This window comes from Papio anubis, chromosome 7, assembly GCF_008728515.1.
Source record: "Papio anubis isolate 15944 chromosome 7, Panubis1.0, whole genome shotgun sequence".
Lineage (NCBI taxonomy): Eukaryota > Metazoa > Chordata > Mammalia > Primates > Cercopithecidae > Papio > Papio anubis.
In genome coordinates, this window is record NC_044982.1 from 72,202,188 (window position 1) to 72,490,545 (window position 288,358).

The window sequence follows — 288,358 nt, forward strand, 5'->3', positions numbered from 1 at the left end:
TCTCTTTGAAGGTGTATTTTTCTTTCCTTTTGTAAATGCCTCTTTCTCTGAGTATTTTGACACCAGTTGTGCCTTGCCTGAATCATGATGAGGTACAAAGTCTCAAAAGATGTTCTATCTGGTCCACTTTGTTATTAGGGTAAGATCAGAAAAAATTTGAAATACTTTGAGAGTATAAATACTCATGAGAAGTATAAGTACTTTTAGAGTATAAATACTTGAGCATTACCCATGAGAAGTGGTGAAGATGGTATAGTGAGTTCCCATATACCTTTAGTTTAAGATAGCATCTTAACCCTAGCACATTAGCAAACCAGGAAATTGACATTGGTATTAACTAAAGTACAGATTTTATTCAGATTTCACCAGTTTTGATAGGCACTTTTTTTTAAAATTTGAGACTAAGTCTTGCTCTGTCGCCCAGGCTAGAGTGTGGTGGTGTGTTCTTGGCTCACTGCAACCTCTGCCTCCTGGGTTCAAGTGATTCTCCTGCCTCAGCCTCTTGAGTAGCTGGGACTACAGGTGCATGCCACCATGCCCGGCTAATTTGTGTGTGCGTGTGTGTGTGTGTGTGTTTTAAATAGAGATGGGGGTTTCACCATGTTGGCCAGGCTGGTCTTGAACTCCTGACCTCAGGTGATCCACCTGCCTCATCCTCCTAAGTGCTGGGATTACAGACATTAGTCACCACACTTGGCCTATATGCACTTTTTTGTGTGTGTATGTGTGTGTGCATAGCTCTCTGAAATTTTATCACATGTGTAGATTTATGTAAACACAGCCACATCCAGGATGCAGACAATTCCATCACCCAAAGAAATTCTGTGTTGTTACCATGTTATAGTTACACTTTCTCCCTAACCTGACCTGTGACAACTATCGGTCTGTTCTTCATCACTATAATTTTGTCATTTCAAGAATATTATATAAATGGTCCATAGAGTATGTAAACATTTAAGATGAACTTTTTTCACTTAGCATAATGCACTTGAGGTCCACCCAAGTCGTATGTATCAGTATGCTTCTTTCTGTTGCTGAGTAATATTCTATTGTATAATGTACTGCGGTGTATTTCACCATTCACTTGAAGGATGTTTGGGTTCTTTCCAGTTTTTGGCTATTACAAATAAAGGTGCCATGAACATTTATAGTTTCTTAGTGTGCATGTAAGTTTTATTTTTCTAGGTTTCTGGGTGACCATCTTATGTTATAAATTGTGTTTGCAGTTGTATTTATAACACAGCTGGTGTTAAGTTGTGCTTCTTGGATTATCTTGTGTGCGTGAGAAAAGAACAGAGGTAAATTAGTATGTAAGTGATGCATTTAGACCAAGCAAAGTCATATGCTATCATGACATTTGATGCTAATGGTGATTTGACAGTACTTCAAATAGAATCGATTGGTAAGAGAATTGAGCCATCAAAAAACATGTGGTAGTATAAATCTGCCAAACTCAAAAACATTTGTGTGGAAACGTCAATTCCGTAGTTATGTTGTGAAGAGAAGAGTGATTTTGTTCCAGCAGAAAAACATCATCTACCTCATTATATTAAAACAATTGTTCATTTGGATTTTTATTGGTTTTATAGTTTTCTTTTTATTTCATTTATAAATTTGTTTTAATTTTATGACTGTGGACTGGCACATAATCAGTTTAACTACTCAATAAAACCACTATAATATATGTGATTTAATAATGGTTGTGGTATTGAATAAAGGCAAGGTACAAAACAAATACGCTATATTAAAAAAGCTGTAAAGGTGGGAATTTATGTCATGTTTTATGTTTGTACATATTAATATAGTTGGCATTTTGGATCAAACAGAGGTAAAAATAAAGGTGCTTAAACAAATAGAGAAGGTCTACTTCTCTTATAAAATTCTGAGCTGGTACGTGGTCTAGTAGTCTGGGTCATCTAGATACCCAAGTTCCTTCTAGCTTGTTGCTCTACCTTCTCCTGGATCAGTGCTTCTCAAATTTTAGTGTGAATATGAATTATTTGGACATCTTATTTAAATGCAGAGTTTGGCATCAGTAGGTGTAGGTTGAGGCCTGAGAGCCCTCATTTCCACAAAGACCCAGCTCCTGCTCCTTCTGCTGGTTCACAGGCCACATTTTCAATAGTAAGGTCCCAAGTACTGCCTTCATTCACATGGTTGAAGCAGTTTCATCTCCACTTCACTGGATTTCCAGCTATGGGAAGGGATCCAGAGGAAGTCGAGGACTGGAAGCGTCTTAATGAGAACATGACCAGAAGTTGTTTGTATTCTCTTCACTTCTCACTGCCAAAACGTGTCATCTGACTGTACCCAGTTGCAAGGGAGGCTGCAAAATGTAAGCTCTAGGTAAAACTTGAGGAATTCTATTAATGAAAAGGAAGGTAGGGAGAATTAATACTAAGGAAATGTTAGCGGTCTCTGCCACAATATTTCATGAGAATTTAAGCCAACACAGGGTTTGTGAGCATTTTTTCCTTTTGAAGAGGTGCATACATTACTTAAGTTTGAGAAACACTAATCTGAAGTATAGTGTGAAGTTCCATTTCAAGAGTTAACAAGATTAAGCATAGCTTGTCCTTAGTGAATCCATAGTGCTTCCTTTTCTGAAATTGGGTGTAGAGTACTGGTTCAGAAGGTGATCTCTGGCGGGGCACAATGGCTCATACCTGTAATCCCAGCACTTTGGGAGGCAAAGGTAGGAGAATCGCTTGAACCCAGGAGGTCAAGGTTGCAGTGAGCCCTGATTGTGCCAGTGCACTCCAGCCTGGACAACAGAGTGAGACCTTGTCCCAAAAATGTTTAAAAAAAAAGGAAAAAGAAAACAGAAAGTGGGCTGGGTGCAATGGCTCATGCCTGTAATCCTAGAACTTTGGGAGGCTGAGTTGGGTGGATTACCTGAGGTCAGGTGTTCCAGACCAGCCTGGCCAAAATGGTGACACCTGTTTCTACTAAAAATACAAAAAAATTAGCTGGGCATGGTGGCATGCACCTGTAATCCCAGCTACTCAGGAGGCTGAGGCATGAGAATCGCTTGAACCCTGGGCAGCTGAGGTTGCTGTGAGCCGAGATCATGCCACTGCACTCCAGCCTGGGCAACAGAGCGAGACTCCATCTCAGGAAAAAAAAAAAAAAAGTGATCTCTGCAGTCAGAAAAGTCTCAGGTCCACCACTGAGAATGAGAGTAATGCCAGCCTTATGTTGTGGGGATGAAATGAGATGACATATGTAAAGCACTTTGTGTAGTGCATACACCTGTAGTAGCAATCATACAAGATTTTTCATAATCTCTGCTTTGCCTGACTTTTCAATATAATCTCTTACTATGAGCATACCTTTTATGTCAACTCTTGAATGATTCATTTTTACCTGAGCAAACACATTCTCACATCCCTATGTCTTTGCATACGGTATTCGCTTTGTCCTTTGCCATCAGTTATTTGCACCCTAATTAGGGCTGGTTGGCAGAGCAGTATTTCATGGCATAGAGTGTACCCCTCAGCACAGGCAGAAGTTTTGCAAATTTGAGGTTTCTATGGAGAGCCCTCAAGAGACAATGGATGGATAAACACAAATGGTAACTGTGTTGGAACCTCTCAGCCTTCTGTTTTGCTGATGGGGGCCACACTGAATAAGGCCCACATAGCTATAATGAGTTTTGCTGTATAGAGATTCTAGGACAAACCTAGAAGCTAAGTGGCCTGGATTCTATTTGAAGATGTTATTGACTCCTTGGGAAGCCTTAAGATACTCAATTTAATTAACTCCCTTGCAGAATACTGTTTATTTCTTTAAGTTGGAATATGTAACAGGCTAAAGCTTTCCTTTCTTTGAGAATATCCTACAGTTTCCTACAAATAATCAAAACTGAGTGCATGTGTGTGTGTGAAAATAAATATAAAATTCCGTTTTCTTTTTTTGGTTTATCTTCCCAGTTGGAATAAAATTCTCAACACATTTTTTTCCTGGATGCACTCATAGTTCAAGTGATGTTCCTATAGGAAAAAAAACAAATCCATAACAAAAATTACCCATAAGATTTAATAAACCCACTGTATTTTTCTGTTCTTTTTCAATTCTATTTTCCGTGTCTTTTCATCCTCTTCATAGCAGGAGCTCATCATTACTTTTCTTTTTTTTTTTGTAATATTATTGCTGTTTTGTTTATTTTTTTCTGTCTAATTGCCTCATTGATTCAGTTACCTAATAAACTTAATCGCTGAATTAAAAATGATTACATGAATGAAAATGTAATCTCCTACAAATCCTCTACTTCTTTGCACAAGGTTTAACTTTTAGAAAAATAAGTACTTTTGGCTGGGCGAGGTGGTTCACGCCTGTAATCCCAGCACTTTGGGAGGCCGGGGTGGGTGAATCACTTGAGGTCAGGAGTTCGAGACCACCTGGCCAACATGATGAAATCCCATCTCTACTAAAAAAAAAATACAAAAATTAGCCAGTTGTGGTGGCATGTGCCTGTAGTCCCAGCTACTTGGGAGGCTGAGGCAGGAGAATCCCTTGAGCCCTGGAGGCAAGGTTGCAGTGACCTGAGATTGTGCCACTGCACTCCAGCCTGGGTGACAGAGTGAGACTCCATCTTAAAAAAAAAAAAAAAAAAAAAAAAAAAAAGGAAAAGAAAAATAGGTACTTTTGACCCTTTCTATTCCATGCCTTTCTTAAGATATGTGCTGGGCTTAAGATATGTGATGTTCTTAAGATATAACCTGGGCTCCATGAGCCAAGTGACAGTAGTCAGCCTGTATCTGAAAGGGACTTAATCCCTGGCATCTTTTTCTTGTTCAAGTTCAGTACCTGTGTTTTTTTTTTTTTTTTTTTTTGAGACGGAGTCGCGCTCTGTCGCCCAGATGATTGGAGTGCAGTGGCTGGATCTCAGCTGCGTCTCCCAGGTTTATGCCATTCTCCTGCCTCCGCCTCCTGAGTAGCTGGGACTACAGGTGCCCGCCACCTCGCCTGGCTAGTTTTTTTTTTTTTGTATTTTTTAGTAGAGACGGGGTTTCACTGTGTTAGCCAGGATGGTCTCGATCTCCTGACCTTGTGATCCGCCCGTCTCGGCCTCCCAAAGTGCTGGGATTACAGGCGTGAGCCACCGCGCCCGTCTAGTACCTGTGTTCTTTCCCAAGAATGCAGGCTTCCCTATTTGGATTAATCTGTGTCAATGCCAACAGCTTTGTGATGGCAAAGGAGATACAGGTGTGAACAGGGAAGTTTTACTATGCTTTTAATTCAGTCAGTTGATCAATATTTATTTAGCACTGTAACATATCAAGAGTATAACCTCTGGTCCCTAGGAGCTTCTGACTTAAGGTGGACAAAAATGATGGCAAGACAAAAAATAATGTTGAAGCAGAGCTGCTTCCCAGTCCTTGTTCCAGCACTGTTCGTCTCTTGGTGTTCCAGGATTTCCACACTTCCTTTTTGGCATCTTTCAGCAGAGCTGTACATTGCAGCATGGGTTGTCTGGTTGTGGTAAGTCCCTGGGATGTGGTGTTAGAAGTATCTCTCTGGTCTTCCCCGTGGTGAGTGATAAGAAAGGGAGTTGAGGGCCAGGCGCAGTGGCCCATGACTGTAATCCCAGTACTCTCCGAGGCAGGTGGATCACTTGAGGCCAGGAGTTTGAGACCAGCCTGGCCAACATGGCAAAATCCCATCTCTACTAAAAATACGAAAATTAGCCAGGCATGGTGGCATGTTGCCTGCAGTCCCAATTCCAGCTACTCGGGAGACTGAGGCAGGAGAATCCCTTGAACCTGGGAGGTGGAGTTTGCAGTGAGCCGGGATTGTGCCACTGCACTCCAGCCTGGGTGACAGAGCAAGACTCTGTCTCAGGAAAAAAAAAAAAAAAAAAAAAAAGAAAAGAAAAAGAACGGGAGTTGAAAATTCCTTGTGTATCCTCTCTGGAGGTAGAGAAAAGCACATCGGTTTTGGAATCAGGCCTGACTCTGTTGTGTAACCTAAGGGTAAGATTTTGGCCTCTCTGAAATCTCAGTTTCTCATCTGTAAAATGGGGATAATAATAACAGCCTCATAAGGCAGATGTGATGATTAAGTGAAAAAATGAATGTAAAATGCTTAGAGCAGTGCCTGGCATGAAGTAGGTGCTTACTTTGCTCTTTGTCCTCCCAAGCCTCCAGTGGAAACTTGTGCTTTCGAAACAGTGCCACATTCTCTCTGGAAAAAAAGCTATGTTATTTGTTAAGCTGCTCCAATGGCTCAGTCAATGGACTAAGAGTTATAGTCCCCAGAGTCAATCGACCTATTGTTATTAAATTGCCTTGGCCCTGCTAGTTTTGGGAGTTGTCATTTTGCACTCTTACAGATTTACAGTTTTCTTCCAACCCTTCTCTTGCAAATGTTGTTACTCGTTCAGGGCACTAGATGGCGCCATTTTACTAGGTATCGATAACTTTCACAAACGGACCCCTCTGTCCTGCATTTTTTAAAAAAGAAGAAAAAGAATTTGTATCGCATGCATCAGTGTAGCCATATATTCCAGAACATCAAAGAAATACGTTTACATTGGTGTTTCTTTCATTTATAATAGGGAGAGTGTGAGGCTGAGAAATCATCCAGAGGTGCACACGATTTAGTTCCATGGTTTAGTAGAGCAAGAAAACTATGGAGTAGACTCACAGGGAAGCCACAAATTTAATTGAAACTGGAAAATGAAGTGAATGAGGTAAGGTCAAATAAAAGTGGATTACTTGGTGTTTAAAGAATGGATAAGGTAGGCTGGGCACGGTAGCTCATGCCTGTAATCCCAGCACTTTGGGAGGCCGAGGCGGGCGGATCACCTGAAGTCAGGAGTTCGAGACCAGCCTAGCCAACATGGTGAAACCCTGTATCTACTAAAAATACAAAGATTAGCCGGGCGTGGGGGCACGGGCCTGTAGTCCCAGCTACTCGGGAGGCTGAGACAGGACAATCGCTTGAGCCCGAGAGGCGGAGGTTGCGGTGAACCGAGATTACACTACTGCACTCCAGCCTGGGAGACAGAAGGAGATTCCGTCTCAGAAAAAAAAAAAAAAAAAAAAAAAAAAAGGATAGCTAATGCCATGGTAAGCTCTAACAATGGAAGGGTTTCTAGGGAAGATAAGCTACTATTAATCTCCACTACAAGGAAGAATAGAACAAGAAGAAATGGACTTACATGACTACACGAGAGGCGTAAGTTAGCTACAAGGAAGAATTTCTGGAGCCAAGGCAGTGTGATATCACAACCAGGAAAATTATAAAAGTTTTTTTTAATTAATATTAAAAACAAAGTAGACAAGAACTTAGCATGTACAGGTTGGTTTATTTGCCATTCTACTAGAAGATGGAGGAAGGCTCTCTCCTTTATTATGATGCTTATTTGAAGCCTGGCACGACACAGTATAGGACAGTAGTCTTGTGTCCCAGTGGTGCAGGCTGGGACTCGATATGAGCTAACAGGATTAGCAGTGTTTTGAAAAGTATCGCATTATTGTGTGTCCGTATATCGGTATTATATTAGAGATCTATAGGAGTTGCTGGCATTTTTTTTCTTGGTTTCTAAAATACTTATGTAAGGGTTGAGCTAGAGGGAGGAAAACAATCACTGGTGAGGAGAAAATCAAAGATCTCTTCATTGGCACTGTTTTTTGAACCTCTGTCTTGTTACTTATTATATGATCCCTCAGACTGTGGTTTGGTTTTGTTTATTGGCTATTCCTTATTGATACCTGTAATATCTTGTAGATGAATATGGAGATTACATATTTGTGATTATACACCAAGTCCACAAGGGGGCGCCAAACTCGACCTTCTCCCCAGAGTCACCTAACAGTTCATGTGGTGTCTATCCTGGTCAGTCTCCTTTCTTCCTCTCCTGTCCCATGGTACCATCAGTCCTCCTCCTGAGGTCCCATGTTCATCCGGGGAGAATGCTTCATGTATGCCTTTTCAGGTTCTTCAGATCCTCATAGCTAATAATAAGACAATAAAACTTTCCATTGCTCACAGTGACTGCCCCTCACTGCTTAACTTAGCTGCACTATTCTAACAATACTATATCTTTCCAGGCCGGGCCTCAAGTGGCTCATGCCTGTAATCCCAGAACTTTCGGAGGCTGAAGTGAAAGGATCCCTTAAGGCCAGGAGTTCAAGACCAGCCTGGGCAGCATAGCAAAAACTCATCTCTACAGAAAATAAAAAAATTAGCCAGGCACACTGGCATGTGCCTGTAATCCCAGCTACTTGGGAGGCTAAGGCTGAGGCAGGAGAATCGCTTGAGTCCAGAAGTTCAAGGCTGCAGTGAGCTGTGATTACACCACTGCACTCCAGCCTGGGTCACAGATCGAGACCCCATCTCTTAAAAAGAAACAACTATATATTTTCTAAGGTCATCTACCAGGAAGGGGTGAGGTGAAGAAATAAAGATATTGGTGATGGAGGATTGGGATGAGGTGGAGAAAATTTAGTCCAGCCAGATTTTTCCCTTGCTGATTATAAATGCACTGCATGTTAATTGTAGAAAATTTGGAAAAAGATATAGAATAGGGCAAAAAGCAAAATTATTTGTAATTCTACCACTTATAGATAACTACAGTTAGTATTTTAAAATATTTTCTTCTATATAGCTATAGAAATTTGGAGAAACTGAGGCAACTGTTTGTAGAGAGCTGATCTGAAAGGTTATCCAGGGGCTAAAAGAGCAAGCATGATCTGTGGATCAGTGGGCAGAGAAAATCTGTTCTCAGAGAGAAAAGTCAGGCAGGGGTTTAGAAAGAAAAAGAAATGAAGGTCTCTTGATCTCAGAGAGCAATAGAAAAAGCAAGAGTGGCTTTCTGGATATGTATAACTATTATGTATAAATTAAAAAAAGAATGACTTCCTGGGTCTCCTGTGCTTTTCCTTTTCCCAGTTCCTAGGATTAGGACTTTTGAGCCACGACAGTACCTGTCTTAGGTCCTGTGCGTAGTTTCTCAGTAGCCTTTCAATAGCTCAAACAAGTAGGTTTTCTTTTCTTGAAATCAAGGACCTCTGACTGGAATAGCCACATGAAGTAATAGGAGCTTAATCATTACTGCTATTGACAACCTTATGGAAAGTGCCTTTTTCATTCCACCACTCACTGGAAAGCACAATACTGATGCTCTGCCCAGGGCCTTTTTGTACTATTCCCTTTAACCAGATTCAATGTGCTTTCACTTCCAACAGCCCATACCTATAACCCTTCTTTTTGTTTTTGAGGTCTGTCCACCTACTGGAACCCACCTTACATGCATGCATAAAGGGCACCTGCCTAGAAATTTGTGCCCCACTGGTGGGACCACTAACCAATGACTGGTTATGGGAACATGAAGCCCTAGCCCCCTTTCCCTGGGCTGGAACAACTCTGAAGCCTGACTTACTTCCAGAGTTCTGCAGGATCATGCTGAAGCTACCAGCTGTGGACTTTGAGACTGAACTGGCAGTAGGCAGTGTCTAAGGTGGTCCCCAATGATCCCCGCCTCCTTATATTCATACTCTTGTGTAATTCCCTCTCCTTGAGTGTGGGATAGACAGGGTGACTTGCTTTTGACCACTAGTGTGTGGCAAAGGTGTGGGGATGCCACTTCCATGATTAGATTACAAAGATTGTGATTTCTGTCTTGTGAACAGACTCTTTCTTTCTCAGGTTGTACGCTTTGGTGAGGCAAGCTTTCTGGCAGGGAACTGAGGGGAGCCTCTGGCCAACAGTCAGCAAGGAACCAAGACTCTCAGTCCAACAAGCCGTATGCAACTAAATGCCGATCACAATCATTGAGTGAGTGTAGAAGTAGATCCTTCCCAGGTTGGGCTCTTAAATGAGCCTGGATCAACACCTTGATTACAACCTTGCGACAGGCCATGAAGCAGAGGACTCAGTTAAGTTGTGCCTGGGTTCCTGACACACAGAAACTGAGATAATGAAGGTGTATTGGTTTTAGATGCCAAGTCTTGGGGCAATTTGTTAATATAGGTTAATACAGTACCTTGCTTGGTTTCCTCCCATTACCTGTCTTGTTTCCCCCATTCTCTTACCAGTTTTTCCTGAGGTCCCTTTCTTAACAAAGCACTTGCATGGAAACTTCCCTAAGATAACTGATTGAAGGCAACAGATTCTAAGGATGGGGTTCTAAAGTAGGATAACTTATCAGCCAGCTGGCAACAGGACTATCACTGCAGTAAGTGGAGTGTTGTAGGCATATAGTGGCCTTGCAAATGCTAAGACTTTTATCTGTGATGAATTGGGATGGGGATATAGGTAGAAGGGATGTTCAAAGACAGTTGAATTAATTGGTTGATTTGGGGTGCTTACTGCTGTACTGAAGAGAGAAAATAACAAGCTCATTTCCAAAATAGAGCATGGTGTGGAATTCTGAAGACCTTTAATTCAGCAGCCAGAAGGCAGAACATGCTTAAGATAAGGCTTAGGATCTGAGTATAAGTGTAGCAGAACTTCAGAGAAGACTGAATTAACAGGTTTTTGCAAGTCAATGTCGTGATAGGGAAGGTCTAATACCCTCAGACTTGGAATGGAGACAGTTGGGTGCACTAGAGGACACTGGCCCCAGAGTCCCCCTGTGCTCTTGAGCCTATGGAAATGGACCATTTCCTTTTGCTAGAGGATAATAGCACTTATCCCTTGTCTGAAGACTGTGTAGAGGCTGTAATGAAGCAGATGCTTTATGTGCTGTCCTCCTGATCTACTCTCATCTCCCTTCCTGGCCATTAGACTAATAATTTGGATCAAATATTATCATGTCACAACTCAGGAAGTGCTGGTCCTGCTTAGGGAGAAAGGAGCTGAACTGTAGGAGCTGGCTAATGTAAAGAGGCATATTAGCCTGGGAATGGCTCTTGAGAGTGGTGGGCTGCTAGTGTAGACTATTGTATGGAGTTAGATGAGGAGAGAGATTATTAATATGAATATATTATTCTGTGATTTAGGATTTAATGTTCTGGCAAGGGCTCCTGGAGACAGTCTCAACTATGCTGCTAAATGGCTCCTGGAACATTGAAAAAATCATGGCCCACATTAAAGGAGAAAGAACTGCCTTGGCATATTGTCAAGCAAGGAGTCAGAAGTCCCACAGTTGATTACCGTGTCAGTTATCAACATATTGTTTCTCAGCTCCAAATCCCCCCCTCCAATTTTTCTTTTCTGCTCTGTGATTTTGGTGCTAGACTATATAATTATTTTTCCTTTGCCATCTGGTGCAATATTAGGATTTATTGATAGAGGGTACTGGAGGGATACTGCAAAGTATCAGGAAGGAGGCATGTCTCTTCCTGGTTTTGGTGTGATTTTTTTTCTTTTTCCTCTGATGGTGTGGCTGCTAATAGTGGGCGGAGGCCCATTGACTCTCATTCCCCTGCAAGCTTCTGTAGCACTCCAGCAGGCTGCTTCCCGTGGACCTCTAGTCCACCAGAACCTCAGCAAACTGCACTGCTAAGGATAGGAGGGTGCCTGCAAGGTTCTCTACCAGAGGCCAATTTATCGTGATGTCATTAGGAATAAAAAGGATATGGGCATTCCACTGGAATATTGCTTCATATATCTGGCAAGGAAAATACCCCAACAACCCAGACCCCCTGAAACCAAATTTAAGATCTGGTGGCCAAATACTTGACTTGAATCACCGCAATGGAGAGTTATGGCTATTCACCCATTTCCCAGACCTAAGCCAGCTCAAAGACTGAGAATCCCTTGCTTGAAGGGTAGCTTGTTCCCTTGAGAAGAACCTTGCAATGTTGCCACAAGTTTATATTATATATTCCCCCAAGCCTTCCTCAATGGGACCTGTGGCCATTTACTAGTCACTGTGCACTGAAGAAAAGGCAATACCTAAACTTTTAAGGTATTACTAGACACTGGCTCTGAATTGATGTTAATTCCAGAGGAAGCAAAATGCTACTGTGGTGTAGCAGTCAAAGTGGGGGCTTATTGTGGTCAAGTGATAAATGGAAACTTTAATTAATTCCAACTCACAGTGGCCCAGTTGATCCATGAACCCTTCCTGTGGTTATTTTCCCACTTCCTGAATGCCATATTGGAATAAACACACTTGTTACTGTCAGAATCCCCATCTGGCTCTGTGACTAAGTAGGAGCTTTTGGAACTTCCCTTCCCTATAAATATAGTAAACCAGAAGGAATATTGTATCTATTTTAAATTATATATGTTATTGCCTCCCTTAAAGAATTGAAAGAGGCAGGGTTTGTGATACCTATCACATTAACAGGTTTTTGCAAGTCAATGTCGTGATAGGGAAGGTCTAATACCCTCAGACTTGGAATGGGGACAGTTGGGTGCACTAGAGGACACTGGCCTCAGAGTCCCCCTGTGCTCTTGAGCCTGTGGAAATGGACCATTTCCTTTTGCTAGAGGATAATAGCACTTATCCCTGTCTGAAGACTGTGTAGAGGCTGTAACTGAAGCAGATGCTTTATGTGCTGTCCTCCTGATCTACTCTCATCTCCCTTCCTGGCCATTAGACTAATAATTTGGATCAAATATTATCATGTCACAACTCAGGAAGTGCTGGTCCTGCTTAGGGAGAAAGGAGTTGAACTGTAGGAATTGGCTAATGTAAACAGGGATATTAGCCTGGGAATGAACTCATCAGTTTTGCTCACGCAGAATTTGGATGGATCTTGGAGAATGACTGAGAATATTATAATCTTAATCAGATTGTGACTTTGTAGCTTCTCTCTCAGATACAGAATTTTTACTGAAATAAATCAGTAAAGCCCCCTGGTACTTGGTATGTAGCTATCAACCTAGCTAATATTTTCTCTCCATACCAGTTTGGAAGAACCTCCAGAAGCAGTTTGCTTTTACCTGGAAGGGCCAAGAGTACACCTTCACTTTTCTAGGCCCCTGACTGATAGCCAAACTGTTTTCCACAGTCCAGGAATGCAGGTGTATCTTGGGCTTGGACAACTTTTCTCTTTACATGAACTTGATGACCAGGTGTACTCACCAATACCTTCCCACTGGTGTTAAGAGGAGACATATGCACACACTTATAGGAGTGGGCAAAAAGTGTCAGTATCTTTTTATTGTACCTTCCTGCTCACTAGAGAACATCCACTGCAGAAGAGTCGTGGTCAACCAGGTTGTCAGGACTCGTCCAGTAGATGTCAGCTAGCCTTTGTCCTTGGTCACCCAGTGTTTCCCGGGGGCCTATCAATGGATAGCCATGGTGGCAGAGATAGAGGTTATCTTTGTGTTGAGTTCTCTTTCACCAAGGCTGATCTAGTGACTGCCACTGCTGACTATTTGAGCTGCTGGCAGCAGAGATTGAGTCTGAGCCTTCAGTATGATAAACACATTGAGGAGACCAAGCCGACTTGGTCACAAGTTGATTGTGTCAGATCCCTTTTGCGCTTAGAAAGGGCAACAATTCTTCTTAACTGGAATGAATCAAAATGTATTCTAGGTATGGATTTGCCCTTCCTGCCTTCAGTTCCTCAGCCAGTACCATTATCCAAGGGTTCACAGAGTGTCTTTGTTTTTGTTTTTGTTTTTCGAGACAGGATCTTGCTCTGTCACTCAGGCTGGAGTTCGGTGGTGCGATCATGGCTCACTGCAACCTCTAACTGCTGGGGTCAAGTGATCTTCCCATCTCAGCTTCCCGAGTAGCCAGGACCATAGGCATGTGCCCCTACTCCCAGTTAATTTTTTTTTTTTTTTTTGAGATGGAGTTTCGCTCGTGTTGCCCAGGCTGGGGTTCAGTGGCACAATCTTGGCTCACTGGAACCTCTGCCTCCCAGGTTCAAGCTATTCTCCTGCCTCAGCCTCCCAAGAAGCTGGGATTACAGGTGCCTGCCATCACACCCAGCTATTTATTTATTGATTTATTTTTGTATTTTTAGTAGAGATGGGGTTTCACCATTTTTGGCCAGCTGGTCAAACTCCTGACCTCAGGTGATCCGCCTACCTTGGCATCCCAAAGTGTTGGAATTACTGGCGTGAGCCACTGCGCCCGCCCCCAGATAATTTTTAAGATAAGTTTTTTGTAGAGATGGGACATCACCAGGTTTCTCAGGCTGGTCCCGAACTCCCTAGCACAAGCAATCCACCTGCCTTGGCCTCCCAGAGTGCTGGGATTACAGGCATGAGCCACTGCACCTGGCCAGAGTGTCTGATTTACTAACATGGGATCCAACATATAACACAGACAAATGTATGACCACATGTTAGAGAGAAATGACAATTGGACATATGATCGTGAAGTCACTGATCTTACTGGGTATTGCGTAGTATGCTAGTTGGCTGAACAACCTTGGAATAGCTTTTGGAAGGTATAGTCAAAGTGTCACCTTGAAGATGATAATCTGCAAGATTGGAACACTGTCCTTTAAGGCGTAGTATTTCTTTTGAGTCAATGGCCATTATGTGGTTTTGTGTAGAATGAGTCTGGGTTCCAAGAGGTGGAGGAAGGGGTGGAAGAAGCTCACCATCAATCCCAGTGACCTACGTGGGAAATTTGTGCTTCTTGTCCTTCAGTGTTACGTCCTAGCGTTCTAGAGTTCTGCTTTCCAGAGGGGAATACATCAGGATTCTCAGAATCCTACTAAACCTAAAACTCTACCTTGTCATTTTATGCCTCTCATGACATGAGATCAGGCTTAGAAAGGAGTTATCCTGGCAGGAGTAACTGGCCTTGATCATGGGGGGGTGGGAGTGCTTTCCCACAATGGGGATAGGAAATAGTATGTTTAGAAGGAGATCCACTGGGATCTCTTGATGCTGTCATGTGACAAAGGAATTATAGCTGCTGTAGCCTGCCAAGGGCATGGTAACCAGGAGTTCAGGACCCCTCAGAGTTGGAGATCTAGGTCACTCACCAGGCAAGCAACCTAGACCAGCAGTTGTGTTAGCCAAAGGGAGTTCCTGATACATGTCAGGAACCACAGCAACAGTGAGAACTGTGGCTTTTTTGTGTGTATGTGTGGCAGGATCTTGCCCTGTGACCCAGGCTGGAGTGCGGTGGTGTGATTATAGCTCACTGTAGCCTCGACCTCCCAGGCTCAAGCCATCCTCCTGCCTCAGCCTCTCAAGTAGGTGGGACTACAGGCATGTACCACCATGCCCAGCTAATTAAAAAAATTTTTTTTGTAGAAATAGAGTCTCCCTATGTTGCTAATGCTGGTCTCAAACTCCTGGCATCAAGCAGTCCTGCCTTGGTGTCTCAAAGTGCTGGGATTACAGGCATGAACCAGTGCACCTGGCCTATAGCTTGTCTTACTAACTTCCTTTTGTAAAAAGGATCATACTAATAAGATCAAACTTAATCATAAGAATAATCATAATTTATAGAGTTTATATATTCTCGGCACTGTTTTAGTACTTCACATTTGTAAACTCAATTCTCACACAACCCTATGAAGTCATTAGTATTATTATGATAACTTTATAGATGAAGAAATGGAGACCTAAGCTGAAGTAACTAAGGGATCAAAAGTTCAGAGGAGGATATGGATGATAGGATAACGTTTGAATTGGCTTTTGATCCTTTGCTTTAAGGTGGGAAGGATGAATAGCAGATTCAGTTGATGCATAGAGGGGAGGTATTCCAGGTGGAGGACGTGGAATAAACAGATGCACACGAGGACCAAATAGAGATGCAGACTTGGTGAGTGACAGCTACACGAGTTTGCCAGAGAACAGGACTGATGATAGCAAGAAATGGGAGATAAATTTTAAACAGTATATTTGGGCTGGGCATGGTGGCTCATGCCTGTAATCCCAGCACTTTGGGAGGCCAAGGTGGGCGGATCACTTGAGGTTAGGAGTTTGAGACCAGCGTGGCCAACATAGTGAAACCCCATCTTTACTAAAAAATACAAAAATTAGCCAGACATGGTGTTGCGTGGTTGTAATCCCAGTTACGCAGGAGGCTAAGGCACGAGAATTTCTTGAACCTGGGAGGTAGAGGTTGCAGTGAGCTGAGATCATGCTACGGCACTCCAGCCTGGGCTACAAAGTGAGACTCTGTCTCAAAAATAAATAAATAAATAAATAAATAAATAAATAAATAAAATAAAGTGTATCTAGGCCATGCTAGGTAGAGTTCTGAAGGCAAGTTAAAAACTTTGAATTGTATTTTTGTCAATAATGGGGAATGATTAAAGAGTTTTAAGGGCAGATGTGGCATGATCAAAGGAGCTCTCTAGAAGAGTAGTTTCTAGACGTTGGATGGTAAGTAGATGCCAGTTTGGCTGCCTAAAATCTGTGTGGGGATGTTTGAATAACACAGATTCCCGTGATGAGCTCGGGGATTCACCAGACATACATCTCTACCGATTGTCTTTTCTCTTTTTCCTTGTCCCTGATGGTCAGGTTTCTTTTCCACTTTAAATGGAGACCCCCTTTCTTGCTTCCTCATATTTATTTGTGACAACAGTTAATTGTGACTTCTGGTTCGTGTATCTGTTATGTCTGAGGTTACTCAACTCAGTTCTCTAATGTTTGGCGACTTCTAAGTTTTTCCATTTTGGAGGCCTTGCTAATAAGACTCATGAAGAATTCACCCTTCTCTTTGGAGTCCCTAAATGAATTAAATCCTTTGGGTAATTTTTTTTTTTTTGAGACTAGGCCTGGCTCTGTCACCCAGGCTGGACTGCAGCAGGACCATCATAGCTCACTGCAGCCTCAACTTCCCAGGCTCAAGCAATCCTCCTGCCTCAGCCTCCTGAGTAGATGGGACCACAGGCATTTCCCACCAGACCCAGCTAATTTTAAAGTTTCTTGTAGAGACAGGGTTTCTCCATGTTGCCTATGCTGGTCGTCAACTCCTGGGCTCAAGCAATCTGCCTGCCCACCTTGGCCCTCAAAAGTGCGGGGATTACAGGCGTGAGCCATTGTGCTCAGCCTCTTATGATAATGTTTAAGAGACAATTTTCCTATTTTTCTTTTGTCTTCACTTTTCCAAGCTAAATAGCATCTGTCCTTTTAATTGTTCCAATTGGGTCATGGTGTCAGACCTTCAATATTGTGTCAGGTTCTAGTAAACCTGTGATCTTCTTAGATGCTGGCACCCAGGATGGCATACAGTGCACTAGATATGATTATGATCCACATAAACTAAAGTGGGACCATTACCCCCAGCACCACCCGCCACTGGACACTAGATCTCAGCTCAGCATCAGTAAGAGCTCAGTGGCCCCAGCACTCTGCTGTTCCTTGTAAAGCTTTTGGCCACTAAAGCCTCTAAGCCTTTTCTGTTCTTGCTCCTCGTCATACCTCTTTCATCAATTGCACATGTGGTTGATTCCTAGAGAGTTATTGAGGAACTGGACTCATGACTTTAGCTCATTGATGATCCCATCCAGCTTTCTTGTGATGGGTAATTTAGTGTAATTTTGGCACAGTGGTGATTCCATCCGTTTTTCTTGTTCTTTTCTTTTTTTAAATGACATAAACCAGTATTTGCTTTTATTTCTAGGTCTTATGTTCTAGGTTTGGTTATGGCCCTTTATTTTTTCCATAAAACTAAAAATTAAGCTTCTTTGTATGTTTTACCATCAGTCACAAAGAATAAGAACTTTTTTTTTTTTTTTGAGACAGAGTTTCACTCTTGTTGCCCAGACTGGAGTGCAATGGTGCCATCTTGGCTCATTGCAATCTCCGCCTCCCGGATTCAAGTAATTCTCCTGCCTCAGCCTCCCGAGTAGCTGGGATTACAGGCATGTGCCACCACGCCCGGATAATTTTGTATTTTTAGTAGACATGGGATTTCTCCACGTTGAGGCTGGTCTTGAACTCCTGACCTTGGTTGATCCACCCGCCCTGGCCTCCCAAAGTGTTGGGATTACAGGCGTGAGCCACCGTGCCCAGCCAGAATAAGAACTTTCGAAACAGACTTTTGTTTTGTCCTTTAACTGGTGCATAAGGTGGCTGATTTTTTTAGATGAGTGAACATGGAAAAGAAAATTGATACCTAGGAGATAGATAACATGTGATATATATTTTTTAATAATTCAGGTATAATTCATATATCATAAAATCTCTACATTTTAAAGTATATAGTTCAGTGGTACTGTTTCCTCCATTGTTTCTTCTACCTCTGAGAGATCATAATGTCAGCTTTTTAGAATACTAAGTTGTGAAAGCATCACCACTATCTAATTCCAGAACATTTTCATTACTGCCAAAGAAACTCCACACCAGCTAACACAGCTAATAGCCACTCCTCATTTCCTACCCCGCCAGCTCCATTTAGACTCTGTCTTCCTGCTATTCTCTATGTGTGGACACTTGAGCCTTCCATTTTGGGAGCTGAATGGCACATTTTTTTCCCATTACATCATAAACTGTAGAGGGGAGAATCTTGCATTTACAGAGTTCTGATATCCCATTTATTAAATTATGCTGGATTCTTAGGAAGCAGTGAACCCATTTGCAATAGCAAGGGGGTTTTGTCACCATCATCTCCTCCATCTGGGCTTCAGTTTCTTCAATATTCATATTATTCTTTCCAGCCAAATGCCTATTTTCTTTAAAGAAAAGAAAGAAGCAAAATAAAAGTTGACCAGCCTGGGCAATGTGGTGAAACCCAGTCTCAAGAACAACAACGACAACAACAACAGCAACAGCAACAACAACAGTTAGCTGGGTGTGGTGACGCATGCCTGTAGTCCCAGCTACTCAGGAGGCTGAGGTGGGAGGATCACTTGAGCCCAGGAGGCGGAGCTTGCAGTGAGCCAAGATTGCATCACTGCACTCCCCAACCTGGGTGACAGAGCAAGACTCTGTCTCAGAAAAAAAACAAAAAACCAAAACAACAAAAATCCAAAAAAATCAAAATAGAAGCTGAGCAGTCCTGCTTTCTCTATGATCTGTTAACAGCGTGCCATAATCTTTACTCAAGGGACTTCTATCTTTCTTGTCCTTGCTCCAGACAAAGTCACAGAAACCTTTTTATTTCTGCTCGCTGTCCTAGCAGCACTTGCGCATTTTGGGTGTTGGCCTTCCTGACAGTTTCCATAGGTTTGGACCCACGTCTGCATTTCCTCTTGGCTGTGGACCTCCATCTGCGGTAAGTCCGTCTTTTCCAGCCCTGAGCTTGCTAAGGTACTTTTGGTGTAGCTGCATCAGTCCTTGCTCTCCATTCTTCTTTCTAGGAACAGTTTCCAGTAATTAGTTCAGAATTTTCTTTCTGAAAGCCCTACCCTCTCTGCATAATCTTTCCTTACAGAACTCCAGATCGAGTCCCCAGAGGTATGCTCTTTTCCTGCCACCGCAGGACAGGAAACTGTCAGTTTTCCCTATGCCAATGGTCATTGTTCCAAAATGACAGAGTCTCTTTGTTCCCCAAGGTTCTTGTCACTTTATCTTCACCAAACAATTCTTCCGTGTTGGTCTAGAAAAGTAGTTTCCTCCATTATTTCCTCTACCTCTGAGAGATCATATTGTCAGGCTGAATTTGTCAGATGCACTTTCACAAATGCAAAAGGACATTGCCTTGGTAAGACCTTTGTAGTATGTGATTACGTGTTCTTTTATAAACATTCATGAAGTATACCCTGTAGAAATCCACCTGAGAGTAGGGATGAAAGAAAAAGAGGAAAGTTGTATCCAGAGTTGACAAAAAACAGGGCCACAGAGGCACATACCTGGTTTCTCTAGAAAATGATGGTCATTTTAATCACCGCTTTTTGGGAGTAGTGAGGGAATTTACTTACTTTCCCATGCAGATGGATGATTAAGTTAGAATTCTGGCTCTGCCCTAACTGTATGACTTTAGACAAATTAATTATCCTCTCTAATCTTTGTTTTCCTAATTTAAAAATTATATTTTGCAATCCAGGAGCATAGAGTTGAGTTGCCCTGAATATACACTTCCAGGTTTCCTCATTTGTAAAATAAGAATAAGAATACCCAGTTTAAAGAATTTGTGGTAGATTAAAAATGGCTGCAGAGTTTTTGACACTCCTCTCATTGACAGGTAAAATCTATGTCTCTGCTCCTTCAATCTGTTCACTATAATTGTTTGACTAATAGAACATGGTAGAAGTGACAATGTGCCAGTTTCTGAGCCCAGGCCATAAAAGACTGGTAGTTTTTACTTCTTTTTTCTTGGAAAGCTTTCTCTGGGGTCTTGAGCCAACACATAAGAAGTCCACATACCCAGAGATTGCCATGTTGGAGTCTTAGTATGCAGTAGTCCCAGTTAAGCCCAGCCTTCCAGGCCGTCCCCACAAAGGTGACAGACATGCCAGTGAAGCCATCTTGGACTCTCCGACCAGCCCTTTTGTGAGCTGATTACCAGCAAGGGGACTCACTGATTGCATTTGATGCCTTGTAGATCGAAGGAACTGCCCAACCAAGTCTTGATCAAATTCCTGACCCACAGAATCACAAGACATGATATAGGTTGTTTTAAGCTGTAAATTAAGCAGCAGTAGATAACTGGAACAGAATTTGGTACCTGGGAGTGGGGTGCTAATAAAACCCTAACACACGTGACATTGGCTTTAGGGCTGGGCAGTTGGCAGAAGCTGGAAGTCCTTGAGGAGCCAGTTAGTAAAAGCTGGAAGGCCCCTGAAAAGACTGCTGGTGGAACATGGAAGGACATGGAGAAAACTGGATTTGGAGGTGGGAAAAAACATGATCCTTGTGGAGGAAAATTTGACAACATTGTTATTTGTAATAATGTGGAAAATAGAAAATAAACCTAGCAAAATGGTGGATTTGGGCAGAAAGATTTCCTGGCAGAAGGTTGAAGATGCCAACTGATTCCTTTGAGCCACTTATGATAAGCTATGGATAGAGAGAGATAAACTTAAAAAAAAAAAGAAAATTTCTAGTTTTCAAATAATTTTTAAATGAAATATAAAGGAGTTAGGCCTTAATGGATTTGAAATTAAAAGTGATTCCATACCATCAGCCCCAAATCCCATCTAAAATGTATTTTAACCTACAGTAAATATGATAATGGAGGGTCTAAATGCTGAAATTCAGAGGAGCTAGATTGAACACGAAATATGATGTTTTATATGCTGCTAATCCCCTTCAGGGAACGTTAGGGTAAGCCAGGGCAGGAAGAGAAGTAGGGAAAATTGGAAAGGTAAAGGAAAAGAATACTTAGCTGCATCACTCAGTCAGAAAACTGTAAGAAAATGTGTGTCGAACTTTCCCTATCATTGGAAAGAAAAATAAATAATGAAAACTGACAATAAAGACACGAAGGGCTAATTTTCAATTTCAATTTGTCTTTTTGAATGATGCCTCTTTGGAATTTTATGAAGGGTAAATGATATTTGAAATTAAATCTTTTAAATGAGTTATCTTTTGGGTAGTTATTTTGCACACCTTTAAAATGCATTTTACTTATTTGTGGTGGGTGGAGTAGAAAGATGAATTCTGGAGAAGTTGAGAGGAAAATAATTTCAGGAGGTAATGGATGAACTTGGTCTGGAAGATTAATCAGGGCAGTTGTAAGAGAGTGCCAAATGCATAACCAGAGTAGAACTAAATATCTGATTGTAATTAAAACTTTAGGTTTCTAATGGCTGCATGAAAGGTATTTTAATAAACGTGAAATGCACTTTCTAAATGGCACGCTAACTTTTAATGACTTGGGTGTTTTGTTTGATTAGTAACCTGGACTGTTAAATTAAAGCCAACTGCAAGTGCATGATAAAATATTGATGGTTTCAGGCAAATGAATTGGGGGAGTTATGCTTGACAGATTTTTTGTATCATTAAGGATTTTAACTGGTGGAAAATATATATTGCTGGTGCTTAAAGATAGTTAAAGAGGATCTTCCTGTTTATATGACCTCGTTTCAATTTTACAGTAATAATAAGGGAGAAATCTGAATTATTCACAGATGATTGGTCAAGAGAGGTCACTTAATTAAAAAAGTGTTATTTTAATTACACCTGTTTCACATTCCTGGAATAGGAAATTAAATATTTTGCAGCATTTGATTATTTCTGTTTCACAGAATACCTGGACTTTTGCTGATTCTTGTGAAGACCTTACATTGTCATGTGCGAGGCTTTTACTGCTTGTTAGTAGGGAGTTTTGCTTTAAGAATCAGAATTTAAGAAATAGTTTTTTTATAGTCAGTTTTAGAACTAATGCAAGAAGAAAAAACATATAATTTTATGGGCATATGTACACGTGCATGTGTAATATATATAATATTGTATGTGAAATGGAATTTCTAGAAGGAAATAAGAGGCATGGTTACTTCCAGGGAGCAAAGCTGTGGAGTCACAACAAAGGGAAGTTTTATTTCTTTGTTTTTGTGAAATGAAAATATGTTTTGCAGTGAGAATGTCTTAGTTTTATGAAAAAGTTTCCCTTTGAAACCCAAATTTATCTTTTAACAACTTAACTGTTCCTTTTCATGTGTCTCTCCCCATAACAGAACATTTTCTCAATTTTGCCAGATGATATGGTTATTTTTAAGGAGGTTTTATCACTGCATCCTTCCTTCCTTCTGTCCTTACAACCATTCATTGATCCTCAAATATTTAGCATTTCTTGTCTCTTAATGCTTTTTATAGCCTAAAAAAAGTAACTTTTGGACAAAGAGAACTGAGCAGTGTTTTAAAGGTAGTGCTCTCTCTGTTAAGATTTTAACTGTGGGAAGGAAAGGAAAAACGTAAAACTTTGAGAAAATGAAGGAACTTAGGGAGGGATGATAGGACAGGAGCTTAGAGTGGCCTAGCATTGTGTGCTTAGATATTCCCTCACATAGAAGGAAAACACTAGCGCCTTCTCAATTAGTGAGAGACTTGCAAAGTGCTCGAGAGACACCCTGAGTAGTGACGGAACAGCCTCTTCATAAAGGAAGACTCCAGCCCCTTCCCATGGTGATGACTTTTGGGTACTTTAGGAACATAGGAGGTTGGACATTGAAAAGACACAGGGAAATTCTTGGACAGTATTTGGCACAAGTGTGCACGTGTGCACACACCCACACCCACGCACACACACACCCACACCCACACCCTCCTGTCCTATTGCCTGCTCCTCAAATGATTGACCCTCAAGGGGATAAAGGATATAAAATTAATTCAAACTTTGCCGCTTACTTGTTGTATTGCTCCGAGCTAGTTTCTATACCTTTCTGGGCTTCTTGACTATGAAATGAAAACATTTATTCATGTCAGAGTTGTTCAGATTAATAAACTTATCCTCAACTACTATATTAAAGTTCAGTAAAAAATTTTTTGGACTTCTAAGGAATTCTAGTTGATTAGATTTATCTTTGAGATAACCAATGTTTATATTAATAAGTAGTAGTAGTAGGCTGGGTATTGTGGCTCTCACCTGTAACCCCAGTTGCTTTGGGAGGTCATAGTGGGAGGTGTGAGGATTGCTTAGGGACAGGAGTTTGAGACCAGCCTGGGCAACACAGCAAGCCCTCTGCTCTACAAAAAAATTAAAAAATATCTGGGCATGGAGGCATGCATCTGTAGTCCTAGCTACTGAGGCGAGAGGATTATTTGAGCTCAGAATTTGAGGTTACAGTGAGCCATGATCGCACTACTGCACTCCAGCCTGGGTGATAGCATGAGAACCTATCTCTAAAAAAAAATAGTAGTAACAATAACAGCTACAATTTATTAACTATTCCTTGTGCTAAGTGCAGTTCAGTGCACTGTCTAATTTCTTCTGCAACCCTATGGAGTAGGATAACCGTTACAGATGAAGAAAATGAGGCTCAGAGAAGTTAAGTAACCTGTTAGTAAATGACAGATCCAGAGATTAGAACTCACAGCATTAAGTAGCATATAATTTGGCTGCTATAACAGAAACCCAAATTAAATAGCTTACACAAAATAGACCATTATTACTTTCCCATGAGGGGCTGTGGCTGAGAAGGTGAGAGTCTCAGACTTTCTAGTTGTTGTTCTGCCATCCTCAATGTGCAGCTTTCATTTTATTCAAGATAGCTGTTCCAGCAGTTAGCATCCCACTAACATTTTAACAGCAAGGAGGAAAAAGAGGCAAATGCAAGGCAATCTCCTTTCCTTTTAGGGCATGGACCCTGAAATTCTCCACGTCACTTCTGCTTTCACTTTTGGTCAAAGCTAGGTCATATGACAAACTACCTGGGAGCGAATCTGGGGAAGGTAGTCATTTTCTGGATAGCCACATGTTCCACTAATTTTTGCTTTTTTTTTCCTAAGGAAGAAGGGGAGAGTGGATATTGGAAGAGTAGCAATATCTTCCTCACCTATCTTTTAAGACTGCCGAATTTAGGCTCTTAACCATTAGGATGTAAGTGAGCTTCACTTTGTCAAAGATGTCAACATTAGGGAAAACTTTCTAACAAACAGAGCTGTCTAACCCCACAAAGAGGAGTGAGCTGTATGCACTGCAGGTTATCCAAACAGATGCTAGTTGGCAAACACTGCTGTACACTGCATGAGTGTTCTGAACATGTCTGCTGTGTATCAGATAAGTGTTAGACAATCTTGTGTTTCTTCCAGTTCAGAAATTCTGTAGTTCGATTCAAATTGCTTAGTGGCCATACCGTGCATATTGGCCCCACAAACATGTGTTTGTATAAAACCATGAACAAATTCGTGGACTCTACTATGCAGAATGTTATCTATAGATTTAGATCTATATTTGAGCTTTAATTTTAAAGTTCTATGTCAGGCGGGGCGCGGTGGCTGACACCTGTAATCCCAGCACTTTGGGAGGCTGTGGCAGGTGGATCACTGTCCCGTCCAGCAGGATCGTCAATGTAGGCCCTAGAAGAGGGAGTGGGAATTCGGGGGGACAAGAGACACGAGAAATGGAGACAAGACAATATCCTGATCAAGTTTCGTTTATTGGTGGCAGTGTAATGCCTTATATAGACCGGCAGGGGCGGAGGTTGGGCCAGGGCGATGATGGTGGCCCTGTGGTGGGCGTGGTCAGGTACATTTTGGTTTCTTTGGTCGGACGTCATGTTGCGCCTGCGCCCTAAGTTGATCATTTTCCCGGGCGCGGGAAAATGGGTGATGAAGAACCCGGAAGAGCGCCATTTTGTACTGGCGTATGAGATATCAGTACAGGGAAGAAGGTAAATCTAGGGAGGAGGTATAGAGTGGAAGCGTATAGAGCTCAGGCGTCAGTCGTCAGTTATAATCGCTATGGCCGGGCCACGCAGCTCCGGACAGATCACCTGAGGTCAGGAGTTTGGGACCAGCCTGGCCAACATGGCGAAACCCCGTCTCTACTAAAAATACAAAAATTAGCTGGGTGTGGTGGCATGTACCTGTAATCCCAGCTACTCGGGAGGCTGAAGCAGGAGAATCGCTTGAACCTGGGATTGGGGGGCGTGGAGGTTGCAGTGAGCCGAGAGCTTGCCACTTCCCTCCAGCCTGGGTGACAGAGCAAGACTCCGTCTCAAAAAAATAGAAAAAGTTATATATCACATACATACCGAACTTAGTATCTCTTTACCTCTTTTTTTTTTTTTTTTTTTTTTCTAAGATGGAGTTTCGCTCTTTTGCCCAGGCTGGAGTGAACTGGTGCGATCTCCACTCACTGCAACCTCGGCCCCCACCTCGGCTCCCTCCCGGGTTCAAGCGAGTCTCCTGTCTCAGCCTGAGTAGCCGGGATTACAGGCGCCCACCACCATGCCCGGCTAATTTTTGTATTTTTAGTAGACATGGGGTTTCGCCAAGTTGGCCAGGCTGGTCTCGAACTCCTGACCTCAGGTGATCCACCTGCCTTGGCCTCCCAAAGTGCTGGGATTACAGGCGTGAGCCACTGAGCCCAGCCGGCCTCTTTTACCTCTTGTATTAGTCCATTCTCCAATTGCTATAAAGGAATACCTGAGACTGGGTAATTTATAAAGAAAAGAGGCTTTTATAAAGAAAAGAAGCTTAATTGGCTCATGGTTCTGCAATCCGTACAGGAAGCATAGCAGCTTCTGCCTCTGGGGAGGCCTCAGGAAACTTCCAATTATGGCGGGAGACAAAGGAGGAACAGGCGTCTTACATAGCAGGGGCAGGAACAAGAGAGAGATGGGGCAGGTGCTACACACTTTTAAATGACCAGATCTCACAAGAACTCACTCACTATCACAAGATTGGCACCAAGGGGGTGATGCTAAAACCATTCACGAAGGATCCATCCCCATGATCCAGTCACCTCCCACCAGACCCACCTCCAACATTGAGGATTGCAACTGAATGTGAGATTTGGGCAGGGACACAGATCCAAACCATATCATGTCTTCATATACCATATTATTCCCCATTTCTAAGTGTGCTACACTTTTCTAAGCTTCCCACAAGAAATTTCTCCCTATCATCTCTACCAACTCAACTGTTACCAACATTGGATAGATTTTACCCCTTCAATAGGCTCTTCGATTTTTTCATCCCTTCTCCCATTCCTTCCGCCATCCCTGTAGGTCATTCTCTCTTCTTCCTCTTGTGTCTAGACTGCCACACTAGCCTCCACAACCAGCCTCTGGGTTGTGTCCCCTTCTACGGAGTCTTCACCCCACAGACGTGCTGGTTCATGTTCCGTGGCTTCCAGTGCACTCCCATCTGCCTCCTCTTGCCTCCAACTTTCATAGGCTCCTTGCCCTGACTCTAGTCCAGGCCCTGCCTACCTACACTCCACCTGATCCCGATCCTACCAACCTATTCCCCTTTTCTGCACAAACATGCTGATTCCTTGTTTAGTCTTTCTTCACTTCTCTCTCTTGCTCTCCTCTGCCCTTCCCTTCTTTTTTCCTTTCTTTGTTTTACCAACAAATAGTTTCAGAGTGCCTAGCCAGTGCTAGTCTCTGGAGATACTGGTAAGCTGAGACAGTTCCTGCCCTCGTGGAGCTTATGAACTGGGTTACAATTGCCTGTGTCTGTTACGTTTGTTTATGCCTCTGAGTCTTGTCTCAGTCTGTTTCATGTGCCTGAAAGCTCTCTTTTCTTTCCTCTATCCAGCTAAACTGTGTGCCAAACTCTAAGGCCTAACTCAAGTCTTACTTCTTCAGGCACATCTCCAGTTGCTTCCGTGTCCTTCTGTTTATGAATGCCTTCAGTGGTCAGTCACTGCAGACTTATTATTATTATTTTTTTTTTAGGTAGGGTCTCACTTTGTCACTCAGGCTGGAGTGCAGTGGCACTATCTCAGCTCACTGCAATCTCCACCTCCCAGGTTCAAGCCATCTTCCTGCCTCAGCCCCCCAGGTAGCTGGGACTACAGGTGCATGCCATGAAGCCCAGCTAATTTTTGTATTTTTAGTAGAGATAGCGTTTCGCCATGTTGGCCAGCCTGGTCTCAAACTCCTGACCTGAAGTGATTCACCTGGCTTGACCTCCCAAAGTGCTAAGATTACAGGTGTGAGCCACTGTGCCCGGCCTACTGCAGAATTGTTCTTTTTCTTGGTGAGCTAATGGCGTGAGACTCTTGAGAGCGGGAAAAATATGCCTTATCTATCTATCTATCTATATGTAGATAGTCATATATAGCCACATATAGACCCCTGTTTCTTTCTGTGTGTCTAACAACCTTGACATCCCAGATCTTTCAGAATTCTCTGATTTGTAAAAGTGGAGTTATTTTTATTCAGGCTCTTCACCTTTTCTGACGTGTATTCCATTCAGAGCCAAGTGTAATCTTTGTGTGTTCTCATACCACAAATAGCTCTTTCAACATTCACTAAAGGTATCTGTAGCACTTAGTGCCATTTTCCATGTGGTAACAACATTCTGATGACTTCATGGCCATTGCTGTGTGCCCTGAAGTGAGGAGAGAATGACACAGGAGGGAGAATTGAGATGGTTAACTGCTTGACCTTTGGAGTAAGACAGACCTGGGACCAAATTCCTGCTCAGCTAGCCCCAATCATACTAGCTCTGTGATCGCTTAATCACTGTAACCAGCTCTGTGATCTTGCTGAAATCACACCAAGTAGTTACGTGATCTTAATCACACTAACTATAACAGCTATGTGTATTTAATCACACTAGCTCTGTGGTCTTGCTCAATCACGTTGACTAGGTGTATGATCTTGAGCAAATTTCTTAACCTCTGAATCTCAGTTTTCTCACCTATAAAATGGGAATGAAGTTGCTGTAATCATGGCTAAGTGAGATAACATAGAGGCAATAATTATTATAGTACCTGGCATATGGCAAATTGAAAAAAAATAATTATAACATTGTGATTTTAGAATAGCTAACTAGGGGCTGGGTGCGATGGCTCACGCCTGCAATCCCAGCACCCTGGGAGGCCAAGGTGGGCAGATCACTTGAGGCCAGGAGTACGAGACCAGCCTGGCCAACATGGCAAAACCCCATCTGTACTAAAAATACAAAAAGCAGCTGGGCATGGTGGCGGGTGCCTGTAATCTCAGCTACTTGGGAGGCTGAGACAGGAGAATTGCTTGAACCCGGGAGGTGGCGGTTGCAGTGAGCCGAGATTGTGCCACTGCACTACAGCCTGTGTGACACAGTGAGACTCTGTCTAAAAAAAAAAAAAAAAGGAATAGCTAACGAGGCCAACTAGGCTCACTTACCAAGTGACTGTCTCCCAAACACTGGTGTTATGGTGTTCAACATTCACATTTGAGTCTCGGCAAAAGACAAATTTTATAGGTCATGGGTCTTTGGGACCACTGTGAATGCTAAATCCATGAATATCAGAAGTTTGGTAAGCTCTGTGGTCCCTCAGCTTCTGTCACAGTGTTGGGTCTTTAGAGAGGCTCAGCATATGATTTATTGATTCATGATGGGGGATAATTAGGTAGGAAGAGTTCGAGTAGACAGACATAGTAGTTAGAAAGACAGACTGTTCAGGGCCCTTATAGCCACCTGCATCCAAATCCAACTTTATTCTGGGTTGGAGCACAACTTGATCCTCTCTGTGAGAACGCAGCACATGGCCTTCTCTAAAGATTTTATGAATGGGAGTGAGAAATGGAGGAGAGCCAAAGATAGCAGCTGGGCTATTCTCTTGGACCATGCAACATAAAAAATCTTTTATGGAATAGGTTCTACGTTTGTCTGGCACAGTGCAGGAAGGGTAAATGTTCTCTAGCGGCGTTCTCCACCCCCTCCCCCATGCCAGCTCTCCTTTGTGATCCCTGGGAGAGGGTGCTTCTCCAAGCACAAGCCCAGGAGTAAATGGTGCAGGCAGAGAAAAAGAATCCTCCCCTGCGCCGCAAGCCCCTCTGGAGGCTGCTGGCCCAGACAGGGCAGAACACAAGGCAGTTGCACAGAGAATAAAGGTGTGTGTGTGTATGTGGCTCAGGGATCTGAACAAAGCTCCAGTGGTGACAAGCATCACAGGAAACCAGACTGAGAGCTAGTCACCGGCCTACAGTGTACGCCAAAGTGTAGCAAATCTGTGGCAGAATATGTGTGATTGCATGGAAGCAAAGCTCAGATGATCCAGTTAAGTAGTCATCCATGGGAAGGCCGGGTAAGAGCAGCATGAACTGTGGACCACTGGAGTTCTGCGGGTCAGAAACAGAAAGGCAACATCAGGAATTAGGGAAGCTGCCCTGCTATGAGGCCAGGTGGTTTTGAAAAATTTTTTAAAAATAGAGACAGGGTCTCACTGTGTTGCCCAAGCTAGTTTTGAACTCCTGGGCTGAAGCAATCCTCCTGTCTCGGCCTCGCAAAAGTGCTGGGATTATAAGCGTGAGCCACTGCACCCAGCCTAAATTAAAACAAAAACAAAAACAAAAACTAAATTCACTAGCAGAGTCGGAGGAATTGGTTCTGATATTTTTTGGTTGGGAGGAACCCCCACCCCCTCACCGCTCACCAAATACCTTGAGAACCAATTTGTGTTATGAAGCCCAAATGGTTCATTTCCAGATTCCTTACTAATGTAACCCTGTGTAACCCTATACCCTTTTCCTGACCCTCAGTCACTTTTCTTCCTGGCTGAGGGCTGATCTATCACCTTTGGAAGAGCACACAGGCAAAGGAGGAACAGCAGAGAGGGCTGGGGCTGGGGCTGGGATGGATGGTACACCCACCATCTCAGGGTGACTGGTGGCTGTGTGGGTGTGGGGTGTGCTCTGAGCCTCGCCTGCATGCCACTTTTTCATGGCATTGCCATCTATGCCTTTGAAGCGGAAAAGAAATCCCACTTTCCTTTGAGGCCCCTTTTGTAATATGGCTTTCCTCTGGCTGGTTGGATTAGTTAAAATTTCATCAGCTTCCCTTAAAAGAATTTCATATCTTGAAAAGTGAGGATATCTCTTGAAGATGTTTGCCACCTTCAAGAAATAAAGAAAAGAATCTGATGTGCTCTTATTCTAGAAACTTAGTACTTCTTGTAAGCTTAAACCAGTCAGATGGTGTGCTTCAGAACTATATAGACACATTTGCGGTTGTTCAGTGGTTATATAAAAAAAATGAGATTCCCACTTCCTTCTCCACCATTCCAATGTTCTGTATTCTTTGGGATGCGAGAGTGGGCAGGTTTACAGACCCTGGCAAAAAACACACACATTCTGAAAACCAACTCAAAATAATAGCAGCCAGCATGAGATGATGAGACCAAAGCAGTAGGGGGCAGTGTGACACAATTGAACAGAAGTTGCTAGTCTAATAAAACATCAGAAACAAGGCTCTTTGAGACAACAAAGGCAAAAATTGTGCTAAGAGCTGTAAATCTTGCATGCTAAATTCTGGTGCAAGAGACAGTCGTGGTTGTATCATAATTAAACATGCTACTAAAACATAAATTTCTTACTGATAACTTCCTCTTAGTGGCCTCATTTCCCAAGGAGTGAAACAGAGCTGGTCACCCATTAGCATTAATTGGAAAGATTTCTGGTGTCTTCAGCACAGATTTGCCTTTTGTGTACTGGAAACAACAAAGGAAAAATAAATCACCATTGTCATAGCCATCAGTGTTCCCTAATCATCTTTATGAATATGAGGCTGTGTTAGTGCTGAAGGACGGGGTTTGTTGGTTGACTCCAGCATCCTCCAACCTTGGAAGGCAGCGGGTGGAGAAGAAGGACCATTTATAGGTACTGTATTGGTTTCTTTGGGCTGCTGTAATAACGTACCACAAACTGAGAGGCCTTAAACCATAGAAATTTATTCTCTCACTTTAGCAAGCCTGTAATCCCAGCACTTTGGGAGGCCGAGACGGGCGGATCACGAGGTCAGGAGATCGAGACCATCCTGGCTAACACAGTGAAACCCCGTCTCTACTAAAAATACAAAAACTTAGCCGGGCGAGGTGGCGGGCGCCTGTAGTCCCAGCTACTCGGGAGGCTGAGGCAGGAGAATGGCGTAAACCCGGGAGGCGGAGCTTGCAGTGAGCTGAGATCCGGCCACTGCACTCCAGCCTGGGTGACAGAGCGAGACTCCGTCTCAAAAAAAAAAAAAAAAAGAAGGCTAGAAGTCCAGAATCAAGGTGCTGGTAGGGATGTGCCTCCAAGTCCTGTGGGGGTGATACTTGGTTGCCTCTTCTTGGCTCCTGGTGGTGGCCGTAGATCCTTGGTGTTCCTTGGCTTGTGACAGCATAACTCTAATCTCTTCCTCTGTCTTCACGTGGTGTCGTCACTGTGTCTCTGTCTTTACATGGCTGTCATCTTATGAGGACATCAGCTGTATTGGATTAGGGGCCCACCCTAATCCAGTATGACCTCATCTTAACTAATTATGTTTATAAGGATCCCATTTCCAAATAATGTCACTGATATGGTTTGGGTCTGTGTCCCTACCCAAATCTCACCTTGTAACTCCCATAATTCCCATGTGTTGTGGGAGGGACCCAGTGGGAGATGATTGGATCATGGGGGCAGGTCTTCCCCATGTTGTTCTCATGATAGTAAGTCTCATGAGATCTGATGGTTATTATGAGAGGGAGTTTTTGTGCACAAGCTCTCTTCTCTTGTCTGCCGCCATATGATTTGTGCCTTTCACCTTCCACCATGATTGTGAGGTCTCTCCAGTCACATGAAACTGTAAGTCCAATAAACCTCTTGCTTTTGTAAATTTCCCAGTTTCAGATATGTCTTTATCAGCAGCGTGAAAATAGACTAATATAGTCACCTTGCGAGGTACTGGGGATTAGTCTTTTTTTTTTTTTTTTTTTTTTTTGAGACAGAATCTTGTTCTGTTGCCCAGGCTGGAGTGCAGTGGCATGATCGCGACTCACTGCAACCTCTGCTTCCTGGGTTCAAGTGATTCTCCTGCCTCAGCCTCCCAAGTAGTTGAGATTACAGGCAGCTACCACCATAGCCGGCTAATTTTTGAATTTTTAGTAGAGATGGAGTTTTACCCTGTTGGTCAGACTAGTCTTGAACTCCTGACCTCAAGTGATCCACCTACCTAGGCCTTCCAAAATGCTGAAATTATGGGTGTGAGCCACCACACCGGGCCAAGGCTTTTGATACATCTTTTTTTTGGAGGGATATAATTTATCCCCACAGGTCATAGATATTTTTGAGTTGTTTGGATTCTGCCACCTGATCTGACCTGTTACCATATCATGGCATCTCTCAAACAGGGCCAGTCAGTTCCGGCTGCCTACCAGCCTACTACATCGTCCTATAGACTATTTGCTAAACAGTTACCTGAGTAATCCTTTTAAAATGCAAATTGATCAATATAAGCTCCTGCTCAAAACCCTCCAATGACTTCCTATCCCTCTCAGAATCCCCAGGCTTAAGTGATTTGGCCCCTGGTATTTCTCTGATTTTTTTTTTTTGGAGACAGGGTCTCACTTTGTCACCCAGGCGGGAGTGCAGTGGCATGAACATGGCTCGCTTCACTACAGCTTCCACCTCCCAGGCTCAAGTGATCCTCCCACCTCAGTCACATACGTAGTTGGGACTATGGGGATGCACCACCATGCGTGGCTACTTTTTGTATTTTTTGTAGAGATGGGGTTTTGTCATGCTGCCCAGGCTGGTTTCAAACTCCTGAGTTTAAGCAATCTGCCTGCCTCAGCCTCCCAAAGTGCTAGGATTACAGGCATGAGCCACTGCTCCTGGCCTCTTTCACCTCTTTTAACGTCCCTTTCTCCAGCACTTTACTTCATGTACTTCCCCTTTGACGTGACAGGCTCATTTCACCTGGGCCTTTGTCCTGCTGTTCCTTTTGTCCAGAATGCTCTTCCCAGAAACATGCATGGCTGCCTCCCTCATTTCCTTAAGGGCAATGCTTGTATATCACCATATTAAAAACAACCCACTCTCTTTTCCTTGCCTTTTTTCTCTTCACTTATGCCTGTGTGAGAGTTAATCATATATCTGTTTGTTTATTGCCTGTTTCCTCACTATAGTATAATCTCTATTAGGAGTGAAACTTTGTTTTGTCCACTGCTATATCCTCAGTGTCTAGAACAGAGCCTGGCACACAGTGGGTACCCAATAATTGTCTATTGAATGAGTGAATGAATATATCTCATTTAAACCTCAACCTATTTCTCAAGCTATGTCACATAGCAAAAGACTGATCAGCTACTTGAAGGAAAAGCCAGAAATCAAACCCAGGTTGGCCTGACTCTCTCCAAGATGCAAGAATATCAAATATTTTGCTTATTGTTGTTGTAAAAATGATAATAACTACCACTGATCAGCTGTTTACTTTGTGCAAGGTTGTATCCTAAGCCTTTTGCATGTGTTACTTTTTTGTACTCAGGATACCTCTCTCAGGTAGTGTTTATTTTCCTCATTTTATACATGAGGAAATTGCCACTAAGGAAGTTTGAATACTTTTCCAAATTCACACATCAAGTGGAGAAAAAGAATTCACATCCAGTCAGGCTGGTTTCATAATGTTACTGGCGGCAAGTCTGGGCAGGCTCCACAGTCCTTGATCCTTGTCTTCTTGGGAGAAAGAATTCAGCCAAGAGACAGAGTAGATTTAAGGCAGAAAGGAGAGTTTATTGAAGCAAAGAAAAGTACACTCAGAAGGAACCAAGTAGGCAACTCAAAAGATTAAGTGCCTTGCTTGATCGTTGGTTCAGGGCTCTGTAGATTTACTATTTTCTGTTTTTTTTTCCCCCTAGTCTCTTCCTTTCATCTCTCCCTCTGGGCAGGCTGTTGGCTAATCAATGCCTACACAGTGTTTTGCCATAATTTGGGGTGGGGCCACATATGAGTTTGGTGGCTGAAGTTATGCACATGCTCTCTTAGGGCAATTTTGCCTTACAGGTCTAGTGTTCCTGGAGGAAGGTCATATCCAGGTCAGACTCTGCCACTTTGCCCCTTTCTGTGCATGCCTGCACATGTCCCCAGAGGAAAGTCACACTCTACTATTTGAAGTTCTTATCAGGATGTTCTTGCCCATAAGCTCGAGATGTCTCCTGTTAGGAAATTTCCCTCTCCCTGTTGCCAGCTGCCTGACAATTGCCTGACAGTCACCTGACATTCTTTGGGGCCCTATCCTGCTCTGCTCATATCTGCCTATCTACCTACTCTAACATTAAATGTCTCATATCCCCATACTGACACTAGCTATGTCTGTCTGCCTGTCTATCATTTATAAATTTATCCTGCCATTATTGAGCTCCTATCCCATACAGAGGACAATTTCAGGTGGATAGGTTTTCAGAGAGTGATTCTTTTTATAGGGAGAGGTTAACATGTATTGATGACATACATCTCGATTTTGGTGGTGGTCACTCAATTCTATACATTTGTCAAAGCTCGTCATCCCGCCCACCTAAAAAGGGTGAATTTTACTATATATAAATAATATTTTAATAAGCCTAACTTTAAAAAAAAAAATTAATTGTGACCTCCTCTCCCCTAATTAAATGATGTTTACAAAAATTTTAATGCTTATGTAGAAAGGTAAATGAGTCAGGATAAAAAATACTATACTTAAACGAATAAAAATATTAATGATCATTGCCTCCTGGAGATGGGATCATGAATGGTTATTTTTATCTCTCTCATGAACACATCATACTTTCATGAAAAAGAAAATTAAATATTTTTACAAGAAATATTTATAAAAATTAAAAATCCAGTATCTTTTAAGGTTGTGATAATATACAGAAAAAAACTAGAGAGAAGAATATTAAAATAGGCTGGGTGCGGTGGCTCACACCTGTAATCCCAGCACTTCGGGAGGTCGAGGTGGGCAAATTGCTTAAGCTCAGGAGTTCAAGACCAGCCTGGCCAACACAGTGAAACCCTGTCTCTACTAAAAATACAGAAAATTAGCCGGGTGTGGTGGTGGGCGCCTGTAATACCAGCTACTCAGGAGGCTGAGGCAGGAGACTCACTTGAACCTGGGAGGCAGAGGCTGCAGTGAGTGGAGATTGTGCCACTGCACTCCAGCCTGGGTGACAGTGCAAGACTCTGTACCCAAAAAAAAAAAAAAAAAAAAAAAAAAAAAATTTAAATGGCAACAATAATATTAACTTTGGGTATTATTTTTTCTTGTTTATGCTTTTCCGCTTTTGAAAATGTAAAGTAAAAAGATTAAAAAATATTTCTATATGAAGCTTTTACTACATTTATAACCATTAAAAAACCATAAAAATTTGAGGTGACTTTACATACTTAATATGTAAAAAATTACTTTAAGTCTAGCCAATCCTGTTGAAATACAAGAGACATATGATTGTGAGACGAGAGAGAGAGAGAGATGGCAGATCTGGATGTTGCAGGCAGAGGCATTGGGTGGCAACGTGTTATTTTGCTGATTTGGTGGAGCATCCTGGATTGTCATTCCTATCCAGAGCAGTCACTTGCTTTCTGTGCCCTGTCAGTTATCAGAGAGGAGGTAGGTAAGCCCACCACAAAGGCTGCTACTGGGTTTTATCTGAATTCTATCTTACACCATGGCATGGCCATGATACTGTGTGTTGGCAGTTTTTTCTGTTCTGCAAAGCAAGAAGCAGCAAGTCATGGGGACTGACTAAGACCATGCAATTCAGACATGGTAGGATGGGACTTTCTTACCCTTTTTCTTTTCTTTCCTGTCCCACTTCCTCTTCTTTAGGTAGGGACACGGTCTCTGGCAAGACACAGAAAGGGAAAATACAGAGATATTGGATAGTAATGTTGTGACAAAGTTTCAAGCTGTGAGTTGAGGAAGATTCCACTTCCCACTCCTGCTAGAAGTACCCAGTTCTCTTAGTCATGAGAGACCTCTCTCCACAGGATCCCTCAATCCAAGAGGCCCTTCACTGCAAACAAAAGCAGTTCTTGGAAAAGACTCCTGATATGGCTTACTTAAGTCACCAATCTAGTTCTTCATGTTTGTTCCACATGAAAATATATAAAAGTATCCTGAGAGGACCCACAGACCCTCTGAAGGAAGCAGACTGCTCCTACAGGACCCAGGAGACACCACAAATACCGTGCTGGTATCCATGGCTGAGAGACCCATAGATGGTTCACATCACAGGACTCTGTGCAGACAACCCCCAGTACCAGCTTGGAGCTGGGTAGACTTATTGGGTGGCTAGACCCAGAAAAGAGACAATAATCACTGCAGTTCGGCTCACAGGGAGCCACATCCATAGTAAAAGGGGGAGAGTACTACATCAAGGGAACAATGTTTGGGACAAAAGAATCTGAACAATAGCCTTCAGCCCTAGACCTTCCCTCTGACAGAGCCTACCCAAATGAGAAGGAACCACAAAACCAACTCTGGTAATATGACAAAATAAGGCTCTTTAACACCACCAAAAAATCACACTAGTTCATCAGCAATGGATCCAAACCAATAAATCCCTGATTTACCTGAAAAAGAATTCAGGAGGTTAGTTATTAAGCTAATCAGGGAAGCACCAGAGAAAGGTGAAGCCCAATGCAAGGAAATAAAAAAGAAAGAACACAAGAAGCGAAGGAAGAAATATTCAAGGAAATAAACAGCATAAAGAAAAAATAATAAAAAATTCAGGAAACATTGGACACACTTATAGAAATGCAAAATGCTCTGGAAAGTCTCAGAAATAGAATTGAATGAGTAGAAGAAAGAAATTCAGAGCTTGAAGACAAGGTCTTTGAATTAATCGAATCCAGCAAAGACAAACAAAAGAATAAGAAAATATGAACAAAGCCTCCAAGAAGTCTGGGATTATGTGAAATCACCAGACCTAAGAATAATCAGGGTTCCTGAGGAAGAAGAGAAATCTAAAAGTTTGGAAAACATATATGGGGGAATAATTGAGGAAGACATCCCCAGCCTTGCTAGAGACCCAGACCTCCAAATACCAGAAGCACAAAGAACACATGGGAAATTCATTGCAAAAAGATAATCACCTGGGCACATTGTCATCGGGTTATCTAAAATTAAGACGAAGGAAAGAATTTTAAGACCTGTGAGACAGAAGCACTCGGTAACCTGTAAAAAAATAAAACAACAACAATAACAGCAAAAAACCGTATCGGATTAACAGCAGATTTCTCAGTAGTAACCCTACAAACTAGAAGGGATTGGGGCCCTATCTTCAGCCTCCTCAAACAAAACAATTATCAGCTAAGAACTTTGTATCCAGTGAAACTAAGCATCATATATGAAGGAAAGATACAGTCTTTTTCAAACAAATGCTGAGAAAATTTGCCACTACCAAGTCACCACTTCAAGAACTGCTAAAAGGAGCTCTAAATCTTGAAACAAATCCTGGAAACACATCGAAACAGAACCTCTTTAAAGCATAAATCACACAAGACCTATAAAACAAAAATACAAGTTAAAAAGCAAAAACAAAAAACCCAAGGTACACAGGCAACAAATAGCATGATGAATGCAAGGGAACCTCACATCTCAATACTAACATTGAACGTAAATGGCCTAAATGCTCCACTTAAAAGATACAGAACTGCAGAATGGATAAGAACTCCCCAACCATTGGCTGCCTTCAGGAGACTCATATAACACATAAGGACTCACATAAACTTAAAGGGGTAGAAAAAGGAAAAATTATGCAAATGAACACCTAAAGTGAGAGGAGTAGCTTTTTTTTTTTTTTTTTAGACAAAATTTTGCTCTTGTTACCCAGGCTGGAGTGCAATGGTACAATCTTGGCTCACTGCAACCTCCGCCTCCCAGGTTCAAGTGTTTCTCCTGCCTCAGCCTCCCGAGTAGCTGGGATTACAGGCGCCCACCACTATGGCTGGCTAATTTTTTGTATTTTTAGTTGAGATTGGGTTTCACCATATTGGCCAGGCTGGTCTTGAACTCCTGATCTCACTCAGGTGATCCACTTGCCTTCGCCTCCCAAAGTGCTGGGATTACAGGCATAAGCCACTGTGCCTAGCCAGGGATAGCTATTCTTATATCAGACCAAACAAACTTTAAAGCAATAGCAGTTCAAAGAGACAAAGAGGGACACTATATAATGGTAAAAGGCCTTGTCCAACAGGAAAATATCACAATCATAAACATATATGCACCAACACTGGAGCTCCCAAATTTATAAAACAATTACTAGTTGACCTAAGAAATGAGATAGACAGCAATACAATAATAGTGGGGGACTTCAATACTCCACTGACAGCACTAGACAGGTCATCAAGACAGAAAGTCAACAAAGGAACGGTGAATTTAAACTATACCTTCGAACAAATGGACTTAACAGATATATACAGAACATTTCATCCAGCAACCACAGAACACACATTCTATTCTATAGTGCATGAAACTTTCTCCAAGATAGACCATATATGATAGGCCATAAAACAAGCCTCAATAAATATAAGAAAATTGAATTTATATCAAGCACTCTCTCCGACCACAGTGGAATAAAACTGGAAATCAACTCCAAAAAGAACCTTCAAAACCATGCAAATAAAAGGAAAATTAAATGGAAATTAAATGGAAAACTTGGAAAAACATGGAAACTAAATAACCTGCTCCTGAATGAGCAATGGGGCAAAAATGAAATCAAGATGGAAACTAAAAATTCTTCAAACTGAGCGACAATAATGACACAACCTATCAAAACCTCTGGGATACAGCAAAGGGAGTGCTAAGAGGAAAGTTCATAGCCTTAAATGCCTACATAAAAAACACTGAAAGAGCACAAACTGACATTCTAAGGTAACACCTCAAGGAACTAGAGAAACAAGAACAAACCAAACCCAAACCCAGCAGAGGAAGGGGAATAACCAAGATCAGAGCAGAACTAAATGGAATTGAAACAAAAAAATACAAAAGATAAATGAAACAAAAAGCTGGTTCTTTGAAAAGGTAAATAAAATTGATAGACCATTAGCAAGGTTAACTAATAAATTAACTAATAAAAGAAGAGAGAAAATCCAAATAGCCTCATTAAGAAATGAAACATGAGATATTACAATTGACACCACTGAAAGACAAAAGATCATTCAAGGCAACTATGAACACCTTTATGCACATAAACTAGAAAACCTAGAAGAGATGGTTACACTCCTGGAAGAATACAACCCTCTTAGCTTAAATCAGGAAGAATTAAATATCCTGAACAAACCAATAACAAGCAGCAAGATTAAAATGGTAATTTAAAAATTGCCAACAAAAAATGTCCAGGACCAGATGGATTCACAGCAGAATTCTACCAGACATTCAAAGAAGAATTGGTATCAATCCTTTTGACACTATTCCACAGACACAGAAAGAGGAAACACTCCCTAATTCATTCTATGAGGCCAGCATCACCCTAATACCAAAACCAGGAAAGGACATATCCAAAAAAGAAAACTGCAGACTGATATCCTTGATGAATGTAGATGCTAAAATCCTTAACGAAATACTAGCTAACTGAATCCAATAACATTTCAAAAAGATAATCCAACATGATCAAGTGAGTTTCATACCAGGGATGCAGGGATGGTTTAACATATGCAAATCAATAAATGTGACACACCACATAAACAGAATTAAAATCATATGATCATCTTAATAGATGCAGAAAAAGCACTGGACAAAATTCAGCATGGCTTTATGATTAAAACTCTCAGCAAAATTGGCATACAAGGGACATACCTCAATGTAGTAAAAGCCATCTATGACAAACCCACAGCCAACATAATACTGAATGGGAAAAAGTTGAAAGCATTCCCTCTGAGAACTGGAAAAAGTCAAAGCTGCCCATTCTCACCACTCTTCTTCAACATAGTACTGGAAGTTCTAGCCAGAGCAATCAGACAAGAGAAAGAAATGAAGGGCATCCAAATTGGTAAAGAGAAAGTCAAACTGTCACTGTTTGTTGACGATGTGATCGTTTACCTTGAAAACCCTAAAGAGTCCTCCAGAAAGCTCCTATAACTGATAAAATAATTCAGCAAAGTTTCCAGTTACAAGATTAATGTACATAAATCAGTAGCTCTTCTAAAGATGAACAGCAACCAAGCAGAGAATCAAATCAAGAACTCAACCCCTTTTACAACAACTGCCAAAAATAAAATAATAAAATAAAATAAAATACTTAGGGATATACCTAACCAAGGAGGTGAAATACTTCTACAAGGAAAACTACAAAACACTGCTGAAAGAAATCATAGAAGACACAAACAAATGGAAACACATCCTATGCTCACGGATGGATAGAATCAATATTGTGAAAATGACCATACTGCCAAAAACAATCTGCAAATTCAACACAATCCCCATCAAACTACCACGATCATTCTTCACAGAATTAGAAAAAACAATTCTAAAATTCATATGGAACCAAAAAAGACCCTGCGTAGCCAAAGCAAGACATAAAGAATATATGCATCACACTACCTGATTTCAAACTATACTATAAGGCCATAGTCAACCAAAACAGCATGATACCGGTATAAAAATAGGCACATAGACCAATGGAACAGAATAGAGAACCCAGAAATAAACCTAAATACAGCCAACTGATCTTCGACAAAGCAAACAAAAACATAAAGTAGGGAAAGGATACCCTTTTCAACAAATGGTGCTGGGATAATTGGCTAGCCACATGTAGAAGAGTGAAACTGGATCCTCATCTCTCATCTTACACAAAAATCAACTCAAGATGGATTAAAGACTTAAATCTAAGACCTGAAACTGTACAAATTTCTAGAAGATAACATTGAAAAAACCCTTCCAGATATTGGTTTAGGCAAGGATTTCGTGACCAAGAACCAAAAAGCAAATGCAATAAAAACAAAGATAAATAGTTGGGACTTAATTAAACTAAAGAACTTTTGCATGGCAAAAGGAACAGTCAGCAGAGTAAACAGACAACCCACAGAGTGGGAGAAAATCTTCACAATCGCTACATCTGACAAAGGACTAATATCCAGAATCTGCAAAGAAGTCAAACAAATCAGTAAGGAAAAACCAAACACTCCCATCAAAAAGTAGGCTAAGAACATGAATAGAAAATTCTCAAAAGAAAATATACAAATGGCCAACAAACATATGAAAAAATACTGAACATCATTAATGATCAGGGAAATGCAAATCAAAACCACAATGTGATACAACCTGACTCCTGCAAGAATGGCCATAATCAAAAAATAAAAAAAAAGTAGATGTTGGCATGGATGTGGTGAACAGGGAACACTTCTACACTGCTGGTAGGAATGTAAACTAGTACAACCACTAGGGAAAACAGTGTGGAGTTTCCTTAAAGAACTAAAAGTAGAACTACCATTTGATCCAATAATCCCACTCCTGGATATCTATCCAGAAGAAAATAAGTCATTATATGAAAAAGATACTTGCACATGCGTGTTTACGGCAGCACAATTTGCAATTGCAAAATTGTGGAACGAACCCAAATGCCCATCAATCAATGAATGGATAAAGAAACCGGTATATTTATACAATGGAATACTAGTTGGCCATAAAAAGGAATGAATTAATGGCATTTGCAGTGACCTGGATAAGATTGGAGACTATTATTCTAAGGGAAGTAACTCAAGAATGGAAAACCAAACATCGTGTGTTCTCATTGATATGTAAGAGCTAAGCTATGAGGACGCAAAGGCATAAGAATGACACAATGGACTCTGGGGATTTTGGGGGAAGTGTGGGAGTGGGGTGAGAGACAAAAGACTACAAATAGGGTGTGGTGTATACTGCTTGGGTGATGGGTTCACCAAAATATCACAAATCACCACTGAAGAACTTACTCATGTAACCAGATATCACCTGTATCCCAATAACTTCTGGAAAAAAAGATATATAAAAGAATATTTGTTATTGAGACACTGCTGTGTGGGTGTGCTTTCTTCTTTCTCCCTGCAGACTTTAGTGAACAACAGAGTCTTACAATTTTGAGTCTGTGGTCTTTATTTACACAATACGGTGTTTTCCAAACTGTGGTATGTGTACCACTGGGATGATTTCCGGCGGTACATGAATGAAAATTTTAAATTTTAATAGTTACGTATTTGTTTTAGTAATCATTAGAAAAATATAACCACAGGGGCCCGGTGCAGTGGCTCCTGCCTATAATCCTAGCACTTTGGGAGGCTGAGGCAGGTGGATCACTTGAGTCCAGGAGTTTGAGACCATCCTGAATAACATGGTGATACCCTGTCTCTACAAAAAAATACAAGAGTTAGCCGGGCATGGTGGCACATACCTGTAGTTCCATCTACTTGGGGGGCTGAGGTGGGAGGATCGCTTTTGTTAGAAAGATTTGATAACTTCTGTTGTAAAATTTATGTCTAAGATTTGGTAGGGGGCTCACAGCTTAGGGTCAGGGTTTCCAGCTACTTCTGGTAAAGGAGGTTAAACCATAGTTTCTGTGACAGAATTATTCTGTTAAGTATTTTTATTCTGGGTGTGCATAACTTTAAAAAATGCAACTTTTCAGTAATATGTCATTAAATAAATTAAAAACGGCTTCAAATTTAGGTATTATTTGATGATTAACTTTAAACATGTGTATTCTAATACAAATCTGATACTCAATTTAATTAAGCAAATGTTTCATACAACTCTTACTACTATTAATAGTGCCACTATTTTTACAACGCTTTAAAATTATTTTGCATTAATAAAATGAACATTGGCAGAAAACTCTATCATATTAGGCATTAACTCTAGCCAACTCAACTTACTTGGAAAACTGAGTTATCAAATTTTAATTTATTTTTCAATTATTATTAATATTCAGATTGGTTTGCATTTATGACCAAACTGTATGGCTTGAAAGGGATCCAGTAAAGAAGGCCCCAGAAGTAAATTCATTCAATAATATGTATTTAGCATTGACGATGTGTGTGGTGGAAAGGTACCATGCACGGCTGAGCTAGGACTTGTTGGTTTCTAATTCCAGTTTGGCAACTTGCTTAGTCTTTGCCTTAAGTTTTCTTATCTGAAAAATTCAATAAATATATGTATAATTCTGTGCTAGGCATTCTGTAAAACCCCAAAATGCTTTCAAAGAAGTTACAGTGTAGAAGGAGAAATGGGTAAATACACAATTATCTACAAGATGAGGCAGCTCATGGCTATTGCCTTATGGACCAACTCAAGGAAAGCGGTTGTTAAGGGCAGGGGTGTAGGGGGTGAGGGGGATAGTGAGTCAGTGAGCTGGGTTCACACCTTAGCTCTGACACTTGCCAGCAGTGAAACCTGTGTAAGTTGTATAACAACCTCACAGACCCTCAGTTTTCTTTTTTCTTTTTTTTTTTTTAAGACAGAGTCTTGCTCTGTTACCCAGGCTGAAGTGCAGTGGTGTGATCTTGGGTCACCACAAACTCCGCCTCCTGGGTTCAAGAGATTCTCCTGCCTCAGCCTCCTGAGTAGCTGGGACTACAGGCACATGCCACCATGCCAGTTTTATTAGTAGAGAGAGGGTTTTGCCATGTTGGTCAGGCTGGTCTCAAACTCCTGACCTTGTCATCTGCCTGCCTTGGCCTCCCGAAGTGCTGGGATTACAGGCGTGAGCCACTGCGTCCAGCCTGACCCTCAGTTTTCTAATCTGTAGGTTGGGAACTCATAGGTTGGCTGTGAGGAGTAAATGAGGTAATATATTTATATGTAAACTGAGCACAGTGGTGGGCTCCTAGTATGTGTGCAATAAATGTTAGCTATTATTATTATTAGCATTTCTCTCATCTGGGACAATTATGGTGAAACTAAAATTTAAACTGTGTTTTGAAAGATGGGGTAAATATATATATATATATATATTTTGAGACGGAGTCTCACTCTGTCGTACAGGCTAGAGTACAGTGGTGCCGTCTCGGCTCACTGCAATCTCCGCCTCCTGGGTTCAAGCAATTCTCCTGCCTCAGCCTCCTGAGTAGCTGGGATTACAGGTGAACACCACCACACTCAGCTAATTTTTGTATTTTTGGTAGAGACAGGGTTTCGCCATATTGACCAGGTTGGTCTCGAACTCCCAACTTCAAGTGATCTGCCCGCCTCGGCCTCCCAAAGTGCTGGGATTACAGGCGTGAGCCACTGTGGCTGGCCTAAATATTTTAAAAAATTAAAAATAATTTAAAAAGTAATATAAGTAATATATATTCATTACAGACAAATAAGGTTAAAAAAAGAGAAAGCCAAATAAGAAAAAATAAACACACGTAACTCTAGCAGATGGGTGGGACTTTGGTAGGCAGAGAGAGTGAGGGAGCCTTTTAGGCAATGGACCAGGATGGGGAGGTGGAAAAGTGGTGCTCACTCTGATGGGCAGAAGCAGAGGGTCTTTCTGGGGAGTGGTTAGAGATAAAGTTGGGTCAAATGATAGAGGGCCTGAATGCTGGCCTTTATCCAGCATTCAGGAGCCCCTGGCAATGTTTAGGCAAGAGTGACTACGTGAAAGAAATATTTTAGGGAGAGCAAATGCTTTTAAAGGATAGTCTTGTCTACAAAGACAACCCCTCTACAATACAAATTGGGCCTACACTACAGAAAGTTCCATTTGCTTATACCACCTTTCTCCCTTTAATTATTAAGACCTCAAAAGATACAAGCTGTGTTAGTCAGGGTTCTCTAGCGAGAAAAACCAATGGCATATCTATATCTAGATATATAAACATATGAGAGGGGATTTATTAGGGGAGTTGGCTCTCAGTCTTGATTATGGAGACTGAAAAATCCCACCACAGGCTGTCTACAAGCTGGAGAACCAGGGAAGCTGGTAGCGTGGCTTAGATCAAGTTGAAGGCTCTGCAACCGGGGAAGCCAATGGTGTAACCTTCAGTCCTAGGCCAAATGCCTGAGAAATTGGGGAGCTGCTGGTGCAAGTCTCGGAGTCCAAGTTCAAAGGCTATAGAGCCTGGAGTTCTGATGTGCAAGAACTTAAGAAGGGTGTCCCAGCTCCAGAAGAGAGAGAGTGAATTTGCCTTTTCTGTGCCATTTTGTTCTATCTGGGCTCTTGGGAGACTGGATGGTACCTGCCCACATTGGGTGAGGGCAGATCTTCATTAGTCCACTGATTCAGATGACAGTCTGGTTTGGAAACACTCTTTAATAAATTGAAGAAATAATGCTTTAACAGCTATGTGGATATCCCTTAATCCTGTCAAGTTGGCACCTAAAATTAACCATGGCACAACCTAATCTTGCAAATGCAGTGATTCTAATTTCCTATGTGCCTGGATGAATTTTCTTGAGGCCTGATTGTGGGCATAACTTTGCTTGGCCATAGGCTTGATGCATCTCCATAGAGATAGGTAGGACACTTTGTATGAAACCAAGGGAGTATGCATAATCCTAACCCTCCCTAAAGAACAATCTCTGTTTTCCTGTAAGAAGATATTTGAATTAATCAGAATTCCTTTTGTGGAATGCACAGTTTGCTTGTTTGGGATAAATATGCTGATAAGACATTTGGGATAAGAACAAGGGGCCCTGTGTTTTCATTTTGTCCTGGACCTCACACATTATGAAGCAAGTCCTGGGGATGCTTTTTCCTTACCTGATTTAAGACTTCTTCCCAAAGTCCTCAGCTTTACTGTTGGGTTGATGTCACCTCAGGCCAATTAACAATGTAAATAACCAATCCCATCAAGGGGAAACCCCACCCTTACCTACCGGGCAAGGCTGGATCTTATGGTACCAACAAAGGAATCTTACAAAAATTTGATATTAGACATATCCCCAAATCTCAGAACCCAAATCTGAATATTTTAAGAGTTCAAGAAGTCCTAGAGTCCATTTTGACCTAGGATCATTCTGTTACAATGCTATTTGTGTCCGTTTTTACTAACTTATCTTCAAGGTTAGAAGCACACCCAAGTGAGGGGTATTGGTCTGTTCTCACACTGCTATAAAGAACTGCCCGAGACTGGGTAATTTATGAAGGAAAAAGGTTTGACTCATAGTTCAGCCTGACTGGAGAGGACTCAGGAAACTTACAATCATGGTGGAAGGGAAAGCAAATGCATCCTTCTTCACATGGTGGCAGCAAGAAGTGCTGAGCAAAGGGGGAAAAACCCCTTGTAAAACCATCAGATCTCGTGAGAATGCATTGACTATCATGAGAACAGTATGAGGGCAACTGCCCCCATGATTAAATTACCTCCCACCCAGACCCTCCCATGACATGTGGGGATTATGGGAACTACAATTCAAGATGAGATTTGGGTGGGGACATAGCCAGACCATATCATGAGGGAAATATAGAAGTACTTGCTTATACAATCAGCCTTCCCACCATATCTGAGTCCACAGATTCAACCAACTGCAGATAGAAAATATTTGGAAAAAAATCCAAGAAAACAACAGTACAACAATAAAAATAAGACAAATAAAAGTCAGTATAACATCAACTTATATAGCATTTACATTGTAATAGGCATAATAAGTAATCTACAGATGATTTAAAGTATACAGGAGGATGTGCATAGGTTATGTTCAAATATGACACTACTTTACGGAAGGAACTCGAACATCTGCAGATTTTGGTATCCAAGGTAGGTCGTGGAACCAATCCTCCATGGATTCCAAGGGACTGTATACTAGAGTGATTCAGCATTTCTATTCGTTTAAATCCTAACTAGAGTAGTGCTGGGAGATACTTTACAGTTCTTCTAAGCCCAGTGGTTTTTAAGCTGAGCCCAGTTGTGTCCTAAAAATTCCATGGGGAGTATGTGAGGGGGCACTGCAGAGGACCAGCTGGAGGCTGTTGAGCTTGGGGGTTGGGGTCTCCCACCCTGACTTTCAAGAGAGTTGTGCTGACTTTTTCCCCTTTACATTTTGTACTCACACAAGGGTTCTGCTAAAAAGAAATATTGAAAACTACTGATCTGGTTCATCTCCTTCTACTACCATTTGATAAAAACTACTGAATCTTAGAGAGATTTAGTGGGTTGCCCTCAGGTAACCCAGATTATTAAATGGCAGAGCTAGACCTCAAATTTGACTTCTTGGCTTTCAGTGATATTTTGGTGTTTTTTAATTATAGTTGTGTCCAGACTGGTTAAATAATTTCGCAAGCATAGTGTTAGAAAAGGCAAAGGAACAGGTTTGCTTGGCTTATATTTCCAGAGGAAAACTTGAATTCATTCTCAGAAATGCCACCTCAAACTTCATCTGAATATCTCACAGATCCATACTGTTGGTTGCAGAGGACTGGGTGAGAGAGAGTGGAAGGTGCAAACTAATGGACCATCATTGCTAGAAAAACAAGTGTGTGTTCCTGAGTAGCCAGCCACAGAAGAAGAAATGTAAGTACCTAATACATTTATGAAAGTGTTCAACTTCATTGGTAGTCAAAGACATGTAAATAATAACAATCTATTGGATGATATGCTGATGATAGATATTAAAACATGAGGGTAGTTGACTAGGAGAGACTAAAACATACTCTTGGTGGGACTGTAAATTGATGCCACATTTTTGGAGGGTATCTTGGAATATGTTTCTAGATTTTAAATAGATCTATCCTTTGATCTAGCAGTCTAGGAATTTGTACTACAGCAAAACTCAAAAACAGCACAAATTTATTTGCACAAAGATATTCACTGAAATTGTAATAGTTTGGGACAGTGAGGGCAGAGGCCTCCTTTCTCCTGACTACGTGCTTCCATGTGGAGGGAACTCCACCAAGCTAACATTCCTGGCCTTTTACCCCATCCTCTCACGTTTAGTTCCCTTATCCCTCTCCCTTTGGTTGGATCCACCTGCCTTCAGAGGTAGTGGTTTCATTTGCTCTTGTTTGTAGGGTGAGCTCTGCCCTTGTGGTGAAGCCCGCAGTTTTGGAGTCTAAGTTAAATTGTGGTGGTGGTGGGCATCTTCTTAGCAATCTCATTTGGCTTTCACACCTAAACTATATTCTCCCAAATCACCTTAACCAGTAATGAAAGTGATACTTAATTTTTATGTGTCTGAATACCATGTCTTAATCTTTCAGATTGTTCTGAAATCCAGTAGGAAATGGAGGGTATTATTGATGACCCCTTCAAATTCAGTAATAGAGGACTTTTTTATTTTTTTATTTTTTATTTTAAAGATGAAATTTCGTTCTTGTTGCCCAGGCTGGAGTGCAATGGCACAATCTCGGCTCACCACAACCTCTGCCTCCTGGGTTCAAGTGATTCTCCTGCTTCAGTCTCCTGAGTAGCTGGGATTACAGGCATGCACCACTATGCCTGGCTAATTTTGTATTTTTAGTAGAGATGGGGGTTTCTCCATGTTGGTCAGGCTGGTCTCGAACTCCCAACCTCAAGTGATCTGCCTGCCTCAGCCTCCCAAAGTGTTGGGATTACAGGTGTGAGCCACCACGCCTGGCCAGAAAAATTCTAAATAACTGTAATGTCGATTAAATAAATTGTAGTATATCCATTCACTAGCTTCATGCTGCCATTACAAAAAATGAGGTAAACTTATATAAAGACATAGAAAAATGTCCACAATATAATGCCAACGATGGGGGTGGTGGGAAGGAAACCTTTGTAAGAGTTTACATAGCAAGAGCTCATGTCTGTTTTAAAAAGTTTGTATATGCCCTAGTACAATGTTTTGGAATATGCACACAGATCTGTTAACAGTGGTTATTTAGATGGACTGGTGTGATAGGAAACATTTTTTTCTGTAAACCATTCTGTTTTGCTAGATTTTTTTCTTACTATGAGCAAGAGCTACATTTGTAAAAATAATCAATTTATTTTTTTTAAAAGAAAAACTCATAATTGTTCTGTTACTGGTAAGGAGAGATAATCCAGTTATCAGACATTGCACTTAATTCAACAATTTTTCCTTCTCTGGCTAGATCAGTGAGGTCCTTGGAGGTGATCAATATTCATGGCCCCTAGGCTAGAAAATGATACTTGGCCATATTTACGCTGGGTATTATTTTTGAATTGGTATATAATCTCTTAGTTTAATTCACTGAATTCACAGGAGCCTTTTCTGGCTTTTTTGGTTTTTTTTTTGACATGGAGTTCTGCTCTTGTTGCCTAAGCTGGAGTGCAATGGGTTGATCTCAACTCTCAGCAATCTCTGCTTCTGGGGTTCAACTGATTCTCCTGCCTCAGCCTCCCAATTAGCTGAGATTAAAGGCATGCACCACCACACCCCGCTAATTTTGTATTTTCAGTAGAGACAGGGTTTCTCCATGTTGGTCAGGCTGGTCTCGAACTCACCACCTCAGGTGTTCTACCCTCCTCAGCCTCCCAAAGTGCTGGGATTACAGGTATGAGCCACCATGCCTGGTGGTCTTTTTTTTTTTTTTTTTTTTAAATAGATCATTGCTTCTGATAGTAAAAGCAATCTATGCTGTATTAGTTTGTTTTCACATTGCTATAAATATACTACCTGCGACTGGGTAATTTTAAAGAAAGAGGTTTCATTGACTCACAGTTCCACATGGCGGGGGAGGCCTCAGGAAACTTATAATCATGGTGGAAGGGGAAAGGGAAGCAAGCACCCTCTTCACAAGGCAGCAGGAGAGAGGAGCTTCCAAATACTTATAAAACCATCAGACCTTGTGGGAACTCACTATCACGAGTACAGCATGGGGGAAACCACCCCCATGATCCAATCACCTCCCTCCCTCCATGCATGGGGATTACAGGTCTCTCCCTCAACACGTGGGGATTACAATTCGAGATGAGATTTGGGTGGGGACACACAGCCAAACCATATCATATGCTGACTGTATACAATTTGAAAAATATATAAAAGTTCAAAAATGGGTAGGTAAATACCTTACAATCTCATCTAGGGGAATATATATAATATATAATCTACAATATGTAATATATTATATGATATATATTACATAACATATAATATATAATATATTATATCATATATAATATATATGATATAATATGTTATATAATTACATAATATAATTCTATATTATGTAATATATAATATAATATATACTGTATAAAATATAGTATATAATATATAATAAAACATATATAATATAGATAAAATATATAATATATATAATATATATAAAATATATAATTATATATAATATATAACTATATATTCTCTAGATTATCTAGAGAAATATATAATATATAAAATATATTTCTCTAGATTATATGTATACACACACACACACATACACACACACATTTCTCTAGAAGGGTTAGGGTTAGTACAGAGAGGCATTTCAGTTAGAATGCCTTTCCCTACAATATGGAAGTAAGTGTTTCCTGGGTTGATCAGGGTGATAGGCTGACATCTCTGTGACTCATTAGGGGTTTTTATGTTAGTTTCAAGATGACTGCCACAGTTCCAAGCTTTGGGTCTGTATTAGTTGAGTCTTAAACAGGAAGCAAGGGAACAGGTAGAAAAGGGACTTTTAAAAAATGTGCTTTTTAGGGAGTGGGAGGCAGGAGAGGAAAACTTCGCAAAATACTGAGAGCTTTACAAATACTTATACCCTGTGATTTAGTTAGTTCTACTGCTGGGAATCCTTCCAAGGGAGGCTTTCTCCTATGTCTCCTTGGCCAGAACTGGGTCTCATGCCCATTCTTGGACTAATCATTGCCACAATTTACATCTGAGATTGGGCCATTGCCACCTAAACAAATTATTGAAAAGATAAGAAGGTAAGTTATTAAAAGAGCAGTCCCTCCTTTTGTATTGGAAACAATCTTTCACCTAAAATATTTGAGCTTAAGTTGTTTTGCATTTTAGGTAATTTTCTTTGGGGAGATTCACACAAGTAGAATCATTAGATCAAAGGGTATAAATATTTTTATGGTACTTCATACTTATTACTGACAGGAATTTTAATATTTTTATTTTTACTGCATTGTAAATTTACATTTGAAACAAGACACAGCAAGATAATAGATTGCTCCCACAAACCAAACAAAAAGCAAACACCACTAAAAGGTCCCAAACCTGGATAGTCTCAAGGTTTTCTTTCAGTAATTACTGAATAAACTGAAATTGAACAAAATCGCAATTGCACTTTCTGCCACTGAGGACAAACTTTGAGGTGAACATCATCTCCCATTAAGGAATATGGAGGTGACTGACGGGGTTGAGCTATCTCCCAGTTTTTCTTCTCATTCTATGTCCTTTAGATTGTTTTATTGTTGGCCATTTCCATATGAATGTAGAAGCTATGGAAGGTAAAATGAAATTCAGTTAATTATTCTTTTGGTCATTGATTAAGCAGAAGATTGAAAGTGTAAGAAGGTAAAATTTAGTATAAAGGAGGAATTTTTAAATATCTCCGTTTTCATCTTTCCACTGCCAAATCATCTGTCTCAGATCATCTGTCTCAGATGATCCGGTCAACTGCAATCAGATTTTCCCTCCCATAAAAGCTTTAGTCACACTGGATTCTTTTAGGAGACAGACAGCAATATGGTTAAAGACCTAGGGGAGGCCGGGCGCGGTGGCTCACGCCTGTAATTCCAGCACTCTGGGAGGTCGAGGTGGGCGGATCACGAGGTCAGGAGACCCATACCATTCTGAGTAACACGGCGAAACCCCGTCTCTCCTCAAAATAAAAATAAAAATAAATTAGCCGGGCACAATGGCGGGCGCCTGTAGTCCCAGCCACTGGGGAGGCTGAGGCAGGAGAATGGCGTGAACCCGAAGGCGGCGCCTGCAGTGAGCCGAGATCGCGCCACTGCACTCCAGCCTGGGCGACAGAGCGAGACTCGTCTCAAAAACAAACAAACAAACAACAACAACAAAAAGACCTAGGAGAACTATTTTGAATGTTAGATAAAATTCAGATTCTAAAGAAAAGTAGAAGGATTTGTTGGCATGACTCTCAAATGGATTAAGGCTTTGCAAGTGGGTGTGCTAATTAAGTCCACTTCATTCTTTTATTTGTTCCTTTTCTTACCTACCTTGAAAAATTACAGCATCAATAGCACTTTAACAAAGACCTCTTCCTCATGGAATTGACAGGACCCATTGATGAATTTGAAGTTTCACCCCCTCGAGAATTAGTTGAGATTTCTCTCACATATTTTTCAAGTTTTATCTTAATCTTATATAAAAGATAATCTTTAGAAATTCTTTCCTTAGTAGACTGGCCTGTTTTCCCATTAAATACACTTGCTAATAAGCCTGCGGATTTTTCAACACAATGCCTGCAGCAACATCCATGATAAATCCGTTTCTGGCCTCGGCTTTCTGTAACCTTCTCCATCCCTCACAATGACACACACTTTCTCTCATTCATCTTTTATTACAATTCAATATTGTGCTTGAATATCATTAGCTTGGATGCAACATTCTCCCCCTCCCCTTTTTTTCTTTAAAGGACAAACTACCGTTGTTGTGCACATTTCATCTGAAAATTGACTTTGGTGTTATAGGTTCTAATATATTTACACAACAGGTACAGAAAGGTATTGGAAAAGAGAAGAATTTTTTTAACATCGTAAACCTCTAGCAAAAATATGTGTGTAATAGAATCTGGTACTGTGGTATTACACACATTACAACTGTCACTGTGACTTAAAGCCTTAGTTTAGCTGAAAGAAAATCTATAACCCCAGAAATGCAACAACGTCTGAGTCACAGTTCAGGGTAATAAATGTTTTTCAGAGAATACTGTAATCCATATTTCCAAAGCTGATGCAACAAAGGAATTTCTACTAGAAATCTTTCAATTTCATGGGTGGAGGCTCCAATGCAGAAACAAACAGAGAAAGAGAAAAAAACTGTTTAGAAAAAAATGATACACTTGAGTGACATGATAAACTGCCCGGATGTTCAGAAACCTTAGCGAGCTGGCCAGGGAATTCGGTTGCAGTGTACTCTCCTCCGATAAAAGGCAAGAGAGGGCAAACTTGTAGCTAACTTTATTTGAATAACTTTAAGGATGGATTTATTTTTATTTTTTATTTATTTTTTATTTTCTAAGGCATGTTCCCTTGAGGAGAGAGTTGTTTTATGACTGGAACAAGAAACTGGGAAGAGGAATCCCAGACTTGGATCCTGGAGGGCTTTCCTCAGCTGGGGAAATGAGGGCACATCAAGGCCTTACTCTTTGATTGCCTCTGTATTGGCCTGGGCAAGGATTGCTGGTCTGAGGAACATTCTCAAGTGCCTGCAGCTGCCAGTTGTGTTCTCCTGGCTTAGTTGTGGGTGGGCGCAGGTAGAGAGGACTAGGAGAGCAGATGTGATGGCAAACAGCGGGTCTGATGGGAACACTGAAAAGATGGCTGGTTTCATTTGGCAGGCCTTGTTCTCATGCTTGTTTCTGACTGACTAGAACGGTCATTTTTGAAATGAGAGCAGGAACTAGAATACTTTTTAGACCATCTGAGGGAGCACGGGTAGGGTCTCTATCTGCTCGAATTTTGGAATTTGCTGTCACAAAACAGGCCTGGCACTTTGCCACTTCTGTGTCGTGCTATTACCTTCCTTTCTACGTCTGTTAAACTCCTACTCATTCCTCAAGACTCATTCAAATGTCCCTGTAGAAACTCTTTTCTCTCATCACCAAAAGAAGTTTATTTGTATTCCTTTTTATTCCTTTTATATCATTATGACATTCTAAAGTTAGTTGCTCACATGGCAGCAGATTGATTTTCTGAAGATCAATTCCCCAAAGCCATTTAGCCAAATTAAATTCACCAAAAGTTGATTGAGGAAACTGATATGCCTAAAACAATTTTTTTTTAACACATCTGTGATTTATTCATCATACATTTCTTGAAGGCAGAAACCTTGTCTTATTCATGCTTAGTGCTCCTTCACAACTTATAGCATGTTGCTTGGGGTGTTGAAGGGGTTAGTGGATACTTATTGCTTATTGAATTTAATTGAATATAATTATAATCAAGATGAAATAGCTTCATATTATTTTTTCTTCCATTTATATTGACTTTTGCTATCTTGGTAATAAGGTGCAGACCACACCTAGCTGGAGTATATAGATCTTGAGAAGTTTTTCTGCCAAGTCTGTCTTGCAGACATAGACTTTGCAGAGATTTGTGTGAGAAATTCAGCCTTTTTTTTGATTTAGAACTTCTTGGCTCCTCAATAGCTTGTGTTATGTTTGCTTTACTATCACTTCTTAAAAAAATTCAACTTTGCCTACACTTATTTTTCTGTCCCTTTCATTTAGTCTCATTGTTGCTTTGCTGCAAAGTTGATTTGTCACCATTGATTATTACTGTAGACTGAATAGTTGTGTCTCCCCAAAATTTATATGTTGAAACCTAATCCCCAGTGTGATAGTATTTGTTGGTGGGAACTTTGGATGGTGATTAGGTTGTGAGAATGGAGCCTTCATGAATGGGATTAGTGCTCTTATAAAAGATCCCAGAAGAGCTCCCTTGGCCTTTCTGCCACTGAGGATACAAGAAGGTGGCTCTCTCCAAACCAGGAGCAGTGCCCTCACCAGACACTGGATTTGTGTTAGTGCCTTGATTTTGAACTTCCCATCCCTCAGAATTCTGAGAAATAAATTTCTGTTGTTTATAAGCCTCCCAGTCTATGGTATTCTGTTATAGCAGTCTGAATGGACTAAGACAGAAATTGATACCAAGAAATTGGGTGCTGTGGTAATAAATTCCTAAAAACATGGAAGTAATTTTGAAACTGGATGATGGGTAGGCGCTGGAAGAGTTTTGAAGTGCATGCAAGAAATAGGGATGTGAAGAGTGATTCTGGTGAGGGCTCAGAAAGAAATGAGGAGAACTGGAGAGAAAGCCTCAAACTTAGAGAATACCTAAGTAATGACAAACAGAATGTTGATAGGAATTTGGACAGTAAAGGCCATTCTGATGAGGTCTCAGATGGAAATGAAGAACATATTACTAGAAATGGGAGGAGAGATGATCCTTATTATAAAGTGGCAAAGAGCTTGGCAGAATTGTGTTCATGTTCTAGTGTTTTGTGTAAGGTAAAATTTGTAAGCAATGAAATTGGATATTTGGCTGAGGAAATCTCTAAGCAAGGCATTGAAGAAGCAGACTGGTTCCTCTTGACATCTTAATTTTTTTTTTTTTTTTTCCTGAGACAAGGTCTCTCTACAATGCCCAGGCTGGAGTGCAGTGGCTAGTCAAAGGCATGTTCATAGCATACTATAGCCTTGATCTCCTGGGCTCAAGCAATTCTCCCATCTTGCCTTCCCAAATAGATGGGATTGCAAACATGCACCACTACGCCTGGCTGACTTCTTACAGTAAAATGTGAGAAGAGAGAAATGACTTTAAAGATGGAATTAAGCAAAAAGAAACTAGAACTTAAGATTTGGAGAATTCTCATCCTATTCATATGGAAAGAATGCAGACCTATTTGGGAGAGAACACTAATGGTGTGGACAAATGACCTTTTGGTAAGGAGATTAGTTGGCCATCTCAACAAAAGCCAGGAGCTATTGTTCAAGACAATGGAAGAGTGACCTTGAAAAGATCATCAGGGTTGCCACTCCTGTCACAGGCCTAGAGTACAAAAGCTTGGGAAGCAGAGTGGTTTCAAAGGGAGAGGCCACCTCTCTGGTTCGGGAGTACCCTGGGCTAGGGTACTCCTATGAAATGCCTCTTGGAAAGGGTCCCCTCAGAGAGCTGGGGCACAGACCATGCCAAGCAGAGGCATGCAGGCATGGCTGCCACCACCTAGACTTCAAAGGACAAGACCAGCTGGGACTACCATGGGCCCAAAACCCCAGCCTGGGAGTGCTGCTATGGGGGCCTTTCTGCTAAGCCATGAGGGTGACATTGTCACCTCCATGAGCCTGAAAGGCAGAACATTGAGCTAAGGAGGATTATTGTTGAGCCTTAAGGTTTAATGTTGTTTGCCTGTTTAAGTTTTGGACTTAATTGGGATCTGTCATCCCTTTCTTTCCTATTTCTCCTTCTTGGAATGGAAATGTCTATCTCATGCCTATCTCCTGATTGTATTTTGGAAGCATATAACTTGTTTGTTTTCACAGGTTCACAACTAGAGGGAAATTTTGCCTCAGGATACATTGTATCATGAGTCTCATCCGTATCTGATTTAGTTGACTTTGAACTTTAGAGTTGATGCTGGAATAGGGAAAGACTTTTGGGGCTTTGAGATGGAATGAAAATATTTTACATGTGAGAAGGACATGAATTTTGGGGAGCCAGGGGTGGAATGCTATAAGCTGAATGTTATGTTGCCCCCTCGAATTCATATGTTGAAACCTAAACCCCAGTGTGACAATATTTGGAGGTGGGGCCTTTGAGAGATGATTAGGTAGGGTCAGCCAGACCTATGATCCAACTCTGGTGCCACCATTTACTAGCTGTGTGCCCTTGGGCAAGTTACTCAACCTCTCTGAATCTCATTTTCCTCATTTGTAAAATGGGAATCATAAAAGTCACACATGTGCACACACACACGACAGACACACATATCACTCAATTTAATTGTAGATATATTGAAACACCACACAGATATTGGAACTGGGAGGCAAGCAGATATAAAGTGTGAAAAACTGGATTTTCTGTGTGGTATAAACCCGTGTCCACATTGCTGAAAATCTGAGTGTCTTAGCAGCCCTCATTCTATCTCCAACCCTTGTCTGGCCCTCACTCCATTTCAGACCCTCATAATACCAAGGCTGAGGATTTTGGAAAATTTTGTTCCACATGTTTTCCTGTTATTCTGGCTTTTGGGGTTTATGTGAATCAGCCGCTTAACTGTGTGTGGAGGAGCAGACACTTCTGATCAGGGTATGGAGAACCTTGGTGAAGAAGCAAAGACAAGTACATTATCTAACAGGCGTAATGCAAACACTGCTCTCTGGGTGCTGGGGTTGCTCCTGTGAGCTGGGAATTGTTCTAAGGAAGGCAGGAGAAACACAGCTCTAGTCAAATACCCCTGAGCCACCTGGCTACCCTGGAGTCACTTTCCTAGTACCCCTGGCCACATTATACCTCCAGGAAAAGTTTTATTGCTTCTCTCACTTCTCAAGCATCCCCATGGTCTTTCTTATTGGTTAAGAGTTAAACAAAGATGATTTTATTTCTTCCATTGGCTTAATGGTTTGCTTTTCCAGCCTCTCAAAGGCTATTATTTTTTGGGCCAGTGTTGCCTAGAAAGGCTCTTGTGGTGAGCTCTGAGTTCCTATAGAAAGATGGATGGGCGAGAAGAAAACAGTCTAATCTGGAATGTATTCCTTGGCTGTTGTGCTTAAGTTGTTGTGGCTGCTGCTTGTCAAAATTGAGCTTGCTCCCTTCGCTCCCATCTGCTGAAGCTAAGCAACAGGGAAAATACAGGAGTCAGAGCCAAGCACCTTCTTGCTGGTGCCCGTGAGGTTTTCTTCACATAAATCGAATGACTAATTCTATCATTGTGGAGTATTTCCTCTTCATTTCCAGCTAGGGAGGAAGCTCTAAGCCCCCTCCACATTCCCAGGACTTCTGTGTTGTGGTAGCCCAGAGGTAAGGTGGTGACCCTATAGTGGGCATGTGCTGTTTTATCTGCCTAGACTTTTTTCTTTCTCCTGGGAATATACTCCCGCTTCTAATTTCTAGGGGTATGGTTGGTTTTTGTTACACTGAGACAATTGTGAGGACAAATGAATAATTATGTTGATTTCAATGAGAAATTGAATTTTTGACGTTAAAAAGGGAGGTAAAGATATACATTCTAATATATTAAAATAAAAAGCCTGGCCAGGCGCAATGGCTTACGCCTGTAATCCCAGCACTTTGGGAGGCTGAGGCAGGCGGATCACCTGAGGTCAGGAGTTCGAGACCAGCCTCAACATGGAGAAACCCCGTCTCTACCAAAAATACAAAATTAGCCGGGCGTGGTGGAGCATGCCTGTAATCCCACCTACTTGGGAGGCTGAGGCAGGAAAATTGCTTGAACCTGGGAGGCGGAGGTTGCAGTGAGCCGACATCACGCCATTGCACTCCAGCCTGGGCAACGAGAGTGAAACTCCATCTCAAAAAAAAAAATAAATAAAAAATAAAAAAGCCCATGGTCTTTAATTTGAATTGGAAGTATCAGTAGGAATGCACAATGGGTTTTATATATATGTTTGCATTTGCCAGTTCTATCCATGGAAAAGACATGAAAACAATGACCAACCAAGTAATGGCATTGACCATCTCTACAGCACGTACTGTTGTCTCTAAATACCGTTTCCCACTAAAGGAACTGGAGGGTTTCTTGGAGAAATGGCGGATTCCAGGTCTGAGGCAGGAAATATACAGGATGAATCTGGAACATCTTGTCATATTAAGCATGAAGGACATTATAAAAAATTGTTAGGGACATGTCAAAAGAACTCATGAACTACCTTAAAGAGGTTCCACCTGGCCAATGATGGGACAAATTGAGCATCAAAAAGGATAGTAATTACAATGGATTTAAATATAAAAAGTATCTTTAAATCCATGAGCATGAATACTACTTGAAGAAAATCCCTATATAGTCATCTTTAAAGAATGCTCTGGAACAAATTCATTATTCGAAATCAGGCAAATAAAGAGAAAGAACCAAACACTTATGCAACAATTCCCTTATGAGCTGTCCCTTCAGGGGAAGTTTCTCTTTATACAGTTATTGCTGCCATACATGAATAAAGAATAATAAAATTGGAATATTACCTTTTGCAGCCTCTAATGGATTAATGAATTTTGGTAATGATCATAACTGGCTGCTAATATTACAAAAAGAGAGCCAACCAAATATATCACCACCTACAAAGTGTTCTTGATTAAAAAAAATTAAATGTGAATCTGATCAAGCCTAGATCTAGCTGCCAACTCACAGGGAATACAGGGGAAAAAGGAACATGTTAAACGATACCATGGGAATACAATCAGCAAAATCCAGACTGTGAGAAACACTATGGGGCAAGCTGGTTTCTTCCACAAACACATCACAAGGCATAACAGATGAAGGGGAATTTATAAACTAAAAGCGACTTGAATGACCCTTACTAGGATCTTCGTTCAAACACACCTAAAAATTTTTATGAGACAGTTGGAGAAGGTCAAACATTGACTGGATATTAGATGATATGAAGGAATTACTGTTAATTTTTTAGGTGTGATAACAATGTTATAGTTGTTTAAAAAAAGAATTTTTTAAAATTTACGGATTAAAAGATACAGTGTCAAAGATTTGCTTCAAAATAATTACAGGGAAGTAGTTAGAATAAAACAAGATTCACCATGAGCCCATAATTGTGGAAGCAGGATGATAGATGCTTGGGGTTAATTATACCACCCTTTCAATTTCTGAATATATGTTTGAAATTTTCTATAATAAGTAGGAAAAAACCTTACATTTGCTGAGCTCCTTTTATAGGCTGTACTGTGTTGTAAACACTTCTAACTTTAATCCTCTGAAGGGGTCCAGAATATGTCATTGTGGCATAAGGCTTATTTTGAGTTGAAGTTATTTGAGAATCAACAGATACAGGAAGAGACTTTCTTTGCACTCCTCCTATATACCTGAAAAAGCAGAGCCTTCCAAAAGAATTCAACTGTTATGAATTCCCCCCTCTGCTTGTAAAAAAAAAAAGTGGTGTGTTTGTGGAAGTAACTGTTCTTTGAATTCTTGCAAATTCATCCAAGCTGGAGTGCAGTGGCGTGATCATGGCTCACTGCAGCCTTGACTTCCCTGAGCTCAAGTGATCCTCCTACCTCAACCTCCCAAGTGGCTGAGACTACAGGTATATGCCACCATGCCGGGCATTCATTCATTCATTCATTCATTCAGTGGAGTTGGGGTCTCACTATGTTGCGCAGACTGGTCTTCAACTCCTGGGCTCAAGCAATCCTCCCACCTCAGCCTCCCAAAGTGCTAGAATTACAGGTGTGAACCACCGTGTCCAGCCTGAATTCCCTTTGAAGGGAGGTTTCCTGTAGTAGGAGGAAAAAATGCCTCCTGTCACTGGAGATGAAAAGTCAGTGCTGGGATGAGAAATTGCATAAACAGACTTTACTAAAATGAACCTTACCTTCTATTAGTTTCCCCCGTGTATTTCTCAGTCATTTCCCATCATTTATTGTCCCTTAAAATCTTAACTAACTCCTCTTTCTTTGTTACAGGGCATATAAGCCCCAAGCTTTAATCACTTCTTTGAGTCACAATTTTCTGTGACTCGAAGAATCTGCCATTTCCCAAATACTATGCAAATAAAAATTTGTATTTTTCTTTAGCTATTTTATCTTTTGTTAGTTTAATTCACAGGCTCCCAAACACTAAATCTAAGAGCCCAATCTATGACCCTACAGGAAAAATAAATGCACGGATCTCACACTCGTCTCATGCTATAGTTTCTTGCCAGTACCTTCTACTGACTCAACTCAACCAGAAGCCAAAGGGCAAGGGTACTCATGGATGGAAGCTATATAAATCAGCCTCCTCTGGCACAGGTCAAGGTGGTGAAGGATGGAGAATGGACTTGGAAGGGCTAATGAAGAATAGTCAGCACAACCAGATTTTAGTGAGCTGTGAAATGCCTGTCACATTCACTAACTTTCCCAAGGTTCCAAAGCTAGGAAGTGGGGATCTGGCATTGGATCCTGGCACCTTGCTCCAGAATCATTGTTTGGTATACTATGTTATGCTACCTCTCTGTGAGTCCTAGGTTTTCCTTGGACTATTGAAAGCAAAACTTGCTTACTTTTCTGCTAGACTTCAATGGGATAAGATGTGAACCTGAAATTGGTGGGGGTACCAGATGGAGACAGAGGCCAATGTGAGGTCAAAAACATGCATGTTGTTTTTATGGTGTGGTCACAGGAGCCAATAATTATGCTTGCATGGGATTTTACCACTTTTAACTCTAACTGGAAGGAAATATTTGCTCCTTCTTAGAATTCCTGGTGGCCAGCTACAGCTCATTCCTGGAGGTAAATTTGGGGGTTTTGACCCTATTCTGCCCATGTGGATTAAAAAGTGGGAGTCAGATTCTCTGCACCAAGACCATCCCTCTTGACTTGTTTTCCCTACCTGTACCTGAATATCTCAAAAATTAAGTATTATATAGATACTTAATTTCTTCTTATAATTGAGAATGTCTTTGTTAAACAGTTTAAGATTTATTCATATTTTTAGCCTAGAAAAAAGCTGCATAGGTAGGGTGCAAGATTATTCTAAACCTTCTTAGCAGATAAATGTCAAATTAAGAAAGTGAATTTAATTGCGTTGTCTAACTTCTAGATAAGTTTGTTCCCCAGTCTGGATGACGATTATTTTTGCACTAGAGGTCACCAAGGGCCTCCTAAGCATTTTCAGTTCTACTACTTTTGTCCAAAACTTTTATCCCTAGGGAGAGGCTACCTTCTTCACATTTCAAAGGAGCTAAGAAACCCTACAGGAACCAAAGACTATGGGGAGGAGGCTGACTGAATCTGTAGGTTGGTCTGGAGAATTGTTCCCATCATTTTAGAAAGCATGCTTTTCTGCAAACTTTCTGATTCAAAACCTGCCACTGAGGCTCCCTTGTGAGCTGTGTATGACACCACCATTGTGTCCACATGACCAGCCTAGCCGTGGCTGGGTGACCCTTTGGCCTGTGAGTCTGTGCTCACTTGTTTTTGTGCTTACTTGTGATCCCTGTGCCTGTGTTTCATGTCACATGACTCTGTGCCCTGCTTCCCTGGATACCTGTGTAGCCTGGGTCCACAGCCCTATAGCCATGGTTCCAGTCCAGTGCCTTCTACCCTGTCCTGACCTATCCCAGCTGTCTCTAGGCCTAGGCCTGGCTTCACTGAATTTTAGGGGTTGCATGCCCCTCTCTTCTTCCACCATCGGCCTTAGCTGGCCCTCAGGACTTCCCTTTACCTGGGATAGGTTGGCACCTGCCACTCTAAAAGGACCACCCTGCTGAGGCAGAATAAACCGGATCCTGTCACAGAAAAACCTCAAACTGCCATGTCCATGTACTGTGGACTTCAGTGGCCTCCAGGGAATGGTTATCAGCTCTACAGTCTACTTCCATGGCGTTTATGTTGGCCGGAGAGGCCTCTTCTATGTTAAACCAAAAAGAGAATGCAAATTGCTGGTATCTTTAAAAATAATTGTGGAGTGAGAAGGAGTAAAATTTTTAGAAGGCTTTTATGCAAGCTGTAAAAATCTGAATGAACATCTTTCAAGTGAGTCTTGGAATAATGAGAAGTGAAAAATTGGAGACTTTCCTTTGGATCCCACAATAGACTATGCGAAGGTCTGAAATAGATGTCTCTTGCCCCTTTAGTTCTCCCCTCACCTGAAATAGATACAAAGAAAAAAAATTATCTTCAATTTTGGTTCTAATGAATAACATAACATATTGGAGCCTTCAATTTTGGATGTGGTAAACAAACTAGAGCTAGGATTAAAGTCCAAGTTTCCTATAGTCTATGTCCAATAATACTCACTTCAATGAAAAAGTAATTTATAGAAAATCCTATATTCAAGGTGATAACAAATAATTCAGATAAAAAAATGAAAGTTCATCATGATAGATTCTATAAAGGCATTTGATACAAATCAATAGTTATTTTTGATAACATCTAAGAGGGTAGATGAGATTTTCTTTTTCTTTTCTTTTTCTTTTCTTTCAGACAGAGTTTTGCACTGTCACCCAGGCTGGGTTGCAGTGGCACGATCTCGGCTCACTATAGCCTGGAACTCTTGTGCTCAAGCAATTGTCCTGCTTCAGACTCCCCAGTAGCTGGGACCACAGGTGCAGGCCACCAGGCCTAGCTAACTTTTAAATTTTTTTGTAGAGATGAGGTCTCACTATGTTGTGCAGGCTGATCTCAAACTCCTGGGCTTAAGTGACCCTCACCTTGGTTTCCCAAAGTGCTGAGATTACAGGCATGAGTCACTACATCGACCAGCTAAAATCATTCTTAATGCAAAATACTAAAGGCATTCTCATTAAAGTCAGAAATAAGGTAGGGATGTGTACTGTCATTATTATTTAACTTTCTATGTTCTAACCAATGCATTAAGACAAGGAAAAGACATAGGAGGCATAGTTATTAAAAAGAGAAAATAGAAAATTCTTATTTTTTGCAGATAGCATACTGGTCTATTCCAAAAACCCAAGAGTCATTAGTCTTAACATTTGAATCAAACTTTGGGTGAAGATCCCCCCTGGTTTTACCAGGTGACCAAAACAGATACATAGCAAATATAAAAAGACTGCAATGAATAGTAATAGCTAACATTTATTAATGTTTATTATGTTTTTATATACTGATTGCAGTGCACCGAGTCATTTAGTTCTTGCAACAACCCTACAAGGAAAGTGACATTGTTACCTTCATTTTATACATGAGAAAATAAAGGCCAGAAGTTGGGTATTCCGTACTAGGTTACATGGCTGATCAAAGGCAGAATCAAGATATAAGTCCACAAGTCTGGTTACAGAGCCCTCTCTAAGTCACTATATATTATATTCACTCTGCTATGAAAGATGTACCTTGCTGTACTAGCTATCCCATGTTTGGCTTAATATTTTCAATGACAAAACCACACCTATAGGTCTTCTACATGGTGGCTACAATATGCATTCATTTTCTCTTGGTCAGTGGTTGGGAGTTTTTGCATTTATATGTTGCCTTGTGAAATACAGCACATCAAACCAGACATTTTGGAAGAGGAAATGGAGGCACAGAGTATTTAATTAAACTTGCTTAGAGTCATACACTCATAATGAGGCAAAGCCAAGGTCTGCCTCTTTTGTCTCTCTAATATAATAATTGACATTGATATATTGGTTTACAACTTAAGAAGACAGCTAAATACATTATTTCATTTGATAACCTCAAGAATTGTGGGAAGGTAAATTAGTAGAGGTATAAATCCCCCATTGCTCAATTGAGGAAACTAAGACCCAGAGAGGTTATGTAATTAACTCAAGATGATACACATTACATGTGTGTAGCAAGACATAAACATGGTCTTGAATGTTGCATTTTTCATGGTCCCAGTTGGTTCTTGTGTTCAAAGGTGCCCTAGAAATGTGCTTAGATGTGGAGAGGACTGAGGTACCACATTTGGTTCCAGATGTGAGTGAACCAGACTGGAGTTTCCATGGTATCTGATCTGTAGGCGTTCCTTTGGCTCCTAGAAAACCCCAGGCTCTGATAATAAGACCTAGACATGGTCAAAGTCTTAATAGGTGCTTTATTGACCTGGGACTTTTAATTCTGGTGTGGCTGAACTGGGGGATGCTTTGCTAGGGATGACAAGTGCCAAAGAAGTTATGGCAGAGTGTATCTTCCAGGGATGATCCCAGTAGTGTCTCCCATTCCACATGCTGTTCTGCAATGTGACTTTGCTACTCACCTATCAAAAGATGCAGATGATTTCTCCACTCCCTTGAATATGGACAAAGCTGTTTCTGCTTTGACCAGTAGAACATGGCAAAAGTGATGCTGTCTGATTTCTCAGCATAACCCTTAACGGGCCTAGCAGCTTTTACTTCCTGCCTCTTGGAAGCCAGACACCATGGAATAAGAGCATCTACCCTGAGACCATAATGCTGTGAGAACCCTTAACCATGCAGAGAGCTGCTGGAAGTTGAGATACCATGTGGGAGAAAGGGATGCTGAGGAATGCTGAGGAGTCAGACATATGAGTGGAGAAGCCATCCTGGATGCAGATCCTCCAACCCCAGCTGCCCCAGCTGACTCCAAGTGTGGTAGAGATGAACTGCCCCAGGCAACACCTTTTTGAATTTCTGATTTTTAAACTATGAGCAAAAGAAGAAGATTGCTTAAACCCACTAACTTTTGGGGGTGTTTTGTTATGCAGCCAGAGATAACTGAAGCAGAAGTAATATTAGGCTATTCCTAATAGGACACACTGAGCAGTCAACAGCAACAGGCACATACCTCTGCCTCCTGTGTGCATGAAGTTTCTTTTGATTTAGCATAATGAACAAAAACATGAGTAACCATTAGTCATTAACAGTCATTTTTAGCTCACAGGTGCTTAAGTCTTTAAGGGTGGTCTGTTTCACAATTAGGAAAAGATAAAAGCCAGCAACCTTATTTATACATATCTGAGCTAAAATCTAGGGAATTTGTTTTTAGCAAGAGGAACATAGTAATATTTGTTTAGCTTTTTGCAGTTTCCAGAGTGCTCTTTCATGTCTATCTTCTCTTTAGAGCTTTCCAATGAGTCTAAGAGAGATGGAAGAGGTGGTGCTTTTATTTTAATTTCTTTTTCATAAGGAAATAGAGACTCATAAGGTGATATGTTTTGTCTAGAACCATGTGGATAGAATTGGAGGTGAGGTTGGAATCCAGATGTCTTGACACAGTCTGTTTCCACTCCAGCAGCCAACCAACCTGTGAGTTGGGCAAGACAGGGAATGGATTGTGGGGGAGTTGTGCCTGTAGTTGATATTTTAACCACTACGGTGGGTGTACATTCAATGAAATTCGCTTGTTTCCAAGACAACAGGATTCAAATGAAAACCTCAGTAGCTCAGGAGGAGGCAGATTCACTGTCATTTCTATCCTTTTGAAGAGCTGCACATTTTGATGGGCAAAGTGCCAGAAATAATTAAATCAAATAGCTCCACAGAGCTCTGATGGAGCAAGAAAGCAGAAGAAAAGAAACATATTTGTATGTATATGAATGTGGGTGGTATTTCTGCTGTGAGTCTTTCAATAGAAATCATGACAATCCAGGAAAATCCAGGGATCAACACTTTATAGAAAAGAACAACAATCTGGAGAGAAAAAAAAGGGAGTACCTTGAAGTGCAGAGATGGGAGGTGAGGGGAGGAAAAGGAGGAAGAGGTGGGCAAGGGGGAGAAGCAGTCCCGGCCCTTCCATCCATTCCCTAATCTCCAGTGGGAGGAGCAGTGGATGAAGCCATCAGATTTTTAAATGGCATTTCCTACATTGAGTCACGTGGCTTGGAGTATTCTGTTTGTTTCTATTTGCTTTTCTTGTGATGCACCCACTGTTTGTCTAATATTCAATTTCTGCTGTGGAGATCAAGAGATTTTGAGTGGAGCAGAGAGAGAATACATTTTTCTGTACTGGCCACTTGCCAGATTTTGTTACAATTTGTTGTTGACTTATTATGGGATGGAAAGTTGTTCTCTCAGATATGTGAGGAGGAGGCTTTTTTGATTTCTTCCATTCTGCTCTTCATTCAACATTTACTGAGTGATTATTCCATAGAAGACCCTTCCCTAAGAATTGAGGGTTCAGAAATGAGTAGGATACATGGTTTAATGGGTCATATTTAATGTGCCTACTTGCCTGGTCTTTATAACTAAGTAATGAAAATACTATAACCCTGTTGTGAGTCACAGAGGGATTGTCCACTCTATGGCTCTTTTGCCACCTTCAGTTATTCATGTAGTCAACAAATAATTTCACTTCCTACTAGGAACCAGGCATTTTGGTAGGTGTTGGTGTTTCAAAAAGTAAACAAAAGCAACATGCAGAACACAGCATTAGTATTCAGAATATGTGAGGAACTCTACAAATCAATAAGGAAAGAGTAAGCCCACAAATGGGTAAATGATATAAATATGGGCTTCACAGAAGAGGAAAACATAAAAGGCTAAATAACACTTGACAACTAAGCTAGCGAGGAAATGCAAATTAAGATACTACTAATTTTTTACCTGTTAGTGTGGCAAAAATGGAAAGTTTATTAATATCGAGTGTTGTTGAGTTGTAGGGAAACAGGCTACTCTTCTGTGCTTCTGGTGGAAAGGGTAAAATGATCCCTGATTTTGGGGGCGGGTGCAATTTGATATTGCTTCTTAAAATGGAGAATGTCCATATCCTATGATCTAGCATTCCCCCGTTAGGCATCTGCTCTAGAGAAACTGGCACATAGGCACTGGAGAATGCAAAGAAATTGGTTGTTGGTGTCGAGAACAATTGCAAAAAGTGTAAATCTTATCAGGGAGTAGATAGGTAGGAAGTGGTATATTTAGATGGTGAAATATTGCACAGAAGTTCGCAGGAAAAAAATTAGAGCTATCCGTACTCACACAGATTGATCTAAGAATACATTGTAAAATAAAAAGGGCAAGTTGTAGAGTTATATGTACTCTATGACCATTTATGTGAAAAAGAAACCACAAAAAAATCAATACTGTATCTATTCTATGGCACAGGAAAACAGCCTGGGAAAGATACAGGTCAGATTATAATAGTGATTATCTCTTAGTATTTGGTGAGAAAAAGACTGAAGAGCTCCAAGGTGGAACTTCATCTATCTCTATAATATTATGTATTTTAGGCAAATAGGTCATGTATAATTTATTTCTTAAGAATTAACTAGAGGGAAACAGTGGACAGTAGGCTACGATCCCTATTTTTGAGGAATTTATTGACTAATGATGGCCTTATATATAGGCAAAGCTGGGATTGGAACTCAGGTTTCCAATTATGTAGTGCAACGATTTGTCTCTTAGATGTACAATAAATGGAACCATCTGTGAGGAATCTACTGTCTGACTTACTTTCTGCAAAGTGATAGCTTTGTCAGTTGGCATAAAGGTTAAGGCATTTTACTTCTTTCTTAGGGGGTGGGATACATGGAATTTGCACTAAAACTTTTTTTATTAAAATATGAATAGATGCCAAGGATATTTATAATTTTTTTTTTTGGAGACGGAGTCTTGCTCTGTCGCCCAGGCTGGAGTGCAGTGGCCGGATCTCAGCTCACTGCAAGCTCCGCCTCCCGGGTTTACGCCATTCTCCTGCCTCAGCCTCCCGAGTAGCTGGGACTACAGGCGCCCGCCACCTCGCCCGGCTAGTTTTTTGTATTTTTTAGTAGAGACGGGGTTTCACTGTGTTAGCCAAGATGGTCTCGATCTCCTGACCTCGTGATCCGCCCGTCTCGGCCTCAGTGTAAGGCATACAGAATAACAATACATGGACACACTCATGAACTCACCACCCAGTTGAAGGAATAGAAGCCTGCTGAATTTTCAAAGAGATACTGGTAAGAATATTTGGACTGTCCCATCAGAGGTGAGATGAAACCTGAAGGGCTTTGTGGTATTCTTTCCTAGTCTACATTAGCATCATTTCCACAATTCCCCAGCAGCCAAATAAATTAAACAAATGGCCCTATCTGGAAAATTGAAATCGTCTCCTCTTTGTGTGCTAAATGGCTGAGCAGTGATTTATCTGAGCTGCTCCTAGAGGGTTGGAAGCCACATAAAGGTCTCAGAGTTGTGGCCAGAGGTAAATAGAGTGTCTGAGTGTATTTAGCAAACAATAATGCAAACCACAGAAAATATATAGCATGGAGGAGGCAAACTGTGCATTTGCTGTCTGGGAAGTAATTGAACATTTATAGTTTGGGAATAGCTAGTTCAGAGCTGGAGGAAAGGAGATCCTTATTTCAGTCAATGGAAGAATCAGTGTTGTTTTGGAACTCAGTGGGGAATTAAAAGGAATTTACCCATTTAAGTAGCTCATTTTTGAGGTTCCCTAAGTCTTTATATGAGAAGGGATTTAAGTAGAAACTAGGTAAGACTGTAACTAAAATGCAGAAAGACATAGAGATAGAGTTTGAAATAGGGAGGAGAGGGGAGGGAAGGAAGAAAGGGATACAGGCAAGGGGAGAGGAGGGAAAGACAGACAAAGACAGAGGGAAGTTTATTGCCACAGCCTTATCTTCCATGTTTTTTTATTTTTTAAAATTTTTTTGAGATAGAGTCTTGCCCTGTCACCTAGGCTGGAGTGCAGGGGCGCAGTCCTAGCTCACTGCAACCTTAAACTCGTAGCTTCAAGTGGTCCTCCCTCCTTGACCTCCAAAAGCACTGGGACTACAGGCGTGAGCTGCCGTGCCTGGCTCATGCCTGTAATCCATGCTGTTCTAAGGCACTGGGGACCACAGACTTTTACCCACCTGAAATCTAAGGCTTTCATAGTGTGAAAGCCTCACAATAACATGGTGCCTTTACCGATTGGCAAATATTTATTCTACATGAAGGGTAGAAAATTGCTACCCTTCAGTGTAAGAAACCAGAACTAAAAAGAGATGCCTGATGAGTGCCCAGAAGCTCTGGGCCACCATCTCCTTCCCAAAGTCCCACTTTCCTCTTTGCAGACAAAGCTGGGAGACCTTAGCTCCTTCCCTCACCACAGCCTGTAGGGTTGCCAGATAGAGCACAGGATATAATATTTGGGACATACTTATACTAAAACATCATTTGTTGTTTATCTGAAATTTGAATTTAACTGGTTGCTTTTCTATTTTCTAAATCTGGCAACTCCGTGTTTTTGAAATGTGCTGTCTTAGTTCCTCCCCCAGTTTCTTTTCTATTTCTGATCAAGTCAAAAATTTCTGCATCCGCATAAGACCCCTGACTGCTGCAGCAGAACATGTGTGCGCTGATGGTTTTCCTTCCTGGTGACCCATAGTCTAATTCTAAGGAGGAAAGTAACATATGTCTCCATTTTTCATCTACTTCAAGGCTTCCCTTTCTCCTTATGTTTGAAGGCTATCCCACCATTTCAGAGTTTCTGTTGCCTACTAGCCAAGAAAGTGTTTCCCTTCAGTGTCTTCATGCAGCGGAGAGATTGGAATACCTGTGTGGATCTCATTTTGCAAGAATATTTAGGAATGAGAAATAATTAGAATCTTATCTCTAAGCCCTGCAGTGTCGGGATGGGCATGGCAGGAAGAATCTGTTTTCAGAAAGAACATAATCTTACTCATAGCTTATCCCAAACACACCTGCAGTTCAGAAGAAGGGCAGTGCATTTGTTTTATTTTTTACTCTTCCCATTGGACTGTTTTCTCATCCAATCATAGTTAGTCTAGAGTAAAGCTGGAAAGTCCCATCCACTTTGTTTGCCCTCCTTGTAATTGTAGCCAGGGAGACCTGTTATCTTTCTTGCCCTGGGAAGGCAATAGAGGATCATCACTTCACCCAGAGACGAGGATCTAAGCCAGAGGTTGGCAAACTCAGCCTGTGGAAACTCCCTCTCACTGCTTGTTTTTGTATAGCTCGTGACTGAAGAATGGGCTTAACATCTTAAAATGGTTTAAAAAATCAAAAGAAGAAAAGTAAGTGGCATGTGAAAATTACACAAAACTCAAATTTGTGTCCATAGTTTGACTGGACCACAGCCACACTCATTCTTTTACATGTTGTCTATGGCTACTTTTGTATCGTAGCACGGTTGAATATTTGCAACAGAGGCCATGTAGCCCACAAAGCCTAAAATATTTACTCTCTGGCCCTTTTCATTAAAAGTTTTCTGACTCCTGATTTAAGCAATAAACTTCTCTTGCTAATAGCGGCTGCCCCTCTGAGAATATAACTTGCAAGTGTATCTACTCTCTAGGTTACAAGACCCCTTCCCACAGGAATGAATCATTTAGAATCTTTTTGGTTGCCAGGGACAGAAAACCCAACTCAAACTGCTGCAGGGGTAGAAAGATGTGATCATCTTTCCTCATCCATCATAAGGGACATAGCCAACACTCTGATAACAAAAGACAGTTAGCAAGAAAGAAGCATTACAAGTTTATTTAATCAAAGTTTTGTGTGTCTCAGGACCCTTCAGAAATGAAGACCCAAATACCTAGGGAACACTGTTATGCTTAGGTTACATTTATGCTTAGGTTTGATGAAGAATGGATAGCCATGTAGAAATGTGATTGGACAAAAGGGTATGATCTAATGGTAATAGACTAAGGGGAAATCCAGCAAGGCCTGTCTGCTCAGATTCTTTTGACCTCTCTGTGTAGCATTCTTCCCCTCCTACCACGTATGGGGCAGGACCTCTCTGGAATGAGAGTCTTCAAGGGAGAAGGGAGGAAGGAGAGAGCCACTTTTCTAGGTTTTATGACTTACTTTGGGGAAGAGGAATTCTAGTTTCTATGACCTGCCTTGGGGAAGAGAAATTCTAGTTCTGTGATTTGCTTTCAGGGGAGAAAGAGGGGGTGGCAGATAGGAGGACATGAAAAGATCAGAAAGACCTTGCTTCTGAGGTGCTTCCAGTCTTCTTCAGTTCAAAGTACAGTTATGTGCCACATAATGATGTTTTGCTCAGTGACAGACCACAATCTTATGGTCCCATAAGATTACACTGTTCTGAAAAATTTGGTTTCTATCTTTAGGTACACAAATACCTACCATTGTGTTATTGTTGTCTGCCGTATTCAGTACAGTAACATGCTGTATGGGTTTATAGCCTAGGAACAATAGGCTACGCCATACAGCCTAGGTGTGTAGTCGATTATACCATCTAGGTTAGTGTAAGTACACTCTATGATGTTTGCACAACAATGAAATTGCCTAGTGACACATTTCTCAGAATGTATTCTTGTAGTTAAGTGACAAGTAATTGTATATATAACAACACTTTCCATTTTAACTAGTTTTTTTTTTTGAGACGGAGTCTCACTCCCTCTCCCAGGTTAGAGTGCAGTAGTGCCATCTCAGCTCACTGTAACCTCTGCCTCCCAAATTCAAGCAATTCTCCTGCCTCAGCCTCCAGAGTAGCTGGGATTACAGGTGCGCATCATCATGCCGGCTAATTTTTGTATTTTTAGTAGAGACGGGGTTTCACCATTTTGGCCAGGCTGGTCTCGAACTCATGACCTCAGCTGATCTGCCTGCCTCAGCCTCCCAAAGTGCTGGGATGACAGGCATGAGCTACTGTTCCTGGGCCATTTTAACTATTTTTAAGTGTACAGTTCAGTGGCGTTAATTACATTCAAAGTGTTGTGAAACCATCACCATTGTCTATTTCACTTAGAATGATGTTTTTAAGGTTCATCCAAGTTGTAGTATGTATGAGAACTTTATTCCTTTTTAAAGGAATTTAATTTAAAGGAAGTGTTATTTCACCTTAAAAGGGTGAAATGGTTAATTTTATTTATCCATTTATCTTTTGATGGACCAGCTAATTGTCTTTTAAGGAAATGAAGAAACAAGCAAAGGCTGGGCACAGTGGCTCAAGCCTGTAATCCCAGCACTTTGGGAGGCTGAGTCAGGAGGATCACTTGAGGCTGGGAGTTCGAGACCAGCCTGGGCAACAGGCTGTAGAGACCTTGTCTCTACGAAAATAAAAAAAAGTAGCCACGCATGGTGGCATGTGTCTGTAGTACTAGTTTGTAGTAGTCCTACCTACTCAGAAGGCTGAGGTGGAGGTTGCTTGGGAGTTCAAGGATGCAGGAAAATAAGGAAAAATGCTCCTATACTCACCCATATATGTATCAGTTATGGAATGTTTCATTTGTTTATGCAGAACTGAATTTCAATCTGGTATTGTTTCCTTTCATTTTGGAGAATGTTTAATATTTCTTTTTTTTTCTTTGAGACAGAGTCTTGCTCTGTTGCCCAGGCTGGAGTGCAGTGGCGCAATCTCGGCTAACTGCAAGCTCCGCCTCCCAGGTTCATGCTGTTCTGCCTCAGCCTCCTGAGTAGCTGGGACTACAGGCACCTGCCACCATACCCAGCTAATTTTTTGTGTTATTATTATTATTATTATTTTTAGTGGAGACGGGATTTCATCTTGTTAGCCAGGGTGGTCTCGATCTCCCGACCTTGTGATCCGCCCGCCTCGGCCTCCCAAAGTGCTGGGATTACAGGTGGGAGCCACCGCGCCCAGCCAAGAATGTTTAATATTTCTAAATGCAGCTCAAGTATGCTGGGTCCCAATTCTCTAAAATCTGAAAATGTCTTGATTTTTTTCCTTCATTTTGGAAGAATATTTTGTTGGATATGGAATTCTAGGTTTATGGTTTTTCTCTGAGTGCTTTATAAAGATGTCAACCCCTTGTCTTCTGGCTTGCATTCTTTCTGATGATAAATTAATTATAATCTTTATTGTTGTTCTCTTGTATGTAATGCATCTTTTTTCTTCTGGCTGCTTTAAGAGTTTTCTCTTTCTCTTTGGCTTTTGTAGGTGGCTAAGTTTTGAAAGTGTAGTTTCATTGTGCTTATGGGGTTTGTAGAGTCTATTGGATCTATGGTTTGATGTATTTTTAATTTTATTTTTTGAGATAGTCTCACTCTGTTGCCCAGGCTGGAGTACAGTGGTATGATCTCAGCTCACTGCAACCTCTGCCTCCCGGGTTAAAGCAATTCTCCTGCCTCAACTTCCCGAGTAGCTGGGACTACAGGCGCATGCCACCGCACCTGGCTAATTTTTGTATTTTTGGTAGAGACAGGGCTTTGCCATGTTGGCGAGGCTGGTCTCGAACTCTTGGCCTCAACTGATCTGCCTGCCTTGGCCTCCCAAAGTGTTGAGATTACAGGTGTGAGCCATCATGCCTGGCGTGCTAGATTTTTAAAACCAAATTTGAAAATTTTATGTCATTATATTTTAAATATGTCATGTCATTATATTATTCATATATGTATTATTATATTACCCCATTCTCCTTCCTTTCTGTGATTCCAATAACAAGTATGTTAAACTCCTTGACATTGTTGCATGGGTTGTTGAGGCTCTGTTTATTATTTTCAGTCTTTTTTCTTTCTGTGCTTCAATTTCTAGTTTCTGTTGCCCTGCCTTAAAGTTCATTGATTCATTCTTCCACAGTGACCTAATATGCTGAAAAGCCCATCTAGTGATTTTTTTATTTCAAATACTGTACTTTGTAATTCTAGGATTTCCAGTGTTTTATTCAATGGTTTCTATTTATCTGTTGAGATAATCCAGTGGCTCACTTGTCCTGTCCATCTTTACCTTTAAATACTTCAACATAATTACAGTAGCTGTTTTAAAAGCCCTTGTTGGCTAACTTCAGCATTTGTGCTATCCCTAGGTCTATTTATATTATCCCCACCCCTACCCCATGCACTTATGGTCAGGGCGTGTCTATGATACAGCTGCCTTTCCTAGACTGGAAACAGAGCACAAATTAACTACTGTGGGATTCCCAAACTTTCAGTTAGATTCCGTCATTTTCCCAATTCCCTCTGATGCTTATGTCTAACTTTCTAACTTCCCTTTCTCCCTTTCTAAACTTCTTTTCTTATCTTTTTAAAACTTTTATTTTTTTTAGAGGCAGAGTCTTGCTTTGCTGCCCAGGCTGGAGTGCAGTGGCATGATCATAGCTCACTGTAACCGCAAACTCTTGGGTTCAATGCCTCAGCCTCCCAAAGGCTAGGACTAAAGGCATGTGCCACCACATCTGGCCAAGTTTTAAGAGTTTAAATAGAGACAGGGTCTCACTATGTTGCCCAGCTTTTCTCAAACTCCTGAGACCTCAAGTGATCCTCCTGTCTTGACCTCTCAAAGAGCCACTGTGCCCAGCCTCTTTCCTTGTCTTAACTCGAAGAGTGTTTTTTAAATTCTGGAACAAGGGGCTGGTGCAAAAGGTAGAAAACCTTGCTTGACCCAGCCAGAATCCGTTGACTTACAATCATTGTCAGTCTTTTACCTGGATCAAGGTTTTTTGAACTTAGAAGCTGAGAATTTAGCATCCTGCCAACCACTCAACCTGCCAACTACTGCCACCCTCAATTCCTCATTCCTCCTGGGAATATCAGTCAATTCAAACAAATTTGAAGTGTGAGGTAGGAGGGGCAAGATGGGGAATGATGAAGAGAAGAAAGAAACAGGTGGTCAATGCTTTCGGTGGTTACTTTGCCACACATTTTTACTCCCAGTGAGTTTATTATCGTGTTACCAGAGTTTTGCCAATGGTGGCAACGTGGCTTCCTTCTCCTATAAATGACACATTCAATGTGTGGTACTGGCTGCAGACTTCTGGGAAAGCACAGCTATAGTTTAGCTAATAATTTTTAAATGTTGATTTTCATTTCAAAGACAATCTAAAGCATTAATATAAGCTGATTTTAGATCCTCTGGCAATTGCCTTTTAACTGAGAACTGCAAGTTTATGTTGCATGTTCATCTGCCTGGGTAACAGGAGATTCCTTAAAGTCACAGAGTCAATGTGAATACAGTTCTTAGTTTGAAACTTGTGGTACTCAGGGATCTGTGAATGTACTCTTAGAGGACAATGATAATTTTTTTTTCTTTAAAAGGAACCTTATATTACATGAGTTTGAGAAACTCAAACAATTTGTACTTCGTATTTTAAAATAAGATGGGGTTGTCAAACTGTGTAGCTCATAGACCAAATTGGGCCTGTGGCCTGCTTTTATAGTGTCCTGCCAGCTAAGAATAATTTATACATTTTAAAAAGGTTTAAAAACATGAAGAAGAAGAAGATTTGACAGATTTAATGTAGCCCACAAAGTATAAAATATTTGCTATCTGGCTGTTTGCAGAAAAGTTTGTTGAGTTTCATAATAAAGGCTGAAGGAGTAGGGATGCTTCTGTCACAGAGGAACTGTAACTCAAATGATTACTTCTGCCTTTTCTTGGGTTCAAAGGATGTGTGGTGGGTATCATAGCCTGTTTTTATTTAATTTAAAAAAAATTTTTTTAAAGAGACATTATCTTGCTCTGTTGCCCAGGCTGGAGAGCAGTGGCATGATCATAGCTCACTGTGGCTTCAAACTCCTGGGCTCAGGAGATCCTCCTGCCTCAGCCTCTAGAGTAGCTAGGACTACAGGTGTGCAACAACAAAACTGGGTATTTTATTTTTGTAGAGATGGGGTCTTGCTATGTTGTCTAGGCTGATCTTGAACTCCTGGGCTCAAGCCATCCTTCCACCTTGGCCTTCTAAAGTGCTGGGGTTATAGACGTGAGCCACTGTGCCTAGCCCATGCCTGTTTTTGTGCTTGTACACTGCTGTAGAGAGTGACTGTTTGTATGTGTGGTGGTATACTGCCTTTCTCTGTTAAAATGGGCATGGCAGCATGGACCTACCTATGTGGGGCAGATGCATCTGAAGTCCCAATGTAAGTTCTTGAGAGAGGAGCACCTCTCCAGCTGAGAAAGGCTGGCCAGAGCAGAGCCACCTCATGTAGAGGCAGAGGGCTGAACCCAACACGGCCATCTCAAGGTGGGGCTCTACTTTATTTTTATTGCTATGTATCCACTTGTGAGGACTTGTGCTAGTGAGAAAACAGGATGAGAATATCATTTTCCTGCTGGGTGATTCTTCGAGTCTTCTCCCAGGCCTTTGGGACACCCGTGTGGGAGGGCGGTGTGCTTTATGTTAGGTGCTGGTTGTGAGCAATGCCATTCATTATCTTTGTGGCTTTCAGACTGTCTGTCAGCCTTCTTATGGCAATAAATAACTCACTGTGGATCTCTAGAGATCGAAAGTCTTCTCTTTTTGTGTAATGGCTTGGTGAAAAGGGGCTGAAAGATAGCTCTCTTCCAGGATTCCTTTATCATCCTACTGTTCCATATTTAAGTGCTATTATCTGGAAGTCATTCTTCTCAGCAATAATTTGAAAGAAAGTTGCTTACAAAAGCATCAAGCAGAGGGGACAATATGGATGGAATCAAAATGGGAGAGAGATTGAATTTTAGGTTAAATCCCTAGTCTGTCCCTTGAAACTAAGGCATATAGATGAGAATACAAACAGAAAACAGTGGGTAAACATGCTGGAATGTACAGTGGGCAATGGATATTGAAGGATGATCTCACCATGCATGCTAAACAGGTATTTTTATGAGTTTAAATTTAATCAGCATCTGGAAATTAACAAGGCTAGAAAGAAGGGCAATGTGTTTTTAAGTGATGGCGATGGATAGGTACTATTTGGAGCATATAGATGAATGAAGATTTAATTTGTAATGCATAATGAACCAGGTGCCTATAAAATAATTTGTTTCTTAAGTTGCTATCGCAGAACAAAACAATAGGACCATCCAAGGTCAGGTGATTACTGTTATTACTGTTTTTCTTTGGTTAAGTGTTAAAATCAGTGGTGTAGATGGATATTGATTTATATTGCTCAAGATGGATTATGTGATTTTTTTTCATTGTCATACCTTCTATTTCTTTTTTAAGGATGGGACATAAAATAATTTTTTTGGTATCACATCTTTTGTAAATATACCTTAAGTATACAAATATGCACATGCTGGATCAGAGTAGGCTCTTGGAAGAATGGGAAAAGGACTTCTGTGTCCTCTATTTTGGTGCCTTTTATTATTTAGAGCATTTGGTTTCTTTGGTGATCTTTTTGGAGGAGGGCCTGAGAAATGGACTTTAGCTAGAGTTCAATTTGAAAAAGGATACAATTCCTCATCTCCTTTGGTCACAAACCATACGAATCTCATTAAAGCATACTTTGAGCTGGCCCCTTGGATCCTAAATGGTGCTGAATTTGGGTCGAAGTCAGGGTGGTGTGGCAGAACCACGTGAGTTTGGGTTAAAGTCAGAGCTAGTTCCACTAGGGAGTTTGTTCTGAGGAAGTTAGCCCTTGTGGTTGAGCACAGCATGTGTGTAATGCACTGAGTATGTAGGTCTTCTCCTCATGGACTGAAGGAAGTGACAGGGCAGACTCAATCAGGAGTTAGGTAGCTCAGGAGTTATATGGGGCATCCATGTCTACAGTGGCTCATGGGGAAGAGCATGCACATTTGTGGCACAGGTCTATGGCGTAGAATCCACTTCTAGCATCAATCTTGCAACCAACTGCCTTTCTCCCTCTCCATTTAACATGGTATACTCTGAGCTGGGGAAGAGTCATCTTGGCCAGAAGTAGAGACCAGGGCTGTAATGTCTTTACTTACATTGGGAATGAATTTGTGTTTCTGTTTTATCATTTTCTTTTTCTTATTTATTCTCAAGGAAGTGCATTTCAGTGTGTATGTCTCGGAGCATGTAGGCAGGCTGTATGAAACTCAATAACTCATATAGGTCTCTAGGATTGTGGAAGAGTGCGTGGAAGGTGATCTAGGGCAGCCATTTCCAAACCTGGCTCTGCAAATAGGCTCCTCTGGGGAGCTTGGAAAAATTCAGATTCCATGCCCCATTTCTGGAAATTCTGATTTAGTCATTTTGAGGACCTAGGAATAGATGTTTCATGAAAAGCAGCCCAGTGGGTTCTGAGGGGTGGCTGGGTTGGGGAAACCTCTGAGCCAGTACAGCTCCAGCCTGTAGGTGGGCCTACCCTTAAATCTTCCTAGTATATGGAGGCCATAAATGCCAGATGATGCCTAAAATCCTGAGTTTTGACATTAGAACCACTTTGCCATCTTTGGGATTTCATGGTCTCTTTTTGGCCTTTTAAAAGCACGAACTCTAGCCTCTTTCTGCTTCTCACACTAGGAACCCTCCACCTGACCCAGGGGTTGGGGGTATCAGTCACTGTGGTTCCCACACTCTGGGACCAGGTTCTGTAACATGCAATTTACTTAAGAGGGAGGGTGAGTAACCCAGACCAGGCCAGGGGTTACACCGCAAGACCTTGTGTGGTTTCCTGCACCAGGCTCTGACATGCCTCAGGGAATCTAGGCGGCTTTCCTGCCAGCCTGAGGTGCTGAGGTCAGTATGATCAAGAATCCATTCTGGAAAAGGAGAAGGCAGGAAGATGACTGGAAAATGTTTTTTTTTTTTGAAAATGTTGTTTTAAAATGAGTTGGACCCCCACAGAACTCTAGAGGAAAAATACCATTTAGTAATTTTGTTTTTGCCATTGTTTCTAAAACTTCATGGTGATGAATTAAGGGCTAGTTTCTAAAGTGGGGATGCTTTTTACTTTTGGGTATTTTGAAATGGGGTCTCTGGAGTACCGAGGCACACAGAAGGAAAGTTGGGGAGGAGATGTTAGCTGCCACTTGGGGAGCACCTGGAATAGGGCCTGGGAGATTTACGTGGTGTTCGTGTGTGGTTAAAGCGTGGTAGGGAAGCAGTCCAACTCTTCATTGACAACACTTTGTTTTGAGATAAATTTAAACTAGGCGGTAAAGAGAGTTTCATTTCTATACAAGTGCCTTTTATGAACAATAGTTTCCATCCATTTAATAATGACCTTGGCGCTTTCATAAGAAAAGCACATTTCTCAGTCTGTCCCTGGCTTTGCTGAGGAGCGGTCACACTTCCTGTCCCTTTAATCGCTTCTCCCATCTGGGAAGCACCGGGCTCTCCGGAAGACACCTGTTTTCTTGCCGGTTGTTTTCAAAGTTTGGGTCTCTGCTGGTCCTGAATAGTTGTGAGTGGGGAGAAGGGGCACTGAGGGCCAGGCCTGTCTGTCCTGAGGGACAGAAATCCTGACATGCCTAGGAAAGACCCCCACCTCTTCAGTGCTGACCATGAATTCCCAAGGGAAGCTGGGTATTGTTTCTATACTTTTTTCTTAGTACAAGTGTCAAGTGACTTGAGTTCATTTTGTGAAACAGGAATTCATGGAGAATTTAAAAAAAGAAGATTTTGAAGAAGAATTAAAATTGGAATTAGAAGAAAAAGAAACAAAGTTAGAAGAGGAAAGTAAATCTTACTTAGTTTAGAAAAATCCTGTGTGTCATCAGCAGACTAGTACTGTATTTTAGATTATCCTGGTTGTACCCTGAGTAGGTTCAGTGGTATCTGGTAAAGAGAATGAACCTTAAATGAGTAAGGAAGGGAATGGCCATGCTTTAGATAAAGGGATCCCATGCTTGTGGGATCTGAGGCCTGGACATGATAAAGGCTGAGGTGAAGGCTGGAGGTAGGGTGGCTTCAGGTTAACTTTTGGCCTTTTCCCAGTGCTTGTGTTATAGTTCAGCAGAGGTTACTGATGAAATGGCCTCAGATAACCTTCAGCAAGGGGTTCCTGGCTGCATCAGTCTTTCCTGGCAGCAAGATTCACTTCCCAGCACTGGCAATTCCCATCTGAATAACTACCCACAAGAGTCTCAGTGGCCTGCACCTCCCAATCCTCTACAAAGGGAGGCTGGTGTGGGACAACAGTGTGCCCCACACACCCAGGATTCATGTAGGCATGGGCACTGCAGAAATCCTGATGGTGCAGGTCTGGGAGGGCAGCAGACAGATGGTGCAGGAAATACTGAGACAATGTCAAACCCAGCCTGTACCCGCTAGTAGCATACTGTTCGTGTAAGAATTGACCAAAAAAAAAAAAAAAAAAAAAAGTCCATAAAAAAGAATTGAGAATCTTTATTCAAGTAAGTTAAAAGCAATATTCTCTTAAACAATAACAACAGGATCCAGTAGTGATAAAAGTGTCATGGGCAACCAATAAGCTAAAATATCCTAAAAAGGAGAGCTTAAAATTCAAAGCCAGGTAATATAATAATAATTATAATACCAATCATGAGCGGGCTGCAACATAATAAAATACTATGATGCTATTTTTTTCCACAACTCAAAGGCCATTAAAAAGTTGATCTCATTTGTTGGAACATTTGTGAGAGACAAGCATGATTATCCTCGTGTTATGGGCAAGGAAATGGAGGCTCAGAAGGACTGAGCGTTTGTTCCTAGCGTATTTGCTGCAGAACAGGACTCAGTGCTCAAACTTCAGGATGATTCCTTAATGTGTTACAGGAGTCCAGGAGTTCACCAGCTTCCTCCACTGTGGCTTTACTCTGTATTGATCTCCAGTGTATCTTAAAACTCTTTCTGAGGATAAATATATCATATAAACTATGTCATCAAGCTAGCATGGTTGGGGGGATATATAATTTTTGGAGGGTTATAAAACTATTGTTGATATGATTCCATTTTTATAAAAACCAAATATATACATGAAAAATGATATCTACTAATTTGTTAACTGGTTGTTTCTGATATGTATAGTCATGGGTTATTGTTACATTTTTAAATTCCCTTTAAATTATAGAAATGAGTATGCATTGTTTTTTGTATTAAATAAAATAAACTCCTAAATAGTAAAACAAAGGAAAAGGTTCTGAGATTTTGAAAAACTTTCTGATTTATCTTTAGTGAATTAAGCCTGTTTTATTTTCATGAAATAAAACATTTGGCTATTCAGTGTTAGAAAATTCAATTTGCATATCAGTTTATATTTTATAATTTCTGTGTATGTTATACATACTATTTTGTAACTTACAATTTCTTTAATCGGTTCCCTACTGTTGAACAGCTATATTTTCTAACTTACTGTTATTACAGGCCACTTAGAATAAAAACAAATGGCTAAAATTAAAAGTACACACCCTCTTCCCATTCTGGAATATCGGCAAAAATTGCTTCTAGATTTTATTTCTAACCAAGTTATTTTTTTGACCAGATTGTTATGTCAACCAAGGAAAAGACAGAAACGCACATATGTTAAGTACTTACAGCCATCTTTATAAGCCAACAAATCTTCATAACATTTCTTGTTTTTGTATCTTAGTAAATTTTAAAATGAGAAATGAATTCAAATTCCAGTAGGAGAGCAATCTCTTTTATATGGATATTCTTACTTCCTATAGGGATGATCAAACACAACAGTAGATGATTTTACAGAATCTTTAAATGGAATAGATGAAGAAACTTTCTTTTTTTTGGAGGGTGGGGAGGAGATTATCTGTTCTTCACCTGCCTGGTGAAGAGCTGGTCGTTCCTGGAAAGAGCTGTTCTGTTTCTTGTTGAGTGCTTCTGTAGAGCAACAGAACAGTTTCATTCTCATCAGGAAGATTCTGAGAACCAAGTGTCAAAGAATAATTAAGTTTTCTATTCAGCAAATATTTACTTTATTTTTGGTACTAGGGATCAAAGATGAATCAATCCAAAGATGTCTCCTTTGTGGCGTCTTATAGAAATCCTCCAGGTTCCCACAGGACATTTTTAGTCCTCTATACAGCATTTACGACATGATTTCACAATTATTTGTTCATAGGTTGGTCCCATGCAGTAGGTGGTGAGCTTCCCCAAGGAAAGCCCTAAAAAGTGCTTAATGTTTATTTAATAAATGAATGAATGAATGAATGAGCTGGCACATGAAAAGTGATTAACACTCTGTCATACAAAAAATGGAGAGAAAGGAAAGGAAAAGGCCAGAGTAAATAGTTTATGGAGATGAAACGATGGCTCTGGGACCTGATGCTTGTCACGTCTGCCCCATGTTCAGTTTTGGTCACCATGGACTGAAGATCCCTGCTGAATTTCATTCCTGCAGAGGGGTAGCTGTGGAGCCATTTTAAAAGAGGGATTTCCTGAAAAGTTGAAAATATAATTAGTAAACATTTGAGAAAGCTTGGTTGGCGTCAGGCAAGCTGCTGGGTTTCTATTTTCTCACATAGTAGGATGGAAGCCATCATCATTCCCGTTTCTCCAAGACTTGACCTGTTTTTCAGAAGACAAACTGGCTTTTTTTTGTTTGTTTGTTTGCATCACAAAACAAAAGCAAAAATTATTTAAGGAACCAAATTAACCATTTATATGAAAGACTCTGGTCTCAGTGTTGGCAATCACTTTTTTTTTTTTTTTTTGAGACAGAGTCTCACTGTTGCCCAGGTTGGAGTACAGTGGCATGATCTTGGCTCACTGCAACATCCAGCTCCCCGGTTCAAGTGATTCTCCTGCCTCAGCTTCCTGAGTAGCTGGGATTATAGGCACACACCAGCACGCCCAGCTAATTTTTGTAATTTTAGTAGAGATGGGGTTTTGCTGTGTTGGCCAGGCTGGTCTTGAACTCCTAGCTTCAAGTGATCCATCCTCCTCAGCCTCCCAAAGTGCTGGGATTACAGGCATGAGCCACCAGGCCTGGCCAGCAATTATCCTTTAATATGTGTCCTCCCTTTCTTCCAGGTTTTTGTTTTAGCACAGAGATGCCCACAGTAAAGCTATGGTGGGCTGCTGGTTCCATTAGTCCTGGACCATTAGTTCTGTCTAATGGATATTAGTGAAAGTGGTGAGTGCAGCTTACAGGAGATGTCCTTAAAGGGACTCTTTAAGTGTGTGCTTTTGTTCTTCCTTTTCTTCTTCCTGTTGATAGGAGTATAGATGTGATAACTTAACTCCAGCAGCCATTGTGGGCCATGAAGTAAATTTGGGAATGGAAGCCGCTTGCAGGGAAACAGTAAGATAGGAGAACCCTGGGTCCCTGAGAGTGTGGCACTCCATTTCAGCTCTGGACTAACCAATCTCTATACTTTTTTGAAAGTGAAAGAGAAATAAACTAATTTGTTTAAATTATGCTTGTTTTAGATTATTCCGTTACAGCAGAACACAATTCTACCTAATACAGCAACTGTGAGTTGAGGGGAATATTTTGGTGATTTCCTTCAAATAGGCAGACCACAGGTCTGTCTTTGAGAAGGGTGCCTAGACTTTGCATGTGTATACCCTGAACCCAACACTTCTCCTGGGAGCTTGACTTACAGCGTAGTGTCAACTGGAAGCCTGAGCTCCAACTAGACATGTGTGACTCAGATTATGGTGAGGTCTCTAGTCAGGGAGAAACATAGCGTAGCAGAGAGAGCATGGGCTTGAGGTCAGAAAGAGTTGGGTTAAAACCCTGCAACTGCCAACAGTTTGTGTAATTTGAACTTTGGTTTCTGTGGTTGTGAGGATTAATCAGATATCAGATACTGAGAATATATCAGTAACTGATGCACAATAGGCGTCAGTTACTGAAGATATAGCTATTATTATTAAAATATATTAGGTATTAATAGGGCCTTATGTATATATGTAGCAAGGCTCATAAAAGTCTTGCTTTTGTGATTAATAGCAAGTCATTTATTAATGCTATCTAAATGAATCCACATAGATAGAAATCTAGGCGCTAAAAACAAAACCTCCTGGTATAAAAACTTCTTTCAACATACAAGATATTTTTGCTCAACAGTAACTGTAAAGTGATGGCTTCTCTCTTTTATAAGCAACCCAAAATAAATATCTATCATTGAATGAGACTTTAGATGACTATATTGGGGCAGGATTCTTAATCGCAGAAAACAGAATTATGAAGGCTAATTTTAGCAGAAAGGAATTTGTCATGGGGTTTTAGTAGCTTCTGGAAATTCCAGGGAGACCAGAGAAGCAAGGTTGGATGGTATCCAGCCAGGAGCAATGCAGCTCAAAGAGGCTCCAACCATATCAGGTAATGGGGCTTCCAGAAACCCGACTAGAGCCTCTGCTCATCCCTTGGCACCTATGAGCTGAGAACTGGGGACATGAATCTCAGCCGCAGCTACTGCAGAAGAACAGAGCCTTAGCAGCCACACTGACCTGTCTGCCTTGTGTCACCATCCCCCACATGGCTCATTTAGGTCCTTAAAGTCTTATGTGATGCTTGGTAGAATTTAGGTCATTTGAAGCACACAGGGGAAAGTAAAATGTAGCTTTGAAGATTTCCAGACTATAGGACAAGCGAGGTCTTAGCTTGGGTTCCCCCAGAATGCAGAGCCTGAGATAAGGGTTTGAATGTGGATAGTTTATTTGGGGAAGTCATCCCAGGGAATAGGAACTGGGCTTTAGGAAGAACTTTAGGCCAGAGATGATGGCATTACTGTAGTTTAAATTTGACAAGTTTAAGTTTTCCTACCATCAATGGCAATAAAACCTCAAGAACTATATACAGTTTTGTATGGAAATGAATTCAACTGAGTTGTGAGGATTAACTGTAAAAACCAGACCTGCCGCATGTTGGAGATGGGGAGAGCAGTTAGGGGGCTATTGTAATAGTCGTACAAGAGAATATAGAACCTGAGATAGAACAGGGACCGTGAGAAGCAAAAGAATGAGACACACAGGATCTAACTGAAGAACCTTAGTGATGAACTGCATCTGGAGGATGAGGAGGATAGTTTGAGATAGTACCGCGTGTCTGGCCTTAGTGCTTGGGAGATTGGCAGTGTCTTCCACTGAGGTCAGGAATACTGGAGAAGGGAGAGATATGGGATAAAAATGGGAAGGGTGATGAGTTCATTTTGCATATACTGGGCTAGGGGGGCCTGTGTACAGTAGATCATCAGGAATGTGGGTCTGGAGTCAGGAGAGGGGGCACAGCTGGAGATATAGATTTAAGAATCTTAAGCATTTAGGAGGAGGATGAAGGAAAAGGAACTGGCAAAGTACACTGAGAATCTCACTACCCGCCCCCGTTCTTGCTAGATCAGACCAGTTTGTCATTTGCAAGTTCCTTGCAAGAGGTCTTAGGCATACAACCTGCTGCTCCTCCTCCTGGGTGCTGGCATTGCCAATTCCAACTCCCTTGAGGTTCTGCCTCTCAGAGGGATGTGGTGTCTGCAGCTCTTTCTAATTCCTCTAGGTCCCTGAAGACAAGCAACCAGGCCCTCTTATTTACTGTTGGTTTATTTTTGAAATAAATTTTACTTCTAGTCACTACTGCCTGATATAATGGGAATAATAAAACTAACAAACCCTATAAGATTTAGAGAATCTTGAAAAATTTATATAGTTTTGATTCCCACTCTGTTCCTGACTGCTTTGCTGAGATAGTAACTAGAATTTGCCTTGAATCCCTGCTTTCATTCCCGAGGTGGACAGTATTAATCCTCTCTCTTCTTCTGAGTCCCTCTTCTCAGGGGAAGGACAGGACTCTATAATGACCCACTTTCTGGTATACATCTATGGATACAATTTAGACAAAAAGATATGTGTCTCTTATTCCTATATGGGTAATTTGTAGGCTCAAGAACCTCCAAACCCAGTTCCATACACATTCTCTTGGCTTCTGGTCTGAGTAGGAACAGGACTGACTCTGAATGGTGTCACCAAAGCCGTAGATCAAGGGGGTGTCAAGACAGAGTTAGTTGTCAACTGCTGTACGGAGGCTGATTAAGGTGAGGACAGAGAAGAGGCTGTTAAAATTGGCAGCCATATAGTGACTGGTAATCCCTGAGGAAGTGGCTTCAGAAGAGTGATGGAATTTGATATGCTCATCCAGCTTACATTTAGGCAGGTTAATACCTTCAAGAAAATTGAAACCATTGATAAATTATCTGTGCCCAAGATCCTGTTGACAATGAACCTCTAAGTCAGAAAATATCTCATTTTCTGTGGACAATACAAGCATCATGTGTATGTGTGTATGTTGTGTGGGTAAGGATAAGGACGGATCCAAATTGAATCACCATTCTGTAATGTAATCACAAGAAACAAAAAGGGAATCCTCGGGAACTCAGGAAGTATTTAGATACTGTCTGAAGCAGAAAAATGTGTGTGTTGAAATGGTAATACTGCTTCTGCTGGAATATCTGGAACAAAGTGCTTTTCTTCCTCAGACAGGTAGCTGTTGTATGTGATGAAGCCTCTCTTTACCATCATAACTTTAACTTTGAAAGGATATAACTACTGTGCAAGTTGTCTGCTGAAGCAATCACAATATATACCAATTTCACTGAAAATCCACTTCTAAATCTCTTCTGACATGTGGCCATTGGTGTTTTATGTGCCTCACTGGATAAACATTGCATGCTTTTAATTAATTATTTATTTATAGCTTTTTATTATAGATTCAGGGGGTACATGTGCAGATTTGTTACATGAGTATATTGTGTAATGGTGGAGTTTGGGCTTCTAGGGAACCCATCATCCAAATAGTGAACATAGTACCCAGGAGGTGGTTTTTCAACTTTTCCCCCTTCTCCTTTCCTCCCTTCTTTTGGAGTCACTTGTGTCTATTGTTTCCATCTGTTACAGTGTTTAGCTCTCACTTTTTTCTGCTTCTGTATTATTTCATTTAGGATAATGACCTCTAGCTGCATCCATGTTGCTGCAAAGGACATGATTTTGTACCTTTTTAATGGCTGTGTAGTATTCCATGGTGCCTATGTACTACATTTTCTTTATCCAGTCCACCATGGATGGACAATTAGGTTGATTCCATGACTTTGCTATTGTGAATAGTGCTGCAATAAACATATGAGTCATGCTTTTTTTTTTTTAAGAAAAATTATGATTTGTTCAAATCTTATTTAAATGTTCAACAGAAAAAACTGGAATCCTGTTTAATAAATAGTTTAAAAGCAATGGAAATTTACTGGGCTAATTCATGAGAAATTTCAAGCAATTCGATGTAGAATAATCTTAACATCAAAGGCAAGAAGATATAGTGGGAGGTGGGGAGAACCTGAATTAGAGAGACAGACAACCTTCGTTTTCAGGGGCACCACTCCCTGGTACACATCATATTGTGTGTCTGCTCTTGTGTCTCTGAAAGCTCTGTTTCTTTCTTTCTGTAGATGGTTTTCTCTTCATTATTCGAAGTGAAATCTTTCTAAACATGGATCTTTCTAAACTTCCTTCCTTTCTGCCTGCTGTCCTCCATTTAGGCTCTTTCCTGTAGAAAAATAAGATGCCAAGAGGAAGTAAACAGGTAGAACTGGAGGCTTAGAAGAAGGCCCAACAAAACCTGAAGGAGCTAGACATGGGCCTTAAGGAGAAGTCAGAGGAGGAAATATTTAAGGTAAAGAGAGAAGCCTCAGGAGGCATTTATTACTTTCTTTCCATCAGTTGTAAACAACTATTCGTGGGATTTCACAACGCTCTGAAGTCCTAACCCTCAGAGCAAGCTGAGCACGATAGAAGAGGCCAGTATGTATGGGTCTGAGTATTTGACACCTCAAATATAAGCTCATAAATAGTCCACAAAAGAAAAACTTATAAGATGAAAAATGGACCTTTTCCATAGAAGAGGCTTCTTCTTTTTTCCTTGCTTGTGTCACTCCTTTCTTCCCTACCCTCTCCACCTGTTTTTTTTGTAACCAGGTTTTTATTGCACACACTAGATACCAGGCCCTATCCTAGGTACTGAGAGTGTAAAGATGGTTGTGTTTGAGGCCCGCAGCTACCCCACAGTATGATGGTACCAGCACAGAGATAAGTACACATTGCTGTAGCCACTCAGGTCATCTAGTTCAGAACTAAATTGGTGCCAGGCAAGACTTGAGGTGAGATCTGAGTTGTGAGTAGTTGCAAGGAAGGAGGAAGAAGTGCATGAGGGGAATAAGGGATGAGAAGGAGGCTGGGAAGGTTCCTAAGTTCTTGGCTTGCTCATCTGGGTAGGTGGTAGATATAATAGAAGAAATAGTTTTAGGAAAAAAGATGATTAATTTGGTATTAGGTATATTGCGTTTAAGGTATAGTAAGACATTTTAGTGGCTGTAAAGTTGGCTATTGTACATTCTAGTCTGAAGCACAGGGGGATGTTTGGTCTAAATGTATGTCTCTGGATATATATTATCATACTTATTAATTATGATGGAATAATAATATACTGATATGGCAGAATAAACCTCTCTGTCCTCTTTACCCTCTTTGTCCCTTCTCACCTTCACCCCAGATGCAGAGAATCTTATAGTATGAACAAACATCAAACTATTCTGAGAGAGGCAGTCATTATTAGCTAGAGATAGGTTTGTGGGACCTGCTTCTATGGAGGGTGCTAGAAACGTACCTACCAAGGGGAGAGCCAGCAACAGTCCATGCCACATAGGGTGATGCTGGCAGGGTGGAGCTGGGACCCTGACAGAGGACAGAGGTGTAGAAAGGAAAGAAAACGTGAGACTCAGCAAAGAAGAACATCGTATGATCCCACCCAAGGCAGACTGTGTCTGGACTAGAAGGGAAGATGAGGAAGAAAGAGTGGCTATGCACCATCTTCTAGTCTCAGTGATCTCCTAGTACTGAGGTTGTATTATTTCTGGTAATGAGCTATACATTTTTAGCTTTCCAGATGTTCTAGAGCTCATTGCAAGATAATAATAATAGGTAACGCTTACTGGGCTAATTATTAGTGCATTTCCAAGCATTATGCTGATTGTTTACATGCATCATCACAATTGATCCTCACAATAACCTTCTGACATAGGTATTATCACTCCCATTTACAGATGAGGAAGCTGAGACTTAAGAGGGTAAAAGAGTAAAAACAGCTAGTGAGTGATGCAACAAGGAATTCAAACTCAGCCTCCACATCTTTAACCACTGCACTCTGCTGAAGTTCGCAGGATAAAGGTGGGCTGTGGTGGCTCAGGGAGCCTGCAGAGGGAACAGAGCAGAAGTGTGAAGAAGGGGTTAAGAAACAATGGCCTTCAAAAGGTGAGTGGGAAAAGAAGAGCCCCCAGAGGAGACGGAGAAGGAAAAGAAAAGTCAGAAAGGATAGGTGTCATGGGAGCCAAGGAAATGAGGTTTTGCCAGGAAGGGAATACTTGGCAGCCAATACTGCAGAAAGGTCAAGTAGGATGAGCACAGAAACCTGCCCATGGAACGTGGCAGAATGTTAGCCATTGGCCTTGGCAGTCAGCCAAAGCCAGATTGGGGCTGGTGAAGGAGAGAATTGGAAGGGAGCAGGTGGAAGCACAAAGAGCTGATGACGCCATATGAAAGTTTGGCTCTGAAGGGGAGGAAGGAATGGGGCTGGAGGAGAATGTCAAGTCAAGAGTCCTTATCGCCTTAGTATGAAGAGGCTTATGATTGTTTACATGCCGCTTGAGTAAAGGAGAGATTGATGGCACAGGATAGAAAGAGGGTGATTGTTGGAGGGACAGAGAGAGAGACAGAGATAGAGACAGAGAGAGAGAGAGAGAAAAAAAAAAGAGAGAGACAGACAGATAGACAGAGAAGCTTCAGAGCCCAGGAGAAACAGCTGTGGCTAAAGACAGAGCCTTCCGTTGCTGAGACAGACAGAGGCAGGTAAGGTTGCAGAGGGCCCAACAGGAATGTGAGGCTTCATGCCTGGTGCTCTGTAAAGAAGGAGGCAAAGCCATCTGCTGAGAGCGAGGGTGAAGGAGGTGGGATTGGGGTAGGTTGAGGACAAAGTGAAAGTTTGCTGGCTAAGGTTGAAGGTTATGGATTTTAGTAGCAGCTCAAGTGTGGGACTCCTCCTATCATTAGACACTTAGTCCAAATTTTTACTATCACAAACAGAACAGAAAAGGAATGATTAGCTAAAAATGAACCTGAATTTTTAAAGTTAAACAAAATTGTAATGATTCTCCAGAAGAGACCCAGGGAGGGCAGCTTCAGAGTTAGTAATATTTGAAGAAAAATATCGGTAACTTGTGTCAATATTTTTCAATCAAATTTTTACATCAACTACATTCTTTCATTTTGACAAATTTACTTTTGGCCAAATTGCTTTCTACCTAATTAACCTTTGATTAAGTCACTTGCAGTTGGATTTTATAGGACAGATGCAAAGTTTGGACAAATAAATAAGAGAGCTTATTGGCCAATCATATATATCTTCCTCAAATTTCATCTTTCAAGCCACAGCACTTACTTTTTGGTGTGAGGTAGAAGTATTTTGACAGTTGAAAAAAATGAAAACTTTAGGTAACTGTTTAGGCAGCTATTCTTATTTAGAATCAGAAGTTCCAGTTTACCCATCCAGATAGCTCAGAGACACTAGCATCACAAAATTGTGGATTGTTCAGTGGGTCTGATTTCTAGAAATTTCCCAGAGCTGCCAAACTCAGTGTGAGAAATACCATTGTAAGTAAATTATCTATATTCTAAAATTTAAACAGCAGATAATTCCACCAGCAAATTAAAAGAGATCAAAACATAATCACAAATGATACTAAAATATCTAATTTTAGTAAACTTTAGGGACTTCTAAAACAGCGATTTTTTTTTTTTTGAGTCTCCCTCTGTCGCCCAGGCTGGAGTACAGGGCACAGTCTCGACTCATTGCAACCTCCTCCTCCTGGGTTCAAGCAATTCTCCTGCCCAGCCTCCCAAGTAGCTGGGATTACAGGTGCCTGTCACCACGCCCAGCTAATTTTTGTATTTTTAGTAGAGATGGGGTTTCACCATGTTGGCCAGGCTGGTCGTGAACTCCTGACCTCAAGTGATCCAATCGCCTTGGCCTCCCAAAGTGCTGGGATTACAGGTGTGAGCCACTGTGCCCGGCCAATAGCAATTGTTTAAATGATTTTTTTTTTTTTTTGAAATTCAGTTCATAATAATGGTGGCTAAGTTAGTGGAGTAACAAGCATATGAAATTTTCTGCTTCCTGGAATTTGTTATATATGCCCAATTCGCTTATACTTTATTTCTTTTCACACCCCGTACCCTGCCCCAAACTGGCAGAAAAATCATAAGAAACAGAAATCAAATACAAGTACATAACCCATGTATCCATGGGCAAGACTTAAGTCCCTAGTTCATAGTGCTTCCTAGGATGATGATAAAGTCCACGTAAAGTGTGATAGAGGCATCTCAGGCAGTAGCCCACCAAGGAGGAAGCAGTAGCTCTTGCTACCAGCATCCACTCTATTTTAGACTGAGGGCCCCTCTTCTGAGTCATCCAGTCTTTGATTTTGACTAAGTCTAAACAATTTTAAAAAATCATCCTTTGCCTGTCTTCTGTCTCTTATCCAGCTACTTGAGTTATCAGTTAATCTAGTTTTCTCTAAATCAGAGTCATCTGCCCTTTGCTGGAGGGATCCAGACATCACTTTTGTTTACCTACTCGCAATGTTGCATATACATGAAAGACTTCAGCAGAATTACTCAAATATGCCACACACAGGGGTAGGTTTAGTGGGAGGCAAGGGTGGGAACAAAGGGACTCTAGAAGGATGGGGGCCCATGGAGGCTTGTAGGAGCCCAGGCAAGGCTCGTTCTCTGTTCTTTCCACATCCTCTGGAGTCTTTCTGCTTCACACATTTGTATCCTTCAAAGAGCCTTCTTTGGCACTTAAAATGGAAGCAGGATGTGCACTTTCCACCACTACTTAAGATTTGTTTAAAGGTTTTATTTTGGAAATTTCCTCTCCGTGTCTCTATATTATTTTATTTAAAGAATCTGTTCTAAACATTTAGAGAGTTTTATTTTTAAATCAAAGAATGTGTGGCAATCATAGCCTTTGTGCTCATATTTAATATCAGCGGGGTTCAAATAAATTTCTTTAACAGCAGTTTTTATTTAAACTTATTACTCCGACCTGATTATCTTCTGCTTTGCATCTTGGCGATTTCTGCTTTAAGTCCTATCTAGAAACCACTATTCGAAGGCAATACTTTTCTTTATAAATTTTCCACAATGTTTCGTTTATCATAGTTTGTTGCCATAAACATCCCTGCCCTGGCCCTAATATTTGCTATTCTTTGAGCATCTGGGCCAGCAAAGTAGCAATTGTGTTGTTAATAAGAGTGACGTGAGATTGAATGTAGTGGACACCATGGGCCTCAGGGCTTTTTAGTGATGATGCTAACTATTCCTTAGCAAGTGGGACCCAGCTCAACATTGTGCATCGTGACTGCAAGGAAGCATTTGAATTATGTTTCCCCTGGGCAAGGGTGAAAAGTCAGAGTGAGATTGATATTGGATTTTCTACCTATATTTTTTTCCCCATTGAGTGTGAATCAGCCATCAATCTCAAGTGAGGATTTTTCTTATAAAAAAGTTCTGCAAGGCAATTCCATCACTTGGGGTCTTCAAAGTAGTCCCTTTCTCATTACCAAATAAATTATTTGACAAATATTATAGGAAAAATGCAGCATTCAACAACTACCCCAAAATATTGCATGGCATGAGTTAAACTAGCTGTTGAGATAGAGACAAACAGCATAAGGTTCTTGTCCACAAGGAGCTAACTGTTTTTTGGAGAAGGCAAATATGTTTTAAGTGTTGTAGTCGTATTAACTCTGCTGAGGGTTCCCTACAGTCTTCACAATGGTGGTGATATTTTAGTAGGTTAGGGATGAGAGCGTGACTAGGAGTTTGGTGAGCAATAGGAAAAATTATGTTTGAATCTTGGTAAGATCTGTTCATTCAATAATAAGAAGCCTTGTAATATTCCAGGTTAATTACTTAAGATGCCTAAAATGGATAGAGCCAGATTGCAGGGTATATAGACACTTATTAGGTTATCTTGCCTAATATAACCTAATATAATCTATAATGCATCCCCATTCTCTGGTTACTGATCTCCTTTCTGCAACCACATGGGCCACATGGCAGCCATATTTTGCACAGAACCCTGGAACTCTGGATGCTGTTGACTGGACCAGAGCTGGCTGTGATCAAGCTCAGGTCAAGAGACTTTTCCCTGCCTCTGGCCATGTAGATTGGTTTATGAGTAAATAACTGACCCAAGCTCCCCAGTCAGAGTCCCACCCAGATAATTAGGTCTGGGGAAGGGAGAGAAAGAGTGTGAGTCAGAGCAAGTGAGAGATGCACTATAGATAAAAATGGACTTAAAGGGGATCACGGATGGAAGCTGTAAGCTTCCATGAGAAATCGCAGAAAAGAATCTTTGTGACCTTGGATCAGACAAAGATTTCTTTGATTGGACACAACATGTAGGAAACATAAGAGAAAAAATGGATAAATTTGGACTTCACAAAAATTAAAAGCTGCTTTTTGAAATGTACTGTTAAGAAAATAAAAACGACAAGCCACAGTCTGGGAGAAGATTTTTGCAAAACACATTTTTATTTTTTTTTTTATCTTTTATTTGTTTTTTTTTGAGATGGAGTCTCTCTCTGTTGCCCAGGCTGGAGTGCAGTGGCACAATCTCGGCTCACTGCAACCCCTGCCTCCCAGGTTCAAGCAATTCCCCTGCCTCAGCCTCCCGAGTAGTAGCTGGGATTACAGGCACTCACCACCACGTCCAGCTAATTTTTGTATCTTTAGTAGAGATGGGGTTTCACCATGTTGGTTAAGCTGGCCTAGATCTCCTGACCTCGTGATCCACCCGCCTCAGCCTCCCAAAGTGCTGGGATTACAGGTTGTGAGCCACCACGCCTGGACTGCGCAACACATATTTGATAAGTGACTTATATCTAGAACATGTGAACACTCTTACAACTCAAGAAGAAAACAAAGAACCCTCCAAAAACTGACCGAAGAATTAAACTCCTTACCAAACAAGATATATGGATGGCAAAGAAACACATGAGAAGATTCTAAACATTATTTATTAAGACAATACAAATTAAAACCACAATGAGATACCACTAGAATGCCCATTAGAATGACTAAAATGAAAAAGACTGACCATACCACCTGTTGGAGAGGGTGTGAAGCAGTGTATTTACTAATGAAACACAAAATGGTACAGCCACTTTGGAAAACAAAGCCACTTTGAGTTTCTTATACAGTTAAACACACACTTAAAATGTGACCCAGCAATCCCATGTCTAAGTATTTACCTAAGAGAAATGAAAACATAAACGTATGTCCACACAAAGACCTGTACCTGAATGCTCAGAGCAGCTTAATTCACAATAGCCGCAAACTGGAAACAATCCAAATGTCCATCAACAATGGATAAACCAATTGTGGTGTATTTACACAATGTAACATTACTGAGCAACACAAAGGAACTAACCACCAGTACTCATAACAGGAACATGGATATATCTCTAAAACATTATGTCAATTAAGAAAAGTCATACTATATGCTGTTATGATTTTATTTATATGAAATTCTAGAAAAGTCAAACTGATACCAATGGAAAACAGATTCCAGAGATGAAAGTTGGGGAAAGAGATTAACTGATAAGAGCACAAAGGATTTTTGGGATGATAGAAATCTTTTAATTGTGGTGGTGGTTGCATGACTGTGTACATTGGCCAAATACACTTGACAAAGAGTCCATTTTACTGTATATAAATGCCATTCCATTAAAACTGACCAAAAAATGAGTGTGTAGGGGAGCCAGGAGCCTCAGAACATAAACCCTGGGGGCTGGTAGGGCTCTGTCTTCTGCCATACGAATAATAAAGTAGAAAAGTCTGGCCTGCAAAGAGTAGAAGATGAAGTGGATGTGCAGAAAAAGCCAAAGCAGAATGTGGAGAGAGATTTCCAAAGCTATTGGAATCGTTGGTTCCGGCACATACCTGGGGTCCAGCTGTATTCCTGCCCTGAGTTCCATGAGTCCCTTATAATAGAGTCTCCCTTGTTGGCCTAAGCTGTCTCAGTGGATTTCTGTCACTTGAAATCAAAGGAGTTCCAATTAATAAGGAAATGAGCACCTCTGCAGAGCGTGTCCCATGGGTGTAGTCTTCAGCAGCAGAGAATTTCTTGGTACTTTCCACGAGGAACATGTGCTCTGGAAGCTATTCTTGTTTGGAATTCCTGAGAACAGTAGAAAGGACATTGTGTTGGGGTTTGGACCCTGAATTCTAGGCCTGTCTCCATGACACATGAGCTATATGCAGTCTCGGGCAAGTGTCCTTGTCTCACTGGACTTCCACGTTCTCATATGTAAAAGGGAGAATGAAGCTAGATACATGGCTTGTGAACTTTTCATCCAAATTAGATAAATAACCTAATATATAAAACAGGTCCAAGCGGAGCTGCTCTGGCTGATGTGGAGAGAGGCCTCAGCCTCCCTACCTGGAGGTCAGGAGTGCAGCAGAAAGAGTTGATACGAATGGTTTGTTGTGTTTGAAGATTAAAGAGTGAGAAGCCATCTGCATTGGTTGGAATATAAATACAGAGACTAAGAATGTAAGCATACCTTTAAGATGATGGCAGAGGAAGGCTGACCTAAAAATAAATGTTTGGAACTGAAGTATAAGCTGGAGGACTGAGCGTACCCAGAGCAAATCCATCTGTTATCCTCGTCCTAGAGCTCCGTGTCTTTTCTGCATAGCACTTAGTGTTCAACTCCTAATAGAGGCATTAGCTCCATGAAGGCAGAAACCAGATCTGTCTGGTTGACCAAGTCTTTCATGCTTTCAAATTTGCCCAGTTCACCCCAAAGTTCATGAGAGCATCATGTCATCGACAGTTCACTTAAGGAGCCAGGACTCTTGTACCTATAGGAAGCCCCTTCCTCTTAGGAGCACCAAACAGTTGCTGTCAACTTCTCCTCCTCTTCCCACTGGTCGTCGGTCTAAGATATGGGATGAGGAGGGAGAAACAACCATGCTGTCTAGAGAGCCATCAGGGGTTTTCTATTTTAACTAATTAATTAATTACCATGGTCTGTCCCTTACCAGCTTCATGTGAAAATGGAGCTTCTGGGTGGATTGAAAAATCTATGAAAACCCAGCTGTGGCAGAGATGGCTCACTGTCCACTAAAAGTTTGCGCTTTTCCTTCCGTGATGTGCCTGTGAAGCAGCTGCCCAGTCAAGGACTACATTCCCCAGGACCTCTTGCTTCTCCGTGTGATTCTGTAACAGATCCTTACAAATGAAACGTGAGCAAGGCGATGTGTGTCACCTACAGATCGGATTTGTCATTTGCCCTCAGATCGTTTTCCTTGCCCATCACCTGCTCTGCTCATTCTGTAGGGAATCTGTCCCTGCCAACCACAGTTTTCCAGGCTTCCTTCCCAGCTTTAGCTAGGTTTGGCCAGTGGGCGGGCTGGTTGGAGATGGGAGGAAGGGAGGAAGGGAGAAGCTAGGATATTTTAGCTTTGATCTCTTTGCTTTTGGGGACATCTTTGTGGTCTCAGCTCGTAAGTAACAGCCCCTTCTTTCATGGTCTCAGTTGCCCAGCAGCCGTCTCTGGTTCAAAGGAGTAAGTGATGAGTGAGTTATGAGTGGAAGCAGCTTCCTGCTGAATCTCTGGATTGCTTTACCTCCTCTATTTGGCTTTTTGGTTCTTGCTATTGTCCATATCAAATTGCCCCATTGGATTATGTGGCTGGGCTTTGTTTTCCTGACAAGACCCTGACCAATGTATAGGCCAAGGTGGTAAAGAAACGGATGTGCTCCCTCTGGTCTCCCGTCCTGTCTCCTGGCTGGGGCCGTAGGTGTGATAGAACACAACAGAAGGAGGCAAAGGGCCACCAGCAGGCTAGAAACACCACCGACATCAAACTATTATATGAATAAAAAATAAAATTCTGTGTTGCTAAGCCACTGAAATGTTGTGGTTTATTTACTATAGCAGCTAGCCTTATCCTAATGTAGTAACCAAAATGGGAATGGGGACCTCAGGTGCCTTTCCGCTTGGCCTCCTGCCTGTGCCCTCACATGGCCTCTAGGACACTCGCTCTGCAAGAATTTAAAATTAGAGTGAGTAGTATCTATGGTCCCTTCCAAGCCCTATGAATCTGGGACTATGTTCACTTTAAGAGGGTCCTGAATAAGTTGGTAAGTTGAGAAATTATAAAAATAGGGATGACTAAATTAAAATATTCTTAATTTCAAAGCTATTTGACTTCTGAAATCATTAATTCATTCACTTATTACCTAACATCAATTTTTTGAAGCGTTTATACCTTTGCTACACATTGAGTTACCAGTAACAGATTTTAGTGAGGCAGGTTCAGGAAAGGGCTGGACAGTAATTGGGCTATGGGTGAGAGAGAATTCAAATAAAAAATGTAAATAGAAATCACAGACCTTCCAGGTATTGACCCTCTGGAGCTTTTGACGCTACCTTGGTCAAGTTGATTGTTCCGGGCTTAGTGGAGTACAAGGAATCCTGATAGTTTTCTAGGTAGGGTTTTATGTAGTTTATTGCAGCCATCATCATGTAGTAGTTTCAGCTTTTGGTTGGAGGTCAGGAGATTCCACTGTGCCATTATTTTTTTGTGTGTGGGTAAGAAAATGTGGCTGGTGTGATGGACACATGTAACTGTATTTTTCTTCTGGACTGTTTTTGGCCTGTTGATGGAAACAGGTTGTTACCAATCCAGCACTGGAGACAGGCTCATCCAGGACCTGATTCAGAAGGCTTTCCTAGTGACCTGTATGCTGGGGCACAAATGTGGTCTGGGCCATTTATTGCCCTGGGTCAGCCACTGGTGCCTGGACAGGATGGTAGTGCATTGGAGGGGATGTCACATCAGGCAGGGCCTAGAGAAGGGTCTGGGGTAATGTCCAGATGTGGAAGAGGGCAGCTGTCATATGTGCTGGAAGCCTGTGAATGGCTCTCTGGAGCTCATGATGGGGAATGTGGGCCTCATGGTGCCTTTAATGGGAAAAGCCGTCAAATGTCAATTCTCCAAAAACTTCAGGGCTGAATTGTTCTTGATAAGTTATTCATTCTGGATAGCTAAGGGTTTATCTTTTAAGCCCTCAAACATGTTATTTAACCACACAGAGAGGGAGTTTTTCTAAAATGTTTGACTGCCCACAGCCCTTCCCTTCTTGGCTCCAACTTTACAGCCCTGAAAGGGCTCCAGAGAGTACACAAAAATCCAGTAGACGAGATTGTTCCTAAGGCTCAAATATTCTACATTCCTATGATTATGATCTGAAAATAGAAATATCTCTAGAAGGGTAACACTTTAAGCACTTATCAGTTATTTACATTATGAAAACACAGAGGGAAAAGAGAGGGGTTCTTTTCTAGGACCCTCTTGGTGAAGTCTTGGAGCAGAGACTTAGAGTCCGTGAGGATAAAAAGGAGTGACAAAATCACTCCTGGCACTGCAAGACTTAGCATGTTTCCTTTACCCTTTCCTTGTCAGTGAAATCCATTGGCCGTGCTGCACCCTTCTTATCTCTGCTTGGGAAACCACCTCTCCTTTTTTTTTTTTTTTTTTAATGCTTTTATTTACTTTTTTATTGCTTTTATTTACGGACATATTCCACACAATTTACCAGTTTATATGTTTCAATAGCTTTTAGTATATTTACAGAGCTGAGCAACCATCACTACAGTCAATTTTAGAATCTTTGTACTACCCCCCAAAGTAATCCTGATCCCCTTAGCTGTCACCCCCAAATCCTGCCATCCCCCTCCCTGCCATAGGCAAACACTAATCTACTTTCTGTCTCAATAGATCTGTCTATTCTGGACATTTCAAAAAAAAGAAAAAGGGATCATACAATATGTGATCCTTTGTGTGTGGCTTCTTTCACGTAGCATAATGTTGTCATGTTTCATCCTGTTACATCTGTGTATTCATGTATTCATTCCTTTTTATTGCCAAATAACATACCACTGTATGGATATACCACATGTTATTTCCATTCATCAATTGATTGTTTCAGTTTGGGTTGTTTCAATTTTTTGGTTATTGTGAATAATGTTGCTATAAATATCCATGTATAAATTTTCCTGTAGACATGTGTTTTCACTTCTGTTGGGTATATAGCTAGTAGTGTAATTGCTGCATAATAGAGACTGCTAAACTCTGTCCAGGGCTACTTGTGAAGTTCTATGGGTTGGAGATACTTCTTCATGCTGCAATACTCCTTATTTCCACTTTACTCTTGGAAACTTGGATTAAAAATATGTGTGTATATGCACTGATTTTTATTGATGAACTTTTTGTTCTACTCTATCGGTGTTCACATGTTTGTTATTGCCTTTGTTGGTCAAAGTCCATCCTGTTTTTGTATGTCATTACCAAGCAGTCTTCCTTCTTCCTTACTTCCATTTTGTTTACTGCAGACACATTTCTCTCTTTGGGACTACGGTTTGTTTTTATGTTATGAGTTATAGAAATAACAAGAGGGTGTCTCAAAAAAAAAAAAAAAAAAAAAGAAATAACAAGAGGGAAAACCCAGTTCCTATTATACTACAGACTGGGGGCTGGAAGTGAGGTTAGCAAGGGGTGGGGGAGGCATGTGGGAAGGCGTCCAATTCCTGGCATGTAGAAGACGCCGCAGGGCTTGGTGCTATAAGTCCTGTGTGCCCTGGGCCACTCTCCAGGCCTACGCCCAGTGCTGCCTGGGTCTCAGTGCTGTACGTGCTGCCCGGCACTTGCATGAAACACCTGCACACAACAGTTGCCAAGGGCCAAAGAGCTGTTTGAGACGCCATATCCTGTTGGGCATTGTTTCAAATGAAATCAATGACTCTTCCCTGCATTAAAAGAATGTTTTTCAGGAATGAAAAAGAAAGAGAGAAGGAGACCAACAAGGAGCCTTGCTTTAGAGAAGGAACCCATGTGCAGCCACCACCCTGCCCAGCAGCGTGTGCCCCGTGCAGCCAGGCCCTCCCTGCTGCCTGCTTCCTCCTGTGGGTTGGGGGACAGCAGTGAGATCCCCAGTAGAAGGCCAGGAGGAATCTGGGCAGCTGCATGCTTCTTGAGCATCTTCTCCCTCCTTGCTCCTGTGTCAATTTTTCCTTCTTTTCTTTATTCACTCAACAAACACTTGTTGAGTGCCATTATGTGCCCAGCACTGTGCTAGGCACTGGGACACAGACATGTTCTCTGCCCTCATGAAATGTATAGCCCTCTATCCCCTCTTCCTTTCCTGCCTCCTTTTCTACCTTGCTCTCCATTTATTTGTTCCTCCTTTTCTCCTTATACTTTTTTATTTTAATGTGTTAGAGTCACATGTTTTTTTTTTTTTGAAAGATGTTTCCATGTCAGTGTTTCATTTTCTAGACTTACACAGAGAGAACTTAGAGTTGGGAGGCTTTGCCATGGCCTATGGGCCCACTGCATGTTCCCAGTGGCCTCAGCTCTTCCTTGGAGAGGATAAGGCAAGACCTCAAGTCTATATCAAGAAATGTGGGAGCCATGCATTCTCCACATCTGTGCTCTTGCTACTGGCTGCAAGGAAATTGGTGCTGCTCAGAGAAGTGGACAAGCTCCAGGGAGGGATGAAGAGTGTGTGTGTGTGTGTGTGTGTGTGTGTGTGTGTGTGTAGGGGGTATTTGAGGGAGATGGCATAGAGAAACACTGATTAGAGATGTTACAAGTCCCCCAAACTCAGTTGGGACACTTGACTCACCCCTGGATACAGCCCAAAAGTTTGCTTTGGAAGTGCTTCCTGACTGGCTTGGAACACTTGTTCTTAACTCCATTAGGATGCCATGGGTCTTAAGATCTTTTCTATATTGGAATGTTTGGGGCGATTAGACTTAAGTCCAAGGCCCTGCCTCTACCCAAATGATCCGAGCACGGGTTCTCTTCATAGTCAGGTGTGAACAGTAGGCTTTGCCTCTGCTTGAGTCATCGCTTTTCCTTGCAGAGAAGGCACAGCTGCATTCCTGCCTTCTCTGAGATCCTGCCTGCTGGATGGCCAAGGGCCCTGGGCCAGAGTGAAGAGGGGAATTTAAAGTAGTGCACTTCGAACTATTGATAATGAAGTACTTATGTATTTTGTTTTGTTTTTATTTCCAATCATTTGTGGACTGATAATCTTTTAAATAAAAAAAAATTAAAAAAATTTTAAATTGACAAATAATAATTGTACATATTCATAGCAGTACATAGTGATGCTCCAATATTATAAAGTATAGTGATCAGATCAGAGTAATCAGCACATCCATCATCCCAAACATTTGTCATTTCTTTGTGTTGGGAATATTCAACATCCTTCTTCTAGCCGCTTAAAACTATATGATATATTATTGTTAACTACAGTCATCCTATGGTGGTATAGAACACTAGAACTCATTCCTCCTATCTAGCTGTAATTTTGTGTCCTTTAACAAATCTCTTCCTATCCCTCCTTTCCCCCTATCCTTTCCAGCTTCTTGTATCCTCTGTGCTGCTTTTTACTTTTACCAACTTATTATTATTATTTTTTAGTTTCCACATATGAGTGAGAACGTGGTGTTTAACTTTCTGTCCCTGGCTTATTTCACTTAACACAATGTCCTCCAGTTTCATCCATGTTGCTGCAAATGACTTGATTTCATTCTTTTTTATGGCTGAATAGTACTCATTTTCTTTATCCACTCATCTGTTGTTGGATGCCTGGGTTGATTCTGTATCTTGGCTATTGTGAACAGTGCTGCAATAAACGTGGGGGTGCAGGTGTTTCTTCAATATAATTATATCTTTTCCTTTGGATAAATACATAAAATACAACAAAAATAAAATACTAGAAAAATGAAAAGGAAAACGGCATTCAAAACACAAGCTCTAATTTTTTATCGTTAGATTTGATAAATATTAAATTGCTCTGAAAAATTGTCATAGTAGTTCCCAATACTGTTTCTGTGCTTTTCTTGTTGCTAACCAGTGATGGATTGTGGGTAGACAGCAGTCTGTGGACTGGTCTCCACCGCCTTCCCGTGTCCGCACCCCTGCCCCACGGGGGTAGCCATCTCCTGCCTGGCTGGAGGGTAGGAACATTGGTGGGCTGAGGGCAGGCTGTGGAGATTCTTCCCCATGGTGTGGGGTAGGGAGCAGAAAGCCCCACCTGAGTCTGATGTGTGTTCTAAGATTTAGCGTTTCTTAGATACCAGTTTCGGTACTGAGGAGCCCAATCTTCTCAAGTTGGTTTTGGGTACAGGACTCGTCACCCACAGAAAAGCCACGGTCGTAGACATAGGAATGGCAGAAGCCAGGGCAGTTTCAGCAGGCCAAGTTCACGGACCCTCACTTAGGGCCCTCCTGTTAAGGTGGCTCAGCTTCCAGCTTTCTCAGGCTCTTGGCGTAAATCATCAAGACAGAGATTCTGTGGGTTCAGTGAGGAAAAAGGTTCACCTCAGTTCAATGAGCGGCGGGCTGAGAGATGGCGTCTCAAAGAGAAAGGAGTTAATGGCGGCCTGGGACCCAGGGCAGATCTGGGTGCAAGCTGCTGCCTGTGGAAAGTTGGAAACAATGTGCCAGTTCTCAAGCAGGAGAAAGGTTTTAATCATTCAATTGCAGGGAGAAATTCCTGGCTCTGCCCTGTGCAATCAGCTCATCCCCCTGGGTCTCTAAGTGTGCTGAAATGTTGCTTCCTTGCTCCTGGTGTAACTACTCACTTAGCAAGCAGGAGTCTCCGTGGAAGGCGCTGACCTGTGATTTATGTGCCATAAAAGGGCCGGGATGTTTGATGCCTGTACTTATCTGCCTGAGAAGAAACATTAAATGAGAGCTAATGGACCCTAGGCTCCTAATGTGGCTGCCGCTTTCCGAATGCGCGCGCACAGGCGCTCCATTTCAATCTGGCTCCCTGGCCGGGCCAAGCTGATTATTCACCCTGCATATCTCAGCGAAGCTCAAACACTGCCACAATCACAAGAAGCAGAAAGGAAAGGCCCACCAGCCACTGTTTTCCTCTTCTCAAACTGTCACCACGGAAGGTCTCTTGCCATGAAGGTGTTTAAAACCTCCAAAGTTAGAAACACAATGTGAAGCAAAAATCCAAGCTGATGACACCATTTCAAATGATGGTTTAACAATCCATACTTCCAGATGGAAGCTCCAGATAGGAGGCCTCCTTGACTTTATACTGAGCAGTTTCTTAAAAAGGCAGAGTCCACTTTAATCCAGAGTGACTGTATTTTGCTTTAACTGGTCAGCTGGTGGAGTGGGCCCTGGATTGGGTAGCTCTGGGTCTCTACCAGAAGCAGACTGTAGGTGGCACTGCAACGCAACTTTAGTGCACAGCGGCGCGTGCTAGCGTGCAGAAAACCGGGGGAGATTTAGTGCTCGGAGAAATTAAGCCCTTTAAGGAAAGGAGCACAAAAATCACCACTTAGAGGTTGCTGTAGAAGCTTTGGGGCCACTGACCATCCTCTCCAGGGACCGAATGGCTAAATGGCAAGGATGATGTGGTAGGGAATGTGTACCTGGTGATGGTTTGCAAAATCTTGACGTAAGAATCACCACTGTTTCATGTATGTAGGAGATAAGAAGGCAGGGGAAAGAATGAAAAGCCTGAGAAAACACAACAAGGGTGAGAGAGAAATGGATTTTTAAATGACTATGATTATTGTTTTATTTTGAAGAAGAGTTTGAAGTACATGAATTTCCTCTGCATGTATACTCCCGCCTGACCATTGAATTAGGGTTGGTATAGTTAATAGTTATAATAGAGAATCATGGTAAGTAACTGATTAAAGGTAGTTTATTCATGAGTGACAAGATGAATCAAGAAAGAAAAATTAAGGGAAGCGTCATGAAATGTCTTTTCTCATGGGCCACATGCTCTAACATTTGGGCTAATTCTAGGCTTATGCTATAAGAAATAACTTCATCTGCAGTTTTTGTGGACTTAGTTCAGATGTGGATGCTTTTGGAGATGAATGTAAGGTCCTCATCTGAACCTCATTTTCCCATTTGCAAGGATTCGTTCCGTCTATTTCTGTTTCTAATGGTTTTCAAAGTGTGATTCCAGGAACAGTGGCATTGGTATCACCTGGGAACTTGTTAGAAATGCAAATTTGTGAGCCCCACTCCAGACCTTCTAAATCAGAAGCTGAGGATGGGGTGTAGCAATCTGTTTGAGCCAGTCCTCCAGGTATTTCGGATGCATGCTGAAGTTTGCACACACCTGCTCTAAGGAGTCCCTCAGATAGGTATATGGGGGAAAAGTGAGAACAGATAGATTACTCAGGAAACATTGAACCTTACAATGTTTATTAATAGCTGAGTGATATATGCTGGGGTTACAATGAAGAAAACGTGGTTCTCCTCTCAAGCTGTTTATAATTTAGTAGGAAAACAGGCATACTTACAATGTTAAATGGAATAACTACTCTTTGAAAATAGTAATTCTGCCTAGAAAGGGGGGAGGAGAAAGGCTTATAGGGTGATGGGGAACATTTGAGCAGAGTCTTGAAGGATGAGAAGACTTAATGAGGCAGAGAAGGGCTTGTAGCTTTTATTATTTATTTTTACTTATTTTTTGAGATCAAGGCTCACTCTGTTGCCCAGGCTGGAGTGCAGTGGCATGATCAGGGCTCACTGCAACCTCAACCTCCTAGGCTCAGGTGATCCTCCCACCTTAGCTTTCTGAGTAGCTAGGACTACAGGCCTGTGCCACCATGCCCAGCTAATTTTTGTATTTTTTTTTGTGGAGACAGGGTTTCAGCATGTTGCCCAGGCTTGTCTTGAACTCATGGGTTCAAGTGATCTGCCCGCCTCGGCCTCCCAAAGTGTTAAGATTACAGGTGTGAGACACCATGCCAGGCCTGCTTATAGCTTTTAAATGTTGTTGAATATTGCCAGAGAGTTTTGTCCACCTCAAACCATCAAGGAACCAAGCATATTGAGAAAGACTGAGTTTTCTTTCCCCTACATTTGGTTAAAGACACGGGCTTTGCGAATCATTTATTGAAAGGGAAAATCTGGCTAGCCTTGGACTTTTGCTCAGCGCCAGTAGTCAATGAAGTAATGTCTAAAATTTCTGAGGAAAAGAGTGAGTCAAAAATATTATATCCAGCCAAGGAGTTGGTCAAATGTAAAGATAACAGGTAAACATTCTCGTGCATTGACCCAAGAATTACAGGGTGTACAAACACTTCTTGGAAAAGAAGTTACTCAGTGACAAGATGAAGCCATACAAGAGGTAAATCAAAATAAAGGACTCAGGAATGAAACAGTCACAGTGAAAGACTGGTAGTGGGCATTTAATTCATGTAAGTGTAAGAACTACGTCTAAACAAAAGTAGAAATGAATGGTAACAGAATGGAGAATGAATGTTATAATCCTTATCAGGGAACATGGGTGGAAGTGTAAGAGTACTAATTTCCTCATCTTTCTTAGCAGAAAGTGTTTTTGTTTTTTGAATGACTGGCCGCTTTATATTTTTAAAACATATATATTTTTCTTACCTTAGAAGGCTCTTTTAAGAAATAATACCATTACTGGCAAAGAAATGTTTATTTGAAGTTTATTCTCCTTCACTTTCTTCAGTTTCTTTATCCCTTGTTAAGTAAAACAAAGTTTTCTAACTTTCCAAAAATTAAAGCTAGCTAATATAGAATAATCTCATTTTAATTAGCTTATTTCTTTTCCTCCCTGCCTTTGATCTGTCCATCTTTCTATCCATCCTTGGCTAATCTCTTACTCTCATGGTTTTAACTATTATCTCTTTGATCATGATGTTCAAATATTTATTTATTTATTTATTTATGAGATGGAGTCTCACTCTGTCACTCAGGCTGGAGTGCAATGGCACAATAATAGCTCACTGCAGCCGCAAACTCCTGGGCTCAAGTGATCCTCCTGCCTTAGCCTCCTGAGCTGTTGGGATTACAGGCTCACACCATCACACCCAGCTAGTTTATTTTTATTTTTGTAGCGGTGGGCTCTCCCTATGTTGTCCAGGCTTGTCTCAAACTCCTGGCCTCAAGTGATCCTCCCACCCCAGCCTCCTGAGTTGTTGGGATGGCAGGTGTGAACCATTACAGCTGGCCCAAGTATTTATCTCTGATGATTCTTCTGAGTTGCAGAATTATATATCCAATAGCCCACTGGATGGACAGCTCCACTTGGATGTCCAGTGGACACTTCAACATGTTCAGAAGAAGACTCATTTTCTTCAGCTTCCAAATCCAGATTTGCTGCTCCTCTTATATTTTCTTTCATGGTTCATGATATTACTATCAACTTGGTCATCCAAGCCAGAAACTTGGAATCATCCTAGATTCCTTATCTCTTTATCCTTCTCATCCAATCTATCATTAACACCACATCCAAGCCAGAAACTTGGAATCACTCTTGATTTCTCATCTCTCTTTCAAGCTTCCCATCCAACCGGTCAACATCACTTCCTAAATATTTACTTTTCCCTCTTGTCTTTATCCTAGCTATCCTTGATCTAGGACAGAGCCTCACCAGGGTCTTTGATAATAGCTTCTAACTGGTCTCTAGGCCTTCTTGGCTTTTCTTTGTATTCACTTCCATTGTTTATATTCCTGCCAGAATGATCTTTCTAAAATGCAAGTTTATCTTGTTATTCCCCAGCTAACATCCTTCAAAGGTTCCCTATTTCCCGAAGGATAAATTGTAGGCTACTTAAATACACCATCTTCTGTCTCTGTACTAATAGGCAATAGGCACTATTTTTATCCTGACATGCTGAGATGTGGACAGCTGCTGGTTCTTCTGTTTATAATTGTTTTGTGTCTGTTATGGCCTGGATGACACTTGCTTATTTGTTGAAACACAGCTCAAGGGTCACTTCAGGAAGTTTTCCCAGACCTTGGACTAAGGTTTTCTCCTCTGTCCTCTGTAGCACCTTTCACATATCTCAGTTGTGGCACTGAGCATTTAAGAACCGTGTATGTGCTGGTCTCTCCTACTGTCATTGCAAGTTCCTCCGTGTTAAGGTGTGTGTGTGTGTGTGTGTGTGTGTGTGTTCGTTCACAATGCCTACTGTACAGCATGGCACATAGTAGGTTTACAAAGACTACTGAAGTGAACTAAGCAATCCTGGCATATCTTTCTATCAATGCCAGATGTACTCCCTCTCTCCCTTGGGCACAATTGGATAAACACCAAATTCGATAGTGCTCCATTTTTCTGAACTCTGGGCAGACCGCCTTCCTTCTGTAGACACATTCTTTCTTCAGATATGTTAATACTATTGATTAAGTCACAGCTTTCTTTTAGAGCAATCACATTCCAGTCATGTCTCTGTAGGCTGCATCCTAGACTCCTTAATTAGATTTCTTCATTCCTTCATTCATTAGTTCATTTATTCTATTCATGGATGACTGTATGTTTAAAAGGCATCTACTAGGTTTTTAGTAAAACAGCCCCCTTTGTATTGATGGCCCTCACTGTGGGGCACAAAGTGTGAGCCCAGTGGATGCTTCAGTGGGTGGGATGTGTGCATAAGGTAGGCGCCAATAGCAGGGGAGGGCTGGAGTCCTGACTGCTAAGTCCAGCCTCAGGCAAATTCCTCAGATTCTTGAGAACGGTCTAGCACAGAGGTTCATATCTCTAGTTTTGGAGGGAGGCAGGCTTATTTTTGAATTTTCAAGTTAACAGCTGAGTGGACAGTTTCCTTACTTGTGAACGTCTTCATCTGTTAAATGAGGTTAAGAGCAGGACTAACATAGGATTGTTTTGAGAATTAAAAAAAGACAAAAAAAGTGCAAGGCAGATGACAAGCATGTGACAAATGGTAGTCAACCTTATCAACCTCATCATCATCATTTAACAACAATGAATGCTCTTAGTCTGGTCTTAACCTGACTATTGGTTGGTTCTTCCTCAAATTGGGATGTGATTTAGTCAGCAGTGATAGGAGCCTGAGAAAGACCTCGTGGACATCCCGGGCACCAGTTGCCTTTTCTGCTTCTGTTAGGAAATGCATTGAGTTTTTAGGGACTCTGTTTATACAGAGATTATTTAGCATTTTTATTCTCTGAAGCTGCTGGCATAGCTTCAGCCTGTAATTCTAAAGAGAAGGTGTTTAGCTGTGCCTTTCTTTGTTTGTCGGGAACATTTCTGTAGATAAGCACCCTGCACAGTAAATAAAGTGCATTGTTATTACATTGCCTAGCAATTTACCTGTAACAGACGGCTGTGCCTGCTATAATGACATGATAGCTAATCCATAGCCCTGCATGATTTTATCTTCTTCGGAAGGAGGCTGGCAAGTTTAAAGGGGACACCCTCAAAGATCAGCCAGGGGAAACCACTTCTGGTTTCTGTGAGTTTTTTTGCATAGAGTACACCAAAAGTCTGGTGCCCAGATTTTGAAAGAGTGCTTAATTTTAGGATCAATTACCTTAAGCTTCCCATAAGTAGGTTCTACCTAAAGCTTCTGTGGAAAAGCAGTTTGATTTAATTAAGGAAGTGTCTCAGTCCTTGAGTCTGTGCTTAATACAGAGGTTAATTTTTTTTTCTTACTGCATTAGAAGTTTTGGATATGCAAATAGCCTGTCATCCAACTTGCCTTAAAAGTAAATAACAGTTGCCTTTGGCAGTGGACAAATAACACTGATTTTGTTTATTTAGCTTCCTGTATGCATTTTGATAAAGCCCTCAAAAAGACGTTATTATGTCCAAAGGCAAGAGCTATTTTATAACACTATAATATTAGTGTGACACAATTTACCAAATACCAAAACAATGTAGCGTCACCATAATTTTCAATATAAACAATAGAACTGGACTTTCAATTGTACCTTGTTTCCTGGGGTTTGCTGTTGTTTGTTTTTCTGACTAAACTAATCTGGAAGGAATGGGTTGGATTTGGACTTCTCAGAGGCTATGTCCCCTTCTGGAAAGGGTACAGACTTGGAGTTTAACCCAGGTTGCACTCTTGGCTTCAGTCATTAACAGCCCTATGATCTTGGACAAGTCATCTACTTTTTTGCAGTCTTTTTGTTGCTGTTGTCACAAAGCTTGTTGAAGATATTGAGCATTTTTTAGGAATTACTTCTCTAAGATCTCATAGCTTAGAGAATATCTTTCATAGCTTAAATATTTCTGGCAGTGTTAGTTATAAGGAACAAGAATGGTTTCAGGCTGGGCACAATGGCTCACACCTGCAATCTCAGCACTTTGGGAGGCCAAGGTGGGTGGTTTGCTTTAGGTCAGGAGTTCGAGACCAGCCTGGCCAATGTGGTGAAACCCCATCTCTACTGAAAATATAGAAATTAGCCAGGTGTGGTGGCACACGGCTGTAGTTCCAGCTACTGAGGAGGCTGAGGCACGAGAATCGCTGGTATCCAGGAGGCAGAGGTTGCAATGAGCCTGGATCACACCATTATACTCCAGCCTGGGGGACAAAGTGAGACTCTGTTTAAAAAAAAAAAGTCACAAATCTGGGAAATTTCTCATGTTGGTACCAATTGCTTTTCCTCATTAATTCCTCCCTGACCTTCCTCCTATGAAAAAAAAAATGTGCCTCCTCACATTTCAGGAGTTTAGGTAGGAGTTAGGTAGGGTGATTGCTTGCTGGTAGACTATTATATCTCTCTAATCTGTCTATTTCTCTCCATCTCCAGCACTACCAACAGCTAACATTTATTGAAGGCTTACAGAGGGCTGAGTGCCCCACAGGCATGATCTCATTTAATCCCCACCAAAACCATTATTATTGCCATTTTACAGGTGGGGAATTTGAGGCTTAAAGGGGTGAAGCAAATTATCCAAGGTCACAGAGCTAATTAGTATTAGACTCCTGGTCCGATATCTCACCAAGACTCAGGTGGAGGACTGGCAAGAGAACTAATAACTGTCTTCCCAGCTCCTTCCTTCTTTCGTGTCAACCTGTTCTCCACATGAAAACAAAGTGAGCTTTTGAAAGAGAAAACTCAGCACTCCCGTGCATCATCCTCCCCCTCCACATGTTAATAATCTCCATGATCTGCCTTCTGTCCCTTTCATCGCATCTCACACTGCCCTCCTCTTGCTCTCTGCTCTGCCTTTGTGGCTGCCTTTCAGTTCCTGTTATATGCTTCTCTCCTGTCCTCAGAGTCTTTGTATATGTGGTTCCTTTTGTCTGGAACATTCCCCCTCCTCTTGTTGCTTGTGGTCCCAATCACATTGGCTCATCCATTCTCCTTCAACCTTCTCCTGTGAACAAAGTGCATTTCACTCCTACTACCGATGTAGGATGCTGCCTGCTGGTGGGCCATTTATGTCACTCTGGCCTCTACTCGTTCTTCAGCTCGAAGATGCATTCATTTCTGACTTCAGATTAAGCTGGGTTCCCTTGTGCAGTGCTCTCTTAGCCACTGGTGCATTTTCTTAGGCATTTATTAGGATGCATAGTTAGAAAAATTTTATCCATATAATTATTTGATTAATATCCATCTATTCTACCCCTGACTGGAAGTTTTATGAGGATAAGGATTGTGTCCACTTTAGCTCATTTTGTATCCTCAGGGTCTAACATAACACTTGGCACACGGTATTGTTCTTTACTAGGTTGGATGAAAGCTGAGCTTTACAAACTGGGAAGGCTAGGGATCAATCCTGAGGTTTCTTAGCATTCTCTGTTCCTGGAGGAGTAAGCAGCATGTAACTGTGTGCCCTCCGGCCTGTGTGCGCATGTCTGCATATGTGTGTGTGTGTGGCAATGTACATGCATGCACACACACACATACCTTCCCTCTCTCCATTACAGGCAGCTGAACCAGGAAGGTGAAGAATATTTTTCATGGCGTTATTTTTATGATAATCTATTTCAATGGTTAATTTGGTTTAGGACACTGATTTATCACCAGTTTATAGATCTCTCTCTCTCTCTCTTTTTATTGTCCTATTTGAATTATAAGGATGGCATGTGTGAAATGGAACTTCTTGGCCTATTGTTCTGCTTCTCACGCAACCAGTGTAGTTCAGACAATAAAAAGATCTATAAAATTAATATATACACAGAATGAGAGAGGAAAGAGAGGGACAGAGACAGAGAAAATGGGTAATGCTTTGGAATTGGATGCCACATTTATCTCTCTCTGGTGAAGTTCAGAATTAAAATTTACATGTGGAGGAGGCATAAATGAGGTATGAAGGTGTTGTTCTCTCATGTGGAAAGAAGCCTCTGTTACAAGAAAACATATTTTTCTCTCGCTTTTAGCAATTTTAAGGACTTACAATTGCTGGTCTAACTTTAGAAATATGTGCTCCAAAGGTATGACTTTAATGAAATGAAATACCAGGCCACTTAGATTACGTATTACCTAGTCGGCCAGATATGTCCTAATTACATCACCGACAGGCATCTGCAATGGATATCTGCTTGTGAATTTTTCTCTAGCACCTGGTGCACACCCGGTGCATAGTAGGTGTTCAATAAAAGTGTAACTGAACGAGCGCCAAGAAGGCATGGCTGGTGTGTTGGTCTCCTGAAGTACAATCTGAACCTCACTGAGCCTTTACTGGGGGAAAGGAGTGGGCCCCTTTCCCCTCATGCTTTCTGGAGGCTATGCCACAAGATGTGCTTTTTGGGCAAACTCTTCCTTTTTTTGTCTCTTGGTTTTCTTCTTGGTTTTGTTACTCTGCCCACAGTAGCTGTTGACAGGTTTTTTTTTTTCAAAAAGTGAGGGGGGTGATTCTAGTGGAGTGCTTGATCCTGATAAAGTGCCTTCTGAGTGGAAAACAAACAACAGCCTTCCTACCTTCTGAAGAGGTGTTTTGAATGACCAGGTGGCAGCTCCCACATGTGATTTCACGTGAGGTTCTTGGATTGACTATTTATTGCTATGCTTGAAATGATGGTTATTATTGTTACAAATATTATTATGCTGAGGAAGCCAGCTTACAAGCACAGGCAGCTGCATTGTTTACAAACATAATTAATGAGGTGATTTTTAATATCAACAGCTCAGCACCAGCCTTCCTAAAGACTGTTTATGGCCTGGGCCACAGAGCCATTTGTAGCTTCTACAGCATGTCTATGGCGGGGTTGCCTCTAAGACTCATTTCCTTTGGCTGGGACCTGGTTTATTTTATGAATGACAAAAATAAACCCCTACTTGTTGCTGACAAGGAATGGTTTATGTCTGACAAGCCCAGGTCTACCAAAAGATAAACACAGGAATACTTTTCTAAGAAGTGAACGTGTATTTCTTCACAGCTAGCTTCTGTATTTATACAGAAGTCATCTAACTGAGGTGGTTGTCCTGGGGGATTGGAAAGGAATGGCACATTCTCTTTCTAAACATGGTAATGTTTTGTGTGATATAATGCTCTGTCAACGTTGGTAATATATCAGTATTCGAAAAAAATGGCTTATCCTTCAACTAGTCTTTTGTTACCTGTGGCCTTACAATTGAGGCCTGTTACATGACCTTAGACTTTTATTCCATTTAGTTATATTTCAGTGAGGGATTTGAACAAAACATTTTCTCTCCTCTAAATTTGGCCTGGCACAGCATTTTGAAATGGACTCTAAGACAAGCCACTCTTTCTTGATAAGTAATAGGTTGAATGCATCCTTTGCCTTTATTTTTTCCCTTGCTTCCCTGATGTTGAATTTTGGGGTTCTGATAGTGATTGGTAGCTGGTGTATCCCAAGTTAAAGAGATAAGACTATTCCTGCGAGATGCCCACACTTGAGCACCTTCCCAACCAAACAGATGAAAGACTCTTCCACCTGTGTAATAAAACGGGAACTAATCACCTTTCTAGGCTCCACTATATTCAACAGCAAGAACATAAGTGCCAGTCCGATTCCTGGCTTGTTTCTTACATTTCAGAGGTTAGACAGTTTAATTGTTTACTTAGACTTCTTGTCTTTTCTCCTATACACTGCAAAGGAATTATTGTTCTTCTATTCCCTTGTAACAGTGGAATTGCCTGGTTATGCCTGTTCAGTGAAAGGCAGTAAGTTAGAGAGAGATAAAAAGATTAAAATAATAAAAGCGACCCAGGATAATGAAAATCTGCCATCTTGCTTTTCTTGTAATTCCCAGGCAAATGCCTCTGAAACATAGTTTTATGATCTTGACTCCAAGTATCCTTGTTTATTACTTTAATCCATTGCTGGCATCTCTGGAGTGAGTGATGAGAAGTTAGCGAATGCCCCAGGTTTCACAACTTTAAGTGTGAAGTAAGTAAGAGTGTTCATTTAATACAGCTCCACATTTACCCAGCATCTGGGATATGTACCCGCCCCCCTCAGGGAGCTTACTCTTTCTCAGAGGAGATAGAAACAAATGATTATAATCTGTCTCTGTAAGTGCACTAATATTCTTCTAAAGAGAGTTGTTTGTTTGATCTGCTTGGCTGCTGGGATTTTCATTCTCCTGATTGTACTAATGAATAGTAAAGAGAAATGGAAGGTGCCAGAGGGAACTAAATTGATTTATGTAAGAAAGGACATGAATCTACCAGCAAGACAGAAAATAATATATCTAGAAGGTATGAGAAGGGACCAAGAGAAGGGGGGTGCTGAAGTTGAAAGAAATAATCAGAGGTAGAGTTTGGGGGACCAACTGCTATGATGACTACGACTTTTGGGGACAGAGAGACCCAATGAGAATTTTTATTTATTTAAAAAAATTGAGATATAGCTTATATAAAATGCACAAATGTTAAGTGTACTGCTCAATGCATTTTTACATATGAATACACTTGGGTAACTACTACCCACATCAAGATATAGAACACTTCAGTCTCCCCAGAGGGCTCCCTTACACCCTTGTCAGTAGCTCAAGAGAGATCATTATTCTGATTCTAGTCCCATAGAGTAGTTTTGTGAGTTTTTAAACCTTACATATGTGGAATCATATAGTATTTATTGTTTGTTTCTTATTTCTTTCCCTTGGCTCTGCCTATGAGATTTATATGTGGTTTTGTATGTATCAGTAATCTATTTTTTATTCTTGTGTGGTATTCCATTGAATAAATATACCATAATCAACTTCCCCATTTATCCATGGGCAAATTAATGAATATGCTCATTGTCTATGTTAATGGACATTTGGGTTGTTTCCAATTTGGGAGCTATTTTGGGCAATGCTGCTGTGAATATTGTTGTGTGTGTCGTTTCTGTTTGGTAGACACTTAAGAGTGTAATGCTGGGTCACAGGCTATATGTGTATATTTAACTTTTGTTGATACTGTAACATATAATAGTTTTCCAAAGTGGTTGTACCAATTGGCATCCTCTGCAGTAGTGTAAAGTGCTCTAGTCGCTCCATATCTTTGGTAAACCTTAATGAGGAATTTCAGAAAGTCTTTCTGGGTGTCATGTAGTATCTTTTGCCCCTTTGTTGCCCTTTATGAGGCTTCAGCAAAGCCCCTGCATTTGGAGCCAGATGGGCATTGGATTCCTCGCATTTCCTGTCAAAAGCAGCAAGCCCAGGTTCCCCTGGGTTTGAATCCTGGCTTTTCCATTTTCTAAGTGTATGTTCTTAGGCAAATTAGTTTTTGCTTATTTTATTTTATTTTTTGCCTTTTGAAACTTTTATTCTTCATCTCCACAATGAGAATCAATCATAAAACTATTATGCAGGGTTTTAATGAGGATTGGATGACAGAGTGTACATAAAGCCCTTTGCACAGGGCCTGGCATATAAAGAACTCAAAAAAATTAGCTTTTTAAAAAAACAAACAGAAAAACAAAAACAAACAAACAAACCTATTAACTGAAGTGAGAAAATTCCAAACTCTAAGCACCGGAGGGTAAAGTTGGGAGACCTAGGGCATCTCTCCACATCCATCTGGAGACTCTTCTTTCACAGCTGTCCCTTAAAAGCTTAGACTTTGATTCGAAGAGGCAATCGTTCCCTAACACCATAAGTCTGTACCCCTTTTCTGCATCCTAGTAGGTAATTGTGACTTTTCAGATATAGCTTTTTTTTTTTTTTTTTTTGAGACAGAGTTTTGTTCTTGTTGCCCAGGCTGGAGTGCAATGGTGTGATCTTGGCTCACTGCAACCTCTGCCTCCTGGGTTCAAGCAATTCTCCTGCCTCAGCCTCCCGAGTAGGTGGGATTACAGTTGTGCACCACCATGCCTGGCTAATTTTGTATTTTTAGTAGAGACAGGATTTCCACCATGTTGGCCAGGCTGGTCTTGAACTCCCGACCTCAGGGAATCTGTCTGCCTCAGCCTCCCAAAGTGCTGGGATTACAGGTGTGAGCCCCTGAACCCGGCCCAGACATAGCATATTTAAGCTTAGCTTTTATGAAGGCATAGGTGAACTAAAGTCATCCTTTTCTGACATCATCAACCACCATCACTGAGTAATTTTTTACAATACTTAGAATTTCCTCTCAAAGGAGATTGGTAACACTCAAAGTAAGAGAAGATTGAAGAAAAACTTTAAGAAGAAAAAAGGAAAAAATAAAAAGAAAGCCTATTTAATTTTATGGTTGATGCAACTTGTTACATGTGTGTCCTGCCAGAATAAATCGGATCATATGATTTTCAAATTGCCGGGTCTATTGTTTCAGAAATAGAGGATGTAAATAATTTCAGTGCAATCTCCTGGATCTGGACCTCTCTCATCCAGAACTGTTATCAGCATTAGCATAATTTATGGTGCTATCTAATAATGAAATCACTGAACACTGATTGTACAGCTTCTTAAAGCTGTAATTATTGCTCATTAGGAATGGATTTCATATTGTTTGCTCCTGGCACATAACAAGTTATTGAAAGGAAAAAGTTATCAGTAGAAGTGAGAAACCAGGGAAGGCACTTGTTTTTTGTTCCTGAATGTTATCTCTGGTGAATCTGTCTGAGATTTTGTCTTTCGTTATAATGGAGAACAACTGGCCACATCATTAATTATCATATTTCTTTTTTAAGGAAAATTTTAGCTTCACGTCAGATGCCTTTTTCAGTCTATGAGGTAGTAAGTGCTCTGTAAATGTTTGTTGACTGAATAAGTGTGAAGGGAAAGCAATGAATGAAGACAAAAGCCACAATTTTGGCAAGTTACACTCTGAGCAATGTCTAGCTCATACCAAACATTAACCTATCTTCCTTTCTTCCTTCTTTCCTGCCTGCCTGCCTCCCTGCCTGCCTTTCTGTCTTTATTTCTCTCTTTCTCTTTCTCTCTTTCTTTCTTTCTGAGACAAGGTCTCACTCTGTCACCCAGGCTGGAGTGCAGTGGCGCAATCTCGCTTCACTGCAACCTCCACCTCCTGGGCTCAAGCGATTCTCCTGCCTCAGCCTCCTGAGTAGCTGGGACCACAGATGCTCAACCCCCGACTTGGCTAAGTTTTGTATTTTTTTTTTTTTGTAGAGACAGGGTTTCACCATCTTGGCCAGGCTGGTCTTGAACTCCTGAGCTCAAAGTGATCCACCTGCCTCAGCCTCCCAAAGTGCTGGGATTACAGGTGTGAGCCACCACACCTGGCCCTCCAAGAGGTTAGAGTTGGCAGGTTTTAGGGGCTTGAATCTGAAAAAAAAGTCTTAACTCATTTATCTCAGAACATCTTAAAGTGCATTTTCCAAAATTACAGAGCAATACTTGCTTTTTCACTGTAGAAGATAAAAACAATACATGTATAGACTGAGTAAAATATGGGAGCCCCTTTCAGGTACTCTGGTTGATCCTCTTCCTGAGGTAATGGCTATCTTAGTACAGTATATGTATCCTTTAAGCCCTGGTGTTTCTGGAAATAATGAGAATTCATTGTCCGGGATAACGCAGGAAAAAAAAAAAGTCTACTTTTGTTGGCTAACAGTCATTTCCGGATGGACTATGGGATTGGGGAAAGCTTGGTTTTAAATCTGATTATAGAAGTTTAAATAGTGATTTCTATGGGATACAATAGTTGGGGAGAATTATACATTTCAGCATGGGTAGGAGGAGTAACCATTATACGGTTTGCAAAACAGGGGCCACTGTCAATGTTTATGATTCTAGGAATGGGGAAGGGGGCTTATCACAAAAGACTTAAGTTCATTGTGAACAGTGCCTTTAGCTTGTGATGGCATCAACCCCAATGGAAGGCAGCTTGGCTTTGAGACTGGCACAATGTATTTGGCTTTTATAGGTTGAATGTGACTTCTATGTTTGTCAATTAACCCAGCCTGGTGATTTATCCAGGGCTAGACCAGATTTTGTATCCTGGTATTTTCCTACATAGTTCTAGTTTCCTTGGGTCTTTTGGCGTGGAACCTGAAGGGGCTGAAGAAACCACGTGAGTATTTCTTTAATAGATTCTTTTCCTTACTTGTTGATAAGTGCTCACTTTTCCTTAAATATCCTCTTATCTAGGGCCTTCTAGTCCCTGAGAGTACAGGGAAAATGTCAGATATGCGGAAATAAAGAAAATCTTATTCTTTTACTGGAATTTTTCAAACTTTAGTAAGACTGTAGAAATGTTTAAATTGCCTTCCAATTTCTGAAAGAAATTGGTTTCCTTTAACGCTTAACGAGATAAACTGCAATTCGATTCAAGCCATTTTTCTGCCTCTCCTTGTTGACAATCTGAGCTCCATTTTTTTTGGTTTCCTCTTGCTTTCTGATTGACTTCAAGATTGCATCTAATCTTTTTATTCTATCTTGCACGAATGCAGCCTGCAATGTGTTGTGACAAGGAGCCAGACCTCCTATTAGCATATATTTATACCTTGCCGCACGCAAAGTGGTGCTTGGGGATTATTAAACCAGGCTGGAGCTCTGAAGGGATATAAATGGCATCAATTCGCCCCCTCCCCACAAAAGAACCCTCCATCTCAACTGTCTATCCACGTGGAGATCTAATTGTTTGAGGAAAGGGACAAATGTGGGGAGCTGAAAGAACAGTTGTGGATGAAGTTACTGTGACGGAGGAACGATCAGATAATTGCAGGCATGGGAGATGCAAGTGATGCTTGTTGTCCTCGAAGGACCTGGAGACTCCTTGGAGGAATTTTAAGGTCACTCTGTGAATCAGTAGAGAATAGGATCAAGTTAATCTGCTGATGAAGTACTGGCATGTGGATAGTTCTGGACAGACATCTGGGAATGAAGAGCTAGGTGAGAGGTGTTTATGATTTGTGGGATTCAGAATATGAATTCACAGTCCTAGATATCAGGAGATGAAGACGGGGACTAGGATTCCAAAACAGGGTCCGTTCTGAGATGACTTGAGAAGAGGAGACAGGCAACATCGCTTCAGGTTCTAGTTGTTTTTCCAATCAATAGAAATCAACAGAGCAAAGCCTGAACAACGTTGTAACACATACCTGTGTATTCTTTGGTGTTCCAGTTTCTTTCAGTGGGACTCTTGGGCCTCCCAGCTCCCAGGGTTTATGAATCACTAACCTCTATCGCCTATCAAAACTGGTGATCATCTGATATTAGTCATTCACACATGGGTTTGACCTAATTTCCACTCATGCTAACCATTCCACAGCACTTCTATTTTAAGCGTGTTTTCTCTAATTGCAGAAAGACTGGCTTTGTCTCCACTGAAAGAAATTTCCAGCATTAGTAAAAAGCAAAAGAGACAATTTGGGGGAAGGGAAGTCTTTTTAGTGATTTGTATGCTAGGGAATTGGTCCAGAAGAGAAAGTACTTTTTCCTCTTTTGACTCTAGTCGGTCTTGTACCCCTAGGATGATGAGTCCCAGTGACTTTCTTGGGAATTGCTGAGTTTTGAGAAATTTTTCATTATGACATAATATCTCACATCCTGGAATATATCTGCCTTTTCCAACTGTCTGTGAGCACTCGCAGGGTGGGGATGGAGGCTCATTCATCTGTGTTTTTCCATTGATCGTCGGTGTTCAATATACAGTTTTTTTTTTTTTTTGAGACGGAGTCTCGCTCTGCCGCCCAGGCTGGAGTGCAGTGGCCGGATCTCAGCTCACTGCAAGCTCCGCCTCCCGGGTTCACGCCATTCTCCGGCCTTAGCCTCCCGAGTAGCTGGGACTACAGGCGCTGCCACCTCGCCCGGCTATTTTTTGTATTTCTTAGTAGAGACGGGGTTTCACCGGGTTAGCCAGGATGGTCTCGATCTCCTGACCTCGTGATCCGCCCATCTCGGCCTCCCAAAGTGCTGGGATTACAGGCTTGAGCCACCGCGCCCGGCCCAATATACAGTTTTTGAACTACACGGCACAGGCAACACACGTGTCACAATTCTATACCATTACCTGTTTCAGCCTTTGTGGTAGGAAGTCAGACCCAGGATGCCGTTTGGGTTGTGTGTGGGGAGTATATTGGGGTGGGCTTCACTTCACTTTGTCTTTCTATTTCTCCAGGTACTAGGAGTGGTGAGCTGACCCTCTCTAAGGTCTTCTCTAAGGGCCCAGGACAGCTGTCCCCAGCCCGTGCCCGCTTTTCACTAGGCAGACTCCACTGCCATCTGTCTTTCTCTGCCCATGCTGTACTTGCCCCTTATTTGGAGCTTTCCTTTCCACTCTGTGGTAAGATTAAAGACCAGCTTAGGCAGAGGGAATAGTCAGAGAAGAGCAAAGAAACTCCTTTAGGCTTGACCTAATTAGGTCTGAGTCACTTAAGGGAAACCACAGAGTGTTCAGAAATTATCACTTTGCTTTCCTTTGTATACACCTCCCTTGGGGATCCCACAGACTGCAAGGTGTCTGGGCTCAAGTTGGATTTAGGAAAATGCAACACTTGATTTGACTATGGAAAATGCATATTTCCAGGCAGGAGAGGAAAGATTAGGTAGGTAACTAGACAGGCTAGAGTTCTTTTGCTTATAACTGTGTTTTGTGGAAATTACAAACTTGAAATGTGTGTGAGGACTAAGCAACAACAAATTTTACAGTCACATTCAAACATTAAACTCCTTAGACATTTGGGAAGTGGTGTGGGGACTGGTCAGAAGCTACTGAGAAGACACTTAGATTCTTGTTCAGCGGAGGGATATAGATATTGGTAAGTGTTAGACACTGTTAGGAAAAATGAGCATATTATAAGTATAGGTTAATGAGTTGGGGCAACCACCACAACTATAACTATAGAATTATGACATTTAAATCAGCAGAATAAAATGTAGACTATTTAAAGAAAACCAAGAAAGAGAAAAGAAATAAATAAAAGGAAAACATGGCAAATAGCACTAAATAAGATAGCAAAATGTCAAAGTAACAGTAATTATAGTAGATACAAGTGAGTTAATGTGAACAACCAAAAGACAGAAAGATTTTGTAGATCCATGATCTGGATAGATGTTATTTATAAGAATCATAAATTTTAAATATAAAAGGATATAGACTGATTGAAAATAAAGGAATGGAAAAAAAATATACCAGTCATGTCTGAAGCAAAGAAATAATAGGTAGCACTTAATATCAGAGCAGATAGAACTTAAGGTGAAAAACCTAATAAGGGACAAGAAACATTACATGCTGAAGATATGACACCATCATGAACATATATGCTGCTAACAGTAAGATCTCAAAATATCAAAAGCAACAACTAACTTAAGAGAAAAAAATAGATAAATCAATACTTATGGTTGGAATAAAAACAAACCTTTTTGGAAAATGAAAAAGCAAATATATCTAAAAAGAGATTGAACAAATACATAAAATATATGATTTTCAGGCCTGTGTAGGCATAAATAAAGTTTAATTCAAAGGCTCAGCTTCATTTAGACTATGTTCTTTGAATATGATGTGATAAAACTAGAAATTAATGTCAAAAATGAAAGCTAACTAAAAGTAATGTGGTTTTATGTATAAAGATGAATTCAAAAAATGTGTTTTCAGTATGAAGCCTGTATCACTTCGTATGTCTTTTCGTCCAGTGTCTGGCGAATTCATTTTCTGGTGTAGCTGGTAGGAGGCTCTGTAATGAACCAAAGAATACCAACTGAACATAAAGAAATCCTCTCTCCTATTTAGACCTAAATTCTATAGTTTGTGGAAAAAATTTGGAAAGTATGACAAAATAGAGAATACAAGGCAGCTCCCTGACTGAAGGTGATTTCTCTGAACTTTGGCACAATGATTGGGAATATAGAGCTACTGGAGCCGCATCCTTCCCTGGGAGTCTGATCTTCAGAGCAGACTTATGAGTGCCATGATGTTCACGACAGACACTATGGAGAACGTCGAGGTGTCAAGAGGAAGAGAATAGTTCATAGGTTTATGCGGCACATTCTAAAGCGCCTTTAAGAGAACCCAGGAAAAAGGGCAGGGCTAGAATTACAGGTATTTTGCTTTGCAGAGTATCATTGATGTCGTCTATGTTTGCCTCTGGTCTGGTGTGGCCAGGGTAAGTGTGAGTTACTTATTGATTTAAAACCTTTTTACCTGGGAAATGAGGGGTAATTACAGTTGTTGGCTTAATAGATATAGTGGTCTGGATTTCCTGGGAAGCCAACTCAGAGATGGAGATGAGCATGTAGGAGGCTTATTAGTGAGTGCCCTTGGGGTCAACATTTGTAGAAGGGAAGGGAAGGGAAGGAAGAGACGTAAGCAGGATTGGTCAGAGGCAGAGGCTGGGCTGTGAAGAAGCCTCTGCAGAGCGGACACATTATGGAAAGTTTTGAAGTTGGGGTAACCCTTTAGAGTTGTCTTGAGTTAGGGTGGGAAAACCGGGGCTTTATACCCCACTACTACCACTATTACTAGTCATTAAATGGGCTCTGTGCCAGCAAGGGTGCATTGGCTTGAATGAGGTGACTCTTTTCAGCCAAGGCAATCCAAACAGGGATAATAAGCAGTAGTAAACCCTTCATTCCTGAAGGAGGACATGGATGATATATCACAGTGTCTGTCATCATAGTAGTATAATTTGATATAAATTTTCCTCCAAACTAATTTTTGCATTTTAAAAAGTGAAGGGTTGGAAGAAAGTGCTAGGCTCAGTAGGCAGTTGACGGCAAAATCCTTCCCAGCCTAGCACTTGCTGTTGCTATGGGCCCGCTTTGAGAAAAATGGCTCTATGAACATGAATGGAAAGAACTATGCTTTATAAAGCTATAGCACAGGGAGTTCTAACAGTTTTTCCAAGGACCATCTTGTCTGAATAGGACACTAGGAGTGGGAGTATCCTTCCTAGTTTTTTTTCCATGTGTAAAGGAAAAGCATGAAGTAAACCATAAATGTTTCAGGTACCACATGTTTCTTTGTTAAATCCTACATATTTGTTTTGAAAAGAATTTAAGAATCTTAATGAACACCCTTGAACTTGTTTTTTACCTGAGGCTAGTCAGGGGTAATTCATAGGTGAGAAGAGATAGCTTGTGGCTCTCTAAAGGGCTGATGGCGAATTCTACTTCTTACACCTTCTCCCTACCTCCTCCTTTCATCTTAAACAGGAGAACTGCAGGGCAGGGAGGGAAGAGGGGAGGCCACATGTGATACTGACAGAGATGTTGGCAGGAGGAGGATGGCATGGTAGGGGACTCTTCACAGATCTTCCGAGTGGCTGGTGGAAGCTGTCTACGTCTTTGATCCTTCTTGGGCCGCCTTCTTGGTGGAACTTTTATCTACTTCTTGTGTGTAGCTAAGATGTGTAGAGCTAAAATGGACAGACCCCAGCAGTTAGAGCTGCCTCCCAGTGTGGGCAGAGCATCTCCTCAGAGAGCAGGGACTAAGCACGGCGGTGCTGGCATCAAAATCCGACTGTCAAGATTCAAAGACCAGCTTCATTTCCTGCTGGTCATGTGGTTTTGGACAAGGGATTTAATGTTTCTGAGTCTTAGTTTTCTTGTCTATAAAATGGGGTTGATATATTACCTCATAGATCTGTTGTTGAGAATGGAATGAATTAACCCTGTAAAATTGCTTAGAACATAATAAGTACTTGATAAATACCAGCTATTATTGGGACTGTGGGGCCATGTTCCCCGTCCCTTGGGTTTCCTACCTTGGCAGATAACTTTAATATCACACACCAAGCTCCTCTACACCGAAATCTCCCACTCAGGATAGAGGATCATAATTTTTGTAGCCAGTATTTTCTCTATCCATCATCTAAGCAAGTGTACAGAGATGCCATGTATTCTTATTTCCTGCATACTGTGTTTATATTCTAACACACATAATTTCCCATTTAATAATCTTCATACATAATTACCTGTCCTCATAAAGACTATTTCTACTCCCGAACTACAGATGGAGCCATTCCAAAGCCTTATAGATAGAAAGGTGGGATCCTTTGTCAAGCATAGATTTTTTTCCCAAATCTCTCCCTGTCTCATCTTATTATCTTAGAAGATAAATTTTTAGTTTAAACAAGAGACAGGGAGTAGAGGCAGGTGCATACCAAATTTTAAATTCTATACTAAATTTTGCCCTCCAACATTTTTTATAGTCCCTTATGCCATTTTTTCCTCTCCTGGTCTCTCTCCTGGTCCTTCTTATTCTCCTTCAAGGGGAAAGAGCCAAGATGGAGGGCAGCCTGGGAGACTAAAGAACAGGATCCATTTTCATAGACTTAGAAGTAGAATAGAACGAAAGACTAGAACAAACACAGAGCCACAGATTTTGACTTCCTTTGCCTGGAAGCATTAAAACTGAGGAAATGTACAAAAATATAATTTTGTACTTGTGCTATCAGTTGTTTATATTATTTAGAGATATCATTTATTTAATTAGCCTATAGATTTTTTTCACTGCAAAATATAAATGTTTTGTGCCAAGCACCATCTTAAGCACTTGGGGATATTGCTGTGAGTGAACAAAAATAGAAGCTCAAGAAGAGTCAAAGCTCTTATGAAGTTTATATTCTAGTGAGAGGAGACAATAAGTAGATAAACAAATACATATTATGTTGGTTGATGATAAGAAGGAAAAATAACCCAGGGTGAGATAAATAGATAAGAAAAATGAAATAAATCGGAAAAAGAAGGAAAACATAAAGCTGGGCGAGAAGACAGAAAAGGACAGTTGGAAGGGGGTATGTGCTGTTTTGGGTGGGGTGTTCTGGGCAGGCCGCTCTTAAAGGGTTTTACTTGACCTGGGACCTTAACACAAAAAAATGTTTTTCTTGTCATTGTCACCAGATGAGATTTGATGTAAAATACCTGGAATTTCCTTGAGAACAGGATTTTCCCGCATGTATACCTTGATCACATCCATAGCAAAGTTGTTACATTCAGTGTGGCATTCTATGTTGATGACTGTTACAACATTAGAAACTTTCTCTTTTCTATATTTCACTCATTTGTTTCTTCATTCATTCATTCATATATTCATTTCTATATTTCATTCTTTGTCTCATCTTGTGAAAGGGTAAAGTGTAGGAACTGGGATCAAAACGGACTCATTATTCTGCATGTTTTTAAGTCTGAGGGTGGAGATTTTGTGTTTGAAGCTTTTGCATTTGTTTGAAAAATCCATGTCTTTATTTCTTTATCTTTATTTCATTATCTTTTCTTTTCTTTATCTTTTTAAAATGATAAGATTGAAAAGTGCAGAAGAGTTCTGAGCCAATTTGGTGGCATTGGCAATAGTAGTTCCAGTGACTTTTGTGGATTTTCTTGTTTTATCTTTGTGTTCCAGGGTGTTCCGTAGATCTGGGGTTTGACTCATCCTTCAGACTTACTTCCCTCTGGTGGCCACTTTAACACCTGAAAATCCCCATGCCTTTCCATCAAAGTCTCTGTAAGGGAGACACAGGACCTGCTGAGTTGTATTTTTATGATGAATTTTCTTTGTATTATATGTTTATACTCGTTAAGCCTTGAATCCTTACTATGTCGTTCTCCAACATCCTAAACACATGCAACTTAAGGCTGCATAATTTTTTCTGCTGTGATAATCATACATCAATGACAGAAGGAACGCAATCATTTGGGAATGGATGGGCCTTTTAGACTTGTAGTCCAGACTTCAGTTTTATCTCTGGAGCAGGCAACATGCCCAGTTTATGCTGTACTTTGTTTCTAGGTTTTGTTACCTTGGCTAATGTATTTCCAGTGGGTGAAATAACTTGTGCTCTACCTTCTTGCATAGAATATTTGTTCTGGGGCTAGAGAACAGGGAGAACATGCTTTATTTTTCTCTGCCTCCTCTGACCTTAGCTCCAAGCTCCCACAACTTCCAGGGAAGCCTTGCAAACCAATTTCACTTCTAAACATGTATTGAGAGCCGAATCTCTGCTAGGTTTATAGTGGGAGAAGGGGGAGATTAGCATTGATAGCTGTGGAATGCGGAGATGTGAAGAGAAAAAATGTGGCAGGAGCAGGAAAGAAGGCAAGGGACAGTGAAGCAGCAGAAAAGATGGTGAAATCAGTTTCTGTTATATTCCCCATATATATTTGAGGAAGATGATTCTTGAAGAGAATAAATACCTGTGGTGACGGAGGCTGTGGTGGAAGGGGTGGTGAGTGTGAAGATGCAGGGGGAGGAGATGGTGCTGGGTAGAGATGGAGGTGGAGGTGGAGGTGGAGGTAAAGGATGTAGTGGGGGGATGGAGGAAGTAGCATAGGAGGTTATGGAGGTGGGACAAGTGATAGAGGTGGAGCTAGGGATGGTGGAGGGGGTGGAAAAGATGGTAGTAGGAGTGGTGGAGGTGGAAGTAGTAGAGCTGGTGGTGGAGGTTATGGTTGGGGTGGAGGTGTTGGAGATGGTGAAGAAGGTGATGAAGGTGGTGAAGGTGGTGGACGAATTGGTGGTGAAGCCAAGGTGGAGGTAGAAGTGTTGGTCGGGGTGATGGAGGTAATAGAGGTAGTGAAGGTCATGGCTAAGAAGGTGAAAGAGGTAGTGGAGGTGGGTGGAAAGGTGGTTGAGATAATAGAGTAGGTTGAGGAGGTGGTAGAAGTAAGATAGTGGGGGAGGTGGTGGGGGATGATATATTTGAGGTGATGGAGAAGGTTATGGAGCAGGTGGAAGTGGAGATGGAAATATCTGTGGTGATAGCCCAAAGTGATAGGGTTTGTGGAGTCATCCACAAATATAAATATCCACTCTGAAGTCAGAGTGAAACAAGTGCACCAGCACGTGGGAGAACAAGCAGCCGTATATACTACTTAAAACAATTTTCTGCTTAGGACTTTCAGATCTTTTTCTCACTAGTTTAATACATTTTTCCCTCAAATCTAAAATTGTTCTTGTTTTCTTAAATGAGTCAGAGAGCAGTTGATGCCCATTCATTCTCACTCTAAATGCCTTCTATCCACCAGACTGGACCAAGAATGGGCAATCAAAAATGAAAGAGACTTAGTTTCTGTCTTTGTTGAAGACACAGACCCATAAGTGATAATTATAACACAGCGATGTTAAATGCAATGACGGAGATGTAAGCAGCTATGGAGGATGATAGACAACAAAGGTGGGGAGTGTTAGGGACAGAGGAAACTTACTGGAACAGGTAACACCTTAAGGATGAGAGAATTGGGGATTAGTTGGGTGAAGGGGAAGATGAGCATTGCAGTCAAAAGTAGGGAAGTAGGAAACAGTTTACAGTAAACATGTAGCACAGTAACTAGTTCTCTAACTTTTCCTGCTGTCTGCCTGGGTATGTTCAGTTCCTTGCATGATTTTGGAATTTGGAATCAGGTTTGAAAGCATTCATGGTTGAAAAAAGTAAATCATAAGTGCAGTTAGGGTCTTTTGGTACTTTTTTTTTTGAGATGGAGTCTTGCTCTGTTGCCCAGGCTAGAGTGCAATGGCACTGTCTCGACTCACTGCAACCTCCGCCTCCTGGGTTCAAGTGATTCTCCTACCTCAGCCTCCCAAGTAGCTGGGACTACAGTCTTGTGCTGCCACACTCGGCTAATTTTTGTATTTTTAATAGAGACGGGGTTTCGCCATGTTGGCCAAGCTGGTCTTGAACTCCTGACCTCGTGATCTGCCTGCCTTGGCATCCCAAAGTGCTGGGAATACAGGCAAGAGCCATTGCACCTGGCTGGTCTTTTGGTGCTTAATGGTGAGATGTTCAAAAGTATAGACAATAAGGGAGAATCTCACAGTTGGTGCCACCAAATTCTTTAACCTCACCCATTCTTGTAGCTAGAGAAGTGAGTGGGAAGACAGTTCAAAAGGATAGACAATAAGGGTGAATCTCACAGTTGGTGCCACCAAATTCTTTAACCTCACCCATTCTCGTCACTAAAGAAGTGAGTGGGAAGAGAGAATTTGAATAATTTTTCCTATCAGAGGAAGCAGGACAAACAGTATTTAAGCTGGGATGGGTGGGTGGGTATGCAGTATCTGTGCAGAAGATGAGTTGCTCACTCAGAGAAGACCTGATATTCAAGAAAAAGTCAGCCAAAAACATGAGTCATTCATTAGCCTCTTTAAAAGGTGGAACATGCTAAGGCGGGGAAGGTAAACAGACTCTTTTGCTATGTTGAATTAAGATGTACCCTTAGATATAACTCTTCTCTAGAAATGAAAAAAATGCTCTAAAAAATATAACACACATATCCTTGACCCAATTAAAATATAGCATTTCAAAAAGGAAGCAGATAGCACATGGTTTGTCAAATAAATGACTCAATAGAAATGCATGAAATATATTTGAATAGAGAGTGCCAAATGTTGTTTTTTTAAATAAGGAACTCATTAGAGTCTATGAAATAGACTTCAGAAATTGATTTCCTGGAATGAATACCACAAATGATTCTCCAGAGCCCATGAAGAGGAAGTTTTCTAACCTATTTTTCTGGACCACAAGTTGTTCTGCAAAGGGTGAGAAGAGAAGGATGTCACTGTTTTTGTAGTTCATGGTGCCTCCATGGTGAACTGAGATGCTGAGGGAGGCTGGATATTGGCTTGATGCTGTTTATGCAGAATTTCCAAATCAAAGAAGGCCTCCCACCCCCATCTGGAAGACTTGGTATCTTTGCCCACCTACCTTTGAAAGCAGGATGTGGATTGCACAGGATAAAATATTAGAAATTGACCTCTGAACCACATATTTAAATTCATTCCCAGCTCTTTCTTTCCAAATAGCAATTGAGTTTGATTATTGTGATTCAGCCATCTGCATCTCATGTTTTTAATTGTTCACACTGTCACTGTCTGAGATTTTCTTAATTAATATTATTAAGGAGTAGATATGTGATTTTCTGGATGGTTCGATTTACTCTTCTGTCTTGTTTTGATAAGAAAGTGGCTACCTGTAAGCACTAAGGGGCTTTTATCAGCACTTTGAATTTTTGTTTGTGAGCAAATAACAGGAGAACAGAAACACTCTCCTGGTTGCCTTTCAGAGACAGAATTCTGTTTAATTTGCGAAACCATTTATAAATTCTCAGTATTAACTCAGCTTTCCTTGCCTGCCTTACAAAAGCAGCTCTTAAGAGATAAAGTGTTTGGGACCCAGTGGGAAAGATTCCAAGCTCGTACTGCCAAATCTCCTGAGTTATCCTGACTCCTATCTGAGATTTTGGGATTTTTCTGTAAGAAGGAGGAGCGTGGGATTGGTCCCCCTCTGGAACATAGATGAGAGAGTAAATTGACTTGTCTGTTTTTCAAAGATAATTGTGGGTTGTGAAACTAAGCTAAGTAGGTAGCAAAATCCTACGCAGATTACAAAAGAGATTTTTCCATCTCTGCATTACCACACGTAATTTTAGGCCCCGAAGCAATGTCTGGTGGACCAGTTGAACGTGCTAGGGCAATTGTCTAATGACTATGACAGAAGCGATGGCTGGGATTAGATCATGGTGATAGATTCCTAGAATTGGAAAGGACTTTAAAGATTTTCTAGGCAAACCCTTTTGCTTTCCAGCTGAGGAAACTGAGGCCCAGAGAAGCTTAGCTATTTCAAGTGGTTACCATAGTAATCCTGATTGCTAGCACTGTGCTTTGATGTGGGGGTGACCCTCAACTAGACCTCAAACAATGGCTCTGCTGCCTTCATTGTGGATTTTCCGCAGAACACATGTCATGGGTGACACTGGGACTCCTCACAGCTAGTCCTGCTACTCAAAGATCACAAAGCATCTTGCTCTCATTTGTTTTGGCCACACCTCAGCTAAGGGGGCAATATTCTCTGTATTGATGGACTCACAACATGTAGCTCTACCAGTAGTCAGAGGGATACTCAGTGGGGACTTGGAGAGATCGGCCTGCACTCGTGCCTTCCATCTCAAACTCCCTCTTTCCCTGGGATTCTTTCTCAAGCTGTGTGAAAGAGCATTTTGGCTCTGGGATTTCCCTTTTGCTGAAAGGTTGAAAACACTGGTACAGGTCTTGGTCAAGTTAGGCAAATTCTGTGCACTTTCGTTTCTTATCTGTAAAATAAGAAAAATAATAATTCACGAGGTTTGTTGCCAAACATAGTCCTGAGTGCAAGGAAGGCAGGTGATAAATGTTTGTTCTCTCCTTTGCCTTTTATAATAAAATTTCTGAATATTGCTGGTTTCTGATTAGTCTAAAGAAAGTTAGTTTTATTTATTTATGAAGATAATACCTCTTCCTTGTAGAAGATCAAACAATGCTGAAAATCATGAAATCCCCTGAACAATTACCATCTAGAGATAATTCTTCATACTTTTGCAACATTCTTCCAGTCATCTTTTTATGCATCTATGTTTATATTTGTGTTCATATTTATAATTTTACATAAAATTAAATCATAATAGAAACACTCTTTTGCAATCTACCTTGTTCACTCAAGAGGTCAGTTCAAAGAAAACACTAATAGATAGTTTCTGCCAGATATTTGTCCCCACTGTAGGACAGAATGAACAACACAATCCCATCTCACAGATTGAAACTTCACGAAGACCTATTTGGCACTCTTCTCTCCAAATATCCCTTTCCTCTATCTCCTCACTAGAGAGAGAATATGTCACTGGATATATACAATGCAATTTCTGGAGTTTGCAAAAGATTTGCCAACCAGGAAAGTCTTCTGCTTTTATTTACCCTAACAAAAGTCAGGATAAATAAATGATGTCTGCTGCTATAGCCTCTCCTATGTAGTTCTATGAATCCCCTTTGTTGGATCCTTTTCTTATTTTCTGTGGGACAAACCTCCAGGGAAGGCACAGATTTTTGGGTACTGTAGCTCATTGGGTCTTATTGACATGTAGCTATGGGTGGTCATTGTTTTGTTTAGACTGATCTTCTTGGCAGCCTAGTGGCTTGTCCTTGTCAGATAGATTGACATTAGCGATGCTCTATCCTTCACCTGCCTCTCAGTTTTGTCCGTATCCCCTGTCTCTTCGGGACTATGATAGTGGTGATATAAGTGATGATTTAGCACTAAGCATTGGGAAGGCATGCAGACTGATTCTGCCAAGAATTATAATCTATTGCTGCTATCAGCTCATTCCTGTGAATGGCCATTAGTAGAAAGTAGAGCTAATTGAAAGTCTGGGTATTGGGAGCCTTGGATCATAATGAGCAGATGAAAAACTTCAGTATTATAACCTTGTGTAGGGATATCACACTTCCATGCAAATGGTTCTTATCCATGAAGGAAGGATGTTAAAATTCATGTGATCTCAGCTCGCATATATGTCACCAGTATGATGTGAAAGGCAGCTTTTCTTTCTTTCTTTTCTTTCTTTTTTTCTTTTGACAGGATCTTGCTCTGTTGCCCAGGATAGAGTGCAGTGGCACAATCAGGGCTCACTGCAGCCTCAACCTCTCGGGCTCAAGTGATCCTCCTGCCTCAGCCTCCCAAGTAGCTGGGACCACAGCTGCACACCACCATGCCTGGCTAATTTTTAAATTTTTTTGTAGAGACAGGGTCTCACTATGTTGCCCAGGCTGGTCTCAAAATCCTGGGCTCAAGTGATCCTCCTGCGTCAGCCTCCCAAAGTGCTGAGATTATAGGCATGAGCTGCCTCACCTGGTCTCTTTTCTTATGCTTTGAGATCCTGGATCCTGTGATTATTGTTTTCAATTTAAAAACAGGAGTTTCAGGGTGTTTTCTGTTTTGTCACATTTGGGCCAGACTATCTCCCAGAGTCTACAAGTTTAGATTTCTTCCCAGCCTCCCCACTCTGTACCACAGGAATCTGTGCCGATTCATTCATGCCAGATGTGTTGAGGTGTTTTTTCTTAGGCAGCTTTCATCAAGGAAGAGGTGGGCTGGGTACACCCACTCATTTCCCACCATCTCCAGAAGAAGCAGCTTTAACTATGACTCAGTGATGCAGGGCTTCTGACCACGACTTAAAAATGAAAGGCCCTATCACCAATCTTATCTGCTCATCAAAAAACAGACAGCGGTGGTGATATGCAGTCAAACTTGCTGGTACTTCCAATGCCTGCCCTGAGAAGGCTCTGCTGTGGAGATGAAGGCACACTGGAGCCACAGGAATGGTTCTGGAACATCTAACCTTCTTGTTCAAAGTTTCTATCATAACTTGAGATTAGATATGCTCTTATTAGGAAAGCTAGTAAGTTGGAAGGAAATACAATATTCTTAAGTTAGAACATTTCTGAGCTTCTCTTCCAAAAGGAAACTCTAATTTATGTGGCCTCTGTGAGTGTGTGTTTTCTCCTTCACTGATTATTTTATGCTTTCTCCCATACACTGAGAATCACTGCAGAAGGTGCTCTGGGGCAGCTGGAAAGGAAATAGAAGGAAAGATCCTTGCTTTGGAAATTCTGAAGGAAAATGAAATGTGCTTTCCATATATTTGTATCTGTATGTATTTATAAGTAGACAACCTAGAAATTCTAGTTCTAAACTCTAAAGAAAGTCCATATCTGGTCGGGCGTGGTGGCTCACGCCTGTAATCCCAGCACTTTGGGAGGCCGAGGCACGTGGATTATGAGGTCAGGAGTTCGAGATCAGCCTGGCCGCGCCACTACACACACATCCAGCCGGGGCTATAGAGCAACACTCAGTCTCAAAACAAAACAAAAAAAGACAAACAAAAAACAAAACAAAACAAAACAAAACAAAAAAAAAAAAGAAAAGAAAAAAAGAAAGTCCATGTTTAACTTGAATCTATGATTAAAAAATGGATGCTTATCAATTTTAAATGTGATTAAATGTAATCATCTGTAAAGCAAGCTGGATTTGACTAGGGTAAGTTTGAATTTTAGTTGTGCTCTCTCCACCTCTAGTTTAGTAGATGGGCCATAAAGAGGTTATCGGTTGGGCATGGTGGCTCATGCCTGTAATCACAGCACTTTGGGAGGACGAGGTGGGTGGATATCACTTGAGGTCAGGAGTTCGAGACCAGTCTGGCCAACATGGTGAAACTCTGTCTCTACTAAAAATACAAAAATTAGCCAGGTGTGATGGTGGGCTACTTGGGAGGCTGAGGCAGGAGAATTGCTTGAACCCGGGAGGCAGAGGTTGCAGGGAGCCGAGATCGTGCCACTGAACTCCAGCCTGGACGATAGAGCAAGACTCAGTCTCAAAAAAAAAAAAAAAAAAAAAAAAAAAAAAAGAGGTTACCCAGGGGCAAGGAGAAGAGAGCTAGTTTTTTTCCCTGCAAATGTGCGCAGAAGTTACCTTGTGTGCTAGATGGTTTCCATTTGCCTCTCCAGTCCACTCTCCATTCTCACCCACTCATGGGCTGTGTCAGTGGCTCCCTTGCCCTCTGTCATCTAGTAGGTTTGACAAAAGAGGCATCTACAGGTACAGGAGGGCAGGCAGAGTGGAAGGTCAGGATATTGATTCTGCCAGTTCCCTTTCTGCTGTGTTGCTGTGGGTTGGTTATGTCCATCTACGTATGACCACAACTCCTGTCAAAAAGTCCCTGCTCTCTCCAGACTCAGACAGATGCTCCTGTCCCTTGCCCTTTCAGCTCTAGGGTGGTATCAGCTCCTTGCTCTTGCTAGACCTGAGGTGCCCCATTATTCTTGGTTGGTTTCCTTACACTCTGCCCTTCTTTGTAAATAATCCCATTATTAAGCTTTCCTCTGTTACTATGTTTGAGTGGACCATCTTTTCCTGTTGATTCCTGACTAGTATACTTAGTGAATATTTTAGGGATCATTTAATAGTAAAGAATAGAAGCTCACACACACTAGCTCAAGTACAATGTGAACTTACAGATAGGACATAGGGCAGTAAGCGACATGTATCAGGTCATCTGGAAAGTCAGTACCTGAAACCGTCTCCTCAGTCTCTTGTGGCACGAGGCTATGCTGTCTCTTATTTCTGCTCTTTCTACACATCTGCTGTCTTCTGCTACTGTCTTCATATTGGTATTATTTGTCTGTCTTGTGAACTTTCTTTGTCTGGTCGTGCTACAAACTCTTGCTGTGACCCTATTTAACTTTTCAGTTCAAGGACTCCTCACCATTTAATTGTGTTTCTCAGTGTCCTATTTCAAGTTTCCCAGGAGAGAGAACCTCAGTGTTCAGTTTGAGTTAGGTCTATTTATGGTCCCCTCAGGTGTGGTGGAGGAGAGGGGTACACAGGACTGTCCTTTCCAGGGATGTGAATAGGTCTTCCAAGGGAGGTGTATGTTTGGCAGGCAATTATTGGTATCTCTGCGTAGTGCAGTAAATCTCTCTCTGGAAGAATATTTGAAATCTCAGGTGAAAGTGATGGCTAAGCTTGTCCTTAAGCCATTTGGAAAGGCAGTTTATTGCCTCATTCTCAGTTTCAGTAGAAATACATTCAATACTTCCAAAAACCTTGGAAGAGAGCTCTTCTGATGATTTCTCCCATATCTAACCTGCTGTGGATTTCGTCCATTTATTTCCTCTTTCCTGCTGTGAATGGTAACCAATCCACTATTCAATGACACACTCACTGGATCCTTTTTGGTGACTGTAATTGGAAGCAGTTAATGAGATCCTCATCACTCTTTAGGGTGAACATGCTATCAGCTTTTCAGTCCCTACTCAGTTATAAGCAGATAACCAAAGATTACACAATATCTGTGGAGAGGCTCTAACATGAGAGAGAGAGAGAAATACACACACACACACAGAGAGAGAGAGAGAGGGAGAGAGCGATCAGAGAGAGTAGAAACAAAGCAATTTGGAGGAAGCAGAGACTAAACCAGGAAATGAAAATTTTAAAAATTGAAGGCTGTTGTTAATATACCTCAAGGACACAAGAAAATATATTGTGACAATGAAATAAGAAATAAGTACTATTTAGAAGGGCGTGCCCAAAATGACCAAATAGGAACAGCTCCAGCCTCTAGCTCCCAGCATGAGCGACACAGAAGACGGGTGATTTCTGCATTTCCAACTGGGTCTCCGCTGCTGATACCCAGACAAACAGGGTCTGGAGTGGACCTCAAGCAAATGCCAACAGACCTGCAGCTGAGGGTCCTGACTGTTAGAAGGAAAACTAACAAACAGAAAGGACATCCACACCAAAACCCCATCTGTACGTCACCATCATCAAAGACCAAAGGTAGATAAAACCACAAAGATGGGGAAAAAGCAGTGCAGAAAAGCTGGAAATTCAAAAAATCAAAGTGCATCTCCCCCTCCAAAGGAACGCAGCTCCCTGCCACCATTGGAACAAAGCTGGACAAAGAATGACTTTGATGAGTTGAGAGAAGAAGGCTTCAGTTGATCAAACTTCTCAGAGCTAAAGGAGGAACTATGAACCCAGCTCAAAGAAACTAAAAACCTTGAAAAAAGATTTGACAAATGGATAACTAGAATAACCAATGCAGAGAAGTCCATAAACGACCTAATACAGATGAAAACCATGACACGAGAACTACGTGACAAATGCACAAGCTTCAGTAACCAACTCGATCAACTGGAAGAAAGAGTATCAGTAAGAGTATCAGTGATTGAAGATCAAATGAATGAAATGAAGCGAGAACTTTAGAGAAAAAAGAGTAAAAAGAAGTGAACAAAGCCTCCAAGAAATATGGGAGAAGAATATGGGAGAATTATGTGAAAAGACCAAATCTACGTCTGATTGGTGTACCTGAAAGTGACGGGGAGAAGGAACCAAGTTGGAAAACACCCTGCAGGATATTATGCAGGAACTTCCCCAACCTAGCAAGGCAGGCCAACATTCAAATTCAGGAAATACAGAGAACACCGCAAAGATACTCCTCGAGAAGAGCAACTTTAAGACACATAATTGTCAGATTCACCAAAGTTGAAATGAAGGAAAAAATGTTAAGGGCAGCCAGAGAGAAAGGTCGGGTTATCCATAAAGGGAAGCCCATCAGACTAACAGCAGATCTCTCGGCAGAAACTCTACAAGCCGGAAGAGAGTGGGGGCCAATATTCAACATTCTTAAAGAAAAGAATTTTCAACCCAGAATTTCATATCCAGCCAAACTAAGTTTCATAAGTGAAGGAGAAATAAAATCCTTTACAGACAAGCAAATGCTGAGAAATTTTGTCACTACCAGGCCAGCCCTACAAGAGCTCCTGAAGGAAACACTAAACATGGAAAGGAACAACTGGTACCAGCCATTGCAAAAACATGCCAAAATGTAAAGACTATCAATGCTAGGAAGAAACTGCATCAACTAACGAGCAAAATAACCAGCTAACATCATCATGACAGGATCAAGTTCACACCTAACAATATTAACCTTAAATGTAAATGGGCTAAATGGTCCAATTAAAAGACACAGACTGGCAAATTGGATAGAGAGTCAAGACCCATCAGTTTGCTGTATTCAGGAGACCCATCTCACATGCAGAGACACACATAGGCTCAAAATAAAGGGGTGGAGGAAGATCTACCAAGCAAATGGAAAACAAAAACAGGCAGGGGTTGCAATCCTAGTCTCTAATAAAACAGACTTTAAACCAACAAAGATCGAAAGAGACAAAGAAGGTCTTTACATAATGGTAAAGGGATCAATGCAACAAGAGCTAACTATCCTAAATATATATGCACACAATACAGGAGCACGCAGATTCATAAAGCAAGTCCTTAGAGACTTACAAAGAGACTTAGACTCCCACACAATAATAATGGGAGACTTTAACACCCCACTGTCAACACTAGACAGATCAACTAGACAGAAAGTTAACAAGGATATCCAGGAATTGAATTCAACTCTGCACCAAGTGGACCTAATAGACATCTACAGAACTCTCTACCCCAAATCAACAGAATATACATTCTTCTCAGCACCACATTGCGCTTATTCCAAAATTGACCACACAGTTGGAAGTAAAGCACTCCTCAGCAAATGTAAAAGAACAGAAATTATAACAAGCTGTCTCTCAGACCACAGTGCAATCAAACTAGAACTCAGGACTAAGAAACTCAACCAAAACTGCTCAACTACATGGAAACTGAACAACCTGCTCCTGAATGAGTACTGGGTACAAAACGAAGTGAAGGCAGAAATAAAGATGTTCTTTGAAACCAATGAGAACAAAGATACAACACACCAGAATCTCTGGGACACCTTTAAAACAGTGTGTAGAGGGAAATCTATAGCACTAAATGCCCACAAGAGAAGCAGGAAAGATCTAAAACTGACACCCTAACATCACAATTAAAAGAACTAGAGAAGCAAGAGCAAACACATTCAAAAGCTAGCAGAAGGCAAGAAATAACTAAGATCAGAGCAGAACTGAAAGAGATAGAGACACAAAAAACCCTCCAAAAAATCAATGAATCCAGGAGCTGGTTTTTTGAAAAGATAACAAAATTGTTAGACCGCTAGCAAGACTAATAAAGAAGAAAAGAGAGAAGAATCAAATAGATGCAATAAAAAATGATAAAGGGGATATCACCACCAACCCCACAGAAATACAAACTACCATCAGAGAATTCTATGAACACCTCTACGCAAATAAACTAGAAAACCTAGAAGAAATGGATAAATTCCTGGACATATACACTCTCTCAAGACTAAACCAGGAAGAAGTTGAATCCCTGAGTAGACAAATAGCAGGCTCTGAAATTGAGGCAACAATTAATAGCCTACCAACCGAAAAAAGTCCAGGACCAGATGGATTCACAGCTGAATTCTACCAGAGGTATAAGGAGGAGCTGGTACCATTCCTTCTGAAACTATTCCAATCAAGAGAAAAAGAGGGAATCCTCCCTAACTCATTTTATGAGGCCAACATCATCCTGATACCAAAGCCTGGCAGAGACACAACAAAAAAGAGAATTTTAGACCAATATCCCTGATGAACATCGATTCAAAAATCCTCAATAAAATACTGGCAAACCGAATCTAGCAGCACATCAAAAAGCTTATCCACCATGATCAAGTGGGCTTCATTCCTGGGATGCAAGGCTGGTTCAACATATGCAAATCAATAAATGTAATCCAGCATATAAACAGAACCAAAGACAAAAACCATATGATTACCTCAATAGATGCAGAAAAGGCCTTTGACAAAATTCAACAACCCTTCATGCTAAAAACGCTCAATAAATTCGGTATTGATGGAACGTATCTCAAAATAGTAAGAGCTATTTATGACAAACCCACAGCCAATATCATACTGAATAGGCAAAAACTGGAAGCATTCCCTTTGAAAACCGGCACAAGACAGGGATGCCTTCTCTCACCACTCCTATTCAACATAGTGTTGGAAGTTCTGGTCAGGGCAATCAGGCAAGAGAAAGAAATAAAAGATATTCAATTAGGAAAAGAAGAAGTCAAATTGTCCCTGTTTGCAGATGACATGATTGTATATTTAGAAAACCCCATTGTCTCAGCCCAAAATCTCCTTAAGCTGATAAGCAACTTCAGCAACGTTTCAGTATACAAAATCAATGTGTGAAAATCACAAGCATTCTTGTACACCAATAACAGACAGAGAGCCAAATCATGAATGACCTCCCATTCACAATTGCTTCAAAGAGAATAAAATACCTAAGAATCCAATTTACAAGGGATGTGAAGGACCTCTTCAAGGAGAACTACAAACCACTGCTTAATGAAATAAAAGAGGACACAAAAAAATGGAAGAACATTCCATGCTCATGTATAGGAAGAATCAATATTGCAAAAATAGCCATACTGCCCAAGTAATTTATAGATTCAATGCCATCCCTATTAAGCTACCAATGACTTTCTTCACAGAATTTGGAAAAAACTACTTTAAAGTTCATATGGAACCAAAAAAGAGCCTGCATTGCCAAGACAATCCTAAGTCAAAAGAACAAAGCTGGAGGCATCACGCTAGCTGACTTGAAACTATACTACAAGGCTACAGTAACCAAAACAGCATGGTATTGGTACCAAAACAGAGATATAGACCAATGGAACAGAACAGAGTCCTCAGAAATAATACCACACATCTACAACCGTCTGATCTTTGACAAACCTGACAAAAACAAGAAATGGGGAAAGGATTCCCTATTTAATAAATGGTGCCGGGAAAACTGTCTAGCCATAAGTAGAAAGCTGAAACTAGATCCCTACCTTACACCTTACACAAAAATTAATTCAAGATGGATTAGAGACTTAAATGTTAGACCTAAAACCATAAAAACCCTAGAAGAAAACCTAGGCAATACCATTCAGGACATAGGCATGGGGAAGGACTTCATGTCTAAAACACCAAAAGCAATGGCAACAAAAGCCAACATTGACAAATGGGATCTAATTAAACTAAAGAGCTTCTGCACAGCAAAAGAAACTATCATCAGAGTGAACAGGCAACCTACAGAATGGGAGAAAATTTTTGCCATCTACTCATCTGACAAAGGGCTAATATCCAGAACCTACAAAGAACTCAAACAAATTTACAAGAAAAAAACAACCCCATCAAAAAGTGGGCAAAGGATATGAACAGACACTTCTCAAAAGAAGACATTTATGCAGCCAACAGACACATGAAAAAATGCTCATCATCACTGGCCATCAGAGAAATGCAAATCAAAACCACAATGAGATACCATCTCACACCTGTTAGAATAGCAATCATTAAAAAGTCAGGAAACAACAGGTTCTGGAGAGGATGTGGAGAAATAGGAACACTTTTACACTGTTGGGATTGTAAACTAGTTCAACCATTGTGGAAAACAGTGTGGCGATTCCTCAAGGATCTAGAACCAGAAATACCATTTGACCCAGCCATCTCATTACTGGGTATATTATCCAAAGGATTATAAATCATGCTGTTGTAAAGACACATGCACACATATGTTTATTGTGGCACTATTCCCAATAGCAAATACTTGGAATCAACCCAGATGTCCATCAATGATAGACTGGATAAAGAAAATGTGACACATATACACCTTGGAATACTATGCAGCCATAAAAAAGGATGAGTTTGTGTCCTTTGTAGGGACATGGATGCAGCTGGAAACCATCATTCTTAGCAAACTATCACAAGAACAGAAAACCAAACACCACATGTTCTCACTCACAGGTGGGAATTGAACAATGAGATCACTTGGATACAGGAAGGGGAATATCACACACCAGGTCTATTGTTGGGTCAGGGGAGGGATAGCATTAGGAGATATACCTAATGTAAATGATGAGTTAATGGGTGCAGCACACCAACATGGCACATGTATACATATGTAACAAACCTGCACATTGTGCACACGTACCCTACAACATGAAGTATGTAAAAAAAAGAAGTACTATTTAAAAAGGAACATTCAGTGGGCAAAATATGATTCTTAGAATGTAAGATATATAAAATATTAAAGTATAATCAAGAAGTTAAAGTCAATAGAAATATTGAAGTTAATGTTAGGCAAATCTCTGAAAAAATACAAAAATAAAAATTAATAAAAAATAGCGATGAAATTTTTATTTAAAAATTCTAAGGACAAGTTTACATGATCTAACATCTAAATATAAGAGTTCCTGGAGAAGGAATAGAGAGAACAGAGAAGAGAAAGTCGTCAATCAAGTGATACAAGAAAATTTTCTAGAAAAGGACGTAAGTTCCCAGACTGAAAGAGTTCACTAAGTACCTTTAAAATGAATGAAAATAGACCTAGACCAAGGGCACCTCATTCTGGGATTTTGGAATATTGAGGACAAAGAAGATGCTACAAGCTTTTGGAAAGAGAAAAGTAGGCCACATAAAGGATTAGGATCAGAATGGCTTTGGGCTTCTCAACAGCAAAATTAGAGTTTAGAAACAATAGAGCTATAGGCCTTTAAATTCTAAGGAGGAACGATTGCCAACCTAGCATTTGATACTTGTTCACAGTATCAGTTGGATGTGAGACAGGAATAGAGACATTGTTAGACATACACATTCTCACAACCATTTCCTTCCCACATACCTCTTCTTAGGAAGTAACTGGTAGATGAGTTCCATGAAAATAAAGGTATAAACAAAGAAAGAGGAAGAGATAAGACGTAGGAAACTAAGAGCAAAAGGAATTCTCAGAACCATGAAGGGAGATACCAGGAAGACAGTTAGTGTACAAAATATAGAGGGTTTGGGGCAGGTCAGAAAGCTCTAGGTCACGTTTCCTTAGGAAGGCAAAATTAATAGACTATTAATTGAATACAGTAGAATTAATTGAATATATATTGAATACCTTGAGAGGAGATTTAGACAGCTGTCAGAGATAGGCATTAAACTAGTGGTAAATAGATAGAAAACTAAGGAAATGAAGACAAGGCAATCATTAATTCCAGGGAAAATAAAAAAGTTGTACAAAAAAGAAAAAGTTATTATAATAATACATGGCTCATCTGTGAATAGCATTTACATAGTCATAATACTAGAAATTTCAAATATCGGCTGGGTGCAGTAGCTCACGCCTGCAATCCCAGCACTTTGGGAGGCTGAGGCAGGGGGATTACCTGGGGTCAGGAGTTCGAGAACAGCCTGGCCAACATAGTAAAACCCCATCTCTACTAAAAATACAAAAATTAGCTGAATGTGGTGGCGCGCACCTGTAATCCCAGCTACTGGGGAGGCTGAGGCACAAGAATCGCTTGAACCTGGGAGGTGGAGGTTGCAGTAAGCTGAGATTGCACTACGACACTCCAGCCTGGGCGATAGAGTGAGACTCTTTCTCAAAAAAAAAAAAAAAAAAAAAAAAAAAAAAGAAAATTTCAAATACTGGTTTATCTAAAACTAAGAAATGATAATGATGTTGGGAAGATGGGGAAGGTCCATGGGTACAGTGGGGTATTTAAAATAAAAATAATAAAATATTTAAATTTTATATTTGGAAGTCAATAAATATTGCCTAAAACTGGGAAAGAAAAAACAACCAAGTAACAGAACACAAAAATGTCATTTAGAGATCTAGAGACCAATTTCATTTACTGGCAAAAAGACATGACAGTAATTACAATGCCTCCTGAAAGGGGGAAATGGAGCTGAGAGAGATAAAGAACTACCATCTTTTTGTAACAAACCTCATAGAATTATTTGACTATGAACTTTAAACGTGCAAGTCTATCTGATTAACAAATAATAAAACCAATAAAAAGAAAGTTAAATAATTTAAAATATGCGTACACCCCAGGCAGCCATTGCTAAGCAATTGGAATTGGCAAACAAAACAAAGGTATCTTTATTTGGGCAACATGAAAACTATGAGAATAGAAAAATTATTTTTATGAGTGTCATTAGAACATTGCTTTTTTTTTTTTTTTTAAAGACTTGTGGAGTTGGAATAATTATCAACTGACACCTGTCACAGCAGGGTGTTTGGGCCACAAGCTTCAGTGGAGTTTGATCTTCTCATTGTGGACACCAAGGGGCAGTACAGGCCGAGAGGCAAGGGACTATCATTGCAGCTAAGAAGAAAAATCTTCAGGTCTAGACTCATGAGGAGTCAATTCCGGGGTGATCACCTGAGGCAAAGCCTAGAGATCTGGGCAGTGGAGGCCAAATGCTGGGTAACCAGAGGCAGGAAGAGGGATATCAGAGGGCAGACCTCAACTCTGATCCTAGAGGAAGGAGCTTCGAGCTTTGTGGCCTTTTTCATATTGCTTGCTAGGTAGAGGTGTTGTTTATGGCCAAAAGTGGGCAGAGACCTTTAGATACCCCAATGCCTTCACCCACTAGGTACTCTGATTTCTTCACTCTCTGTGCTCTGTCTCTGACTGTTACAGCTAGATTCCTTCACCAGTGTCTATATGCTTAGCCTGCACCTGAATCTGGGCCCAATCCTACATCAGCAGCCCCCTAACTTGGCGTCATCACTCTTTCTGGTCACCCTCTGATGTTGGCAGCACAATTGAGTCCTTGTCTTGTACCTCAGTTTTCCAGTAGCTGGGTGCCTTACCCTGAACCCTGACTATTCTGATGCCTCATCTCCTAAATGCCACCACCCAGTGCTGTAAATGTCCATAGCACCTGGAGATGCCTTGTTCTGGGGTGGGCAGATAATCTGTGACACAAATCTTTCTTTCACCTCTGCCCAATGTTATTTGTATCTCATCTTCATTTTCCCCATGGGGAGTGATTATCCAGCCTTAAGCCAAGCTTTGTATCTAGGTCTTTGCATGTCAGTCCTTTAAGTCCTATTTAGTTCAATAAGGCCCAAGTCCCGATTTTATTCCCATGCTAGGAATTTATTGAACATTTACAATCAACCTATTTGGAAACCTTCAAACACGTTTTACACGGATTACCTCATTTAAGTCTTACAACTACTCCCTGAGGTTGTAGCTACAATTACCAATATCATTTTATAGATAAAGAAATGTAGTTTAAAGATATCAAAGAACTTGTCTGTGGTCACAGTTCAAGGACAGGACAGGAATTGAAACACAGGTCATCTAGTTCCAGCCCCTGACTGTGATTACAAGGTTCATTACCTCCCACAGTCTTTGTTCAAACCTCATCATCCACTTGCTTTCCCAGACCCAGACTTCTCTGACTCAACTTATCCCCAGTTCCAAGCCCTGGATCTGAGAGTGGGTTGGTGAGTGAGGGAGTTTGGCCCCCTTTTCCTCTCCGTCTTGTATGTGCTTGCTCTTCTGCCATGTTATGATGCACAAGAAGGCCCTCACCCGACTGGCCCTTGATCTTAGACTTCTGAGCCTTCAGAACTGTGAGCTGAGTAAACATCTGTTATAACTTACCCAGTGTGTGGTATTCTGTTATAGCAGCAGAAAACAGACTAAGACAGTAGTGATCACACTGCTTTTTAGAGGGTAGGGTATACTTCAGGAAATTGGTCAAGACTGAAAACCGTGATTTGCCTTGTTCTTATCACAATATAGGGCATTTAGTAAATTCAATAAGCTTTTTATTTTACATAGTTCAGTGACCTACATGTAAAAAAATAACAACTTCTCACTCACCCGTTGTCTTGGGTTTTAACCATAGCCAGTTCTTCCTCTTCGCTTGTTTGCATCTTGTCTCCATGTTTTGGTATGTTTGATACCTGCTGCCCACTTGGGAGAATGTATCTGAAGATGTCCTGGACCTGAGGGTAAAGTCAGGGCTCCTCCGAGCTTTTGAACTGCAAGCTCGCTGAGACTGTATGCGTGCCTTTCTGAGCAGGACATCCATGATTGATGATGGGAGAGAGTAAATAAATTTCAGTAAGTACACATGAGAGTGGATCAGGACAGTAAGTGTTTACTATGTACAATCAATGGGCATTATTTTAAAGGAGATTAAAATTTCCTGGACTTAATCCTCCTCCTAGAGTGGTGATGGTGGCAGAGGATGAGTTACTGTTTTCTCCAGGGAGGTGGTGAGAAGAGCATCTGTGCCTTTCAAGTAAAATCGTGTAGTAAAACAAGCCATTTAGAAATCCGTTCAGTTTGGGAATCAATTCGCTGGTAAAATATGTGTTTGTAGTATGTGGGGTGGTAGAAGGTGGTTCTGGATGTCTGGAGGTTGGAGGTGACACAGCTTTGTCTCTTGACAAATTGGACAGTTGGGGATTGTCATGGCTTCATTTTACAACGTGTGTAATAGAATCAGATGTTTGGTAGAAGTCGGCATTGGGACTTTGAGTCTGCCAGTTACTCTAGAGGACACTTCATTCTTTCTAAGAGTGAGCTGAAGACGTAATATGATGTTTTGGATGAAATTTGAAATTTATTTTTTTTCCTAAATTTTATAGATTGTTTTCCCAGAAGCTGGAAAAATTATTACTTACAATTTAAAACAGTATCTGCCTCCTAAGAGGTGAAAACTTGAACTTAGCTTTAGGACTCTTATTCTGGAAACAAAATTTTGAGTACCTAGCCATTGTTGGGGTGAAAAACCATGAACTCAAGGTGTTCCTGAAAGTAGATGTTTAAATATTACTAATGTAAAATATGTGTATATTTTAGCAAAGTAAAGATTTCCAAATATCTTTGTATCTTCATGAGAAAGCTTTTCTTTCTTTAGATTTGGGCTGCCCTGGTCTTTATATTACCATTTGGCAAACTATGTCATGTGGTACAAATCTGGCCCACTGCTTGTTTTGTAAACACAGTTTTTCTGGAACACAGCTACGTTCATTTATTTGCATATTGTCCATGGCTACCTTTCTACTGCAACAGCAAGTAGTTGTTAGAGAGAGACTCTAAGGCCCTCAAAACCTAGAATACTTACTATGTGGCCCTTTACAGAGAAAAGTTTGCTACTTTTACCTTGTACTACTGCTTACCCTTATGTGTGTGTCTTACTTAAACAGTTATTCACAGACATCAGAACCGGAGATCACAAAATGCCAGGAAAGATATGCAGGCCTGAACTTCACATCACACTTGTGATGAAAGTTTGAAAATGCCTTGGACTTGGCTTGGTTTAAGTTGTACTGGCTGCACTGTTGATGTGTGTGCACATGATGCTATTCCAGGCTGAAAAACCTGACTTTACTGATATTCAGTTTTTGTTTTCTGATGTGATTGTCTCATGAGAGCCACAGGACTAAACTCCATTCCATGGCAAGTGGGCGGATACAAGTAGGATTTCCCTGGAAGGGAGTGGATATTCTCACTGTCGGTCATCCTGGGAAGAGGGCAACTCTGAGATAGAAAAAGAAGACTTAAGAAGCATGCCTTAGACTAAGGTGAAACTTCCTCTGCTATTTCATGTGGAGCATAGCTGTGAGTTCTGGGGAGAGCAGGAGGACCCAATGGTACTTCTTTTGCAGAGAAGTGATCTTGTCATTACTTCTTCTTGAGCATACATGAGACAGTCTCCTGGGGGACCTCTCAGAAATATCTGGGTAACATTGAGGGTTAAGAAGAAGAGGTTGATGTCTGGCAGTATACTGATGAGGGATCAAACTATTGACTCAATATTATTGATGACCTATTCAATAGCAAAGACCCTCTTTTTCCTTATTAATGGCACCCTAATTAGTTCAGATATTGAGTGACCATCTTCAGGGGAGGTTGGGCACCTCCTCAGCCCCAGGATGAAAGGTGCATTTTGGTTTGTCTAATCCCATCATGGCAATTCCATCCCCCTTGCTAATAAAAAGAAAAAATGGGCATGCAATACAATTCTGGTCAGTGAAAAACAAATGGAAATTTTCTCCATCATTTATGGGAAAGGTTTCTTTGTTCTTAAATATGAGAAGCAAAGGGGAAAGTTGTTCTCTTTCTGCTTCTGGGTGTGCCTGTGAGAGGCTATGAAGCCAAAAAGCTGATATAATCCATCTTGCAACTATGAGAAGGAGTTGCCAGTGTGCTGAGGGTGACAGAACAGAATGTGGAAAGGACCTTAGCCCTTGATGGCATCATAGAGCTGCTGAATACACAGATGTGGAACTTCATGGGCAATGAGAAGGTAAAATCTTACTGTTTAAGCCACTTTTCATGGAGTCTTCTATTATTTGTAGCCAACCAATATTCTTGAATATTTAAGGAAATATGACCTCTTGATAATTACAGGTTGGTGAGACTCAGAAATAGTAACCATATCATTAAAATATATCCATGCAAAGATAACTGCAATTGTGGTTACCAAGTAGTTATTCAATTAAAATGGAGAAATCTAGCAACTGGATAATAGCATGTGAACCACAAATCTTCTTTCAGCTGGCAAAAAATCCAGAAAATTATAGTCTTAAATTTCATAATAACAATAAACAAATGATGGCAAGACCAAAACAATTTGGGTAACAAGTTGGCAGCGTTTTATTTTGAAAATATTTTAAATTCTAAAATACATTCTCAATATCATCTGAGTTTCAAACACAGTAGAAGTACCTAAAGTCACAAGTGATCACTGTTCAGCTGGCCGTTCGAGGCCTACCAAGCAGAAGAACTAGGATGCAGGCCAAGGAACCCACCAGGACTTATGGGGCCTTAGGAACCAGGGGAAGTGCAGTTGTAAAGCTGTGGGAACCACCGTCCAAGAGGGCCCCAAATGATATGGCCTCCTGACTCATGCCTTGGGTAGTTCCCTGCCTCACTGAATAGGGTTGACCTCTGTGAACCAACAAGATACTGTGGAAATGATGCTCAGGCAACTGCAGACTCGTGAAAGACCCAGTTGGATTTCTGACCATCAAAAACTCTTTCAAATAAGAAATGCTTGTTGTTTCAGGTGAACAAGTTTTGGGGTCATTTGTTGTGCTGCAATGGATAATAATACAAAGACCTGGGCACCCTGGGCCTCATGCCACGCACCACAGTGAGGCTGGATAGTCCACTATTGCAGCAACATTTGCATGTGGCTATAAGACTCCTGCTAAAGTGCTCATTTGGCTCTTGGGAGTTTTACCTGTGAAAATCAGAAGCAAGAACAGCTCTTTGAATTATGGGTGATAGAAGCTGGGAACAGCTCACTGACAAAGTCCATATCTTGATACAAGATAAGCCTTCCAGATTTGGCTCATTTGGCTCATTTGGGGTCAACCTAGGGGACGGTCAACCTTCAGCCTAAAGTCTTCTAATCAGACAGCTGGGAAGGGATGAGGAGGTTTGAGACTGATGTGTGTGTTTGCACATGTGTGTAGTGTGTGCATGTGGGTTTGTGAGTCAATGTTGTTCACTGCGCCCTCCATAAGGAACAAAAGGGCCTCTTTGCTGTGCCTGCTACCCCCAGGGGGACTATGAACTCTATTTGAGTTGTGAAACCTTTTCTGTTTTTAATCTCTTCTACTTGATTCTCAGGGATGCTCCTCCCTTGACGGATTCTACAAAGACTTGTTCTGACTCTTAAATAGTGTTTGGAGAACTCTAACATTGTGTTTGTTTTCATGCTGAGCCTTCTGGGTTTTGTGTATTGAAAACACATTCCTTGGCAGGTAGCAAGTGAGAACTGCAGGAGAAATGTGTTCCAAGTCTGTGGAGAAATGCACATAAAGAGGAACTAAATGATACTTGTTTATGGTTCTCAGTTGTGAAGCTCTCCTGCCTCTTCTGAATCTGGCTGTTTGCATGGGGGCCGCATGGTGAAGAATGTCAAAAACATAGGGTCATTGGACTTTACGAGCCTTGACATTTACTCAGGTATTAGGGGTTTTGCTTCCAGTAACTCAGGAACTAAATCATTTCTGTTGTAAAAATAAAAAACCCAGCAACCTTAAATTGTGTAGCCCTTGTTGCCTGGAAATTAACTTGAGAAAGAAGAAACTTTTAATAAAAATGTGTAGGCTGTTAGCTTCTGCACAGCTAGAGGGGAAGCAAGCGTCCGTGGGCAGGAGAGGTGTGTCTCCTACTGCACCTGTCTCCTTGTCCCTCCTGCCTTTTCCTGAGCGGGAACCAAGCAGGTGAATTTGTGTCTGGAACTTGAGTCCCTTTGTTCTCTTTAGCTGCTCATGATTTGTACCTATATTTTCAGCTTGGTCCTCTCTCCACAGACCTGTGCTTTTTTGTTTTGTAATAAAAAAATATTACTTGCCTTTTCAATCTGGAAGGCTTATCTTGTATCAAGATATGGACTTTGTCAGTGAGCTGTTCCCAGCTTCTGTCGCCCATAATTCAATGAGCTGTTCTTGCTTCTGACTTTCACAGGTAAAACTCCCAAGAGCCAACTTCAACGTCTATCAATTGGCCTTGTCAGCATCACTTTCCCCTTTTAACATGGGCCAGTAACAACGACATTGGGTAGCAGTTCAGGATTTAAATGGGCAGCAGGCTACATTTCCCTGCACCATAATCTATGCAGCTAATTGCAGGGCCCTGGATGGTGTTCAGGATGACTTTTTAAAGAATTCTTCATGTTATGGAGATTTAAATTTAGATATTTTTATATTGGAAACCTGTCAAAGAGGTCAGTGGGGACGTGGGGTACAAAGAAAAAAATAAGAGCTTTTAGAGTTAGGAAGACATGGATGCCCCAGGACTTCTAGCTTGACAGACACTATAGTTCAGGGTGGGGACCAAATCCAAGTTCTAACATTTGCTCAGTATCTAAAATGGGTCAGTAATAAGGCCATTTCATAGTGTTATTGTGGAAATGGAATGAATTAATATATATTAAAGCACTTGGAATGGGGCCTGACTCAATGCAATATTTGCTGTTATTATTATTATTATTACTGGCTCTGTCATCTTGACCAGTAAGTTAAATTCTCTAAACCTGAGTTTCTTTACACATAGAACCAAGGTGGTAATAACAATGTCATATGATTCTTGGAATTTATGTAAGATTTCTAGCCCATTTTCTGGTACGTAGTAGAAGCCCTCTTAAGGATATTTTATTTTAATATACGACTAATAATCTCCACCTGATTTACCTCACTCTGTGAGGGGGCCTTGCCAGAGACTTAAATGAAGTGTTAGTATCCGAATGCAGTGGGCCTGGTGCCATTATCATAGTGCTGGGGCACACAGAACTGAAGTCATCTCCAGAGCAGTGTTGCTGCTCTACAGCGAGGCCCTCGCTCCCCGAGGTCATTAGAACCCCTGTTCTCAGCCACGTTCGATTTCCGTCAGATGTCTTCTCCTGGAACAAGTGAGTCTGACTCAGGCACTTGCTCCCTAATCTTTGTGATCATTGAAGAAAAGAATACAATTCAAAGCTTCTTTTAAACCAGATCTCCAGCTGTGCCCTTTGTGAACTTTGGGACCCAGTGAGAGATCTTGATGATTTCTAAGATCTCCTGACTAGCTGAATTACTCTAAGGTCCAACCTAGGCAGTGACTATTAACATTTAGCACCAAAGCCTGATTATCATGTGATAATTGCTCCATTAGCTTGTGTTGCTACCGTTGTTCATAAAAGCCCTTCCTTGTGTCTCCCAGAGCTCTGGTCTCCTGCCCTGACATCTCTCTTGATGTATTTCTCATTATCCCTCCTTCACTTTGCTTGTTATTCCTTTGAACAACGGGGCAATCTCTTCAGTCTCCAAAGCCTGATACTCGGTTCATCCCGCACTGCTTCACCCTCCTCTGGTGTGTTCCAGATGGTTTTGTACCAAGCAGAGCATATGCCTCTTTCTTACCCTTGATTACTCTTTGCATTTCTTTGCTCTTCTGCTTCGTCCTCCATTTGATTTACTTCTGGAGTATTTATTGCTGGGGTGACGTGCATAATGAATACCCTTGGGCATTCATTAAGTTTAGCTTTGAACAGTTTCGATTTCCCCTTGGTGTCCTTGATGTCTGATGTGTCTGGTCATGTGCTCATATGTTTGCTGGCATTTGTTCCACAAAAATGTATGCCTCTCTTTTTCAGGTTGTGCTATTTTTAAAAAAAATTTCATGGAAGTTTGTAGTTAAAAATGGTGTCTTACTGGTGGCCTTTGAGATTGTCCCGTCTGTCCCATTTTGTGTGAAGGAACTACTTCAGTTATCTATTGCTGTGTAACAAATCACTAAAGTTTAGTGGTTTAAAACACAATTATTGGGCTGGGTGTGGTGGCTCATGCCTGAAATCCTAGCACTTTGGGAAGTTAAGGTGGGTGGAACACTCAAGGTCAGGAGTTCAAGACCAGCCTGGCTAACATGGTGAAACCCCGTCTCTACTAAAAATACAAAAGTTATCCAGGGATGGTGGCACGTGCCTGTAGTCCCAACTACTTGGGAGGCTGAGACGGAAGAATCACTTGAGCCCAGGAGGTGGAGTTTGCAGTGAGCTGAGATTGCGCCACTGTACTCGAGCCTGGGTGACAGAATGAGACTGTCTCAAAATAAAAATAAACATAAAAATAAAAACACAGTTATTATCTCTCATGGTCCTTTGGGTTAGTCGGGTGTAGCTGGGGTTTCTCCTCAGAGTTTCTCCTCCAGTGGCAGTCAGATATTGGGGCTGCTGCAGTCCTTTGAAGGCTGGAAGGGGCTGGTCATCCAACAGGCTCACTCACAGGGCTGGCAGTTGGTGCTGGTTATTGGATGAGGGCTTAGCTGGGGTTGTCTTACTGAAGTGCCAACACAGGGCTTCTCCATGTGACAACATGGTCTTCTCAAAGCATAATGGCCTGGTCCGGCAAAGATGTGTCCAGCAGTGAGCGTTTGAAGGTAAAAGATACAAGGCTTCCTACACTGTGGAAGTCATGTGGTTATTTCCATTGCACTTGACTAGTGTGAGGGGGCTACACAAAGAAGTAGCTAACTGAGCAGTGTATTTCACTAGGGGAGACTAGCTACAGTTATTCTGTTCTTCACATTGTTCCTTATTTCAGTGTCAAACAGGCTCTTTTGATATTTGTTTTTCTCCAACCATTTCTGGTGACTTGAGCAGTAGCAGCTACAGGCTGTTTTCCCTACTAGCAAGCCTCAGTTATGATATTTCTAATGCTGTCTGTACCTCCCATCCCTGCTGCTGGAGTGTCTATCTCCCTCCTTGTGGCTCTGAGGTTGGCAAGCTAAAGACATGAAGTACAAGAGAAATAGAGCCCTAGATTGGACCTTAGGGGAGACCTGTGTTCTAGTCTTGGCTTTGGAGTGATGTAACTGACCTTGAACAAGTCACTTCATCTCCCTGGACTTTGAACTTTTCTGAAGACCCCTATAAGCTCTGAAGTTCTGTAAAATTCTACATAGCTGTCTTGAACATGTATTTCTATTGGGTCAAATGCTCTATTTTAAGCCCCTGAACTGATCAAGCTCAGGTTTTGGAACCAATAGAAGAACTGTCACTGCCCATCACAGTCTGCACATAGTAGGCACTCAATAAAAAAATTTTTGGATGCAGTTTCAAGCTAGAAACCTTGATGATATTGTTTTCAAGATCTTGGTGATAGATATTGCCAGATTATTTATTTTTATTGTTTTAATTTGAAAGATTATTTCCTTGCATATGTAAGGATTTGCTTTTAGAACTTGAAACTTAACATGGTCTCTGCATGCATCCCTTTGCCATTTAACAGGCAGTTCTTTGTGCCTGTTGACAGATTGATACTTTGCAAATAACCCTCATGTGCTGGTACTGACTGTGATTACCTCAAGCTGCAGCAACTGGAGGGATGCCAAGGGTCTGTGGCCGTCTGAGTTTGCTCTTTCTTTTTTTCTTTAAGGTACTAGTCTATTGGAACCTTGAGTTATCTCCCTCTGGAATCATAGAGGGGAAAGAAAATAAGGAAAACTAGTGGGAATGCAGGAAAACCAGGTCAAGTGTAAATGAAATCTATGCCCTGGCCTCCCAGCTGGGTGCGTCAGTTCTTAGGCTTGCTCTAAGTGGAAGCTGACGTTGGGTTTCCTCTCCTCAAGACCCATGTGACATTTGAGAGGACAAACAAAAGGCTCCATCAGGAAGAGGCTTAACCCTGTTAATGGCGACAAATCACCAGCCCTGGAAAGCTGGGATTCAGAGAAGTACTTTGCCTTCTTTTTATGTTAGACGAATCAAGCTTCAAAGAGACTGACTACCCAGGCCCCCAGAATTTCCTGATGGTCTGAGAGGAAAGAAGATATCTTCCCAAAGGGAAAACATAGCTCAAGGCCAAAGGAGACTTGACACCTATATAAGAAAGCAGTATGAAGTGGTCTAAATTGAAGTGTGTTTGTATTTGTGCCTGTGCCTGTGTGTGTGTGTGTGTGTGTGTGTTTTAATGACAAACACATGAAAGGTGAAGAAGGAAGCATTCTCAGTTGGCATGATTAGAATAAGGCTCACATTTCCAGCAGTTCTTTTTAGAAAAAGGAAGAGTGAGTTTTGGGGGTAGGTGGGAGGGTGGATTATGGTCTGTCCGTGGCCTGAGGGTTGTAGCTTGAAGAAGACTGTGATCTTCCTGGTTGCCACCTCCACCCACCACTCTGCCAGTCACATTTAATCTTTTTTGTTTCCAACATTAGCAACATTTTTGTATCGTTTTTGCTTAATTAAATAAAACCTATTTACATTCTGAGCTGGAGGAACAGAGGTCAGGTAGCAGCAGACTCTCTTGCCAGCCTTTGCTGAACCCTGTTAAGCAGCTATGGCCCCAGCTCTCAGGCTGGAAAAGGCATCCTTGACAATGTTAATAGTTTTGACCTCTGAGTTCTTGCATTTCGCCAAAAAAGTCCCTAAAGTAAAAAGGAACGGACTGAAAAGCTGGCGCCTAAGGCTAAACTTTGACTCTAGAAAAAGAGGAAGGGCTGAATAATTCTGCCAAGACAGGATAGTCTGGATACTACAGAGTGAAGATAAAAACAAGAAGAGTTCATCATTTTCCTGTTGACTAAGAACTATTTGCACGTCTGTGGTGGGCAGAATGAGAGTGCAGACCTGGGGTCTGGAGGACAGGCGACAGGTCTGCAGAATTCAGCTCTGGCCAGCTAGATGAAGTGATGGAATACGGAGGTTTTATTTGCCTGGCCCCAGCAGGTAGTTAACTAGCAGTCTTGGGTTGCAATGGGCCTCTCTTGGGAGCCCTGAAAATAGTTTATTTATTTATTTTTTACCTCTAAAAGTATAACAAAGCCCATCAGGAAATCTTAAGTATTAATCTCATCAGAGGAAATCCTGGGAGATCATCCACTTCTCTAATTTGCCCAATGGCTAGAGGGAATATTTATATCCTCTCCCCTACCAGCTTGATTTAAGTCACCTAAAGGCCTTTCCCTTTGTTTATGTTCTAGGGAAATCATCCCATCGCAGCATAAATTACAAGACATTTCCAATAAACTATCCAGTATTTTTTCAGATTGGGGGAGAGGTGAGGTGGGGCAAAGATTGAGAAAGACAAGGCTGACTGGAATGACATAAATAATTGTAGTCAACAGTTTTAAGGCATTTCTTTATCAAGGCTTTTATCATTGTTACAAAGAGAAAAGAGCTGACTGGCTAGCAGCCAAAGCTGGGCCTCAGGAATAAATTTCCTGTCTAGAAGCCTGTTTGTGTCCAGCCTTTGGGACTCTAGCAGGTGCAGTACTTAAAGCCTTCTGTGAGCTGGTTCAGCCCAGACCAGGCCTAGTAATATTTCCAAAGCCTCATTTTCAGTAGCAGGTGAAGTCTTCTGCTTGTCTGCTCATTTCTGGTCTGCCTGGGCATATCCCTGGCACCTAGGGGTCCACCCACCAAAGCCTTTACCTTAACTCCATTGGGAATCCCCAGACTAGATAATGATGATAATAATAATACCTTCTAATTTAGAGTGTTTCCTCTGAGTTAAACCATTATGTTAACTGTTTTATATAATTTTTTGTCACTTAATCTTTGCAACAACTTTGTGAAGTAGTTTTTACTATTAATCCCGTCTTACAGATGAAGCTTGGAGAAGCGAAGTGATTTGCCCAAGGCCACACAGTGAGCAGAAGTGCTGGGACCTGAAACCACGTCTACCTATTCCCAAAATCCATGCCCTTAAATTTCATGATATATTGCTGGGCGGTTTTCTTGATTCTTAAAATTTTATTGCACTTCTCATTAAGGGCTTTCCCGTCCCCTAAACCCAGGAGCACTTCATTAGAGCCCTACCTAACTCTTGTCAATTCCTTTCCCAAGAAGAAGAGGATGCTATCATTGGCCAAGTACTCTTTCAAACTAAACAGGCCTCCATTAAACCATGATTTGTCCACATGACTGATCAGAAGAAATGATTGTGTCAACCTAGAAGCATTACCTGCCAGATTAAGTCTCTTGGGTAATATTGTTGTCCCAAATCAGACCCAACTTCTTTAGACATTGTGATTCCCAACCCTTCACAGTATCATGTCTCACTGTGAAGCCCACATGAGTTACGGCAGACTCTGAGCTTTGATAATTCAGAAACTCAGCTTAGAAAAATCTGTCCATCTGCCAACTCAGGAAAAAAAAAAACCTATGAAAAAAGAAAAAAACTGTGAACAACAATGTCAGTTTATTAATTTGTGAAATTTTGTCTTTTTCATTATCATTTCTCCTTGTTTCAGGGCATTCCATCTCAGAATTAAAACTCAAAGGAAGTCAGATAGATCAGTCATCAGCAGGCTACTTGACAAGCCCAGAATGAGAGCAAAGAAAATTGAATTGTCTTAACTGATATTTCATTCAGACCCTGAAAGAAACATTCTCACTCCTTCCAGTGAACAGAACCCTCCTCCCTACAAGTAAATCTGAAGATCTAGGTTCAAGGCCAGGCTCTGCCATTTATTATCCCTGTAGTCATTGACAAGGCACTTAACCTCTTCAAGCTCCTTTTACATGGTTAGTAAAATGGTAGTAATAATATCTTACACATGATTCACGGTGTTTAAATCAAGGTTAGGGATAAGAATGCTCTGTACATATTACTTTTTGTGACGTTAAACTGTCGCATTGATTTTTTAATTTGGGTCCTTATGAAACCAGTTCTTTGCAGGTCATCAATCTGATCATTCATCCCAAACTGCCTCTTTTCTAAGGAAGGATGTGGTTGCTTCACACATTTTAACCTGCACATGAATCTCCTGGATGGGTCTGGGATTCTGAATTTCTAACAAGTGCCCAAATGATGCAGATGCTGCTGGACTATGCTTTGAAGCAAGATTTTAGATTTAGCAAGTTTCTCCGCAGATACTTAAGAAACCAGGTATTTAGAGATCAGCATGACTTCTAGAATGCTGAATCACATGGTCCCTGTGTGTGCTTGTTGTAGGTAGCTTTTCAATACTGTTGAACTTCATGTGTTTATTCTCTTTCCTTTACAGTGCCTGGCTTTACTCTCTCTCAATTCTCCTCCTACCTTTCTGATTGCTTCTCCCTAGTCTCCCCATAGAATCCTCTTTATTTATCCTTTAATATTAGTGTTTCCTTGGATTCTTTCCTTTGCCTTCTGATCATTTTACTCTGTGGGTCATCTTGAGTTGTCTCCAATTTGAACTCTTCCTTGCCTTGCCCAGGCCAACTTAATGGATCCTTCTCCTACACTCCCATTGAATGAATTGTGTTGTAAGATTCACTTTAGCGTGTGGTAGTTTTACTTTATTGCATCCTCGTACAATTATTTTTTCATGGTCTGTGACTTACTTTTTGAAAGTGGAGAGTGCCACATTCCATCTTTGCATCCTTTGTGCCTAGCGCAGTGCTCAAGTTTTGTAAATGTTTGAAGAATAAAGCAAGCAAACCCAGACATTGGGGCAGATACCAGAAGCAGCCATCTGAGCAGACCAGATGGCAAATGTTAGTGTTTGGACACCCTCGGAAACAGAAAGCCCACTTAAATTCTGTTGTATATGCATATGTGTGTGTAAATTACCTCTCTGGATGGTCTCAAGATACCAATAGCATCTGGGGAAGACACCTGAGCCAGGTTTCCTCTGTAAATTATTTCTGGACTACTTTTTCAGGCTTAAACAATAGGCTGTCAAAATTGTCAAAAAGAGGAAGCATGTTTCTTATGGGAAAAATTATTTATCATGCTTTTCTATTGTAATAAAACAAAGAGAGTCCTTCCAGAGAAGGAGGGTTGTAGTCTTGCCAAAACTGGCTTCTTAGAAAATCTTTACTGTACTCACCCTCAAAAAGGACTCAGAAGGCAGGTAAATGATGGCCAGAAGGTGAGATGTCCTCAGCCCAAATGTCACATGGGTTGGGATTCAACCCAATTCAACAAACAATATTCAGTACATATTTTCTGTGTGTCAGGCTTGTACTAGGTTAAGGATTGAAAGATTAACAAACAAACAAATAAAATATGGCCCCATGACCTCAGAGACCTTCTAGTTCAGTTGAGGCATTAGGTAATTACTCAGCATGATGAGTATTTAGTAAATATATGTAAAGTTCTATGGATCAGAGAGGACAGAATAACTGGAAATACGGAAGAAAAAGTATTTTGGAAAGGCTCCCCATCCCAAAGTATATATCGTCTCTTGAACCACTCATCAAAAATCAGACTGCAGACATGACACATCCCCATTCATGTACACAAATTAGATTCAAGTTAATGTTTTAGTGCTTACAGTATGCCCATTATACCCCAAGAAGGTTTTGATATAGGAAAGTCAAATAAATATATAAGCTTTAATACAATGGAAAATGACAAAGTCATTAGAAATACAAGCAAGATATGATGGAAATATACAGGGAGTAGTAATAAAATCTGATTGGGAGATACAGAAGTCCTTACTGGGGCATACTGGTATTTAGGATGTTTAGTTCATGCCTCCCCATAGTGGCTGTGGACTCTGCACCTATGTTTGTATGTGATTCTGGATCTAATTGGTCAGAACCAGAGGTCTTAGGGGAAATGACACAATGGCTGGGTCATTAAATTTTCCTAGGAATTTAGAATTGAGAACTAAGGGTGCTAGACTGCTGAATGGTGGCAATGTTGGTGGTAAGATATTAAGGAAGCTGCTGTAGCCATGTTTGGGCTTTAGAAGCAGGTAAGTGAAGCAAAGCTGGGATGAGGGAGTCAGAGGCGGGGGTGGAGTGGGGGAAGACAGTGAGAGAGATGGGGAGAGATAGGAGAATAGAAGTGAAGGAAGAGATAGGAAGGGAAAACAGGGGAAGAGAAGACTGAAACAGACACAGAGAGATGCAGGTATTGTTAAGAAATCTTTGCTTGTAAGTTCCCAAATTCACTTTGAGCTTGTTAAACTGAAGAGAAGACTTTATTATGAGGATCCAGGGTATAAGAATATCACAGAACCTAAGGGCGGAGACTGGAACTGCCTGCATCAGGAAGAGATTGCAACTAAACACTGAAAAGCTGTCAGGACTTGGCCAGTTCTCACCACATTTTGGCTTTATTTGTTCCTGCTTGCAGATTGATTTTCTCTACTAGTTGGTTCACCTTGTAGGTACAAGATGGATCACCGCATTAATTTCCAGGTTTATATTTCTGTTAATACAGCAGGCCAGACTGAACAAGGATCTAACTTTTAGTCTTACTTCTAAATTCTAATTGCCCCAGATATATCAGGTATCTCTTCCTGATCTAGTAACTGTGGCCTTGAAGTAAAAACAGGGTTATAGAGTCCGCACATGGCTGTTGGGGCCTCCTTCCTGTGTGAGGGGGGCAATAAAGAGGTAAATCTTATCTGAGAAGCCACATTCAAAGTTATATGCTGTAACTAAAGTGCCACAGGTCAGGGAGCACTGACTCTCAGTTCCTGTTTGTATTTCCTTTGTGAAGGCCTTCCCGTTCTTCCTAAGAGATCCTGATTCCTTATATAAATCCCACTTTACTTAAGCTAGAGTGCATTTCTATTTCTTGCAACAAAAGAGCCTTCACTAAGATTTCGGTAGTCAGAGAAGAGATGAAAGGGCATTCCAAGTTCAGGTAATAGCATGAATATAAGCATGGGAGTGAGGAAGTTCATGGTTGAACGGATAGAATTCTCTAAATGGGGATTGCAGAATAGGGTGTCTGAAGGGATGGTGTGGAAATTGGGGCTGGAAAGGTGGTTTGAAGACTGTTGACACTGACGTTGGTAATTCCCCTCTTGATAGTTTGGAGGAGGCAGTGGGAGCCAGGCAGGTTTTTGAATAGCAGAAATGATGGTTTTTGATCAGTGTGTTGGTGTTCTGTCTTCTTAGAGAGTGACAAGCACCTTATCTCTGCCCTAAATTTGATGGTAGTTGGACTGTGATGGATGAAATTCGACTTTTAAATCAAGTGGAATTATGCCCTAAAATAATCACAGAGGTCTCATTTGCTGGCACTTTGCCAAAAAGTACTGGGTGCTTGTAATCGATGCTATTGACACCACACCTAGATCCCCTTTACCTGCTGCTGCACCTGGTCTCCAGCTGCTGCAAGTGCTACAGCCAATGGCTTGGCTTAATATCTGTTACCTTCTCAGGAGTCGCTTCACTGGGGGATATGTAGCAACTTCCACTGCTCAACCCCTGTGGCCCATGACTGAATGATTTATGAGGGGGTCTAAGAGTCTGGCCCTTTTGCTGCAAGGTGGGGCAAGGCTGCTGGATGATTGATGCTCCAGAGCCACACTGAACCAGGTCATGCTGGATGTTACCTGAGACTACATTCCTACTCAGCATCTTCCCTTTCCAAACTGTCCTGCTTCTCCCGCTAGCCTACAGGATTCTCCCAGAGAACCTGCCCTCAACAGGTCATAGGCAACCAAACCCCTTTTCAAAGCCCCTACATCAAGGTAACCTGCCCTAAGAGACTACCATTTATTTCAATAGACATCCAAATTTACACAAGTTTCTATGTTTCTACCTCTATACAACATAGTGGTCAAGAGCTCAGATTCTGGAATAAGACCATCCTGCACTGGAATCTTGGCCCTGTCACATAGGAGCTTCTAGTCTGGGCAGATTGCTTAGTCCCAGAAAATCTAAAGAGGGTAAGAATAGTACTTTGGGTTGATGTGAGGATTAGATGAGATAATACACATGATGCTCTTGGCCCAGTACCCATACCAAGTAAAGAACTCATTAGCCACTATTATCATTATTTCTGGTTATCTCTTTAATAGAGCTAGTGCATGTAGTTGCACACGTTGCACACTGCATCAAGGTCCCTATCTAAGGGCAGCTGGCAAGGGTAGGTCTGCATGGCTGGCACACTTGTTGATTCACACTGGGCCTTGAGAAGAAAAAATAGCAGGCAAAGACTATCACAGTTAGCCTGAGATGGCCGAGAATACCCAGTGCTTTTCCTGCAGAGAGATTGCCACACAAAGGGCTCTTTGCTGTGGGGAGCTCCATGTCAATCTCGCATCCATACCCCAAGCTGCTGTCCACGGAGGTGCATTCTCACCCCTTCGGCCATCACTCGTCAACCCAGTGCAGGAAATGGTAGCAGTCATGTCTTCTAGTTCACAGAAGTGATGGCTTAGAGCCATGGAGCTGAATAAATGGCCGTGTTCAGTCAACATTTGTCAATCCCCAGGAATAGCTTCCTATTTTGTCACAAGATTCCATCCATGTGGCCAGACACTGGCATAAGAGGCTGAAATGCCCCACTGGATGGAAACTATGGGATGGGGAGAGATTGTTGGGCAGTAATGTGACCGTATTTCCGTGGCATAAGCTGGTACAAGCCAGCACTGGGGGAAACCAGGCTATCAGGAGAATATTCACAGATCTGGCTGGCAAGTACTTTGTATATGGAAAAATACATCTTTTCATAGAAGTAACTTGATCTTGAAGAGTATCATAGAGTTGCTGTAGTGATAGAGCAAATGATTCCATATTCCGGTATATGAGAGACCTGTTCTCTGGTGTCTCTTCTGGACAGCCAGCCTTCCCACAGCAGCCCCACCAATAAAATGAAAAAAATCCCTGGAACACTCCAGCTCACAGACTTCAGGACTCAACTTGTACCTGACTAGGGTCCCATCTGAGGTAATATATGAGAAAATTTGGCCTAACTGCTGAACTGTTGCTTCTGGAAGGGATAGAACCACAGAAAGCTAAGCATTTCCAGACACCCAGTCAGAGAATTCAAAGAAGGCTAGTCGTATCAGACATTTGCTCCCAAATGGGGATTGCAGGATAGGGATGGTGTGGAAATTGGGGCTGGAAAGGTGGTGTGAAGACGGTCGACATTGACCTTAGAAATTCCCCTCTTGGTAGTTTGCTCTCTTATGTGGAGCACCGGGCTTCAAGGGGTGTCTTCAACCTCCTTGCTTCTGAGCTTTTCAGCCTCTGGCGACAGAGCATGCAGATTGTCTGTCAGTGTCATCAGAGGTGGATACTAGGCCTCTGGAAGGTTCCCACAGAGCCCCAGGCAGGAAGCCACTTGGTTCCAGGGTGGTCAGGATGCAGTGTCCTTCAGTCTGGATTACTTAGTTAACACCCCAGATTGGTACATCCTCTTGAAAGGAGAAAGCTTGTTTTGGTCTTTGCAAACATGCTATGTGACATATGAGTCCTTCTAAGTGGCTGGCACACTGAGTGGAAACAAAGCCACAGCTGAGAGTGGGTTGGGGAGTGCCTAGAGAGCCCCCCTTCCTCATGCTTGCACCAACCTGCAGAGTGTAAGAGCTAAAACTGTCTCACAAATGAGACTGGAAATTGGAAAGCGTTTTTCCTCACTTCACCTAGAACTCTTTTTATACCAAGGTTCAGGGCAAGTAGACTAACCCCATGGAACAAAAGTCCAAGTTCTGCTGGGGAAAGGGGAAAAGAGTCAAACCTGCTTGGAATCAGTTCACTGGCATAGATCTGCATTTTACTGTGAGCCAAAATCCTGTGAAGTCTCAGGGGCGTTGAAGTCCAATTAAAACAGAGCTCAGGCACAGGAAGAGGCCAACAGACATGTATAATTGTGAGAACCAGGACTTTAGCGGGGAAAGAAAAAAAAAAAAAATCCAAGGAGAAGCCAAGGCCAATTATCAGAACTGCTAATTTTTACCAACCTAATCATTAATGAATACTATGTTTCTGAAAAGAATGTTAAGAGAATAATTGTATTTCAAGGGCTTAAAAACTGCTAAACTCTGAAGTTGTACAATTTGTGCAAATTAATATGATAAAAAGAGACAATTAAGGTTTATAATTAACAGATAAATACAAATGATCTGGTGAAGACAATCTAAGTTTCTGCTCTGTCTTATGAAGCAGTGTAATTGATTTTTATAAATGCTAATTTACAGTGCATGCTCTGTTAACCATTAACACAGAGAAAAGAACGTGGAGTAAATGAAAGTCAAGGAGGGATATGAGCCAAGAAACTAACAAACTATATCTAGCCAAGGAGAAGAAATAGAAAAATATGCCAAATCTTGGAATGTGGCTTTGAAAAGAGAGAAAATGTATTATCAAACAACAATCTTCCTTCCATATTCCCTTGATTGTCCAGCCCTGGGCGGAGAAAAAAAATCCCTCAACAATCTATGCAAATGCAGTTTAAATTTTTCTCTGTTTTTACACCATTCAAAACTGGCTATCTGGGTTTTGCTAAAATTTGCAGGGTATGGGTGAAATGATCTGACTCAAAATATAGGTCACATTATGTAAATAAAATGCACTTCGGGAGAAAGAAGTTTCCCTAGCAAGAGCAGCTGAACTGTTCAGAGAGAGTCCTGTGTCACTTCTGATCAGGAGAAGCCTGCTATATGTAATCGGATGCTGCAGACGGAGAATACCAATGGTGATCACAAGTGAACCCCAAACCAACGCACAATGGCTGATGCTTCAGACACCAGGCAACTTGGGACTGAGCTGCCTCTCACATGGGCAACCCGTGCAAGTAGGCTCTGGGATGGGCACTGGTAGAGAGTCATTTATGTATATAATGGTGGTTAGTGAGTCTCACAAGCTACTCTAGGAGGCCAGACAGTTCACAACAACAAAAGTATTCCTTTTCAGATGGAGAAGAAATGATTACATGAGCAAAGGGAAGTAAGAGAGATTGAGAAAAAGGAGAGAGGGAGACAAGGGTTACTTTGTATATTCCCATTAGACTATATACCTCTACATATATTTGTGTCTTATACATTTGTATTCTTGGTACCTAGCACAATGTTCTTCGTATGACAGAAACTTGAAAAATATTTGTTTTTGATAATGAAAATAGAGATCTGGTAATTCATGTTTTTTATAAAAAGGAAGCCTGCAAAGATGACTTTATTTTAAATTGGAAGTATGAGATCCTAGAGATTTTTACCTGAGTATGGTTAACACTCTGCTTTTGAGTTTTCAAGTTGAAATCAGCAAGAGAAAAAAGAAAACTGGATGAAGAGGGCATCAAAGGATGTCTGGAGAGGAGTATCATCATTCTAAGGCTTTAGATCTGGGGACGTCAGGAACTGACTTTTCAGTTACTGCTCCTTCCAGCCACGCTCCGTTAATCTGTTCCCAGTGAGTTAGGAGCCCCTCCAAGCATTTCCAAATGTCACTTGCTGGTGAATGTGATGTCTTCCTTGATGATTCTGAAATTCCTAATCTACAATATCAACTGTTCTTTCAAAACACATGTTTTGGTTTCTTCTCTTTGTTACCTTTTGATAATCATATTGGAATTCTACATTTTAAATTTCTTAAAATCTGTTAACAAAAGGAAAGTAAGAAGTGGATTCTAGAAGCTAAAACAGAAAGTCCTTTTTTTTTTTTTTTTTGAGACGGAGTTTCTTGTTGCCCAGGCTGGAGTGCAATGGTACAATGTTGGCTTACTGCAACCTCTGCCTCCCAGGTTCAAGCAATTCTCCTGCCTCAGCCTCCCGAGTAGCTGGGATTATAGGCATGCACCACCACACCCGGCTAATTTTGTATATTTAGTAGAGACAGGGTTTCTCCATGTTGGTCAGGCTGGTCTCGAACTCCTGATCTCAGGTGATCTGCCCACCTCGGCCTCCCAAAATGCTGGGATTACAGGCGTGAGCCACCTCCCCCAGCCCTACAGAAAGTACTTTTATCATTCTAGTCTGCCTTCTTATTAAGCAGGAAATAAATGCATGGTATAGACTAAGACTCTCCAATGGAGATACAAATGTAATTTTAAAGTTTCTAATAGCCACATTGAAAAAGAAAAAGACACAAGTAAAATGAATTTTTAAAATGTGTAACTCAATATATCCAAAATATTTTAATACATAATCAGAATAAAATTATTAATGAAATAATGTGTATTTTATGTTGTCTTCAAAATCTGGTATATATTTTACAGTTACAGCACATCACAAATGGCACTAGTCACATTTCAAAAACCCAGATTACATGTTGCTGGTAGCTGATGGCTGCTATTTATACAACGCAGAGAGAGAGAGGGAGAGAGAGAGCAAAAGAGAAAGAGCAAAAGGGAAAGAGAGATCCAAAAATATATCTGTCAGGGTTCAGTTGGTTCTTATTCCAATAAAAAACGTGTAAGGGTCATGATGGAGATGAATTTGAAACTCTAGTCATAATATTTATTTTATAGTATAAGTAATGCCTAATTGGTACAAATACTATAAGTTGAACAATTATATCTCACCAATAATAAATTCCTTCGATCTGCTGTAACTAAGTTAAGAGACTTGCTGAGCATATCCTTAGCAAATCGTATGTTTATCTTGAGGCATTAACCAAAGGCTCTACTCAAAATAAAGTGCCCTATTGATGCACTGGAGGTTACAAGTATACTTTTCTACTTTCAGAAAGTCTTGTGGGCCAAATAATGCAGCTAGATGTGGTACAGCATAGGCCGAAGTATGGCTTCAGTCACATACGTGCCACATGCACACGGGGCCGTGCTCCTTTTCAAGGGAACTAGGCTTCCTGTTTGACCCATGACATTTGTCTTACAGCAGCTACCAGGAGGCAACCTGAATGTGTCAGGGCCTGGGCACGACACTTGCCATACTTGGAGTGATTTGAAGCCATAGTGGAAGACTGAGCCTCTATAAAAAACGAATGAGGACACTCTTAATGGACAGATACAAAACAAGCCCCAGGAGAAATTAAGTGAAAAGATAAATCACAGAATAGTGTGTATAATATGTTAGCAATTGTGTAAAATGGAAAGAAGTGTATATGCTTGTTATGCTTTGATTCTCCCTGGAAGATCACAGAAGAAGCAGGCAATGTTGATTGCTTTCAAGGAAGGAAAGACAGGGGTGAGTGATAAGGAGAGGAGGAAGAATTTTCCTTTATAATCTTTGTTCTTCAGAATTTTTTACCATGCGATGTATTATGTTTAATATATGTTTAATTCCTTTCAAGTTTTGTGCCATGTGAATGGATATAAAATAATGTTTAAAAATTCAGCAGTATTTGAAGTGAGTAAATGAGTCAAGATCATAACAAAAGGCATGGCCTCATGAGGGTGAATACGTCATGTCTTGGAGTTGAAAGTGAAGTATAGAACTAAGTGTTTAACTAGACCCAAGACCAAAGAAGGGAGTTATGAGAGGAGAAATATCCCCACATACTCTTTGAAAAATTGAACAAACAGTTATAATTCAGCAATCCCTTCCTAGGTGCTTAGTTTGTGCCCGTCAGCAGGCAAGCCAGCATGCCCACGCAGTCCTCATCTCATGACCTCTATTAAATGGAGACACCTGCACGGTGAGTGGGACTACTTTTTATGACAAAAGTTAAAACCAAAGATGTACAGATAGCAATATAGTTCCTGAGACGGGAGTAACTTCAGTCTTCAAATTTAGAGAAGGTATTTTCAAAAGTGCCTTTCTCTGATAGAGATGCAAAGAAGCATCCCTGGTAAAACGTGCGTGACAACAAGAAGATGTCATGTTGTCAACACAGCAGTATCAGCATTACACATGAAACCTGGTGATCAAATAAATGGCCTTGTAAAATAAGTGGTTGTGGGTGTTGCCTCGAACCTCACTGAGCTGTCGCCGTTGGTAAAGTATTGGATAGAGGTGAGAGTCCCAACCTCTACTCTTGGGAACAGTACCATTTCTCTGGAAATCAATCCAATAGAATCAATTCTTTCAGCAAAGATGTTTTGTAGCTTCTATGTGCTGGGCATGGAGGGGAACAGAGAGGACACACAGATTAAGCTCAGCAAGGGCCCTGCCCACGAGAAGCTGGTAGTGTTCACAGGGTGATAAATATGTAACCAATACTGTTTCAGAAAGCAATGGAAGTGTAGAAAAGGGTAGACAATTCTGCCTGAGGGGAGAGGGGGAAGCTTCAAGAAGTAATGGGGAGCTAGGTGCAGATGAATAAGTAGAATTTTTCATGGTCAGGGAGCAAGAAAAATTATTTTAGGCAGAGTATTGTACAGAGAAGGTAGAGGCATGAATACGAGGCTTATTTGAGAAAGGGGGACTCTGGCTAGGCCAGAGCACAGGATGCTGCAGAGTAGAGAGGTGAGGCTGGAAGGCAGCCTGGGACTTTTGAGAGGGGTCGTGATGATGCTGCTGAAGAGCTTGGGCTTTTTCTCTAGGCAGTGAGGAGCTACAAAGGACGTGAAACACGGGATAGTGGTAGCACAGTACGAGGCTTCAGGTGGAGCAAGTGCACCAGAGACAGAGCCCAGGGGAGGTTGCAGCCACAGCCAGAGGAGGACGAGGAGTGGGAGGATCCAACAGTTTGCAGGGCAGGGGGTTTGGGTCTGGCAAGCAACAGACTGGGTGGAAGGGTCACAGGAAAGGATGGGCCATGCTGTGGCTGACTTTAGAATAAACCATGAATCCAACTGTGCTCTCTCCCCAGAAAATGACAAATGTGTAAAAGGGACAAAATCTGTTTTGCTTACAGAGAATGAATTATTCCTGGCCCCCAAATCTATATTGCAAAAAAGGTTTACTTAATTTTAAGGTGTTTTTAGAATTATGTAGTTTGACATGGTATTAGAAATAGTTTGATACATAACTTACTTTGAAACAAATAATATGCCTTGTTTACATGTCCGTTTGAATCCTTGCTTGAACTCACAAATGTCAGTTACTTTTTACCTAAAATTTACCACCAAAAGGTGAATACAAACAGGTGATGGGTTGAAATGGTCATGGCTTGAGGCTAGGTATGTCTAAGTCTTGTTTGTTAGGGCCAGTCCTGTGCCAACTATTGAACAATAGCACCTATTTCTTCAAAGCATCCTATTTCTCTGAAGAAATTTTACTATATGATAGATGATGTTGGTTAATTTGGGATAGGAAAGTTCAAAAGTTGGGCATGCAAAACTCTGGACTTAAAGTCTAAAAGGTCTTCATGAGAAATAGGAGAGATTTAATTTGGATCCCCCGGATCTCTGTGATTGAGACTAATGCTGTTACCCAGAACCTGATCAGTTTTTCCAATGGATGAAATCCCATCTTATTAGCATATGTGCTGGAGAGAAGGATGAACAAGGCCTTGCTTGCCTTTTGAAAGCCTCTCAACGATGGGTGGTTCTGCAGATTCTCTGGAAACCTTTACATTTTGCAATGAACTGTTTTATATTTAAAAGCTGCTGGGTTACATTAGGCAGCATGGATTGTTTTTCACTTAATTGCCACCCTCTGGGGATCAGTGCCAAGGTACCATTCTCTACTAGCCACACAGAGGATGACCCAATTGTGCTTTTAGTTCCCTCTAAATACAATCTATTGATTTTCTTTCTCCCACAGTAAGCAGGATGATCTTGGTTATTCCAAAGCAATCAGGTAGAGTATTTGGTTGGACTCTTCTTCAACCTTGAAGGATTCTATTTACTCTCCTCCATTATAGCCTTAAAGCTTTAGTCCCTTATATAGCCAAGAGTTGCTTTTCTGCACCAATAAGCAAAAGCATTACAATATTAATAACCCACAGCCACGGGTTTAGCATCCTCACCTTCTTCCCATGCTTGGATGATTTCCTCCGCATTTGAAGTAATCAATAGTGGCCTGAAATTTATTCGGGCTTTCACACAGTCCATGAAGTTTCCAAAATAAGCCAGTGGCAAGCATTTAATTAGCTCATTTTGTTTCTGCCAGGGCAGAGATGCAGACTTGAGGAGGCCAGGAACTGGTATACAATATAGCTGTTACTGAAACTTTTATTCCTCACAGTAAATAGGAATGGGATTCAGAAGACTAATGGTTCTGCCTCTACCACACTCTCTGTGGCTTTGGATGTGTGTGTTTGCCGGTCTGGACCCGTGTTTTCCTTTGGGTAGGAAGAGTAGGGTGCTACTAATCTTTGAGGGAGGTTTTTTGAACAGTAGATTCTAAGTATCAGTCATCATGCTGGGTGCTGAGCATAAAAGATGTTCAAGACACAGCCAAATGGGGAAAGAGGGAGACAGGCATAGAGACAAGTATTTGCCTTGCACTGGGAAGGGCTCTGCTAGAGATGGGAGGAGAGTGCAATGGTAGGCGTCTGCAGAGCTGTGACTGAACTGGGCTGTAGGGCAGGGCTGTCTCTGGGACAACACTAGGCTGAGGACACAGGCACTGCACAGGCTTCTGCTTTTCCTGAGGTCTTTGCAGCAAGTAGAGTTTTTTTTTTTCTTTTTCTCTCCGTGCCCAGTCAACAGTATTTATTTCCATACCCTGCAAAGCATCAGAAAAAAAGGAAGTATCTCTTAGGATGTTTATGTTAGGAGCTGTCGGTTCTTTGCTGATAGCTATCAGCGGTTTTGAAGTCACTGCATTTCCATCAAAATGAATTGATAATAAATCTCACGCACACAGAGGAAAAGGCTGCAGTGAGTCCCAGGTAGATAGGAACGCTGATATTAGATGGTCTGAGAAGGCCTTTGTCTATAGACAAGGCAGGAGAACCTGGAAGGGTATTTACAGGCTGAAAGTGAGAAGACTTCCTGGTCCCTTTCTTTGGTTTATGGAGAAGGCTCTGTGATCCTGGGATAACAGCCCCATCACATTTGCACCCTTACAAGGGAATGTAACTGAAGTTCTTGTTGGGGAGAAACACCACACATGCAACAGAGCTCTGCAACCCACATCTCATACCACCTCCTTACCTTATTATTGGTTTATTTAGCCTTCACCGTGTTTCAGAAAAGAGTGAAGGCAATGTACGCAAATAAAACTAAGAATAAGGGGGACTGCTCAGGTGTGTATCAGTGCTGATTCTTTAAAAGTATTCATGCCTTTTGACTTAACAATGATATTCCTAGAAATTTATCCCAAGGATAAGAATTGAAGTCTGTTCAAAGATTTATCTTTGTTGTCCGTATTCTCATAATGTCTTTTCTCTGCTTTTTATAAAATTATAAAATAATTAACAGAAGAGTGTAAAAAAAGTATATGTACTGTTAGACAACTAATGAAGCAAACACTTGTGTATCCAGTACTCGGGTTAAGATAAAGAACACTGATAATATTTTATTTTATTTATTTATTTTTTATTTTTTTTTTATATTTTATTTTATTTTTGTTTTTGTTTGTTTTTTTAAAATTTATTTATTATTATTATACTGTAAGTTGTAGGGTACATGTGTGCATAGCACGTGCAGGTTTGTTACATATGTATACTTGTGCCTTGTTGGTCTGCACCCATCAACTCATCATTTACATCAGGTATAACTCCCAATGCAATCCTCCCCTCCCCCTCCCATGATAGGCCCGGTGTGTGATGTTCCCCTTCACTGAGTCCAGGTGATCTCATTCAGTTCCACCTATGAGTGAGAACATCTGCGGTGTTTGGTTTTCTGTTCTTGTGATAGTTTGCTAAGAATGATGGATTCAGCTGCATCCATGTCCCTACAAAGGACACAAACTCATCCTTTTTATGGCTGCATAGTATTCCATGGTGTATATGTGCCACATTTCTTAATCAATCTGTCACTGATGGACATTTGGGTTGATTCAAGTCTTTGCTATTGTGAATAGTGCTGCAATAAACATGCGTGTGCATGTGTCTTTATAGCAGCATAATTTATAAACGCTTTGGGTATATACCCAGTAATGGGATGGCTGGGTCATATGGTACACATCTAGTTCTAGATCCTTGAGGAATGTCATACTGTTTTCCATAATGGTTGAACTAGTTTACAATCCACCAACAGTGTAAAAGTGTTCCTATTTCCTCACATCCTCTCAGCACCTGTTGTTTCCTGACTTTTTAATGATGCGCCATTCTAACTGGTGTGAGATGGTATCTCATTGTGGTTTTGATTTGCATTTCTCTGATGGCCAGTGATGATGAGCATTTTTCATGTGTTTGTTGGCTGTATGAATGTCTTCTTTTGAGAAATGTCTGTTCATATCCTTTGCCCACTTTTGATGGGGTTGTTTGTTTTTCTTGTAAATTTGTTTGAGTTCTTTGTAGGTTCTGGATATTAGCCTTTGTGGGATGAGTAGATTGCAAAATTTTCTCCCATTCTGTAGGTTGCCTGTTCACTCTGATGGTAGTTTCTTTGTATTGCAGAAGCTCTTTAGTTTAATGAGATCCATTTGTCAATTTGGCTTTTGCTGCCGTTGCTTTTGGTGTTTTTAGACATGAAGTCTTTGCCCATGCCTATGTGTCTAGATGGTACTACCTAGGTTTTCCTCTAGGATTTTTATGGTATTAGGTCTAACATTTAAGTCTCTAATCCATCTTGAATTAATTTTCATATAAGGAGTAGGAAAGGATCAGTTTCAGCTTTTCTACTTATGGCTAGCCAATTTTCCCAGCACCATTTATTAAAATAAGAATCCTTTCCCCATTTCTTGTTTCTCTCAGGTTTGTCAAAGATCAGATGGCTGTAGATGTGTGGTATTATTTCTGAGGACTCTGTTCTGTTCCATTGGTCTATATCTCTGTTTTGGTACCAGTACCATGCTGTTTTGGTTACTGTAGCCTTGTAGTATAGTTTGAAGTCAGGTAGCATGATGCCTCCAGCTTTGTTCTTTTGACTTAAGTTGTGTGTCTTGGAATCACGGGCTCTTTTGGACATATGAACTTTAAAGCAGTTTTCAATTCTGTGAAGAAACTCATTGGTAGTAGCTTGATGGGATGGCATTGAATCTATAAATTACCTTGGGCAGTATGGCCATTTTTCGCGATATTGATTCTTCCTATCCATGAGCATGTGGTATGTTCTTCCATTTGTTTGTGTCTCTTTTTATTTCACTGAGCAGTGGTTTGTAGTTCTCCTTGAAGGGAACTACATCCTTGTAAGTTGGATTCCTAGGTATTTGATTCTCTTTGAAGCAATTGTGAATGGAAGTTCATTCCTGATTTGGCTCTCTGTTTGTCTGTTACTGGTGTATAAGAATGCTTGTGATTTTTGCACATTAATTTTGTATCCTGAAGAGACTTTGCTGAAGTTGCTTATCCAGCTTAAGGAGATTTTGGGCTGAGACAATGGGGTTTCTAAATATACAATCATGTCATCTGCAAGCAGGGACAATTTGACTTCTTCTTTTTCCTAACTGAATACCCTTGATTTCTTTCTCTTGCCTGATTGCCCTAGCCAGAACTTCCAACACTATGTTGAATAGGAGTGGTGAGAGAGGGCATCCCTGTCTTATTACCAGTTTTTCAAAGGGAATTTTTTCCAGTTTTGCCCATTCAGTATGATATTGGCTGTGGGTTTGTCATAAATAGCTCTTATTATTTTGAAGTGCGTTCCATCAATACCCGAATTTATTGGCGTTTTTATGAAGGGCTGTTGAATTTTGTCAAAGCCTTTTCTGCATCTGTTAGAGATAATCATGTGGTTCTTGTCTTTGGTTCTGTTTATATGCTGGATTATGTTTTATTGATTTGCGAATGTTAGACCAGCCTTGCATCCCAGGTATGAAGCCCACTTGATCATGGTGGATAAGCTTTTGATGTGTTGCTGAATCCGGTTTTGCTAGTATTTTACTGAGGATTTTGCATCGATGTTCATCAGGGATATTGGTCTAAATTCTCTTTTTGTTAATATCTCTGCCAGGCTTTGGTATCAGGATGATGTTGGCCTCATAAAATGAGTTAGGAGGATTCCTCTTTTTCTATTGATTGGAATAATTTCCAAAGGAGATGGTACCAACTCCTCCTTGTACCTCTGGTAGAATTCAGCTGTGAATCCATCTGGTCCTGGACTTTTTTGGTTGGTAGGCTATTAATTGTTGCCTCAATTTCAGGAGCCTGCTATTGGTCCTATTCAGGGATTCAACTTCTTCCTGGTTTAGTCTTGGAAGGAGTGTAAGTGTCAGGAAATTATCCATTTTTCTTCTAGATTTTCCAGTTTATTTAGTAGAGGTGTTTATAGTATTCTCTGATGGTAGTTTGTATTTCTGTGAGGTCAGTGGTGATATTATCCCCTTTATCATTTTTAATTCGTCGATTTGATTCTTCTCTCTTTTTCTTGCTTTATTAGTCTTGCTAGTGGTCTGTCAATTTTGTTGATCTTTTCAAAACCAACTCCTGGATTCATTGATTTTTGGAGGGTTTTGTGTCCTCTATCTCCTTCAGTTCTGCTCTGATCTTAGTTATTTCTTGCCTTCTGCTGGCTTTGAGCGTGTTTGCTCTTGCTTCTCATAGTTCTTTTTTAATTGCGATGTTAAGAGTGTCAATTTTAGATCTTTCCTGCTTTCTCTTGTGGGCATTTAGTGCTATAAATTTTCCCTCTACACACTGCTTTAAATGTGTGTCCCAGAGATTCTGGTATGTTGTATCTTTGTTATATTGGTTTCAAGAACATCTTTTATTTCTGCCTTCATTTAGTTATGTACCTAGTAGTCTCATTCGAGAACCCAGGTTGTTCAGTTTCCATGTAGTTGAGTGGTTTGATTGAGTTTCTTAGTCCTGGTTCTAGTTTGATTGCACTGTGGTCGAGACAGTTTGTTATAATTTCTGTTCTTGTACATTTGCTGAGAGTGCTTTACTTCCAATTCGTGAGGTCAATTTTGGAGAAATGCGATGTGGTGCTGAAGAATGTATATTCTGTTGATTTGGGGTAGAGAGTTCTATAGATGTCTATTAGGTCTGCTTGCTGCAGAGATGTGAGTTCAATTCCTGGATATCCTTGTACACTTTTTGTCGTTGATCTGTCTAATGTTGACAGTGGAGTGTTAGAAGTCTCCCATTATTATTGTATGGGAGTCTAAGTCTCTTTGTAGTCTCTAAGGACTTGCTTTATGAATCTGGGTGCTCCTGTATTGGTGCATATATATTTAGGATAGTTAGCTCTTCCTGTTGAATTGATCCTTTACCATTATGTAATGGCCTTCTTTGTCTCTTTTGATCTTTGATGGTTTAAAGTCTGTTTTATCAGGGCAGGATTGCAACCCCCTGCTTTTTTTGTTCTCCATTTGCTTAGTAAATCTTCCTCCATCCCTTTATTTTGAGCCTATGTATGTCTCTGCGTGTGAGATGGGTCTCCTGAATACAGCAGACTGATGGGTCTTGACTCTTTATCAGTTTGCCAGTCTGTGTCTTTTCATTGGAGCATTTAGTCCATTTACATTTAAGGTTAAGATTGTTATGTGTAGACAGTCCTGCCATTATGATATTAATAACTGGTTATTTTGCTCGTTAGTTGATGCAGTTTCTTCCCTGCTTGCCGATGGTCTTTACATTTTGGCATGTTTTGAGATGGCTGGTACGGTTGTTCCTTTCCATGTTTAGTGCTTCCTTCAGGGTCTCTTGTAAGGCAGGCCTAGTGGTGACAAAATCTCTAAGCATTTGCTTACATCTGTAAAGGATTTGTCTCTCCTTCACTTATGAAACTTAGTTTGGCTGGATATGAAATTCTGGGTTTAAAATTCTTTTCTTTAAAGTGTTGAATATTATTCCTCTCTTCGGCTTGTAGAGTTTCTGCCGAGAGATCTGCTGTTAGTCTGATGGGCTTCCCTTTGTGGGTAACCCGACCTTTCTCTCTGGCTGCCCTTAAGATTTTTCCTTCATTTCAACTTTGGTGAATTTTAGCAATTATGTGTCTTGGAGTTGCTCTTCTGGGAGTATCTTTGTGGCGTTCTCTGTATTTCCTGGATTTGAATGTTGGCCTGCCCTACTAGGTTGGGGAAGTTCTCTCCTGGATGATATCCTGAAGAGTGTTTTCCAACTTGGTTCCATTTTCCCCCTCACTTTCAGGCACCCCAATCAGGCCGGAGATTTGGTCTTTTTATAATCCCATACTTCTTGCAGGCTTTGTTCATCTCTTTTTTCTTCTTTTTTTTTCTTTTGGGTTTCTCTTCTCGCTTCATTTCATTCATTTGATCCTCAATCGCTGATGCTCTTTCTTCCAGTTGATCAATTCGGTTACTGAAGCTTGTGCATTTATCCGCGTATTTCTCGTGTCATGGTTTTCATCTCTTTCATTTGGTTTATGACCTTCTCTGCATTAATTAGTCTAGCCGTCCAATTCTTCACTTTTTTTTCCAAGATTTTTTAGTTTCTTTCTTTAGATGCGTAATTCCTCCTTTAGCTCTGAAATTTGATGGACTGAAGCCTTCTTCTCATCTAAGTCAAAGTCATTCTCCGTCCAGCTTTTGATCCATTGTGGCGATGAGCTAAACTCCTTTGCGGGGAGATCGCTCTTATTTTTTGAATTTCCAGCTTTTCTGCCCTGCTTTTTCCCCATCTTTGTGGTTTTATCTGCCTCTGGTCTTTGATGATGGTGATGTACTGATGGGGTTGTGGTGTAGGTGTCCTTCCTGTTTGATAGTTTTCCTTCTAACAGTCAGGACCCTCAGCCTCATAGGTCTGTTGGAATTGTAGGGACCACTCAGACCCTGTTTGCCTGGGTATCAGCAACCCAGAGCTCAGTTGAAAATGCCCGAAATCACCCGGTCTTCTGTGTCGCTGGCGCTGGGAGTTGGAGACTGGAGCTGCTCCTATTCGGCCATCTTGCTCCGCCCCCCCGATAATATTTTAGAAGTGCTCTTTGGACCATTCTGCAATCACATCTCACCACTACCCTCCTGCCAGATCTCTTATGCAATAATATTAAAGTGATCACCTTGTGATAATTTCATTGCTTTTCTTTATAATCTCACCACTTATAAATATAGCTCGAAATAATACTTTTATTTTTGCCTTTTTAAAGATTTCTGTGATTCACTTCTTATTCTTAATATGTTGAGATTTTAAAATACTGGTGCATATAACTAAATTTTATTCATTTTCTCTGTTCTACAGTATTCCAATATTTGAAAATACCACAATGTATTTATCCATTCTATTGATAGATGTTTGGAGTTGTTTCCAGTTTTTGCTATTACAAGCAATACAGCTATTAATATTATTGTACCTGTACAATATTATACATTTATGAGAGATAATCTAGGGTGTAATCCAGGGTATTAGGAATGATTGCTGGGCTATACAGCACGTGGTCAACTTTACAAGTTGTGAAGAGGCAAGTATGATTGTCTGATAAATGCTCCGGGGGCTCAGGTTGCCAAGCACCAAGAGAGCTGGGCTTAGGAACTACCCCTTTCCCCACCCAGTTTCACACGAGGTCGCAGGATGCTAGCAGTGATGTTGCCAGACAACTCTGAAAAGTTGGCATCTAAATCCAGACAGCTTACACCAATCAACTCCCCTCCCTCCCTACCCATTGGTCAAGCCATTCTCATGGGGGCCTGCCTCTGGAGTAGAGCCCGCTGGTATAGTGCAGTAGTATCCTGGCGCTCACAATTCTAGGCAGGAGACTGAGTTAACCATGAACCATGCCCATTTTGCCGACCCTCTATTTCCTCACCAAAGCCAGTTCTGTGCCTTTACATCATGATCTTGTGGTGTTTGACTTTACTGCCTTTCCACACTGGGGAATTCCTGTTTTCCAAAGTGACTGTTCCCAATTTAGCTCTTACATTCAGTGGGTGAGGAATCCTTTAGCTTTGCATCCTCACCAAGGCTTGTTATTTTAAAATTTTACATTTAATAACTTTAAAATATTTTGTCTATCTTGCGGCTATAAAATTGTAACCAACTGCAGTTTAATTTGCATTTCGTTGATTACTAAAGAAATTGAGCATCCTATTGGTCATTCAGGCTTCCTCTTTTGTGAATGTGCCTATTCAAGGCTCTTTTCTGAGTTGTTTGCCTTTTTAAAAAAATTGAGTTATACAAGTTATTGATATATTATGGTTTTGATTTCTTTGTCATGTATATGAATTGCTGATAATTTTTCCAGTTTTGTGACTTTTCTCCTTTATGTGATCTTTTATAAACAGATTTTCTTAATTTTAACTTAGTCAAATCTGTTGATATTTTACTTTGTGGTTTACACTTCTGGTCTTATTTAGAAACTGCTTTCCTATCCATGGGTAATTAAGCTATTTGTGTATATTTTCTTCTGAAAGTTTTATGTTTTGCCATTTGCTTTCGGAACTTTAATCCTGGAGTTGCTATTTGTGTGTGGTAGGAGTTCAATTTTATATTTTTCCCTATGGATAATTGCCCCAGCACTATTTACTGAAAAGTCAATTTTTTTTTTCTTAACTAATTTACAGGGTCAACCAACTATGCCATCAGACATCAAACATCTGTATGTCTTTAGGACCATTTTCAGAGTTATTATTTAGTTCCATCAATCTGTTAAAAAGGTAAACTTAGGCGCATTAAAATTTTAAAGAGTTCATTTGAGCAGATAGTAATTCATGAATTGGGCAGCTCCAGAAGGTAAGTGGTTCAGTGGCTCTGATGAAGCGGAGTAGGGGGAAGGCTTTTATAAGGTAAATCCACAAGAAAGGCAAATAATAATAATAATAATAATAATAATAATAAATAATAAATTTAAAAAGTTAAAGTGGAGCAGTAGCCTTATTCAGGTCATTCCAGTGGAAAGCCTCTAGAGGTTAGTCAGCAGCTTCTGATTATTTAAACTGAAGTTTCATTTTACCCTTTCGGTTTGCTTATTTCGGAACCTGGTGCACTGGAGCCACCTCACCCTAATGGCCTCCCAAATAGATATACATTTTTAACAGACCTCTTTTGTCTATCCTTGCACAAATACTGCATTGTCCCTGTCTAAAGCTCTATAGAAAGTCTTAAGATCCGGCAGAAAATGTTATCTTACCATGTCATTCTTCAGTAGGATTTTGTCTCTTCTTGGTCTTTTGTTTTTCCAGATAAATTTTGGAATCGGCTTGTGAGGTTCTACCAAAAAAGGGTTGGGATTTTGATTGAGATGGCCTCAATTTAAGAAAAATTGACCCTTTTACATGATTCAGTTTTCCATTCATGAACATAATATATCTCTACTTTTACTTGCCTTCAAAAAAACTTTCACTAAGGTTTATAGCTTTCTTCATAAAGATCTTTTTAATACAGCTATTGAGAATGGTATCTTACAAATTTTTAAATTCTTATTTGATTTTGTTGATATATAGAAAGCAACATATTTTTGCATATTGATTCTTATTAATTCTAATATTTTACCTGTAGAGTTTTTATTTTCTACATACACAGTCATATCATCCACAAATGACTACAGTTTTATTTCTTTCTTGTCTTAGTTTCATCTGTTGGTCAGGCATAGTACAGTGTTGAATAGAAAGGGCAATAATGGGAATGCTTATCTTGTTCCTGATCTTAAAGGGCATGCCTTCAACATTTCACCATTAATATGTTGTTTGCTATAGGTCTATCTTTAATTATTTTTATTAGTTAGAAAAGTTCCCTTCTATTTCAAGTTTGTTAAGATTTTTTTTTTTTAAGTCATGAATGGGTGCTGTATTTTATTGTGTAGTTTTTTTCTCTTGGATTCAGGTGATTATAGATTTTTATCATTTAATTTGTTAATATGATGAATTACATTATTCACATATTTTGTAACGCTAAATCATCCTTGCATTTTTGAGACATCCAAACTAAATGTAGTATTTTAAAAATACATTGCTTAAATCAGTTTGCCAATTAAAGAATATTTTTGCATCTATATTCATGAGTAAGACTGGCTTGTAATGTTCCTTTCCTTACCATTTTTGACAGGTTTTGTTATCAGGCAGGTAGCATTATTATTTAAGACATTGTGTTTTTAGAGCAGTTTTATGTTCATAGCAAAATTGAGGGGAAGGTAAAGATATTTCCCATATACCCCCTGCCCCCACACACGCGTAGCCTCCCCTGTTATCAACATCCCTGGTCAGAATGGAACATTTGTTACAATTGATGAACTTACATTGACACATCATAGTCACTCCAAGTTCATAGTTTACAATCATAGTCACTCAAAGTTCATAGTTTACATTAAGATTCATTGTTGCTTTGTACATTCGGTGGGTTTGGATGTCTGTATACTGACACGTATCTACCATTATAGTATCACATAGAGTATTTCACTGCTCTAAAAAACCTCCATGCTCTGCCTATTCATCCCCCACCTCACCCCCGGGATTATTTTTGTAAGTGGAGTAAGGATAATAGGACAAAGGAAAATTATAAATATGAAAAGAGTTAGGATAGAGATTGAAATAAAAAATTTATGCCACAAGATCTTTTACATGGCTAGGAATTTGGCTCTGAGCTTCCTAACAATGAATTTAAATCAATTTCATGATTCACAAAAACCAATGGGACAAAATCAAACTAGCTGTTCAGGAGCAGAACAAGTGTTTTAGGAGGTGGTGTGGAGGATGGTTTACAGACTGCTCTCTGGAGCTGGATTACCTGTGTTTCAATCCTGTCTCTAGAATTTATGACCTTTGTAGATTTGGACAAGTTGTGGAACCTCTCTGTTTCAGTTTTCTCACCTGTAAATCAAAGGTGATTTCACAGAAGTGTTTCACAGATTAAAAACCCATAAAACACTCTAAAAAGTGATGGGTTCTTGGTAGCACTCAATAAACATTACCCTTTACTATCATTTTGGATACCAAGACCAGAAAGAAAATTTCCACTTAGATTTATTTTGAGAGGATGCTGTTTAATGGAAATGACAATGACCCTAACAAAATCCTTATGGAACTATTATTATCATTTTATTAATTTATCATTTTGAGGCATGTATATCCTTCAGATAAACTTTCATAAGTAATGCTTTTTCCCGTAGAATTTTGATAAGTTTTGAGGGTAGGTAAGTATGATGTAATACTTCCTGAGGCAGTACCTGGAATACAGCCATATTCTTACACAGTTTTGAAATCAGAGGAGCACAAATAGAAGACCACCTTGCCTCCACACAGGCCAGGAAATACTTGAGGGCATGACCACACATCTCTCCTTGAATAGTTGTGGGTGTGTAGCAGAGGGCAGTCAAAAAAGTTGTCAGTGCCCTGGCTGCACTCATTTTATCTTGGGAAAAACTTAAAATCAGATATTGCTAGACTATCACCTTCGTCATAAGTTAGTTATTTAAAAAATGTCTGGGTACCTAAATGAGTTACTGTACCAGATAATTGACTCCACTGTGTTCTAGTCAAATAATAATATTCAAATGAACACATTTGAGTTTACTGTGTGCTGCACTGTTCTAAGTATGCCACACACACTAACTTATTTAACTCTCAGAACAATCACATGAGGCAGATACTATTACCATCCCCATTTTATAGATGAGTCATGCAACTAGTAAGTGGTAGAGCCGGGACTCAAACCCACGTGGACTGGCTCCCAAGTCTAAATGGTAGTGAGATGCCTACCCAAAACAGTGACTTTCTTTTAAAATCATTCACCTGTATGCAGCCCCTCTTTGTGGCAGGAACTTTATAGTTGGCCACTGTATTACAAATAATGAAATAACATGATTCGAATGTGAGTGTTTCTTCTTCTGTATTCCATGACAAGGCACATATTAATCCCTGTTAAGAGTGGTACCAATACACAAAGGAAAAACTGGTGGCATATTTCATGCACTTTCCACCTGATCAGTTGTAGATCCCAACTCTTACAGTTAATTAAAAGCAAGTTCTCAATAATCATTGATAATGAGGATCAATAATGTATTGATCATGTGATCTCCACAGTAAATTCCTGTCTACTGAAATATAGATAAGAAATAGATATATGAAGAGCGAACACAAATCTTGTATAACTCTGAGGAGATTTCTTTGCAAGTTAATATGGAGTTTGTTAATGATCAGTAGTGAAATAACTTTCTCCTCCATAAATTATTGACTTGCTGGGCCTAAACGTTCAATTTATGAAGAAAGAAATAGGCATGATACTATCTATAGAGTCCTTTCCTGTGGCCACAACCTGTAGTTGTTTGTGGCTGGGTTCTTCTGGCATGCAGGTTCCCTATGGTATTAGCTTTCGATACTACAGAAGCAAAACATGTAGCTGCAGCTGTGTAATAAGAAGCTTGGGTAGCTGTGACAGAGTAGGAGTGGAGAGCAGTGGAAAGCCTGGATGTATTTTTTGCTTCTCTTCAGTTTCTTGGCATTCAGGATTGGAATAGTCCTGCTGCAAAGTGGGGCTCATCAATGATGGCCATGAAAATGCCCTCCTTTTTGATCCTGGGACACGTGTACTGCAGAAGCTTGCCCAGAGGATACCACCATCACTGGGTGGCTGCTTTGGGGGCTACCTTTGCTAACTCTCTGGTTCTACAATTTGGGAATAGCGAAGATGCCCTTTTAAAAACTGTGAGAGAGTTCATGGTGGTTTTAGCTGGATGGTTGAATAGTTGTAGAGTTAATACAAATATATACAAACAGGAACCTGAGCACACCTTCCAAGCAGTCCTTTAATAGTTCTGAGGGCAGAACATCTCCATAGGTACCTTATTTGGTTAATTTTGTTTCTATTTTTTACAAATCAACTGTTCAATACAAGAGACTCCTACATAGACTCAGCAAGAAAATAAATCTGTAACTTATAAAACTCCTTGGGTTTATATAACTGGGAAAACAGCCTTCCCAACAGTTAACCAAGACCTGGACTTGAAAGACGTTAGTCATCAAATTCATAGCTCTAACAATATCCCAGAATCTGGTCTCATTTCCTCATCCAATGGTCAAACTCAAGTCTTACCACATAAATTAATTTTAAATTATTTTTGGTCAGGCATGGTGGCTCATGCCTGTAATCCCAGCACTTTGGGAGGCTGAGGCAGGCGGATCACGTGAGGTCAGGAGTTTGGGACCAGCCTGGCCAACGTGAAACCCCGTCTCTACTAAAAATACAAAAATTAGCTGGGTGTGGTGGCAGGTGCCTGTAATCCCAGCTACTTGGGAGGCTGAGGCAGGAGAATGGCTTGAACCCAGGAGGCAGAGGTCGCAGTGAGCCAAGATTGTGCCACTGTACTCCAGCCTGGGCAACAAGAGCAAAACTCCGTCTCTTAGAAGAGACGGGGTTTCACGTTAGCCAGGCATGGTGGCGGGTACCTTTAGTCCCAGCTACTTGGGAGGCTGAGGTGGGAGAATTGCTTCAACCGGGGAGGTGGAGGTTATAGTGAACTGAGATCGTTGCACTGTACTCCAGCTTGGGTGACAGAGTGAGACTCCGTGTTGGAAAAAAATATATATGTATATATATATTTTTAATGTGATAAAAAGCTTATAAGAATATTTAAGTTTGAAAAACTCCCAGATAGTTTTGATTTCCCTGGTGTACGTTTTACAGTTTTGTTTGTTTCATTTGGTTTTGGTTTACCTTTCCAGCAGTCTCTAGTTAAAGTCTACTGGGCACTGGAAGGGAAAGCCTTATGTGTGTTGGGACCCAGTATGGATGAGGGTGGTGTTAACTTATTAGTAACCAACTGGAAGGAAGGAAGCAAATAATTTTTTTCCTTCAGACATCCAGGCAAAGTTTTGAAAGGTCTCAGGATAGTGACAAGTAGAAGTTGAAAGCCCTTCAACTCATTCTTTACCCAGACTTCTAAAGCAGCCCAGAAAAATTTGAGTGCAAATTAACTCCAGAATGGATATGCTTAGAATTAAAACTTAGGGAAAATTGTCTCCTTCTTACTGGTCCAAAATGTTAACTCTGAAGATTATAATAAATAGACAAGACCTGGCTTTGACATAATATTTGATTCTAACCACTGGGACAGACATGTAATAAATATTTTCTTTAATTTTCCACATGAGCAGTACCGGCAGAATTTTATACATAATGAACTTTAGTGAGTCTCTAAAGGAACCCCATCACCCCACAGGAAATTCACCCATTTATTCCTAAATGGTACCTGGCAGCGGCTCATTGTGCTCACTGCAAATCCTGGGTGTCCAGGATCTTAGAGATAAGCAACTCTGCCATGGAAGATGCAGAATAATTTGAGATTTAAACACCACCACAAAAAGACCATATGGGGGCCAGGCACAGTGGCTCATGCCTGTAATCCCAGCACTTTAGGAGGCCGAGGTGGGTGGATCTACTAGAAATACAAAAATTATCTGGGTGTGGTGGCAGGTGGGGGGTGCCTGTAATCCCAGCTACTAGGGAGGCTGAGGCAGGGGAATCACTTGAACCCAGTAGGTGAAGGTTGCAGTGAGCTGAGATCGCCCCATTGTACTCCAGCCTGGGCGAAAAGAGCAAAACTCCATCTCAAAACAACAAAAGACTATATGGGGAGCCAAAAATGTAAACTTTGGAGGGAGGCAGGATGAGTGAGGAAAGGTATTAAGACAAATCACATCCAGCTTCCTAAGGAATTAGGACTGGAAAGAAGAGGTTCCACTCATATGAGTAATGGAGGTTAAGAGCAGCCCAGAAGTAAGAGGAATGAGGATCTCACACATTCTTACCTCTGAATATTACAGAAATGTTACTGTATTCTCAGTCCCTCATGTCAGGAGGCACATGGTTTGAGTTGGTATTCTCTAGATGTCACCACTGTAAAGTTATTTTTCCCTTTGTAATAATAAATATTATGTGGAATGATATTTTAAGGCTATGCATATCTTTTTCCTCTTTTCTTATCTGGCAGTTCTTCAACTTTAAACCACTGATATGGTGTGATTAATGCCCTAGAATTAAGATTTCTTACAGGCAGATATTAGAACCCATTTAAAAAAGCCAACACATTTAATTTCTTACCATTGCCACACTACTCTGCAACTAAGAAACTTATTAATAATTAATGGGCAAATGCCAGGGACCTTCCAAAACAAAAAAAAAAGCACCTGAAGACTTAGAGCATATCACCTGGTAAAGCTGTTTCCCAGGTCATTTGGCTTTTCCCATATCTAGCAAGTAAAGCTCATCTAGTCCAAGGTGGAGCACCAACCAATTCCTGGAATTAGAGAGCGCTTCAGATTTTCTAGGTCAGGTCCCTGGTTCCAGGGTGGGGCTCAGTGGTGAGTCATTTATGCATGGAATCAAGAATGATCTCTACAGAGTGTGGTGTCTAGCAGCTGTGGGTTTGGGTGGCCTGAGGTCCCATCCTTCAGTCAAAAAAGAACCAAGGGGAAAATCACTTTCTGAAACTTGGTGTGAGAGTCGGTACCACGATCCTCGGTAAAATCCTACTAGAGGATCTGACAATGCAGAAGGTGCATGGTCACCATAGCCAGGGTTCTGAAGGTTGACTGACGTGTCCTTCAGGACCCTACCCCTTCCGTAACACAGTCTTATTCTCCTTGAAGAAGCAGACAATGGATCTGAGAGAGCCTACCTTAGCCATCATCTTATTCACTGAGAAGTATTCCAGGGGTTACACTGGCCTGTGATCTGGATTGAAACAGGCTCTCCTGATTTTCTGTGTAGACCTGTGTTGCGAATGTAACCAACTGGAAGACGCACGGCTGATCACGCTTTTTAAACAGTTGGAATAGACCCCATTCTGACCAGCAAGAACTCTCACAATGAAGGCAGTGAACTCTACAAGAAGAGGACCCTCCTTTGACTTTGCTGAGGAGGGACATGGACCCACCTGGAAATAAACATATTAAAGGATGGCTGGAATGTGAAGCACAGAAAGGAATCCTCCATTGTCTCCCTCCCATGGGAGTGAAATGAAGTGGAGATCCATGCCTCCTAGCTCCTCTCCACTATCAGTCTACCTGCCTTTCCATCTCAGTGCTTGTTGTTAGCATACTTCATTCAAACTCTCCTTTGCTAAGATTCACCAATTGTTGTCATTTCCCCTACTTGCTTTGTCATTTGTGTGTGTGCTCTCATTCACACACTTTCTCTTTCTGAACTATTTGAGAGTAATTTTATTGTCAGGAAAAGCATTTTATTTCCTTTTATGTATATATTTAGTACGTATTTATTTATATCTATGTAGATTCATGGATTCTTCTTTTGTTCATTGGGTTATAATTTATTACTGTCATTATTTATTTTGATGCTCATCATGACCTAGGTTCAGTGAGCGAGATATTGTAGACTTTTATCCCCAAATACTTCAGTGTGTATTTCCTAAGAACCAAGTCATTCTTTTAAATACTCACAGGGCAACGATCGAAATCAGTACATTTGACATTCACATGTTATTGTTATCTGAACAATAGTCCATGCTTTCCACCATCCAAACTGAGATCACAAATCGCATTTTGCTGTCATGTCTTTTCAGTTTCTCTTAATCTGGGGTTACATACCTTTCTTTGTCTTGAAGGATGCTGGCATATTTGAAAGAGTACACTCTCTTGTTTTGTAGAAAGTCCTTATTTAAGTTAGGTTGGTGTCACCTAATGATTAGGGTCATTTATTTTCAGTGGGAACATTACAGAAGCAATATTGTATCTGTCTCAGTGCATTGTGTCAGAAGGCACATGGCTTAAGCTGGCATCCTTCAGATTCTCCACTTAAAGTTACTATTTTCCCCCTTTGAAATTAATAAGTAATTGTAGAGAAATATTTTGAGGCCGTGTATATATCCCTGTTGTCATCCAACTTTTAGCTACTAGTTTTAGCATTTTTTAATGATTCTTCTTGAATCAATTATTTCTATGATAAGTAGAAAATGCTGATTTTCTAACTCTTATCAGTTTTTCTGCATTTATTAGTAGGTATTCTACTTAAGTAGAATATAGTATTAGTAGGTATTCTACTTAAGTAGAATATAGTAATATAGAATATTAGTAGGTATTCTACTTATTGTTTATTTATTCCTATATGGTTTTATAGGTTCTTCTTTTATTCAGTGGGTTATACTTTATTACTATAATTTGTTTTTATGGTCAAAATGTCCTAGATTTGGCCAGTGGGAGGCCCTCCAACTAAGTCCAGTATTTAGGGATTTTTTGGACATTGTCTGCATTATTATTTGAGCTTTCTTTTGCACATAATAAGATATTCCAGGTTCATTTTGTACTTTCCTTGCCACCATTTAGAAACCAAGCTCTGGGCAGCACGTGTACTTGTTGCTACTAGGGACTGATTGCTTTGTCAGCAGACAGAACTAGGTAATAAATATATGCAGATAAGTTTGTGTATATATTATATATTTCATATCTGCATGTATATGTTTATGTGTGTGTATGTAAATATATGTGTACACACACACACACACATGTATAAACTATGAGTTCACACAAAGACCCCTGATTCTAATCCAGCTTCACAGGGCTTATTCTAGGCTTCCCCTTTCCATATTTCTAACTCCTTTCATCAGAGTTGTGCTTTAATGCCATCCTTAAAATTAGGACAATCTAAGGCAAAGTCAAGACTGGGGGTAGCAAGCCAGGGGGAAAAGTCCTTTGAAATCTATTTATGGTGTGGGCTATTTATTACACTTCTCACTGACTAATATAAAATCCAGTAAAAAATTTTAAATGAAGGGAGAGTAGAAACTTAGAAAGCCATTAAAATGAAAAACAAAAAGATTCAACCTGAGAAAACTGATTAGAAAGGAAAAAAACCCAAAAAGAGTGTAAAGTGAGAGGAAATAAAGTGAAAGAGAAGAGAAAACAAACTCAAAATTCCAACAAGGGTAAAAAGTTAAGCTTTTAAAAGTACCAAAATAAAGTAGATGAGGTTTAAAGTAGCAGACAGTTTATAAACCAATGAGATGGAGGTTAAAAACATAAAAAACAAAAATAATAATAATTATAAAAAACGAAGACAAAATACCAATACTTTATGATTAGAAAGTTAAAATAATAAAAGGGATTAAAGATTAAAAACAGAAAATATAAAATTAAAAGATAAAAATTAAAATTAACAAAAATATTTGAGAGACATATAAAATAAAATATATATTTTTAAAAAGCTGAAAGACTAGAAAGGTGACTGAGAAGGAAGAAGATAAGGGCTGTGTAGAGGGGGACAAGGAAGGAGGATCTGTGACCAAGTTCATGAAGTTCAGATTTTCTCAGTGGAGAATGACTCTCCTATTGAGATTCAAGGGCTCTTCACAAAGCTGGAGCCAGCACATACTCTATCTCCCTTCATTGGAGCCTGCACCACTGTAAACCCACTGCAAGGAGCTCACAGTTAGCTGGGGGTGAGGTGGGGATGGGCAGACAGTCTCACAGTTGGCACAAGCAAGGCAGAACAGCATCTGGGTGTTAGGAACTCCAGTTCAGTTTTCCCTCCAATATTGCGGTTGAGATTGTTTGCCCTGAGTTGACTTGGTATGGAGTGAATACAATAGTACTTTCTGAGAGTCCACGGTAAGAGTCCAGTGTGGTGGAGAGGGAAGAGCAGTGCCTCAGAATTTGAGAGCTACAAATATAGTCCCACGATTCAAGTTAATGTAAGCTTAAATAAACCATTTACTTTCTCAGGACCTTGTATTTATTTATTTTTATTTATTTGAGCTGCAAAAGTGGAGCCTCACAGTGTATTCCTATTAATATTAGACCACAGACAAGTAAATTATCACATTTTCCATTGTAAATTCCCAGATCAAAATCTTTTATCATAGATGCATGAAGAGAGCTAAGAATGAGAGGGAACTGAACTCTTGCCAAAGAAGAAGATGGGAGAAGAGGACCGCACAACTCAGTAAATGTTTGACAACCATTCTAAACCCTGAAGTTGGGAAAGAAAGGCTGAACTATGGAAAGCCTTAGTTAGTTAGTTTGTTTTTTTTTAAATGACATCAAGAAGCAAGGATTATGGAATACCTTAGTTTTATCAGAATATTTTTTTAAACAGTGTCAGTAAAACTAAAATTCACCCAGGAAAGCCCAAGACTCCAGCCAACAAGGAAGAACTTAACAAGACCTGGTAATTATCCAGATCATGAAGTTAAAACAGGATATGAAGCCAATGCTGTCTGGCATGTAACTTGAAGTCTTAGTCACTTGTGTGAAGATGCAACTATTTGGCTCTCATCCGAGGATGTCATAGTAACCATGGGTGTGTGCAGGGCAGATCTTCCCTTTCCCACACCACACTGGGCATCACATCAACACACCAGGGCTCTCTCAGCTGCACACTAGAAACCTGGCTGCTGGGAACGGGGTTCATGGGCTTGCTGGCCACCCAGCACGCCGGGGGAGGTCGTGGTAAGCAGGGGGAGCAAGTAGGAAGAGGAGCAGGGGTCCCGCTCTGCTGCTCCCCTCCCTTCCCTCCTCCTTATCCAGAGCTTGCCTCTAGCTGGAGTTCCCTACTTGCTTGCTTTTTTCCAGTTGGGTTTGCTGTGGTCTGTTTCTTGGTTCCCTTGCTTTACATGAGAAAATGGTGGGAGGAGAGGAGTGGGAAGGAGTGCAACCCATCCCTTTCTGTCCTTGTTTGGGTTCACAATTCCTATTTCATCTCTCTGTCTCCACCACCTTCCTCGAAGGCCCCTGCAGTCATTTCCCAGTATTGCTTGAAGCTTTATAGGATGACAACTTTCTTCTGTTTTGGTTTCCTCCATATCAAGCTTGCCTCAGTTTCCCTATATCACCCCCACACTCTACTGTTCAATAAATCCAATTCCTTCTTTTAAACTGACATGAGTAAAAGGTGAATGCAGGCCATCTAAGAATCTGCCAGACTTTGTACTTAATTCCGACAGAACACTTTTGGTGAAGATCCCAAAGGGCTAAGGTAGAGGCTAGAAATATAGTATATGATCCCTGCTTTCTGGAGTTCACAATCTAACTGGGAAAATAATCTTCCCCTTGTGTGAGGAGCTGAAAACAGGGGAGTTAATACCAATCCCAGATGACACAAAGCAGGTTGTGGCTAAATGTCTAGTGAAAGGCATAGAGATTGCACATTACACAGTTCAGAAGAGCCAGTTCAGAAGGAGAGAGTTTTCTGTGGAGACCATCTGAATTTTGATGTAGATGGCGTCCAGTTATACTCCTGTGGCCAGAATGACCACCTTCTACTTGCATGGTACCGTAAAGTGTATAAAACAACATGCCCCATTTAATGTTTAAATCATAAATCTTCTAGCCAAGGAAACTGAGGCTCACTCACGTCACATGGAAGCAGTGGGCCCCCGTCTCCTGACCACAGGACCAGAGCTCTTTCCCCTCCAGCTGCCTCTCCCTGAGAGAAGGTGGAATGAGCAATAAGCTGGCAGTAGAGTCCAGGAGCTGGACCACCTCAGAAGGAAAGTGAATCTGAAGGATCCCCAAAGTAGAGATGTGGTTCTCTGTTAGGGAAATAATTGGCCCCAGCCAGAGAGAGCAATTCACCTGCATTACAGGTCCTGCCAGCCTCTCAAATGGATTGGATTTGTCCTAAAGACATGTGTTTTGTCTGCACAAGGATATAAAATATGTGCATTAGTTGTCCATATTTCTAAAATGAAGTGATCTTGCTCTCACACACAAATACACACTCAAATTGCTAGCTTCTCTTGAAAATTGGACTCTCTGGCAACACTGAACTCATTCTTTTTTAAAAAATTTTATTTATTTAATTTTTTATTATAATACTTTAAGTTCTGGGATACATGTGCAAAACATGCAGGTTTGTTACATAGGTATACACGTGCCATAGTGGTTTGCTGTACCCATCAGCCTGTCATCTACATTAGGTATTTCTGCTAATGCTATCCCTCCCCTAGCCCCCGAGCTCCCAGCAGGCCCTAGTGTGTGATGTTTCCATCCCTGTGCCCATGTATTCTCATTGTTCAACTCCTGCTTATGAGTGAGAACGTGCGGTGTTTGGTTTTCTGTTCTTGTGTAGTTTGCTGAGAATGATGGTTTCTGGCTTCATCCATGTCCCTGCAAAGGACATGAACTCATCCTTTTTATGGCTGCATAGTATTCTATGGTGTATATGTGCCACATTTTCTTTATCCAGTCTAACATTGATGGGCACTGGGTTGGTTCCAAGTCTTTGCTATTGTGAACAGTGCTGCAATAAATATACGTGTGCATGTATCTTTATAGTAGAATGATTTATAATCCTTTCGGTATATACCAGTAATGGGATTGCTGGGTCAAATGGTATTTCTGGTTCTAGATCCTTGAGGAATCGCCACACTGTCTTCCACAATGATTGAACTAATTTACACTCCCACCAACAGTGTAAAAGTGTTCCTATTTCTCCACATCCTCTCCAGCATCTGTTGTTTCCTGACTTTTTAGTGATCACCATTCTAACTGGTGTGAGATAGTATCTCATTGTGGTTTTGATTTGCATTTCTCTAATGACCAGTGATGATGAGCTTTTTTTAAATATGTTTGTTGGTTACATAAATGTCTTCTTTTGAGAAGTGTCTGTTCATATCCTTCACCTACTTTTTGATGTTTTTTTTTTTTCCTTGTAAATTTGTTTAAGTTCCTTGTAGATTCTGGATATTAGCCCTTTGTCAGAAGGATAGATTGCAAAAATTTTCTCCCATTCTGTAGGTTGCCTGTTCACTCTGATGATAGTTTCTTTTGCTGTGCAGAAGCTCTTTAGCTTAATTATATCCCATTTGTCAATTTTGGCCTCTGTTGCCAGTGCTTTTGGTGTTTTACTCATGAAGTCTTTGACCATGCCTATGTCTTGAGTGGTATTTCCTAGGTGTTCTTCCAGGGTTTTTATGGTTTTAGGCCTTACGTTTAAGTCTTTAATCCATCTTGGTTAATTTTTATATAAGGTGTAAGCAAGGGGTCCAGTTTCACTTTTCTGCGTATGGCTAGCCAGTTTTCCCAACACCATTATTAAATAGGGAATCCTTTCCCCATTTCTTGCTTTTGTCAGGTTTCTCAAAGATCAGATGGTTGTAGATGTGTGGTGTTATTTCTGAGGCCTCTTTTCTGTTCCATTGGTCTATACATCTGTTTTGGTACCAGTACCCTGCTGTTTTGGTTACTGTAGCCTTGTAGTATAGTTTGAAGTCAGGTAGCGTGATGCCTCCAGCTTTGTTCTTTTTGCTTAGGATTGTCTTGGCTATGCAGGCTCTTTTTTGATTCCATATGAAGTTTAAAGTAGTTATTTCCAATTCTGTGAAGAAAGTCAATGAGAGCTTGATGGGGATAGCATTGAATCTATAAATTACTTGGGCAGTATGGCCATTTTCACGATATTGATTCTTCCTATCCACGAGCATGGAATGCTTTTCCATTTGTTTTTGTCCTCTCTGATTTCCTTGAGCAGTGGTTTATAGTCCTCCTTGAAGAGGTCCTTCACATCCCTTGAAAGTTGTATTCCTAGGTATTTTATTCTCTTTGTAGCAATTGTGAATGAGAGTTCACTCATGATTTGGGTCTCTGTCTATTATTGGTGTATAGGAAAGATTGTGATTTTTGCACATTGATTTTGTATCCCGAGACTTTGCTGAAGTTGCTTATTAGCTTAAGGAGATTTGGGGCTGGGATGATAGAGTTTTCTAAATATACAATCATGTCATCTGCAAACAGAGACAATTTGACATCCTCTCTTACTATTTGAATACCCTTTGTTTCTTTCTCTTGCCTGATTGCCCTGGCGAGAACTTCCAATACTATGTTGAATAGGAGTGGTGAGAGAGGGCATCCTTGTCTTGTGCTGGTTTTCAAAGGGAATGCTTCCAGGTTTTGCCCATTCAGTATGATATTGGCTGTGGGCTTATCATAAATAGCTCTTATTATTTCGAGATACATTCCATCAAAACCTAGTTTATTGAGAGGTTTTAGCATGAAGGGGTGTTGAATTTTGTCAAAGGCCTTTTCTGCATCTATTGAGATAATAATTTGGTTTTTGTCTTTGGTTCTGTTTATGTGGTAGATTACATTTATTGATTTGCGTATGTTGAACCAGCCTTGCATCCCAGGGATGAAGCCAACTTGATCATGGTGGATAAGCTGTTTGATGTGCTGCTGGATTTGGTTTGCCAGTATTTTATTGAGGATTTTCGCATCGATGTTCATCAGGGATATTGACCTGAAATTTTCTTTTTTTGTTGTGTCTCTGCCGGGTTTTCGTATCAGCATGATACTGGCCTCATAAAGTGAGTTTTGGAGAAGTCCCTCTTTTTCTGTTGATTGGAATAGTGTCAGAAGGAATGCTACCAGATCCTCTTTGTACCTCTGGTAGAATTTGACTGTGAATCTGTCTGGTCCTGGGCTTTTTTTTTTGGTTGGTAGACTATTAATTACTGCCTCAATTTCAGAACATGTTATTGGTCTATTCAGGGATTTGACTTCTTCCTGGTTTAGTCTTGGGAGGATGTATGTGTCCAGGAATGTATCCATTTCTTCTAGATTTTCTAGTTTATTTGCATAAAGGTGTTTATAGTATTCTCCAATAGTAGTTTGTATTTCTGTGGGATCAGTGGTGATATCCCCTTTATCATTTTTTATTGTGTCTCTTTGATTCTTCTCTCTTTTCTTCTTTATTAGTCTGGCTAGTGGTCTATCAATTTTGTTGATCTTTTCAAAAACCCAGCTCCTGGATTCATTGATTTTTTGAAGGGTTTTTCGTGTCTCTATCTCTTTCAGTTCTGCTCTGATCTTAGTATTTCTTGTCTTCTGCCAGCTTTTGAATTTATTTGCTCTTGCTTCTCTAGTTCTTTTAATTGTGATGTTAGGGTGTCAATTTTATATCTTCCCTGCTTTCTCCTGTGGGCATTTAATGCTATAAATTTCCCTCTAAACACTGCTTTAGCTGTGTCCCAGAGATTCTGGTACATTGTGTCTTTGTTTTCATTGGTTTCAAAGAACTTATTTACGTCTGTCTTCATTTTGTTATTTACCCAGTAGTCATTCAGGCACAGGTTGTTCAGTTTCCATGTAGTTGTGCAGTTTTGAGTGAGTTTCTTAATCTTCGGTTCTAATTTGATTGGTCTGTGGTCTGAGAGACTGTTCGTTATGATTTCCGTTCTTTTACATTTGCTGAGGAGTGTTTTACTTGCAATTATGTGGTCAATTTTAGAATAAGTGTGATGTGGTGCTGAGAAAAGTGTAGATTCTGTTGATTTGGGGTGGAGAGTTCTGTACATGTCTATTAATTCTCCTTCGTCCAGAGCTGAGTTCAAGTCCTGAATATCCTTGTTAATTTTGTGTCTTGTTGATCTGTCTAATATTGAGAGTAGGGTGTTACAGTCCCATTATTATTGTGTGGGAGCCTGTCTCTTTGTAGGTCTCTAAGAGCTTGCTTTATGAATCTAGGTGCTCCTGTATTGGGTGCATATACATTTAGGATAGCTAGCTCTTGTTGCATTGATCCCTTTACCATTATGTAATGCCCTTCTTTGTCTTTTTTGATCTTTGTTGGTTTAAAGTCTATTTTATCAGTGACTAGGATTGCAATCCCTGCTTTTTTTTGCTTTCTGTTTGCTTGGTAAGTATTCCTCCATCCCTTTATTTTGAGCCTGTGTGTGTCTTTGCACATGAGATGGCTCTCCTGAATACAGCACACCGATGGGTCTTGACTCCTTATCCAATTTGCCAGTCTGTGTCTTTTTATTGGCACGTTTAGCCCATTTTACATTTAAGGTTAATATTGTTATGTGTGAATTTGATCCTCTCATTACGATGCTAGCTGGTTATTTTGCACATTAGTTGATGCAGTTTCTTCATAGTGTTGAGGTTTTTATAATTTGATGTTTTTGCAGTGGCTAGTACCGTTTTTTTCTCTCCATATTTAGTGCTTCCTTCAGGAGCTCTTGTACGGCAGGCCTGGTGGTGACAAAATCTCTCAGCATTTGCTTGTCTATAAAGGATTTTATTTCTCCTTTGCTTATGAAGCTTAGTTTGGCTGGATATGAAATTCTGGGTTGAAAATTCTTTTTCTTAAGTTGTCAAATCCTGGGCCCTACTCTCTTCTGGCTTGTAGGGTTTCTGCTGAGAGATCTGCTCTTAGTCTGATGGACTTCCCTTTGTGGGTAACCCGACCTTTCTGTCTGGCTGCCCTTAACATTTTTTCCTTCATTTCAACCTTGGTGAATCTGACAATTATGTGTGTTGGGGTTGCTGTTCTCGAGGAGTATCTTTGTGGTGTTCTTTGTATTTCCTGAATTTGAATGTTATCCTGCCTTGCTAGGTTGGGGAAGTTCTCATGGATAACGTCCTGAAGAGTGTTTTCCAACTTGGTTCCATTCTCCCCATCACTTTCAGGTATACCAATCAAATGTAGGTTTGGTCTTTTCACATAGTCCCATATTTGTTGGAGGCTTTGTTCATTCCTTTTGTTTCTTTTTTTCTTTAATCTTGTCTTCACGCTTTATTTCATTAAGTCGATCTTCAGTCTCTGATATCCTTTCTTCTGCTTGATCAATTTAGCTATTGATACTTGTGTATGTGTCATGAAGTTCTTGTGCTGTGTTTTTCAGCTTCATCAGGTCATTTATGTTCTTCTCTAAACTGGTTATTCTAGTTAGCATTTCCTGTAACCTTTTATCAAAGTTCTTCGCTTCCTTGCATTGGATTAGAATATACTCCTTTAGCTTGGAGGAGTTTGTTATTACTCGCCTTCTGAAGCCTACTTCTGTCACTTCATCAAACTCATTCTCTGTCCAGTTTTGTTTCCTTGCTGGCGAGGAGTTGTGATCCTTTGGAGGAGAAGAGGCATTCTGGTTTTTGGAATTTTCAGCCTTTTTGCGCTGGTTTTTCCTCATCTTCATGGATTTTTCTACCTTTGGTCTTTGATGTTGGTGACCTTTGGATGGGGTTTTTGTGTGGACGTCCTTTTGTTGATGTTGATGCTATTCCTTTCTGTTTGTTAGTTTTCCTTCTAACAGGCCCCTCTGCTGCAGGTCTTCTAGAGTTGCTAGAGGTCCACTCTAGATCCTGTTTGCCTGGGTATCACCAGCAGAGGCTGCAGAACAGCAAAGGTTGCTGCCTGTTCCTTCCTCTGGAAGCTTCGTCCCAGACGGGCACCTGCCAGATGCCAACTGGAGCTCTCCTGTATGAGGTGTCTGTCGACCCCTGCTGGGAGGTGTCTCCCCATCAGAAGGCATGAGGGTCAGGGATTCACTTGAGGAGGCAGTCTGTCCCTTAGCAGAGCTTGAGTGCTTTGCTGGGAGATCTGCTGCTCTCCTCAAAGCTGGCAGGCAGAAACATTTAAGTCTGCTGAAGCTGCACCCACAGCCACCCCTTCCCCCAGGTGCTCTGTCCCAGGGAGATGAGAGTTTTATCTATAAGCCCCTGACTATGGCTGCTGCCTTTCTTTCAGAGATACCCTGCCCAGAGAGGAAGAATCTAGCACAGCAGTCTGGCCACAGCAGCTTTGGCAAGCTGCAGTGGGCTCCACCCAGTTGGAACTTCCAGGTGGCTTTACACTGTGAGGGGAAAACAGCCTATTCAAGTCTCAGTAATGGCAGACACCCCTCCCCCCAACCAAACTCGAGAGTCCCAGGTCCACTTAACACTGCTGTGCCAGGAGTGAGAATTTCAAGCCAGTGGGTCTTAGTTTTCTGGGTTCCATGGGGGTGGGATCTGCTGAGCAAGACCATTTGGCTCCCTGGCTTCAGCCTTCTTTCCAGGGGAGTGAATGGTTCTGTCTTGTTGGCATTCCAGGAGCCACTGGGTTATGAAAAAAAACTCCTGTGGCTAGCTAGGTATCTGCCCAAATGACTGCCCAGTTTTGTGCTTGAAACCCAGGGCCCTGGTGGTGTAGGCACCCGCGGGGTCTCCTCATCTGCAGGTTGCAAAGAAAAGCGAAGAGTGCCCCATTCCTCATGGCACAGTCCCTCAGGGCTTCCCTTGGCTAGGGGAGGGCGTTCCCTGACCCCTTGTGCTTCCCAAAGCAATGCCCCACCCTGCTTTGGCTCACCCTCCGTGGGCTGCATCCACTGCCTAACCAGTCCCAATGAGATGAGCCAGGTACTTCGGTTGGAAATGCAGAAATCACCCACTTTCTGCGTTGATCTTGCTCAGAGCTGCAGACCAGAGCTGTTCCTATTCAGCCATCTTGCCAGCCACTGAACTCCTCATTCTTATAGCCATCTTGTGTTGGGACTGTGTTGCAGCCACCTCTTTAGAGGACGCAGTTGCTCTGCAGTTCTCTAGGGCTCCACAGAGCTTGGCCTCTATAGGCATTGGAGTTTGCATCTTACAAGATGGGGAGCCCATGGGGGAATGTGATATTTGTTGTCCTTTAGTGTTTACTAGATTTAGGTCTCCTATGACACATTTGAGACGCAGCTATGACATGGTAGAAAGAGGTAGAGGGTCTGGATTCAAGCCCCGCTCTGCCATGTATTGTTTGTGTGACCTTAGCTAAAACAGTCAACCTCTTTCAGCTTGAGTTTCATGACCTTTTGATTGGGTGTAATGATACTCACTCCCAGTGAGGTTGTATAGATTATGTGAGTTAATAAAAGTATAGCAAGTGGTGCCTGTATTGTTTTCATGCTTATTTTTGGAAGTATTCAATCTGAGATGCAAAGATACAGAGGATTGGTTCTATACGCTATTCCTCAAAATGGTTTTGGAATGTTAGAGCTAAAGTGTCACTAGCCTTGTTTTAGGAAGAAGCTGCAACGAGCCTGAGCCTCATGTAACTTTGAAGATGTTATTATGGACACAAGGTAGGGGATGGCAAAGAGGCACTGAAAGAGAGATTGCTCCTTCCCTGTCCCATAATCTTAGCCCATTTTCCCCACTTTATTTGAACAGGATGTTGGTTTATTTGTTTGTTTATGCATCTGGGAGAGGATCAGAGTCTAAAAGAATTGTAACTGGAACACTTTTTGAAATCCATCTTCAATGAGGGAGAGTATTTTAGAAAGTCAAAACTTGGTCAATAGAGAAGGACAAACAAACCATGCACTTCTCATCTCTGGGAAAGCTTCAGGTGCCTCTTGCAAATTGATTTTAGGATTGTGACAATAATGTTGAGGTTCTCTGAAGATGGCAGCAGCCTGATAAAGCTCTTGAGGAAGTAAATTCATATGTGAAATATTTAAGGTCAAAATGCTCTTTGGACACCACTTTTGGGTTTGTCTTTTGTCCAAGCCCATTGAGTGGTTATTATGTGATGTATGTGGGCGAGTGGCTAAAGTGGCCGCAATGACAAGTGCTTCCTTACTCTGTGTTTAGGTGTACAATTCCGTTTTCTTCCTCCTTTCCACTCTCCTCCCCATGCCCCTGTGGCCAGGATGGCCATCCAATTCCAACTCCCTAACCCTGTCAAACAAGGTACTGAAAATGCCATTTTTGCCTTTTCATTGTGATTCCTTTGTGAAAAGAAATTGGAGCAACCACTGGACACAGTGCCATCCAGAGATGTCCATCATCTTCTGGCTGGAATGGAAAAACCATAGTTACATTATTGTTCAGCCTTGGTACATATTTACCCAACTTCTCAGACACCTGAGAACTCGTGTAACTCAACATTTATAAAATTGTCATTTGTTCAGGTAAGGTTTTTTTTGTCTATTCATTTAAAGCTTTGCTTTCTGAAAAATAGCACTGAGAGGGATGGCTGGACATGTGATAGTAATAGCTTTGGGGGCCAAGCAGGTAAGTTTACATCCCTTTCTCCCTTCCTAGGAAATTGAAGGATGCTAGACAAAAAGTTCCTCAAGTTGTCATTATTATATGCTTAAAATGAGCTGAGTTTGGGCTGTCTAACAAAATGCTAGTTCTTGGACTGAAGCCAAACATGTAAATTTCAGTTCAAATAAGTACTTAATAGGAAAAGCAAAGGGGTCAGCCCTGGAGGCTCCCCTGAAGGCCATGGGGGGCCCCTCGCTCTGGCTTGCCTCCTTTTTTTCCACATCAGCAGGCCTATTTTCCTGGAGATCTGCCTTGACTTGGTGAGCAAGGCTCAACACAGTGAGTCTCTTGCTTGTCCAAGGGGGAAGGGAATCTCTTTTGCCATCCATAGAAAAGCTAATGAGCTGAGGTGACACTGGGTCTTGAATTCAGACCTCCTGTAATGCTTTGCTTGCCTGAGGCTGCTGGAACATATTTTTATATTACTCCATAATAGGGAGACAGAGAAGTACAGATCTTGCCAGGCTGAACTGCTCCCACTCCTTCTCCAGTCACTCGGCTGGGATCAAGATGCTTTGCATCGGGGTGATAGAACATTCTGACTCTATTATGGAGGCTGGCCTCGGGCCAAAGGAGGAGCTGCTGCTTCTTTGTATTTCTCAATGAAAAGCAGGCACTCTGGTGTAGCAGGTTCCAGCCTTGTTAGGATGCCAGGGTCTATTCCTTACTTCTGGGTCTGGATTTGAGCAAGTTACTCTCCCCACATATACATGGCTTGGGCAGGAAACTGGGGGTGATGGGGAACAGGAGCAGGAGGGAGAAGGTAGTGATACTTTTTTACTTCCAGAATGCTATTGCCATGCTCTAACCTTTCCTGGTATCTGAGGAAACTTATGTCGGAACCTAATGCCTCCCAGGGACTCCAGGCAATGACCTCCTAGGGTGAATACTACTAGTTCATCATCACTGTGCAGCTTTCCTAAGGAAAAAGTACTCTTGTAGAAGATATTATTGGATTATTGGTCCAGTTGATTGTGAATCTTAAAGATTTGCAATCTCAACAGTTTAAATTAGAAGTTTAAGAAAATGGGAATCTTATGATTAACATGATGCAATGTAGAAGGAGAAAACTTCCTTTAGCAACAGGATGGGTAAAAGGCAAGGTCTTAGCAGAATGATACCCTGGGCATCTGTCTCCTGTTGATGTCGTTGACAGGCCCCACCGAGCAGTAGTTTTAGACTTCTGTATTTTAGGTCTGGCTGGCCATTCTAATTGTGTGAAGTTATTTGGGTGGCATTCAGAATCATCTTCTATGGAATTATGAAACCCACTAGAGAGGCAGGGAAATGGCTCCTGAGCTGAGGGAGCAGAGGGCCCAGCCCTTCTTTGCCTGATCCTGCCCACTGGCTCCTCTTGGTGAACTTCCAAGATGCCCTCCATGTAGGTCCTCAGGGATAAGCTCCGTGACCTCCTGCTCACTCCCGTCACTTTTCACCTTTGGCTTTGGACTAGGTGCGTGAAAGAGAAGCACAAATAATAATTTCTGACAGGATATATACTTGCTGGTAGGGAAGAAGAATGAAGAATCAGGAGAAATAGAAACTGCTCATTGTGTGGGTAATTATGTAGGATCTGCCAATGCTTGTAGGTGGGTGTGGGAGTTGAGGAGGAAGAGGGTCTTAGGTATTGTTACGGAAATCCTGTGTCTCCTCTAGACAAGGGTGGTTGAACACCAATTGAGAATGTCAGCTGAGAAAAGTTTCTAGAAAATGTCCTCATTCATTTTTTCCTTCCTTCAGCAAAAATATAGTAGGTACTTTTATGAATAAGACCTGGGTTAACAAGACATAAAACACCACGTTAAAGACTATCTGGTCATCATAGGTACATGATCTATTGAATGACTTGAGGCTCTCCTCCATGTGTCTTCCCTCTTGAGAAATAACTTTTTGAATTTAGTCCCAAAAAAGCATTGTCTCTTGTGAGGAAATGGTCTATATCCTTTTTTTTTTTTTTTTTAGATTTGAGAATTGACGTTTCTATTTTTTCCGAGGTTCTAGTTTGTATACCACAGAAATTGATTCTGGTTATTGCAGACAGAAAAGAGGAATTTGTGGTCGGGTGTGGTGGCTCACGCCTGTAATCCCAGCACTTTGGGGATTACAGGCCCTTGAGGCCAAGGCAGGCGGATTGCCTGAGGTCAGGAGTTCGAGACCAGTCTGGCCAATATGGTGAAACCCCTTCTCTACTAAAAATACAAAAAAAATTAGCCAGGTGTGGTGGCGTGCGTCCGTAATCCCAGCTACCTGGGAGGCTGAGGCAGGGGAATTGTTTGAACTAGGGAGGTGGAGTTTGCAGTGAGCCAAGATCGCACCACTGCACTCCAGCCCAGGCGGCAGAGTGAGACTCCATCTCAAAAAAAAAAAAAAAAGAAAAGAGGAATTTGTTGAAAGGATGATTCAGGACCAAGCTGTATCACTGACTAGCTCAGGGGCAGTGGACAAGTCATTTATCCTTTTCAAATTACACTTTACACCTTACCATTCCAGCCCTACCTGGAAGCCCCCCGTCTAAGGCCCTTGGAAGAGCAAGGGACAGTGAGGCAGGAGAAGACCAAGAAGTGAATATAGGCCTGGCCCATAGTGTGAACATAAGTATTCACTTTCCCTGGTGTTCAACAATTCATCTGTTCAATCATTTATTCATTGGGTTGTCAGATAGTCTACTATGTGTTAAATAATCTATTTTGGTTTTACATGTAAAATAATCTGTTATAACTTTAAACTATATCTGGAACTTTTTAGATTATTTCGAGCCTTATTCTGAATAAATATTTGTTACTTCTGGTTCTATAAATGAGGAAATGTTTATGGCAAAGATTTTTGGCACTTTGTTTTCAAGGTGGTGTTATCTTTTGAATTCTTTGTAAATGACTTTTTTTTTCTGCCAAATAATAACTGGTTAACAAACACATGTTCGTATTTATTGATTAAAATGTTGTTACTTAATTCCTAAAAAAAAAAAAAAAAACCCAAAAGCCCCCCAAGTTTTGCTTTACTTGCCATTCAAGGAATGTTGCACAGTCAGAGTGGAGCTCACAAAATAGATGGAAGGCTGGAAAACCAAGTCTGGAAAGCAGATAGGAACCAAAGGAGTTCTGGATAGTGAGGTCACAGGAGCTGGTTCTCATGCTGCTGGGCCAGGTTGAGTAAGATGTGCAACTGCCTTCGTGATGTTGGGTCACTCTACATTCAAGTCCTGGAAAAGCTTCTGATTAGCCAAGCTTCAGTTTGGAAAGCTAGTCCCTTCTGATGTCTATAGAGGGAGTACCGGCCACTCTCAGGATTAATGGAGTAGTCTTCAAAAGGAAGACTGGTGGGCAGATGTTGGATAACAACAAAAATGGATGTCTGGAAATGCAGAGTAAAGCCATTGTTCAAAAATAAAAACAATATCCACCATTGCAAGGAGTGTATGTGCTCCTTCTGCCTTTTCTTGGTTCTGATTTTTTTCTTCCTTTCCCTTTAATTACCCTTATTGTACTGCATTCCTTGAATGGCAGGTAAAGTGAGATTCGGAAAGGATAAATAACTTGCTTGATGTCTCTGAGCTAGTAAGTAGTACAGCCAGGTTCTGAATGTGTATCTTTTCACTTCAATTTCAGTTGTCTTGTCTTTCCTTCTGTATTGATGCAATGCAAAGTGGAGGGTGACAAATATCAAGAAAGGTACAAGAAAACTGCTCTAGTTGATCTAAAAAGGAGTATTTCTTCAGGTTTGAAGATATTTGTAGGTCTAAGAAATTAACAATAAATATGTTTTCCTTGCTAAAGGGAGAGTGCATCCGCTCTCTTTTGTAAACCAGCTAACCCACCATCAGGGAATGTCCTATACCAGGAAGGTTGCCATGAATATGAAGAGTGGTTTCTTCAGTATTTTTCTCCCTAGTGAGTTCTCAGGATCTCAGGTCAATGTTCAGGCTATTCTTCTCTTTTGAAAAGACTTATCCTATCATCGAAATGCATCATAATTTAATTTTCTTGCCTTCATAAGAAGTGTTTTCTGGGGGAAACTACATGTTTTTTATAAAAAATTTGGATAATACAAAAATAAAATATAATGAAAACAAAAGTACACTCAGAACTCCACTGTTATATTTTTATATGTATGTGTTTGAAAACTGAGATTATGATATCCTTCTTTTACATGACATAGTTTTGTGAGCTCATGACACATGATACTTTTGGTACTTGGATTCCTAATAATTATTTACTTTGCACTTATTGGGCTCACCACTGTGCATCAAAACCCCTTCCTGTCCTCCAGGAACTACCTTCTCCACTTTTAGTCTAGGTAGGGAGGAGGAAGGGGAAGAAGCCAGGAATCGAGAAGTCAAGAGAGCAACCCTAGGAACCATGACTTCAAAGTGATGATTCTTGTCCCACATTAAAGATACCGAGGAGTCCAAAACACTTGTTTCTCTATTTTTTGAAGAGTATGAACATGTGACTTAGTTTTTGCATGGAACCATATCTAAAGCAACACAGTTCTACAGAGATACAGCTAAATTTTTTAAAAAAGAATTCATTATTTACAACAGTCTCTTTATTAAACAGGATCCAATTCCTAAGCCACATGGGTGGGTCTCACTTGTCTCCTCTTTCCATTCCTCCAGCCTCTGAAAGCCACAGTGAACCATCTAGATCACTTATCAAACCACAGCTCCCTGCTTTCTTTTCCCTTCCCTCCTCTGTTCTGTCTTTTATTGTTTGGGTCACTTAGCCTCTTTTCTAGAAAGTAAGAATACTTCCTCTTTAGGAGACGGAGGAAGAGTTAAGCTGTAGATGTTTAGCATTCTCCTCAAATAGCAGGGGGAGAGAGATGCTGTGGACACTTACCCCTTAATCTTTTATAGCCCTTTTCCGTGTCTTGCATCTCTGTCCCCTGAAGTGACTGGCACTGGCACGACCACCTGGAAGGAGCTGGGGAAATTCGTCCTGAATAGAAGTGACCCTGAGAAACCAGGCAGCAAGGCTGATTCCGGGCCACAGCCCCAGGCTACGCATGGGCCAGCTTGGGCTGGGAGGACAACAGCAGCGGTTGTCCCTGAGTTGCCCTCCATGCCTTTTCACATCACCCCACCCTCCACCCCAGGGGTAGCCTCCAAAAAGGGACTGAGATCACATTCCCCTGTCAAAGCATGGAAGCTCTGTCCTCTTGGGTAACAGGCCCCAGGACTGTGGACTGGCAGGAGATGGGTGTGGGATTAAGGAGAATGAGGCTGGTCTCTGAGTTTACATCCTAGATCTCTTTGCGGGGTTCCGCTTTCCTTGAGAGTTATAAAAGAGCCAGAGCATATATATGAGAAGCAAAATGGCTGGAAAGCTGTGGGTCTTGAATATTTATTTATTCATCCCAGATTCTTTCAATATACATTCACAAGAGGGTGAGGGTGATACCTAGGTGTTCAGGCTCCAGAGTCGAGCAGACCTAAATTTGAAGCCTGTTTCCGCCCGCTACCAATGAACTAGGCAAGTAAGTTTACCCCTTTAGACCCCAGCTTTTTTATGGGCAAACTCGGGCAACCTCCTCAGCAGATTGTTATGAGGAGTAAGAGAGAATTGAAAAACACATGTGGAGCATTAATTCGGTGGCCACTACATTGGTCTTGATGGGTGGCTGCTATTATGGTTCTTGAGAACACCCCCCAAGAAGCCTGTGACGGAAACAAGGCTAAGTCAGACACAGATCCTGCCCAAGGTAGCTTATGATGGGCAATCCTAACACCAGAAATGATGGGAGCCAGGAGAGAAGATTAGGACGAAAGGGGTGTGAAACAAATAGAATCAAAGGTTCAAAAGGAGGATGGGCAGAAAGGATTGTTTAACATGGTGGGGCTGAAAGTGAAAGCTGAATTGAATAGAGTAACAGTGGTGTCCGACAGAGCCCGGGCATAGTGTCTAAAGTTGGGAAAGAAAAGCAACAGGATACATTAAAAGCACAGTAGGTGAGCAGGCTCGCACCGGGCTGAGGAGAGTGAGAAGGTAAGCAAAGGAGAAAGCAGACTGGGATGGATAAATAAGCAACCAGCATAGTGATAAAGACGGCCCTACCAGTCCAGATGCTAAGAGGCAGCCTGTCACAGAGGCTGGAATTGCGCTTGCAGTTCCAGAAAACGAAAAATGTATGCAGATGTTTGCAGATTTTTCTGATGCTTAGATCGTTTTCTTATCACAACAGTCAGAAATCCATCCTGGATTTATTCTCAGGAAGGACGTCTGAGAGCCCCTGTCACGCCTTGTCACTGCCTTGGAAGATTTCATAGTCAAGTTCTCAGAGATGGGATAAGTGGTTAAGAGAGTGATCAGCACAAGTTGCTGAGTTCTGGGGACCCTGATTGGAGCAGATGCCGGCTGTGTGAACTATGTCTAGACATGGAAATTGTGCTCTTAATCTCTCAATCCTGCTTTCTCTACATTCTCTGACAACGTGCCTGTTTCTGTAAACATTCTCACCACGGGAGCGGAGCTGGAAACACATGTGCAATCAGCAGCCACAGCAGCTACAAAGGGGGTTATGAAATCCGCGCAAAAATAGCCTGCTTGCCCCATAGGCATGCAAAGCAGCCAACTAGCCAGGGAGAACGTGTCAGGCGGCAGATTTCGCTCAGTGTTTCAAAAGGCTTCCAGTGACCTGTCATACTTAGGGGCAAAGGAGCTCAGTGCTGGATAGAAACACCCAGAGGGGATCTGGGCCTGTGGACAGAGCCTCCTGTGCAGCTGTGAGTGACAAGACCTCCTTCCAGGGAGGCAGTACACCTTCCAAAAGATGCCAGCCTCCTGTCCTACCTGCCCCGCAACTCCTCAGCCCTGGTTTAAACTTTTATTTGAGCCAGGCACGGTGGCTCATGCCTGTAATCCCAGCACTTTGGGAGGCCAAGGCTGGAGGATCACTTGAGGCCAGGAGTTTGAGACTGGCCTGGGCAACATGCTGAGACCTTGTCTCTACCAAAAAATACAAAAAATAGCCAGGCATAGTGGCACAGGCCTGTAGTCCTAGCTGCACAGGAGGCTGAGGTCGGAGGATTGCTTGAGCCTAGGAGTTCCAGACTGCAGCCTGGATGACAGAGAGTGAGGCCGTGTCTCTGAAAAATCTTCTATTTGGGTTAAAACTCTGAGGTCACATAGTGTCACTAGAGGCAAGAATCTAAAATATCTGGCTCCTGCCCTTGGAACGTAACGCATCAGCTGGCCGGCCCTTTGCAGGGTTGGGATGGTGCATTTCTATAGAGTGGGGGAGTGGGAGGGAAAAGCACTTTGGCTGGGATGCTGGGAGCAGGGCTGGCAGATACGTGTTCACCATCTGCAAGGTGAAGGGGTGAGAAATAAGACTTGCTGTGAGCGGGGGGTGGGGGGGCACTGGGTGTCTTCTTTCACCTCCAGCCCCTCCTGCTGCGTGACCTTTGGCCCAGTCACTTTGGGCCTCTTGCTTCAGCTTCACTACTGAGTGGGAAGGTGCTGTCTCCCCTGTATTTCCCTCCTAAAGAAAGAGGAAAGGATCACGAATCAGGTGACTAGCCTTCACCTCTCCACGTGTCCTTGAAGTTGGAATCTCAGTCAACTCAGGGAAATGATTACATTAGAGAGTGCCATTGCAGAGGTCCTGGGGATATTTTTGTCAATAGAGTTTTTTGTGACTGAAGAGACAGGGTGGGTCATCTACATTCTGATGGGAAAGACCATGGGGCGAGAAGTCAGCAGACCCAGGCTCTGAGCCAGCTCTGTTGGTTGCTTTCTGTGTTACTGAATGTCTCGGCTTTCCTCAGTTGAACAAGGCAAAGATCTGCAGCCCAAGAAAGGCCACTGGGCAATTGTAGTGGCTGTGCTAGGGCAACAGAATGTGCTGAGGGCAGCGTGGAAGGGGTGGCCAAGGCACTAAAGACCCGCTTTCTCTTTCATGGGAGCCTGAAATGAACCCTCTGCCACCTCCCATCCCCACCCATAGATTCCTTTCCCATTTACAGGCAGCTAGGTTGGCCTTGGCCTGGACTGGGTTTCTGTTTTGTCAAACTAACAGGTTTCTGCTGGGAGGAGGGCACTGGCGGAAGAAGCATAACTTATCTTTGGTTTAGGGGTGGAACCTGGGTTGTTTTTCCAGGCACGTCATGTCTTGGCTTGGACCATCCCTTGCTAAAGCACTGTGCTTCACATCCTTTTACGGGAAGTGCACAACCTTCCATCTCCCCGCAGGTGTGGGCTGGACCCACAGGACCCAGGCAAAGCCTTTGAGGTGGGTCTCCTATTCAGAGGGCCAGTCAGGGACCCCACTGGCCTATTCCTCATAGTCCACACCTGTTTCCAAGGGGCCTCTTTGAACTCAATGACTTTCACTCTTTCTTTTGGAGTCATTTTAGGACAAAGGGAAATGAAATTCTGGTTCTTCAGTGACTTGAGCCATGTCTTAAAATTGGGGTTGGGAGGGAAGAGAATGGCTCCCCCAAGTCCTGCTCTGGGAGTCAGTTGTTGCCTAGGCTGGGTCTCTGAGCCAGCGCCCATCATACACAGCATTCTGATTTCTCCCCGTAGCATCCTGAATCTGTATATGCTTTGGGAGCCTGGGGTGGGAAGAGGCTAACCCTTGCCCCCCATCACATTGTACTTCAGAGAAACCTGTGGAAGATACACCCTACCACTGTGGCTCCTTCCAGGGAGTTTTGGTAAAAAGGAAAGGTATCTGTTTCTGTAGGGATAGCACTGAAGTGGAGTGTTGGAAACTCAAGTTTCCAGAAAGCTTGAAGGTTTTGACCTCCCCAGATGCTTTCTTCATGTTTCACACCAGGCAGCTTGGGCATGGAGAGCTGCCTCCACCAACTTGGCTGAGAAGCCCTGGCAGCTGCTCAGGCTGAAAATAGTAGGTGCTTTGCGTTTTCATCGCAGCCTGAGCAGGCCCTCACGTACACACACCTTGGCACGCAAATGTGGGCTCAGAGGTTGTCCCAGGCATCGGGGCTGAGTTCACACGTGTCTGTGAGGTGAAGCTGGAAATAAGCTCTGGTAGCCAAGAAAGCCAAGGAGCTGAGGGCCTCTACCATGTGGGGCTGCCACCTCCTTCCTGCAAGCAGCAGGCAAAAAGGACCCGCCTGAGCCTCAGTGACCAAGTGTCTTCACCCCTGTAGCCCAGGACAAACTTTAGAAAAAATAAAAAAGCAAGTTAATGGTTGTTATTTTAAACAAAACCTTTGGAATTCTTCCTTTATCTCTAATACAAACATTTAAAGTGTTTAAATCACTACAAGAAAATAAAAATCTAAAGGCAATCTTTTAAATAGACTGGGGGTGTTGGTAGGGAAAGCAATGGGATCTCCTCTCTGCCCTTGGTTCTTGGGGCACCTCTCTCTTGCTTTTCTCTCACTTCTTGGCTGCTCTTTCCCAGGGCCCTGTCCTGGGCTCATCCTAGCATTGATCAATAGCTCTGAAAACATAGGACAACATAACTTCAGATATGTAAAGCATGTATAAGACGTTCCAGACAGTATTTACAGCATCCATCTATCTCTCTCTATCTCTCTATCTCTCTCTATCCATCCATCCATCCACCCATCCACCGATCCACCCACCCACCCCTTCCTCCCTGTATACTTTCCTTGAGAAAATAGACTGTATTAGAACGTTGATTTAATGCAACGCTCTAAGACAATTATTTTTTATTTATTTTCATTTTCTCTATCATGTTCCTCAGCCAGGAGTTTCAGTGAGCTAGTCAAAAGTGCACCAGTCTTGGAGAGCGATAGACTTAGCTTTGAATCCAGGTATGCTATATGTAGCTGTAGAATGTTGGATAATCCACCAAAATTCTCTGGTCTTTGTAAACTGAGAGTAACTACTTTGTAAGCCTTCTGTGAGGTCTCAGGGGGACCATGTGTACAAAGCACCAGGAACATATTAGCACCCTGTGAGAGGTGATAGCACCATTTCCTTCATGTTGTAGCATTTTTGAGACTCCTAGTGAAAAGAAAACATCACAGATGTAAAGAGAAAGGACTGGCCCAGGCACAGCACACATCAGCTCATCATGCCCAACCAGTTTGACTTTGGGTCACTAGCAAAATGCCTCTGCAGAAGGGTGCATGTGGAATGGAGCTGGGCTATAGTGCCATTCACTTCTTATGCCCTTTTTTTTTTTTTTTTTTTTTTTGAGACAGAGTCTCACTCTGTCACCCAGGCTGGAGTGCAATGGTGTGATCTTGGCTCACTGCAACCACTGCCTCCCGGGTTCAAATGATTCTCCTGCCTCAGCCTCCCGAGCAGTTGGAATTACAGGTGCCCACCACCACGCCCGGCGACTTTTTGTATTTTTAGTAGAGATGGGGTTTCACCATGTTGGCCAGACTGGTCTTGAACTCCTCACCTTAGGTGATTCACCTGCCTCAGCCTCCCAAAGTGCCGGGATTATAGGCATGAGCCACTGCTCCCGCCCTCTCATGCCAATTTAAGTCTGCTTGCAAATAGAATTGGGACTAAATATATAACACAAACTTAGCTAGAGTCCAAAGTTGGAGTAGAAGTTGTTGAAACAGTTCCCTTCATGTAATTGTTATAAACAAAGTTCACAAGCTATTCATTACCCACTTTGGGCAGGGTGTATCAGCCATTTTAAATCTGCCCTCAAAAGCACAGAACAGATCAGATGGCACCTTGCTCATAGAGGAGAGGGTCTACGAGAACCAAATTCCAGCTTCAGCATATGACCTTGGGTAAGTCACTTGCTTTCTCTACACCTTAGCTTTCTCATCTGTAAAATAAGAATGGTGATATGATAGTAGTAATAATTCTACAGGCCACATGTATCTCATAGCATTATAATAATGATCAACCGAAGTCATGTATTTTAAAGCCTTCGGCAAATTTCAAGTGTAAGGCATGGTTATCTCACCTTGCAGGAAGGTCTTGAATCCATTCCAATAGCCTTTATTGGACAAGTGTTTTCTGGTGTTGATTTGTGTGCTTGAAAACATGTAGAAAAGGACTGTAGGCAACATTTCTATCAGGGGTTGGGAGGTGGTCATAGGCAAGATGCTTCTCAACGGCAGATGATGTAAGGATGAGAGGGCCAACTATGATATCAGGGGATAGACTCAGGATTCCTTCGGGCCTTGATAACTTTAATCCTCTCTACCTTTGTCCTCCCTCCCCTCAACATGCTGCAGTCTGTCCGTTGCATGAACACAGGCTCCCTCCTCTTGGTTACTTTCCCCATTTATTAACTTCCTGATCTCTCGAACCAGGTGTCTGCAGCAGTCTGTGTTCACCAAATGTTCTGTGTGGTGTATTGTTCGGTTGAGGCCATGGAACTCATTCTAGCAGATGAACCATGAACAGGAGTGACATGTGTAGCTTCCACAGCAGGACAATAAAGAACCAGTGTCTTACTTCCCCTGTTCTTGCTTCCTCTGCCATGTGCCCCCAAAGGTACGGCTACAAGATGGAGGAAGCTATTTGACCTGCATCAGACTTTATGTGAACACAAGGTAAGCCTTTATCATGTGAAGCCACTGAGATTTGAGGATTTATTCTGGGATTGCCACATAGTTTGGCCTGTCCTGACAATAAGCGGGGCGTGACTGCTGCTTCACTTCCCCTCACCCCACCTGCTCCTCCAATTTGTGTAATCTTGTGTCTGCCCTCACTGCTTGGGGAAATGGCTACCCTCAAAATTTACCAGTGACTTCATCCTTATTCAGCTACAGACTGCTGAGTTGCCTCATGCACTTAAACTCTTCTTTCTCTCTTAATCTTTTACTTCAGTATTTTAAGTTTAACAAAAAGTAATCCCTTCACATTTTAAGGAAATCTCCCCTTACCTTCTTAATTATTTATCTGCCTTCTGTTCTGTTTGCTTTTTCTCTTACCTCCAAAGGCAGGTGTTCCCCCAAAGATCTGCCACTGGCTCCCCTCTCTTCTCATTCCCCCACTCCCCCAGGTGCTTCCATATGCTCCTGTGTGCTCCAGCAGTTGGCTCGTTTGCACAAGGTGGCATTCCTCACCCTCAGCTCCAGCCCAGTGTTTCCAGCCTCTCTAGATGTCTGCCTGGGGCTGCAGCCCACTTTTGGAGATGACTGTTCAGAACTAGACTTACCATCCTTTTTCCTCTTTTCCTTCTTCTTCCTATCGTGCTCCCTTTTACTTACTGTTCATGGCACTGTTATCAAATTTCACCCAGGCTTGACCCCTAGATTTTCTTTTTGACTTGGTCTTTTCCATTCAACCACTCCCTTATCTAATCAGTTACAGAGTGCAGTTGATTCTTTCACCTGGTCCCTTCTCTGTATCTCCATTACTATTACACTACTTGTGTGTATGTAATGGCATTGGGGGGAGACTAGAAAGACACATGCTGGACTGTTGACCATGGTTAGTTCTGGGGAAGAATATCCATGGGAGTGGGTGGAGATGATGGGGGCTTTCGTGCTTGAAAATGTATTATTCTGTACTTTTAACATACTTTCTAACAATGCATTCACATATTAACTGCATAATACGAAGGCAACTTAAAAAAAGTAAGAATGGGCTGCCTGTGATGTAGTGAAGACTTCATAACTGGAAATTTTGGAACAAAAGTTAGATGACTTAGCATTAGGGATGTCATAGATGTTGTAGAAGGGATTCCCGTATCAAATGGTAAACTAGAAGTTATCTTCTGCATCAGTTAGGATTAGATTCAGCGGTGAGTGATGGAACTCCAAAATAACACAGGCTTAAACAACATGGAAGTTTGTATCTGAAGTAAGAGTCCAGAAGGTAATCAATCCAGGATTTGTGAGAGTCTGCCACAATTCTCAGAGATTTCTTCCGTCTTGCCACTCATGTCATGAGTTCCACCTCATAGTTTAATCAAGTTGCTTAAGCTTCAGCCATCATGTTTACATTCCATTTAGCATGACAGGCAGATTAGCACATGCCCCCTCCCTTTCAGGACACTTTCTAGAAGTTGCTACTTCTACTTCTACTCCTTTGGCCAGAACCTAGTTACACAGAAACACCGAGCTTCTCAAGAGGCTGGCATATGCTTTATTCTATGTGGCCATGTGCCCAGCTACAAACTGGTGATTCTATTACCAAGGAAATAGGTGAAAATGAATACTGGGGAGCAATTCACATTCTCTGCCAATGTTTTCACTTTGTGATTTTAAAATTAATAATAGCTGCTACTTACTGAGCTATACCGCTGTGGACTAAGTCCTGGGCTAAGTGCTTCATGTGTTACCTTGTTGAATGCTCACCTGTCTGTGAGTACTGATGGGTGCAGCCATATCCCAGGCCTGGCCCCAGCCATAAGGGAAGATGGGAAACTCAGTACAGATGGAGTATCCCTAACTCAGATATTCAAAATCCAAAATGCTCTCATGAGTGTTTCCTTTGAGCTTTATGTCAACACTCCAAAATTTTAGAATTTCTGAGCATTTTGAATTTTGAATTTTTAAATTAGGGGTACTAAACTTGGTGCAAATATTCCAAAATTCCTAAAAGAAGCCCAAAATGTGAAACACTTCTGGTCCCAAGCATTTCAGATAAAGAATACTCAACTTGTATCTAGTATGTTTGTTCCCTATGAGGAAAAGCTGTCCTCATTCTAACCAAAACTCCTAAGGTGGGAATTTTCCATACTCGGATAGGGGTTTAAATGCTGACATATGACCACCCCACTCTTCAATTTCTGTATTGCCCTCATTTTAGGCTTAAAAAACTTGAGAAATGGAATTTGAACTGGATTATTTTCAAAAGCTTTGAAATCTTTGGTTCTCCTTCTATGTCTTTTCGTTTTAGAAATTCCTTTGAAAGCAATAGCATATTGATCCCTGGCCTCCATAACAGAGTTGTGTGGTAGGCATAGTAATGCCTCCTTCCGACAAGGTTTCCATGCCCTAGTCCCTGGAACCTGGGAATATGTTACCTTATATGGCAAAAAGAACTTTGTAGGTGTGATTAAATTAAGCATCTTGAGATGAGAGAGAATCCTGGATTAGCTAGGTGGGCCCTGTAGAATCACAGGGTTATAAGGGAAAGAGGGAGGCAGGAAAGTGAGAGTCAGAGAGAGAAGCATGGTGACTGGAATTGGAAGTCGGGGTGATACAACTGCAGACTGGAATGAACCCGGGAATGTGGCAGCCTCTAAGGCTGGAAACAGCAAGGATGGGGCTTCTCCACTAGTGCCTCCAGGAGCAGTGTGGTCCTAGTGGCCCCTTGCTTTTAGCCCAGTGAAAGTCATTTTGGAGTTCTGACCTCCACAACTGTGAGATAATAAATTCCAGTGTTTCTAATTTAATTGTAACACAGTATTTTTTGTTGTCTTACAAATGAACAGTTCAAATAAAATGTATCTAACAGTCTTACAAGTGAATGGTTCAAACAAAATTTATCTTCAGGCAGTGGTTTGCTGTCCTTGGCTATAAAACAGTATAATCTCCCACCTGTTCTTGTCATCACCTTAGGATGTTTTCCAATGGAGATTTTCTTTCTTTTCTTTTCCTTTCCCTTCTCTTTCCTTCTTCCTTTCCTTCCTCCTCTCCTCTCCTTTCCTTTCTCTTTCCATTCTCTCTTTCCTTCCCCTCCCCTCCCCTCTCCTCCCCTCCCCTTCCCCTCTCCTCCCCTCCCCTTCCCCTCTCCTCCCCTCCCCTTCCCTTCTCCTTCCTTCCTTCCTTCCTTCCTTCCTTCCTTCCTTCCTTCCTTCCTTCCTTCCTTCCTTCCTTCCTCCCTTCTTTTTGTACTCTTTTGTGCATGGAGTAGCAGGCATTTCTCTCTTGCAGCCACCCTTGTTCCCCTCCCATCCAGTCACACATGATTGCATCATGAGGCTGATTTCATTTTTATCAGCATTCTCTTTCTCTCTCTCTTTAAACCATTTTACAAAGCATAAGCAGAAAAACTTCAGAAAGTCAGATTTGAAAAGTGGTGCACTGCCTAAAAAGTTATCTACACTTCTTATGCTCTTTACTTGCTAGGACAATATTCAAAGAGATCTATAAGCATTCTATAAGTCTATGAACAAGTATTTATTGAGCATGTAGGAGGAATAGGGCTATACAGAATCTATGAGGACTACAAAAGGTAGGACACAGCAAATCCTTCTGAACATGCCACTCATATTGAAGGGACAGTGTGTCTTGGGGAGCAGCTGCCTGACTTGATACTTCTTGAGAAGTTGAGTCATACGTGAATCTCCTTGCCAGCAAGATATTTGCTGAGACAGACAAGCAAATCTAGTATTTACATCCCTTCTGCATCTTTCATTTTTGTGTTTTCCCTGTTGTTTTACCAGCAGCACTAGTAAATGCTGTCTTCAAGATAGGAGTCTGGAGTTAACTCTACTCGTGGCAAAATCACCACCTGTGCTTCAACTGGCCATGGCACCAAATTGACAATGAGCCCAATCTCCCTGTAGTTACGCGGAGTGACCAGGTGAACATGATGATTTTTTTGTGCCTTGGGGGTCCTCAGCTGCTGGAACAGGGCTCCAAGCTGTTAAAACTGTGCTGAGAGAAACCTCACTGGACAGTGTCTGTATTTTGAGTTCCAATTTACCTGCCCAGTTCCCATGGTGCCTGGACCCATGCAGATAGTGGGCCTGAAGTTAATGTTAGATGAAAATGGTAACTATTATTATAGCTGAAATGTATTGAGTACTTACTGTGTGTCAGGTGCTATGCCAAGTTCTTTACATTGGTTAGCATTTTAGCCTCATAACAACTATTTACTCTTATTTTACAAACAAGAAGAATGAGGCTTAACATCACACTTCTGCTTATTTGCAGAGCCAAGATTTGAACCCAGGAATCCATTCACCAGTACATGCCACCTGGGTAAAAAAAAGTTTAATTAAAACCTATGGCATTAGATTTCAAAGAGTCCTAATGTGGTTTTGAAAATAGGTGTGCTTTAATTTGTTTATCAATACGCTCCTGAAACTTGAATTAGAAGATGAATATGAATATCCTAAGAGCATGGGACATGTCTTTATAACATCTACAGTACTTAGCACTGTGCCTTACACATAGAGGACCTGAAATAAACATTTGTTAAATGAATGGATGAAACAATTTGTAGAAGTTAATTTGAATTTTAAGTGTGGCCAGTAGACCAGTATTTGAAGGAACCTGCAGGTTTACTGAACAGAGTATCTTGGTTGATCCCATTTATTTAAAGTTACCTGTAAGTGGGCATTAATGCATAGAAAGATGACTGGATGGATGTCTGAAAAGCAGACTTTTACTTTATTTTTTGTACTTTTCTGCCTTGTTTTGAGTTATTAAAAATTGAGGATGCATGTGTCTTAGTTTGGGTCCCACCTTAAGCACAGCCTCATAGACAGGAACTTGGTGTGGTTGATTTGGGATGTGATCTCAGGAAAAGAAGTGAGGAAGCAAAGAGATGGATGGAGATATCGAGGAGGAAAGTCAATGTCAGGGTGTATATAAGGCACTGGGAGTGGGTAAAGGGAGCTCCTTGCCACGGGGACTTGGCTAAAGGACAGGAGGCTGGAACACTAATCTACTGGGTCACAGCCTTCATTGGCGTGAACACCCTCAACTTTCCAGGCTGTTTTCAAAGGCCCAGTGGGTGCTTGCAGCATCAGAAAAGGCAGAAAGAAACTTGGCTCACAGCTAAGGTGGGAGGGACACTGGTGGCGCCAGGCGATCTGGGCTCCTGGAACTGCTTACCACAGTGGCTAAAAGCAGAGGTGAGTAAGAGTTGTGAAATAGGAGGCATCTGCTATTGTACCATTTTTCAAAAACCAACAAAACAATAGTGAAAGAAGTAACAAGCATTTTTTTGTGAAAACAAAAAATTGTTTGACTTTGCAAATCTGGACTTTCGCAGATGAGGTTATTTTCAAAGAGATCCTCATGTGCACCATGTTGCAGGCCAGGTTCCCTCAGAAGCAGAACTCGAAGACCAAATATGTGCAGGAAGTATATTGGAGAGTGCTCTAGGGATCTGTGCTTAAAAAGGAAGCCCGACTGGGCATAGAGAGAAGCCGTGCTGTGATGCAGCTACAAGACTTCAGCTGGCTCCAGAGGGAGCTCTGAAGCTGGGAAGGCCCTCTGGAAGGCAGAGTCGTACTGAATTGGGCGAGGGGGCTGGGCCTTTAGACAGGAGCACCCTCTAGTCATTGCATGCCAGATGCCTCAGGAAGGGGATCCACCCTTGAGCGAAGCAGCTAGATGCAGTTTCAGGAGAGAGCTTAGAGCTGAGGCCTGCTAACTAGGGTAATGGGAATCTGGGCATTGCAGCATAGTAACTACTGTATGTGGCTTTTAGCAAACTCGCATTTGAACCTCAAGACCAATAAATAACATTGAAAAATTCAAAGCCAAGATAAAAAGCAAAACTTAATTTGACAACAAGTCTCCTTCCTTACTGTGTGGCAGGCCAAATCGAAAAGATACAAGGAATAGGACAAGGTTATTTTTTCACTTGTCAGATGAAGACTTTGGACTACATCAGGAATTACACACTGATGGTCCACAGGACAAATCTGTCTGAAAAGTCTGTTTTACTTGCATCAGTAGTTTTTCAAATCTGATTTCTGGTTTCTCTTAAAAATTTGGAATTCCTAGCATGTTGGGCCCACATTCTTTCATTGTAAGTGCCAGCCAGAGTGGAGTAGCAGGTGCCCTCCTTATGGGGGCATATCCTTTCCCTGTACCCCCCTTCCCTTCAGCCTGCTTCAATCATTTTTGTTACTGGCTGGGACCTGCCACCATTTGAGTTTGTGAACTCCGATCTATGTATGAAGTTCTACTGGCTCCGAGGAGCTGTGATTCTGTGTGGTTAGTCTTGCATATTGCTAAAATAAGTTTTTACTTTCTAATGGCATAATGACAGCTAGAAACCTTTGGCTTTCTGGTCAAAGATATATCTCTTCCTGGAGTTCTCTTTGGGCAAGTCAGACCTTTTTTTTTTTTTCTTTTTTGTGGTCTAGTTTTGTGGCTTCACAAACAAGGATCTCAATGACCTTGATCTGGATCATGAGCATGAATTAAAATACTTTTGGTGGTTATGGTAGAGGCTGTGTGGGATTGTTTTAGCTTCTAGAATGTTATTTAAGATTCAGTGATTCCCATACTGGGCTGAATCTCAGAATTACCTGGGCTAGTATAGAAATAAAACTTTCAGATTCTTCTGGGCCCCTCTGATTCACTAGATCTGGGTCTTATAGGTGGAGCCTAAGAATCTTTGTTTTTAATCAGTTTCTCAAGCAACCTCTAGGCATTAGGAGCCATACTGGCTTCTTCTAATTGCTCCTGGTATTCACTGCTTGGTTCATGTGCTATAAGCTTCTAAACTCCTGATGTGAAGGGTCCTTTCTTATCTTTTTGTTCATCCCATGGTTTTGTGCTGATACCTAGCACAGTGCTCTGGAAATCCTGCGCACTTAATGAATGTTCAGTGAATGAATGCTTGATGGAGTGAATGCACATTTCCACATGCCTTTCTTCTTTAGGAAGTGAAGAGCACAAACTTCCAAGATAATATGTTGAAAATCACTGGATTTAGAGAAATTGACTTATAGATACGGTGTCAAATAAGGCAGAGATGGAAAGAGTCCTAACTTCATCTTAGGAGGTTTTCGCCTTGGGGATGTTAAGAAATAAATGACTCCTTCTAAAGATAACTTATACTTTTCATTAAAAGATAGATGATTTACCCCCCATGCAGTGTATGTGAGTTATTTGTATAATATTTCAAAAATAGCAAACTGACTCAACAGAAAAGAAAACGTTCTAAATTATGCCAAAATTTTGCCTTGAAATATAAATCTTGAAAGAATAAGATCAGGGGCTTCTTTTCATACTAGGAGATGGATGCCGTGATAGAAATTTAATTTATTGTGTTCTGGTTTATTTATCATGGACTTGCTTCCAAAGAGTTCAAAAAGCATGTGTCTGCAGAGCACCAAGGGGGAGGCGTGGCCAGCCCACGGTTAACTTGGATTGTAAATGGGAACAATCCAGAAAATTTTGGCTCAAAAATTTACATAGCCAAACAAGCACCAAGACTTTTCTTTCCTAGAGGCCCTTGGTTTTAACCTCTAACTTCTGGGGTTAAGGTTTCAGAAAGGCTTCGGGTGGGTGAGATGGAGAATCTTTTTTTTTTTTTTTTTTTTTTTGAGACGGAGTCTCACTCTGTCACCCAGGCTGGAGTGCAGTGGTGCGATCTTGGCTCACTGTAACCTCTGCCTCCTGGATTCAAGCAATTCTCCTGCCTTAGGCTCCTGAGTAGCAGGGACTACAGGTGCATGCCACCATGGCTGGCTAATTTTTGTATTATTAGTAGAGACAGGGTTTCACCATGTTGGTCAGGCTGGTCTCAAACTCCTGATGTCGGGATTTGCCTGCCTTAGCCTCCCAAAGTGCTGGGATTACAGGTGTGATCCACCACGCCCGGCTGAGATGGAGAATCTGATTGGCTTGAGTGTGATTGACTGTGGTCTACCAGGTCTGAACCAGCAACCTTGGACAAGTGTGACACTCTGGCTAGAATGCACCAATTTTTCCCAAGTGCTCAGGAGTCTGTTAGTGAAGTTTGTGAGTTTATTTTTTGATACCCATAATGATTTCTGTCTTGAACTCAATTAGAATAAGTTTATAAAAATCTGTGTTTTGCCTCACTGGCACCTGCCCTTTGTTTTTCATTTTCTCCTTAAACAATAGGATTATAATGCACTAAACTACTCAAATTAATGTTGTACAGACAAAGATGGTAATGGTGCTGAAAGTAAACCATTGATGGGTTGCTGTAGCACTCTGCAGTATTTTGAAATGTTTGCTGTCAGCTGAAAGCCCAAAGATATGAAAAGATAAGAGAGAATGTCAATGTTTAAAAATACATATTGTGCAGAAGATACGTTTGCTGAAGTTAAGCTGGACTGTGCACTAATTGGGTTATAAACATCAGCATCAGCCCCATCGTTGTCTGTGAAGTTTGGACATCATAGGGCTTCTCATTTTGTGCCCTGATTTCTGTTAATAGCTGTTATGACTGTTACTGCTACTTCCACCATTACTATTATCACTGTCCTTCTTGCTGGTATTGGCTAGTCCAGCCCAGCAGAAGTCTTTGAGGATCTGAGACCTTGAGAAAGCCTGAGATTTGCTGTGGTCGCAGTCCCCAGAACTGTGACTAGATTTGGACAAAGTCATGAGAGATTCTATCACATGTTAATTTAATATTTGTGCAGTTTGTGCTGCTACCCAGTAAGGATATTCAAATAAACTGATTCCATCTAGTTCAAAGGTTTCTAGAAATAGAGAAGATTTTTAAAAATCTTAAGGACCAAAGAAAAGCATGAGTGGGTAGGATAATACTAGAGTAGTGGTTGCAGACTTTGAGAAATGGAAGAATGCTTTGCTTCAATCTTAGACTTTCAGTGGTGAGACCTCTCCATTTTGAGAACAGTGATATGATAACATTTAATAGAGTTCAGGGTATCCCATTAAAGTTGTGGGCAAGAATGCAGTTGGTGTCCTGGCCAGGTTGCTCTCTGGTCATTAAGAAACCTTACTTTGCTGAGGAGATGTCTGCAAAATTCTTAGAGAAGAGAACCCAAAATAGTTTTGTGTGACATGTGATTTCTTTAGTGGGTAACCTTCTTTTTAACATTTGAAAAGATTCAGAATTAATTATAGAATTATTTAAGAAAATCAAACTTATGTTAATAAAATATTTTGTCTGTAAAGAATCAAGGACAACCGATCCAATGCAATCCTTATCAAAATATCAATGACATTCTTCACAGAAATAGAAAAAAAGTCTAAAATTTTTATGAAACCACAAAAGACCCAGACTAGCCAAAGCTATCCTGAGCAAAAAGAACACAACTGGAGGAATCTTGTTATCTGACTTCAAATTATACTACAGAGCTATAGTAACCAAAACAGCATGGTACTGGCATAAAAACAGACACATGGACCATTGGAACAGATTAGAGAACCCAGAAATAAATCCATATATCTACACTGATCTCATTTTGGACAAGCATGGCAAGAACATACATTGGGGAAAGGACAGTCTCTTCCATCAATGGTGCTGGGAAAACTGGATATCCATATGCAGAAAAATGCAACTAGACTCCTATATCTGTCATATATAAAAATCAAATCAAAATGAACTAAAGACTTAAATCTAAGGCACCAAACTATGAATCACTGGGGAAACGTTGGGTAAACACTCCAGGACACTGGACTAGGCAAAGATTTATTGAATACCCCATAAGCACAGGCAACCAAAGCAAAACTGGAAAAATGGGATTGCAGGTTAAAAAGCTTCCACACAGCAAAGGAAACAATCAACAAAAGGAAGAGACAACCCATATAATGGGGGAACATATTTGCAAACTATCAGACGAGGGATTAATCATCATATTATATGAGGAGCTCAAACAACTCAATAAAAAAAATATAATCTGATTAAAAAGTGGGCAAATGATCTGAATAGACATTTCCCAAAAGACATACAAATAGCACACAGGTACATGAAAAGGTGCTCAACATCAATGATCATCAGAGAAATACAAATCAAAACTACAATGAGATATCATCTCACCCCAGTTACGACTTTCATCCAAAAGATGGGCAACAACAAATGCTGGCAAGTATGTGGAGAAAAGGGAACCTTCACATAATCTTGGTGGGAATGTGAATTAGTACAACCACCATGCAAAACAGTTTAGACGTTCCTCAAAATCTGAAAATAGAACAGTCATATAATCCAGCAATCCTACTGCTAGGTATATACCCAAAAGAAAGGAAATCAGTATATTGAAAAAATATCTGTACTTTCATGTTTATTGCAACACTATTCACAATGGCCAAGATTTGGAGACATCCTAAGTGTCCATCAGCAGAAGAACGGATAAAGTAAATGTGGTACACGTATATAATGGAATACTATTCCGCCAAAAAAATGAATGAGATCTTGTCATTTGCAACAACATGGATGGAACTGGAGGTCATTATGTTACGTGAAATAACCCAGGCATGGCAATATAAACTTTGCATGTTCTCATTTATTTGTGGGATCTAAAAATTAAAACAGTTGAACTCATGGAGATAGTAGAATGATGGTTACTGGAGGCTGGGGTGAGGTGGGAGAGTGGGGCTGGTTAATGGGTATAAAAAAATATAGTTAGATAGAATGAATCAGATCTAGTATTTGACAGCACAATGGGGTAAATATAGTCAACAATTTATTGTACATTTAAAAATAACTAAGAGTACAAATGGATTATAACACAAAGAAAGGATAAATACTTGAGGTGATGGATACGTATTTATTGTGATGTGATTATTATGCATTGTATGCCTGTATCAAAATATTTATGTACCCCATATGTACCCAATATTTACCCCATAAATACCCAATATTTACTATGTACCTGCATATTATTCTATGTTTAGAAAAAAAATTTCTAAACAAAGAATCAAGGATATATTTTAAGCATTATCAAAATGATCAAAGAGTAACTTTCAGCCTGAAAGTGGCAGGACAGGAAATCTGACACAATGATGCTCAGGGTTTTCGGCTCCACCAGGGGCTTCCATCTTTGCCACCACTGTCTTGGTTATTACTGAGAGATACTTATTAAGGACTTATTTGTGTATAACAAAAATAAATAAAAAACTAATTAGCTCTGATCTCTTTGCTCTAAATCTAGGAGTTCATTTAGTTGATGAAAATTTTATAGGCAGAATGATATAATTTATACTGTATGTAGTTATAGTATATATACTAGTCATAATTATACAATTTAAGTTAACTATGCAAGTAACATTGCAGAGAAGCCAGGTAGAGATATGCTAGGGCACACACTGAAAGACAACCTGATTGGTCTTTATCCAGGTGAGACATTCTCTGACCATTGAATTCAGCCTAGAATTCACAGCATCCTCTCTACAAATTAACAAATTATATGAACACATACTAATGATGTTTTGACATGTGCCAAACAGAAGACTGCCAAAGAAATTCCAAAAAGTAAAATATCGCATGAAATAATCTATTAGGCTTCAGGAGATATTCATAAGACTCTAGCCTCTTCACTTTGTATCCTAGAAAGTTGCTGAATGGGACAAAATTGAGATATGATAACAAAATGAGTTAAGACACTCTTCACTGAGTTCTTTGGATATTTCACAATTCAAAGCAAGAGCTATCAATCTTTTCATTTTAGTTTTTGAAAGACTCAATTTTGTACATATGTTAGACAATGATAAGACACTAATCAAACTGACTGTTCATCTTTCATTTAGTTAGTCAACCACATTTATTGGACATGAAAATGTGCTAAGCATCTTGGGAGATAAGAAAAGGAAGATGAGGTCTTATCCTGGACTGTAAGTAAATGGAGCTGTCTCTGGGCTTTTGTGACAGATGTTGGCCCATCCTGGGGTTCAAAATTGTAAAATACCTAGGAGTGAGAAGGACCTTTTCTTCCGTCTCTGCCAGTACTTATCTCGTGCTCTGTAGAATGCCACCTTCCCCAGGGGAGCCAAGCTATTCATTCTCTCTTCATTGAGGGTGGTGGCAGATTTGTTTGTCCCCATTTTGCTGATAGCAAAAGTGGAGCTAAGTAAATTATAAAGGTCACTTCACAAAAATGTATCTGATTCTATAATCTTCAGATTCCATGGCAAGGAACAGAAGGAAAAGTGTTATAAACGACGAGTCCAAGATTTGCCAGACATTAGGTCCTCTACTGTTCTGAGCTGTGCTTCCTGGAAGAGTGAGCATGCGCAGAGTGGAGTCTCTGTGCAGTTAGGAAAAAGAGAGATGTTAGAAAATTTGGTGCATTCACACCTCTCTCCTGCAACCAGAGTCCCCAGACTTTCAGTGAGTTTTAAAGTGATGTACTTACTATGCGGAAAGCCACAGTAAAAGAAAAAGAAATCCCCTCGGACAATAGACATATTTGGTAGGATTCTTGAGAAGGATGTGGTAATTTCATAACGGAGAAAACAAACATAAATATTTAAGAAATGATAAGCTCTCCCAGCGGAAACCTCTTCCCCTCCCCAACGTGGTATGCGATCGCCTGCAGGCATTTCTAGTCAGAGAAGCCATCTCCGACTAGAAATTAACTTGCATCTCTCTCTCAGTATGTCTGCTAATTTATGTCTGTGTGATTAAGATCTTTATTGAAAAATTGTGCAATATCAGGATCAATAGCCAGGCATTTGGAACAGTAGCATACACTCAGAAACCCCTCCGGTGGGATGGATGTGCACTGGAAAAGAACGCACTGCCTTCTGCCAGTTAGGTTTTTAGGTTCATGGCCTGAGAAAACAATGAAATCAGTCAGGTATTTAGCAAGGAGGGGCATGATACAATAAAATGTCTCATAATGAATTTAACTCAATTCACTTGGAAAGCAAAGGGTAGGGGCCAAGAAAAAGAATGATTGCCTAGTTCGGACCACTCCAAGAAATAATAAATGGACTTATTTACTGTGTCTCAGAACAGCTACCTAGAATGTTTCATTCCAATTGTCTATAACCAAGGTATTAAAAAATAATTGAGAGCAGGATCTGGATGACAAAGGAAAAAAAAAAAACCCTACATTTATTTACATTACTTTTTCAGGGCATATTTTTGGCTCTTCACTTCTTATTTTTTGGCTTATCTTGTTCTCTGAGAAATCTATGCAGATCTCCAACTGGAAGAGAGGGTGAAGGGGAACACGGAAAATGCTTTCATTCCTTTACACCTGAAGCTACACTGCCCTGAGACACATAGGATGGAAGAAAAACCCCTTAAACAGGACTTGTAGTCTAGACATGGCCCCACCACCCTCTTCCACCCGCACTCAATCACTTCCCGCCACCCACTTGCTCTGGCAGCTGCTGTAGGTCCTGATACGTTGCTACGGCCTGACATATATAGTAGTGTCCTTTTCATACAGTGGCTACAAAAGAAGTGGGGTAATGTTTGAAGGACCACCGGGGAAAGCCAAACTTTCTATGAGAGGGCTGTGCAGGAGCCCTAGTTGTTGCTTTTCTGGTGTGTCCAGTTTATCAGTGCAGCACGAAGGAAGCTTTCTTTGCGTTCAGGGAGTCTCAAGGTATTTTTTGCTTCTAGGTGTTAGGTTAGTATAGGCTTCCAGGCCGTAGGCTGAAGATCACCATGTAGCACACTGTGGATAGAAAGTCCGAAGACTTGCCTGGAAGCACAGATGGTCATATACCAACTGTCTATTCACAGTGGTAAATGGTTAGCTTGAGAAACAGGAAGGTGCTATGAGGAGGATCCGCAGTGGTGTCAGCTGCATGGGCTGGGCTGATGCTTAGTGTCTTTAGCCCAGAAGACTCAGCGGAGGTTGCCAAGCTGCCTTTTCCTTCACAGAAGGCAATATGAAGACTAGAGGTGGGCTGAAGAACTGCAAACAATATCCAGGGAATTGTAATACAGAAAAATTGGTCAACTTTCCTACTGTTCTGCTTAGGGAGTCAGCACCTTGGGTGTTGATACAGCCGATTTATTCTCTGTCAGCCCATCACCATCCCGAAAAGTACTGTTTAGGGGTTAATGAAACTGAGCTAAACCTATGTAATAGGTCTCAGGTGGATAGTTTTGTCCCCAGGATCTGTTTGAGCCAATTTGTACCTGTTCAGAAGAGCCAGTTTTGTGCACTGATATCATGTTGGTAGGTTGAAACTGGCCGTGGAGAGAGTATTTATGTGATGGAAATTGTCAAAGTTTACAAATCAGAGCCAGTTGTTAAACATTTACCAGCACACCGCTGCCTTGAGGCCTTCTGTTTTGGATAGTTTGGACAGAGAAATTCACTTTTCCCCGGGCAGACCTGCCTTGTGTCTCACAATTCTAGCTACTCACCTCTACCTCTAATGCTGCTCCTGGTCGGCTTGCCTCTGGTTGAAGTTCTCTGTCCCCTCTTGATTCCTCCAGCACTTTCTCTCTCTTTTTAAAAAAATTTCCATTTTTATTTTAGATTCAGGGGATACATGTGAAGGTTTGTTATAAGAGTATATTGTGTGGTGCTGAGGTTTGGGCTTCTATTGATCCTGTCACCCAGATAGTGAACACAGTACCCAATAGGAAGTTTTCCAGCCCTTGCCCCCCTCCTCTCCTCCCTCTCTCCTTTTTTCTTCAGCACTTTCTATTTGCAATACTCTTTGGACATTCATGCTTCATCTTATAGGATTGTGTGACTGTTGCTGTTTTGCTGTAATCCCTGTTTATATGTTCTTGTACCTTCAACTAGAACATGAGGATGGAGAGAATGCATACTGTTTGGGGAATCAGCCATGGTGGTAACAATGGATGTATGGTAAAGGGTGTGTTAGTCCATTTTCACACTGGTGATAAAGACGTACCTGAGACTGGGGAAATTATAAAGAAAAGGAGGTTTAATGGACTCACAGTTCCATATGGCTGGGGAAGCCTCACAATCATGGCAGAAGGCAAAAGGCACGTCTTACACGGCAGCAGGTAAGAGAGGGAATGACAGCCAAGTGAAAGCAGAAACCCTTTATAAAACCACCAGATTTCATGAGACTTAATCACTACGAGAACAGTATGGGGGAAACTGCCCCCATGATTCAATTATTTCCCACTGGGTCCCTCCCACAACACATGGGAATTATGAAAGCCACACCTTAAGATGAGATTTGAGTGGGGACACAGTCAAACCATATCAACAGGGGTGGTTCAACACGGGGCTTAGGCAGACTGGAAAGTGACTTGAAAGGCATATTGAAATATTTGAAGTCTGGGGCAGCACCCATTCAGTAAAAATGACATGATGGAGAGGCTCTGTGGGTCTCATTGGAAGATATTCAAATATTCTCTTAATGTGCCATCCTTGTTAGGTCTGATTTGTGATTTTTTTTTGAATCATCACAGTTGGTTTTCAATCAAAGCCACTCAAGAATTAGCCTTGCCTATAGATAGGAGAAGAGATTGTGCAAGGAGTAAATTGGAGCAAGAAACTATGTCTATCCACGTGCTGCACACACCAGGAGATCTTTCAGGAGAGTTCTGTAAGAGAAAGGAGGAGGGAGTATTAGCTAATAGTGTCTGCTGTTTACCTCCATGTGTCTGTTAGCAGGAAGTTTTTCCTTAGCTTCTTACACATCATTCTCTTCTCTCCCTTTCTCCTACAAGCATTTGGGGGTTTTATTCCCCTAGTGTCCGTAGAGTCCCAGCAGGGTCTAACTCTGCTTCTTCTGTTTCCAGAACCCAGGATCTATCCCAAGAGGCCCTTCCACTGAAGATTCTAGATAAAAGTGACCTATCTGAGAAGATCCTCCATCCTCACTTTGAACAACTTCAAAGTTTGCCCTGGGGTCTTGAGTCTGTGATAGAGGAGGTCTGGGTGACTGTGGGATGAGGAACCTCCCTTCTGAGTTACACGGAGAGACAGTGTCAGAGTCAGGCTTTTCTGGGGGGCATATGAGCCTTTGGAGAGGCAGGTTGTATTAATGACTGTATCTCTGTGGGTTGAGAGTAGGTATGGAACAGACAGCAGAGAGGAGGGGTGGTACAGGATCTGTAGGCCCCACTTTACCCTGGGGTTGCCAGTCTGTGCTCACCATGAGGTCTTATGCTCACTAAGAGTGCCACTTTTCCTCTGCTTCCCAGTCATCCTCGCTGCTTTCAACGACCCACTAATTCCACTAATACTTGAGAGACTCTCGAAGATAAGAAGATGAGTGAGAGAATAGAAATAATAAAAAGGTGAGGGCAAAGGAGCAGATTTATCTTAAACACATTTTTCTTTCCCTGGAGGTGCCTTCCTGTCTACTTAGAGCATACATTAGTGTCCTACACATGGGGTACTGGGGAGTTCATCTCTGGAAAAGCCTTTTGAGTTCTGGAGAGCAAGGATATCTTGAAAATAGGCTTCAGTGGTTATCCATCTGTAAATTTCTAGAACTCCTTTGTATGTATTTCCTTTGATGTTAACAAACTCCTTTGTGGTTCTACACCTCCATCCCTGTTTCATTTGCCTGGACTGCCCATCCCATCACTGCACCTGAGAAATTTGGCATCTGTTAAGAATGAAATGCCCCCATCTCATCAGTGTCAGCCACTTCATAGTTAAACTTCAGTTTCCCCATCAGGAAACGAGAGACAATAGTATCTCCTTCATAGGGTTGTTGTGAAGGTTAAACCCATGTTAAGACATGTAGAACTTCTAGCAGATCTGCATTGTATGTGGCACTCAACCAAGGTTCTGCATCTCCTTCCCCTCTTCCCCTCTTCTAGGCTCCATTACTCTTTATTCCTGCTTCCCTTACCAATTCTATCTCCATGTGTTTCTCCTTCCACCATCAACCCAGGGGCCGAGTTCTTTTTCTTTTCTTCTCTTTTCTCTTCTCTTCTCTTCTCTCTTCTCTTCTCTTCTCTTCTCTTCTCTTCTCTTCTCTTCCTCTTCTCCTCTCCCTCTCCTCTCTCCTCCTCTCCTCTCCTCCTCTCTCCTCTCCTCTCCTCCTCTCCTCCTCTCCTCCTCCTCTCCTCTCCTCTCCTCCTCCTCCTCCTCTCCTCTTTTTTTTCTTTTTCTTTTTTTGAGATGGAGTCTTGCTCTGGTGCCCAGGCTGGAGTGCAGTGGTGCGATCTCGGCTCACTGCAATCTCCATCTCCTGGATTCAAGCAATTCTCTTGCCTCAGCCTCCCGAGTAGCTGGCACTACAGGCACCTGCCACCACACCCAGTAAATTTTTGTATTTTTAGTAGAGATGGGGTTTCACCATATTGGCCAGGCTGGTTTCGAACACCTGATCCACCCACCTCAGCTTCCCAAAGTGCTGGGATTACAGGTGTGAGCCACCACACCCAGCTTAGAGGTTCTTTCTTAATCATCTTTATAGCCTTAGAACCTAACACAAGTCCAGGTACATAGACAATCTGTAAATGTCTGTCAATTGAGTAAATGAAGGAATGTGTGAATAAACAAAGGCAGTCTGGTTCAGTGCAGGGGGATTAGTTGCTTGGGAGGCTAACCTAAAATAAGAATATAGTGCCAGTTAATTTAGGTTTTTTACAGATAACTCATGTCACTGGCAAAATGTCAATAAATGTTTTCATTTGGTAACTTTAATATTTATCATATAAAATTTGAACATTTGATAGAAAATAAAGATTTGTGGCCGAGTGTGGTAGCTCATGCTTGTAATTCCAGCACTGTGGGAGGCCAAAAAGAGCAGATTGCTTGAGCCCAGGAGTTCAAGACCAGCCTGGGCAACATGGCAAGACCTTGTCTCCACAACAAATACAAAAAGTAGCGGGGTGTAGTGGCGAGCCCCTGTAATCCCAGCTACTCAGGAGGCTGAGGTGGGTAGATCGTTTGAACCCAGGAGGTGGAATTTGCAGAGAGCTGAGATCGTGCCAGTGCACTCCAGCCTGGGTGACAGAGTGAGACCCTATCTCAAAAACAAACAAACAAACAAACAAACAAAAACAAAAAAAAATTGTTATTTCTAACCTTCTTCTGCCTTCAAAGAAGAATGAATTCTTCTTATTAGAAGTTTTATGAAGCACAGAAAGAATCTCTTAAAAAAATACTTCTTAGATGCCCAGAATTGGGTTAACTATACTCTGATTTATCACTGGCTCAAATATGGCCCTCTTTTATTTGATGTATTTATTACACAATCAATACCTCGGAACCCTCTCACAACCCAAAGATGAGAACACTGACAATAAGGTAATTTGACCTGTGTGTTCTTCTCCCGTCCTGTACTGCTGTCTCCTCCACATTCTGTAACCATTAACCTGAAGTTTGTCTTTATCATTCCTTTCCTTTGTAAAAGGTTTATCACTGCTCTCTATAGATGCCTTCATAAAGCTCAGTTTTTGTAGTGTTTGTTCTTTATTCATAGAGTATTGTGCTATATATGGTCTTCCAAGACTTGCTTTTGCCCTTCAGCATCATGTCACCTCTGATTCACCCACGTTGTTGCCTTTGACTGAAGTCATTCATTTTCACTACTGTATAATTCTCTGTAGAGTGAATGCACCATAATTTATCCTGTCGATGGGCCTTTGGTTTGTGTCCAGTTTTATGCTTTTACGAGAAGTAGTGCTATGAGCATTCTGAAACATGTTAGCTAATGTATAGGTGCCGAATCAAAATCTTCATCTTCAGTAATAGGATTTCATAAATAATTAACGAAAATAAATACTCATCAGTAGTTGATGGAAAACATTCAAACGGATAGTAACTACGGCAGTGGGGCAGAGAGTGGGTGGGAAGTGAAAAGAAAGAGGGGAGAGAGAAGCATGGGGACAGGAAATGTTTGGTAGCTGCAAGGCCAAGAGGAGCCATTTGATAGGACAGACAAATCTAGGAGGTATTTTTCAAGTAACATACTGTCTGTTGTTCAATATAAATACCTTTCTATATCACCATTTCAAATGTGTCCGTAAATTACATTGCTCAGTTACACAAGTGGAGTTTTGCTTTGAAAATACAGGATGAGAGGATAGCTGACATGTGAGTTATAGACAAAGACATAATTCATCTTTTAGTACTATAAAATCAGCTTTTCTCACCCCGCTAAACAAATGTTGAACAAATAGTAAAGGAATATTGGTGTAAGAGATTCTAAACTATTAGCCTATTCAAGGAAACCACACGTTTTGACCAGACCTGAATGAATGAGTGAAGATACCTTGGAATGAACATGACTTGGGTCAGCTATTCCAGCACCAAATTCGGAGGGGTAAAATCTCTAGTCTTTGGATCAAGGAGGTAAAATGTGGGTGTGTAATGGATCTACATTCCAAAAATTTGCTCCTCTCTTAAACTTTGGAAACCCTGCTTAATTTTTATTTAGTCTTTTACATCTACTAGGGCTGCTATCACCTATGTAAGTGCCATGAAATTAAGATTTGGAGCAGCCCACTTCTCCACCAGCACAGATTCTGTACTTGAGAATTTTCCCTTCTGTCTTTAGGCAAAAGCAAATGCTGATATCAAGGCTGGTGGCTCTTTATTCAGGCATTTGGATCCTTAAACACCGTAAACTGAAGCATGCCCCGAAGCATAGGGTATGATAAACACAAGTGTTTTTGCTATCAGGACGTGCAATCCTGTTCCTACATGCTCCACATAATTGGACAGCAAACAGTACTCCTTTTCTTCCTTATGATCCCCTGTATTGCTGTGGAAATTGGAGCAAAATGTGATAATTGGAATGATTGTGCACTTAGCATTCCTGAACTCAGCAATGATAAGAAAAGGGTAGCAGTCTCTTTGTGATTTTTATGAACAGGAGTAAAACCTGGGATGTATAGTGGCCAGTTTCAGTAGTTGGTACCAGGTGCTATATGGTTAGCTTTTGAAGAAACACATTTACCAGTGAACTTCTACACTGACAAATTTCAAATAACAGTTTCATCTGCCTTTGTTGAAAAAGGGGCTTGTCAGTGCTCTTAGGGGCTCCATCGTGTGCGGCGTTCTAAGCGGGCAATGCACTACTTAGAAGAGTCCACAAGGCAAAGACACTGGCTATTGAGTTTTTTGGCTGCCTCCCCCTGCCCTAGCCCTAAAGATGGAATCCAGGATCACCTATGTAATTTGTGAGGCTCCCTGCAAAATGAAAATGCAGGACTCCTTATTTTAAAGAAATTCAGAATTTCAAGACAACAACAGAACAAGGGTTGCTGGGAGGCTCCCTGTTCCCATGCTCATGAAGGCAGCCCTGGCTCTGATCTTAAATAAGAAGTGGGATAAGAGAAGTTCTCTAATCTCTCTGGCATAGTTTACAGTATGTGCCAGGTACTCATGGGGAAGAGGTGATGTTTCACTGAAGGCCCAGGGATGCGTTCTTCCAGCCTCTGGTGAACAGGAGAGAGAAAAACCCAAAGTGAATGACTGGGTCACCTTCAAGATACTTTCTGTTCCTCAGAGTCTGTAACTTAAAAGCCCTTATCCTGAAGGGACACTAATTCTAAGAGGCTGTGCTTTTCTTCCCTACTCTTCACAAACTGAGAACTGCAGCTTTACCATTTATTAACTATCGTGACCTAGGGCTGGTGATTTGTCATCTCTGTGCCTCAGTTTCCTTATTTGTAAAATGGAGGCAACAGTACTTAACTCATGGAGTGGTTGTGAGGATCAAACTAAACAACTCATGTAAAGTGCTCAGTAGAGTCCAGGTGCGTGGTCAGCTTTCAGTAAAGAGTGATCATTATTGCTATTATTGTGATAAATCCTTGCTTTTGGAAAAGCTTGTATATGAGAAAAAGGCCCTGGGGTGACAATTCGGTTGAAGGCATATGCTACCCCAACAGACCTTTCCCAATTCCTTTTTCTCCAGCTTAACTCCTTTTAAATGTAGAGTCTTTTGAATATGATGAAAGTCCACACACTAACAAAGCCACTGCTGCCAGCAAGGTCACCCAAGGAGAAGCAGCCTTGTCCTGTGGGCGTGCAGAATTGTATGCATTTATGCATACACTCTGGAGGCTTGTACTGCTGTGCTGAACCTCCATGTAGGTTTGTCTCACTGCCTCATTCCAATCCAGACAGAGGGAGTCTGTTAAATTCCCAACTCAGCTTGGAAAGGTCATCAAGATTCATTTGTTGGAATTGCTGGTGACATCTGAAGCTTTCATAGAAGAGCTTGTTCTTTCCAGAAGAGTATAGAGTCCCTGTCAGTTACTGCTTCCTCCTCTGGCCTCACAGAATAGGGCTGGGGGCAAGCCAGGTCAGTGCAGTATTTTAGGGCAGTCGGCCATCTCTTTACTTGGAACCTTTCTAATATCCACACTCTGGACCTAAAGACTCCCTTAGACCTGGAAAAGCCCCTCTCCCACTCCTCAAACGTTTACTGCTGTGAAAGTGTAGCTCAGCCCCCTAGCCTCAGTGCTCTCTGTGGGTCTGGCTTCTCTGCCTCCAGATGGTTCAGGCTGCAGACTGGAATGTTCTATTTCAGCAAATGGAGCATGTTGTTACATTATCTGCACCTTTGCTTTCATCTTGGGGTGGATGACTGAGTATGGACTTGGAGGTTTTGCGTCGTAGATTTGTAGTAATAAAAAGAAAACTGACCTTTGTGGAGCACTTTCTGGGCTCCTGGCACTATACTAAGGTGGTTGTTATTTATTCTTACAAGGTGGAAATTATTATCCCATTTTTTTGTAGATGAAGAAACAGAGGTTGTTTTAATGTATTGCCCAAGTGCACATAGCTGATAAGTGGCAAAACCAGCATTTAGGAGAAGCAACTAAGAATAATATCAGGATAGTGCCAGAGACATGGGTAGAGAAGGCCTGATAGAATCCTGTAACACAGGGACTAAGGGAAGGTATAAAGACCAGCTCTCTGAAAACCTGGAAGTAAGAACAGCCGAGCCAGATACATCTCCCGCAACATGTCACTGAGGCATCCTGGTAAATAGGGTGGGAACTGCCCCAGCATGGATGGCTCCTGTGTCTCCCTGGGAAGCAGCACATGAGCTGGTGGAGAGTCCTTGGGCAGGTGTGTGTTGTAGGAGACCTGACCATGCCACTTGGAAACAAGGTTCATGCTGCTTTACAAGAGGCCTCCTAACAGGACCCACTCCAGACCTCTCCCATTAAGGGGGATGGTGTCCCATAGCTCCCGATGTCCTGTAGGGTGGGTGGGTTGGACTAGGGAGCTGATAGGGCTGCTTCAGGTAGGATTCCTTAGCAATGAGCTGCTTAGGGCTACAAACACAGGGACTCACACTTGTATTTCAATGCTTCATGGTTATCCATGAAGGGTAGGGATGAGCTTGGTAGAGGGCAGGAACATCAGTGGGACTTAAGAGTGACAGCGAGCTGCCTATCCCTGACCTCCTTGAGTATGACAATCTCTTTGATATACATACTCGTAATACCAGGTAACTCATATCATAAGTTGTCATTTCACTTTTATTTGTGTGATTCTTTTATTAATATCAAAGAATATATCTTCCAATCCATGTCTGCTTTTGCTCATCATTGATTCCCAGTACCTCATACACCGCCTGCCACCTTATAGTGGGTATTCAAATAAGTATTTTTAATTGATTAATTAATGAATGAAAAGAAGTTCTGGAAGTGTGAGAAATTGAAAAAGTGCTTCAGAAGTAGTTGAGTGCTGCCTTTCCTGACTCTGCTGATTAAGTATGTGACAGATACCGTAATTATCAGCATTCCAGATAAGAATCCAGAGAATGCTATCTTTGGCAGTGTCAGAAATACAAGCTTTGTTCTTCTTCACTTGCTGGGAATGCATTAGTCTTTGGATGAAAGGAGGCATTGGGGCAGTCAATATGCCCTTTGGCTCTGGCCCGGGATTTATCAGTCACAGTTCCCCCATTGAAAGCATGAGGGTCATCAGGAACTAGCCAAAGTAAGAAAAATAGAACTTCAATCTCTGCATGGGGATCTCAGGTCAAGGCAAAAGTCTTGAGGAGGCTGAGAGCAAAAAGATCTGTATGGTTTGAGGGAATCAGAAAGCCCAGCTTGACCCCAACTACTCTCTTATTAGCCTACTTGGAGGTTTGGAAATTATTGTGTTTAGGAATTTCTCTTTGGGCTAAGGTTTTGATTCTTGAAAAACTCTATAATAAAACATTTTCCTGGGTAAAGTGCTGCTTTTACCCAGTTCCCACTCCATTTACCAGGATGCCTCAATGACATGTCGTGTGAGATGTATCTGGCTCGGCTGTTCTTACTTGCAGGTGTCAAGCCATGAGCATGGTAGCATGAATTATTTTGATATATTAACCAGTTGTGCTGAGTAGAGGCATTTCAAAGGCCAGAAGGAAAGTGACAGGTGAAGTTGAATGGGTATTGGGGTGTGGGAGTTTGACAGCAGGTGGGTGTTGGGAGGAGAGATTTTGAGAAGGATGGTCCCATGGAGTATTCCTGTGGTGGTAAGCAGGAACTTGGTAGAGAAATGTTTCCAGGGCCCTGGCAAATACCCGAGTATGCTCAAGTTGGAAATTTTGAGGGGAGTTTAATAAAGAGACTGCTATAACCATGTGATCGGGTTTAGAGAAATCACACCAAGGACAGTATAGTACTTTAGACTAGCACTAGCATGGTTCTGCCATGCCCCAGGCTGGACGGAGCAAGGAGGGAGAGCAGTTATTAGAATCTGGAGAAGTTATAGGAGAGGCTACTTGCAAGACATAGTGGATTAAAGATAGTTTGAAGTTCTTTGATATTCCTTTAAGATTGGGGTCTATGTTCTCCCACCTTGAATCAGAGGGGCCTCGTAACTACTTTGATCAACAGAATGTGACAGACATGATGTTCTAGTTTGTAGGCCCAGGTCTTAAGATATGGCAGCTTCCACTTCCTTTCTTGGAAACTTCCATTTTCTTTCTTCTTAGAAGACTACTTGCTCTCGGATATAACCACCTTGCTGAGAGGAAACCCTTTGAACCTCAAGGAGAAGCCTACCTGGAGGAGAACTGAAGGCCTCTGCTGACAGCCTTGACGAAGCTCCCAGTTGATGCTGGTTGCAATCATCATCAACTAGCTAGCCACGTGCATAAACCATCTCAGATGTGGATTCTCCAGCTCCAATCAAACTGCCACATGGAGCAGAGATGAGTTGCCCCACCAAACCCTGTCCAAAGAGTAGGTTCATCCGTAAAATAGGTGATCATTGTTGTTTTAAACTGTTAAGTACTGGAGGTAGTTTGTTGCCTACCAATGGATGCTGGAATATAGGAGTTGTGGCCTCAGTAAAGGGACACAGATAACCTATACTGTGGCAAGAAGGAAGCCAGGAGGACAAACAGCCTGGCCCCTCTCTCCTCCTGCCTACTTATTTACTACTAGTGACCTCCACTGGATGAACCCAACCAAAGCCAGAGGACAAGGAAGCTGTTGATGCTGTCCTTATAGGCCAGCTCCCTGGGACATGCCAGGTTGGAGAAATGTGAAGGGGTGATCTGGAGGGATGAATGGAAGACATATGGAATAAGCACCAGGCACTTTGAAGCTGGACTCATGGAGTTGAACCCAGTTGATAAAGCTCAACTGCCCAACTGCCCAACAGAGCAAGAACAGAAAATTTCTAAGACAAAGGCCAGAGCCTGTTTTACAAGGACTCCAGGTATATGATCAATAAGGCAGAAAGGAGAAAAATTTCCCAAAGCCATTACTTAAAGGAGTAAGCTGTCAGATGGGATAATCCCCTATGAATGCCAGCCCTGGGCCATGCACTCCCCAACTTCCTGAGCAGTCAGTCTGTTGGGGGGTCTGGGGGCCTGATACACAGTGGAAGATCAGGCTCTGCCTTTATGGCCCATAAAACAAATACTTGTACTTCTAAGGAAATTGGAATAATCTAGCTAAGGAAAAGGGACTCTTCCCTGGGGCTAGAAGTTCCAGATAGACAAACCCAGGTGACGTGGGCAGAATCAAGACTGCTGTTGCCTTGCTTGTTAGAGGCTGGTGGCAATGAATCCACTAGCACCTGAAGGGATTCCTGGAACAGTGGAACAGTGGCAGAGAGGGAGGAGCCCCTTCAATCTGCTTCTAGGAGGGCAGGCAGGCCACTCCCTGGGCTCTGGGGCCAGTCACAAAGCCAGAGTGGTGCTCCCCAATGTCCAGTAGGAATTTTGTCAAATCTAGTGAGAGCTTTGGAAAATTACCCTGTGAAAGGGAAGTGATAGAGTACCATGATTAGAGCTGGGATTCTGTAGTCCAGCTATTTGGATTCAAATTCTGACTCTGCCTCTTGCCAGCTGTATAATTTTGTTTAATTCCTATATGACTTAGTTTTCTTATCAGTAAAATGGTGATAATAATAGTGCATATTACGTGCAGCTTTTAAGGATACATGAGTTTATACTACATACCTAGAGAAACAGCAGGATGAAGTGTCTAAGAGTACAGGCTCTGGAGCCAGATGGCCAGGGTTTGAATCCTGGCTCCACCACTTACTATGTGCATGATGTAGGGCAAGTTATTTAGTTTCTCTGTCTCATTGTCCTCTTTCATGGGGATAATGGCATACCTCCTTCATTTTGGTCATCATAAAGATTAATGAGTTAATCTATGTAAAGGGTTTAGAATGGCACCGATATTTAGCAAGCACTCTGTTAGCTGCGATTAGCACAAGGCCTTGTACATCTTGGTGTGATTGTGTGGCATGTAATAATCATGCAATAACATTTTCTTTCTTCTGGAAGCAGAGACAAGAGGGGGAAACTCACGTGCTTGTGACAGAGTTCTGCCCAGTTCATATTCAACAGATCTCAGAGCTGCCCTGTCTCTTGGTTGATGACACTGTGGGTAGTGAAGTTTTGTCCATTCTCACAGGTGTGATCACACTGGTGTCCATTTTGTGCTCTGCCCCAATCACACCTTAGCTTCTAGGCTGCCTACCAAAGACATTGTCTCCCCAGTGGTGCTCTCAGATCCAGTCTGGCAGCCACCGCCATTGTTGGGTGACTGATGGCTCACGGGAAATGGGGCTTCCCTTCTGCCCTGGGGCCTGGCTGTGAAAGCAAGCACAAGAAAAATGGTATCAATAAAGAAGGCTGCTCCTGGTAGACAGCACCTCTTTTTTTCCAACTAAATGATATGCCTAAGGCATAAACCACAGAGTCTGAAATCTGAGCCAACCTGGTTGTCTTTTCAGCTTCTGGAACCCACTTGGGACATTGCTACTCCCCTGTGCCTCAAGGGTACCCTTCCTTAAGACCTTGCCCTACAAAGGCCTCATCGTGATTTGCCTATCGGAGCTTGGCTTGCTCTGATAGACAGAGTGCAGGAGTGGGGTGTGGTTGAGCCGCAGCAGCTGCAGGGATATCTTTCAGAGAACTGTGGGCAGGACACAGAACTCTAATCCTGGCCCTGGTGCTGGCAGGCTGGGTGAAGTCTCTAGTGCTTAACCTCTTTAGGCCTCTTTTTGCAAAATGAAAGCAACATCAACGGACTTCGGGGAGTCTCCTGAGACTAAATCCTTAAAGAGGGAGTTAGAGAAAAGCAGGTGCTGGTGTTCACGGTGTTGACAGAGCAATCATGCTCATCAGAACCCCTGGTTTTAGCGCCTGGGGGGCCATGGAGAGAACTAGCGGGGGCTCCATCCTCACGCGGATAGTTCTCCTTCCTGGGGCCTCTCTTCCTTCCTCTCTCCCTTCCTATCCCCCAACCTGTCCCAGTGCTTCTTTAGAGACCAGGAGGATTCTCAGGAATGCTTGCCCCTTGGGCCAGTGTTAGAGCAGGAATCTAGAAGGAAGGTCACGTGTTAGGCCTGCAAAATTTACCCTTCTCCCCAGATGCTTCCATTCCTTTTTACCTCACTGCTCTCCCTTAGATTTTTATTTGGCCTAACTTAGGTCATTTTTTTTTAACAAAAAAAGCGGGGGCTATTGGCATAGTTCTACCTCAGCAACTCTCCAGGGAGCCTGGCCTGGTCCAGGCATGCATTGGGTTTTCCTTCAGAAATGAGTCTTTTGAGAGCCCGGAGAAGGGCAGCCCTGAGCCTGTTCACTCAGCCTGACCTGGAAAAACTGCAACCCACTGAGAAACTCTGTTTCTCAGCTCTGTCCTTTCTAGAAGGTACCATTCCTCCTGAGAGGACAAAGTGACTGTTCAGTCTCAATCTATCATGTGATGAAAGGAGTGGTACCAACTATAGCAAATAAACTTACAATTTCCAACATCCAACCAAAGAGGCTGACTACAAAATAAAGCTATTCCTATGAAACTGCAATTTTTGCAGATGAAATTTTCAGCCAGCCACCAGAGGGTGCCCATAGAGCTCTCTAAAAATGACCAAAACCTGAAGAATTAGAGGAGAAAATTTCCAGTGCATGGAAGACCAGGACAGAATAGAGCTTACCCCCGCCTGACTTGAACAGATACACAGACCAGCCAAGGAGCTGTGAGGCTGTGGAGAAAAAGAACCAGGGTGGGAGTAACCCCAGATTTTACCTAGATATGAGCTAGACAAGTTGCTCCTTGATTTTACATTGGCAATTGTGATAGGACTTTGAGGACCGGCCCAGAAAGCATTTTCATTCCCTGGCAAAACTCTTCCCATTAGCTTCCCATCCATGTGTACAAAGGAAATGCAAATACATGTAAATATTAGCCTGAGTCAAAGTCTTCTTGGAAGGTAAGGCTGCTGTGACTGCTGCTGCTTTAAAAAAATAAAAAAAAAATCCTATAATGCAAGTGAAAGGATGGATTTTCTGAGCCACTGCTTCTGCACCAGGGTGAGGGTTCAGAAGGAAGAGATGGAGGTGCCATGGTTCTCTGAAGAGATGGTCTTGTGTGGAGCACGCCTGGAATGAAAGAATGGGGACAGCTTCCACCCTCTCCCCAGCAGGGCCTGACAAGCAGGCTGTATGGCATTCCTGTATTTCCAGGGCTGGCACAGTGGCTGACACACAGTAGCTACCTGTAAGTGTTCGTTGAATGAGTGAATAAACGACTAGGAAGGGAGCTGGAGTGGGTGTGACACTGTCTGGGCTGGCTGGAGCTTTCACCAGGTTGAGGGATGACGGAGAAAGGAGTACGTGGGTGTGGGAGGGTAATTTCCCAGTGAGGAGAGATCCTATGTTTCATCTGGGTCACCTCTGTCTGAGGTCTTTTTTTGTGGGCAACCAAGGCCCTAAGACAGAGGGTGTGGACTCTGTCCTAATGATAGTCAAACTGCCCAATGGTCCCATTCATTCACACATTTGTCTACTAATTCACAGCTATTGAGTACCTAATGGGAACTGGGGCCTTCATCCCTCATCCCTACGCAGGCGACCCCAGACTGTCCTAGCCACCTTGGTGAACTGGGGATGAGAATGCCGGAGGAAGTGCGCATATGGCTAATACTGGGCAGGGGCTTTGTCTCTCTGGAAATGCAGCCAGCAGGGAGCTGGACTGAGGCAGTTGGGCCATTTGTCTCTCTGGACAAGTGCAGGCAATAAGTGTGTATGTGCTCTGTGTGTGTGTGAGACTATGCAGGTGTGAGTGTGGGTTGCAATAATATTTCACCTTTGCCTGAGGGTCTACCATTTCACAACCGGTTGGCAGCACCCGGCCTACCTTGATGCTGCATACAAGGGAGAGAAGAGGTGATTAATATTTAAATTTGGAAATAGCTGTAGTTTGGAGACAGACATTATCATTCTAAATCATCATAGGAGAAATTATTATGTCCATGCCTTGCAGAGTATAATGTAGCCTCTATACTTGCTCTCTTCCTAATTTTTCTCCCTTGGGGCTGCTTTAATGACAACTTTGGGAGATTACAGCCTTCAGATGAACCAAGGGGGATGCCTGACTTGGAAGAAAAAGAATGGTTTTGGGAATCTTCTTGTTTCTCTCCTCCCCTGCCCATGGCTAAGTCTGTCCTTCTGATACTATAATGAGCATCTTTTCCCCAGCAGACTGAGAAGTGTAGTTTCTTGAGCTATAACTCTTTTGGTTTGCAAATCTCACACTGATGAGGTGCTGATGATTCCTGGGCCCACTCCCAGTAGTGGCCCAGCAGGGTTCACCACACTCTGTGAGCTGTTTGATGGCATAGATTATGTATACATCTAGTCCTTTTAAATTTCTGATCTCCTACAGTTCTTGGCACAGTCCTGTGTACTGGGCAAGGTTAGACCCAAGTGAGAGGCTATTAGGAAAGAGCTTCAACACACCAGCTATAGCTAAAGCAAAGGAAAATGTTCTGGAAATCTAAGCAGACTCCTGAAGAAGCTTCCATTGGATTTTCCCATCAGATTGCTTTTGTCACAAGATCTTCTCTGGGGAAAAAAATCCATTTTTTTTAAAAGGGAAGAAAATAAAACCCATACCTAGAGGCAAAAGATGGCCCAACGTCATCTTTGCCTGAGCTCTCTGTTAAGGAGAATCTTAGTGGAAGCCAAAAGGTTATGGAGTTTAGACGTCAACAGAGAGAGTGTGGGTCAGGGAGCAGCTTACCTTAGATACACTCAGCATGGACAGAGGGGAGTCGTGTGGATCTGTGAGTGCCATTTTATCAAATACATAGAGATAACCTCTTTGCTATTTATAAGAGCGAACTAATGGGAAGAAGCCAGCTTTAAAACTACCATTTCATCAAGTAAGAATAGAGCAAGCATGATAAACATTTACCTTTTTTTTTTGGGGTCTGTTTAGTAGACACAATTCTACAAGACTCAACTACTTGTTATTAAACAAACTTATCTTGAGTATCTCCTATGTCTCAGGCACCAAGACCTGTACTCATTGGAGACTATGATGGACAACACAACATGAATTTCTTGCCCTCAGGTGGTTTACAATCTAGTGAGGGAGGCAGACAAATGACCAGATGGCATCCGAGAGACCAAGCTTTGCCCGCACTCCTGTGGCCTTGGCTGGGGAATCCTCCTGTGGCCCATGGAAGGGGCAGTTCTCTGAACTGAAGGACTCCACCTCTCTTATGATATAACTGTCCAGAGACGGGCCTCCCTTAGCTGGTCAGAGATTCAGCCCTTGGTAACTCAAGCCAATCCAGTTTCTTGCCTTAAAATTTGTAATTGACATGCTGACAGATGAAGTTAGTTACAGATGGTGAGTGAGCTTAAAGTTTACGGAGGCTTCGGACTGAAGCCACTTGATGAGCCATGTATTCCCAGAGAGTGTGTAAAAGCAAAGGAAGCAACCAGAAGAGAGGATGACAGAGGGGAAGGGGGCGGACTTGGAGAGTCAGCTCCCCTGGATGACAACAACTCCCCTTGCTCCTTATCTTTGTGTCCTGTGAGATTACCATTCTTTAAAATAAATCCCTCTCTTCCTGAGACAAATAGAGTGAATTTGTTTTTCTTACAAGCAAAAGTTCTGTTTTTAATTCAAAATGTTATAGAACAATGTGCAGTCAGCCTTTCTATCTGCAGGTTCTGCATCCACAGATTTAGCCAGCCTAGGATTGAAACTGTAGTTAGGCCTGTAATGGTTGTGTCTGTAGTGAACATGTACAGATTTTTTACTTGTTATTATTCCCGAAACAATACAGAACAACAACTATTTACATAGCATTTACATTGTACCGGTATTATATGCAATCTGGAGATGATTTAAAGTGTACAGGAGGATGTGCATAGATTATATGCAAATACTATGGCATTTTATATCAGGGACTTGAGCATCCATAGATTTTGGTATTTGTGGGGGTCCTGGAAGTAAGCTCCCACAGATATCGACAGATGACTGTATTAGTTTCCCAGGACTGCTGTAATAAATTACCATAAATGTGGTGGGTTAAGACAATAGAAATATGTTCTCTCACAGTTCTGGAGACAAGAATCCAAATTTAAGGTGTCAGGAGGGTTGATTGTCTCTGAGGTTGTGAAGAGAAACTGTTCCATGCCTGTCTCCTAGCTTTCTGGTGGCTCTCAGCAATCCTGGTGTTCCTTGCCTTGTAGACACATGGCTTCAATCTCTCAGTCCCACTTCACATAGTTTTCTTCACATGTCTCTGTATTTTCCTTTTCTGTTTCTTATAAGGAATGCTTATCATTGCAGTTAGGACCCACCCTAATCCAGGATGATCTCATCTAGAAATCCTTACCTTAATTACATCTATAAAGACCCTTGTTCCAAATAAGGTCACATTCTGAGGTACCATTCAACCCACAACAAACAAGGCACCAATGTGTTCATTGCTGGGTTACTCAATTGGTGGATCATACATGTGCTTACACAACCGACAAAGCAGAGGCACTCAGGGAGGAAGTAGGGAGAGAGAGGTATTTTTTTAAAAAAGAATTTGATATTAAAATACAATTGAAGTTCTTATAGGAAAAGTTATGATTTAGGATTGTTTTAATTTTACTGAAGTGGAAAAATAACACCATACTGTTCTCTGTATCTGGGGTCTCCAAAGCTATTAATGTCCTTAGTGAATTGTAAATAGTTGAGTGTTGTTAGAAGGTAGAATGTAGAAGAGTAGAAGAGTCATTTTCCCTGCTGGTGGTGGTTTGTTTGTTTTGTGTCTTGCAGTTATTGAGGCCACAGGTGACCGTAGCAGGAACAACAACTATGTTATCAACATAAGTGGTAGAGGATTAAATGGGGATGAAGAAGATTGTTAAGTGTAGATTACTTTTGCAAGAAGCTCAATTGTGAGGTGGAAGAAAGATTTCGGAGTCTCTGAAATGTGGTCTATGACCTCAGAAAGTTGACTGTTGTTTGTGACAGATCTGGTGTTTGTGACTAAATGCTACAATTAACTCTAACTGCTGTCAGAACTTCTCAGGGATGGCATCCACTGATGACGTCTCTTAACCAGTACAAACTGAGGTTCTTAGCCAGGCTGGAAGCCCCCTGACCCTGTACCATCATGCCCTGAGTAAAACAGCACCTTACCACCATGTTAATCCTATAGCGTGACACACAAGAAACTTACAGTAACCTGAGCATACCATGCCAATGCCCTCTTGGTCCCTTGTACAAGCTATTTCCCCTGCCTGGGATGTCCTTCCCCCTTGTTTACCTACTCATCTGTCAAAGCTCACCTAGAATATTCCCCATGTGTTCTACCCTCCTTCAGGAAATTGCTCATTCTTTAGAGCCCCATAGCACTGTTATAAGTATGTAACACTCATCACTGTATTATGGAATTCCTTAATTTTCTGCTTCTCCTATTAACTCATTGAAATCAGGATCCCCATTTTTCCTTCTTCTAGTCCTCAACTCCTTGCACAGTATTGGGCAGATGGTAGGACTTCCATAAACATGTATTAAATAAGTGAATTTACGGTGAATATGTCCAGATACTCAATACATATTAAGGGGCACACTTGGATGTCTAACAAAGGAAACCAGCCAGGAGGGGGAGTGAGAGAGGGAAACTGGGAGACTCATTATCAGCATCCATCAACTACCTCCATTACTACGGGAATCCAGGTTTTCAGCAGTATCCACTCACTTCCAAGCAGCCATGTGCTTAGGAGAAACTTACCCTTCCCCAGCCCAAGGGTGGGTCTGATTGATCTAAGAGCAATTGTATTTCCTTGCCAGTGACTGATTCAAGAATAGGCATGTCACCAATTCTGGCCTACAAGACATGGGAGACTTCTGAGAAATGTTTTCTTGTTCCTAAGAAATGAAAAACTGCTTTTTACTATAGTTTGGATGCTTGTCCCCACCAAATTTCATGTTGAAATGTAATCCTCAGAGTGACAGTGTTGGGAGGTGGGACCTAATGGGAGGTGTGTGGGTCATGGGAGCAGATCCCTCATAAATAGATTAATGCCCTCCCGGGGTTGGGGTAGGTCGGGGGTGGGGTGAGTTCTCACTCTATTAGATCCCAGGGTTGCTCATGGTTAAAAAGAGCCTGGAACCGGCCGGGCGTGGTGGCTCATACCTGTAATCCCAGCACTTTGGGAAGCCGAGTCGGGTGGATCACGAGGTCAGGAGATCGAGACCATCTTGGGTAACACTGTGAAACCCCGTCTCTACTAAAAATAAAAAAAAAATTAGCCGGGCGTAGTGGCAGGCGCCTGTAGTCCCAGCTACTCGGGAGGCTGAGGCAGGAGAATGGCGTGAACCTGGGAGGCGGAACTTGCAGTGAGCCCGCACCACTGCACTCCAGCCTGGAGGACAGAGCGAAACTCTGTCTCAAAAAAAAAAAAAAAGCGCCTGGCACCTCCTGCCCCCTCACTTGCTTCCTCTCTTGCTGGGTGATCTCCGCACAAGCCAGGTCCCCTTTGGCTTTTGCCATGAGTGGAAGCAGCCTTAGGCCCTCATAATCAGGAGCCAAATAAACCTTTTTTCTTTATAAATTGCGCAGCCTCAGGCATTCCTTTACAGTAATACAAAACAGACCTGACACTTTCTCTTCTTCCTCAGGGTGCTGTTATGTCCAAAGCCATCTTGCCATGAGCAGCCTGAGAATGGAGCCAATGACTGAGGGTGGCAGAGCAGAAAGAAGGTAAGAGTCTGAATCTGTAATAATGGGGCTGGCCACTGAACCTGTCTACCCAACCCTATTCCCCTTGGGAATTACGGTTATCCCAATCAATGAATTTTTAAAAATTGTTTAAGGGTATTTGAATCTGGTTTCTATGACTTGAAGCCAAAAGCATTCTAGCTAAAATAACTTGCCATGTAGTAAATGTTTATTAAACATTTTAAATAAACATTTATTAATGTTTATTAAACATAACTTGATTTTAAAGTAGTGGTCTTAGAAGTGAAAAAGCATGTCCCTTGTGAGTCTGTCATGCAATGGGATTTGGAAAAGTGAAATACAGTATTCTTATGGTCATCTCCTTATGAGTCCACACTTATTTTGTTTATTCGACTCTACCACTCAGACAGTACAGGCTAAACTTATTTTCCTGGAAGATTAAGAAAAATTTGGCCATGAGTTGTGCAAGGGGAAGTAAACAAAGTCACAAGACACAGACAGAAAACCTCATTTCCACTCAGTCTCTGACCCAAAGAAAAAGTCACTTTGGGGAGATACATAAAGTTTTAAAAATTGAAGTGCAATTAAGTGTAGTTAAGTTTTAAAAAATTAAATCTGGGTTCCACTGGCACATGAATAGACCAATGAAATGGAATAGGAAATCAAGAAGTAGACCCAGATACATACAGGGATTTAGCACATGATAAAACACTCATTTCAAATCAGTGGGGGCAAACTGGATTTTTTATTAATGGTGTCTGGACAATAGGGTAGTCAGCTGTAACAGTAAATACATGTTAAAAGTTAGAGCTATACCTCACACCTTGCCAAATAAATCTCAGATGGGTGGGTCAGAGATTTTATAAACATGTGAAACCATAAAATATGAAAGAAATCATAAAAGATTTTTTGTTGTAATTTATAGCTGAAAAAAAACCTTTTAAAACATGACACAAATTACAGCAGTCGTAAAATAAAGACTGAAAAATTCAACTGTGCTTTAAAAAACATCTGCATGCAAAAATGACAATAGCAAGTCAAAAGTCAATGGACAAGTTGAGAAACATATTTGCAACTCATTGGTACACAATGAATCCTAGCCAGTAAGGAAAAGACCAAGAAACCAACAGAAAAATGAGCAAAGGACATTATATCAGGTGATACAGATTGGCAATTTAGCAGTATTTATTGAAATGATAAATATACATACACATTGATTCAATAATTTCATTTCTAGAGATTATAATACTCAAATATTCATAACTCTATTTATAGCAATTATATTAAATTACAGACACACTCTTATGCATGGAAATCATTTATGAATAAGGTTAATCATTGCAGCATTGTTTGTAGTACCAAAAAATTGGAAGTAACATAAATGATCATCAATGGAAGAGTAGTTACACAAATGATACCATTTGTCTAATGTAATGAATTACTAGTCATCAAAAAAAAAAAAAAAAAAGATTGAGGGGAAAGATTGAAGAGTTCTTTGTATAGTGAAATGATGTGGCATCATCTCCAAAATACATTAAGTGAAAAAAGCAAGGTACAGAACAGAATAGTGAGTTACTATTTGTGTAAATAGAAGATGATGGATGGTGTCTTATACAAATTCACTTGTATATTTCTGCAAGGAAAAGTAGGAAGTCAGTGACACTGATGCCCTCAGAGGGGAAACAGGGCGGCTGGTGCCTGTGGGTAGGAGGGAGGTTTCACTATATATAATTGTATACCTTTTGAATTATGAACTATGTGAATGTATTACCTATTCCAGTTCCAAAATAAATATATTACCTTTTAAAAGGTATTTTGAAACCGAGAAAGAGAAATAGAAAACCCTCAACACTTTACAAATGAAAACTAAAGATGAGGAACTGCAAATCTGATTCAATAAATGCAGCCCCCATATCTAACATGATTAGGGCCTAACATCCGCACAAACATCTTCAGCCTTTCTACCAACCTCAGGTAGACTAGGATTTGATTTGTCAACCTTAACCCCTCCCTGCCACTTCCCGTTCCTCCTGCTTTAAGGTCAGGTCTGTCTGCCTGGGATTTGCCTTTGGGCTCTGTTGTCCTCACACCCTGCATTGATGACCGGCAGCAGAGCACCAAGCCGAGGGCCTCCTACGTTGCTCTTCTAAGCACAACTCATGGGCGTGATTGTTTGTCTGAAGGATGCAAAGGTAGTTGAGATGTTTAATGTCGAAATATTAGACTAAGGTTGAAGAAAATGAAGCAGTTCAAGGTAGGAGGTTTTTACCTGTAGGTGTCGTAATGGGATGGTAAGAAGAAAAGATAATAAATCATAGAGAGCAGGAGAATAAACTACTTGCCATACTTCAACTGGATTTTTCTCTTGTTGGAGCTCTGTAGTTGATGCCTTATTAACATCAGAGGGGATTTGATGACTTGTCATATTCAGTCCTGACTATTGAAATGAAAAGGATAGAAAATGAAAAGTATGGAAAATGAAAATCAATTGCATTCTTTAATTTTAGTCATTCCATTCCTGGAGCATATTGAATACCACTTTGGGTTCTTTCATTGTTCAGGTTATTAATAACAAAGAGCCAAAGTATTTCACATTCCTAAAGAGTCTTTCATCTCAAAGGAGCCAATGTAATTCACTAATTCAGTTACCTGAACTACATTTGGTAATTATTTGAGGATCACTTCACCCAGGGGTGAATTTCGACGGGTTGTGTGACACAGCCGACAGTCACTTCATTCTCCAGTCAGTGCAAAAGAAAAATGAATAGCTAATGGGGGATGTCCTCCTAAAGGATTTTCCCAGTGAAAACTTCTGGGAGATGGATGCTGAAAGAATGTAATTAATTGCCCGAAATTAATACCTCCAACCTTACTCAAGGTTTTCTGACCTCTTTACTAGTGTCAGGGTGGAGAGGTGGCTTTTCTCAGAATGGGGCCTTCTAGCAGCTGAGAGACCTGTGAATAGCAGGCAGTCCATTGCTATCTCGTTTTACACTCATGTATTTTTTTTTAGTGATTATAAACAGTATTGTATTTATATATTCCACATATTCACTTTTAGAATATAGAAATACAATTCACTTTTTAATTGTCACAATTGATTTTCATATGTTGATCTTATGTCAGTGACCTTGCTGAACTCAGTTTAAGGAATGTTTTTGTAGATTCCTTGAGATTTTCTATGCAAACTATCACTGCAGCTGCAAATAGAGTTAATTTTAGTCCTTCCTTTCTTCTCTGTGTGCCTTTTATTACCTTTTCTTGCCTTATTGAGCCGGCTAGATCACAGTTGGACAGCAGTGGTGAGAGCAGACAGTCTGGCAGACGTGCTTGCCTTATACATGATCTCAGGGGAAAAGCAGTCTTCTATAATTATAATGTCAGTTGTGGTTTTTTCGTAGATGTTCTTTATCAAATTGAGAAGGTTTCCCACTATTCCTAGTTTTCTGAGAGTTTTTATCATTAATCGGTGTCAAATTTTGTCAAGTGTCTTTTCTGTGTCTACTGATATGATCATGTGATTTTTTTCCTTTTTAATTTATTAATATGGTATATTACATTGATTGATTCTTGAACATTGAACCAGCCTTGCATCCTATGAACAGCCATCATTCCAATGTTATCTCATTTTAAAGTTCATATACAAGAAACAGTGTCTCAGTAATATGACCCTAATTTGGAGGAAGGGGATAAGGGATGAGAAACGAGCTCATCCAACAAAGGCATTTGCCTTGGTCCACCTGACTGGATCAAATAAGCTTTCTGGCCGGGCGCGGTGGCTCACACCTGTAATTCCAGCACTTTGGGAGGCTAAGGCAGACAGATTGCTTGAGCTTAGGAGTTTGAGACTGGCCTGGGCAACATGGTGAAATCCTATCTCTACAAAAATACAAAAATGAGCTGGGCATGGCGGTACATGCCTGTAGTCCCAGCTACTTAGGAGGCTGAGGTGGGAGGATGGCTAGAACCCAGGAGGCAGAAGTTGCAGTGAGCCAAGATGGTGCCACTGCACTCCAGCCTGTGTGATAGAACCAGATCCTGTGTCAAAAGAAGAAAAAAGGTGGCAAGAGGTACTGAGGTCCAAGAGATGATATATCTAGCACTCCCTTCCACCTCAATGAATCCACAAGAACCAAAGACCTTCCATCTTCTCCATACTACTTATGCTGTAAATACTTTCTCTTAATTTTTATGTCATCTTTCCTCTTTTATTTCTCCCATGATCATTCCAAAACCCATTCAGAAGGATGTATTTGCAGGCATGTTGTTGGGGTGGTACAGTGGAGTGGGGAAAGAAAGAGGTAAGATGTGATGCAAATAGAATATATTCTGTCTGAATGATCCGTTTTAACGATCTGTGTTTGTGTAGAGATGTTTGAGAGCATGAGAAAGGAAGTCAAGGAGAGCTTGACCATCCCTGGCAGAGTCTGGAGTTTGGCAGCCGGGAATGGAGATAGTGTGCAGAGTGAACAAAGATCCAAGATGGGCTGAGAGCCACTGAGTGACAACACACTTTCTGAAAGGACATGACTCCTCAGATTCCTCTGGTCTCTCTCTAACACCTCACAGAGCAGCTGCCACGCCTCACCACTCTCAGGCTCATTAGTTATTCTTTAGGGGGTTAGAGCACAGCATGAAGGAAGCAGGGGTGATTGGTTTTATTCCTGCAATGATTAGGGCATTTTGCACTGCTTAGTGGCCCTGTCCTGCTCCCTGAGGCTACTCTACAGGAGGGAAATATTTGTCCTGCAGAGGAACCAACAGGTGGGAAATATTGGTCCTGCAGAGGAACCAACTGGCATCACCAGATGCATTGGCAATGCTGGAAAAATACAATCTCATGAACAATGGTATGCCCCATGTGTCCTAAATGTTTTTCTGTGCCAGTGATTTTCAAATTATTTTAGCCTTTAAGCTTTTTTTCCCCCTCCAACTGAAATCTTACGGGGAAACTCATCAAAGAGAAGAGCAGCTGTTCTGATTCAAGTTTGGCAGAATTCAGAGATCCATGTAAAGGATTCCTTTCCTCCTCTGAACTCTGCCACAATACTTTCTGCCACAATCATCTCAATAAACAAAATTTTAAAACTACTGTATTGTGTGTTCTTTAATGCTGGTTAATGTTCTTACCTAATTTTAAAGAGGAAGAGACTGAGGCATGAAGGGGCTAAATAACCAACTTTTCCAAGTCAATGCCATGAGTTTGCATCAGTCAGGAACTGTGCTTGTCTGATCTGAAAACTGGTTTAAACAAGGCAGGGCTTTATTTTCCTCTAACCTAAGAGGACAGTGTAGGGCAGTGTAGGGCCGATGTGGTGGGGCTTATGAGGTCTTTGAGGACCTAGGCTCTTTGCAGCCCAACATTCCATAATCTCTAGGATGGATCCTCATCCCATGTTTATGATATGATTTCTAGAGCTCCAGCTACCTGATCAGCACACAGAAGATGTAGAAAGAGGGAGAATAGAAATAGAAGGGGCTTTCTAGAAAGGCTTGATGACTTTTGCTTACATCTGAGATGAGTAACTTAAAAAATTAAGCTGGCATAATGACACCCTGATAGGGTTTGGCTCTGTGTCCCCACCCAAATCTCATCTCGAATTGTAATCACCACGTGTTGAGGGAGGGACCTGGTGGAAGGTGATGGGATCATGGGGGTTCTCACGAGATCTCATAGTTTAAAGTATGTGGCAGTCTCCCTCCTCCGTCTCCGGCAGTCTCCCTTCTCCGTCTCCTGCCACCATGTAAGACATGCTTTGCTTCCCCTTCACCTTCCTCCATGATTGTGTTTCCTGAGGCCTCCCCAGCCATGCAAAACTGTGAGTCAATTAAACCTCTTTTCTTTATAAATTACTCAGTCTCAGGTGGTTCTTTATAGTAGTGTGAAAATGAACTAATACACACCCTTTCCCCAAGCAATATAGGAGCTCTGCCAGTGAGGAAGGGGAGAGCTGACATTGGTGGATAACTAACAGTTTGGCACAAACATATGTGTAAAAAGTATGCCTCTAAGTGAGCACATGTCCTGGATTTATCCCAATTGCAAATAAGCTGCCTGTTCTCATAAACACACCAAGTCAAAATTTCAGCACCTAAATGTTTTTTTCTCATTTTGTTTCTTATTCAGAAGAGGCTCAAAACTCCTTTGTCAGATTAGTGTCCTGAATTTTATTTTAGAAAAGAAGGTGTTCATAAAGCAACCTAACTTGTTATTTGTTAAAATTGCTTGACAAAGGAAATTTTATTTTCAAAATATTGTATATGTTTTGGATTGTCTTCAGACCATAATCCTGCTCTATGAGGGCAAGTGGCAGGTAGGAAGCTGTAGGTTAGCAATATGTAGTTTGTGACTGAAAGTGGAAGTTGGATTACACTTCAGGGTGCACAGATCCCTGCCCTTTGACCTTTTACCACAGGAGGGTCTTTATTAGCTTCTCACTAAGGCATTCCTGTTCTCCACCTGCTTTCCTGACCACCTCACAAGGGTGATGGGGGCACTGTTGGTTCAGAGTGGACCACCACTGCCTGTGGTGTGGTATGGAAGACAAAGAATGGACATGGATTGAAAAGACCTGGATTCAACTCTGCCTTCGTGACCCTTTGACAAGCCACCTCAGTCCTCCAGGCCTTGTTTCCTGTTTAGTAAAAAGATGAGCTCTATGGACATTTCCAAATCAAACATTCTGATACTGTGTCTCCTGCTGCCATCCCCTGTCCTTTGTCCTCACATGGGCTGGAATGTGAGGTACAAATGCTGCCAGTCACTGGATAAGGATTCTTAAAAGTCATCTGCTCACTTTCTTCCACCAGGAAGAATTATAATAAAAATTAGCCTGTTTCCTTAAGTTTCATGGATTTGTTTTCTAGATCCTAGAAGGTTTTCCTAATGTAGGTCTTTAACTAAAATGCCTCCAGTTAGATTGAATGCCCATTTTCTCTTGCCCTGTTGATTATATGGCTGTCTGGATGTTCATAGGAAAACACAAAATCACAATTGCAATAGGATGAAGAACAATTCCCAAAGGAATGGGATCCAGATTGCTCACTGTCTATTTATCAGGTCACTTTTTTTTTTTTTTTTTTTTGAGACTGAGTCTCACTCTGTTGCCTAGGCTGGAGTGCAGTGGTGTGATCTTGGCTCACTGCAACCTCCGCCTTCTGGGTTCAAGGACTCTCCTGGCTGGCTGGGATTACAGGAGTGTGCCATTGTGTCTGGCTAATTTTTGTATTTTTATTGGAGACGGGGTTTCACCATGCTGGCCAACCTGGTCTCAAATTTCTGTGATTCACCTGCCTCGGCCTCCCAAAGTGCTGGGATTATAGGCACGAGCCACCGCACCTGGCCGAGTTCACTTTTTAACTGACTCAGTCAATCGAGAAAACTGGGTGCCTGCTATGTGCCAGTCTCTACACGGAAAATATGGGCTCCAATGCTTGCCTGATCTATTTTGCAGGTCAATGTGCTACTATGTGCTAGTCTCTGTCTCATGTGTATCACTTTCTTATGTAGTCTTAACCATATGATGTAGGCATTTGCCGTTGAATTCTATTGTTTGTCTGCTGCTGCTTTGACAGGAAACTGTGCAATACCCTTTTCCCAATCATTTGTTTACCTAATCTTTTTGGTAACTATTATGTGCTAGGGACCAGAGATATAACTGACCAAGACAGATAGGGTTTATCTGATAGGACTGTCAATCTATTAATCATAGTGCCTTACTTACTCCCAAGCACAAGCCTGACCAATCATGAAACGTCATGTCCCTTTGGCCAGTGATTAGACCAGGGTCTGGGAGAATGACCAAAGTAGGACCAGTTAGAGTCCTCATATGCCATATGATCCAATGCTGGTTGCTGGAAATAGAGGGCTTCTCTTTATTCATTTGAGCCTTGGATTCAGATGTATATGCTACCTACCCCCACTAATGTACTTTGCAGTTTCAAAACCCAATACATTTCCTTTTTGCTTAAGCTATTAGATTGAACCATATGAAAATGTCATTTTTGCAGGTTGAATGTCAGAATTTCATCTGATTTAACCTTGTAGTTTACATTTCTGCTGCCTATAATTGAATGAGTCCTGACTAATATGGGCATACTGTTATCTCCAACTTAGATGAGGAACATGAAGCAAGGGGTATTTGGTCAAGGTCATTTTGCTATTAAGTATAGCAGGAACTAAAACCCAGGTGGCTTCAAAGCACATGTTCTTGATGAGTACTAAACAGAAGAGATTGTTGCTCATGGAGTGGGCCACAGGCAGCTGCCTGTCAGCAAACTGTTTGCTACTAATCCGTAAGAAGATAAGAAGTACTATGCCACTAAACATGATCTTTAGTTCAGCATTTTTGTTTTTTTTAAAATAGCAAGACTTTCTCAATGATGTAAGCAGTGAGCTGATTTAGATACTGGTGCAAGCTACTTATCTCCTCCTGATCCAGTGTCAAATGGTCTTGTGGACTGGCACTTGGGGGAGCATTGGGTACAGTGGACCCTTGGGTTTGCTGCCCAGTGACGATAGCCTCCATTTACTGGAAACTTCCGCAGAAGTCATATCTATGCCATATGATACTGACCTACTCTTCTGCTAGTCACAACTGATTGGTTCAGTCATTTGTTTGAGCCAAACTGGACTGATTAGATTTTTTTGTCTAAGAATATGGAATCTCGAAAAGAGAAACAAAGGAGCCAGGAGATGTAAGTAGTGAAACTACAAAAGCAGAATAAGTCCCAAAAACTCTTGTTACCATGTCTTTGGAACTGTTGTTCTTACACTTTTGAGGTATGGCTGTTCAACTCTTCCTGTACATTTTGTGAGATTACTAATATCCTTTGACAAGTAAATTCCTTTTTGTTTTAAGCCAGCTACAGTTGGTTTCAAAAGAACCGTAATACCATTGAAAAATATAAGGAAGACCACATGTTCATGACTTAGGATTCTGTTAATAATTTCAATTATTTGCTAGCCTATGTGAGGGTGTTACCCACAATTCTGGGTCCCAGTAATAGCTGGAAAGGTTGCTATGTAAACTGGGGCTCCCCTCATCCCCCACTGTCAAATAGAAACAAAGATAAATATAGTCAATTAACTCTGATTACTAAAGACTCTGATAAGAATTGAACATCTTAGTTAAAACAAATAATCAACTTTTATCTGTTTAACTGTAGATAAATAGAAACCAAACGAATGAATTAACTCATTGCTAACATTAGGAACTTTAGCCACTTTGGGGCTGCAGCACTGACATCTGCCCATCTAGCTGGCTTTGAAAAAACCATTTGCTCTGGGAAAACAAACATCATCTCAACCACCTAAACTCAAACAACAGGTCCTTGAATTCAAACTTGTTTTGAAAAAAAATTATGATGGAGACACAACTTGAGTCCTCTTATTACCCATCCATTTCTCTTTAGAAGTAATATATGAATTAAAAAAAATACTTGGAAATCTCCTAAGATTTTCTCATTACTTGAAGTAGGAAGTCCCAACAGATAGTTCATTCCCATTTGGTGAAGAAAGCAGCTACAATGGAGGTTTGAGATGAATGCTTAGCAGCTGGAAGTTGCTGCATGGGGCGATAGCAGGAGAAAGGAAGCAGGTGCAAGTTCCTGCTGCTTTTATTTGGGGGAAGATGCTGGGGGAGGCCTTACAAGCTTGATGCCTTGATCATTTATTTCTGAGTCCAGAATAATTGTCTCCCACACGCTTACCTAGAACCTCTGTGGTCTTGGTTCTGATAGGTTCATCTATTTTTAATGGCTACCCAAATACTATTAAGCTAATTCTTGCATTCCTTTGCTCTTCCTATTTAAAAATAAAAGTTCTGAGAGAAATAGATGTCCCTGCCATTGTGGCGAAGAGAATCACCTACAGATGCTCTCTGAACAGAAAAAATGGAACGTGAGATTCACATATCTATGCTTATAATTCTCCACATTTACAACCTCTTCTTAGTCTTTAAAAAAAAAAATCTAATGATTTAGGTGCAGAGTTCTTTTTTCTTAATTGTATTGCTGGACTTATCTTAAACATAATCTGTAAGACTCTCAACATAATATCATTTATCCAGTATTTTTTATTGTACTAAATTTCAGGACTAATCTAAGTTTAAACTCTTTATTTTAGAAAATCAGTAACAGCAGCTAATTAGCACATCTCATTGCGGATGTATTTGCCAACCAATTTCAGAGACTCATTTGCCTGTTAAGAGATTTTATTGAACACCAGCACCACAGACTCTCCTTTTTTTCTAGTAAACAGCTCATGCTTATTATCTTATTACAGGAATGCCACTGGTTAAATCAGGCTCTGAATATAAATAGCCATATTACTGCCATCAGGCATCAATGTTTATTTAGTGGCTGTGAGTCATGCATACCTCTTTGATCGGGTTTGGAATGAGCCATTGCCGTTTTTGTTCAAAAAGGTTATTTGCAAAGGCTACAGAAGTATCAGTTAGATTAAACATGAAATTAATCAGTGTGGAATTTTATCAGCCATTTCTGCCACCAAACACCAGGTGTCAAGAGCATGTGCAAATGAGGGCTGAACATAATGAAGCTGGGGACAGCTTAGTAGGAAGGTCAGAAAAGATTCCAAGAGGTCTGAGGGAGGAAAGGTGGAAGGAGGCAGCAAGGGAGGTGGGAAGACAGGCAGGCAGATAATACTGAAGGCCTGCTGAATCATCTGGAACTACTTGGCAGTTTTACACAGTATATCTCATAGCACAGTGTGTGGAATGGGAGTTAGGTAACCTGCAAGCTTGAGCTCTGATCTGCCCAGTCTAGTGATCTTAGGAAAACAACTTAATGCATACAGGCATTACAAAGCATACAGATAAAACATACGACAAACTTGTACAAAAGCAGGGAAACCACCTCAGTGTTTCTCTAGACTAAAAATATCAGAGAGAAATAGACCCAAGGCAGATGCGATGTGGCTTTTTGTTGATGAAACTATGATGGCAGAGAACATGTAGCCCTTTAACTGGAGGGCTCACTTAAACTGGGTCTGTTCCGTCGTTCAACATTTAGTGTATCATCAGCTTGTCAGGCACAGTGCTGAGCAGGCCTGTGAGTAATTATACCATGGTTAGTGCAATGATGATTGCCACTATAAATTCCTGTTGACCTCATTCTCAACCCCGCTTTCAGCACTGCTCGGCAATTCTGATACATTCCTCCGAGCGACTCTCCCCGCCATTGTCCGCGAAGCCAATTTCTAGCATTCCCTGCTGTCTTCAAGCTTCTGTCTTCCCAGTCTCCATTCTGCTTACTCTCAATGAATGATCAGACCTTTCCTACAGTGAAAATAAATTTGTCTACATTCACACTGATCCACTCCCTCTCCCATATTCTCATCACAGGGAATGTCTTTCTTCTTAAAACAGGCAATCTTTCTACCTGTGATTTGGATCCCATTCCCTCTAGGTCATTTTCTACCTAGAATCTTAAATTCTTCTCTCTCAACTAGCTTCATCTTTCCAAATTAAAAAAAAAATCCTCCTTCAACCATACCCCTCTTCAGGAATCCTCCTCCATTGTCAAAGGCAAGCTTCCTGAAAGAATTGTCTATCTAGAATTTTCATTCCCTCGAGTTCCCTGGGAGACTCTGACATGGACCTTCGAATGCAGGTGGTGAACTGGGAAAAGCTCTCAGAAGCTACACCAGCGCTGGCATGAAGGAGGCTCTTGGAAACTGTGACTTTAAAAGATGTACAGCAGGCCCTCCAATAAAGCTGTTCGGTGCGATGTTCTTTCTTTATAACATTGATGAAGGGAAAAATTGTTTTGTTGTACATCATTTCATTTAAAGTAGTAGTTTCCAAGAACCTATTCACTTTAAGTGAGGACCTACTGTAGATACAACAGTGGCATCATCCAATTCTAGGGAACTCTAGGGCTGGGATGGCCTTTAGCGATGACTTGAATTGAAGCAAAGGGGACAGGCCTTTGTAACCCTATGTCAACCAGCCATTGGATGCACAGGGCAGGCACATCAACTCGGGTAAGTCAGTTTCCTTTGCTAAAAGGTCATTCTTGCAGAGGAATTGAGCTGTGAGCCATCAGCGGGCTGAAGTCCTGGCAGCTGGGGAACAAGTGCTTCAACCCTAAAAGGGGGTTCTGGGTGGCACAGCCGAACACACACTCTATAATGACAACCATCTTTCTGTCACCTGGCTTTGTCTCTCCTGAGCTCCAGACTCCATTGACATTCAACTGCCTACTGCAGATTTCCCTTTCGGCAACATGTGAGAATCAATAAAACATATACAAAATTTAACGCTCATCACCACCTTCTACAGCTCTACCCCCGCTTTAGGTTCTCTGTATTAGTCTGTGTTCACACTGCTGATAAAGACATACCCGAGACTGGGAAGAAAAAGAGGTTTAATTGGACTTACATTTCCACAAGGCTGGGTAGGTCTCAGAATCATGGCAGGAGGTGAAAGGCACTTCTTACATGGCGGGGGCGGCAAGAGAAAAAACGAGGAAGATGCAAAAGCAGAAACCCCTGATAAAACCATTAGATCTCATGAGACCTACTCACTACCACGAGAACAGCATGGGGGAAACTGCCCCCATGATTCGAATTGTCTCCCACTGGGTCCCTCCCACAGCACGTGGGAATTATGGGAGTACAGTTCAAGATGGGATTTGAGTGAGGACACACAGCCAAACCATGTGGCTGCCTTTGCAGATAGAAGACAGAAGGACTTGGCAGTTACCCCTCATTTCTGTCTCTTGTTGATTACTTCAGGGTATATTTGTTCTTTGCAGGCCTTCTGAGGAGTCTTGTGTGCTGAACAAACTCTTGTATGCTGAGTGACCCGCTGTCTCTCTTTTGCATCCTGCTGTGAAGCAGGAGCCAGAGTGATGACGCAGCACACTGCATTTTCCCACAGCTTTCCTTGCCCACTTCCCTCTTTTCCTCATTCTCACTGCTTTGGGCTTCTACCTACCAAATGCATTCTTAGCAGCTTAACTCTGACCTCAGGCTTCGCTTTTTAGAGGGACTGGGAGAAGATACTATCTTTTCCTTTATCCCTTACTTCCAGGGACTTGCTACCAAGTCACATCAATTCTAATTTCTGGAATTAGAATTATCTATCTCTCTTTTTCTCAGTGTCTGCATTGCCATGACTCGAATCCAGGCACGATCATTTCCACTTGGATTGGTACTTTAGCCTCCTAACTGGCCTCCTACAACCAGGCTCTTTGCCACCCTGTAGCCTGACACATGGTAAGAACTTAGTATTACTTGTAAAAGTAAATGAATAAATGAATAGGTATGTCACAGGGCACTGTATTGTAATTAGACTACTTTAGAAAACACTGAAGTGCTAAGATAAGAACTTTTACTAGATTGTGATAGCCCACACAACACCTTCTCTTCTTTGTGGTTCTTCTAATTCTAAAATTTGATGAGGTTCTCAGGAGATTTAAATAAATAGTATATGTAAAACATTAGAGCTGGCCAGGCACGGTGGCTCCTGCCTGTAATCCCAGCACTTTGGGAAGCCAAAGCTGGTGGATCATCTGAGGTCAGCCTGACAAACATGGTGAAACCCTGTCTCTACTAAAGACCAGCCTGAACAACATGGTGAAACCTCGTCTCTACTAAAAATACAAAAAATTAGCCGGGCGTGGTGGCGGGTGCCTGTAATCCCAGCTACTCTGAGGCTGAGGTGGGAGAATCACTTGACCCTGGGAGGTGGATGTTGCAGTGAGCCTAGATCGCGCCATTGCACTCCAGTCTGGGTGACAAGAGCAAGACTCTGTCTCAAAGAAACAACAACAACAACAAAACATTAGAGCCATGTGGGGTACATACTAAGCACAAAGTAATTTTTAACTATCTTCATCACATTATCCTCCATGGATTTTTTGGTTTGTTTCTCCCATCTCCTGAGAGTTAAAATGGTTTAAAAATATTTAATTAAAAATTGAGTAAATTCCATTTTCTATACCTAGCACTCCTCAGACACAAAATACAGTAGAAATCTAAGTACTCATCCACCTAAATATTGGCACTGTCAAGGCGAGTTGTTTAGTGACTGTGTAATATGTTTTTGTGAACACAAAATATAATTTAAACCTCAAGATTTAAAAATTAATATTCAAGTTAGAAAAGTTAAAAAGTAGGCTGGGCACAGTGGCTCACACCTGTAATCCAGCACTTTGGGAGCCCAAGGCGGGTGGATCACCTGAGGTTGGGAGTGTGAGACCAGCCTGACCAACATGAAGAAACCCCATATCTGCTAAAAATACAAAATTAGCTAGTGAGGTGGTGCATGTCTGTAATCCCAGCTACTTGGGAGGCTGAGGCAGGAGAATCACTTGAACCCGGGAGGCAGAGGTTGCGGTGAGCTGAGATTGCACCATTGCACTCCAGCCTGGGCAACACGAAAAAGCGAAACTCCATCTAAAAAAAAAAAAAAAAAAAAAAAGGTTGAAAGATAAAGAGTAAAACTCTAATTTTCCTTAACCTTTCAAGTCCAAATTATAATTCTTATTTTATAAATAAATACAATAAATTCAGGGAGTTGATTATGGTTTGATTGACTAGGTGAACAGGTTAAATTTCCTTGAGCAATTTTTCCTATTTACATCTTAATTTATAAAAATTATTTTGAACATTTTAGACTGTATTTTAAAATTAAGTATATTTTGATTTTTTAAAGTGTTTTTACTGCCTAACCTACCTACCAAAACCTTCCCCATCCAATAGCTCAATTAATGAATGTACTCCATCTCCAATGCATTCCACTTTTGTTTACAAACTTTGTATCATTCTTTCTCTTTCAACTTAAAATTCAAGTCTAAAATCACTCCATTATATATTTTAAATTTGAATCAAAGGCTAAATTGATAACATTCCCTGAAATCTCTTAAACTCTCCAAAAACTTAAAGTATAAAATATACCCAGATCATTCCTAAACATATGAAAAACTATTAATAGCATGATTCCGTTTCTTTCATCATCTTCCTGTTTACTTAGAAATATTCTAAAGCTGACAGATAGCTTTCACCATCTCAAGCAGGGTGGGGTTGCTTTTGGTGAGGGGTTCTGATTGGGATACAGTTGTGAGGTCTGAATGCTTTCCATGGTCAGTTCACTGAAAAAGATGCTGAGCACCTTTTTAATAGTCACAGTGATAACAAGGGACTCCTTGTTCATGCCCTACAAATGGGGCTATCTTCACAGCTGACCTTGTTTCAAATTAGACCATTATTCAGTCCTTTCTTCTGATTTGATTTGAACCTGCAGCTCTGGCTAGTTTACCTCTTGATTGGAGTTAATTTATCTATTTACCACGTTGGATTTGGAATTTTTTTCACTTACTTTTCATGTGTGAATATTGGCCACAATCCTAAAGATATTTATATGATCAGGCAATGAAAAAAGAAAAAAAAATTGAGCACAATTTGGGTTGGACAAATGTCATACGTGAGTGTGTATATATATGTTATTTTTTTCATAGTTGTATGAAGTGGGCATAATTATGTCCATTGGGTAGATGAGGAAACAGGTTCAGAAAGTTAAGTAGCTATTAAGTTGCAGAGCTAGGATACTAAACCTAGTTATGACTCTGTAACCCACAAGCTGTACTCTCTGGGGACCATCACGTCATCACCCTGGGATTTCTAGCTGGAAAACAAGCCTGGCCACGTGTGCAGGTGACTCTTGAGACTGTCTTTTTTAAAAATTATTTTTCCCTATTTTTCCCTCTGTCTTTTGCAGCAAAGCAAAGTCATGGGCAGTTTGGGGTCATGGCGATGAGTTGGGCATCTGACACATTCTCTTCCTTTCCATCAGGTATCACACATTAGTGGGCCAACTGGTGACCTCAGAGACAGAGGCCTGAGGGCTTGGGGGCAGGAGGGTTCAATTTTTCATGACAGGCTCTTGCTGGAGGTGGCCTTTTCATGCCAGGGATTTCCTGTAGCTCAGTAATTCTCAAGTTCCTCAGGAAAAAAAAAAAAAAAAAGCAAAGAATAATACCCAGCAGGTTCCACTGTTGGCTTGGGGGGATGCCCAGGTGATGGCTTTTATTTCTCTTTTAAAAAAAACTTTTATTTTGATATAATTTCAAACTTAGGGAAAAATTGGAACAGTTCAAAAAAATCTCCATATATACATCACTGAGAATTGCTAATTGTTAATATTCTGCCCTGTTTGCTTTATTATTCTCTGAACTATTTGAGAGTGTGTTGCACACATTGTGCCTCTTTACCCCTAAATACTTCACTGTAAATTTCCTAAGAACAAGGATATTCGGTTACACAACCGCAGCACAGTTATTAAATCAGGAAATTTTGAAATTGACATAATGCTATTTTCTCGTCTACAGACTTTATTCAATTTTCACCAATCATGTTCTTTTTAACAATTTTGCTTTTCTGGTCCAAGATCCAATATAGAATTAAGCATTACCTTTATTTATATGGATTTTTAATTTGCATAATCTGTAATGATTCCTGAGCTTTATGTGCCTTTCATGTCATTGACTATTTTTTTTAAGAGTACAGACCATTTATTTTCCAGACTAGCCCTCAATTTGGGTTTCTCTGATGTTTCCTCATGATGTATTCATTTTTGACAGGAATCTTAAACCAGTGATATCGTTTCCTTCCCAGCGCATCCCATCAGGAAACACTAGATATCAGTTTGACCCATTATTGATGCTAACTTTGGTTACTTGGTTAAGGTAGTATCTGCCAGATTTCTCCACTGCAAAGTTATTACTTTTCCCTCTGTAATTAATACATAATTTGTGGTGAGATATTTTGAGACAATGTAGATCAACTATTCCTCATCAAAACTTTTAACCATTAGTTCTATCATTTATTGATGATTCTTATCTAAATCAATTATTACCATGATGGTTATAACATGTTGATTTTTCTAACACTTTCATTTTTCTACATTTATTAGTTGACATTCTGTTGTAAGGGAGCAGTTACCTGCATCATTAATTATCAGTATGGACTCATGGATTCTTATTTTTATTTATTTGGTTATTGTCCATTACTACAGTTTTTAATCTTGATGCTCTAATTGTCTCAGATTTGACCAATGGAAGCACCTTTAAGTTGGTTCTTGCATTCATTTGACATGTCTTCATTATTTGTTGAGTACTTGCTTCCTTTCTGACACAAGATAGTCCATATCATCTTGGACTTTTTCTGGCCATGCCCTGGAATCAGTTATTTCTCCAGGAAACCCTAGTTCCTTTTAGTGGGGAATGGTATTTAGAAACCAACACGAGGGTGCTGGGTGTCCTTGCTGCTACTGATATATCAAAATTTCTAGGCCCTTTCAACACACAGAATTAAGAAACACACACACCCACCCACACCCCCATATACCCCCTTATATATATGTGTGTGTGTTGGGGGAGGTATGTGTGTGTATATATATAATAAATTTATACTATATCCAATTTCAATCTAGCAGCACAAGATTTTTCACAGCCTACCCCCTCCTTATTTGTATCTCCCTTCTCTAATAGTGAGAGACCTGGTTCACAACATCCTCAAAATATTTATTTGCCCAATTCTTTATGCCTAGAAAATAATTTCAGAATTATCTGTACCACCGTGAAAAATGTACGTGCTAAAGTATAGTTCGCCATTTGTTTGTAGTTCTTTTGGTCTTTAGATCAAGGTTATATAAGCAAAATACTAAGTTCAACAGTTATTTAGGGTGTGGACCTGTAGTCCCAGCTACTTGGGAGGCTTGATCTCGGGAGTTCCAGGCTGCAGTGAGCTATGATGGTGCCACTGCAGTCTAGCCTGGGTGACAGAGCCGGACTCTATCTCTGTTTTTAAAAAGTTATTTAGGTATTTTTCTCCATTATACTTATTCATTTGAGAATGTAAGGCTCATTTGTTTTCATTTGTATTGCGCTTTGGGTTTCTCACCTACTTCCATTTTTGTTGGCTTAACTTTATGGTTTTGAGTAAGTGAAACTGAGTAAATAAAATAGTGACATGCTTTCAAAGCCAAAATGGTACCAGAAAAGTATATTTCAAGATCTCTCACTTCCTCCTCTATCCCTTTTACCCTGTTTTACTCACACCCTATGGGTAACCAAAGTTAGTTTCTCATTTTTTCTTCCTGTGTTCCCTTTTGCAAAAATAAGCAGATACATGCATATTTTCTTATTTAATTTTTATCTTCTTACACAAAAGGTAGCATACCATCTTTACTCTTTGCACTTCACTTTAGCTTAAAAATTAAAGAGTATACTCCACTTTTTAATTTTAGCTTGGGGTGATCTTCTGTAAATCACTCCATATCATCTCATAGAGATCTTCCTCTTCTTTTTTATACCTGTACTGTACTCCATTGAATGGATGTACCATTGTTTATTTAATTACTCTCTTATGTATGAAAATTTAGGCTGCTGCCAAAAGTTTGCAATCGCAAATACTGCTATTATGATTAACTGCTATGTCTTCTCTTATTGGTAGAGTTGTAGCTGGGTGAAGTCATGAAAGTGGAACTACCGGTCAAAAGGGTAGTTTAGTTGGGTATTGCCAAATTCCTTGCTATAAGTGTTGTGCCATTTTTGCATTTCCAGCAGGGATATATGAGGTGACTGTTTCTGCACAGCCTTGCCCACAAAATATTTTGTTAAGGTTTTTAATTCTTGATAAACTTTGATAGAAGAAATCTATTTCAGTATTATTTTAATTTATATTTCACTCATTTCATCTTGGAACACCTGTTTTTACATGTTCATGATTTTATAATGTTTTTTCTGTAAGTTATCTGTTAATATTTTACTATCAGATTTTTGGTCATTTATACCATTTTATAGAGTTCTATGTATATTGGGTGTATTTGGTTAACATCCCTAATACATAGAGATCTCTTTCTATTATTGTCTTCATTTCCATCTTTATCTCCATCTTCTTTTTTAAAGACACAATTCTCTCTTTTACTTTTTTCAACACCTTTTTATAACAACATTGTTTTAGAGACATTTAATGACAAGTGACTTTGCCTGGATAATTACTGGTGAATAGAGACCCTTGAGTGATGATAGAGGCTGGGTGTGATGGCTCACACCTGTAATCCCAGCACTTTAGGAGGCCAAGGCAGGAGGATTGTTTGACCCCAGGAGTTCAAGACCAGCTTGGGCAACATAGAAAGACCCTGCCTCTACAAAAGAAAGACGAGAGAGAGAATAGAAAATTACATTTCACTTTCCAACTTGGGGACTTTGCTAAGCCACACATTGCTTGTCCAGCAGATGGTTAAGGGATAATACCCGCTGGAAAGGAAGGAATAATTTGAAACCCATAGAACTAGAACACAGACCAGAAAACCTGTCAGAGACCACGCGGTGATCTGGAGAGGAGCCTGTGTTTTCTGCAGCAGTTTGCCTCCTCTGCCTATATCCTCAGGCTAAGCCATAGGCGGGGCTTGTCTTAGGGAAGGACTGGAGGATGTGAGGCCACGAGATTCCAAGCCAATGTCAGCAGCTGGGATCCCTGTGTGTGCATTAGGTAGAGATGGAGAAGTCATACAGCCACATATGAGACTTACAGGAGAGCCTATGATCGTCTGTGCTCAGAAACAATCTAACCTCTTCAGTTTACAGGCAGGAATTAGAGGCCCAGAGAGGTAAGTAACTTGCCCAAAGTCACAAACCAAGTTACATTCAGAGCTACATAAGCCTTAAAGCTAAATCTTAAATATTAATGCTTAAATACTTAAAACTAATAAGCCCTTTCAAAAGTAATCCACGTTGAAACATCTACATTCAGATGAGTTTTATATTTTAAAGTTGTCATTCTTTTTATATACTTAAGAATACATGAATATACTTAATTATATTAAGTTACACTTAATTCTAGAAACTGCCACTGCCAGAAGTTTTCTGAAATTCTCTTATCAAAGGGAGGCTGAAAACTTGTTTTAGCTGGTCTTTATAGGCCTTCATTCACTGTAGTAGTACTGATCCATTTTTCTGATTTTTTGTTTTGTTTTGTTTTTTTAGACTTGAGTCAAGCACCATACTCTTCTATTAGCCCAGGGTTTTTTGTTTTGTTTTGTTTTTAAAATTACATTTCAGTATAAATAATTCAGTTTTTTTCTTTAGTTATATTCTAGTTTTAAGGATACACCTGAATTAACTTAATTGGACTCCTGTGTTTTCTAAGTCTTTGAGATAACCCATTTCTACCTAGATTAATCCAATCTGTTATGTTAGTATTTCCCAAACTGATAAACACGTGGGGTGCTTGTTAGACATACATATTCAAATCTATTCCAGACCTCCATAATCAATCTCTACATGACTGGAAATGCACAATTTTAACAATTTAACATGAATGCAAATTTTGGAAAATGATTCAGTGTTAGTTTGGGGAGTTTAACTCTCAGCTGGCAGCTTTAACCCCAAATCCTCTTACATGTGGATTATCCCCAGACTCTGAGGGCAATGCCAATAAAACTTTTTGGTCGATGGCAGAATCACTGGAATAAATGTATAGTTTCCTAACAGAGGCAATTCATCAACACTCTCATGGCTCCTTTGAAAGGGAGAGAGCTCCTCAGAATGATTAGGCTTGTGTATGCCAAATCTGACACAGTGTTTTAGAGTGACAGTCATTATTTGGGAAAGGAGTGAGGCAGTGGTGGTCGGCTCTCAACGCTGGCACTACAGAGTTAGATGATTAAGGCAGTCATTCCTTCAGTCTCCAACATCTGCTGACTAGAACACTTGACCAAGTACCAGGGCTGATTCAATGACACCAATAACACAGGTGCTATTCTGGACAGACTGATATCTCAGTTTTGGCTACTTATCACTCCAGTTGCCTTCCATTACTACCAGTAGTGCTGTCTGTTTCTGCCTCTGATGAATTCAATCTTTTTATTTTCTATCTCTTTGAACATCTTGCTGTTTCTTCTTTAACACTTAAAATTTAATAAATGAGTGATTACTTTGTGAAAATCACCATGGGGTGGAGAAGCAGGATGGAAAGCTACTAAGAAAAATAAATACTCAGCCAAGTTGTTGAGGCTGTAAAAATGCTTAACCAACAGTTCCTGCTCTAAAGGAACTTAGGCCCACTTGGGGGATAAAACAAATAAATAACCATTAAAACTTGGCAATGAGAACATCCCAGGAAAGGCAGGTATAAAGAAAGCATTTTTATGCAGTAATTAAAACAATGTGGTCCTGGTGTAGGAATAGATATGTCAATGAAATGTAATTGTGAGCCTAAAAATAGAGCCATGTATATAAAAGTAATTAATATTTGATAACAATTTTATTTCATATTGGTAGGGAAAATACAGATTATTCAACAAATCATTTTGGGACAACTGGCTAGACTTTTGGAAAATAAGCTGAATTCTTACCTTCTCATACCAAATTAATTCCAAGTGAATTTAAATGTAAAAAATTAAACTATAAATATTTTAGAGAAAACACAGGTAAGAGGCTTTCTAATCTTCAGTGCACAGGCTTTTCCAAGCATGAAATGAAACCTAGAGGCTTTTCTAGAAAAGTAATTTTAATACCTAGAAATCTAAAACACACCATAAGCAAAGTCAAAGACCAACAATGGGGAAAATATTTCGATCACATATGACAGATGAACAGCTAATATTCATGATAACCAAAGAGGGCTCACAAGCTAATAGAAGACAAAGAAGTCAACAGAAGGATAAAAAAGGAGTCATGAGTTAGGAATTCATCATAGAAGAAATACAAATGGCCCATAGGCAAATAAAAATATTCTTCAATAATTTAAAAAATGTAAAATAAAGCACTTTTTCACCAGTTTGATCAGAAATGAGACTTTAGTGAGATGTTTTTTGCCTATCTGATTGATAAAGTGCCCAGTAAGATTTGCTACAAGTGGAGAATAAATTGGCATCTACTTTCAGGAACAACTTGACAATACTTGTTTAAAATTAAAATATGGATTCTCTGATTCAGAAATTCTGTATTTATAAAATTACAGGCTTCCTCAAATAACTGTACAAAGATGCACAAGGTTATTTATTGTAGCACTATTCGTTATGTGAAGGACTGGCAACAATAAGTTTATTTTGTTCTCTTTTTTTCACTCTTCAGCAAGCTCATCCTTAAGCAGTAAGTAGATTATAGTATATCCATATGATGCAATAGAGTCAGACGCCTCTGATCTGATGAAAATTGCAACGGGTAGTTGTTTAATTGAAAATTTTGTTAAAATTGAGAATCATAAAAATGGATACATTTTAAACGAATATTTTGACCTAAACTACCTAAATGTAGAATTATTCATTAATCTTTTCATGCTAGGACCAGGCTCTTTGAGTAAGGGTTTGCTGATAGAGTCTACTCACCTTTCTTGCATAAGCCACACCTCCAATGTCTCTGCGCAGCTTCCTAATCTTGTCTCTTTCTTCTCCCTTGTGCTTACACTGGCCTCTGTTGCTCCGGCTTGCTAACCTCTTTCCCACTTCATGGCCTTCTCACTAGTTATCCTCTCTTCTTCCCTTCTGCCTCTACCTCCTTGGCTCTTGTGTCTTAAATGTGACTTCTTCAGACACCTTCCTGAGAGATACCTCATGCCATGTGAAGTTACAGCAAAAAGACAGTCATTTATGAACAAAAACATAGGCCCTCACCACATACCAAATCTGCTGGTGTCATGATCTTGGCCTGCCTTCGCTCTAAAACTCTGAGAAATAAATTTCTGTTGTTTAAGAAGCCAGTCAGTCTATGGTATTTTGTTGTCACAGCCTGAGTGGACTAAGGCACATAGCAATAACAAGATCTCAGGTCAACTCCAGCCTTGGCCTGATCTACAGAGGGAGCCTAAGTCACAATGCAGAGTTGGCTCCCTTGGAGGCAACATGGCCTTTTGTACCCACATATTAGTTACCTGCTGTGGGCTACCTTCAGGTGGGGCAGCTTCTGTCAGCCAGAGTAATTCTCTGGAAAAAATGAGCAGCTGGAAGCGTTTGCTGTCAATACTCATAGCAGCTGGAGGGTGTGTACTGTGCCCAGTAAAGGGCATCTAAGCTTTTTTAAAGGGCACACAATATCCACCCCACCGCTGGGCCAGAAAGATTGTTGTGCCAATTGGTTTAAGCTAGTTAAGGCCCACCTTTGGAGCTATGGGTTGTGCTATGGTCTGAATGTTGGTATTTCCCCAACATTCAGGTATTAGGTATTGGAATCTAATACCCAATATGACAGTATTAAGAGGTGGAACCTTTGTGAAGTGATTAAGTCACGAGGGCTCCACTCTCATGAATGGTATAAGTACCTTTGTAAAAGAGGCTTGAGAGAGCTCTTGCCCTTTCCTCCATGTGATGATGCAGCAACAAGGTGCCATCTATGAAGCCCTCACCAGACAATAAATCTGCCAACGGCTTGATCTTGGACTTCCCAGCCTCCAGAACTGTCAGCAATGAATTTCTATTGTTCAGCAATTATCCGGTCTAAGATATTTTGTTATAGCCACCCGAATGAAGACATGTAGGGTCAATCCCACCCAACCAATGTTACCAAGAACCTCATGGTAGTGTAAGAATGGGGAGAATGTATGGTGATCAGGCACCCAAGAAATGTTCATACACCTCCTATCCTTAATTACTCAATATTATATTACCCTGTTTATTTCCTTCAGAGCACTTGTCATAATCTGTAATTCTCTTATTTATTCATTCATTTATTATCTGTCTGACTACTAGAATGTAAGTTAAACGAAAACAGGAACCTTATTTCTTTTGCTCACTGCTACAGACTAAGAACCTATTGGTATGTCTGGTACATCGTATTAACCAATACATTCTGATTGCATTCCAGATAGGACTCGAACTATGCAGAGGCATGGAGATAAAAAGGAAAATAAATATGTCGATGAAGAAGAGAATTCTAAATCAGTGATTCTCAAACTATAGTCCCTGGACCAGCAGCATCAGCATCACCTGGATACTAGCAAGAAATGTAAATTCTTGGGCCCCACTCTAGCCCTAGTGAATGAGAAGCTCTGGGATGAGGCTCAGCAATCTTTATTTAACAAGCCTGCCAGGTGATTCTGATGCACAGCCGAGCTTGAGAACCATTGTTCTGGACCAATTTGACTAAAACACGGGACTTGTGCAGGGTAGTTAGTGGTTGATAAAGTGGTAAGGGAAATTCGGGACCTTATTATTATGGTAGGGCAATATGTTAAAAATTTTCCTGTGGTGATTGCCCTATGTGTTGCTGATTTATTTTTACTTCTATGAAACACAAGCAAGACAAGGGAGAAAATGTAATTTGCCCTTCTGTTTTATTGGAAGAGCCATTAGTTCTTTGGATTCTGGATACCCTTGCTGGTGGTTGGGAGAAAGGAGTGGGTACATATAATGGCGTTTTGATTTTTCAGTCAGCAGAGAAATGCCACCCTAAGGACACTCCTCATTATCCCCATCCTCACCCTCATCCACAACCAGCTTCTTGCCCTGTGCACACACAGCTTTAAAAAATAAACATAATTTCTGAGCACAGTTTTAGATTTATAGATAAATTGCAAAGATAGTACAGAGTTCCCATATACCTTGCACCCAGTTTCTCCTAGTATTAACAGCTGACATTAGTAGGGTATGGTTGCCACAGTTAATAAACCAAAGGATATAAGTAACTAACGTCCACATTTATTCAGGTTTTCTTGGTGTTTATCTGACGTCCTATTTTCTGTTCCAAGATCCACGCAGGATACCACATTAAATTTAGTTGTTATGTCTCCTTAGGCTTCTTTTGGCTGTGAGGTATTGAAACTTTTCTTATTTTTGATGACCTTGACTGTTTTGAGGAGTAATAGTTGGATATTTTGTAGAATATTCCTCAACTGGGATCTGTCCAGTGTTTTCCTCATTAGATTTGGGTTATGGTTTTAGACAGGCAGACCACAAATGGTAGCTGCTATTTTCATCACATCATATCAAGAGTACATACTATTCACATGAATTATCACTGTTGATGTTGACCTTGATCTAGAGCCCAGGCTAGGGCAGCCATGGAAGGAGGGTGAATTTGTGAAATGTTACACAGGGATTTCAGAACTTGACATTTACTTAGATTTGAGGAGAAGAGTTGGAGTAAAAGGAAAAGGAGAGAGAAGAGTGAAAACTATTGCTGAGGTTTCAAAGGTAGGTGACTGGGCACCTGGCTAGTATAGGGCAAATCCAGCTGAGTGTCAGTGATCTATCCCGGTAGAGAAATCTAGTCTGCAGTCGACCTTCTCCTTTTGGAGCTGGGGAAAGTTTAGGGCAAGGAGGTTCCATGGCTGAGGCTGCCACTGCCCTAGAACATGAGGGTAGAGAAGTATGATTGGCACATAGTCCCTGCTGGATGCATCAGCTAGCAAGACCACCTGAAAGAGTTCCTCCCAGAATAATTTGCACAGTCCCCTGGAGGTGATGGCAGGGACATCATCACCTTAAATGACTAAGACCTCCGGCTCTGAGTTTGGGGGTATGGTGGGAGAACTCAGAGGGCATTCCTCAGTATTCTCCTAGCTACTTAGTTATTTGGAAAAGCAGTAGATGCTGCCTGAAGTCAATTAGAACTGTACCTCAAATTCTCCCAAACCAAGGCAACTGGACACCTGTGGAGGCCAAAGCAGTTCCATGGATGCTAATCCACCATGTTGGCTTCTGATTAACCCCAGTTCTGGGAAGGCCTCTGGGATTTCCAGCTTATCTATTGTCCCTTGTGTAAGAACACCTACTTGTTATAAATCCTGCCCTTAGGGCAAATTCCTAGGCATGTCCTCTGCAGCACTTCTGCCTCTCCCCTACTGTATGTAATCCTTGGTTCTGGGGGATAATGGTGCTGGGATCCACCATGGCTCGAGACATGGCTTCTCTTCACAAGTCCTTATTAAGGCTGGGCACGGTGGCTCACAACTATAATCCCAGCCCTTTGGGAGGCCAAAGTGGGTGGATCACCTGAGGTCAGCATGACCAACATGGCAAAACCCTGTCTCTACTAAAAATACAAAAATTAGTCAGGCATGGTGGCGCATGCCTGTAATCCCAGGTACTCGGAAGGCTTAGGCAGGAGAATTGCTTGAACCCAGGAGGCAGAGGTCGCAGTGAGCCAAGATGGCGCTATTGCACTCCAGCATGGGCAATAGAGTGAGACTCCATCTCAAAAGAAAAAAAAAAAGTCCTTATTAAATGTTTCTTCCTAAGAAACTGGATTTGTCAGCCTGTGTTTAGCCTCTCAGCTTCCTCCGACTTTGGGATAGGTTTGCATAGACTTGCCCACCCCGAAACAACACCGATTTCATAAGATGCATTTGGCTATAGAAAGAATTGAAGGACATACATTAAAATGTAAACAGTGTGTAACTTTGGTTGGTGGATTTAGGGGCTGTATCAGTTTTCTAGGGCTGGTTAATAAATTACCACAAGCTGGGTAACTTAGAATTACAGAAATTTATCTCACAATTCAGCGGGCTAGAAGTCTGAAATCAAGGTGTTGGCAGGGTCATTTTCCCTCTGAAGCCTCCAGGGGAGGATCCTTCCTTGCTTCTTCCTAGCTTTTGGTGGTTTGCAGCAATCCCTGGTACTCCTTGGTTTGTAGCTGCAGTATTCCATTCTTTGCCTCTGTCATCACCTGGCATTCTGCCTGTGTGCCTGTGTCCAAATTTTCCTCTTCTCATAAGAACACCAGTAATACTGGATTCAGGGTTCATGTTAATTTGATACATCTGCAATAATCCTATTTCCATTCACAGGTTCTGGATGGACATAAATTGTAGGGGAGCACTATTCAATCCTGTACAGGAGTGATGATATTTCCTTCTTCATATATTTCTATTTCATCCAAGTTTCTTTTTGAAAACTATATGTATTATTTATATACCATGTGTGTTTCTAAAACACGCATGAAAAATGCAATCTTCACCACCAATAAAATTTCTTCTCCTTTGAAAAATACAACAAACTGCATTTGTTGAAGGGGTTAGTGCTGTCCCAGAACATGCGGGTAAGGTTACTTGTGCCAGTCATGGTGACTTTGCTGGGAGCCTCCCTACACTCCCAGACAAACTGTGTTGAAAGGACAGGGAGGAGTGTTGGGTTGCAGGTGCCTGGGGAAGTGTCTGGGCATCTCTGCTCAGGCCAGGGCCAGGGATGGGGGAGTGTTCTGTCTTGCTCTGCTCTGCGGTGGGCTGCTGGCTTCCTTGATATGGGGCTCACCCGGAGAGATTGCATAGACCCTCTGTGGCAGCACCCCTTCCTGAACCAACACAGGAGGCAACTCGGAAGAGCATGGCTGTGATAACTGAAGCCACATGCAGCCTGGCAGGATAAACACTCTCTGGGAATCAGATGCTATTTTCCTGGCCTCTCTCAGGTACTGGGGCCCAGTGGGGAGGTGATTTCTTTTATGACAGACACACCCCAGGCTGTCCTCTATTAGTCACAGCACATGCTTAACTCTGTTTGGTTATGTTCCCCTGACGTTCTGCACGTCCCATCATCCAGCAGTGTGTGTTTACCCCTCCCCACGGCTAGTTGAACTGAACAACATCTCTCGTGCAACACGTTCTAAAGGAGCAGCTGGGAATCAGGTTTAAATCTTGGATTTTCAGCATAACTGAGTTAAAAACCCCTGAGACATTTTTCGTCTATGGGTGCCAGGGAGAGAAAGCATACAAGAGAGAAAGAAGAAATTCTTAGTGTGTTTGACTTAATCAAAAGCTCAGTCGGCTTCTTTCAGAAGGCACTGGTGTCAGACTAATTTTTTAAATGTAAGAGAATCCTGTTTGGGGCTTTCAGTGGGTAGTTTTAGCTATTAAGAAACAAAAACACCACTGGTTTTTTTTTTTTTTTTTTTTAAGTGGGGGAGAGTGGGCTTCTCCAAACAACAGTTCCTAGTCAAACTCTTGTAGAATGTCAATTTCAAGCTCAGTCCCACCTCACTGACAGACACAGGCTTTCATTCTTTTCCTACACAGCTATTTATCCTTTTACTAGGGTAAAGGATAGTCATAGGATAAGAAAAAAAAAATATCCTCTTTAAAACAGGATCCATCTGTTATCAAAAGACCCCACTTCCTGATCGACATTTAACCACCATTTACTGGGGGTTTCCTGGGGGGGGCCACTCTACTAAGTGCTTTGCATATATTATCTATTCTGTTCTCCCAGCACCACTCTTATCCCCATTTCACAGAAGAGGAAACAGAGAGTCAGAGAAACTGAGTAATTTGCCCCAAATTGTAGTCACTGGCTACTTGAGCCTAGGTCTGAGTAACTACAAAGCCTGGAGTCTTGACCAATCCGTTGAGCTGCTCCAAAAGAGGGCAACACCTATGAAAGGGTCCTCCACAGAGGCTGAGAATAGTAGACATTCATAGATATAAGGTGGATATCGTTTCCATTTCCACCTTTACCATTACTTGCTGCGTTGCATTCAATGACTCAGTTAATTTTCAGAATTGTAGGTGACCCCCTTGTAGAGCATGGATGGTTCCCTGTCCTCAAGGGTTCTACTATCATCTGCTGTTTCCCCCTCAGGCACCAACCAGAATGCCATATTTTAGGGAGGGTAAGGATTGAAAGAAGAACCTGCAAAACATGGGCGCCAGCAGCATCATGCTCAGGACAGCCCTGGTCTGGAAACCCTGGCCAGCCATGGCATTCCAGAGGCACCCGGCCCGCCCCAGGGTGGGGTTAGAGCAGAGGGGTCTTGGGGAGCTTGCTCCATTCCCTGTTGTGACCAAAGACTGTGGGTGTACAAGTGTAGCCTGGAGAGACATGCTCTCCAGGCCCACCACTTTTATACCTTTAGCATAGCACTTAATTTGCGAGGTTGTAATTATTTTTAATTTGAATATTCAGAAAAGTACAAATGAAAAAATAATGATTAGTCATATTCCAGCAACCCACAATTAGCCAGTGTTGACATATTTGCTTCTAATTTTATTTTATATCTATTCCTTAAAATAAAAAACTGTATGATATATAAGCACATTATTCTTTGAAACAATTATTACAATATGAGAATAAGCTAAATTCCTATGACTACCATTTCAAATCTGAATTCCTCCCCTTCCATTCAAAGGCAGCTTTAAGTTTGGCGTGTATTTTTCCAGCATATATATATATGGGATTTTTTTGTGTGTATGTACATTTTCTTTCTATAAATGGCATCATGCTACATGTATCATTTTGCAACTTGCTGTTTTTCATTCAATATACTTTTGAGATTTTGATACACATAGATGCAGCTTATCCCTTTTAATATCTCTAATAGTACTCCACTGTGTGAATGTACCACATTTATAGATAAGTGCATTTGAATTTTCCATTTTTTCCTATTATGAACTATGCTGAACTAGACATCACTCACTCAGGACCATGACACTGCACAGTTCCAGAAAGCTCCATTCACGTCTATGAACGTGTCTTCTGGAGTTGTACAGCATACAGCCTGCCCTGCTATGCTTGGCAGCCCCTGCCTGTATCTCCTCCATTTATTCTTTTAACAACATTTATTCAGTGCCTACTGAATTCCAGTGCTCTGCTTGTATTAATGTGTTTAGACCTCTGAAATGTCCTAAAAAGTAAGTCATTTTTACCATTTTTATTTTCCAAAAGAAGAAAGCGAGGGCAGATGGGGTACTCACTTGGCTAAGATCACACAGTCTGTAAATTGCAGAGCCAGCATCAGAACCTGCACAGTGTGGTTCCCAAGCCTGGGTGCTGAACCATTATACTAAGTCTTCCTTATGTTTCACTGTCTACTTAGTTAATGTCTCCCACTTACCTGTAACCCTGAGAGCAGGGACCACGGGGAGCCACTTATTTTGCATCACTGGTGCCCAAATAGTGCCTGATCTCCATGACAGGCTCAGTAACGTTCCGTCAGTCACTTTACTCATTACTGCATGGTCCTTTCCTAATCAACGTTTCCTCTGCCCCTTCCCCATGTATCTCTTTCCCTTAATAAGTACCCACCTCGTCTCCCCCCTCACGACATTCCAACGCCTGAGCAAGGCTTTGAAAAAGTGACATAGGCACATCACAGATGTGCCTTTGGCTCTAATTTGTGAAAGAACATTTTACCAAGGGGCAAAGGAGGACTTGGAATTTTTTCCTGCCCCCAGGAGGCCCAGGCTTGCAACCTTGTAGGTCTAGAACTTAAGCGGAGGTCCTGCTATTTTCACACATTTAGTAGAGAGTACTTCTAATTCCGTCATTCAGCTGTGAGGCACGTAGGCCACTTCCTTTTATAAGCTGGTTGTCGTAACTAAACAGGTGCAGATTTGAGGAAATGCAGACCGACTGGAATGATAAGTCCCACTGCATGTGAGATTAGTTTGATAGAGGACTCCCTACCCACCCTTTACTGGTTTTAGTCTCCCCAGTCAGCCTGGGCGCCACCCGCTGAGGCTGGACTCTCGCAGCTACATTTCCATCTACCTGCATGACAGCTGCGGGGGCCGGGGGCAACTAAGTCGGGATAAACGTGAGTGAGCGAGTGTGTGGCTCAAAGAAGGGAAACGCAAGGGACAAGGAGAAGGTCGAGCTCCGGCTGAGGAAGAACCACGGGCCGGGCTCAGTCCTGCCCCTCACCCCTCGCGCCCCTCCGGCAGGCAGGCACCGATGCGGACTCCGCAGAGGGAAGGCGAGCCCCACGCCCACGTAGCTTTCGAGGGGGACAACCCGGGGCGTGGGGAAACTGCAGGGCAGAGAGCGCCCGCGAGTGGAATCACCTAGGCGCCCCCTCCCGGGGCCGGTACGTGCGGGCGGCCGGCGCTGCGCGCGGGAGCCCTCCCCCCACCCGGGGCTGCGCTGGAACGCGCTGACTCACGCTTGCGCTACGTGAGCTGCGAGCCTGCCGGGCGGGGCGAGCTGTCCAGCCCCCCCGCCGCCCGCGGCGCAGTGAGTTGCAGACTACCTTCGGGGCGGCCGCGGGCGCAGGCACAGTGCGTGTGGCTCGGTGTCCGCCGCGGCGCGCCCTGGCAGGACTTCACCCCGCGCCCCGCCGCGCGCTCGCCAAGGCTGCCCGCCGGGCGTTTTTGATCATTTCGATTGTCCCTCCGGCTCGAAAGCTGCAGCAGAGCTGGGATCTTGCATCCGAAGCGAGGGCACCAGCCAGTATCTGCTAGGCAAGAGGGGCCAGAGTCGCGTTAGGGCGGCCTTGGGCAGGGCGCTTCGGTTAGGCCTCTCTTTGGCTCCTGGGGGAGCCTGCAGAGGCCCAGGTCAGATCTCTGTCTCTGCACTTGATGGCCTCCTATCTAGGGGAAGGGCCAGTTAGTATCCCACCCGCTCCCTCACCGTTGTTGCTCAGTTCATCCCCAAAGAACACCGTGGAGTGGCAAGGGCAGGCACCATCCAATCCCTTTGGCAGAGGAAATCAAAGCTGAGGTTTAGGTATTCATCTGTTGACAATGATGAGGATGTTTCATCATAACTTTTCTATCTTAGCTCTCAGTTTATCAGTTCTAGTGCTAACGTGGCCTGTTTTAGCGGTATCTCCCGTACTGTGTTCTCTGGAAAGAACAAGTTAAAGGGGAGAGTTTGTATTAACAGGTGTCATGTCTTCCCACTCGCCATATCCCTGTGCCTTTTGGTAGATTTAAATAGGCACAACTGTGCTTACAAAACCAATAACTGGCCAGCCTTCCTCAGGTCCATTCAAGACCATTTGAGTGGGTCCTTGGATGCCATGGACAGAAATCTTGTGGGGACATGGATGAGGGGGGCCTCCAGCCCCTGAGGACTGTCAAGGCCAGGGTCTTAGGGAAGGGCAGCCGAGCTTCACATCGTCCCCACGTAGCCACTTGTCAGGGTTGCTGTGAGCCTCCAGATGAGAATACGTGGAGTTTCCTTAACTACCGTGGCCCACAGAAATGACACATGAGATTCTTTTCCTTGGTCGTAGGATACTGGGGACGGGGGCAGTGAGAGACACTGTCCGCCTCAGAAAAATCTGTATCACTCTTGTTTGCTCGTCTTGAGGAAGCCATGGAGAGCACAGTTTCTATGGAGTCAGCAGAAACAAAAATGAGATTAATTCACATGTAAATTCTGCCTTTAGATACAGAGACCTAAGTTCTAGGATCTTGACTGTATACACAGTTAAGCCATTTGTAGAGTTTTTCCTATTAGGGGGTAGTGTTTGTTCTGATTTTTTTTTTCCAGAGGGGATGTTTGCCAAATTCTTTCTAGATTATAAAATTAATACAAACTCTCATAAAAGTGAATAAAATATAAAGAAAAAAAATCCTGTAATCCAGCATTCATACACCAATAAAATGTTAGCATTTGAGGTATATTTCTTTCCAAATATTTCATTTTGTTTTATTTTATTTTACTTTATTTATTTTTTTTGAGACAGGGTCTTGCTTTGTTGCCTAGGCTGGAGTGCAATGGTGTGATTACAGCTCACTGCAGCCTCGACCTCCTGGGCTCAAGTCATCCTCTCACCTCAGCCTCCGGAGTAGCTGGGACTACAGGTGCATATCATCATGCCCAGCTAATTTTTGTATTTTTCATAGAGACAGGGTTTCACCATGTTAGCCAGCCAGTCTCAAACTCCTGGACCCAAGCAATCTGCCCGCCTTGGCCTCCCAAAGAGCTGGGATTACAGATGTGAGCCACCATGATCAGCCACCAAGTATTTTAAAAGTTTATTTTATATAATGTCTAATATAATAGCGGCAACATTGTATGTCTTGAAAATATTATTTGCCTTGCTTAATATTATGTCGTACACATTTCCCATGTCATTAAACCTTTTACAGTCAATTTATGAATGTTTTATGTATTTTTTAAGCAATTCCCATACTGTTGGAAATTTAGGTTGTCTCTATTTTTTGGCTTAAGCAATACTCCAATGAATATATTTGTGTATAAATATTTGACCAGCTTATTATCTCCTTAACATAGGATTCCTAAAGTGAAATTTTTAGGTTTAATAATATAAACATTTTCATGACAAGATCACATTACTTGGTGTCAATTTCCATGAAGACAGGAACTATCTCTGCCTACTTTATGCTTTATCACCAGTGTCCAGCATGGAGATGGTTCTTAGTGTGCATGTTTTTTTTGTTTGTTTGTTTTTTGAGACGGAGTCTCACTCTGTTGCCCAGGCTGGAGTGCAGTGGCGTGATCTCAGCTCACTGCAACCTCTGCTTCCTGGATTCAAAAGATTTTCCTGCCTCAGCCTCCTGAGTAGCTGGGATTACAGGCTCGTACAACCATGCCTGGCTAATTTTTTTTGTGTATTTTTAGTAGAGACGGGATTTCACCATGTTGGCCAGGCTGGTCACGAACTCCTGATCTCAAGTGATCTGCCCACCTGGGCCTCCCAAAGTACTGGATTACAGGTGTGCGCCACCGTGCCCAGCCTTAATGTGCATTGTTGAATGAGTGAAGAAAACAAGGAAGAAATTTCCCTTCTTGCCTAGGAAATATCAAAACTAAAGACTGTGCTTTATCCCAGCTGGTTCTAACCTGCTGAAGCTGGCCATGAACTTTACGGAACCGCCCCTAGCCCCACCTACACACAGGACCTGATTGAAAACTCTTTCCTGACCAATGACAGTGACACTTCTTTAAACGACTGACTGTCTAGAATGCTAGTTGTCAATGCTTAATTAGAGTAATCATCAGACTCTTCTCTTCAGCACTTAAAAAGCAACCCCTGACATTTCCCTAACAGGGATACATTGCAAATTTCTGTTTTGGTTTGTGTTCGCTTGCCTGGTAAATTAGTAGACTCAGCTGTGATGAAACAACAACAACAACAACAAACCTCTAATCTTATTCTTTGACAAATGAATATTGCCAAAATGAAATATATAAAAGTTGTAGCAATCTACAGTTCTACCATCAGTTTATATCTCACTGCTCTTTTGGTGCAATGTGTCTTATCTTAACCTTTGTTATTTAATGGATTAAAATGTGGGATAATTTTTTACCTATTAAATGAGGTAGACTGAACTTTGTCTTTTTTTGAGGCAGAGTTTTGCTTTCATTGCCCAGGCTGGAGTGCAGTGGTGTTCACCACAACCTCTGCCACCCGGGTTCAAGTGATTCTCCTGCCTCAGCCTCCCGAGTAGCTGGGATTACAGGCACCCATCACCACACCCAGCTAATTCTGTATTTTCAGTAGAGACAGGGTTTCTCCATGTTAGTCAGGCTGGTCTCAAACTCCTGACCTCAGGTGATCCGCCCGCCTCGGCCTCCCAAAGTGCTGAGATTACAGGAGTGAGCCACTGCGTCCAGCTGACTGAACTTTTAAATACAAATGTGATGATTTACATTTTTACTTATCTATTGAGATCTTAGTGATTTTCTTATTAGTTTGTATGACCCTTTTATACACTAAGCATTTTGCAGAGTAAATTCTTTATAATACTTTCAAAGTGAATCCCCGCCAGGAAGATCTTCCTGCAACACATAATTTTGATGTATTAAATTTTTGAAGCAATTGTACATTTAAATTACTGCTGGAGGTGTTCTAAGATGGAATGGGTAGTTTCTAGCTACTGGAAACATCTATGTAGAGGCTGTTTGATCCCTTGGGAGGGATTGAAACATATGATGAGAGGTTGGGCCAGTGCTCTTTCGGTTCCCTTACAACTTTGAGATTTTGTGATGCCATAACCTGTTCAAAAATAAAAGGCTAATAAGGTTTTTTGGGGGGTGGTAATTTTCTTTCTATTAATACTCTGTAAGATTGACAGGCTCCTACAGAAGTCTGACAACTAAGAGAACCAAAGGACGATTTTCGAAGCTACTGCTTTTATTTACACTTTTAAAAAGCCCAGCGTAGTTGAAGAGTGTGAATGTGCTTTGCCTTGCAGCTGTATCCTGGCCCTTTAGAATTTGTTATCAAAACAAAACATGCATTTCCACTGGAAGTTTTTAGAACATTGATTTTGCAAACTTTCTGATTTCACTTTTGGTTTATTCTGTGTAGTAAAATCTGTAAACTTACGTTTTGCATATTTATTCTTTATTAAGTATCTGTTGTAGATTATTACATATTTACATGCACACAGCAATACATACTTGTAGACCAAAACCATGTATACTCTATTTTATGGATAATTTAAGGGATTTTGTTTTTAAGTGACTGCTTTCAGTTTTGTGCTAACTTTGGAAACTACCACCAACATAAAAATCTGCTCCATTGAGGTATCCGCCTAGATTTTTATTGTGGAAGTGCTTGATTCCTATGTCTTGACACAACATAAATTACATAGAGCTCATTTTACATCTATTGTGTAATGTGAGAGCTATCTGTGTTCTGACACTTTCTGTATTTCCCTTATTGGAATGTTCATTGTTCATTTGTAACTGCATATTTAATCTTTAGTTTCCCCTATAGGCTACAAGTTTTGGGGGACCATGGGGAGCAAGGGGACCTGATCCTCTGGTATCCCCAGAGTTTAGTGCTTGGCATCCTATAAAATCTCTGTTCAATTGAACTGAATGTAATAAATTACATGTAAAAACTAGATAGAAAAAAGTGCAAGAGGCTGTGGACTTAGAGCTGGCTGAAAAACTAAATGATCTGAGCACCTCCTAGAAACTGTGCACTTAGCTGGCCTGTCACATGCCTTATCTTATTGAATCCTCACAACTTTGCTTTGAGAGTTTTTCTGTTTCTGTTTTGTTTTTACAGAGGAGGAATCCATGGTTCAGAAAGGTCAATGGACTTAGTCAACTGGTAAATGGTAGGACTGGGACTTGCTCTGAGTTTATGCTGGCTTGAAAATCCAGGCTCTTTTCTCTTGAGTAGGATGCCTGCAGTATGCAGTCTAGTCTTCACTGGGGCAGAGTTGGGGAGGGAAGATGTGGCTTTAGGAAAGGACCTGGCTCAACTTAGTTGAATTTTGTCTTCGTAATCACTCTTCTCCACACCCTTTCCACTTCTCCATGCCCTCAGCTTTGCTCCCTTCACCCCGTCAAGGGTCCAGTGCTCTCATGATGCCTCCCCTTCTTACAGTGTGAGCTTCTGACCTTCTCTTCTAAACAAGCCTCAAACTCTGTCCTCCCCGTCTAGCTATGGTCCCTAGTATTCTACTTCTATTTAATCTGATAAACTCTTCTGGAGAGAAAAATGGGATAATTGTTGTAATGTTTCCCATCCTTCTCATGTGCTTTTTTCTTTTCTTTCTTTCTGTCTTTTTTTTTTTTTTTTTTTTTTTTTTTTGAGACAGAATCTCGCTCTGTCACCCAGGCTGGAGTGCAGTGATGCAATCTCAGTTCAAGTAATTCTTGTGCCTCAGCCTCCCAAGTAGCTGGGATTACAGGCATGTACCACCATGCCTGGCTAAATTATGTATTTTTAGTAGAGATGAGATTTCACCATGTTACCCAGGCTGGTCTTGAACTCTTGGCCTCCCAAAATGCTAGGAAATCAGGCTGAGCCACCGTGCCTGACCTCATGTGCTCTTTTTAAAGACAGATGCTGGTTGTAGGACTTTCAAGTGTGTTAGGGGAGCATTTGGGCAATAGGATAATTTGTCTCTTCAAATAAAATCATAGGTACAAATGACTCTCAGATCTCAGGGACAATAATAAGGGCTAGCATTTCATTCATTGAATATATTCATGTGAAGGGCTACTGTGTACTGGTGACTGTTCTAGGTGCTTTGTATATATTAATTTGGTTAATCCTTCTAATATCCCAATGAGGTAGGCACTAATGTTGCTCATATAGTTGTTGAGGGGAGAGTTGGGGCTGGGAAAGGGGCTAAGAGAAAAGGGAAAGCTTTTAACAGTGGCTTAGGAATTTGACTGGAGATGTAACAAAAAATCAGGTTAGCCAGTGAACTGTTTCTAAATCCATTAAATAAAGACATAGTTTAGACTAACAAGAGTAGGGAAGAATTTGTGTGAGTGCCTGTGCCAAGCGGGCAGCTGCCAATTGTTGAAGCAGGGCCTGCTCAAGTGTGTGCCCCGAGGAGCAGGGGACCACTGGAGGGATCTGCTGCTCTGTGGTTCATTACAGGTAGTTTGTTATTGGATAGAACTGGCCGGAAGCTCAGCCAGCCAGGAGGGAGTGCAGAAGAGGAGTCTGCCAAGGGATATTGTGGGGGAAGGTTCCAGGCTGGGAGAGTGAGCCAGATGGAGGGAGGAAATGAGCTTTTCCTGTTGGGTGGATTCCATCCACATGGAAATCCAAGTATGGGTCTCTAAGAGTGGGAGGGGTGCGGGAGAGGGCCTGGATTTGACTGGGAATCCCAAAGCCAGGGCTGCTCCTAAAGTTAGTGGGTGTGGATTCCTGGGAAGTCGCCTCATCATTACAAAGCATTTACTGTGTTCTAAGCTGTATTAATTTCTCATGAAGGAGTGTTTCTGGAAATGAGATTTAGAAGGTATGGGAGAATCATTTTCTGGGTGAGTGGTTGAAGCAGGCAGCATACTATGCTAAGGTAATCAACTGTCCTGATTTGCCTGGGACTGTCCTAACTTTTGCAATAAAATTCAGTCCCCACTTCAGAGTACCCAGGACTTGGCTCATATGCCAGATCCCCGTAAAGGCCTTTCCTGACCATTATCTGAGATATTCGCCTACCCCGTCCCCAGTGCTCACATCCTGTTCCCTTCAGAAGTATGTTCTCCATAACACTTATCCTTCCTTGCAGTCATCTTGCTTATTTGTTTATTGTCTCTTATCCAAAACTAGAATATAAGCTCCAGGAAGGCAGGGACTTTGGCTTTTCACTATTGTATTCCCAGTGCATAGAACAGGGCCATGCACACAGAAGGTGCTCATTATATAGTTGTTGAGTGAGTAATTTTTTTTTTTAAATTTCAAGTGCTGTGCTCATCTCTGGATATACAATGGTGAGAAAAATCAGAAATGGTCTTTGTCCTTATGAAACATAGTGGAGGAGAAATACATTAATAACATATTTCCACCTACAAAAGTAAAATTATACCTGGGATGAAGGAATGGCTGAAGAGGGGCCTGAAGGAGAGGGGCTGATGCTATGAGAAGATATGATGCTGGGTGGAGTCGGGGCCCCGGGGCCAGTGAAGGCTTGTCTAAGGAAGTAATGATTGAATTGAGTCTAAAGGATGAAGAAGAAAATGCTTTCTAGGAAGCAGGAACTGCACATGCAAATGCCCTGCAGCAGGATGGAGCAGGAGTGTTTGGAAACCACAAGCAGGCTCTGTGGTTGCAGTGCCCAGAGCAAGATAACTCATGACACTGCAGGAAAAGGCCGAGGGGCAGGCACAGCCAGGCCACTCAGGGCCTTGTGCATTAGAGACCTTGCTGAAGATTTGACTGTTTTTCCTAAGAACGGTGAGAAATCACTGAAGGGTTTAAAGTGTGTACGTGTTGGTTGGGGGTGGCGGGGGGCAATCAGTCTTTGACGTGACCATTCCGTAGACTATCAGGATTCCTCCATCCGAGTGGCTAAATGGTTAAAATAGTTAAAATTAATTAGGGAAAGGATAATGAAAATATTAACAATTATAAAAGGTTAGCTCTTATAGTCTTAGTTTTCTTCTGTCTGCTGATGGAATAAATGTGGTATTAAGGACAGAAGAGTGGGGAGCAAAATTTATGGCCAAATAGATTTTTGAGGAATCTTTCTAGAAGTTGGTACTCAATAAAGAACATAAACTGCAAAGCCAGTGTATTTAAAGCACTCTTCTAGGCTCTGTGGGCAGAGAAAAACGAAACCACAAGGATGTTCTTCCCCCTTAGGGAGCTTAGATGTTAAATGAGAGAGCACAGGACAGACCCAGGAACATGTTTAACAAGTACTGCTGCTGAGATACCTAGGCACATGGTAATATACAACCTTCCCTGAGCAAAGTCCATGTCTGAATCATTTCTGTTCCTCCCACAGATGTTAGCCAAGTGCCTTGCCCACAAGATGTGCCAAATGAATGAAGCTGAGCCTGATCGCCTCAGGAGAGAAAAACAATGAGTCAGTAGGCAAGTCAGGTCTCTAGTGATGCTTCCACTATAAAAAGTACTTCTAACAGTATATTATTAAAAGTACTTCTAACAGAATGTAAACTCCATGAAGACAGAACTTTGTGTCCATTTTTTGGGTGTTCCTTGGTGTGTCTTCAACACCTAGTACATTGTTGTTCAATAGTATTTGCTGAGTAAATGAATTTGTTAGCCTAAGTTAGAGCCTTTGGAATGATCAGAGGACTTTGTGAGGAATTGGTTAAGTAAATGAATTTTCCCTTCATATGATGGGGGTTACTATTCAGCATCCAGAGCGTGTCATGGAAGAAGGCTTACTGATGAGGCAGTGTAGCGAAAGTACAGGGCGTGGAGGCCAAGGACCTGCAGAAGAAGCCTAGTTCTGCCACTCCCTAGCGACGTGACTTTAGGGAGCTTATTTATTTAATCTCTCTGTAATGCAGTTTCCTCAACTGTAAAATAGGTATAATAGTGCATACCTCCAAAGTCTTTTTTTTTTTTGAGATGGAGTCTCACTCTGTCACCCTAGGTTGGAGTGCAGTGGTGCGATGTCGGCTCATTGCAAGCTCTGCCTCCTGGGTTCACACCATTCTCCTGCCTCAGCCTCCTGAGTACCTGGGACTACAGGCGCCCACCACCACGCATGGCTAATTTTTTTTTTGTCTTTTTAGTAGAGATGGGGTTTCACCGTGTTAACCAGGATGGTCTCGATCTCCTGACCTCGTGATCCGCCCACCTCGGCCTCCCAAAGTGCTGGGATTACAGGCGTGAGCCACTGTGCCCGGTCACATATATTGATTTTTTAAATCCTCACAACAACTCTATGAAGTAGGTGTTATCATGATCCCCATTTTTATAGTAAGTGATAAATAACAGTAATTTCCTTGAATGTGATGGGTAGAAATTGGAGGGTTTTGAGGAGAGGAGTGACATGATCCAATGTATAGTTTAATAAGATCACTGCATCTGCTATTTGAAAACAGACTGAGGAGAGTGGAAGGGAGTGAGGGCAGAACCAAGGATACCATTTAGGAAACTCCAGCAAGAATCCAGGTGAGATTTCTTGCTGCCTTGCCTCAGGGCAGTAGTTGGTGATGCAAAAACAATCCAATTTGCGTTATCTTTTGAAGATAGAAGTTAAAGTTTGCAGATGGAATGGAAGGATGGGAGGTATGAAAGAGATGAGTCATGAATGACTCTATGATTTTGGATCCAATCAACCAGAAGGATGAAATTGCTGTGAGCTAAACTAGGAAGACTGCAGGCAAGCAGGTTTAGAATGTATAGTTTGAGGTGAATATTTGGCACCCAAGTTGAGATGGTGAATAGACTGGTAGAAGTATGAGCTTGGAATTCAGAGAATCCTGGGCTGGAGATATGAATGTGGGAGTCATCAGCCTATAGATGATATTAAAACCCATGCGACTGGATAAGATCACCAGTGGAGCAAGGAGAGAAGGAAAGCAGAAGTCCGGTTAAGCCCAATATTCCGAGGCTGGGGAGAAGAGAGGAACCAGCAAAGAGACTGAGGAGGACCAGGCAATGAGACTAAAGGAAACCAGGAGCATGTGAGATACTGGAGGCCACGGAAGAAAAAAATTCTAGTGTTTCATGTGCTTTTAAATCTATTCTTGGCAATGACCTTAGCAATTGCTCCCATGTCCATGTCAGTGATATCACGGGTGAAGGAACTGATGCTCACAGAATTAGGCCCAAGTTGTAGAGTTTGTAGCAGCTATTGAAATGGAGCCCACACCCTCCCGCTCCGTGGCCAGTGCTCTTTCACTGAACCACAACAGCCTCTGGTTGGAAGAAGGAGACTTGCCTAAGGCTATTTTGTTTATACAAAATTATTCCCTCACCCCAAAATTGTTTTTAAACTAGACATTCAACTTGGCTGCCTTGGTACAAAAAGCCATTTGATATTCAAGTAAGAGTGCTATAAAAGCAAACCAAAAAGGAAATAGGCTAGGCAACGTCATTGCCAACAGCTGAAGGATGTGATAGAATTAGCAGCATCTGCTTAGGAAGTGCCTGACCTCACAAAGGTTGACAGGAATAATTTTGAGCCGGTGTTTGGAGCCACAGAGGATTAGGGGTGTGTGTGTGTGTGTGTGTGTGTGTGTGTGTGTGTGAGAGAGAGAGAGAGAGAGAGAGAGAAAGATGGAGAGAATGTGAGAGCATGAGCGAAATCACTCACTGACCTTTGGCTTGGTAAACTGTTTCTTGGGTTGCCTGGTCCCTGGTAAGTCTTCAGGACTCTGCAGGGGAAATCCTGAGGTCAGGCAGATGAGAGGCAACTGTGATGACCCCATGATGGAGAAAGAGTGCAGGGGCAATGATACATTCTGTGCTTGGTTCCCTGATCCTTATCGACAGGAGGGTGCCATGGGGAAAGCCATTCAGCAATGGAAATGCTCTTTACCCACTCTGTCTTCTCTCCCTGCCTTCTTCTACCCAACAGTGGCATAAACTTGGAACTGCGAAAACAAAACTGAGTTAGACAAATCTCAGTGAGGAATTCCTTAGGATGGCATTGAAATGTCTGTAAGTGCTGTGGTGCCAATAGGATGAATAGAAAAATAAATCAGAATCCCAGCACTTTGGGAGGCCGAGGCAGGTGGATCAACTGAGGTCAGGAGTTCGACACCAGCCTGACCAACATGGTGAAACCCAATCTCTACTAAAAATACAAAATTAGCTGGGCATGGTGGCGCATGCTTGTAATCCCAGCTACTCAGGAGGCTGAGGCATGAAAATTGCTTAAACTTGGGAGGCAGAGGTTGCAGTGAGCCAAGACTGCGCCACTGCACTCCAGTCTGGGCAACAAGAGCGAAACTCTGTTTCAAAAAAGAAAAAGAGAGAGAGAGAAAGAAAAATCAGAACAGAATGGAGCAGCATATATTATACATTAGTTGAAATCAACCAAGTGGTGATTTGGGAGAAAAGCATCAGGTAAGAAGTTACCTGAATGGATGGGAGGAAGGCTGTGAGAAAAGGCAACTCAGAAACAGGCCTTAACACGACAGTGGGATGGAGGCAGGGATCTGAGATTGGTAGCAAACCTAATATAGCTGAGATGGAACCCACAAAATTGCCTGGGAAGGTAACCCAAGAGTGTTTAAAATGACATGATTTTTTACCTTATGGGGTAAGCATTTTTAATCCTGCAAAAATTTAGGAAAAAACGAAGAAATGTTTAAGAGAATCAAATTCATAATGTTTTTGTTATACACATTCAGTTTTTTAAGTATTTGTAATATTTAAAGGAAACTGACCCATTAGAATAACAATTATCCTTTTGATAACAAAATATGTAATTAAGAAATTGATTTAGTTTTCTAATTTTAAATTAAAAGACATTCTAAAATTGCGATCGGTATTGGGATACTTGAGAGAATATGGTTTTTCACATTTTAAAGTTTAATTTGTTAGAGCTATAAGAAGTTTTTAGACAACTGACATGAGAGAAATAAAATATATTGATATATAAGCATGATATGAAATATTTGAATGAGTTTTACAAACTAAATTTTAAATGGGACACAGCATTTAATTAAAAAGCCCCCGTAAAAGTGATTGTTGGCCGGGCATGGTGGCTCACACCTGTAATCCCAGCACTTTGGGAGGCCGAGGAGGGTGAATCACCTAAGGTCAGGAATTTGAGAGCAGCCTGGCCAACATGGTGAAACCCCGTCTCTACTAAAAATACAAAATTAGCTGGGCGTGGTGGTGCGCACCTGTAATCCCAGCTACTCCAGAGACTGAGGCAGGAGAATTGCTTAGAACCTGGGAGGTGGAGATTGCAGTGGAGATTGCAGTGAGCCAAGATCGTGCCACTGCACTCCAGCCTGGGCAACAGAGACTCCGTCTCAAAAAAAAAAAAAAAAAAAAAAAAAAAAAAGTGTTAACATTTTTTATATTTATGAAGAGTAATAAAATCTCTATATTAAAATTAAAATCTCAAGGCAGACCTAAGATTTTAAATTAGTAATTTAAACAGATTGAAGGTTAAGTTTTAAAAATTAAAGTAGCTCTTAATCTTTTCTGGGCAAAAAAGGGTCCTTGAGATTGGATATGGTTTGGATGCTTGTCCCCTCCAGATCTCCTGTTGAAATGTGATCCCAGTGTTAGAGGTAGGGCCTGGAGGGAGGTGTGTGATCCCTCATGAATGGCTTGGCGCCCTCCCCGTGGTATTGAGAGTGTTCCCACTCTAGGAGTTCACAGGAGAGCTGGTTGTTTAAAACAGCCTGGCACCTTCTCCTCTCTCTCTTGCTCCCTGTCTCGTCATATAACATGTGTTCTCTTCCACCATGATTGGAAGCTTCCTGAGGCCTCACCAGAAACATATGCTTGTGCCATGCTTCCTGTACAGTCTGCAGAACTGTGAGCCAAATAAATCTCTTTTCATTATAAATTACACAGTCTCAGGTATTCCTCCTTTACACCAATGCAAAGCAGACTAACACAATTACCCGCCCCCCCAACCCCCCCCAAAAAATCCTGTTACTCTATCAAGGACCCCATGGGCAGCCCCTGGGCATCTTTTACTCCATAAGTGTCAGTGGCTTGTACCTCCAGGAAGCTTGCTGCTGGGGGACAGCTGGAAGACCAGCACTCCATGGGGGAAGATGAGAGCTGTGGGGTTTGGTAGCTGGGGAGGCAGAGGCAGCTCTCCTCTCCTTTTGTTCAGGGACATGTTGATCCTGTGCCTTTAAAATTGGGCCAAAGGACTGAGAGATACAGAGACAATTGAGGAAGGAAGAAATGAGAATAGACAGGAGAATGAAGAGAAACTCTCGAAAACATCAGAGGAACCACAGATGGCGGAAGCTGTGAGCACGCCTGCAGAAGAGAACGAGTCCTTTAGCATGAAACCAGCATAATGACTGCCTTATTTTGTAGATAAGGAAAAGACACAAAGAAGTTAAATGACTTGGCAAGATTGCATGGCTAGCAGAGTTAGAGATAAGGCTGTGGGTTGCGTACTCTAATAACTCCCAGTTCAGGATTCCTCTCGGAGCACTTTGTCAAAGCAAGTGGCTTTGATGGTGAGAATGAAGTCAGAGCACCAGCTGGTGGTTCAGGCTTTACAATTTGGCTGAGGGGACACTGCTGCATTCCAAAGCTTTGGATGAAAGTTGATTAATTTTTAAATATACTCACGTCCCCCTGCAAACTTTCAAGTCTCTCCTGGATTCTGACTGTGAATCTTCAGCCTTTCAAAGCAACCTGGTTCTAAGGAAACTGTCCTCAGGACTAAGGTCTCTCATTCTTGGAGATGTCTTTAGAGGAACACACCTTTGAGTCTCTCTCTCTCTCTCTTTCTCTCTCCCCACCAGGCCCTGTTCAAAATCCCAAAAATGGTAGCTTGGCAGGTGACTGTAGTTGAGAGGAATGGGCCTGGGAGGAGGTAGGGGCAAGTCAGCGCCTCCTGGTAAATGCAACGTTTCTGCATAAGGTGGATATAGAAGATCTGATTCAGCAAGGCTGCCCTTGAAAGTCACGAAACAAGAAGAGGCACAAGGGAAGAGTCCTTGAATTTCAATCTCTAGCCAGCTTGTGCATAAAGGAGCTTTGGAGGAATTTCCCTGAGGTGGGCTGAGGGAGCGTGACCAGTGAGTGAACATCCCTAGGGAAGAAAGGCCATGATGCCGTTGAAGGCATGCGAAGTACAGAGACTCCCCCATTTTGCATGTTCTTCTCATGCCCCTTGTCCTATCTGGTATGTTTATATCTGTTTTGTTTGTTTATTTTTGAGACAGGGTCCCACTCTGTTGCCCAGGTTGGAGTGCAGTGGTACAATCACAGCTCACTGGAACCTCTGTATCCCGGGCTCAAGTGATCCTTTCACCTCAGCCTCCCTGGTAGCTGGGACACAAGTGTGTGCCACTATGCCCAGCTAATTTTTAAAATTTTTGTAGAGACAGGGTTTTGCCATGTTGCCCAGGCTGGTCTTCAACTCCTGGGCTTGAACCCCTAGGCTCTAGCAATCCACCTGCCTTGGCCTCCCGAAGTGCTGGGATTACAGGCGTGAGCCACTGCGTCTGGCCTAGTATGTTTATATCTGGGCAGGTTTGCACAACATTGCAGTAACCCCTCACAGGAGAGAGAATAGATAACAGTATTGCCACTTTAAAACTGAGGAATCTAAAGTCCCAAAAGGATAAGAATCTGCCAAGTATAAAAAACTAGGAAGTAGCAGGGCCTGATTTCTGGACTCAAATCCACTATCATTTATTTTCTTCTGCTGTTCTCACTCTTCTTTTTCATTTTAAAAGTTTTATTAATTTTCTTGTTTTTCACAGAGTTAATATATGTATTAAAAAATAGAATAGGCCGGGCGCAGTGGCTCACGCCTGTAATCCCAGCTCTTTGGGAGGCTGAGGCAGGTAGATTGCTTGAGGTCAGGAGTTCAAGACCAGCCTGGCCAACATGGTGAAATCCCGTCTCCACTAAAAGTACAAAAATTAGCCGGGCATGGTGGCGGGCGCCTGTAATCCCAGCTACTAGGGAGGCTGAGGTAGGAGAATCGCTTAAACCCAGGAGGCAGAGGTTGCAGTGAGCTGAGATCGTGCCACTGGACTGCAGTCTGGGAGACAGACCAAGACTCCATCTTGAAGAAAATAAAAAGGAATAAAATAATGATACATTTTTTAAAAAGAAAAAAAATCATAATTCTGTCACTTAGAGGTAGTCATTGTTAACACCTTGGTATATGTCATTTTAGATATTTTTCTATGTATGTAATAGATATAAATGTGGTTTCATACAACTTACAATTTTGGTAACATGCTTTTTTTTTTTTTTTTTTTTTTTTTCATTTGTTTAAAGAGGGGGGAAAAAAAAAAGATCTTCTCGACTGTAGCCTTAACAGTTATAACAATATATGTACATAGTTTAAAAAGTCAAAACAGTGCAGTGCAGTAACTCACACATGTAATCAGCACTTTGGGAGGCTGAGGCAAGAGGATTGCTTGAGCCCAGGAGTTTGCAACCAACGTAGGCAATGTAGTGAGACATAGTCTCTATAAAAAATCAAAATATTAGCTGGGTATGGTGGTACACACTGGTAGTCCCAGCCACTTGGGAGGCTGAGGCAGGAGAATCTCTTAAAGGCCTGGGAGGTGGAGGCTGAAGTGAGTCATGATTGCACTACTGCACTCCAGCCTGAACGACTGAGAGAAACTTTCTCTTGAAAGAAAGAAAAAGAAAAAGTCAAAACAGCACTACAAATGTTACATCAAGAAACATTTGCCGAGGCCACCCTGCTTCATACCTGATTCCATACCCCTGAGGCAACTGCTTCTGAATCCGAAAACCTTCTAAACAACATGCTTATGCTGCTATTTCTTGATTTTGCAAGTTTGGATATTATGCACTGACTTCCTGCTAAGTCAGATGAGGAGTTAGTTTTCTTGTGCTTACATCCCCCTTTCTGTCACTCTCACCTTCCTCCCTTGCTCAAGATATGGTTATAGCACTGTTTTATGATGTGGATGAAACAAATATTTCAGTGGTCACATTTCTGTAAGTGTGTGACTATCATTCACACTGAGCCATGTACCGTGCTAAGATTACTCGTTCTCTCTTATTTAACTCTTTACCTCTGGAGTGAATAATTGATTCATTTTTGTTTTAATTGGCTTAGTTGGTTGGTTTTGCATACAGAGCTCCCTGACAGAACTGTGCATCACATCCTGATCCATGTGCAAACATTATTCCCTCTTTTATTGAGACAGCCCTCTTGAAGCCTCTTGTCCTGCCCGTATTTGGGAAGGGTGGTTCTCCAGGGCCACTGTGTTCTCCTTGCCATCATTCTGGAATTCCTCTGTCCTGCTCTCCTGGGTTGGATGCCCTGTGTTCTGGCACCTGTGTCTTCCTATGTCTTGGTTGACTTTCTCCAGTTTGTTGCACAGATCCCTTTTAGTGGATGAAGTGATAAAAGTTGGTTTTGTTTCCAGATCACCATAAATTAACAAATGGAATTCATCTCATGTGGGATCCGCCAATTCCCATTTTACTTTGTAGACTCAGGATTATGGTCAGATTTGTTTTTTTCCGCTAGATTCAGTAAACTTTCTACACTTAAACACTTTATCTGAAGATCCAAGCTGTGGCCATTGCAGGAAACAATAGCATAAAGTGTGCTCCATTTAAAGAAGAGGATAATTTGAACTGAGTGTCTTCAGTTCACCCAAAGGTGAGCGCTGGAGACTCTGGCAGGTGATGTGCAGATTGTCACGTGTGCTGGCCTCACACAGCTCTTTTTCAAACTTCTGCTCTGCATGTGGCCTGTGAGCTGTCGGATGTGGCTTAGAACTTTGTTTGCCACACTTCATTTCAGCACGAAGTACAGGGCTTGGACAGGTGTTGGGGACCTCATGGTGGCTTCTGAAATGGTTTCCCAGAAAGGCAGTGACTCATCACAGGAAACCCTTTTATTTTCTTTCTGACCTTCCCCCAACTTCCTGCTCCACCTATCTGTGCGTGAGTTTTTACATTCCTCACTAAGAGACAGCTGCTCACCTCTAACTTTAGTCAACAGTGGTGACTGGAGACAGTTCTGGGCGTAATAAAGACACCCCTTCTGACAGTAACGTCCATGAGGGAAATAGTTTTTTTCTTGATGTCTTGGCATCTCCCCCTTTGAGGTGTGTGTCAGTTTCCATTCCATGACCCTTAGAGAATCCCTTTTCCAATGTCCTCAATCAGAGTAGATTGGAACTTTATAAAAGACGCAGGTTTGGCTGGGCGCAGTGGCTCACGCCTATAATCCCAGCACTTTGGGAGGCTGAGGCAGGAGGATCATGAGATCAGGAGATCGAGAACACCCTGGCCAACATGGTGAAACCCCATCTCTACTAAAAATACAAAAAATTATTTGTATTTTTGTGTGGTGTGATGGCAGGCGCCTGTAGTTACTGCTACTTGGGAGGCTGAGGCAGGAGAATCGCTTGAACCCGGGAGGCAAAGGTTGCAGTGAGCTGAGATAGCGCCACTGCACTCCAGCCTGGGGACTTCTCCGTCAAAACAAAACAAAACAAAACACCCCACAGGTTTGCCCTCTTAGCCCTTGCTTTAATGTGGGATTGCTTTTGCACAACACAACTCTTTTTCTAGAAAATATACATCACTATATATTGAGTAACAGATATTCAATATTTTTGGATTATGTGAGCCAACTGGAGAGGAGGTTCATAGTTGTCGACCCACTGTGCGTCAGACATAGCCAAGGAGTTTGAGACTAGCCTGGGCAACATAGTGAGACCTCACCTCTACAAAAAGTAAAAAACATTAGCTGAGTGTGGTGGGACACACCTGTAGTCCCAGCCAGTTGGGAAGCTGAGGTTGGAGAATGTCAGCCAAGGTCTTCAGTGGATATATATTGGCATGAATTTTGAAGTTCAAATGCCTGTATGTTGAAAGGGATCTCAAAGATCATCCAGCACTGCTTTCCGTTTGGAAGACAAGGATCCAAGGATCCTGAGCTCTAAAGAAATTGCTTTCTCATGGCCACCCAGCCATGTCTTTGGCCTCATTGGTCCTGGCCCTTCTGAGGCTACTACTCACACCTGCCAGTCCTTCCTTCCGTCTGCACTTCTTCACTCTGCACCTCAGTGTATCGTTGTCAGGCTGCAAAAACCCCTGGGCAAAGTCTCACCTTTCCTTTGCCACTGGCTTCCCTGAAGCCCCTCCCTGGTTCTAGGCTTCTCTCTAGACTGCAGGCAAATTCAGGCTGGTGACTTTGGTTTCCTTCTGCTGAGAATCCAGGACTTCCCATGAAGGATATGTTTCAAAATAATTCTTCAAAAATAGAATACGAAAATGCTCACTAAGGAAATTTTTGAAGAAGACACAAAAAGGTGATGTCTAGCTTTTCTGGTATTTCTCTGGACATTTTTCCACTAGATCCCCTTCCTCCTAAGCAATAGGTTGTGTTTTTTATTATAATCCTCACCTT

General features: G+C 41.4%; 1 long non-coding RNA gene across 1 annotated transcript; it reads left to right on the plus strand.

The window, feature by feature from the left end:
• Positions 1 to 16,000: 16,000 nt before the first annotated feature.
• LOC110743759 lies at positions 16,001 to 242,486 on the plus strand. The gene is made up of 4 exons (XR_002523294.2): positions 16,001 to 16,209; positions 20,491 to 20,607; positions 47,403 to 47,501; positions 239,388 to 242,486. It is a non-coding gene; the product is annotated as an uncharacterized LOC110743759 (long non-coding RNA).
• The last annotated feature ends 45,872 nt before the right edge of the window (positions 242,487 to 288,358 follow it).